This window comes from Plectrocnemia conspersa, unplaced genomic scaffold (genome assembly GCF_051122295.1).
Source record: "Plectrocnemia conspersa isolate PC_06_02 unplaced genomic scaffold, ASM5112229v1 ptg000001l, whole genome shotgun sequence".
In the NCBI taxonomy this organism is placed as follows: Eukaryota; Metazoa; Arthropoda; class Insecta; order Trichoptera; family Polycentropodidae; genus Plectrocnemia; species Plectrocnemia conspersa.
The window spans coordinates 21853337-22090813 of record NW_028277165.1 but is presented as its reverse complement, the minus strand read 5'-3'; the positions used below and the strand labels follow the sequence as shown (position 1 = coordinate 22090813).

Below are 237477 nucleotides of genomic sequence, written 5' to 3'. Positions count from 1 at the left end.
TCTCGAGAAAGACAGGTGAAAATATGTTTGACTGCTTGGGTAGTGACAACACAAACGGTTACTAGGCATTGTAACATAACAGACGTTAGTCCAATGTGTCACAGTGGAGTTTTAATTTTTAATGAAAATCAGAGAAACTCTATTTTATATTATTAGATATGATATATTTATAATATTTTTTCAATTAATATGAATATGTTGTTGCCTATTAGGAACGGTTGTTTATTGAACAAAAAACTAAAATAACTATAACCTTATCGGTTAAAAACAATGTATTTGAAAGTAATATAATATGTCTTAGCATACAGTATTGTAATTGATGTCTTATTCACTAAATTGAAGAAACATTGTCAAACGCGTTGGCTCTGGTGCAATAGGTTCTAATACAATGCACGTCGGCTTAACAACAATATGGCTTAGGATGTAAATTCATTATATACATGACTGTGCTTCTTTGAGCTTAAGTATATCAGTTCCTCCACCTACACTATATTCTCTAAACAGTCCATGAATTATGAGAGCAAAGTGGCATTTAATGTAATCTTAACACGAAAGTAAAGTAAACCAATTTACACTTATATAATCGGTGTTCCAAGCAGGGATTGCAATACCGGTAATACCGGTATTGGGGCAAAAATCGAGCTTCAGTATTACGGGTATTACAAAATGAATTATTTTTTTCCCTCAAATCCGTACATTTTATTTGCTGAATAAGATACATATCTCCATGGAATAGAACTATAAAAACGACGATTCCCATATTGCTTGAAAGCGGAAGCGGATAATAAAATAATGTTCATTGTAGGTGATCAACCTAAGTAGTGTTATCGGTGTAGGAAATCAATGTAAAAAATATGCATTTATGTATTTACTTATTCTATAATATTTACATTAACATTTATAGGTTAATTTACATTTAACATGGTTATAAATATTAAAGTATGCATTAGATAAATCTTCCAAAAGTTATTGAGATATTCTAAAATAAATAATAAATGTGCAATAATTAAAATAAGATTATAGAAATAAATCACATCTGTTTTTTGAAAAAATATATTGCATTTTAGACAAACAGACATATATTTTTCTAGCACTATTTTCTCATTAAGTTCTTTCTGAAAATCGTAACTGAATATAAAAGATATGGAGCATGGAAATAAATGGAACAGAAAGGTTTTTGTACACAATCGTATTATTGCTTTTTATTAGTACTCGTATACGACACAATAAAGGATCAGCGTATAAAGTATTTTTAGAAGTACCTGAATGTAAGGAAGATTGTTTAAAATCTTCTTATTCTTTGAAACACGAAATATGCATTAATAGACAAACAGATAATTGGTCATATATGTCAGAAATCTGAATCGAAATTTGACTTGCTTGTTTATTATACTTTCAAAAAAATAACTTTGACTTTAACTTATAACTTTGAAATTATTTTTTTGGTCTTTTTCATTACCAATTAATAAAAAATGCCCGGTTTTTAAGATCCTCGTATTAGTTCCAAGCCTTACAACATTTCTTGAAATTCTTCATATATACTTGTCTGGTACCTAAGAATCAATTTATCATTCCGATGAACGCATATTTTGCTTACGCTCTGAGTAAGTACGACAATGATATAAGTCGGTCACAAATATCCAAAAAAACAGGTTTAGGTAAGGAATCCCATATGGACCCTACATTTTTAAAATTTCTACTGTGTCTGGGAGAGCATAACAATTATTATTTATATATAATTATAATTCGAATTAATCATGCAAATATGTTTTTTCAAAATTTTCAAAAAAAAAACAGATGAATATCGTAATAAATAATTAAAATAAAATCGAGCTGGGTCGTGCATAGTGGTGACATTTATCGATGGTAAGCTGTAAAAATAATTTTCAATAAATAAAATATATGTTACTAAATTACGGACATTGATATCACTCTGGAGTTTTACTACTTAGTAGATGCAGAAACATCATTCCAAGGCAAAAGTTGGCTAGTCAGTAGTCGTTTTTTTAAAATTTCCATTTCTTAAAGATTCATAGCATTTCATTATATGATGCATTTTTCTGGCCAAATTCAAGGAGGTCCCTGTTTAGAATCCACTGCAAAAGCAATAAAATCGTATCGCAGTGGGAATAATCGATAACGAGCATTCCTCCTGCTCTCCCCAAATGACGTCATTGAGTAGACGTTGATTGGGTTTACCACGTTGAAACGCGTTGAACTAACGATTGCCATGTTCCAAAAAAAATTTACAATAAATAAATAAGTGTTTTGGATGCATCTGATAATTATTTAATCGTCTTTTTGTGCGACCTTTACCCTCGTGGTAAGGTTGTCTCATCGGGCATCGAAGGACCAGCGAAATTTTTTAATTGTTATTTGAATTGTTTATTTCGTCTTTCTAAATATTCGCGCCTGTACGTTAAAGCTAATAATATGTTCGTATGTATGAATAAAAGCGGTTTTTAAAATGATGTATTGCTTAGTTAGGAATAACTAAACTAAAAGTTACAATCGTACACGCTTAGCGTAAATTAATCGAAAGGAAATTAATTGATAATAGTGTTCGACCCCGACCTAGTTTTTCTCAGATTACCCTAGCACTTCACAAACCAGAATACCTTTGCCTACGACGTTATTCTCTTATACATAAATTTTTATATCAACTTGTGTCGAATGAAACATACACTTCCTACATCTGTAATTATTTTGCCGTGAACGTTATAATAATAATAATAAACTTGGTTAAAGAATGAGTTAATCATTCAAGCAAATTCGCGACGGTAGCAATAAACGCTTTGTTAAAAAAGGTTAGTAAAAAAGTGACTAAATGCACTTTGTTTCAATATGATATAGGAAAAATGTCACAGAATCACCTTGCTACGTTAATTTTTGCCGATCGACCATGACGCTTCGATATAAAATCGGCCTTCTTTAACTACAGGAAGTACTTTTTCTTCACTTTAGACACATGTATTGTCTGTTATGCTTCAGATATCTGTGTATTTGTGCGAAGATATAAACTGGAGCTTGAGTAATATTGATATTTATAGCAACAGTAAATTAATACATCTAAATTATAATAATCTAATGGCAGGGGTCGTCGAATTCTTAGTTCAAAATAACCAAATTTGAGTAGCATAATGATTAAAATGTCATACATATTTATTTCTACAAGTATGTACTATTAGTAAATTGACAACACGTTCATGGTTTATTTAAACATGTTTTTCTTCTTATTTGACATTGTAAACTTATATAATGCACTTATATTAGATTTTAATTATCAGTAGCAAGACATACAAACTCTTTTCTAGGTTACCACCAGCTCAAAACGGCTCGTGACAATCTTAAATATGGATAAAAATCGGTGACATTGGCAATGAGAGGATACTTAATATTCTAACAAAAAGATTCACTTATCTCTTTAATAGCTGTCCTAAAATAAACACTGGTTTTGAAGCTATTATTTTCTATCGAGTTTTTTCAAAATTAACTAAGGTTTCGTTGTATAAATCTTTAGCATATAAAATATCTTTTTTGTATAGGTTACTTTTTTTCGCCCCAAAATCTTAGTGTATCATTTTCCTCGTAATTTACGAGTGAGCAAATTAAGTTTTGCTATCTACCATGAAATAAAAAAAATCATGCAACCACTGATCTTTGGTTGATTATGCATATTAAAGATATTTTTTATAGACTACAGTTAGTTCTCGAGTTACGATGGGGTTCCGTTCCACCACCTTGGTCGTAACTCGAAAAGGTCGTAAGTCGAAAATCATACAAAAAATAATTAAAAACAATGCATACATGCGAAATACAAAAACCACTTTTATTGCTGACTTCGAGTTGTTAACTAAATACTTTTTAGCAAATATCTACATAAATAATTTATTTATAAGAATTGATCTAGAGTATTTTTATCATCTGTGCTACTGATATCCATTGTTAATTCTTGAGATTTTTCAGCAAGTGCAGTGATAGTGCTTGTTTTTCTTAAAAAAACGTCCAGGTTTGTTTGTACAGTTTGTTGTTTCTTTTCTCTATAAATTTCATAATAACACGCAAGTGCATGCTGAATAAGGCCGTGTACCCTCGAAGATCTATCGATGTCTTTGTCCATATTTTCAAATTTTTTAATAGCATCATTGATTTGGCTAAAAGCTGCAGCCATGTCTTTTAACACAATTTTTTTTGGTGGTTCTTCGAGTTCATCTAATTCTTTTAGCTCCATTACATTTTTTTCTGCAACTCGTTGTTCCTCAATCTCAATCAAATCTTGGTTTGTGAGTTCCTCAACATCATTTTCCAAAAGATGAATTGCATCTTCATTATCAACTTCCAGATTAAGTTGTTGAGCACATTTTACAATAATATTTGCTATCTCATCTATTTCCCCTTCTTTATTAAAATACATATTTTCATTATATCTTTTTAAGAGTTTGTTCCATATGCCGTTCATACAATTCGTCGTTACTTTGGACCATCCTTTTGAGATATTGTTTATTGTATGAAAGATGTTGTAATTTTTCCAAAATTCTCTCAATGTCTGATGTTGGTCTGTTTCTGCAATTGCTTGGGCAAAAGTAATTCTTAAATAATGGGCTTTGAAGTTAGCAATACCCCCTTGATCCATCGGCTGTAGAATGCTGGTAGTGTTTGGAGGTAAATAAACCACTTTTATATTTGGATGTGATTCCTGTGATCCTGTGATGCTGGTAGTGTGTGGAGGATGGCCTGGAGCATTGTCAAGAATCAATAAAATTTTAAAGGCTATGTCGTTCATCGCAGCTCTTCTTTACTTCTGGAATGAAACAGTTATCAAACCAGTCTTGAAATTATGTATATGACATAAAAAAAAATTTTTTTACAACTTTTTTTTTCGTCGTAACTCCGAATGGTCGTAAGTCGAGGTGGTCGTAACTCGAGATCTGCCTGTATTTTAATTTCGTTTAAACGATAAGATAAACGCTATAAATATTAGTCATTGGAGGAGCTTGAGGGCACAGCGTGCCTTGTATAATCAGATAGTGAGCAGTACTTTTGATCATGTTTCTTTGTTCCGTTTGACAAATAATACAACCGATTCACTTCTAACAGAAAAATACCCAAAAGAGGTTTTTTAGATATCTGTACATGAGGGAATATAAATATTATCCATTTTTATGGTTCATAAAATAACAATTTGTGCTGGGATATGATTCATTTGAGTCGCGTCGACTGTTAGGGAATATTATCACAGTGATCTAGCCATTATTATATATAATTTAATATAATTGATCTATAAATATATTTTTCATGAATCTTGTAATTTTTTCGTGATGGATGCAGGAAAGCTGCTATGCCAAGCTAATGTTTTTAGATAAAATAAATAGAATTATAAAACGTTCGCGAATAATTGAACGTAAAATCGAAATTTGAGAGAATTTTTTTTTATTTGAGCAGTTAAAACATTTAATCCTTTATTTCTAGTATTAAATCTATGTACATCTTTATTTCTCATCAATTACGCATGCAAATTGACAGTTGAGTTTATTTACGTTTTGTTATTATCAGGGGTGTTAACGATTTTATTTCTAATCACAAAATTATATAAGTAATAGCTTAGTTTATTTTATAAAGTATGCAAATTGTATTTGTGAGACCTAGAAATTTTTACCGTCTTAAGCATCCCATACTCTTGACTTTCGCAGCGTTGCACAGAACACTTTAATGTAATCGCTTATTTTATTTAACTGTTAGTCAATAAAAGAAAAACAATTTTACACTTTATTTAGATTTTACATTTTTGATATAAAAAATAATCAATACTATAAACAGAACGATCGATTTCATTTTTATTAAATTGTTGTAATACAAACTATATTCCAATTTTTATATTAATTAACATATGTTTAATTGTTCATTTGCTTGTTAAATATTTTTTAATGTATTCCAATGTGACACTTATTTTCATATTATAATTTGTTAATCGTTAGAACTATAATGTATAAGTTGAGGAAGAAACCATACAGAGTAAACCATTTAATGTACATTGTACATATAACATAAAAGTAAGGAGTCGATAACGGTTAAAAATATGTTATAAAAAAATCTATATTGTTGATGAAATTAGGCATTACCTAGTTTATTTATTGATAAATACCCGATTTTTAACCGTTGTCAAAAAAATTCTACGACTATAATCTTGTTAAGGCCACAGAACAACGCTTTTTATATACATTCTGCACATTTTGCCCAAAGAGGTTATTGGCGTTGATTTTTCCGGACTTCCTAAATCTTTTTTAATCATACTTGAAAATGCAACACAATAAAAATTTATGGTTATCTTGAAATGGCAGACCTTGAATAATCCGAACGTTTTATTTGCAGTGGCGCCAGCCAAAGATGAGTGCATAATAAAAAGTATATATAATACTTACTACACACTGAAGAAAGAAGTGTATCGGACTGGAATTGTGTCACGCAAGTAAGACGATATAAAATTGTATTCTTTTTTAAATAATAATTTAATAGTTTCAGTATTTATTAATATATTAGCAGTATTTTGAAATAAAGAAATGTGGTAACACCGTTAATGTTAATACATATGAGATAGTCATTCGATAATTCGCCTAACGGTCAGAGGAGCGACCACGATTCGCATCTGACACGAACTATTCCTTTCCTCGCGTGTATATATTTTTTAGTTACTAATAAATATTTACATATATTATATATTATTATATTTATATTATATTTAGTTACTAATAAATATTTACATATACCTAAGAACAGATAGACGATACATATAATATATTTTGTAAAAAATATAAACTAAATATTTCACATTTTTCAGTCTTATAATATATGTTAAAATATTTTTTTTATATTCAACTTTGGCAAGTTTTATCGCCTCTCTGCTTAAATGTGTCCAGTGGTAGTAGAGAGTATGGAATGGAATAGCAATAAGCGTATGTGTCAATAAAAAAATCGTCTACATTTGTAATTGTGTGGCGACCAGTTACTACCCAAAAGAGATGACGACGTTTCTCCAAACCACTTCAAAGAGAGAATAAGAGCTTTCTAAAGAATATAGTAATCATTGTTTATCACGCGTTTTTAAGCGCTGCCGAGAAACCCTCCCCTATGTCAGAGTCTAAAGATTGCGATAGCTCTGAGTCTCGCCGGACTTTGGGTCGTCAAGTAACGCAAGGGTTTTCACCATTTCATGCCTTATATGAGGACTGCACCACAACTTGCTGAATGGTCTGAGAAATGGCATGTTAGTGCAGAATAAACGCAGGGACTTCCCTATTTATTGGTATTTAAATATTTGGTCCTCAATGAAAGGTAGTTTCATAAGAGATTTTTTTATTTTTTAAAATGCTTGCATTTTATTTTAATTATTAACAAGCAGGATAAACATTGAAAGAATTAAAATATGTGTTTACTAAAACCTACTCTAGATTACTATACATTTCTATTCCATCTATAAAACATTTATGGTTAAAACAAACATTCTAGAGTAAGTTACACACTTTTATACATTATATCACGGGTCGTCAACCTGGCCCAAACCACCCACTAGTGGGCGTTAAAGGCTTTCGTAGTGGGCGGTGAGCGATTTTTGCTTTTACCCCAAAATCTTTTTTGCTTCGCAATTTTTATTTTGCAATAAAATGTTGGTTATAAAAACTTTTTTTTAAATCTCCTAAATTCCTTCTAGAATTTTTTTACCTATATAGTGGATTGGGCATAAAAAGGTTGACGACCCCAGCATTATATCATAAATTAGAGAATTGTTTATATTATACATATATTTAGATAAGATAAACAAGTATATTTGCTTGCCCGTTCAATTTAAAATAACCTACAATTATTCTAACTTTATCTTAATCAATAAAAATAACCAAGTTATCAACTATCACCTTTATTTATATTGACTTTCCGTACTATGTCAAACTTATTCAAATATCATACAAAAACTAACATTCTCTAAATAGCAGTGTAATAATAATATATAATATGAATAATGTAGCCAGTGTTTGTAATATTAATTTATTACTGTAAACTGAGAATATTAAAAGCTTTTATATTTTTTTAGTCACAATTTTTTTTACAAAAATGGCAATTATTGTAAATAAATATGTGTTTATTATTGTATATATATACTGTTTGTCTTAGTCTTAAATGTATCTCAAAGGTCACGTTGACTCTTTGTTCAGGGTGACTACTTGGCTTGACCAGATTGGATGATCGAAGTGAAAGCTACTGCGTTTCTCGAGCTTCTAATGCTCGTCTCGGTTCTGAGAAGGTTTAATTATTTTAGCGCTCTCCTAATTGTCAAAATTCGGTTTAGATATGCTCGATTCTCACTTATTTTAAGTCGTAATATTGTTTTAAAAGTCTTAATATAGATAACCGAGCGTCGATGGCATGATTGTATTGCTTTTGACGTAGATTCTAAACAGGGACGTCATTTTCTGAAATAAAATATGTTATTTAATGAAATGTCATGCATCTTAATGAAATCAAAATATTAAAAAAACGACAACTGACTTGCTAGCTTTTGTCCCTTTTCGCAAATTAAATTAAATTTTTAGAAGTACATGTTCGGTTCCCTTGCATCAGAAATTATAAGAACATACCAGTGTTTTTATGATACATTTTTTAATTTTGTTGATATCTGGACAGATTATTTTCGGACCAGATGAAAAGTGGTGTTTTTTTTTAATAAATATTGAAGGGGACTAAAGTTTTAGCTCAACTTGATCGAATAATGACGATTCAAGATTGCTTCAATGCAAATAAGTTGCAACAGTAAAAAGAGCGGCCTTGTCGAATTGCATCTTGCATCCGAGAGTGGCCAATTTCAACTCAGTGTTAAAATAGTTGACTATCGCTGGCGTCCGTCAAAGCTGCACGGCGTCCGAACGCGAGCGATCTTTTGACACTGTTAAATTATTGGCTCTTGCATCGGCGGCCATCAGTCGGTGCCGTTTCGCTCGCGAAGACGAACGCCTTCGATCAGCTCGACAATGACGCGCCTCTTCTCGTAGACTCGCCGCGGAAACTTTCAATTCGTCCCGCTAAACAAATCTGCCCCTAAACCGACAGGGTTGGAAGCATGACGACCGCCACCGAGCAGGGTGGCCACCCCGGCCCCGAAGGAGCTTGCAACAACAACAACAAAAAACATTCATCGATCGACGTGCTGCAAGCAAACATCGAGAAGTCGCTGTCTACTTTGGATGAAGTGTACGTACCAGATTTTTCAGCTATTACAGATCGATATTAAATATCAATTTTAAATTTATAGCATAAAGATTGTCCGTTCCTATAGACTGTAATTTGTTAATTAGCTTTTAATGTCGTGTGGTTAAATTAAACGCTATCTATGACTCAGCCTTCTAATATACAGCCTCGCATAAAAGTTAACAATCGCTTATTCGACCCTCAGTTGCAATCTCACCAAAGCCGAAATCGCTCGATTTCCTATTCAAAAAATGATTGTCTCCGCAGATTCAAGAACGCACACATGGCTGCGAAGAACTGTTTCTTTCAATTTATTCTAAAATATATATATCGTAGATCATAACTCTAGCGCATAAACAATAAACACGTGCTCTTGTTTTGCATATTTTTAGTAAGCAATTGCTAGCGAAACTTTGCTTTTGAAAGTCCAACGAATCCATTAAAGATATTTGTATATCTAACATAGTTAATTGTTGGTGTTTGATGTCGATCTCAATTAAGCAATCACCTATAGTAGTTAACGCCTGCATATTGAAAGAAAGGAAAGCGCTCTCACAATGCATGTTCTTTGTTTGTAGATACCATGCCATTGAAACGACAATGCTTCTCGTTTATAAATAAGTTATTTTACAACTCCCGTTTGTCAGGCAATGATAAATAATTTTTATTTATTTATCATGATTTATCATGCATGACAAACGTATGGAAAAATATTACATCTGAATCATTCTGTAATAGCATCTGTTTAATGGTATGTAATGGTATCCAGGTACGTCATATTCAGCTTCTTCCAGGGAGGGGCAAAAGTGGACCATACAGTGGTCGTTTTTTTTTTTTAATATTTCGATTTCATTAAAATTCATAGTATTTCAAAAAAGGACATGCATTTTTCTGGCCAAATTCAAAGGGGGTGGGAAATGCCACTCCTTGCCTCTCACCAAATGTATCCACGTCAAAAGCAATAAAATCGTGCCGTCGCAGTAGAAACGCTCAGTTATCGTTCATATTAAGACTTTTTATAACAATATTACGACTTACAATAAGTGAGAATCGAATGATGTATATCTAAACTGAATTTTTACTAATAGGAGAGCGCAAAAAACAATTATTCCTTCTCAGAAGTCGAAAATCCACGTCAAAAGCAATATGCGAGCTACAACGTCTGTAGAGATAAGTTGTATTTTAGACTTGACCTAATGAAAGTTCTAAAACTATAATTAGTTTTACAACTTTCATTAGTTTAGGTGTGGGTTTGAACAGCAAATGAACGTTTCGCAACTGTCAAATTAAGTTTCATAGACATTTTAGAGTAGCATATAATTTCACTGGCGCCAATCAGTTTTAGCAGTAGAAATATATATTTACTGGTGTAATTGTATTTTAACTTTACTAGTAAAAATAGTATTTCTGGCTTAGAATCAGGAACGTCATTTCAGATTTCTATTTAATTAAGATGCATAGTATTTAATTAAATGATATGCATTTTCTGGCCAAATTAAAGGGGGAGGTGTTTTATTTTAACTATTTGATATTTATTCTGACCCTGAATAATTTAATTATGACCATTTATTATTTTAGTTCTGATCCTCCTATATTTTTATTCTGAACGTATGCTATGTTTATTCTAACCATTTTATATATATTTTGACCCTGAATAATATATTTATGTACATGCTGCTAATAAAATTCTGACAGATATGATTTTTCTCTGACATAAAATTGCTTTATATTCTGACCATTTAATTAGTTGGCTTACTTTTATGATCCTTTTTACAAGTCTTGCACAACTACGACGCAACGATTAGATGTGGTCCCGGCAATATTTAAATTTAAACTTCCACACGTCAAGCTTCTGGACTTTCTCATTAAACAATAAAAATATGAGTTATTATAGAAATATATATCGTCGTAGTCTTAAAGTAGTGTCGAATATCGAGTTGAACTATTGGTGATTCGGTGTGATTGCTTGGCTGTAAAATATTAAACGGCGGGAGTGAACGCATCTGCATTTCTCGTTTGATTCCGTGTTAGTTTAGCTGAGCTTTTGTATAATATTAAATTCGGAAGACGATTGATAGATGATTGGGCTCAGTTTATATTTTGCACTTGCCCTAATAAAAGCTCTAAGACTGTTTAAAAATTAATTTCAGAACTTTCTTTATGTCAATTTTGGTTTGGTTTGGCTAATTTGTGTATGTTAGCTTTTGGTTTGAACATAAAATGTACGTTTCGCAACTGACAAATTGAGTTTGATAGACATTTGAGTGCATCATATAATTTCATTAGCGCCTATCAGATAAATTAAATTTTTACTAGTAGAAATACATATATATTTGCTGGTAAAATGTATTTGGAATAGTGATAACTTCACCGAAAAATACACATTCATTGTATTATTTATAAATCACATGTAAATAAACAACGATAACTATGTAAATGTTTACGTATGGTAAAGTTGAAATCATATAATTTTACCAGCTTATGCCAGACAAATTATATTCTCACAGGTAAAAATATATATATCTACCGGTGAAAATGTATTTTTATATATCGGGATAGATTCGAGACGGTTTTTTTAGATTTGTTTTCTAGGGATAACCCGAGAATTTATGGTTTCATTCCAGCTTTTTCGATGGTGGAGAGGGGGGAGCAAAATTTATCAGTCGTTTTTTTAATATTTCAATTTCATTACATTTTATAGTATTCCATTAAATGACATGCTATTTTTGGTCAAAATTAATTATTTAATTATTTTTTACGCCCCTACTACTTTGTTTTTTTAAACAGAATATATACAAAAATTTAACAAAAAAATGATGTACATCTGTTTTGCGATCAGAATCATTCCGACTGTTTCGTCCGTTGCATTCTCAACTTTCGCAACATTTCACGTGAAATAAACATAACTAAAATATATATTTTTATACATCTTTGATTTTATAACACATTTTCGTTAACAATGGCAATTAAAATATTATCTAAATGTATTAATAATACGAATGACAACAGTATAAATAATTTGTTTCTGTTATACAACTTAGATTTATTAATATAATACATCCAATTGAATCATTCTGATTTTTTCATCCGTTCCATTTTCAACGTTCGCAGCATTTCACGTGAAATAAACATAACCCAATATCCAAATATATATATGTAGGTATATATTTTTATTCATCTATTTTATAACTCTATATTAAAAATGTAAAATTATTTTTTCTATTTAAAATGGTAATTACAATATTCTCTAAATATATTAACAATACGAATAAGATCCGAAATCAATGCATGACAACAGTATAAATAATTTGTTTTTATTATATAACTTAATTTTATTAATACATCCAAATATAAAAGTAGACGGCTTTGAAAATGCTAACCATTACATAATTACATAACGACTTCTAAAACTTGTATTATAAATTTGCATTGTTGTTATTTCTTCGATTACATAACTACAATAATTTAAAAACGCCTGGAATCGATGAGTTTAAGTTTCGGGCTAATGTTAATACTCGCTATAACGATAAAATTTAAGCATACTCATTTGGCCTTAGCAAAAAAAACTACAAGCTACATATTTTTGTAATAATTGGCGTCTTCCGTATTATTTTTACACAAAAAATGTGATGTTTTTTATAGAGGTTTATGTTAATATATAATACATTTCTGCTCTACTAGTATATACTTGTCAATGTAATTATCTACATTTTAATTCAATATCATCGCAAAGTTATTGAATTGTAGCTCTTAATTGATTATAGTATCATCGAAGGTTGTGGATTGAAAGTGGAAAAGATCGAGGGTATCTAAACATTCGAGCAGTTCTTATGCGAAAATAGTTTGATTAGTTGTTTATTATATATATATAATTTAAACTCACACGATTTTTATAAGATACAAGAACACAAGATTCATTGTGCAACGCTTTTGTTCGTTAAACGACCTCCGTTGTAATGCAATCGAATTTTGAGCCGACCGTAAACTTTTTTCGTCGATTTTCGTTAGCATATCACACATGTGTCCGTTTTCACTTCTGTGAATTTCATTAATTTTAATTACAACAGAGCTCGTCTCTCGGTGAAAAGCGACCTAAATTGGCTTTTAATTAGACCAATTAGGTAAATCGATATATTTAAATAAATAACGCAAATTTTAGCGCTCCTCTATTTAGCGCCTCATTTAGCGCTCTTTCAGACGAAACTCACGATAAACTATCTCGAATTTATATATTTTACATACGGTACAAAAATAATTTATTATTAATTCATTGCATCTATTTCTGCACTTCCTTTTCCTGTATCTATTAATTGCATATATCTGCATAATAATAGTTATATATATTTTAATATGGTACTATATGTGATTAATAGTTTAGATAAAATATTTATGTTTGATTTAAATTAAACGACAGATATGGCCATACATGACAAATCCCTTTTACATTAAGCCTTCACCCTATTTGCCCAAAATAATTATGTATGTGGTCCAATAAAAACAAGGTCAAGATTCGGCCCAAGGTCGCTTAAACCTTGCAGTTCTTTGACCTGACCCTAAAGGGCTTAGTACCTGCGAAGGCAATCTGCATTCTATATACAATATGGTCGTTTACCCGCAAAAGTTATTTTTCTCGCAGTATGTCGTTGCAGGCTTTCGGTATTAGCCCATTTTGTCGTTTTTCTCATGCAGCTGTGTTGCCATACCTCATATTATATTAATCCTTATGTTTGTTTTTAAAATAAAATTAAGTAAACAATTACCGGTCTTAAATTTGTTTGCTCTTAGGCGGTATTGTTTTAAGAGTAGGTACAAAAAAGTGCTAAATCTTTTACAACTATTGAATAAATCGCTGATTTATGACCTCCATGAGGTCTTGACCATCGAAGAAGCGTGTTTTTCCATCGGTGGTACAACAGCTTGTTACTGATGTGTTGAAATATGCAATTAAACGATATAATGACCAACTTACTGCTCACTTTAATATTAAATACGAATCTATAATATATTCTATAATACATAAAGAGTCAAGGTACAAAAAAAAATTATAGACCTGGGAGAATTTTTGTTTAGATGTATGTATCATTATTGATAATTAATGATTATAGTAATAAGATTTTTTTATGTTATATGCATCGGAAAGTAAAGATACAAAGTCCAGAACATACATCTAAATAATTTTATTTTGGGATGGACTTTTTAGTAATCTCTTCATTTATTTTTTAACATTGTCACCATTTAGTGAGCAATTTTATTGATTCAACCGTCATGGGAATTTTTCTTTTCATAAATAACAATATAAGACACTAGTTATTATTTATTAAATTTAACACCTTTCAAAAATCTATTATTCATTAAATTTTAATAAGCTCATCAGTGATTTATTTAGCTTTAAATTCCCGACAGCATTTTCCTGTTGATAACACTAGTTTACAGCAATTATGACCCATGACATTTGAGTAATTTTTTATGTAAAATCACGCGGTGAATCCGAAAGTATAGTTTAAAATTAAGAAAATAGAACAGTTTTTGAGTAATTGCTAAATTTCCGTATTTTTCATTCTGAAAAAACGTGTTTTTACCAAATTGAAAGTATTTTTTCATAAAATTAAAGATAATTAAATATCCTATCGACTGTCTACAATAATTTCCACTCAGATTTTTGGTTTAGACACTATTTATGAATTTATTGACGATTTTGGGTAATTTTTAGCAAAATTTAAGAAAAAAATAGATTTTACCGGGAATTAAACAAAACAAAATTTAGTCCCTCTGCAAACAACCAGCTATATCATATTTGCGTTAACACAGTCAGTTCGAGAAAGAGATGGCAAGTTTGGGTTTACTATTAGCTGTAAGGCACACGATACTGATATACGTTCGATATACATATCATTACTCCGATTGATTGATAAATATAAAAAATATAGTAATGATTCTAATTTATATAAATTTGTTCAAAATATAAACAGGAGTAATGATACATATATCAAACGTATATCCGTATCGTGTATTTTAGAGCTAATAGTATACTAGGACGTAAATCGAAAATTGCCATCTCTTTCTCAATTATGAATTATGAGAATCGGAGATATTTGCAATTAAACAAAAACTATTTTTTTAGAATTAAAAATACGAAAAATTAACAATATCTTAAAAACTGTCCTATTTTATAGTTTTAGGCTTCATTTTAGGATTCAGCGATTTTACATAAGAAATGACTGTCAAATGTCATGAACCAGAAGATTTTTTTTTGTAACTAATGTTATTAGTTCTATATACAGTTTCGTGTTCTGCTGCTGATTAGTGAGACACAGTTCTTGCAGAGGCAAATAAGTAGTAAAAATAGTGAAAGTTTGTAAAGAGCTGATATTGCTACTTTCAGAAATGCGTAGATGTATGTCAAAGTGCTTCAGTGCTCTTCAATTAAATGAGCAAGTGTCAAGCCCTTTATATGTTCACTGATAAAAGTTCTAAGACAAAAGTCTATTTAGACCAATTAAGCCATATTGTCAAACTCTGCCTCTTTAATGAAGCATTAATATAGCTCCTGAATGACATATATAATATGTATACCAATATACAGACATAATTCAGGTGTCAGTATCGGACGGCGGTGTCAAATGCGGTACGGTATAGAGTAGTCGTTGCAGTGAGTGTGTTTCGTATGTTTCGTAGAGAGTCTCTCTCTCTCTTTTATCTCGCTTACTTTAGTTAAGTAAGCATGTGTTTCATTGAAAGCTGTACAAAAAATGCACGGAAAAGGGCTTATTTTAGAGCCGTATTATCGATTTCTGCCTCTCTTCCGGGTCTGTTAAAGGTTCAAGTATTTTTTTAATTGTAATAGCTATTGTTTTATATTTTATTTATTATATTTTAATAAAAAAACACAAATGGAAATATGAAGATAGTAGTAACTATGTAAATTTATATTAAAAAAATATCTCCCGGGTGGCCCACTACAAACAAAACTGTTGTTGTTGCTTCTCAATGGCATAAGATATATTATATCTATAAATACAATACTGGGTATAGAAATTTAGGTTTTCAAAAGTCTGTCGTGGTCATTGAGTGTTTTAATATTACGATTTCTCTCGATTATTTTTATAATGGGAATTATTTATGCATGAGATGTTTCTCATTTCGCTCAGAAGAAATGTAGTTATGTATAAATATCATACTTAGAAAATGACGCGGATATTTCAAACACACTGAAAGCACAACGCTGCAGCGATTGAGGTCTAGTTAAAATTGCTTATGTTTTTACTATCTCGTATGTTATATATCAGAGATGTGCAACCTTTTCTCATTTACGACTCACTCTTCCCAAAATTCTGCGTCACACCACAGATTTTATTTTTAAATTGTAATCAATTATAAATAGAATGAGTAGAATTGGCAAATTTTAAAACTACAAATGCTAGCCCAAAGAAAATTTAACTTAATTTGTATTAGATATAAAAAATGTATTGATAACATATAAAATAACTGACATAACCGACAGTAGAGAGAGTTATTAAAATTAACAATTTAAAAAAACAACGGCGACCGAACATGTTTGAAATGTATAGAAATACATAACCGTCTAAGCTTTTATTGATATAATATTTATATATTTTTAAAACACATTTTCTTTATTAACCTGTCAATATTCATCAAGATAGAACTAATGTATTTTAGATATTTTTTTCATACGTCGCATTAATTTTATTTTCCGTCAATAAACTAAGGTCAAGTTCAAGTAGCAGTTAAATTAATATTTACATATTCATATAAATATATGTATCTCTAATTTATTCCATAGAAAATAAAATGTGACTTAAATATATTCAAAGCAACTTATATATAATATACAATATATTATGTAGAGATTTTCACCTTTAAGCAGTTGCTTTTTTTTTTATAAATTTAAGATTTATTTATACCACTTTATGTGCTGAGTTTGGTGACTCTTGTTTTTTATTGGTTTTCTCAAGAGGAGAACTTTGGTTGATCAATAATTAGTATTATTTAAAATAAAAATCAAAAAAGCTTTAATTTATGCATATATTTGCTTAACCGGTATATTGCTTACATTTAACGAATAACTTACTCTGATTATGTATGTATTATTTATTATTTTTATTGGTTTTACGCCATTGCGTTTGGTCGGTGTTTTCCTAATTTCATATTAAAAGCCCGGATCCGTGAAAAATCGTATAGACTAATACCTACTTCCTTTCACAATTTTTAGAGGTCAGTCGTTATAGATTCGAGTGAATCATCGCCGATTCCCCGTGTTCTTTTTGCGGTTTTTCCCAAACAATCACACAAATGGATTGCCCGATAAAAACACCAAATTAAGACACACCCGTGCCTTTTGAGGTCCGAGATGCAATAGATGAAAACAATGCGTATTTACCGTGTGAAGAGCCTTTCAAGGTCCAAAGCAAAGACCGGTTGCTAAATAATGCTTGGCCAGAAGGCAGGTTATTGCCAATGGCTGCACAGATTGATGCTATCATTCATACAACCTCAATTATTAGGGAATCTTGGACATCTAAAATACATGTAATACATTGATTGCAATATAAATATGTGCACACTACAATGACATTTTTGTTACACATATTAGATATAAAATGTGAAAGTGAATTGATTTCTTAAAGTTTCTGATTATATATTATCTGAATGAAGCGTCCTTTAAAGATACTCTACATTTATATTAATAATGCATTGATTTATAAATGATCAATCATTACTAAAAATGAAAACTGTAACATATGTATCAAGTGTATAAAAACCAGTATAATATTATTAGAGTGAGGACATAGCCTTTACAATCTCGTTTCGAGACTAAGCAGGCATTTCCGTAACAATGCCTTCAACGCAATGTAGGGACTTTTATCTTACCTTGCAAAGTATCACAACGTAAAATAATAATATTCAACAGAAGCACAGTTATATTATACAAACGAGGTTAAAACAAACTGTTATTTCAAAATAAAAGTAAATTTATCTATCGAGTTTTAATAACATTAATACAAGTATTTGAAGTTTGTATTTATTGTGATTGTATCATATTTGCTCAAGCATTACCTTATCTATCACATATCATTTTATTTGGGTATAGAAATACCCAACATAACTTTGTTTACAAGTTGATGTTTCAAAATTTTAATAAATGATTAATTTCCGGTTAAAATGAAAGCCATTGTTCAAATATGAAGAATTAGCAATATTTTTTATATACCTACATATAACCTTTATCATAAAATATATTTACACAGAAAAGTCGAGATGAACGAAGGTTCATGGCCTTTTCATGTGAATTTATTTACATGATTTTGATCTTGAAAGATCATGTTTTTGATCACGTGTTTCCAAAGAATTTTAAGGCCACATTGATGTAAATTACAATCGAATACAGAGATTCCACAAAATACAAAAAAAAATAATTGCGTAATTGAAAAAAATACTTAATTTTATATTCCAACATTCAATTACTTAGGGTAGAATAAAACTAAGAAAGCAATAATACAAAATGAAAATCTTCTATGATATTGATTGTTCTTAACAAACATGTAACATGTATATTTTTTTAAACACAAAGAATTGTTATATTAGTTTAAATAAAATGTTTTGGATTTATTGGGCAAAAGCTGTTTTTCTATGGCAACCAATAAGTTGCTGCCGTCAATATGTGAGCTATGACAAGTATTTCGCTCATTTTGAGTACCGCAAGGATTCATTCTAGGTCCTCTGCTCTTTTTGACTTTCATCAACGACGAAGCGCACGCTGCAATAATAAGCTTGGAATGCTTATTATGCTGATGATCTGATTAAATTTAAGCGCCCGCTCTCCAGAGGGGCGCTGTGGTAGTGGATGTTCAAATCACGTCTGTGATCACCACTTTTATAATATGTAGTTAATTTGTTGGTTCCAACAAAGTATTCGCACGAATTTGGATTTGCTTATTCGTGGATGTGTTTGATTGATAGTCGTCAAATGTCACAGTGTTACATTTTTCGATCTTCTTACAGTTGAGGCCGTGTTTTATGCAGAAATAAAAAAAACTTGGGGTGACGCTCAAGCAGGGATGAATATCTAGTATGCACATCGGCAAAGTTTGCGATAAGGTGTCGAGCATGTTCGGCTTCGTTATGCGGAGCGCGTGTCACTATGACAATTTATTAGCGATTCGCGTTCTATACGATACGCTACTTCGTAGTGCCCTTAATGTAACTATATTATCTAAAATCCCAGCGAAGCAAAGAAGCGAACAGATGTAATTCCCTTTTTTATATTGCAAAACATACATCAATTTTATTTTTATTGCTAAATGGTAATTTATATAAAAATATTACATTTGCGGATCATTGTATTTTCAATAATGTGGAACGATTGTGTTTTGATACTAATTGTGCTTATTATTATTAAATGTTTTGTTATAATTTTTCAAAAAAATAATTAAAATAGAATTTTCAACTGCTGTGTGTTTATGCAATTATAGTATGTTCCTTCATAAATGGCATAAAATAAATGCAACATGAATCACGACTCTTTAATTCCCTTCAATTAAATTGATGCAACAATGCAAAAGTACACGCGCTCATAGTGTAATACAAATCATATTTTTAGCTCACGATAGTATAAGTCGATAAATTTATATTTAACGATCCTATAAAATTGAATTGAAATAAAATAAATAAAGTAGATTTAGCGATAAAATACAGCATAATATTTTTACGTTTGTACTAGGGTTTTCAATTGAATATTAGATTATTCGCCCAATTTTCGATTATATGAATTTTCGAATAATTGCTTAAATATTCGTGTATATAATCTCAAATGATATTTGAAAAAATCTTACTATTAAACATTTTCTGTACTTGAGAAACATAGGTAGTCATTATATCCATGGATTATGCGCCTTAATTTTGTTTCAAAATGCGAGACAATGAGACGCTTCTTCTAAACAAAAAAATGCTCTTACGCATTCGAAAAACATTTATGAATAGAATGTTGATCAGGTGTCTACTATGACAGAAATTCATAGAATTCATTTCTTGAACAAAACAAAATGTTGGAATGGCCCACACTTTATTATCGTTTAACGCTTATCTCAAAAACAGGTGTGCGGCGCAAATTTTTTTGAAGTTTGTGTTACGTTTTTGTATTTGTTATTTCAATACGCAAAAATTGTATTTAAAGAAGTTCATTAATTTGATTATGTTTAATTTATTTCTATTTATGTAATTTATATGCCAATCCGCTCAAAATAACTCCGATACGGATCCGATTATGTATATTAAATTCGTTCCAAACATGATTAGCTATTGTATATATATTATATCATACAAGAAATTCGATAAATAATATATTAAAAATGTTCCATAATTTTTTCTGAGCTAATTAAACCGCAGCTGATGATTTAAAAAAGCCTGAAATGGCGTCCCTGATCAAAAAGTATGTGATAATTAATTAGGCATTTGACATTTGACGCCCTCATTGATCAGTAATTCGCATTGCGTTGTGTTATGCATATTTTATAAAATTCAAAAACGATTATCAAAGTATTTAATAAATAATTATTTTCAATTAAAAAATATTTTACAGGCAATTAATTGATTTTTAGAAACAATTAGTTAAATAAATTAATATCGGTAAAGGGAAAAAAATTACGACGACATTAAAATATTCGAATGCTTCAACCAATTTTCATTCAATATTCGGATACTTGAAAACTACGAATAATTGAGAACCCTAGTATGTGTTTTTTTCTGTGAATTTTATTTAAAATTACATTACGGTGTTTCTATTGCGAGTTAGTAGCAAAGTATTATAATATTATATGAATAAAATCGTTTAATATCGGGGGGTGGCTAGTTTATAATACGAAAATAATCTCAAAAACTCTTAACGGTACAGTAAATAGATTTTTATATGTCCTGTGCAAGAGTTTTTCTAGACCAATTATTTTATTTTATTTAAAAAAAAATAACTATAAAATTATGTAACGAGATGATTGCAATTTTCCTACAAACTCGTTGATTATATTGTAATAAATACTATATTTTGCCATTTGCAGCTAATTTTTGTAAATCAATTATAGCAAAATAGTCGCTTATAACGCCAATCTATTTAAGACAATTGTATCAAAAATGATATTATATTTCCACCATATTAATAGTTCTAGTTATATCAATTAGTAATTATAAATATCCATTGTATTAGTTTCGTTTCAGGGCCCCCTTATTTCTGAGCAATTTACGGCATATTTATTTATTTAAATTAAATTAAGACCATTAATCAATTTCCAGAACGCTTTAAAATCATTAATAATTTGATTTTGGCAATTTTTTTAATGATCGCAATGACAGGAAATCTATGAGCTGAAGTAGCTCATTATTAGCTCATTTTTCAATACCTAGTACGGAAGATATTCATTCGTGAGATTAGTAAAATCTAGGTAAACCTAATCTGTGATGATCCATCGGAATTATAATGTATGATTATCACTAATTCTGGTCTCTCAGATACGATAGAATTATGGAGAATTGTTGTTTTATACTTCAACTCTGATTTTCACACGTTACTCAACTCTTTGGTTACAGAATCTTTTAAGAGTGTAATTAACATATCAATCAATGTATTATCTAATAACAAAAAGTTATTTACCTCTAAAGTTAATACCTTATAGTCCAATAAAAATGCATCTGACTCTTGGCGTTAAATGCGTGACTCTTGTTATTATTTTTTAAGTATTTGGGCGTATCTCAAATATATAATTATATTTCAAATATAAACTAAAAACGTTTTTTGTCAAATAAGGAGAGTATGTTTTGCTTTTTGGCTTCTCAAATATATTTTTCATTACAGGCTCTATTTAGTTGCAGTGAATCACGTTTTTTTGGCATAATTCTTCAACATAATACGGGTTGGATTATTTTACTTCATTAATATGTTATATTATTCAGGAAAGTAGATTGATAAAGAAGTTTAATGTTGATATTGTTATTTAATTACTGTTTGGAATGGAACTTAAGCTTTTGACTATGATATATTTATGAGTTATTATCTGTATGTATCAAAAAATGTACTTATTCTTCATTTTCTGCTTATCCATTACTATTTACTTAGTTTTATCACATTATACCACAAGCAAGAACCAATTTTATTTCCTCCTCCTTTTTTTCGTCCTTCATGCGAAGCATAACAAATATAATTAAATTTTGTTACATGCGAAGGGGGATTGAAAACTTCGTAACATATCACTAATGGCACAATTATTTTTTATGAAGTTATGTAAATTGTTATCATGCCTCATTTTTTTGTAAGTTTCACGTTAATATGTTCATTTATGATGTATGTAGAATTTTCTGAAGTAAAACGTGAATCGACGATTATAAAAAATAAAATACGTTCAGTGGTCAAATATCTGCATAAGAAGGGCTCCAATTTATTAGGACATGACATACATAATATTGAATTTAAACATTATTTGAAGGCCTGTAGAAAGATCGACATGATTTATTATGTGGGCATGGTAGGTCGGCGAATCAAGGTTCAATAAATAGTAGAGGCTATGGGAGCTTCCTATGAATGGGTTCAAGACATTTTGAGCAATAAATTAGAAATGTAAAAAATCTATGAGGTGACTTAATCAAAACGTGATAGTTTCCATACATCGTTGACTTCCTGATTCTGATATTTTTATGGAAACATTTTACTATCATTTAACAGTGGAAAAAATACCGCTACCAAAAAACAATTATCTAACTGCGACAGCGCCGACACGATTTTATTGCTTTTGTCGTGAATTATTCACTTCTGAGAAGTGATAATTGTTTTCGCGCCCTGCTATTGAGCAACATATTTGCTCTCATATTTTTAAAACTTTTTTTTTTCTTTTTCTTATTATTTTTCCCTGAGAGATAAGTTGATTTAGTTTGTATTTTAGACTTGACCTAATTAAATCTATAAAACTATAATTAGTTTTAGAACTTTCATTAGTTTATGTTTGGATTAGAACAACAAATTTACGTTTCGCAACTGTCAAATTGAGTTTCATAGACATTTTAGAACAGCATATAATTTCACTAGCATCAAATTATATTTTTGCTAGTGGAAATATATATTTACTGGTGCAAATGTATTTGAACTTCACTAGTGAAAATAAATATAAATTGACCGAAAAATACCCATTCACTGTAAAATTTATACATCGCATGTAAATAAATAATGATAACTATATATTTAGATACGTACATATTTTCACTGGCAAAAATATATGTATATCTACCGGTGAAAATGTATTCCGATTTAATTTCACTGAAATGATTTTTTTTATTCACGTAATTCTGCATAATGCGGTTACAATTTGATGCATTAAAATTATATATTTAATACATTTACATTTAGAAAAATATAATAAGTACACTTAAAATATTTATTATTCAATTTTAAAAGAACAAATAAGAAAAATAAGAAGGATGTTAAAAGATGATACATGGATTAATTATTAACTTATTTTTTTTTTATTAAAGTTACATGAATTCATTAAAAAAATATTTTTTAATTTCTTTGCAATTTTTTTCCTATTTGATTTTGATAAATCATTGAAGATCTAATTTTATAATTATGTAGCTGTTTTCTAAGTTTAAATTTAGTAATTATAATCGATTTTCTCTCTAGCATTTTTTTTACCATTAATAATTCATATTTTGGTAGAATAGTTATAGGCAAAATTTTAGTTTTCATATATGTATAATATATGTTTTTCGCGTGAGCTTCGAGACACAAATTTAAGAATATTTTTATAGCACTATTTTGAATAACCTGTAGCGATTTTAATTTAAATTTACTTATAAATCCTCAAACGCAAGACATAGATGTTAGACGACTAAGAATATATGCATAATAAATATTTAATCTAGTTTTATATGATAATATATTTTAAAACCTGTTTATCAATTTTAACATTGGTAATATTTTTTTATTATATAATCAACATGGCTAAATTGCAAATTGGCATGGCAAATTCCCCAACCTGCCCCCCTTCCCCCAAATTACATCCATGTTATCATATTCCTGCAGCTGAATCATGCATCCTCGTAAACGGCCGTGGCACAACTGACATGTGATGCTCTTACTCAGAATGAATGCGGGAAATGACTGGCAACATATACCAATTCATAAACGCTTTCTAGATAATTTTATACGAGTTGTAATCGCATAAAACTCTCTTCAACATAAAATTATAAATTTACATAAGAATGACACTGGGTGGCCTTCTTCAAAATCTTACGATTTTTAGCTCCATTTACTTTGCAATAGATTCTTCCGAAGTGTCCGATCACTATACTGCCCCTGAAAAGAGTCGCGTGTGAAGTTGAATGCACGTATTTTTATTTTATTACATAAGTGGCTGGGGATAGGCGTCGCGACGCATGAGTGCGCCGGAAAACGACGGAAAGTTCAATGGCGTCGTCGTCTAGCTGCAGTTGCGTGGATTGCTTCTCGGACAAAGCGCCCAAGGTGAAAAGCGACTCTCAGAAATGGAACGGATTTCACTGATCGCTCGCACGACTGCAACAAAATAAAAAGCATTGTTCTTAAATCAACGTCTGGCTGGATAACCGTGAGCAACGTGACATGATATAACATCAACTTATAAGAATCGCTAATTTCTGTAAAAAATCAATTATATTAGAATTAGTATGATAATTCAAAACAGTCATGTTATCATAAGTAGCGTTTTAGCGATTTTTTGGGTATGTGAAGAGAGAAGCGGCGGCTTCTGCTATCTTCGATAGTCTAAAGTTGAATTCGCTTTCTCATGATACGAGTCCAAATTGGAGAGATCATAAAATTCTGATTCCTTAAACTGTTAAGTGGATGTTCAGTATGAATGTTAGTAGAAGGGTCAAAAAATGTATTTAAAATGTGTCTGAGGAAGTGATCGATGCTTGCTCCTATCTCCGTATTTGTACCCATGGTCCCATTCATAGAAGATTTTTTGGTTTCTGGGTCTTTCTGGGATTGTTTTTTTTGTTTTTAACAGATTGCCGTTAATTGCTAGAACAGTTTTACGAACGGTCATTTTATATGTCAATACCGAATGCACGTGTTATATAATACTTTCTCAAGACCTCTACGACGGATACATATGTATATCTTTCTGATTCGTAGCGGGTACTTTGACCAAATCTTCATAAATATTTTCTCACGGTGGTGTTCCATTTTTAAAAAAAAAAAGTTTATTAATGTTTATTGATTAGCAAAACCAAAGTATTCGAATACCCTTGCAATTATTATTTCGTTGTATTAAATATTTTAATTATATCATTATCCCTTTTAATGTTAACAATGTTTACATTCATCACGGGTAATTTTGTTTTGTAGAAATTTATGATTTTATTTGTTTGATTTTGAATGGTTTTTTTATTATATTACAATTAAATTACAACTATACCGAATTGTAATGTTTAGTATCTTTAAACGTTGTTAAGTCGACTTATCTGATAAATGTCCATTCATTCAAAGTCAAATTGAATGCTTTGTTGCTTATGCTGTAATATATTGTTGAATATTAAAACATGCTTGCAAATTTTTCGAAAAAATCTATGATTTCAAGAGTCGGAACATTTTCTTTGTAGATATTAAATGAAATTGCTGTTTTTTTAATATAATGAACAAGCAGGTCAAATTTCGACTTTAGTTGCCAACTTGTATGACAAATTATGCTTCTGACTATTTATGAATATTTCGTGTTTCAAACAATCAGATGCGTTTAAACGATCTTCCTTACGTTCAGGTACTTCTAAAAATATTTTATACGTTGATTATTTATTGTGTTATCTACAAGTACCATAAAAAATCAAGAAAATGACTGTGTACAAAAACATGTTGTGTCATTAATTTATTCACTTTTATACATGGTCTAAAAAAGTATTTTTAAAAATGTGGGCCTGCATATCTTTCTATTTTTGGACTTAAGCCTATGAAAACATTACCTTTGACAAAATATTGTCATTTATCAACCGCTTCTGGATGCCTTCTAAGTATTTATATGTCTATATTACTCATCACATTTTGTTACTTACGATTATCCGATAGAACCTTATGAGGAGTGCGTACAAAATTGTAGTTCTGTTACCTGATCTACAAGTAACAAAACGTTACTTGTAGACCAGGTTTAAGGATCGTCCACGGACATCATTCCTGCGCCAGCTTCTCCACCACTGTTCGAATAAAAACATATCGCCCATCATGGTCTTTCGCAATATGTAATATAATTTAATAAAATTCTCACTAGTGCCAAAAATTTAGAAACCCGAAGAATGGGTGGTTGTTAATGAGCTCGGTAAAACTATTGCAAAATATTGATGTAGAGCCTACGACAGTGGTTTGGAAAAAGTATCTTTTGTCTTTTAATATAGGACGATAATAAACCAGATAAATGCAATAATAACGATTGCCAACGTTCGATTATGAATACGGCAATATAAAAATCAAAGCTGCTTTGTTTATATTTTCTGCCGATCTCTTATTCTGGGTGCTCTCATCTCGCGATTTGTTTAAATGGCGGTTTCACTCAAGAGTGATTTATAAAGTGCTAAGAAACAAGGGCTAAAATTAAACAAGCTATCTTAAAGCAAATATATTGATTGACAATTAATAATTTTTAATATATTTATTTATAAGTTGCTTCTTTTTAAGAAAGTTCAAGTGCGTTTGACCTTTCAGTGCAACTTTTGATGTAAGTATTTAGTAAATTAATCTCACCTCCTCATTTAGAAAGATTAAATGTAAAACTAAATTAAATTATGTTATGTACTAAACATCCAAGTTTAATTCAATAGTACCATATTTTATACTTTCATTCATTCTTGAACATTTTTTTATTCATGTAGGCACAAACAGATGTAGTAAAGACAAACAGATCAAATGATAAACATTATTAGGTTGAGCAGATGTTTTCCAACACTACTACAATTTTTTATTCAGTACAAACATAATCTGTGTTAAAATTTATTTAATATTTCATATTATAATTGAATGCAATTTTCTTAACCGTAAAAGTTGACTTTTATAGTCAACTTTAACAATTAACAATTCAGTACAATAGGACCATTGTTTATTATTTTAGGTTCGTAATTACTGAAAAACATTGTTCACAGAAATAGGTGTTTAAAAATAGAATTCTTTTCATTATTGAATATTTAGTATACTATATATATATATATTTAGTACATTGTATATTTTTTCTTCTAAAACAGATTTATGTAATATTTATGTGATTTATTTATATATTTTTATTTTAATTATTGTATATATAATATGTATTTAGGTAAATCTCAATAATATTAATTTTAAATTTTTAGTGTACCATCAAAATGTACACTAAATTGTATTGTAGAGTTCCACAATATTTTTAATACGATTTAAAATTTTGCTTATAACATTAGGATAATCTTAGAAATAAATAAAAGTTAATATTGAAATAATGCAAGGTTTAATATCCCTGATGCGTTCTGAGTTAGTGTTAGTAATATTTACGTATAACGCTATAGAGATTATTTGCGTAACACGATGTTGCGGGTAACCGTCCGTTGTCTTTGGATAACAAGAAATAATATTATTAGATGGCTTCATCATCTGGAAGTTCAGCAAAACGAAATTTCTCTGATGTGTATTTGCATCCTAGTGATCTTTTGCTGTGTTTGGATACTATTCATTATATACTTAACATAGCCCGTATACAAAGAAGCACTTCTTATGGGAATTGTGCACATGCTGCGAGTTGTAGAGTGCTCTAGAAAGTCGCGATTTCGTCCCTTATTCTTACCCGTTATGCTGAAATGTCAGCGCTCAAAAATTCTTACACAAGCATTATTTATTTAACACGCGTATTTCTAATAAGATGTATGTTTCAAACTTGAATAAAACTTAACATAGTCACACTAGAATTTTTTAAAAATATTTTTATTTTTATGTGGATTTCAAATGCTTGTTACGAATTGACAACCACTTCTTTAGACATTAGACCCATTAGAGTAATACTCTTTTTTATCATCCTTTATATTTTTTAACGAATGTTCTAATTGGTGCTGTAAATTGAAGTACACATTACCAATTCGATTAGTTCATATACATATGTAATTGCTTTACTGTGTATTTGTTGTATATTCAATATTGTATAGATATATGTAATATTATTATGTCTGATACAGTAGTCACAAAAAAATTCAATATTAGTTAACTACAATCATTTAAATAAAAGAAAGAATGTTTTACTGCCATTTTACTAGAACAAAATATAGAGATACAATTACATACGCTGTGTGAAACTTAGGAACTATTTGATTTGTATAATGATAATTTCATAATATCCAATAAACTAAGAAATAAGTTGACTTAATTTGTTTTAATTTCAAAAACTATAATTAGGTTAGGTTTGGGTTAGAACAGCAAATTTACGTTTCGCGCATTGAGTTTCATGTACATTTTAGAACAACATATAATTTCACTAGCACCTATCAGGTAAATTATATTTTCGCTAGTAGAAATATATCTACTGGTGAAAATGTATTTTGGACTTCACCGAAAAATACACATTCATTGTGACATTCATTCATAGCATGCATAAAATGCCAAATAAATTATATTTTCACTGGTAAAAATAAATGTCTACTGGTGAAAATGTATTCCGATATGATTTCACTGTAATTAATTATTCTTAAAATTTTCTAAGAATATCTGGTTTAGAACCAGGGACGTCATTTTAGCTTTTTCCAGTGAGAGTAGAACATTTTGTTTGAGGGACATTCTGTTTCTGCCCCCGAATCATCGCATTGTCCTGATGGTCGAGCGTAGGAAGTGGCGAAACGCCCCCCTTAACCCCAATAGAGTATATAAGCACGAGCATATCAGCTTGTAACAACTTGTCATTACTGCTATTATAAGCTTGAGTCAGACGAGAGTTCAGCCGAACTCGACCATGCGAAGCTACGTCAAGTACCGAACTAGAGACTTAGGAAAGCCGTGGAAGAAGTCGCTTCTCACTTCACGTCAAACCTGTTCCAGCTGCGATGTTCGCAATCAAGAGTGCAATATGATATCCGGATACGACTTGGAGATAACATGATGCAGACAAAGCTACAATAATAGCACTGGTATCCATTATCCATCAGGAAAGACTAGGGCGGATTATGTCTGTGAATTTATGTGAAAATTGGCTCATCGAAAAAATATCTTCAGCAAATAATTTTGGCATTGAATCTTTTGAATGCAGTTTATTTATTTACAAAAATAAATTGCATATTTTACGAATAAATGTAGGCAAAACATTTTTGGCCCATAAAATAATGAAAAACTTATATATATACTTATATAAATAAAAGGGCAAGTCGAAAGTAAATATAAGTTACTTACAATTTACACTAAACAATAAGTTTTTAGAACATCACTGTTGCAATTGTGAAAAATATAATTCGGTCCATAACCCTTGGTTCAGGCATTTCGAGACTCGAGTTAATCTTATATCTATAAAAAATAATTTATTAGTTATAGGGAATTTCTTATAACGGTCAAGCTTTTACTGGCAATTTTATCAATTTTTATTTATTACAGCAATTAATATGATCGAACAGAATTCTTGCCATTATAGCGACATTGGTGTCCGCATACAATTGACTTGATGGCCAAATTAATTAAAACCGCTCATTTTCAATTGAAAACTTTGAACTTTGCAATATATTCATATAAAGCAGTTCAGATTAATCACGGAGCAATGAATCGAAATGCGAATGACGAGTCGAAAAGTCGAAATTTATTTTGTTAACGCTGAAGTGAATTTTGATTATTTGTTTCAGTGATGACGGCTGAAAAAAGCGTTTCTCAGAACAGGGGTAAGCCCCGAGCTAAAGAAATCTAAAACTTCGGCTCTAGCGTCATCGTCGAAATTTATCTATCTTGCTGCGTTTGAGGAAAACTGGTTCTAATTAAATACTCATCATTGTAAACACATTTATTTTAATTAAATACAAATCTATATTTAATTATATATTGGTAATGCGTAATACTACATGCAAATGCAGTAATTTGCTGTAGGTAGTCAGGTTATATAATAATTATGTCATTGTATGAAATGCTGTATAGATCAGTTTTAAAAGATCGAATTCAATATATATTATTTATTTTTAGATAACCAACATTTCAAATTGTAATATGACATTTAATAAAGGGTTTTCAGATTATGTATTCTAAAATGAACATGTCCTCTTTTTATTTGCATTATTTTTCTCTTTTTTGTACCATAATACTGCGTGTAAATTCTTTAGTTGTTCTGTAATGATTTTATACATATAAACAACTAATTTCGATGTATTTTTATATAAATCCATTAAAACGATTACTGACAGAATTTTAATTTTAACCCTCACATGGTCAATTTTTTTTAATGCGAAAAAGTCTCAATATCTCAGTACCGTAAAATATTACAAAATAAATTTATTTTATTGAATATGATTTATGACTGAGTTACTGTAAAGCTATTAATGTAATTAATGGTAATCAAAACACATTGTTCGTTTATACTTTCATGCTTCAGAACACTAGCTTTTAATGAATGTATTCTGATTATTGAATGAAGTCAATACTTCATAGGATAATTTCATCAGATTCGACTATAGCAAATATTAAGGGTATTGTGCCATTTAATTGTCCCTGAATACGAAGTTATTTTTGTTATTCTGTTTTTTATGTTTTATTTTATTTTATTTTTAATCTGTACCAACTTAGCAAGTCAATCAGATATAATAAATATCTACAAGTATTAGCCACCAGACCAGAAATTATAGGAATCGGTGACATCTATGTATATTAATAATTATAAATTATAATGTCTAATACATATAATTTATAACCAATAAATGTCACGGCAGCTGGGCCGGTTTTTTAATAATAGCGCATTTTTATATATAAAAATTCGAACCCGCAACCTCAGAGTTACTAGTCTGAGACGTTATGTATTACGCTATTCCGTCCTTATACTTGATTCAGAAATCACAGTCAATATATTTGAGTAAGAAAGAGAAGGCAATATTTGAGTTACACTCATTTTTATATTTTAAACAATTTTATTGAAATTAAAATAATTTATATAATTTATACATTAAAGTTATTATTATTATAGTTAAACTTATGAAAAAAATCCAGCCGCAAGAATTATAATATTTTTTAACTTTTATATTTTTATCTATTATAGAACATTTTTGACCTCGTTGGTTTTTTCTAATATTTTTTAAATGGAGATAAATTTTAATATCATTTTTTAGCCAATATATATGATTTTATAAATATATTTAAAAAAAATATTTCTTTTTTTTTTGTGAATCAGTATATAATATAGAAACAAAATTAAATCCAGTTTATACAAGTAAATACACAAAAAATATAGAAAAAAAATATTTCATAATTATACAAAAAATAAATTAATACAAAACTTGAAACAGACACCCACGTCCTAGCGGCATTCATGTCGTCGTTCGTAAGCGGACACTGGCATTCAAACGGTTAAAACCATTTTTTTAAAAGCAGGACATATACGTGTCAAAAGCACAATATAAGCTCAATTATGCAACTTTTTAGAACTAACAGTATACATATTGTTTTGAGTATTTAACATTTAAAAAAATTTGTTTTCATTTTCAGTGTCATATAAACTACAATAATGGTGTGATAAAACACAACTATTCAATTTAAACCTTTTTTAGAAAGAGTATCGGTGAAAAAAACTTTTGTTAAATACTGTCTATTGACTGTGATTTCTGAACATAGTAAAGTGTCATAGCTAATATGATTCAATAGATATAGAGCAACTCAACTAGAAAACAATGCAAATAAGTGTATATTAAAAAATATATATGAAATCAATTTCTTGTTCTAAAAACATAATAATATTGTAGAAAGCTGTTAGAGAAAATTTTAATTTAATATATTCAAAACCAAATACAATATGCTGAATCTATCTTTAGTATCTATGGTAGATATAGTTAACTATCATATTTCGTGTTGGGATTACGAAATCTTTTATTTGAACATGGATTTTATATAAGCCATTTAATTTTATTTTTTCTATTAGTATTTATTTATATAATTATTTAATTATTCTATTTATTATATTATACATTATAATTATATTGATTTGGATCATACATAATCGTTGCGTCGAATTAGGTAATCAATTTATGTTCCTCGAATTAATTAATACGATTGAATTAAAAACCGTTGGACCCAACTTGAACAAAAAACAAGTCACAGGTTAGCTACGTTGCCAAATATCCTGATTTGAATCTATGATATATTTACGACGTTATACAAGACTAAAATAAAAGTCAATAACTAACCACAGAACTACTACTTCGCTTCCGAATTGAAATAATCGAGCTCGCCCCTTGAGTCCAAAAAAAGTAGCTTTAACTTAAAAATATATTCACTACGCAAATGTTTACGAAATAAATATTTATTTTATATGTATATTTCAGTTATGTGTCTACTTTTACTAACGATATTTTTGAGAAAGTTTTATATATATTTTTTAATTTTATAATTTAACTTAACGTTTCATCATAGCATGATTTTATTTGTACTTCAACTACAGATAATAAATACTCATTTATAATGTTATTAATTATATGTCATCTAGTAGACACAGCTATAGGTTTAAATGCATAGCAAATTTAATTAATTCTGAAAAGTCTTAGTCATAACCCAGAACATCAAACCATTCGCTCATTATCTAGTTATGTTATAGTAAAAGAAAATGCGCTGAATAAATATTAAAAATGTACAGATATCTGACGCTCAATGCTATTCAAGGTTATTATTGTTACAATAAATTATAAAATGATTTAATCAATTTATTTATTATTAGCAAATGAAGCTAAGGGGAAATAGTAAAAATGCAATATTTATATTTTTATTTTATGTACATAGTTAATTAAACTTTGTCCTTTATTATGCTGTGTACTTATTATGCGAAATTATTTTACTTTTTCATTCTATTTAAGGTCATCGTTGCCCTTAGTTTAAGGTCACTTTTTTCAATTCTTACATAAAATCTTCGTGATGAAAGAGTCACGTTTAAATAGTTCTGAAAAACATGTTTTTCTTCAAATTGTATTTGCATTATTTGATTTTGAGCTTGTAATTTAATTATTGGCGTATGCGGTTAAACAGGAGTGTTCTTGAAAATATACGCACGCAATTCCCACACTGTGATATGCAAAATTAGCCTTATGCCATTCGAAGGTCGTATGTGAGGATTTTTTTGCCCTGAGGGGTTTAAGGTCAACGTTTCGTGGTACCTTCTTTCTATTACACGCTTCCGATTATTAATCGACATTTAAATAATGTGTTTAGAAAGGAACGAGGTGCTGCCATATGACATCATGCAAATGATTTAATTTATTTTTATTTATTTTTGCAGAAAATTCGTCAACGGACAAGTTAAAAATGACGACAAGCTGAAGAAGAAAGCGCCTCAAGCTTTCGTTTCTTTTGTAGGATTGGTGAGTGTAATATTGAAATATTTGTATAAACAATTTGTAGTAATTTCTTGTTTTCTTCACTGATATAAGTCGGTGAGTAATACCTGAAAAACTTAGATTCAAATCTCATATGGACTTTAGAGTTTTGCAATTAATCGGAATTAGTGATTATAATATAATATTTATTACAATTGAACATCACAGGTTAAGTCTCTATAGATTTTCTTAATCTCACGCATGAATAATAATATAAAATCGAGCTAGGTTATGCATAGACTTTGATTTCAGTTTGATGTACTACTATCTACTTAGTAGTTGTTGATTGTATTTAGCTTGTTGTAACTCATTGGGCTAACGCTTTTAAATACATACATGTATTTAATTAATATATTATATTATATATAACGACCTTTCAAATCGGTCATCACAGAAAGTTCATGGACCACGAATAATATTTGCAATGAATGAACAAACGTATCATTTGCATGTTATATAAAAATCTGGTTTTTCAACTCTTGTTATCATATAAATTAAAAAAAAAACCTGTGTAAAAATATAGACATAAAATGTATCTAATATTAATCACTATCAAGTTGTCATATCTTTGGATTTTCTTGCTTACTATTTTTCTATAATACTTAGTAATTATTGTTTACTGTTAGACAACAACTTTATTGTAGATGCAATTAACTTTATCTAATGTCAACGAGACGCGTATTATGAATACTATGAGTATCTTCAATAAAATGTGGTTTACCCGGTTACTTACTGGAGATTCTAAAATTGAAAATATTGTTTATAAAGAGGCATATATCAAGCATTCCTTGATGTGCGCATTAATGTGATTAATCAACACCAATAAAGTATTTTCTTGAGGAAAATAAATTTTCCAATATCCAATATTAATGAATTTATGAATGCAATGAAGGAAATAACAATGCTAATTATAGATCACGTTTACAGTATCATAAGCACGTGTTTTTTTCAAGTCAAGAATACTATATTTACCTGATTACTTGATGCCATTAGGGGTTTTCCAGTCACCGAATATGTTTATTGATTAACATATCTGTTTACACATATTATATTTGTTATACACTAATAAATATATTGGAAATTTAGATTACAAACCTCTAATCTGAATGCGTAACGCATCTACATAAGTTGTGTCACATATTTGCATAAATACATGCGCATTGTTAATCGTACAACTCAACAAAGGATCGTCGAACCTTTGGGTTTTGAGGAATCCCCGGAATCGCCTATGTCTTGCTAACTTTTCCCCAGGTAAGAGGAAAATGTTATTGATGCAAGTAAATCAAATATCTTCCTGGATAAATGCTGTAAAACTTGTTTAACTGCCTACGTCACAAGCCACAAGCACGTGGTGCATAATATCCAATTATGGAAGAGTACATGAGATACAAGCGGGATTCCCGCATGAAAGTTGCAAGATGGCCGTTTTGTAATGACGTTAATCGATAGCACCAATGTTAAATACCGGTTCGTCGACCTCAGAGTATAAAGAAAAAAACTGCAATTCAGAAAGCTCTTTTTAAGCATAAGGAAAGTCGATGAAAAATTAAATGATTGCTGCTTGTAATATCACCTTTGATGTGCCTTTCATTTTTTGTTAAATTTATCTTTGTTCGAAACTTGCGATGGGCGCGTTAGATTTTTAGATATAAAGTTTTTAATTAATTGTGCAATTATAAGTATTACTCTTAGTCGTCTAGAAGATCTGCTTGACCTATTGAATTCATGCGACTACGTAGCTGGACCAGGTCTGACGTGAAAGCTGTTTCAGTCGATACTCAGTGTTCGGTTGAAATTTCGTTTCGTCGTTTATTCAGAAGCGAAGTGGTACAAAACTTCTGACTGATGGAAGTGTCACTATTTAATATAAATGAACGTAGTACGTCGTGTTCGCTCTTATATACTCTCTTATATATAAGTTAGGGAGGTCTTTTGTGCTTCCTATTCTCGACCGTTTGGCTAATGTGATGATACAGAGCGGAAACAGACTATTTGTTACCGTTTCTAAATATGTAATTAGAATACCCCATGCTATGATTTAAAAATCTGTATGTATGGCAATGATATGATGTAATTTGACTTTGTATTTTGACACCGAAAAGTTAAAAGTTAATTTCTGATCCGCTTAAATATACGATCAGTACGCGCTTTTAATTTTAAAGTATTTTAAATTCAAGTTCTTGTGACTAATTTCATATCAACCTCAGGGTAGTAAGTAGGATTCTCAATCGTAGTTTTTAACTATTCGAATATTGAATAAAAAATGGATGACGTATTCGAGTATTCGAATATATCCATATTTTTTAATTATTTTTAGATATTAATTTATTTATTTATTGAGTAATAATAAATATTTTAATAAATCATTTATTAGTTTCATAATCGTTTTATAAAATATGCTATGCGAATTACTGATTAGTGAGGGTGTCAAAATTGATTATTACATACTTTTAAATCAGGGACGTCAAATCATCAGAATTAAGATTAACTGAAATTAAATTAATTCAGAAAAATTTATGGAAAATTTTAAATATATAATTTTATAGAATTTATTGTATATACAATTGCTAATAACAAATTGTATATACATAAAGATCGAATCTGTATCGGCTTTGTTTTGTGTGGATTTGCATATAAATGAAATAATTAATCGCGATCGAATTATTAAACTGCTTGAAATAAAATCTTTGTTTCTTAAAATAACAAATACAAAAATGTATCACAAGCTACATAAAAATGTTCAACGCACTATTTTGTTTCGTTCTACGAACGAATTCTATGAATTTCGGTCATAGAAGATACGGCCGATAAACATTCTATTCACAAATGTTTTTCGAAGGCGTGAAAGCATTTTTTTGTTGAGAATAAGCATTTCGAAACAAGATAGTATTCATATAGTTCAAAATTGGGGGAATAATTGGAATAACCGAATATTTAATTAAGAACCCAAGTAGTTGGTTAATATTGAAAAAAAAATAGATTTTATTGTGTATGAGACTACAGCGTCGATTCACATATTATAGCTAAGATGGGAATGAAATTTCAGCACATTAATAAAATAGTCACGCATTGAAGATTTCAATATTAAAACGTGATTACATATATTATTATATCGCATAAATATGGTAATGAAAATATTTCTAAGACTAAAAATAAAATAAAATCATAAATTTATTTACATAAAATGTATTGTTAATTCATATTTTTATATATATCAACGAGAGCTTAAACTGACATCAGTGATTCATGGGTTTTGACAAAATAACACATATTTCTTAAGATTTTAATTAAATTCGTATCATTCATATTAAAATTACTCGTAAACATCAGGTAAATATGTTTCCTTAATTTAATTCAACATTAATATATAGAAAAATTCGCATTACACAGAATCTTTAGATCTTCTTAGAATTGCAACATTTAATAGTTGTGAAATATATATCCTCAAACCAAAATGTTGTAAGAATTCATTCATAACTGTGAAAATATTTCCTTAAACGTTTTGAGTTATATATAATGCTATTTTATAATTAATTGTATTCTAAAAAATGTACCTCATGTTGTATGAATTTTTAATTATAAATTTTCATCATCTACTTGTACGTCAATCGTGAGAAGAGCGGTTATATTTTCAAATTAAAATATTTTCCTCAAACCTCATTCGCATTACAACCCATATTTATATAGTATATTAATGTGTAATTATTATTTAACATAAAATAACTAATGACGTGTAACATTTATAATTAACAACAATAAGAAACTATGCATAGTATTAAAAGTCAATCGCTTTCGTTTGAAAGAATATAATAAATAAACACAATATGCCAAGTTTATGAAATTGTGCGTGTATTTTAACCACTCGACAAATATTTCACTGCTCGGCTTAACGCGTCATACAATAATTTATCTTAAATTTGATTTTAATTATTTTTGTTTCATTTAAATATAAGCCTTATAATATAAAATATTTTATCGTTTGATTTTTTGACATTCTCATACATAACTAACTATATCGTTTATAGAAATATTAGCATATGCTTAACGAGACTATATATTTAATGAATATACAACGTTTTCTTTGGATTGCATAATAGTAAATCGGCGATGTAATATAATATTATAGCATTTAAGAACGTATGTTTTATTAAATGAAGTTGGTATATTACGCCATTTTGCAATGAAACATAATAATTCCGACCTAATTTGTTTTGCATTTGTACTACGCATTTTATCATAGCGTTTTATTCAAATTAACACTTAACATTATGTGGGGGGGGGGGGGGTGTTATTTAAGGAGCCAAATATTTTTAGTTACTTTTTTGCAAACTCAACATTTGACAAAAATTATGCATTAGAACAATGGTACGATAAACCATACTTTTGTGAAGAAAAACCCCTCCCCGCCTTATTTTTTATGTTTTTTAAAACAATATAATTCATCTAAAAGCGCATTCTCTGAAAATTATATTTATAGCTTTCATTCATCTGATTCGAGGAAGGGGTGCTTAGTTAGAAATTTGTTTTTCATGACGCAAATCCATAACGTTAAAAATCATTGCGAAAAACCGTACTAGCGCCAATAACCGGTATTTAAACATAAACATAGTATAAGCGTGAATCACGCGTCACGTCTACTACCTGCGTCTGATATTGCTTTTTATCCGACGACTGGTTTATCGGCACCTGGGGGAATCTCCGTTCGTCACTAGGTGTCCGTTTTATAAGCGAGAGGGAAAAAGTTCAGCGGTCAGTTCGGTTCCGTTCGCGATGAGAAACGCTCGCCATCGCGCTGGCAATTTAATCGTTAATTACTTATACACCTGAGTGACTAGAGTGCTGTGATAATGTAATTTTTTATTCGATTTAATAAATCCTCTTTTGTGAAATATGGATGATAAACGTAGTGTTAAGGCCGCATTTTGGCGTTTAAAAATAATTCACCATAGACAAACAAAGATCGTGTAAAAAATAAATTATACGATCGTGCAATATTCAATTTAATTATAGTTTTCAATGGATTATTTATTCTTGTTTATTTAAAATATAGTTTGTCTTCTTAATTTAAATCTATATTCATTGCATTTTTATTATTATCCAATTACAATTACATTGAATTAATTATTACTGGCGTTGGTTTACGACGATTATTGTTGCAATTTGGCCATAAAACAACAAATGCACTTATTATTTTTATTTTTCTACAGATTTAGTCAAATTGTGATAAATATACGTACAAATACTACGTATAATATAATAAATCTGTGATATATTGAAAAGTGATTGTGATATTAAAAAATTGTGATAATGAAGTTGAAGCAAAAGGAAGTCGTCGAGGAACAGTACTTGAAGTTTACGCAATTGGTGAGATTTTCATATAAATTAAATTAAATTCTCTTTTCCTTATACTTAAAAATAAAACGTATAACAAAATATATCAGAACATAGTGGTTTTTTCCTGTTAAGCGTTTTTATTGTTAGAGAGTAGCAACAAAGAGAGGAGCAACAAAGAAAAGCAATATTCAATAATAGGTCAATGGTATAAGTCGTTGATTAAGTTTCTACATTTTTATATTATTCCTCTTTGGGTGCCGCACATGTGTTTTTTTTATATGTATTTAATTTTTAAACTTGTTATGATAAAGATATACTTATTTTGTATTAAACGGATAAAATTTTCTTGAAGCATTTGCTCGCTTTTTACAAGCGTGAAGTTTCGAGATTAATAATATATGTATTTATTTGTTGTAAATCTTCCTTTGAAACATAACAGGCGCTAGCTCAATGCACAATGAGGTAAACACAATCAACTACTACTAAATAGGTAGTGAGACACCGATTTTTATTTTTATTATTCATCCGTGAAATTATAAAAATCAAAGAAAAACTAATTTTAAATAACTGATCGAAATTATAATTATATAATAAACTATTTCCGATCTCCCAGACACGATAAAAATTGAGTCCATATAGGATTTGAACCCATGTTTTTTAGGTATTAGTCACCGTACCACTGGTATATTGTGCTGATGTTAGAATCTGTATATATTAATATATATTTATTTAATTCAGGATATTTAAAACTTAAAACAAAAATTGATTGACAGAATGTTTTATAAAAAGTCGATCGTATCTACCTTTTAATATAAAAAAATAAAATAATGAATTTTGAGAAAAAGCGATAATAATCAAGTTATCCTTAAAATTGAATATCTCTTGTTTGCACGTTTGACTGATTTGTAATTTTTTCTGAATATGTATAATAATTTTAATTTAAAATGTGTATCTTATTCGTAATTCAAGGTCTTTGAGTTCAGTGGGGGAAAATCGTTGGTATTAGTCCTCGCAGATGTTTATAAAGTTTGTTCAATTACTGTAGTTGATTGTAATCATTTGTTAATTGTGGATATAAAAAACCCAATTAATTTACACCCTTAAATTTACATTAATAGTAATAATAATAATATAATACCTGTACTCTTTGTTGTAAATAATTTTAACTTTTATTTTTAATACATGTTATCTATATGTAATAAAAGTTTAGGTCAAGTTAGTGCATTCTTAATTATTTCTACATTATTTCGCTCTATCTAATCTTTACATTTACTAATGTTTGTAAAAATATATATTAAACCTTGAAGAGAACATTTTTGTTCTTCAAATTTCATAAAATATTTATGATAAAAAGTATTGTAATTTTTGGATTATAATAATTTATTTAAAAAAATATTTGTTTCAGTTCCGATACGCTACATGGCTGGAAGTATTGGCAACATGGTTTGGCATACTGATGAGCATAATAAGCGCATGGGGACTCCCTCTGGTCATCATAGTGTACGGAGAATTTACAAACTTGCTCGTCGAGCGAACAGCTGGATTAATTAAGACAACACCTACCACCCTTCTGTGCTACTTCGGTGGAGGTGAAGTAATGTAAGTCGAATTCAATTGTACAAACTTTACCGGAATCAATATTTCCTGTGATAATTAATTGATTTTTTCTTTATAGATTTAACGCTACTAAAGCACAAAGAGAAGACGCTTTAGCTGACGACGCTAAGGCATTCGGCCTTAGCAGTCTTGCCATAGCCGGCACCCAATTCGTGGCCGGCGTATTATGTGTTCATGCATTAAATTGGAGTGCCAATCGACAGGTTAATAGACTTTTAACTAAAAGCTTAAAATTCATTCATGTGTATTAATTCATGCTTGCTTTCGTTAGATCGCGAGGATCAGGCTACTGTTCCTAAAATCTGTCATCAGACAAGACATGGCTTGGTACGACACTCAGCAAAACTTGAACTTTGCTAGTAAAATAACTGAGTGAGTATATCTTTGTTGTAGTTTGAAGAAATGCATCTTAGAATATCCTAAATAATTTTGGTGATTTATAAATTTCAGCGACTTAAACAAACTCAACGAGGGTATAGGTGAGAAAATTGGAATGTTTACGTATTTGGTGTTCTCGTTTGTGTTCTCCGTGGCTGTGGCCTTCCTGCACGGTTGGAAGTTGACTTTGGTGGTGATGACATCTATGCCTGTGATCATAATATGTGCAGCTCTCGTTGCTAAGGTATTTATAGCTTTTTATCATAGTATCTATATCTTGATCATTAGTTTTTAATATATAATAAAAATCCATAATCTATAGCACAAAATTCAATTTTAAATGAAAATTGACGTTTCTTTAAAGCCATTGGTTGTTAATTAACTATGTATAATATTTTTTACAATTATTCAATAATAAGTAAATCTTTGTATTGATTCTAAGCATCACATATATTTTAATTAAAGTACAGTAGTAAAAAATATTGATTATTTAGGTGGTAAAATATTAATAAAATATTTTTATTATACAGGTACAATCTTCTTTGACAGTGAAAGAACTAAACAGTTACAGTTACGCTGGAAGTGCAGCCGAGGAAGTATTGAGTGGAATCAGAACCGTAATTGCGTTTGGCGGTGAAGATAAAGAAGTACAAAGGTTGAAATCTTATTAATCACTCTTTTTGAAAAGCATTTAGAGCCTTTTCTTTATATTAAAATTAAAATATTTTTAGATATGCCGAGCGGTTGAATCCGGCTAATAGTGCTGCGATCAGACGAGGAATGATCACTGGACTCGGAGGTGGCATTATGTGGCTGATCATGTACTGCTCGTTCGCTCTCGCATTTTGGTACGGCGTTAAATTGATACAAGAGGAAGAGTCTTTGCCAATCGGTGAAAAAAATTACACAGCTGGCGTTTTAGTCATCGTTAGTATAATATTTTTGAGAGCTTGCTTATATATTTATGTCTTACGTGGGGTCTAAAAGAAAACTTTAAATTTCAATAATAGGTACTTTGGGGTATCATCGGCGGTGCACAAAACTTAGGACTGACTTCGCCACATACTGAATCATTTGCAGCAGCGAGAGGCGCCGCATATTCCGTCTTCGACATAATAGCCCGTAAACCAATCATTGATAGCTTATCCGAAGAAGGAAAGAAACCTTCCGAGTTTGTTGGAGATATGAAGCTGAAGGACGTTCATTTCAAATATCCTTCACGGCCTGATGTTAAAGTATGTATAATATATAATTTTTTTTAGTATGTTACATATTTGCTTATCTAATATTGATGTATTATTTAAGGTTCTAACGGGATTGAACTTGGAGATCAAAGCGGGCGAGAAAGTAGCGTTAGTCGGAAGTTCAGGTTGCGGTAAATCTACGGTTTTGCAACTGATACAGAGGATGTACGATCCTCTTTCTGGAAAAGTTGAAGTTGACGGACGCTGCATCACATCTTTGAACGTTTCGTGGTTGAGATCAAACTTTGGTTGGTGCTCATTATTTTAATTTTATTCTAAGGTACTGATTATTGAATTCGGTGTGAATAAAGTATGATTTTTCTATTAGGTGTCGTCGGACAAGAGCCCGTGCTATTCAGTGGTACTATCAAAGAAAATATAGCTCGTGGTAAACCTGGCAGTAGCGATTATGAAATTGAAAGGGCTGCTATTGCTGCCAATTGTCACGATTTTATAACTAAGTTGCCATTTGTAAGTATTCAATTTATACTAAAAACGGCTAGAACAATATTTATATAAATATGTGGTTGTAGTTGGACAAGCAAAAATCTATTTGTTTTTTCACGAATATTGCTACAATAAAATAAATAATATATACTAATTATTTTAGGGATACAACACTATGATCGGTGAAAGGGGAGCTCAATTGTCTGGGGGACAAAAGCAGAGGATAGCCATCGCCAGATCGCTCGTTCGCAATCCAAAAGTACTCTTATTAGACGAAGCCACTTCTGCTTTAGACGCACAAGGCGAAAGAAAAGTTCAAGACGCTTTGGATAGAGCGAGTTATGGCCGCACAACTATTATGGTATCTCACAGGTATAATATAAATCGAAATAATTAAATAATCTTAAGAATGCGATGGGTAACTTTAACGTTGATTATTTTATAGACTGGCCACAGTTACCAACGCTTCTCGCATTGTTTACATCGATCAAGGTAAAGTTGTTGAGCAAGGAACGCACGAGGAACTAATCGCCGCTAAAGGATTCTACTGGAAACTGGTTCAAGCCGATGTTGACAATCAGAAGACCATTAAAACGGAAGAATCTGGTGATGAAATCGACGAGGATGAAAATGTCGGCGTGAGAGAGCTCAGATCGCCTGTCTTGCAACGCGTGCAAAGTTTACGTGGTTAGCATTTTTACTTTATATTATATATTAATTTATTTAATTTGGTATAAAATATTAAATTCATATAGACAATGTATTGAAAAACACCTCATATTAATGTATTATATTTTTAACAGAAAAAAACCCGGGAGATATTAGACGAAGAAGTCAAGAGAGTCTCAGACGAGTACAAAAACGTGCAAGTATCAGTTCCGTTCACAGTTACACGAGGACTTCCAGAATGGTTACGATCGAGAATGATATGCCCGAAGAAGATGAAGATGAACTAGAAAATGAGGTATTTTCATTGATTAATAGTTGTATTATATTATTAGGTGCATTCATTTAAACATAAGTGTATTACTATCACAGAAACTTGAAAAGTCAATCAGTACTTGGAGGCTATTGAAGTTGAATAAAAAAGAATGGGCGTATATATTGTTTGGTGCAATTTCTTCAGTCATAGTCGGAGGAGTACTTCCAGCTTTTGCGCTTCTCTTCTCCGAAGTCTATGGAGTAAGTATTAAGCTTTTATATATGAGTACAAGAGTGAATCAAATTTAAGGTTTTTATTTGACTCGCATATAGATTGTATATTAATTCATATTATATTTTTAGCTCTTATCCATGTCCGATCCTGAGGAAATTAAAGCTGGCACTGAATTCTATTGTGGTCTATTCGTTGTGGTCGGAATACTCTGCGGTCTCGGAACGTTCCTTCAAAGTTACTTATTCACAGTGGCCGGAGTGAGATTGACTCAGAGACTCAGAGTAAAAACTTTCGCCAACTTCCTCAGTCAAGAGATGGGCTGGTTCGACGATCAGAAGAACTCCGTCGGAGCTTTGTGTGCTCGTTTGAGCGGCGACGCGGCTGCTGTTCAAGGCGTAAATATTATTTTTTAAATAATGGTTCACTGTTTCAGAACAACTATGACACTAACGATAAGCATTTAATTATAATTTTTAAAATCATACATATTTATTTACAGGCTACCGGAATGAGAATCGGCACAATCTTACAAGGCATTTTCACGCTGATCATCGGTGTACTCATGGCATTGGCGTTCTCTTGGAAAATGACTCTCGTTTCACTAGTAACGATACCTATCGTCCTCGGTGGCATTTATTTTGAAGGTCGCATCATAAGAAACTCGCAACTCGCTGAGAGAAAAGCCATGGAAGGCGCGTCTAAGATTGCCACTGAAGCAATAATGAACATACGAACCGTACATAGCATGAGTATGTCAAAAAATAACAATCTATATGTCTATGTTTTTGGAATTCAATCTTAACTCTCACAAATTTATAGGTGCTGAAGAGCAATTTTTAGAGAAGTACAATCAAGAGTTACTCATAGCTCAAAAAGCCGGCGGTATGCGATCTAGACTACGAGGTGCCGTTTACAGTCTTGGCGTTACAGCGCCGTCTTTTGGTTACGGAATATCTCTATACTACGGCGGACTCTTGGTGGCTTATGAAGGACTTCATTATAAAAATGTCATTCTGTGAGTAAATACATTATTATAAAATATATCTCTCGAGAGGTTGTGTTATATCATTTTTTTAATTATAATAGCGTATCTGAGGCTTTGATATTCGGATCTTGGATGTTGGGTCAAGTGTTAGCTTTTGCTCCAAACTTTAATGCCGCTAAGATTTCCGGAGCAAGAATTTTGAGATTGTTGGAGAGGACTCCGTTGATCAAGAGCAACGATAAGATTCACGATGATCCTAACTGGGTGAGTAATATAAATAAATATTATATATGTGCCATTTAAAACATATATTGGTGGCTAAGTATTTTTAATATCAAATTTGTAGTCCAAATAGCCTTAAAGTTTACAGTATCTTATTTTTATATGATATTATTGTTTAACCTCATAACCGGGAATGACGCCTAAAGAAATTGAAATTATATTTTATAAATAACTGGTGTGACACAAAAAGTTGTCATTGAAGTGTTTTTAATGGGAAGGACGAATATTTTCGTATCAAGACAGTTCTGTGACGAATTTTATAGTCATCCACTCTGCGCTTTGTTTATTTTATGACGGATAAATTTTAATAATTTTAAATTTAAACTATTTTTAATCACGTAATAAGAAGTGTCCAGCTAAAAGATTAAGACATATCTTTGATAATTTATTATATAGTTATACAATATTTTATAATGTTTTATAGAAAGCAAACGGTGCCATAAATTACTCTGGAGTCGAATTTAGCTACCCGATTCGCAATGAAGTTAAAGTATTGAAAGGCTTAGAGTTGGACGTTCAACCAGGACAGACAGTCGCTCTAGTCGGGCATTCCGGTTGCGGAAAATCCACTGCTGTTCAGCTTTTGCAACGACTCTACCAACCCGATCGAGGCACTGTGGTAAGTTGATTAGAAAAAAATGTTTTGTTAAGATCTACAACTATGAAAACACTTATTTATATATTTCATTACAGTCAGTGGACGACTACGAAATCAGCACTAGTCTAACAATTCCGAGATTGCGAGCTCAATTCGGCTTAGTGTCTCAAGAGCCGACACTCTTCGACAAAACCATAGCTGAAAATATCGCATACGGAGATAACTCCAGAAGGGTCACGCGACAAGAGATCATTCAAGCGGCTATTAAGACAAATATACATGGATTCATAAGCGGATTGCCATTGGTGAGCATATTATATAATATTTCAATATTATCATTTACATATCATATTAAATATTTTGTGTGGTTTAAAATAGGGATATGATACACCATTGGGAGCGAAAGGTGCTCAATTATCCGGCGGACAAAAACAGAGAATCGCTATAGCGAGAGCCTTAGTTCGTAATCCTAGAATTTTGCTGCTGGACGAAGCGACTTCGGCGCTCGATACACAAAGTGAAAAGGTAAAATAAAATAGTTATATTATTATTGAATCGTATACTAATGATTTGTTATTTAAACGTAGACTGTTCAACAAGCGTTAGATAACGCCAAAGAAGGAAGGACATGCATCACTATAGCTCATAGACTTTCAACAATACAGAACGCTGACGTCATATGCGTCATTGACAAAGGTAACGTAGCTTCTATGGAATAATAATTTAATACGATTTTCCAAGTTATTCAACGTTCTTAATATTCACCAGGCAAAGTCGCCGAAAAGGGAACTCATCAAGAGTTGATGTCCAAGAAGGGTTTATACGCCGAATTATACGCCATGCAATCGTTGAGCATAGATAACAATATAGCGCAACAAAACGATACTCAAAAGTCCCAAGACGAACGTTAGGTTGAATAAAATTGAAATTAGGTAATTCATTAACTCAACTGTAATTTGTAAGTGTTATTGTTATATGTTTTTTTTATAACTACATAAATATATAAACGCGTCGACCGTTTATGTAATACGATTATATTTGTACAGTTGCATTTTAGTGCGTAATAAATTGCCAAAAAGAGTATTAAATTATTGTAATATCATCTTATAAGTTTGATTTAATTTAATTAAATAGCATTTAACAATTAATTAATTTTATTAATTATTCACTTTATATTGTATATAAACGTTTGAAAAATTCGCTCTCTGGTAGAGAAAATTATTATATTATGTTAGATTTACATATACATATATATATAAAATAATAATTAATTTATATGAATTTGTATGTTTATAAAACGTAGCATGCATTTCGCCATAACTTTTTTGTAATATATGATATAAAGTTACTACCGACACATTAGTCGAGTTATGACAAAGATCAAGATCTGACTAGTTATGATGGAATTTATTATAACCTCAAATAATTGGAAGCTCGAAGATCATGTGTTGCGGCTTTTTTGCACATGGTGTGATAGTATGTTTAACGAACTGTCTGATTTTTAATAAGTTTTAAAATGGCTCAGTGTGCATATGTTTTTAGCTAATTATTTATGCATAATACCGTTTTAAGACTATATTAAATACCATATTTACCATTTTGTATAGTTGGTGCTCCACAGATTGTTAAAAATACGAATTTAATAAAATATATAATGTATAAAGGTTATCTTATTTATTTGGTAATAATAATAAGAACAATACTTCTTAAAATAAATTTATTAAAAAAAAAATACATTTTAAGTAGGAAACATTTGATACAAAGGATACATAATCGGAGTTTATATTTTTGTTTATTTGTACACTGAACGAGATTAAACAAGATTTCCGTATATGTATACACACGGTTTACAATGAAGCTCGACTGACTGATTCGAGTATTTAAACTATGTACTATTTATTATACAATTGAGTCTATAATATATTGAATATATGGTGCTTTTGTAAAGATTAAAAAGGTGATAGTCAAATTTATAATAAAAATAATAAATGTGATTTTGTGAAATTAAATACATTTTGTAAATGTATAATACATTTTAAGCACTAGGATCATTCGCAAGTACGTTGGCAATCGTTAATCGAAAGTTTGGCACCCACCCCTTGTACTCATTTCTTCAGAATAGTATCTTATCGTTTTAAAGCCACAGCGCACTTTGAAATGTGTAAAAATATACTTACGATATTATTTATTTAGTCTTAGCCATTCAGTCTCTTTGACGAGAATACTACAATTCAAATATCTACCTAAGTTTTAGTTAAATAAATGCTTGCGATGTAAAAGTAATTTGGCATTGCACAATAGAAAATGGAAATTTTGGCCTTAAAAATCACACTACAAATCACATTGTTAAACATATAAAATATAATTAATATACTACAAATTCTAAAATATACTTTACAAGGAATACAAAAAGCATGTAATCCTTAACTGGTATAAAAAATAAACCGATTAGATTACGAATTAATATTTTTTCAATAAAGCAAAATATATGGTCTTAAAATAGATATAGTCATTAAAAATATTTATATAATAATATATTTACATAGTCTTTTTCTTATATATCTACTATCACTATTAGTGTATAATCACTTGTTTGATATTCATGACATGTTAAACATTCATTAAATTTTTTGACGATAAATTCCATTCTGTAGTCCGTAATAAGGCAAACTTATCACCAGCTGCTCGGTACGCCGTTCCATATGATGCCCGTAACACATCACACCGCAGTAATAAGCTCTAGTGTGATCCTTCTGTCGATAAATCAGTATTCGGAGCTCTCACAATAAATAAGTTACGATACACAGTATCCTTTACATATATAAATTTCACATTTTCAACAATGCGTATAATATATGTATATATATAATTACAATCCAAAGTTTTTTTTTAGAAAAATATTCAACGAAGTCGGACCGTTACCTTCTACGAACGTTACGTAAGTTTGTGCTTATAAATCGCTATGCGTAAAGTCAACTTCAGCTGCTGTGTCTTAAAACGACCGACACACCGACGCATTTATCGTCTTGACACACATCTCATATGTCGACTTCGCGGATCTTTCTTTTCAGCGTATTTTCGGGTGCTTTTTTTACAATGTCTTGCTTCAGACGATAGTACCATTCTATCCTGGACACAGCATAGTCCTATAAGTTATTTTTATTATTATTAAAACAATTTTAAAAATTCAATCATCTAACAGTAATTCTCAACTGAAAGTATGGTGTGACAGGTCAACGTCTAAAATTTTGTTTTTGGACGATATTTTATAATAGAAATGTATGCAAGTCAAAAAAGGCTGGGAATCACAGGTCTAACATAATAATACATACCCAATATCCGAAAGGAATTTGACTCTTTGGAGCGTTGACGATAGCCCACAAGGTCCAGAACAAGTGGCTTGCCAGAGTGTATGCCTCAACTTCAACGTTCAAGTGATTGATTTCTTCCACCGTGGACATTTCTCCGCCGCATATCTTCATCAGATATTGTTTCATGAATATCTCCTAAAAAGTGAATATATACGTTAGTGATATAATCTTCAGAGACGAATCTAGCATAATACGCCTATGCCTACGTTTGTACAAATTAGAATTATTATTTTTATATATGTATATTTAATAAAAAAAATATGGGATAAATCTGTGCTTTATTTATTATCGTTAATTTATTTTATTATTATTTAAAAATAAATAATTAAATATCCAGCAATATAAATTTGAATTTAAAAATAATTAGAATTAAATAATCTGAATAAAGAGGGACATGAATATTATAAAATTAATGTTCATCATAATTTTAATTTCGAAAAAATCTAATGTACTAAACTAATGATGAATATAATGTAATGTTAAAAAAATCATAAATAAATAAAATATCGCCTATCACCATTAATTATTACAGATAACAGATCCTTATTGTGACTATGAATAAATTATAACTCGACATTAAGATTTGAACACATTTATTAAAACTTGAGGTTTAATACAGTGACTGATAAAGTTATTGTCCATTTATAATAAAAAAGATATTAAAATGAATTACTATTTACTATAAATCAGAAAATTCCGAAATATAATACAAGGCCAATAACTGTACGAGTCATTTTAATGCGAAATTATATCAATAACAAGTTTTTTATCTGTGTAGTTGAATTTTTAATTAGTAACTAATAAATAGGTTACGATGTATTAAATATAAAATATTAGCAATAATGCAGTAAATATGATACCGTATTTATGTGTATATCATACCAAAGCATACGTGCGATTCAAATGTGTTCAATTCCCTCAATCATAGTTTGTCACTCGTATTTGCTATAATGATTTCAACACAATTACTGTTTCTGCGCACATTTGCACACAGAGTGCGCGAGGGGTAATTTGGCACACTGTTGCGTGTACGCGCGATGTGGCCATAGCCTTCTTCAGCTGGGAGTTTGCACAAGAGCACCGACGGAACCAAGGATGGACATAACTGAGCTCGTCTAAAAAACCAAGCAATAAAAAGCAGACACGCACAGAAAATATAGACGACCCGAAGTGTTTTTTTAAGTGAACATCCGACGCCTTTATCAATTTTATCATTCAAGTTAAACTATATGTATAAGATGACATAAATATGTATTTAAAAACTCTAAAATAAATCATAATTACAAAATAAACGCATATAAGTATGCAATTTTAATCAATAAGAATCTCCTTTGACGTCACTTCTTTTATATTATGCGTTTCTTGCATTTTATCCAGATTCATATAAAAGAGATGTCTTTAGTTTGATTTGATGTTTTTTCATGAAGAATATTTGCACTAAATTGTATATACTGTTATATCAGATTTTAATTTGTTTATTATGTAAAATATAAATTAGTTCTCCATAAAAAAATTATATTCATACAGTGAAAACAGTTTAATATTTAATTATCAGTATTAAATATATGTAGATATATGACAATAGATTTTGAAATCTAAGGTCACATATAACTTATAAAAAATTATATTCTTCATAAATTACATGCAGATATGCTTATCCGATTAACCTAAAAAATCAAAGCAACTCTACATTTAGAAGATCTTAAACAATTTCCACTGTATAACATATGCAATGTAAGTAAATTATCACACATCTAAAGACATCTCGTAAAACATCGTCTACAATTTAATAGATAAGAGCTCATCGATCAACTACCTATACATAGAATAAAAATTTCATACATATTTTGATTCTTACCAAAATAAGTACACGGCATGCCTGTAACTTAAACAATGTTGAAAATACAACGAAAAAAAAAAGAAAATCCAAACTAATGATATTATATATCGTGAAAAATTTGATGATGATGAAGATTGAAATAAAAGGTTTGATATTAAAGGAAAGACGATCATTACCTTTTGCTCGAGCGACGGATACTGATCAAACTTCTCATAAAAATATGGGTAGTTCGGGTTCGAGTAGTCGTACGCCCATTCGATGAAGTGGTTCGCCAGATCGAAGCCTCGGTGGTTGTACGAACAGTACTCGTAGTCGATGAGCACCAGTCGTGGCTCGCCGCTGCCTATTGACCCATCCGATATGTTGCTGCAGATGGAGTCGCTGGAATCGCAGTCGTCATCCATCGCGAATGAGCTTTTGCGCTTCTTGCCGCGCTTCTCGCGTCTGTGCGAAGGCTGATTGCACTCGACTGTCATTTGCACGGGCACCGCGGACATTTCTTTGTCGGAGCCGGTTTCGCTCAAAAACGAATCGGACGAGCTATCGTGGTTGATAGCCGAGTAATCGACATTGACGTCATCATTTGTCTCGTCGTTTTGTTGTACGATATCTTCACGTATCAATATATTGCCTGAAGAGTAGTAAGATGTGTTTTATTAAATCATTTTGGAAATTAAGAACTTATTTATAAAAATATGATTTTTTTAACTGATTAATTTTTTTAAAATCTTAATTTTAAAAAAGAAAAAATGTGGAATTCCAACAATAATTGAAGAAAAAACTAATGTTTGCATTTGCCAATATCCAGTTCATCGCATTTAATTATGTCTAAATGATGCAATCAAAGATATAATAAAAGAAAACATCATTAGATATTTTCTTGATAAAAATGTTTATTATCATAATTCAGATAAACATCAGAGGGAATTAATTAGCATTTCTAAAGAATTTAAGTATTTGATATATAGATAATATTTTAACATTAACGGAAGACATAAAAGTGCTAGCTCGCAAAGGCGGTTTGATGTTTCATATTTTAAAAAATAAAACTTAATGGAATATTTAGCTTTAACTCATTCCTAAAAATGCAGCAGCGCAGCGGGTCTTATTAGCGAAAATTAGAACTTCAACTCAATTTTTTTCAATTAGTTAACATTTTAACGTAAAATTTAAAATACAGTTTCGTAATGATTGTTTTTTATATTCTCAATGGTAAAATTAAACGTCAAACTGTGGATCGCATATAAAATAAAATATAAATTTATGTTTAGAATCATTAAATATATAGATATATATTTTAAAAATGAAAACGATACAGATTATAATAAAATGATGAAATACTTTTACTTATTTTTAAAACAACAAATACTGAACTTTGTGACTACAATAATTTCGTTATTTTTAACACTTTACGGTCGATTTACGCGGTGATATTCACACGACCATTGAGTTTTGAAACTGCTTGACAGCAAAAAAATGTCAATTTTTTTTACATCTATTAGAAAACAATTGTAGACTAATTGATTTTATGCTACAATTTGTTTTTTACTTTTATGCTTTTTCAAAAGATTATATTGTGTTGTTATTTTTTAACTGTTTTGTGATAATAAACAATCTGTATTGAGAGATTTTTTTACCGAATTGAAATTATTTTGTTTTGTGGTTTTTACTGTGATCGTTATAAAATGGATGAAAGAGAAGAAATCTTGTTAGAAGAAAAAGTTTATCTTTTCCAACCTTCTAGCGAAGATTAAGAATACATGTGATCACAGTGATTGTGAAGAAGTTTTTGACAGGGATGTCATTGGGGGGGGGGGGGTTATTTTCTTGGTACGCGATTCACAGTTTTATGGTAATATTTTTTATATAAGTTTTTAGCGCTTAAAATTTCATATATAGATTTTTTCAAATATTTTAGTTAATATAATATTAATAACATCTATAGCTAAAGCGCTAAATAAATACATTACGGTAAATACACAATTTAACATGTGATTTTGCACAAATGCACAAATATATGCACTCGGTATTCAATGTGTTAATAAATCAATTATTTAGAAAAACTTGCTGTTTGGAGAAATGATCTTTTAAATTAATTAAATACAACGTTTAAATAAACAAAAATTGTGATTTAGATGATGGCAAATATATAGAACGTAAAAATGAAAATAGTGTTTTTAAATGCAAAACAATTTTAAATATTTTAATTTTAATAGTTGACTAATTTTTTTATTAAAGATTTGAGTATTACACAATCAAAAATTCAACTCACCTTCTTGCAAATCGTTATGACAGAATACGACCGGCGATTCCACATTAGATAAGTAATCCTTCAACCAATTGACTTCCCTATCTAGCTTGTATTTAATCAACTTCTTTGCAATAGCAACTTCATTTTCATTCTAAAAAATAAAACAAATCAATCAATAATGATTGTAACGTTTTGTGTTGTTCGTTAACATCGACATACATTTTTGTCAACATTTTCCAAATTAGCCAACGACGTCTGCAGCCACTTGCCAATCTTCTTCCACAACCACTGAGGCTCTTTGCAAAGCGGCACATCCATTGAATGAATGGCCGCCATTTTTTCGGCAATCTTCATCGAGAAAGCCGGTTCGGACAATTCGCGCGTGAGCAGCTGGCGTGCCTGAAAAGTCAAACGTCATAATATTTTCGAAGCCTGCGTCATATTTAATGATTATGTTAAGCGCGATAATAAGTTAAGACAACTCTAAAAACACACATTATGTTGACAAAGAATGATATATAGTTTTTGGGCAAATAATAAATTGTAGAATAATAAAAAACATATTCACCGGTATGAATTCTTCGATTCTTCCTCCTGAGAAAACTCCGTGCAGTCTAGGCCCTAGACGCCTCTCCGATAAAAGTGTGAAAATAACAGAGTCCATTATGATATTGTCTACTCCGCGTTCACTTTGTGTTTGTCCATAAATACGAATTAAGACCTAAAAAGTCGACATTACATAAGCACACAAAAACGATTTTTGATATTAAGAACTTGTGTAGTAAATAATATTATCATATTAACCTTTTTAGGTTCTTCCATTGTGAAAGAAGTCTGTCTAGCGAAAGAGCGTCCTAGTAACTTTTTAATCGTAGATTTCTTTTCACCATCAGGGTACAACGAATCGGCGCTCCTTTCCTCTTCTGGAGTAATCGGAACCCGTGTCTCCTTAGACAAATCAGGTGTTTCCGGTAATGCTACATAGTACAAAAAATTGGATAGTCCCCCGCTGAAAAAGCAAACAATGAAAATCATTGGCAATCTGATTCTCAAAATAACCATGTCATTTGCTAATTTAACCCTTTAAATGCCAGCGACTTTTTAGTGAGTCACCTGTTATTTCTCCTCGCGCGTCAGTATCTCTTTCTAAAAATAAATATAAAATACTTGGTTTACTGATAAATGAAGCTAGTACAATAATCTTTATTAATTAAAAAAAATGTAAATAATTCGTTAACTTGTTTTAAAAAATATTAAACAAGTGACTCACTGGTGTGTCGCTGGCGGTTAAGTGGTTAAGCTTAACAAATTTAAGAACGATGACGATGGCAGTAAATGGTAAAACGTTATTACCTGATCCTATGGAAGGTAAGTTCGTCAGCTGAGACTTTCTTCCATGCTCCATGCAAAAAATCCTTGCAAATCTTTGCCGCCGCGTCCCTCATCTTATCGGGATCGTTGCAGCACAGTGGTAAGTACTGAAACAAATAAAAAAATATTATTAACACCACATAATCAAAACATACTATCAAAAGTATGAGTTTTTTTATTAGAGATGTCATTTGAATAGAACTGCTACTAATTTATTTCAATATATGTATTAAATATACTAATAGTCCAAATCCAGAATTATGTTTTAACTAAAACATATATGTGATTAGTTAGAAAAATTTGGTATTTTTGCATACATATAACAGAAGGCACTTCATAAGAGAGGGTAGACAGATATATTCTTACTCAATATCGAAACAAGCTTTTGCAAGAAAACTCTTAGTAGATAAGACTTGGATACAACAAAAATACATATTTATTTTTTATGAGCACAAGCATTAAAAATTGTACAAGACTACAAAATTTTATATTCAGTGCAATTTAAGAAAATATATTCTGGCCAAGTGCGCACCATGTGCTACACTTAATCGTCAGCATTTGAGCTAAAGCAAAAAATTACAAGAATAGCTTTATAAATAGAAACACATTTTCTCTACATTTTTGAATATGTAATTATGAACTATCTAGATTTATTCCACATACTTCCTTCAACAAAAAGTTGCAAATTTTTTGACCTTAAGAGATAGTTCATTCTAAAGATCATGGCCTTGAGCGGGTTTGAAAAACACAAGTTTTCTTATAAACTTCCTCAAACAATATAAGTCATAAATCTGAAAATGATGTATCTGCTGCATTGTTGATAATTCCCATGCAGCAGATACGTCAAATACAGTATTTAAAAATAAAATATGAGATAAACACTACGTTTATATATTTACATAGCATATGCATATATAAATATAAATTGTGATAACTGCCAAAAATTCCATTTTAAGATTTTAGCACTGCTGTTGCCAATTGAGTGTTTAGTTTTCAATATGTGTACATGACTGATAACGGTTCATAAACTGCACAGTGCCATACTATTTGCATACTTATCAGAGAAAAAAAGCTGTAAACGTTAATGAAAAAGTTGATAACATTAAAAAACAACAAAAAATACCAACATCTTTAATATCGGATTTATAAGCATAAATCGCTGGAAAAGTATTATTAACGCAGAAAATTATACAGTGTATAATATTTATTTTTTCCAGTTCCTGGCCAAAGCCATTAACCTGGGTATCTATTAATTTGTTGTTACTTTTATTTATTTATTTTTTAGGGCAAAAAAAAAATATAAAATGCTATAAATATTTCTCAATAATGTCTTATCCTTAATAACTAGTTACGTGAGTTATGACCTTATATCTAACATTCCAGACAAAGTATACACATTTAATTTACTAAGGATAATAGCTATAAAAAATATAGATGTATAAAAAATAACAAACAACTTAATGACTAATTAAGATACATATGACAAATAACTTATTATACTGGAAAAATATCATTAATAATAAATACTTGGAATCTCTTTTCTTATCTGCTGTGTAATAACAAATTCCACAAAAAGTCTTTTACTTTGAACGGCGACGATTAATTAAATCTTGAGCAAGATAACTGAAATACATTTATAATTACACGCTTATATTACATACACCTTTGAGTCAAATGAAACGATCAAACTTTATCTCAGAACAATTGAGCTAAAGCAGATTAAAAAACCACAATCAATGCCCTTCGAAAAATAAATTATCTAGTGAAAAGTACAATATTGTTATCTATTAATTGCCAAAAACAGGTATAATCAATAATAAAAGTTCCGTTTTTTAATACTGATTATATATCATATAATAAATTACACATCATCCTTAGTCATTTTTCTGACTGAAATAAAAAATTACCGCTTTTTTAAAAAATGAAGTGAGAAACAGCTAGAAATCTAATCAAGTTTAGAGTATATATGAAACATGTCACAGCTGATTTTTATTGCATTTTATTCTTAGTAAAATGCAAATTAAAAAAAATATGTATATCTTCTATTATTATTTATAATTAAAAATAATGATAATAAAGGTAAATGTATGTTTATTAATTATAAAAAATATGTTAGATAATAATATCAAAATAGTTATAGATAACTGGATTAAAGAAATAGTTGATAATATAAAATATTTAGGAGTAATTGTAGATACAAAATTAAATTTTAAGGAACATTGTAATTACATATTAAAAAAATTAGTAGAAAAATAGGTATATTTTCCAGAATGAAAAATATGTTAAGTATAGACATAATAAAAAAAATTACAATATTATAATACTGCTCCATTTTACTTATTTTGCGACAATATTAGATATGTTTAAATTAGATAAACAAATGTTGCAAAAATTACAAAATAGGGCAGTAGTCCTAAATTAAAATGACCAACAATTATGTACTTCTTCATTTAATAACATACGATTTTAATGACTAACACGAAAAAGTACAAGTGATTATAAATCTGCTTTTAAAAATCATAATTTGATCGATCTTTAAATCGAATATAAAATATTTTGATTGTGTTAAAATAATTACCAAGCCAAATAAATCTTGACGTAATCACATTTTCTGAATTCTATCGCAGTGTCGTCAAAAATAAACTCCATATCGCAAGCGATATACGAATTCAATTCTGACCCAAGTGACACCAGAGGATTTTAACATATCTATACAGAAAAAATCCTCAGAAGACGGAAGCTCGCCTTTGTGCTAATATGTGCGAGCATTTTTGCATTCCGCGAGGTTACAGTGGTGTATTTTAGGAGACAAATAAAAAACGTGTTTTTTATACACGCATATGTTTAAAAAATCGGTTCTGCATATTTGCACGATATTTTCATGGTTCGACATTATGGAAAAAATCTGTTAAAATCAGCACTAATTCGTAAAATCGTGATTTACGTAATTAGTTATTTCAGTATAAAAAGCATCAGTGTTCTTAGACAACTACTGACATCTTAAAATAGTCATCAAGTCACTATCGCATCGATTATAGAGCTGTTTTGAAATGGGTAATGAATAATAATATAAATAGCTTTTCCATTCTAGTTACGTGCATAACTGCACAAAAACAACAGCCATATTTTTGACATATTGAATTTACATAATCAACGATTAAGCAATATAATAAACAAATTATAGTATTTTTTTATTCTCGTCGCAATTTTATCTAAAATTATAATATTTAAACTGGTATTTCAATCTTAACCGACACGCAAACATGCGGCATGCAAAAGATTAATGGAATATCAAAGCATACAAGGAAAATAAATATAGCATTAAGGATACAATTGTGTCATGTCTATAGTTTTATGGCAGCAATTTATTGGCCTCAAAATATCTTTGCCTTAGTTTTGACTCCACCTATCGCAATTGAATTTCAAATATTCATTTATTATTAAAATATTATTATCAATAAAAAACAAGGGAAATATATTATAAATGAAAATATAATTTACCTTGTATTTAAAAAAAAACTAAACAAAATAATATAGTAACAAAAATAATATATTACATACATAAATTTTGAGAAACATTAACGAACGCACTGACACAATGTATTTTATATAATTTTTTTCAATAAGCAAATTTTTTTTTTACAAATCTAAAAAAAGGATATGAAAATTATAATATTTTATTTAAAACACATTTTGCAATGAGCAATATAAGATATGAGTATATCAGTTAATATTTGACCAGTTGTTACTAAAAATTAGTAATGCGCCGAGAATTTCCATAAAAATTATCATGTTAAACAAGAAAAAATTATTTTTGCAACATTACAATATTTTGATTGTATTGACATGTCTATTTCGAATAATGTACATAAAGTTCAAAGTAGGGTAATGTGATGATTATGATTCTGACACCTTTTCTGTTTATGATTCAAACTAAACCAGGAAAAACAATCTGACCTTATATCAGAGTTCGGTCAAACTAGTTTCCTGAGCATGCCCTGATCCACATCTCTACATCTCGATTCATAAACGATTCCATAATAAAAATAATCGCAAAAAATAAAATAAGGTATAGCATACCTTATTAAATTGGTGACCCTGCACTTGGACTGATAGTGAAATAGCCTTCAATTTGTCATACAACTTGCATTAGCGCGATTAGCACACATTCGCACAATCTGTCAACAGACGTTATCTTTGGTGCTTGCGAGCAGATAGTGTCGAACCGCAGTCCTACAATGGACCGTCAATCGATAACGACCGTCCTGCGCGTCACTTTGACGTTTTGAGGTTATGTTGTGTGCCTAAAGCTTAAGAACCGCAACGCTAGATGTCGACAATGTAGCATGAATCATGCTTCAAGAATATTCCACTTGCGGGAGTTTGAATCGATACCGACAATGCACAGTGAGATGATAACTGGATTATGTAACGAATGTTTTGAATGTGCACAATTCAGTATTATAGAAATACACTTGGATTTAGGAGATGCTTTATGATGCAATATGGATACAATGTAACTCAATAAATATTAGGTTTTGAGCTAAATTGTTATTTATTAACCGCGAGTATACAGAAACTTTGTACTTATTTTACTATAACGGTAACTCGTTATCTCAATTTGATTCTTTATATAATATATAGTTGTTTCAGCAATATTTGGTAGCAAAAAGCGTCTAAAAACAGTAGTAGGGGGAGACATTTAACGCAGATTTTCTTAAATTTTGAAACATTCATATTGTTTTTTAAAAATTTTGCGTTGTCGTGTAGCGCAAATGTTATTTTCAACTATAAATAAATTAGTTGCATATATGTACATATATCATGCAAAGAAACTAGACCACACAAACTTAAAAAAAAATTTAAAAAAAAATGTTGAAACTTAGTGTCTATTATTTCCGAAACATGGACTGTCAGAAGAAAATACATTATCGAATACGTATTATTGCGATTAATACAAACGTTGAAGAATGATTCATAGAAACGACACATTCAAGTTGTTCTGGTCATTGTTTCTTTTACACAAAGGGTTCCAGTGGCCCCGCAAAATGACGATGGAGTTTTGGTGGAACGTGAGGCAGGCTGTTAGTTTCCAACAACACATTTACGAAATGGATCGCTCAACGCGTTAAAATTATTCTGCAGAAATACCAATTTTGTACGAATTGTGTAACGAAATTTACGGGAAGATTATGTATAAATTATGCATTACTAATATAAGATAAATTCAATTATGTATTACTAATAGTAATAAACAGCTTTCAATTCACAAAAAAACTGATGAGAGCAATTTAAATGAGCAATATATAAAATAATTGTGCATTAGTGTTGGGACAGATTAGACGCGAGCGAGCATTAGTTAAAGCAGTACACATTAAATAAATCTGCAAAGAATCTTTTCCGAAAAAATCCGAAGATTTATTTTACATTAATACACAAACAATTCGTTTTATGGAACAAAGTATTTATTTAAATGCACAATCTCTCAAAATAATTCCCTGTTAAATCGCACCCAAAATTAATTATGCCACTAAAAATTCCTATATGTGACATTTCATCTTATAACAGACTACAGTATTTTCTAAAAAATATAAGTTTTGTTAGCTTGTATTTAACTTTGAAAGTTTATTTTTAGAATTTAGATAATTTTGGCAGAGATTTAAATAAGATGCAGAAAAAATAGACGCTGTGAATTTCATCTTCTGAATCCGGTTCAGATTATTGATGAGTCTCTATTTTTCTATAAAAGCATCTAACAGAAGCATGATTTTTTTTTTAGAAGTTTAAGAAACTCTGTTTTAGAAATTATGTATGACTTTTTTGTATAAAAATGTTTTTTTAACTATCATGTAAATATTATAACACTTTTCACACAAAATTAATAAATGACTGTTGAAGAAAATGTATAATCTTGAAAAAGTTTAAGCTAAAAAGACCTTCTAAAAAAATCGGAATTTAAATCAACTTTAATCAGATTTGTATTAACAGCCTGGTCATAATTATATTATTCAGGATCAGAATAAATATCAATAAGTCTTAAGTATAGCATACGGTAAAAATAAAAACATAGGATCATAATTAAAATAATGAATGGTCATAAATATATTATTCAGGGTCAGAATAATAAAAATAGCATACGTTCAGAATAAAAAGATAGGACGTCTTATTAATTTAAAAATATATAAATAGATATTTTAGAAATATCTTATAAAATATCTTTCTCGCATCAAAAAGTTGGACAGGTTAGGTGCGAGCGTTGGTCAGAACATTGAACACCACACGAATAACTATTAACGAATCTATTTAATTGTATGTAGGACGCAAAGGTATTCAGAGCGACGAAATAAGCGGGAATAACGACAGAGCGGCAGTGGAGAGTACGCTTGGCTTATTGCGAACCCACCAAACAAGTATTAATAATGTATATTTATGCTGAACATATAGAGCATATAATATAAATACTGACCAATAAACTGTAATAAATACTGACTGAAAAAATTTATTCTGACCATCTGTAAAAATTATCCTTACCATTTAATATTAATTCCGAAGAATTAATATAAATTCTGACTCGAAAAATACAAGCCTATTTTTAGTACCATAACGATCGTTATTTTCTATACAAGCGATGCTTGATATAATTTTTTACCGATAACGTAAACAAGTTATAAATGAGGGTTTACAATAAAAATGTATATATGATAATTAAAAATATCCTAATATAAGATAAATGGAAAGGTTTGCATTTTTTTAAAATATTAATCTACGCATTAGAGTAGATTATTTTTAATATTCTAATAAATAACAAACTATTCTTATACACAAATATGACGCGTAGATGAAATTTAAAAATATATATAATTATTCAATCAAATTACAAGCCAAAAATGTAAACTTATTTTTAATATCAGAGCGAAGGCTAAAAAACAGTTGTTAAAAAGGCATCAAATAAAAATTAGGATTTTTTCGTGCCAAAAAATAGTCATCAGTGTTGCGTAGTTAAAAAAATTACGATGCAAAACAAGACAGATTTTTCATAATTGACCAATTTTATCTTTGTATTTCCAAACATAAAATTTCCAAATATAAAACATTCGGATAGCGGAAAAGTAGATAATATTGAGACTACGAACAGCTCAGATGGGATATGTTCAAAACAAGGCCTCACAGGCGACGCCTCGCATTCCAATGGAAGACATACTCAGTCTCTGCTGACTACAAAACGTCTTTACAATACTTCAAAATGTAAAACAAAACAAGCGAATACAAAAGCTACTGCGCAAAAAGTATACCGGAGAAAAGTACTCCTGAAATACTTTCAAGGCACACGAAGCACGTTCGATTTATAAATATACTCTGTCGATCGTTTATTTATTAATCTTGAGGATTGGAATGTCATAAAACTCATAATCATAAAAGCATCAATGCTTCAGATAGCATAAACAGTTTTTTGGTTAAAGTAAACGGTTATATCATCGATCTACTTTGTGATGCATCAAAACAAACTGTCCATATGTATCACGACATGCTAAAAGCGAACAGTCAACGCTCACTTTACTAGTTTGTTTATTCGCGATATTCCATGTTTTTTTCTTATTTGGAAATTATTTTCATGCGAATCTATATCGAGACATTCGAGAAGTTTCTGCGAGGGTTCTATTTTAAGCATACCGTATAAATTGATACTGAGCATATTGTTCTCTCCTCTCCTTTCTACATACTATACATACAAACATATTTACATAAAAAAATGTATATTCAATTATAAAGAAAAATGTACATATACTTATTGAAATCTCCATTTACAGGATACTGAGATTTTTTAATTACATGATTATTGTGATTTTTTTATTGATCCATTATATTAAATATATAAGTCATTCTCAAGTTCATTTGATATATCTATACATATACCCAGCAACGAACTTTGCGTAGCAACAAGCGTATTGATGAATCTAATACCTATCGTTTTAGAAACAATCACTGTGACAAATTATCTGTAATATAGTGTATATAATAAAGTTTCAAAATCAGTGTTTTGTTGTTTTAACTATTACCATGTCCAGAATCCTCCCACGAAAACTATAATATATCACTCGATTGGACATTTTCACCAACAGTGGTATGTCAGTAAGTGTCACGAGCCGTGAGACCAAGTTCGTACGTGCGCAAAAAGATATTGACTGTGCAATAAATTATTCAGGAAAGCGTGGAAGACAGGTCTGAGACAAAGTAGCAGCAAGCCGTATATTTTAATTGGTATTCGTGTTCCTCTTTTTTTCTGTAGTTATATATGAAGGATCAGGTTTATGACAGCAAGTGCAAAAAAATAGTTGAACATCAGAATTAAATTTTTAACGATCAAAATAAAAACGTCACCCTGACTATAATATATTGCAATACTGTGCTATATGAACTAACACAATGGGCTTCGTTCTTCAACACCCACTTATTACCCTAAAATTAGAATTAAAATGCCATCGGTATCATTGAAACATCAACATTTTTTTAATCTTCGGGCTCCAGTCTCGTTTGTTATGGCGCCCCAACAAATTGTAAGCCACTTGCTCTTTTTTTACTTTCTTTCGTCTTCTTCGCGAAGCAGATTTTTTCAGTCGCACGACCGGTTTGGCGCAGCGGCGAAATGTGTGTCGAAATTGATTTTTTTTCGCACATTGGGAAGCAATTGCCGCCGCTGGTTTTTAGCGAAACGATGACGTGGACAAACCGCAAAACATGCCGGCTGCTTGGCACCAAAGCCGATCGATAACGAACGTGTGTCGCTTTCATTGTCAGCTCAGTTGCATATGTGAACCTGGCATGCATAACAGCTTTGAGGTGTCAAAAATCAAAATAACCATGGGTAACGCATACCTTTTGCCATGTTTGAGCTTGATGTGTTGATAAAGAGTATGTAGTGACAATGAAATCAATCGATATGCTTATCTGGAGCTGGCTAAAACTGCGATATATTATTGCAGTATGCAGCTCAAACTGTCAACATAATATAAAAGCTAGGGCTGCCAAATAAGTTAAGTAAAAAAGGAACATAATTTACGGCAGTAGTCTACATTATAATTTAATAAACAAAATGTCATGTAATTGTAGGGCAATGGCACTGTATTTATTCGAATAAGGGATATTCAAAAAGTAAAAATACAATAACAATAAAAATGTAATCATAAATTCAACCACTCTGTTAAACAAACGAGCGGTAGAGTTTACGAGGCCTCAATCGCAACAATATTATGCTTGCTGTTTCTGTTGAAGGTGATGACGTTATGAACAGGGCAAAATGTGGTAAAATGCTGTCGTGAATTTAAAGCAGGAAGAAGTAACGTTCGTAATGAATAAACTAATATAACGATCGATTAACTATATCCTTTTTTTGTATTGAAAAATGTATTGCTTCTCGTCTTTCTGTTATTTATAACAGCCATGGTCATAACAACTAATATCCGACAAACAAGATAACGAAGAAAAAAAAACACTTTTTAATTGCAGAAATTCAAGAAGTTACTCATACTTCCAAGATAATATTGTGACTTTTTTTATTTCATTAAAATGAATAAAATAAAGTAATTTATTATGGTAATATTTTTAAGCATACCGAATTGTAGTATTTTCAGAAGCAGGAATAAAGTAAAACATCTTACTGATACAAAGTTTAAAACATATGTTTTTAAAATATATAGCTTTGATACTTTTATTTATATAATCTTAACTTTGCGAATATATTCGAATATTTGAAAATTCAAATGGTGACTATGTTGAAAAATAAAATAAACGTGTTTTCTAAAACTATTATATTACGAATACCTGATGAATTTTTTTATAGACTCGCATTCATTGAACATTATTTTTTATGCCTCTTTTTTGTTTTTAAGTGTAATTTTCCTCATATTAGTATTCGATTAACACGAATTAAATTAATTTTAAACGAGCTTCATATTTACTTTTATTAAATCTTCCGTTGTATCCTGACAGGCATAAGCCCAATGCGTTACAAAGGGAAAAATCTGTACCAACTGATAAGTCAACCAAATATAACAAGTAAGTATTAACCACCAGATAGAAAGTCTGGAAATCGTGACATCTATATTATTAATTATAAATTATTATGTGTAATATAATTTATAACCAATAGATTTTTTATAAATAAAAATTCGAGTGTTGCTGCCGGGACTCGAACCTGCAACATCAGCGTTACTAGTCTGAGACGTTACGGACTGTGCTATTCCGTCTTTGAATAAAATAATTGTTCCATACAACGAATTGGACAATTGGATTGGTAGTACCGATACCTTAATTACCGGTATTGGGGCAAAAATTGAGCAACCGCACTACCGGTATTTCAAAATTAAATACCGGTAGTACCGAAAATATTTTTTTATTTTTTTTAATACGTACATTATTTTGTTGAAAACGGCTTAGAACTACGAAAACGACGATGTCCGTATTGCTTGAGAGCAAAAGCGTATAATAAAATGATGCTCACTGAAGTTTTATCAATGTAGGATACAAAGTAGAATACAATTACTTTTAGTCCAAGAAGGCCGAAATATCGGCACACTCTATGCAAAAAACTCACCGGCCGATATTTCGGCACAAATTTAATTAAACCTGTTCGTATATACACAAATTCGGCACAAATTTAAGTAAACCTGTTCGCAGTTCCCAGGAATTCTGTTATGTAACAGAGAATTGACCGCGTTCTTTTTATTATAGGGATGGCTGGCGAAGTGAAAACAAAAGCAGGTATTGCATAAAAGAAATTCTTTTTACTATTCGTACATTTTTATTTCAATTGACATCTTTTCCCCTAATATGCTTCACTAATATCGGTGTTAAATATTAGCAATAAATTAGTCTCAATAATTATATTTAAATAAAAAATGCATATGAAAAATGTAGGGAAATGTATATTAAAAAATAAAAACTTTTTCATTTGAGAATAATGACACAATTTAAATAAGTGTTGATGAGTGTATATTTAAAGCAAACATGATTTAGATTTTCTTTTTTTAAGTAAATAAATATGTTTTTTTTTATTGTTGTAACTACTAAATATTAGTGCTGATATTTCAGTGAGTACACAAAAAAAAGTTTAAAATTTTTAAAACACATGTATAACATAATTAAATTAAAATTGCAAATCAATGATTTTATCACAATTATTTTTGCATATATTAGGCCAATTTGTCTGGGACTAAAATGGCTATGCAGTATTTACGTAATTTATATTCTATAATATTTACATAAACATTCATAACTCAAATTTGATTAATGTTACTTTTAACATGAATAGAAATATGTATATCAATATATGAGAGATAAATCTTTCGAAAATAAATATTGGGATTCTCTGAAATTAATATTAAATGTGCAATAATTAAAATAAATCACATCTCAATTAAAACAATATTACAATCGTCAATCATATCAATAGTTATACTGAAAATTCGTTATATTGAATGTAAGGATGATGATATATTTTTATTCTATTTTTAATCACCATATTATTGCAGCATCAAAATAATGTCTTACAAGATCGTTTTTTGTCAATGTCCATGTAATGAACACAATAAAATTTGGTAAAAAAAATGTTTTATAAAATAAGTTTGAGGGTCGGTGAAACACTTTGAATGTCGCACATCCGGCACACGCCAAGGCAAGAACGAATTGAATTCTGAAAAATATTGTGTCAAGTTGTAACATTATTCTTAAATTCGGATCAAAATATTTCGTTATATTGAGATCAGTTTTCGTTACAATGAAAACCTTTTATATGAAAGTTTTTCTGGGACAAATTGAAGATTCGTTATACTGAGAATTTTGTTATTTCGGTATTCGTTACAAAGATATTTCACTATATTATGGTTGATTCACAATATTATTTTTTATTTCTTTATATATACAATAGGATTATCTTATGATGGTATGATAAATAAGAGAATTGATTACTAAAAGTTTCTTAAACTGTTTCTTTCAGCAAGGTAAATAGTGTATAATAGCCGTGTTATGTTATATTATCACAATTAAACTGATTATTATATGATTAAAATCAGTAAAAAAAACAACAAAATAGTCAACTTTTGAGAAATGATTTTTTGTAATCTTCGAAAATATTAAATGATATCATCGGTTTAAAAAATATGCAATTATTTCGATGGTAGTGACGATTATAGTTCAAATATAATTCTAACCTGCGTCACGTGTTCTTTACGTTTCAAAGATACACTCAAGTTTTTAATACTTTTTCCTCATGCGTTGATTGCCGGTGACTCAAAAGCTTGGCCAGAGTTTCAAACATAATGGTACTTTATTTAAAGAAAGTTTTTCTGCACCTTTTATATAAATCATCATCATAACATTTCTTCATGGGCGGCGTTAATTTCTTAAATGATGTTTAGCTTATTCTTCGAATATTAAAAACATTCGAAGTTCAACCTAATCCAATGCAAATTATTTAAATGGAATACGAATTTCTTAGTAATCAGGAGTGACGTGGGATAAGACAAAAAATATTAATTTAGATAATAAAAAAGGTACGTCGCAAAATACACATACTTAAAGGTAAAATTATCGCTGTTTTACAATAATAATAAAAAAAAACATTCGCAAACAACGTTTTCGATCTGAAACGATAAGAGATAAGAACAAGTCTATAAAACGCTTAACGAGCGGCTGTTTAGCCGTCATTTTTTTAACTGGGTTAAAGTGAGATTAGAGACGCTGAAGTTCAAAGTAAAATATATTTGTACGCAGATCACAAAGATTGCGAAAAGAATTGAAGATTAAATCGAAACGAAGATGGGGGGAAATAGTGCTCAAAATACATACGTACAACAAACTTGTCACTGTCAAGGCAAACCCGAATCTCTAGATACGTAAACACACCTGGTTAATAAGTTCATGCACAATTTATTTTATTAAATAAAAAATACGGGTGATCGGTTACACAAGCACCACGTAACTGGTGTTAAGATAAATCGATAAAAGGTTGTCGTAATTGAACAGTGACGATTTCTACGAGATATTCGTCGCGCGTAACAATCTAATCTGAAATCTAAACTGAATTTCAAATCATATTTTGTATTACATTTTTTCAGATTATATAATTTATATAAGAAAATACGACATTGGCCTCGAAATGAGTTTAAGTTACAAAAACACATTACGTTCGGACATGCCAACAGATATAGTTGTATGTATAAAGTATAAACAATAGTCTACGTTGCACGCAAAATATTACACTACTACATAAGCGAGCTTTCCATTCGGATTTCAAAAAACCCTTTTGTTTTAATACGTTTAAAAATAATACAATTATATACATAAGATATTAAAAAAAACCTCCTCCTAACGTCTATATGCAAAAGGTAATAATGTTTTCCGTAGTTGTTTTACTTTTATTAAAACCAATATTAATAACATAAGTCACTTTATAAGGCTAACAAAAATTCTTTCTGGTTTAACGCAAATCTTTTTAGTACACGTGTACATTTGCTGGAGTGACAGACATGCATCACCATACTGAACTTTCATTCGTTAATGAATTTCAATTGGATTATTTTTTTAAATTTAGTTCAAGACAACACAGCGGCTTAGTTTTTATTTGACTCACCCTCGTATGTATAAGTGGATATAAGTCTCATAGAACAATATATTTTTATGTAAATCGCAAGAGAAGATTTGATTTATGACGAATGTATTTCAGCCTATAACGGTCCCTGACAGGTCTTTCTGGTTCGCCTGATTTATCATTCATTCATTCCGACGATTTTTAAAAGATGATTAAAGCGGTGGTAGACGGCACAAATCGTTCGACATACCGCATAATGGGATCGCTGGCTCAAAAGAAAATAAATGGCAAAGGTGAGCATGAAAGTCATCGGCAGGTCGTGGCAAAACGATAAGCCACAAACAAATTTGTTTACTGCTTTCTAGCAGTTAGTCGTTCTTATTTAAATTGGGAAAATTCATTGCCTTAATCCCTAACTATGAAAGATACTAGAATGTAGATTATCTAATAATACTAAGCCAACTTTACAATTTATAAAATATTGTTTGTCAAGAAGATGGAATGGGGTACATGTTACTTATTGCAATCGCGTGACAACATTGAAACGTTCATAACATGCGCAAAAACCTTCGCATAACCAAATCGACATAACAATATTGAAATTGCGCCGCAGCTCGGTGAGAGACGTCGCCGAAAAAATAATTTGTTATATTTAAATTTGTCGCTAAAAGCAAAGTTTCATTGACGCAAACGCGAATGAATATTGCAAATTGTATACAGCATAGCAGAGACGAATATTGTTTTGGATATTATGATTAACATCTTTTAAGTTACACAAGCGAGTATTGTCGATTTTTTTTACCACATATTGTTTGTTCAACTGTGTCGATTCGCGTTCGTGTGCTTAATTTTTCCATACTTTTGCAAAAGTGATTAGCTTATATGACGTTAATCTTATGATAATATGCATATTTTTGTAAGGTACAAACAAATAAAAAATGCCATTCAAAAGAAATCCGCATACACTATTTTATGATACTATAAGCACAAAAAGTTAATACAAATACTAATTACAAAATACGTCGACGTTGCGATGAAAAACCAACGTCATCTAATAATAATAAAAAATATAAACATAATTCATTAATTTCTATGAAATTGGATCAACAATTAAAATAAACTATACTTTACATTATATATATATATATAATCATCGATTAGTCACTGAATAAATAAAACTAAATTCCAATTCTGAATAAAGAGTAATCTAATAAGAGCTTTGAATTACTATTACATAATTTGGTAAAAACACAATTTTATCGACATACTAACCGAAGGAATGTACATTTTTATCATCGTAAACAAACAGCAATAATCATGGCCACAATAAAAATGAAACACATTATACACCCCCCCCCCCTCTAATTTAACATATTTTTTAATGCATTGTTTTGCATCCAATTATTGAAGCTGTGTTTTAACGCCATTCTCTTTTAAGCGTCGTTTAACGAAGAAACAGTAAACGAGATTAATGCTTTCATTGTAAGCCCAATGTGTTATCGACATAGTGAATATCTACAAGTAAGTATTAACCACCAGAATGAGTCTAGGAATCGGTGACATTTATATTATTAACTATAAATTATTATGTGTAATACAATTTATATTCAATAGATGTCACTGCAGCTGGGGCTGGTTTTTAATAATAGCGCATTTTTATAAATAAAAATTCTAGTGCCATTGTCGGGGCTCGAACCCCTAACCTCAGAGTTATTAGTCTAAGACAGTGGTTCTTAACCGGTGCACCGCGGTGCACCAGTGCACCGCGAGCTTATTGCAAGTGCACCGCGAGAAAATTGGTAAAGACAAAAATTCCGCAAAATAGTAAAATCTTAATGTTTCAATCAATTTATATTTTATTATAGTCGTGATACCCCACAATAGATAAATTTATTACCAAACGAAATTGTGAATCAGACCAAAATATTAATGACACTGGGAGTACAAGTGGAAGAAGTAGTGACGATGTTACTAGACATCATACGTCTCATACAAAAGAAAATATATCCAGTAAAATCAAAAAAATGAATGGACAGTATTCTGAAGAATATTAACGTTTCAGTTTTACTAGCATCAATGAGGAAGGATATCACATTCCACTATGTGTTGTATGTGGAGAAAAACTGTCCAATAGCGCGATGTATCCTGACAAGTTAAATCGCCACTTCACTACGAAGCACGCCGATCTTGCATCAAAAAGTAAAGATTACTTCAAAAGATTGTTAAGCATGCAAAATAAACAAGCGAAATATTTTAAAAAAACTGTTAAAATTTCCGATAAGGCACAATTGGCGTCATATAAGATTGCTGTACAATTAAAACCACATACTATAGCAGAGTCTCTAATTTTACCTGCATATTGTGAAATAGGAAAAATTATGTTTAGTGATGAAGCAAAAAGGAAATTATGAAAATTCCTCTTTCAAACGATACAATAAAAAAAAAATTAAATATGTCGGATGATACTGAGAAAACAGTTGACGATAAACTTTCCAATCGATATTTTGTTTTACAAGTCGACGAATCTACTGACATTAGCGGTAAGGCACAAATACTAGGATTCGTTCGTTTTATAAATGAAAACAAAATAGTGAATCAAAATCAATGCTGCAAAAAACTTACCGAGCATACGACAGGACAAGATGTTTTTGATCTTATTTATTCATATTTAGAACAATTTAAAATATCATGGGAGTTATGTGTAGGAATTTGTATGGATGGTGCTCCTTCAATGGTAGGCTCATTTAAAGGATTTGTAACCCTTGCAAAGACAAGAAAACCTAATATTATATCTACGCACTGTTTTTTACATAGAGAATCTTTGGTTTCGAAAACACTACCAGCAGCAGTAAAATCTGTACTAGATCAAGTTGTAAATATAGTGAATTTCATAAAATCAAGACCTTTAAAAACACGCATGTTTAAAAAACTTTGCATTTCTATGGAAGCTATGTACGAGTGTTTGCTTTTTCACACTAAAGTCAGGTGGTTATTTAAAGGTAAAGTTTTATGCCGATTCATAGAACTTAAGAATGAATTGTTAATCTTTTTTCGAAATGATGGTATGGATGATTTTGTAAAATGTCTTCAGAATAATGATTGATATGCTAAAGTGGCATATTTAGCAGTTATTTTTAATCAGTTAAATAATGTTAATACAACCATTCAAGGAAAAAACGACAAATTCATGACATCCATTGACAAATTGACAGGATTTCGGAAAAAAATAACTCTTTCGAAAAATCAAATAATAGAAAAAAAAAGTAGATATGTTTCCTTCACTTAACGAAAACATTCCCGAGGGAGTTATTTCCGCAATAATAAAACATTTAACTTTATTGGAAAAAAATATTGCACATTATTTTCCATTCTTAAGTATAGAAAATTATGACCGGATACGAAATCATCAAATTAGTCTCATTGTCGACTGATCGTACTCTAAAAATTAAATTTTCCGAAATAACTATGAAGAATTTTTGGATTACTGTCCAAGAATATTCACTTGTTTACATGAAGGCAATGAAAATTTTGTTACAGTTTTCAACATCATATTTGTGTGAGCTTGGTTTCTCAACAACAACTAATATGAAAACTAAAAAACGAGAAAGACAGAAAAAATTTAAACGAAGAATTCAGGGTAACTACATAAAATATTCGACCTAATATTTCTGATATCTGCAAAAGCCAACAAGCTCAGGTATCACATTAATTAATTTTTGATTGATCATATAAATTCCATGACGTTAAGCAGGAACGTCATTTTGGGTAAACAAAGGGGGGTAAATGCACCACTTAGATTTGCCACCCAAAGAGCACCTTTAAATATTAATACAAATATTTTTAATAAAACACGTAATTAAAAATTGGATCTAGGGCAAAATTAACTACCTAAATTTATTTTCAATACTAAACTTTTTTATATAATTTAATTTAAAAAAATATGTGAAAAATTTGTATGTAATTTTGTATGTAACTATTATTTTTTAAAAATATGTAATAAAAATGATGTCCACATATTTTTTTCGACCTCTTAATTCTGGTGCACCGCCACTTTTTCCCATGATCAAAAGTGCACCGTGACTTTGAAAAGGTTAAGAACCACTGGTCTAAGAGGTTGCGTACTACGTCATTCCATTCTTAACTAGATTTTTCTAGGCAGTCTGTATGTAGGTATTTGTTGAAAATGGAAAAAATATATTTTTAGCAAGACTACCGCGCTTCTTATTTGTGATAATTGTTTATTTGTCAAAGTTTTAAAGTCAAATTAGGAATGCATTTTTTTATATTCGCAATGGTAAAATTAATAAATGTCAAACTGTGGTGTTCGCGTACTTGAACAAAATTTTCTAAATGACCTTTTTTTAGCTCCTGCAGAAATTTATTATCCTCAAACAAAAGCCGTGTCACGGTTTTTCCGTGAAAACTTTTTTTAGTTCTTTCAGGAATTTGCCCTTATTAAAATCGGAGTTTTTGAACCATTTCCATGACCTTTTTTAGCTTTCACGTCAATATGTCGTCCGTTTTTAAATTTACGAAATAGATTTTAAACAAAAATTTCCGTGGTGACTACTTTTTTAGCTCTCAGGAAAAATTTCCCAAATGACCTGTTTTTTTAGGAGTTCAGGGCGCTGAACCTTTTTGGGCTAGCCCTGCTCGTCTGTCAAGAGAGACCATGATTTGTAAGTCAGTCCGAGTCTTTTTCTAACGAACCTGAAAGTGATTATCGTCTTGGAATAAGTTCGCCGAGTGATTGTCGAGTATCAAATCCTTTATACTGGTCCCTTCTAGGAAGTTTAGACGAATGGGAGGGAAGACAATTTATAACTAATTGTGTTATTGTTTTAGCTTCACCTATTATATTTCCTTAGTGAAAGCTAAACATCCAAGGCTCGATGCGAGGCTATGCGTATTTTAATACGTGTGTCTCGAAGTTTATGAAAAAAAGTTGAAGTTTTTATGATTTGGAAAATGATAGCTTTCGAATTTCTTGGGTGTTCCGAAATGAGGATTTCACTAATGTTTTGTTTAACTAAATTCCTCTTTTTTGGCGTTTATTTGACCTTATATTTTTTGGTGATAAAAGCACAAGTATTTATGAATTATATTTGAAAAACAGGCCAATGGCCAAAATGCACGAAAATCTAATAATACTGCATTTGGCGAACAGGGAACCAAAAAAATAATTTGTTTTTAGAATGCCAAAGGCAAAGTAAAGGGAAAATATATTTAATTAAAATATTCGCGATTTTTTTAATCAGTAACATCTTAGTGGTTGCTGTAAGGATGTTAAAATGGCCGCCGCTTAAAATGTACATACACACACGAATTTTACTTATTTCGAGGTAAATGTACATTAAAACTCATCGACGAAACGTAAAAAAGAAGAAAAGAACATATTATTGCCTTTTTGTTGAGAAACTTGACATAAAAGAGGAACAACGACGTAAAATATCGACGAAACGAACTGATTGAAATATTCTGAAGAAACGACATGCCCGCGACGAATCGCTTTATGGCCAAATTTGCAAAGCGAACGGATTACTATTATTTCGTCGTATTTGGCATTGCGCATGCGCAGATAAAACATTCTAACTATAAATATACTTCGTTCGAAGCTCACCACAGATCGCAAAATCACGAAGTGTTATCGCAAAAAGTATTATAAAAAGCGCATCATATCTTACTATTTCTCGACTCGAATATTTTTTTAATTCGAATAAGACGTTCGTTTATTACGACCGAACCGATCGAATATCGATCTATTATGGCCAAAACCAAGTCGGTGTTATTTTGTTATTTTTAAATTGTCCAGTACCAAACTACGTATGACGAAAGTTTGCTAAATAAAATTACAATGCTAGTGCAATTAGAAAGTTTGCAAAATATTGCAAAATAACCTAGTTCAGAAATATTTAAGTATTAGTTTACAATTTATGATCTGTAAGATTAAAAGCGCAATTTTTTCACCCCCTTAGCACCCTCTTTTGACATCTGATCGATTCAAAATAAGCGCCTTACGTACGTCGTTCGAAAATCCGCCGGTTTCGCCGATTATCGATTCGCGGTTTGTGCGAAAAGTATAAAAGCGATTCGCGGGCACGAATGCAAAAATATGAAAATACCGTATAAAATATCGCGCGACCTTTCCGCCGGCGCCGTGCCTCCGGCACCGGCCTTCGCCGGAAAAGCCGCCTCGAAAGATAAATAAAAGAAAAGACTCACCTTAGACATGATCGTTTCGTTGCGCTGTAACGTTTTCGTAAATAACACGCAGTCACTTCACTGAGTATAATACAGTTTTGATATAATAAAAATAGTGTCGACGGACGTCAATTTCTAGCGAGTGCGAATACGACCTCCCAGTAGAACAGCCGCGGCGATACTGTCGAAGTAAGTGCAGCGCCTTTGGATTATCATATTACTCACCCGTTACTCATAATGCTCGTTACATCGAGTATTGCTTAAGGTTGAATAATATTTTAATTTATTGAAATAATATTTAAATAACTTATGGCATAAATAAGTGCTCCCCCACAAAAATATCAGCTGCGGTGAAGGATTTAAGAGATCATTTTTTTGTTCCAAATTAAAATTATATGATGGATTACGTGTTTATATTTTAGTTCAAACTACAAAATAACATATAATTTATAACAAATACAAATTTGGCCTTTCAATTTTCTGCAACAAATGAAAACTATGTCGTGGCTATGCCTCGTAAAAATCTTTACTTTGAGAACGCAGTGGTAGATCAAGCTTTCTGAAGACCCCAAGCCCAGCATTAGTTAGGCTATATATGTATATATAGTTTATAAAAATGAGCAATAAATATGTGGTCTGTTTCGTTTATTTTTAATTTGTAATGTAATTATATCTGAAAATAATGTTTCTTTTTTGAAGATCGTATTAAGGTTGAGTACATAAGATATACAAAAATAAATATTTTTATCATATTTTTTTCCAAGAGAACTCGTGAGACCCCCTAAATAATATTAAGCCCTAAGAACGCGCATGTTTCGTTTTATGGATGAATAAGAAGTTGTTTCCTAGCACTTTTAGACGATTGATCTACTAAATTAAATCTGACGATGTAAGTGGAAGCGGCTGCGTTTTTCAGACTTCGACGGTATCGATTTGACGGAGCTACAAAGATTTTAAAATGACATTGATTACAAAGAAACATTGCAGTGATTTGGTTTGTTTTGATTCCTATACGATTTAAATATTCTATAAAGTGATTTTAAATACCCATATACGTTTTTGTAGATTTGGACAAATAATAATGTAATAACACAAACTACAAACCATAGTTTCCAAAAAAAAAAAAAAAATTATTATTTTTAACAAATATTATCAAATGGGCGGTGGTAATTATGTAATTTTTTATTTGTGTTTAAAAAAGAAGTAAACATTTTTTAATCATGCCTGATTTAAAAGTATACAATAAGCATTCAAATAACCAGCATTACTAAACCATTAAAAGAGATTATGTGCATACATATAATGATTGCTGAACTATTTTATTGTCGTTCACACTAGTCGAGTACAGTTGCGCTGGCAACCCCGTCCAAGGTTCTCTCCTAACCTCTCGCGTTTGACGTAACAGTTTTGACAGCCGAGATGACTTCGCGAGCCGGTCGAGCGCTGACCGCGGTCAAGTCCGCGATTGGCGTCGTCCGTCAGCGGATCCCGAAGGACTCGCTGTCGAAGGCCGTCACCCGCTACGAAGCCTTCACGGGGGTCCACGAAGTGCGCCTCCTGCAGAAGAACGTCATCGCCGCTCAGGTGGCTGCCGAACACCTTCACCAATTACCTTTCGCTCGGTATCTCTCACTCACTCTAACGACGACGCGTCTAACAATAGAGCGATGACCCTTTAACGTCCCACGCCGCTTATGCATCGTCGACGTTCAAATTCTAGGAAAAGTTCATCAAGGCTCAAGAGATGAGAAGGAAAGCGGGCGACAATCTGATAAACAGTCAGTCCAGGTTGAAAACCATACACGATGAGATGCAAACCATATCTAAAGGAGACCCCAACTACTTAAAGTTAATTACCGAAGAACATAAGGTATCCCCATTTCGGACTGTATTCATAATTTAAATGCGATTATTAATTTATACCCAATTTTTAGATTATAATCGAAGAAGAATCGTTAAGAACGGAATTTCAAAATATAGAAAAGGTGGAACGCGAATTTTTCACTGAGATGACGGCCGCCGTAAAGTTAAGTCAGGAAACTGAAAGAGTTTACGCGGAAAAAAATAAATATTTGTATCTGTTGGCGTCCATAGCAGGTTAGTGAATATATTGAATGAACATTTTTAAGAGTTAATAAATAATGGCCATATATCGACAGTTTGCCGCAATAATTTAACACTTAAAAGGGTGTGGTAGTAACTACCCCTTATGTTCGCTGATGGTAATCAAGAGAATGGGTAATATCAACCATTTTTGACCTCTGATGGGTAGTGTAGTATTTTCTCTTCAGATTGTACAATACACACTTTTTATCATCAATACTGATCCTTCTCAATTTATTACTGTTTAACAACAAAACAGTATTTTTTTTCTATATATAATTTTGTTTATTAGATAATATGTAATACATAATATGTACAACCTAGATTAATCTTCAAAATATTAATTTGTGAGATTAGGAAAAATCTTATCTGAATATCGATTGGAATTATAATTCTATAGTAGTCACTAATTCCGATCTCCCAGACTAAAATTCTAGGGTACGTAAAAAAAAGGTACATGTAAAAGTCACTAACTTATACCACTTGTCTGTCTGGTTTCTTTATGTAATTTGAAATATTTTTTACAATGTATATATAAAATTTATACTAACAAAGAGTGCAGTCATTTTGTTATTAATAATTTTGCAGCAACTCCACAATATATTTTGGTTAATGTTTAAATAAATTATTTATCAATAGGCACTGCTCTCGGATTCTTGGGCAGCACAATTAACAACAAAATAAAAATGAATCAATTCAAAGACATGATGACGGAAGAGAGATCAGGTTCAAAATTATGGAATCTCAACTTTAGCGAAGGAAGCACACAGGAAAAACTGAAATCGTTAGAATCGAGAGTGATAGCAATCTCAACTAACCAGCAGACGATTTTCGGTATAATATTGATATTTGTTAACATATTTTTTAATACGCTCGGGGTTAATTTATATAATTTTCTTTCAGATTATATCATCAAAATTGAGAAAATGGTCGAGTCAGAGTTCCAGAAGACTAATCACATGATTCACACTCATGAAAATAAAGAACGGTTTTCTGTGGGAAACGTAGCTCCTCTAATAGACGATGAAAAGTTACAATCTATTTGTTTTTATTCAATATTAGGCCTTGTCACAATATTCATAGTTGGAAAGTGTATGTGAAAATATACAAAATCAACATGTAGTTAGTTCCTTTTTAAGTTAAAGTTGTTTTTCCTTTACCCTATATATCAATGGTTTTAAATGTAAATGAGATAATCCTGCATTTCTGTTGCATCTCCCGAATGTCAAGAAGACAAATGATTTTTGTTTTTTATATATAAAGTTGACAATTATTAAGTTAATTTACTCAAGGCCATCGATATGACGCTTTAATTATGTTTTTAAGACGTTTGTATCAAAATTGTTGTTTTAGATATAATCAAATTGTTATTTATATACAATTTTTCTGTTTGAAGAAAAATTGTTAGTAAGTATGTTTTTAAATATATTTACACTTTAAAAACAGTATTTTCTTAATTACTAATAATAAAAATAAAACCAAACGTTGCAAGTTAGTATTTAATACGCTCGAATGCAATGAACCGTCGAGACAGTAAATAGCAAATCCTCGTTTATAATATAGATACAAAAATGTTTGGTTCAAATGTTAATATTCGATCGCAGCGAATCGAATCATCGGTAAGCCGAAAAGGGGGATATACAGCAGTTACGAGATTTAAACTAGTTCAACTGTCCCATTTTTTGTATTCCATGCCGTCAGGTGGTTGTATCTTGACCTTTTCCTTTCCGACTTCCTTCCAATTCGTACTGAGAACCGTACCACCTGATTCCATCTGAAGATAAACATATTAAATTTATAACATTGAAAAAGTAATTTAAAATATGCATTGGAAAATACGTACAAAGCTCTTGTTCATCGCCATGCGAACCTCATCAGAACCTTGGCCATAAATTTGTTCGAACAATTTTGTCAACGCTTCGTCGCCTTCCGGTTTTTCAGCAGCCTCCTATAAAGTATACATATTCTGAAGTTAAAATCCGTAAGTAGGTATTATACAATTAATTATAAACTAACAATATTTTTATAAAGTTGTAGTAAAAAATATTAAAACTACTTTAAAGGTCTAATGAATGTTCATAACATAACATTTTCTCTACAAAATGTTTATATATCTTCATTTTCATGGTTTAAATTCCTATACATTTTTCAATATAAAAAATAATGAATTTGTACCTGTTTCTTCAAATCTGATTCGATTTTATTCCAATCTTTTTGAAACGGGTAAGCTTTCGGTATAGTTGGACCTGACGCGTCAACGATTTCTGAAATGTTTAAAAATAAATACAGGGAAGACACAAAAGTGGACATTGTTTATGAATACCTTGAGGAATTGGTTTAACATCATCTACTAACGGTTGATCTGCCTTTCTCTCTAAAGTATCCCATCTCAAACCTTGAATTTTTTTCAATTTTATTTCTATTTTCGTCGACATGACCGCATGAGTGCACTGATTTGGGTTTACTTCATGCGATAGATCAACTTCGAGGCTATATTCGGACTCCGAGTTAGGTATTGGACATGACACTGAAAGCTAAATATTACTATTACATATAAAAATTCCACAAGTCTACAAATATATTAATCATAATAAATTACTAAATGGGATCCATAATCAATTTTTAACTTTTCTTTTGTAACATTTTTTAATAGGATCGTAACGATTACGTGAGTCTCCGTTTGGTACCATTCGTGTCTTATTTTGTTAATTGGTGGGCCCTGAAAAATATAATATATATTTCTATTTAATTTTAGAGTTACATATAAGGAAATGTTTGACAGGTAAAAAAGCTTCTCAAGTTTCATGCAGTCAGTATGGTATAAAACGTGTTTCACATTGGGAAGAAAGTCACAACTGCGCAGTAAAGATAAGGTTTCAGTCCATTAATCACTTTTTACATCAATGTTTACAGTATATGACTTGCTATTATGGTTTGACATTTAAGATCAACATCACCGATAAATATGTTTTAATATTGATTGGAATGTATTTAGTTCAATTTCTCGTATAATAAAAATGAATTAAAGGTAAAAATGAAAGAAAAACAATAACATAACCTGCGAAGAGGAAGACCCTTCAACAGCAGACATCATCAATCGAGACACCGCGACTACGTTGGTATTGCCAGTTAAAAAATATATAGGAAATAAAAAAACGTCTCAATCGTAGTACGATTGATAGTGATGGGCAAAATTTGGAATTATTATTTTTAAAACCCAAAATTTATTTGAAATTTTTTTGAAACTGGAACCAATGGTGCGAAATCGGGTCGTATGGTAAGCCTAGTAATAATAGTGTGGGGCCTGTTTATATTTATGTATAGATTTTTATTATGGCCAAAACTTGGCGGCACGTAACGGTTTTTCACTCGAGTGGCAGCCCTGGGGGGACTCTATAATATAGATGATTGCGGAAAGGCTCGCAACCGGCCGTTGCGAGTCCCCCCAGGGCTGCCACTCGAGTGAAAAACCGTTACGTGCCGCCAAGTTTTGGCCATAATAAAAACCTATACATAAATATAATATAGATTCTATGATATAGATGATATAGATATAGAAACTATGATATAGATTCTATATCATAGTTTCTTAACCTTTTTACATCCACGGACCATCAAAAAAATCAAAAAATGTTTTGCGGACCATCAACATTAAAATAAAATAATAAATATTTATATAATTGATTTTTTTATTCAAAACAATTAATTTTGCAACACAGTTTGCTGATATAACCATATTTAAGTATATTAAACCAGTCAGTAACATGAAATATAATATAAAAATCTGTGAAATACAGCATAAAATTCGATCATAAAAATCTTCGCGGACCACCAGTGGTCCGCGGACCACCGGTTAAGAAACTATGATCTATATAACCATGTAAGCAATTTCATATCGCAATTAAACATTACTGCAGCGGCTCAATCTGTGTCTAATTGCCACCCGTCACCATCCCGTCACCAAAATATTTTTTTTTATTATGACATTCATTATAGAAGAAAGGGTAAATATTGTTATTATTCATATCCTGAAATTTTAATGAGTCGCATTGATAATTAATGCATATAAATATGGGACAGCAAGCATATATATTTTAGAAAGATGTTGAATATTTATAAATTATATTATAAACATAAATATATATCAACTGAAATACCAAAAAAAATATAATAGTGGCAGCTATTATAAATTTGTTATTGTACTTGTAAAATATAATTTTTTTTTAAAATATAATAAAAGACAATTCTCCTCAAAGAAGGACGTCTGGTCACCTTACCAATCAAAATTCAAAATACAAATACATATTGTAAATTTAATGTAACAACAGTGCAATTATCAACAAGCTAAATAAAAACAAAATAATTTTGTATCAATTTACAATAATATTCTTTATATCCGAGACCGTAGTTGTTGTCAAAAACGTATTCTGTCCAACGTTGTGACCACCCAACTTAATTGAAAGCTTAACATAATGATTTTGACAGTATTGACACTATGTGAAACAGTTGTTGTTATGTAAGTGTTGCAATATTTGTACATATCAAAAAATGTGTCAATCTGTATTTTATATTTTTTTTATTCTCCAAATTTCTGTTTTCGCATCGCCGTGTATTCATATTCCAAAACCTTGTTTTTCCAAAAAATAAACTGGGGTTTTTTCAGCCAGCACATCCTTAGCTAGATTACAATTGAGTCAAATGCTTATAAATATTTTTAACAAAAGTGGCAATGTAATCTACCAGCAATGCTTATAAAGGGCATGGATTTAACTAAAATAACCCTTTTCATATGTATTTTTTTTAATTTTCTGTAGTGACAGGCCAACAATATGTCAAACCAACACGATAGACCAGTGATATAGTCGGCGACTAATACCTGAAAAACCTAGGTTCTACCTACGATCCCAGAGTTTTTTATTTCTGTCGTATCCGATCTCCCAGTAGTACATATTTTACCATATATTGTTAGAATTAGTGAATATTATATAATTATAATATGGATCTAATATTTTTTTAATCTCATATTTTGATTGCAAGCTGTAATAATAATTTATAATAAATAAATATGTCATTAAATTAGATCTTTAGATTTGTCTGGGGTTTAATTACTTCGTAGTTGTTGATTGTATTTACCCTATTGAAATGCATTAGGATAACACTTCCTATATTGCAAGGAAATATTTACATTTACCGATAACCTATTTATATTTTATTTAAATAATTTAATAGTTTTTTTGCTGTAGTTATAAAATATGTATTATATAGTTATAGAATATGATTATCGCAGTGTATAAATAAATACAACCGCAAAAATAATTTGTAAATGTCAAGTTGCATATTGATATGGGTTAAAAACTTTATACAAATTTTTTATCACTATTGATAAAAAAATATATTTTAGTGTGACAACACTGTATCAGCTGCCAGTTGTAATTTGTTGTGACTGCACTGATTGAAGGTTGTGGCGGATCTCGCCGCATTAACCATCGGTAATTAATTGTTTCACACCGTTTCAATATAAAATAGTACGTATTTTTTAGGATGCACTTTCATAGAATTAAATAAACATGTAATCAATTTATGACAATTTGGTCGAAAGCTATCCAAATATGAGCATTAGTTTTATAATAATATTTATTATCATTGTAATAAAGTAATTAGACATTTTGTTCAATTAGATCCACTTTATAATTATTTTATGTCTTATCATATCAATTGAGTAATTTATAAACATGCATTATTATATATATTTATACCTAATAATTACTTCCCCTTTTTATACAATTTGTTCTATTTTTTTCTCCTTAGATAAATCTTCATATTTATTATATTAGATTATAAAACATATTTATTTTCACATAAAAGGTAATTAAGTATCAACATGCTTATAGACTATTAAATCAATGTATTCATTGTTGTTATCTACTACATTATAGATGGTGGTTACGGCCATTTCTCTACTGAAACTTTTACCATCTAATCGCTTATACGTTGGATACAAACAGAAAAACTTATTTAACACATTGTTACAATACAACAAAAGGTATTATTACAATTACAACAAAATGGAAGGAAAAAGACGTATAGCAGTTTGCCAGATGACTTCTACTAATGATAAACAAATGAACATGAAGATTATATCGTCTCTCATTAAAGACGCCTCTAAAGATGAGGCTCAGGTAGTTTATTTCTACTTTAAAACACATTTGTATTTATATTCATATCTATGTATTAAATTATTTCAGATGGTGTTCTTACCTGAAGCGTGCGATTACTTATGTGATAATAAAAAAGACACTCTCCAGTTCGCAGAACCAATTTTAACTGGTAATCTCTTAAAAGAATACAGTGATCTCGCTAAAATGAATAATATTTGGTTATCTCTGGGAGGTATTCACGAGAAGGATGAAAAAGACGATTCTAAATTTTTCATTACTCATGTTATAATTGATAATTGTGGGGAGATTGTACAAACGTATAGGAAGCTTCATTTATTCGATGTGGAAATACCAGAGAAAAATATACGGCTCAAAGAGTCCGATACGGCTAAAACTGGAAGTCATATAGTTCTGCCTGTGGACAGTCCGGTGGGAAGGATTGGATTGGCGGTTTGTTACGATTTAAGATTTCCAGAATTCAGTACGCAGCTTAGTAAATTTGGAGCTGATATTTTGACTTACCCATCAGCTTTTACGTTCGCCACTGGACAAGCCCATTGGGAGGTCTTGTTAAGGTAAATTTTAGCTGTTGCTATTGTTGTTTAAAGATCATTCGTAATAAATATTATTTTTATAGAGCGAGGGCTATTGAAAATCAGTGCTTTGTGATAGCGGCCGCTCAAGTTGGCGAACATAACAAGAAAAGGAAATCTTATGGTCATGCGATGTGCGTAGATCCATGGGGCGAAGTTATAGCAACTTGCGGTAATAAGAGTGATCAACCATGTTATGCCATAGCCGAGTTGGATTATGATAGATTACAGAACGTTAGGAGAAACATGCCTGTTTTTGAGCATCGAAGGTTATATATTAAGTGTAAATATAAATAAGACTATTCAATAATAATTAATTATTTTCAGGAATGACATATATAATATTGTCAATCAAAGTGTTCGTAGATCTCAATTGAGGGATCATATATCAACTGATAAACCAGTAGGAGACGATTCAGATTCCAAGGTGAATGCGATAAGTGTAAAAATTACAGAAGAATTAGACGAACCATATCAGATCTTTTCCGATATTAAAATTAGGGCATCAACTGTTTTTTATGAAACTGATTTGTCATACGCCTTTGTGAATATAAGGTATAGATTAATTTTGTAGTAATATTCTGATGTGTATTTTTATTATTAGTAAATTAAAAATATTTCAGATGCGTCGTGCCTGGACATGTTCTAGTTGCTTCTAAAAGAGTGGCGAAACGAACTCAGAATTTAACGCCAGAAGAAATATGTGACTTTTTCAAAACTGTGATTAAAGTTCAAAAGGTTATCAAAATGGAATGACTGTTGTTAAAAATATCTTTTTATACGTATTTTTATTAAAATTAATTTTAGGTTATGGAGAATGTTCATAAGACAAATTCTTCAACAGTTACTGTACAAGATGGTCCAGATGCAGGACAAACTGTGGAAGTGAGTTTCTAAATATATACATAAAACTTCTTGATGATCAATATAATAAATAAGCATAAGTAGTATATAAAGACAATCTAAACACCAACTCACTTAATTTACAGCATGTCCACTGCCATGTAATGCCACGCCATCGTGGGGACTTCAAAGATGTTGATCTTATATATTTAGAGTTGACAAAGCATGACGCTAGTCCTGGACGTGGAATTAGCATGCCATTGAAGCCACCTAGAGAGTTGAGCGAAATGAGAGCAGAGGCTGCTATGTTAAAGGAATATTTTAACTAGAAATAAAAACAAATCGTTTGTATAAAATTCAATGTACAAATATATTTTTATGTTATGATTATTTGTAATGAAAGAATAATATAAGAAACATCATCGGCTTGGAAGAATAGACAAAATTACACAATCTTAAAAGACGTAAATCTGTATCCCATTGTTAACAAGCGTGATAGGAAATAGATTTTCGCTTTCACAACACAAAATTACACAATCTTAAAAGACATAAATCTGTTTCCGGGTGGCTGTTAACGTAGGCAATAGGAACTAGATTTCCGCTTTCACAACATAAAATTACACAATCTTAAAAGACGTAAATTTCAAATCAAAAAAAGTTACGTTTCCGCAATGAAAACATACTCTCTCCTAGAATAATGGCGTGGAACAGCTGGATACATGGACTGTCACAAACATAATCTAACAATTTAAATTTCTTTTGAGTTGTGATGGTATGCTTCCAAACCGACGATATATATTACCATTTCAAAATTATATATTTTTATTATTATTATACAATTAATTTGTAAATAATGTATACATATTTGAACAGTTTCCATTATATTTATAAGCTTATTTTTAGTTACGAAAAATCAAATTTATTTTTTTAACTATATAACCAATAAAGAAGTTTCGTTTTTATTAAACTTTTTATTCGTACATTAAAATATCCATCTCAACATTATTACAAATCGAAACGGTCACTCGAATAGCAAACGCAAATCCAAAGTCCAAGTATTAGTGAGTGCGCGTGTATAAAAAAAAACTACCGTTATCGCAGCTGACCAAGTGTATAGCGCCACTGGTGCAAAAAAATGAACTACGATAACCTAGAATGGCAAACAGTGACAACAAACAATCGAAAAAGATTAAGAAGTCCAGAACATCTAGTCCAAACAAAAATAAATAATTACTGGCTCGGGGGAACCCAAATAAAAAACAGATACAATGGACTCCAAGAAGACAACGGAACAAACATTAAAATTTGTACCATAGATGAACTAAAACCACCACCGATCTTCAAAGATATTAAACCCTTAACAACATTATTAAGCTTGTTAACTATCGAATATACAATCAAGACAACCAACAATGAAGAGATTATAATTCAACTAAGAAATGGCGATAAATACAGTATAACCATTAATGCCCTAAAGGAAAGAAAGACAGAATTTCATCCATACAAAAAAAAACAGGAGAGAAACTATAGAGTAGTATTGAATAATCTACAATTATCATCCGACCAGGAATCCTTAAAGGAAGAACTAAAAAATAAAGGACATAATGTAAGAAATATATATATAAAAAAACACTATCACTGTTTTACATTGATCTGGAACCTAAACAAAATAATAAAGATATACATAAGATACAATTATTAATGAATACGGTTGTAAAATTTAAAGCTCCACACATTAAAAACGAAATACTTCAATGCAAGAAATGCCGAACATACAGTCATACCAAAAATTATCGTAATAAATCACCAAGTTGCGCTAAGTGTGCAGGGAAGCATTTAACTACTGAATGTCAAATGAAAGAAAAAACTAATGAAGTAAAATGTGCAAATTGCAATGGAAATCACTCAACAAATTATAGAGGTTGTCTGGTATATAAGCAACTCCAACAAAAACAGCGTTCACAACTTCGAAGAAAAGAAATTCAAGTAGGGCCAACTAACGCAAATACAACAGAGAGCAAACTAACGCATGCAAAGAAAGTTAGAAATGACACTATGCATCCGATCGAAATTTTAGAAGAAAATAATGACTTATCCGAAATAAAAAAAATGATGAGAGTTGATGCAATAAATGAGTATTATATGCTCAACCTACTAACAGTAGTTGTTTCTAAAATTGCAAAATAACCATCTTACTACATATTGCCATATGGAATGCCAACGGTGTATCACACAAGAAATAAAAAAATTCTCAAACAACACAAAATAGAGGTCTTGATGGTCTCCCACTCATTTAACGGAAAAAACTTATTTTAAAATACCTGGATACTGCATTTATTCCACGAGACACTCAGACGGAATTGCACACGGAGGCACAGCAGTAATAATTAAAAGCAATATTCAACATTACAAAGAAGAAAATTTTCAAGAAGAATACCTTCAGGCGACTAACATTCAAATTCAAGATAGTTACTCGTCATTAATGCTTTCCGCCGTGTATTGTCTCGCAAAGTGCAATAATAAAAAAGAAAACTACAAATCCTTTTTCAGCAAACGGAAATAAATTTATTGCTGGAGGATTATAATGCCAAAAATCCTCTATGGGGATCAAGTCAAATAAACAATAAAGGAAAATAATTGTACAAAGCAGTAGTGGAAAATAACTTAACGTGGATCTCAACAGGACAACAAAGATACTGGCCAACTGATAAAAAAAAAAACTACCTGACTTTTGCATTATCAAAGGAATAGATGTAAAATGAATTCTAGCTGAATCGTGTTTCAAGCTGTCATCAGACCAATTTAATCTATTAACGACAAACTCCTACTTTATATGATTATAAAACTGATTGGGATTTGTTCTGAGAAAACTTTGACCAAATTAAAGATTTCCTTGAAAAGCAATGATGAAGTAGAACATGCAGTCCAACACCTAACAAAGACAATTCAAGCAGCAGCTTGGAGCTACACCCAATCTTAACACATTATGATTCGTTTACGCATTTTCGCGTGTTAGCAAAATTTTGGAGTCAATCTGTTTATCCTTTTCCAGAATTACAAATAATTGAACTTAAACTTTTAAAAATATCGCGCGAACGTAAAGAAGATTTAAGCTTTTATCAAGAGTTGGTAATAAATATATATTTATAATTATTTTGATAAAAGTCACACTTTGTCAAAACATTTAAAATTTCGCGAAAATAGCGGACTGTAATGTGTTAATACAAATATAAATGGAAAATCACCCTGTTATATTAACAAAGAAAATAGCCGAAAAACATAAGCTATGCAAAAAGTGGCAACAATCAAGATTACCAAGTGATAAAAGAAAATTCAATAAAGCCGTAAAGAGCTCAAGGCTCTATTATACAACTTAAAAAATGATTCAATTCAAAATTACTTGAAGAACTAGTATCAAAAAGCAACGACTACACGCTGTGGAAAGCTACGAAGAAGCTAAAGCAACCCATAACATACTCGCCGCCGATTAGAAATGGAAACAATAAATGGTCTAGAAGTGATAATGATAAGGCCGATACTTTTGCAGTTTATTTGAAGGAGGTATTAACACCATACGATCCTGCGACGGAAACTACAATAGATGCAAAGTAAGTTGCAGATTATCTAAAAGCACCGTCACCCCTTCAAGCGAGTCTAATAATTAAGAGGTTTAAAGTAAAATAAATAAAGCAAATAATATTAACAAACACAAATCCAAAAAAAGTGCCGGGGTTTGACTTTATACTAGGAAAATTACTAAAGGAATTAACGGAAAAAGGAATGAAAATTATCACAATAATATTTAATATTTGTTACAACATACATATCGAAGTTACAAAAATATAGAAATTTTCTATATATATATATATGTACATAAATGAGATTCTAAGCAATAAACCACTTGCTTACAATGTCGTAGTACTCAAAACATTTGTATATTTATATAGATAGAATATATGCATTTTTTAATATTTCTTTTGAGTATTATTGTTTTAATATACGAACATGGTTAAAAGCCATGTCGGAAAAACAATCATCTATAAATATACATTTCAATAGTATTTCATATAAATATATATGTACATACACACGTACAAGGACACAAATCTTCAAAATGCGCATACTTTTATAGGCGTCAATTCGAGAAAATCATTATAAAAGCACATAGAGAGGACTAGAAGAATCTATAAGAATCATTTTAATACTGTTAACCAATTTAAAACGTGTTATTTTTTAATCAGACAATTTGATCAAACAAACTTGAGGTTAAATATAAAGACTTCAATAAATAATACGTACATTATGCTACAAAAACAACGCAATCTCATTGACCTAGGAATTGATTAATAAAAAAACTGAATCAATCCTAACGGATACTTAGATTAACACTCAATTCGTATCACAGAGTAAGTTAAATTAAAAGGTGCTCTCGGCAAACTAGAATGCATTAAAACACGTATGACACATTTATTTATATAAATAATTTGTGATTAGCATAAGAGAAACAAAAATTCAACGACATTTATTATGAAGCTAATCCCCTGTGCTTCCTTTTGATCCTAGCGTATGGTCCAATATCCGGATCCGTTATGAAATCGTAGAGAACGCTCGACCACGAATTGTGCTGTGGTAGATTGTCGTAAAATTCACCAGCGATCCTTTTTACCTATAATTTATATAATAAATATATCTGGATAGAACGCATGAAGTTAGTTGCAAGTAAAATAATAAATATACTATCGATGGTTTGAAGCATGGCTAAATTTATTTATTAAAATATATTATTTCTATATACAACTATCGCCACGAGAACAACATTATATTGCATCTTTCACATTTTTTCCCATTTTTACACACTTGTTCCTGTAGAAACTTTTATTTCAATGTACAGTTTCATTATTGAGTGAACATCTCTCACATCCATAAAATGATTTTCGTTTATAACATGTTAACTTTTTCGCTCCTTAGAATTTTGTCCGTTATTCGAAGAAAATGCGATATAACACAATATTAAATGTTTATTATTTTCAACACAGGTGTTTTTTAATATTATTTATGGCATAATAGTTGTGAACCCAAATCCTAAAAACAATTTAAATTTTGCGGAAGATAAAGGTTTCTAAGTTCTCGCATGAGATACTCTAGTCGTAGATCACCATTTGTTGACAGCTGTGACAAAACAAATAATAATAGCCAAAAATTAATTTCTGTCATTAACATGAAATGTATATTTTATTTTTTTGCTTTAAGTGAAAGCTAACCCTTCAATGAACATATTTATAACAAAAGTTTGTGGAAAAAATGTGAAAGATGCAATATAATGTTGGTTTTAGCAGTAATATGCAAGTGCATAGTTTTTCGTGGCGATAGCTGTATATGTAAAATAAATAATTTTGGTATCCATCGATAATAAATAAATAAAAGTTATGATTAATTCATACTACTTTTATGAATTTTGTCAGCATATAGAAGTAGTAAGTAATTTCGGGTCAGAATTTTAATTAATTGGTCGGAATTTATATTAGTTAGAATTTAAATTAGCTTGGTCAGAATTTATAATAAATGGTAAGAATTATTTTGACAGACGGTAATTTTTTCCAGTCAATAGTTATTACAGTATTATAAAAAGAATAGTCAGTATTTCTATTATATGATCTGTATTTTAACCTCAAGGTCAGTTTTCTGTTGACAGATGGTCAGCATGATAATACATAGTCCTTGGTAAGGTGAATACCTTTGCATCCTACATACAATTAAATAGACCTGTCAAATTATTTACGTGTGAGGAAGATATTTTATAAGATTTTTCAAAAATAAATAATTTATTGCCCATTTATATTATTTTTAATTCACATGATCGTCCTATATTTTTAATTCTGACCATGTGCTATTTTTATTCTAACCATTTGATACTTATTCTGAACCTAAAAAATATAATTATGACCATTAATTATTTAAATTTTTATCGTCATTTATTTTAATTCTGATCGTCACATATTTTTATTCTGACCATATGCTAATCATTTGATAGTTATTCTGACCTTAAATAATATAATTATGACTAGGATGTTAATAAAATTCTGACCCAAAGCTGATTTAAATTTAATTTGCTGCCTAGTTATAATAAGAGATAGGAATCAATTTTTACAAACCTCTGGTAATCTGCTACCAGGAACTGCAGGAAAATCGTGATGTTCGTTATGATAACCAACATTGAAAGTGATCCAATTCAATGGTCCATAATATGAATATGTTTCAAAACCTTTTTTGAACATATAGTGTTCAGATATGAAATGTCCTGAAAAATGGATATTTAATTATTACAAGTACATAATACATTCACATAAGTAGGACATTTACAAAGTTCTATAATGCATGCCGATTTAACAGTGGAACATAAGTCCTAGAACTTTATAAGCATCCCTCGCATAATAATATTACCTGCAACAGGATGTAATCCCATTGCCATTACTGATCCTATTAATAGATACGCCAGAACGCGACCTCCTAAATGACAAAAAATATTTAGTATAACATATGATCCATAGTTTTGAATCCATTATAATTCACATCAATAATACTGACCGAAAAAATGTATAATGATCAAGTCAAATATCAACTGTATCACCAAATTGACGAACTCCCACTCATTTGGCGGTTTTGGGTATGTGATGAGCGGCCTGAAGGCATAGAAGAACGGCTGCAAGATCACCCATATGAACTTGCCAAAAGTGGTGCAGAAAAGCTTGGCCTCTATCAAGGTTGGTAAATCTGTATCCATTTTCTCGTCACCCTGATACTGTAATTTACAGAATAGATCTGTTAGATCAATGCGTATATTATATGTCTGTATACTTTAGTTTGGAATGAAACTTACCCGGTGATGTTCTAAATGGTATTTTTTAAAGCTGATGGAGATTGGTATGCCGATGGGTAGATTTGCAAAAAATCCGAATAATCTATTGTGCATTGGTCTGTTGTGACCAAATGCGAGGTTGTGGGATATTTCATGAACCGCTAAAAATAAGATCTATTATTAACAAATTATATATTGAGTATCTAGTGTATGATTAGATCTGATTTTGTTTATTATTGTTTTGTTATATTTGGCATGCGATAGATAACGGCGTAAACAACACATTCTGCTTGAATTAGATGTATTCAAAGGTTTCTCGTTGATTATAATATCAATTATTAAAAATTGACAATATGAATTTTCACCCAAATCCGAGTGTCGATTATCAATATTATCACATTCCCTCTCTCACGCTTACTCCACGCAGGTGTTAATTCTCTCAAATGAGCAAATCTAATTTACACCTCATTGCGAAAACGATCGAGATGTCATCAAAATCTGACAACATGTCACCAAAAGTCCAGACGATCATGCAGAGCCTTATCATCAATGCTATTACAAATCAATCACATGCCGGTAAACATGACACAATCTGACGTTCCACAAGATAAACGGGGAAGTGCCATCAATTGAAGCACCGTATGTGTACAATTGCCTGTATCGCTTTGATTATAGCACTTTTATTATTTATGCGCGTTGTGAATGGAACGAGAGCGAAAGACAATTTAATTATCGTTAACACACCTGAAACTTTTTAAATGTATCTGATAGCGATCTTATGTGTCAAACACTTTTTTCTGTGAACACAACAGCTGCATGTTAGTTTCTTATCTGGTGTGTACTTAAGAAACAATGTAAAATATTAAATCTACGATAAGGAAAGGATGTAATAAAAAAATAATTGCAAACAACTTCTACTTCATTTTTAAACTAAAACAATTTATAATAGTTAAAATCTAATTGAAAAGTAAAAAATAATTGATATTTGTACATATTTTATTCGCAAAAAATTCAAATACATTTAAAATGTAAGATTGAAAAGTTTACGTTGAAATCTAATGTGTCTTAGAGCTTATAAGAAAAAAATATGGAAGATCCAAGTAGTATGATACGTATTTTTAAAATTTATTTTATTAAATAGATGTATTGCATCAGTCTTTCGAGATAAGTTAATTTGATTAGTGTGACACATTGGTTTTTTTTCAATTGTAATTAGAATCTCGATTTTTAGATTCTAAGAAGCATAAAAAATACATTACAATTAAAAATGATATTACCTTGTCAAGTGATTCAGTTTTTATTGACAGATTAAAGAATAATATGAATGTTTGATAGCAGTATGTCTATAAAATGTGTTGACTCTTAAACGCAAAATATGACTCATTGTGTCTTTGAATGAGGAAAACGCAAAGCTACAAATTGAATAGTAATAATATTTCTAGCCTGTGACATAATACGTTTTATAACATGTTTGACATAAAATCATCTACTGTGGAGTGATTTTATGATTGTCTATAAAAGACATCTTTGTTTTGTTATCAAAATATAGCAATTAAATACAAGTACCCTATAAATAAGGCATAAGCTCTTGTGTCCACAATAGTGATGAAGCTATTTAACACTTTTTGTTGTGATAGTTAAAATTCATATAATAATTTTTACTCAGTTTTACGCAAAGATCTGAAGAGATTTTAATACAAATAAATCCAATTTACTCCACTTTAAAAATCATTTCAATTTCTGTAAATACATATTTTGCATCAAGTATAGAGGAATATTAATCTTGTCAAAGTTTTGACAGTCGGATATCATTGAAAATTAGTGTTATTAAAATAACTGTACTTCGTAGAGTTAGAAACAATAGTAAATTTATTTCTTTATAAATCAAGTTTGCAAATGTGTTGGGCAATAAACGTAATTGAAAAGCAAATTTTTAAACACTATATCAATTTGATGAGTCATTAAAAATAAGTATATCAAGTGACCAGATTTTCTTAAAATATAAGAAATTTACGAAAATAAAAATAGAGTTAATAAATTTGCATTGTTCAATTATAAAAAGTCATAAAAAATCCAGAAAAGATACTGTCTGATACAAATCAAATTAGAAACACGTATGCCATTTATTTCGATCATATTTTTTCAAAAAAATATTATCACCGGAAATTCTCAACACCTCTATCTGCTTCACATGTTGAAATTAGTTGATATGTTTTTTAAGAAAAAAGATAAGTAATACATGTTGTTTGTGAAAGGAGAATTATAATGAAATATGAAAAAAAACTATTACAGTGACTGCAATGTCAGGCTGTGTATAAAATGTCAATAAAAATTAATATTTATTTAGCTCTATAGATAAAATTATTAAACAATGAAAGGGTCAAATGTAAAATATTCTACGGTAGCGACTGCATAAATGTTGCAAAATAAATATATTTTTATTAATATATCACATAAAATAAAAATATCATTTTAATTTGATATATCATGAAAGGAACATAATTTTGAAATAAAAAAAAAATGATTTCTTGCCACTAAATAATCAAACTTTAAAATGGTTATAAAAAACCAGACAATAATTTTTCTGGATGGCATTATTTAAATATTATTTTTTAATTAAAATTTAATAAAAAAATCATCAATGTTGTAATAAATGCATTATACTAAGTCAAGTGTAAAAATTGTATTCTCTAGAATGAGTCACAATAATACATGTTGAAACACTTCATTGACAATAGGGGTGATTATATTACGATTTATCTCACTAATAGGCACAATAAAGAGCAATATTACCCATTTAATAGATGGATATTTTATTGATTAGGTACCTAAGTACCATGTTGAATTCCAGCAGACCATAAACAATGACATATGTATTTATATTAAATTTTCATATATAAAACTTAAAAATAAGTATATTTAATATTCAAAATCGACATGTATATTATTTTCTTTATATATTTACCTGATAAAAGTAAATGAGTTAGATTATCTATAACCAATTGGTTGACACACTCGAGCCAATTTCCGATAAACTGTTATCATATCGGAAACTATCTATGTTTTGTCGGCATGCACAATAATATCAACAATGTGCACGATTCTTACCGAGCATCAATGAATGGTTGATTACGCCACCGAAAAAGTAAGCGACGAAAAGAGTCACCGGCCAGCTTTGACCCTTCATCACGAAGAGCATGACGATTTGAAGCGCTACCATTCCTGTCACCACCCATTTAAAGTTTGGATCATACCCAAACAGCTTCTTGATCTCTGGATACTTTTCTGCAAAACGGAAAGGCACACATTATAATATATATTTAAAAAAAATTGTATTGTGTAATTTTTTTACTTATAATAATAGTCAATTTTATTTAACCCTTTGATTGCCGAGACCCGATATATATCGATTTTTGCTACTTTAGCGAAAATCGCCAGATTCAACATCATTATTGAATTATGAATAGGAAAAACTTTTAATGGGCTGTAGGGTATTTGATTAAGGGTTAAATAATATTTTTTCTGATAAATCGATATTTAAATATGGTAATCTTAAAAGGCTCAGCAACCAAGGGGTTGATGCATACAAGTATTTAAATTGTCCTTAAATAGGGCAGTTTAAATGAGCAATATATAAAATAATTGTTCCATAAAAAAAATTGTTTCTGCATTACTGTTGGACAGATTAGGTGCGAGTATGCGATAATAAATAACACTCTGCAGGTGCGAGTATGCGATAATAAATAGCACTCTGCAATGAAAACTTTTCCAAAGAAAAAATCCGAAGATTTCCCTTACATTAATGCACAAATAATTAGTTTTATGGAACAATTTATTTACTTAAATGCACATATCTCTCAAAATACATCACAATGTATTTTGAGAGATATGTGATTTAGTTTTACTGTTGATATTAACTAGTTTGATTGTTAAAATAAAAAAATGTATAGAAATATAGAAAAATAATACATATTTTTCTCAATATTTCAAATATCTTATCTAGCATTTTAAAATAATATACAAGAAAATTTTCAAATGGCTAAATATCACTAAAAATATGTTTAATTAACATGTTTTACTTTGTGGTCTTCTACTATTTTCCCCAATTTGCCCACAAGAGAAATATAAATAGTATTTCAACTTCATTCATTTATTTGAACCGCTAATATGTTATCTAGCTCATTGTTGACATTTCCATCCTGTTATAGTGGATGCATTTAAGCAACCTTCAATATATCTTTCGACTAGCATTGATAAGATAAAGTAAGTAGAATTTACTTAATTTTATTTGAAATATAACAAATATGAATATATATTTGCATTTAACAATAATTTCGCACAAGAGAATTTATATTTATTAAATTTTCGTGTAAAAATTAAAGTGATATTTTAAGATTTTTCAAGTGTTTTATTATCCTCTTCAAACAATACTAAGTACTGATAAAGCAGTAACAGTTAACTTAGATAAAACATATTTTATTAATGTGATTCTTGATATTATAACTCTTCATAAAAAAATAATATTATTTCACTATCGTGGGAATATAATAATTGTTATAAAGATTGCCGTGATTATTAAAATGTTCATTCACACATTCTTTAGGTTATATATTATATTTATAGGGACAAAGTTTTGCTTTATTTCTTCTCCAAGGAATACAATCTACGTTCTATTTTTTCTGTCATTGCACAAAACCATATAAACTGAATTTACGTGATCGCTGAGAACATGACTGAATAATTTCAGAAGGCAAGGATTACAATAAATGAAACATAACAATAGTGAAAGATGCGAAAAGATAATATTCTCAACAACCGTACCATAAGAACAAAAAAGCAATACAGCTCCTCAGGGTGACTGACCAATCACAGGGTAGAAATTGAAAAGCATGCAATGATCACGTGTTGAACAATGTTTTTGTGCAATTTTGTTGAACTGTTGAAAATAAATAGTATTCTATAATGATGTCCGTGGAGTTTTAATAAGTATCAATTTAATGGCATTTTATTGACAGCTTTAAAACCAGGAACGTCAGCTTTTTCCAGGGGGGGATGGAGTTAAAAGTGAGCCAGTCAGTGGTCGTTTTTTTAATATTTAGATTTCATTCATTAAGATTTATAGTATTTTATTACACAATATATATTTTTCTGGCCAAATTTATCCAAATCCAAGTGCAGACTAACCATGGAGCAATATGTGAGAGGCGAAGTATGTCTCTACTTCTTCTTCCGCTTATTTTCCCCTGAGAGATGAGTTGGCTTAGTTTGTATTTTGGACTTGAGCTAATGAAAGTTCTAAAATATAATTTGTTGTAGAATTTACATTAGGTTATATTTGGGTAGCAAATGGATGTTTCGCAACTGTCAAATTGAGTTTCATAGACATTTTAGAGCAGCATCAGTAAAATTATATTTTCGCTATTAGAAATATATATCCACTGGTGAAAATATATTTGGACTTTACTAGTGAAAATAAACCTTTACTGAAAAATACACATTCTCTGTAACATTTATATACCGCATGTAATTAAATAATGATAAATATGTAAATGTATATATTTCTACGTATGGAAAAGCTGTAATCATATAATTTTACTAGCACTCGCCACAAATATATATCTACTGGTGAAAATGTATTCCGATATGATTTAACTGTAATAACATATTTAAAAAAAATTTTTGATAGATTCGAGACTGTTTTTTCAGGTGTTTTTTGAGGGATAACGAGAGAATTTCTGGTTTAGAATCAGGTTTTTTCAGGGGAGGTAAAGGTTGACCAGTCAGTAGTCGTTTTTTTAATATTTAGATTTATAGTATTTCATTAAATGACAAGGCTTTTTAAGCAAATATGGTTTCGCACTTGGTATTTGGTAATAAAATTTTCGGACAAGTGGTACATGGCAAACAAATACTTATCAACAAGTCTTCAAATTTTATTTAGTATATTACTCGAAGGAATTTTTAGCAATATATTGCAATAAAAAATGTTTATTATTTTTTATAAGTCTTTTACACGAAACAGATAAAATAAACTAAAGTACGGCGTAAAACCTTTAATTTAGCAAAACATAAGGGCACAGGGTTACAAATGTGTACTTTTTATTTATTATATTGTCATTCTTAATTTATGTTGTTCTGCAAATATATTTTGTTCTGTGACTTTAATATTAGATTTTCAAACATGACTAATCATGACATATAATATATTATAGATAGCAGCTATGAAATATATCAGTGACAAACAATTTTTTTTTATTGGAATGTAATTATTTCACGGATAACATTTACCCGATTATATTGAAAACAATTGTGGTGTGGTAATTTAAGCTAAGATATATATTGGTTTGGATTATTTATTGAATTCTTATGTTCAAGACATATTAATGAATATTTTAACAGCGATGCTCTCTAAAATTTTAGATGTTACATTTAAGAATTCAGTCACAATTTTTGATAAAAATTGAGAATTTTTTAAATAATGGACATTAGTTATTATTTATATACTTAAGATATCCAATACTTAAAATAATAACATTAGATAAATATCCATTTACATGGTTTTACTTTTCAAGTAAAAACAAAAAAAAAAAAATATTACAAATTATAAATTAAGAAAGATGGCAGATTATCTAGAGTGAGAAGGATTTTTTAATATGTGTAGAAACAGACAAATCTAGTTGTTTTCATATAGAAGAATCTAGATAGAAAAAATGTGATGCTTATTTTAAAAGAGCAAATTAAACATTTAAAATTTTTAATCAGGTTTCTTTTATTAAAACTAGCACCAGTTTCGGTTTTTATGAACATAATACTACTACCGGAGATTCCATCAAATTTTTCTCGTAATTAATAGGTAAGTCAACTTGATTTATTTTATAAGTTTAATTTACAAACATTAAGGTGACCAAAAATTTCCGAAATGACATTTTTTATTTTTTAGCTCTCTCGAACAAAACTTTTTAGGCATCAAAATATGCTTGTTAGACGTACACTATTACGTATGTTTGCATTTCGAGATTGTTACAATAATCGTGTGACTTGTTGGCTGACGATCGAACAAGAAGTTTGCAAGCAATTTATTTTGAAATGACATGCGATGCACTGACTGCCGACAATCGATAGCGTTGACATTTGTAACTCCGTTTCAACCGGCGTCACCCGCTTGCCTATGATTCACGTTTCCGTTACACATACGCGAAATACGTATCGATAAACATCGGATAAATTAGTCGCACGTGCTGGCGTAGTCAAATAAGAATCGCGCTTGGGCGGAAATTTCCCAATGAGATCGAATCAATGAGATCGCAGGGACTGACTTAGGATGAGCTCGCGGCGAGACGCGTGGGGCTCTTCGGTGTAGACCCATTCGAAGTCCGTTTTGGAGACGTGAGCGCCCATCGCGAACTGTCAACGAAGCGCACACGACGCATCCAACAGGTCGAACGGTTCGCCGACGACTGGCGGAAGCCGGATCGTCTTCCAAAACGAGCTATGGGACTATGGCGCTTTATGCGTGAAAGTCGTATTTAAAAATTTCAATTTTCGACATTTTCCAACTATGGCCGATAAAAACATTTTGGCCGAAATTCAATTCACTTTTATTTTTAATATTATTTTTTGGTCAAAACATTATAAGTAAAGGCATCATTTTTCATAATGATGTAATATAAAAGCTTTAATTTAAAATTAAAGTATTTTTAATTACTGTGAAAGATTAAGCATATATTTAGCCCGCTGAGCGGTGAATAGTGTTAATTTGCTGATATACACCTGGGCTTGAGTTAATTTTAGGTATTTTCCATAATTATTTCTGTTGCTATTTATTTATTATTATTTTATATTATATTTATAGTAAATTATAGAAAAGGTCAGTGATTCTCAATGTTTTATTGCTTTGATTTATTTTACTACTTTTTTATATAACTATGTTTTACCAATTTATTTAGACACTTGACTATTATTAAATTTATTTTATAAATATATTATATATTTTTCGGCTTCTGTGTATTTTTCTATATAAATCATTTACATTAATTCAAATCAAGAAAAGATATAATTATACAGTTTTTTTATATTATTTCTTATGTGTAATTATATATAAATATACAACTATCTCAAAACAGTTAAAGATCGACCACCGTATTTGGAAAAGTTATTGATATTATAAATAATTATTAAATTCGCAACAATCACGTGATGATCTCATTACTTGGTTCTCGGCTATTTTTCCATAAAAAATAATATCCTTTGAGCATTCATACACAACTCACCATCAAAAATTACAGTTTAATGGCATGGGTATTTTTTGACAAAAATCATTTGTGCAATGATTGTTCCTCGTTACGTATTCCTCGGGATCTTTCTATGCTAGAGTTCAGTGCTGTCAGCTTATTCTTGGAGCGATCGTAAAACTTGATTACCAAACAATAGTTTCTGAGTGTTAAATTTAATTTATTAATCCTTTTTGATGCCTCACTCTTAGTACCTGCTCATATGCATCTGTAAACTTAGCGAACATTTTGGAAGCACATGAAATATAATAATAAGCCGACGAATTATATTTCTTTAAAGCCGTGTAGCAACAGATGTTTCATTTTGAAAAATTAAATACTTTATTGAAATGAAAATAACCGGGAACACATTAAAAATCACCTGGTTCTCGTTTTTTTAAACATGCCCGGTTCCGGTTTTATCCGCTTTGGAAACTTTGTGTGCGTTTTGTAGAATCCAGTCGTCTCCTAAGATCAGGTTGAACTCTAGGTTTTGAATTAAGTAGCTGAACCAGAGTTGAAAGCGTGAAAAGCGGCTGCTTCCTCGGCCTTCTAAGTCTCGATCGATGCTCAGCATAGCTCCGCTTGCTACGAGTTGGGATGAACTCTTGTCAGTTGTAAGTATCTGATGGAAATTCCTGACGGAGGTTTTTGCTGAAAGTCTCTGTTGTACGCTATGTACGCGCTTGACTTTTTCGAGTCGAAAACAGATTGTTATTGTCCGTTACCTTTCTAATAAGAACGATTTTGAATTACTGTCGTAATTTGAACAACTAGAGATTCGGCAACCCTGTCATGACTTGTAATCTCAGATCAGTACATTTCTTCGATATCTCGATACTTCACAATAAATCATATCATTCCTTTGTATTTGTAAAGACACCGATTGGTCTGTTTATGATTCATTTGAAAGATGCATTTGCTCAATGTGTCCGAATAGCGTCACGTACGTCGTTGTGATGAATACGCTTGTTTGCAGGGGCAAAAAAAATATTTTACAGTGCAAATGAAACATTGATGATAATGATAACCAAGTGTTATTTAGTTCATTTATACATTCTCGCAGCGAGAATTTTTACCATATTTTATTTAAAGTTGCCATTTTAACGAAACAGATATTTTGTATATTATTATTATCTTAAAAATATTATTATAAAAAAATATTAAATAAAAATAGTTAATGTAAAAAAATATATCAATATACAACTCATTTAATATACCTACGATAATGGCAAAAATAAAATAAAAGCATTAAATACTTATCATATAGAAATAAATAAAACATCGATATCGAGAAATTCACGAGCCTAATTTAAAGCTACATACACATGTGCATAAAAATATTTATGCTGATCCAGTCCTCGGAGAAAGCTGAATATTTCTTACAACTTTGTCGAAAGTTGATGCGTACGTGACCCTGTAGAATGAAAAAAAAATATATTTAATACGATAAGAGAAGATACGAATCGATATTATGAATATTTTTATTTGCAAAGGCAGAATCAATAAATAACACTGATAAAGTTTTTACAATGGTTTGCAATAGGCCACGTTTTTTCTTATATATTTGTCGACATCCAAACTTTATTTCATTTTCTTTAAAACATTTTATTCTACTTTTGAAATAGTAAAAAACGAAAAATAGAAATCGGAATTATCTAAGATACGTGGATTTGATAAATTGATTTTTAGTGATCTCAACAAAAGTAAAAATATTATAGACATCGTGTCGCCATTTGGATCGTGTTTTTTTTGGTTTTAAATGATACTTTAAATTATATTTATACGAAGTATGTTATACAGATCTTACTATCTGTTTTGTAGTGTGAATATTGTTTTAAGACACCATCTCTACTAACGCGTGAATTATCATAGCAATTTGTTAACTTCTTTTTTTATCCAGAAATGAAAAGGTCAACAGTTCATAAAAGACAATTAGCCACAACCAGACAATAATCAGCTTGAATATTTTGTTCTCGTTTTTTACTGCTTAAACATTTTATTTATCAATTCAAAGTGTAACTTTATCGATTTACTAAAAAAATCGTATAAATTAAAAATTAAATAAAAGGTTATATATATTTTGCAACTATATTGATTGCTAGAAATTATATTTTTATATTATACATATATTTTATATAATACATTATAAAAGATAACGCTCTGAAATAATTTATAGATGTTACAAAATAAATAAATATAAATTATGTAAAAATTATGTAATTTACATAAACTTGTTTATACGTAACTTAATAGATTTCTTTTTTCTTCTCAAAAATGTTGCTTTAGACATTAGCAAATCAGTATAATAAATATATTATATCATGTTACAGAAATGTGTATTTTTAATTAATTGTGTGAAATATTATTACTGCTGCTATTAATTATAAATATCACGTGTATAACAAGTACACTTCAGCTTACAGCAATTTAGTTACGTGATTCATAATACATTTTAATAACCAATATTAATCTTTTTATATTGTGTATGTATGTATGTATTCAGAGTCACATCTAGAAGTTTCATCGTCCCATGGAGACAGGGCCGGCCCGAGGGGCAGGCAGTACAGGCGATCGCCTGGGGCGCTAGATCTTGTGGGGCGCCGTGATACCAAATAAAGGCGCAATATTCACTTAAAATTATCAAACCATATTGTTAAAAAATATAATCTGATATTATTTTTTTGTATACACTACTGTGCACTCTTTAGATTATTTCACGAGTAAAAAATCGCGACGAAAATAAAGCTACAAATTCTTAAATACCCACAATCTCAAAAAATAGTATGGTGTCAAATATAATATTAAATTACTTTATTTTAAATTATATTTTTGTGCTCATATAATGAGTTATTAAAGTATTAATAGGGGGGGGGGGGCGCAAATTTAGTTTTTGCCTGGGGCGCCAAATAACCTAGGGCCGGCCCTGCATGGAGATTTAAATTCGCAACCTAATGTTTTTTTACGTTTTTTTTTATTGTTTCAAGGAGAGTCTGAAGTCTTTGATAAAACTAAAGGTTTCGAGGAAGGTTTGGGGGGTGTTCTATTTTAACTCTTGTTAACTTCAGCTTCCAAGAGAGGAGGAGTCAAAGGTTTGCCAGTCAATGGTCGTTTTTTAAGATTTTTATTTCATTAATATTCATAGTATTTCATTAAATGACATGCAAATTCAAAGGGACCCTGATTAGAATCTAGCGTTCATATTAAGACTTTTTATAGCAATATTACGACTTACAATAAGTGAATTTTCTACAGAATGATCCAATTCGAGTTTCTTATGATGGCAGTACTGTAATTAAGACAGCTGTCAATAATCCTGCGTATTCAAAGTGACAAATGTTAGTTTGCAACATCATATTAACGAAATGCATCGCTTAACACCGATCAACGCGTTAACATTGTTATACAGAAATAAAAATTCTGTACGAACCGTGTAACGAAATTTACGGATAGATTATGATACATTTTATCCTCCTACTAAGCAAACAATTCGCAAAGTAAAATTCGCAAAAAAATTGAAGAGAGTGGAAGTGCTGAAAATAGAGTAAGGCATTGCTATTATAAATTGTTAGAATGCACGTCAAAAGCAATAAAATCGTCCCGCAGACTTTTTATAACAATATAACGACTTACAATAAGTGAGAGAATCAATTGAAGTATATCTAAACTAAATTTTGACCAATAGGAGAGTGCAAAAAACAATAATCCCTTTTCAAAAGACAAAAATCTACGTCAAAAGCAATAAAATCACGCCGTCGCCGTCGCAGTGGGAACGTTCTTACTGCGACAATGCCGACACGATTTTATTGCTTTTGACGTGAATTTTTGCCTTCTATAATTTTTTTGGCGCCCTCCTATTGACCAAAATACAGTTTGAATATACTTTGACCAATACTCTTATTTCATAAATCCGTAGTAAATTAGGTAAGGAAGGTTATCATACTTCTAAAACATAGTGTGATATCGAAATGCAGACAAACTATGGAGCAATGTGCGAAACGCGACGTCTGTCTGTACTTCTTTTTTTGCTTATTTTCCCTTTAGAGATGAGTTGGTTTGGTTTGCATTTTGGACTGTACCCAATGAAAGTTCTTAAACTACAATTAGTTTTAGAACTTTCATTAGGTCAAGTTGGGTTTGGTGATTTGTGTAGGTTAGATTTGGGTTTGAACAGCAAATAGGCGTTTCGCGACTGTCAAATTGAGTTTTATAGACATTTTAAACATATAAATACATATTCACTATAATGTTATATTTATTCATCGCAATCATATAATTTTATTAGCAACTGCCAGATAAATTATATTTTCACTGTTTAATATATACATATATATCTACCAGTGAAAATGTAACCCGATATGTTTTCACTGAAATGACATATTTTAAAAAACATTTTCGGGATAGACTCGAGACTATTTGGGTTTTCTTTGTGGGCAACTCGAGAATTTCAGGTTTAGATTCAGGGGCGTCGTTTTAGCTTTTTTAATATTTCGATTTCACTAAGACTCATAGTATTTAATTAAATGATATGCATGTTTCTGGCCAAAATTCAAGGTGGGGGGGGGGGGGGGAGCAAATCCCTACACCTGCCCTCCCCAAATGACGTCCCGGATTGACACAGCATAAAATAATTAGTATCGCTACGAACTACTAGCTGCGACTCAATCCATTGCTGCCAGCCAGCGTCGACAAGATAAGAGAATCCGTTACGCCAGTGTTACCAGAGTGCCGCCAAGTTTTGCCCATAATGAAATCTAAATAAATAGGCCCCCTACAATATGTATTGATCAAAAAGTTATTTTATAAAGTAATTTCCTAAAAAATACTTATCTATGTCACAAATTTATTATAATTGTATAATAAAAAGATAAATGAAAATTTATAATCGGGCCAAATCATATTTTACAGTCAGTAGACCAAACCCATAGGCGTGGTTATTGGGTATTCGTGTGTAACCAGTGTAAAACAGTAATTTATTAGAAAGCAATAAATACGCAAAAAGTAATAATTAAGAAATATATTAAGGCTTAGAATATTCCAACATATTAGCAATACATAATAATTTGGTTTGAAGCCAGGCTACTTCACATTTTATTATAATAAAAATTAAAAAAAATACTTTTGTATTTCTAAGTGACACTCGAAAGATCTCTACTTTTTAATATGCCTTATGAATATAATTTATTATAATTTTGTTATCACACAGGTCATTATAAATATATAAAAGGAATAGAATGGAGGACAATGAAATAAAACACAAATATATAGTTACACATATGTGATTTTTTAATGATAAAGCACGACAACTTTTTATTCCATCAGCGACACAACGCAATTGTTTTACAAATCGTTGTTTAGAGATTGATGTTGATACAATTATAAATAAACAACACAGTATAATGGTTAATTAAAATAATTAATTTTACATTCAGATATCATTTATATACATAATATATATATATATTCATCATTTATACAGAAATCAAACATATCACATTTCTATTACATGTTACACTCACACTTTTAATTATGTTAATAATATGCCGAAAGCAATAATAAATAAAATCATAAAGGATACTCACAGCCTTAAATGTACATATATTATATATACATATAACATACGTATACAATATAAATTCTTCTCCGATCATAATAGGTGTACAATAATTAAAACGAATTCACGATAAATACAATAAATCATCCATTGGCACAACAATTAATTCGTGAAGCAATATGTGTATATAGGCATAAATATAGAGCATTGCAATATCAATTAGTATATTATATATCATTATAATTAAAATGTTGATTGAATTTAAATAAATTATTACAATATTTTAATGAAAATGGTTGCAAAAATTGCCTAAGTGAAGTACACTCTGATAATAAAACATGTGTGATATTGCAATATTCCATACGTATTTATATACATAGCAAACAGTAATTTATATCTTAACATTTCACTATCTAAAACTTTAATAAATAGCTACATATACATATTATTTTAATCCCGACATGATTTTTTCTGAAAGCTGACCAATTAAAGTAATAAATGAAGTATCTAGGATGACACATAGTTAACGGACACGCTTACATTCAAATGAGTACACATACTACAATTTGGCAACACATACTTAACGGGATATCGGTAGTTGTCAACTTTGCCTAAGGGGTATTGATTTTTTTCATTATAAATATTTGTATATATGTATAACGATATAAAATTTTAGCAATAAAAATAATTTCTTATCTAAAAAAATATACTCTTACATTATACAGATGTTTTCCTTTGAACATCTTATCGAGACAATTAAACTCTGTACCAACAGTAAACAAATAGATTCTCGTGCCTTACGATTATAATATCAAAACTGCAAAAAATCGCAATACAAAATCGTTCTAGTTGCTATAAAATTGATCCGACTTTAACGTGAAGTATATCATCATTTGGTACCTTATATATGATTTAAAATAAAATATATAAAACGTTGTGCGATGTAAATACTGTACGACTATCACAATAATAAACTTTCTCATCAATCAATGGATAAAGGACATCTAAAAAATATTATAAAGCTCTTACGCACACTTCAATATATAAATAACATTCATACATTGTTTCTAGCATGATAAGTTATTCTTAATATACATAGTTAAACATATTAACTAACCATAATAGATTATTTTTAAATATATCAAATATTATTTTGTATAATATGTATCGCACATATAAAATAAAAACTATTTTGCTCTATATAAATGTATAGTATACAATTATCATAAAATTTAACAATAAAGAGGAACTAAATTCATTATCAAATATCAAAATAAATATTACAAACTATTAAATTGGACAAAAAAAATATGATTTATAATACTGTCAATATCTAATGAGAACTTTAAATAAATATCATATTACATATTAATAAAATTAAGCTCTTGAACATGATCAATGTAACAGTAATTATTTTTTTTACATATTTTGATATATATTATGTATGCATTGGTCAAAAATCTAGTAAAATATTTAAGGGTCTCCTATGAACATCTTCAGTGGGATGAATTTAACTCAATCGTTACACACACACAAACAACGGTTATATGGCAAGAATTATTTAATATCATTTTTCATTTCACAGTTAAGAGGTAGTTGGTTGATTTTGTGTTTGTAGAGCTGAATAAACACATTTATTATACAGGCATTTATTTGTTACTGCCTCCGGCGATGCGGTGGATGGGCGGTGGTGACGCATAACACTCCTCTGAAGAATATTCTGGAACATCAAATCATTGCAAAAGAAATAAGTTTTTGTTTGGACGTGACAAAAATCATCATTTCATAAAAAAAAACTAAGGACAATTTTTCACCTGCTTCGAAAAATTCATTCTTGTTACTTTTAAAATCTATAATTAGAATTTAGACCGCAAAACTCTACTTAAAATCAATATAATATTTATAATACAATGATTTATGATAATTTATAATTTTTTTTAAAAAAGTGTAAAAAACAATACAATTTAATAAGTCTGGAGATTTAGAATTAGATAACGCAAATGAATTCCTGACCATCGATTTGGTTGAGAATGTTCAGATAAATATTAAATATATATATGAAAAAAATGTTTTGCAAGCGTATTGATAAGGCCTGGATTGATTAATTACTCTACAAATTAATCTTGAGTAAATTTGAAATATAGATAATTCTATGAGAATTATCAGGAGGGACGGACACAACTCCATCCAATATTTTTTAAGGTTCAACAGGGCAGTTTTTTGATATTTTAATACATAGTGCTGATATACGAAAATATAAAGCCAAAGCTATATACAATTAGAGCCAATGGCACCAAATATGTATAGGTAATATTCACCTTTAAAGAGGAAACTACCAATCTCTATAGTTAAACGAAGAAAATCTTTAATAAGATTTATCTGGCAAAAAAAATATATAATATAAAATAATGTACTGATTAATACAAACTATTTTACAGTTTTTTAATCAATTACATTGAGATATATTACAGATGCCCCACAGTTCATAACTGATCAGATGCTTCTGCTTAAGAATAATAAAATAAGAAATAAATAATGTCGTCAAGATATATCTTGACTGATTGGGTTACATAAAAAAATATATTTAATATATTAAAAAATATAGAAAACTAATTCGATTATTTTATATATTTATTAACAGTTTCTTTATTTTTTAATAAGTACTAAAATGTGACTAAATATATAAAAGTAAATAAAAAGCTACCTCTGTCTGTTGGGCTAGCTAATACCAAGCTACCGAGGCTTCCGCCGAGATGAGAACCCAATATAGCTGGAGGTCTCACAGCTTCGCCCGTCTCTCCTTCCTCGACCGGAAGGCAAGTCTCCACCATAGCCTCCAAGCAGTTAACAAACAATTCGGAGCTCTCGGCGGTACAATTACACTGAAAACACATTAGCAAATATTTATATAATGAGGATATACAACAACAATAGCGGGTAGTGCGCTGAAATCACATAACAATCGTCGCATTGTATATTTCAATTGCAGGTCAAAATGCAAAGCATAAAATGTGTTATAGTCGGGGATGGTGGTGTCGGTAAAACCAGCATGCTCATGAGCTATATAACTAATAAGTTTCCGAAGAGTTATGTACCGACAGTGTTTGACAACTACTCTTTGAAGATCCTGTTTGAGAACGACGAGTATCTTTTAGGACTGTTTGACACAGCAGGTATTAAGTTTGTTATATTTTGTGATGAATGAAAAACTTATAATATATTCAGGTCAGGACACTTACGATCGACTGAGACCTTTGAGTTATATACAAGCAGACGTGTTTCTGGTGTGTTTTTCTGTAGTCAATCCAGTATCGTTGGAAAATATTAATGAAAAAGTGAGTATTTAAAATAATAATTTCAACCAATATTAAATAATAATAATTTATATTTATATTTTTAGTGGATATTAGAAATTAAACATCATTGTCCGTACATTCCGTTCATATTAGTTGGAATGCAACAAGATAGCAGAAACGATCCTGTCATCATAGAAAAATTGAGTAAAACACATAGTTTGCCTGTGACATATCAACAGGGGGAAAAATTAGCAAAAGAACTAGGCGCTGTTAAATATATAGAATGCTCATCGTTAACCCAGGTCAGTAGTGTTTAAGCTTAAAAATCCCTAACCCTTTATAAATGTAATGTGAAAATCTCTATTTTAAATGTAATTTATTAGGGTTTGCTCTGTTTTTCAGTCATTATAATATAAACATCACTTCAAGTGAGTGTAGGATCTTAAAAAAAAATTTCAGCTGTTCATTCATTGTGTTTTAATCAATATTTTCATGGCGCTACTATTATTCTTCCTCGTCCACTATTATTCTTTATTTCAATCTATCTTGGGCCGCTGTCACTGATGTTAAGCGTATGGAGATCCTTTTTTATACTATCCATCCAATACAGTCTCGGTCTGGATGCACTCTTCTTACTATCAGGCTTATAAAAGGTTAGCCACTTTGCAGGCAGATGTTTTTTTAGATTTTTTGAGAGATAACCCGAGAATTTTTGGTTTAGAACAGTGATGGTACTTCAGTTTTTCCAAGGGTGGGGGGGGGAAGATGGCCAGTCAGTGGTCATTTTTTTAATGTATCTATTTGATTAAGATTCATAGTATTTCACTAAATGACATGCATATTTTTAAGCAAATTCAAGGAGGAGGCAAATGTCCCCACCTGCCCCCTCCAAATGACGCTCCAGTCTTCACAGCTGCTAATTTGAAGCAGCTATGATGGCAAAATCATTTGCATATGCCAGTAATTACAGTCACTAATTAGTTTAAAATCCCAGGTGACATTTTCAAAAGCAATGTTAAGGAGCAGGCATGCATGAGATTCGCCTTGTCTCTTCATTTTAAGAGTATTTAAATTATCCAAGATATTTTTGTTAATTTGACAAGGTTGACGAGTTTTCATGGAATTCTGAATTCTTCCAATGCTTCATATAGTTTTCCCTTAGTGCATTGATTCTATTCATTTAAAAAATATGGATATCACTACTTATTAATAAAAACAACTAAGATATAGGCAACTATTGTGCCTTATTTTTAGAAAATAAAATTACAATTGCTTATTATTATTTTTCACAGCTAGGTATATATTTTTTAGGGCTATAGAACCATGCATTACTTAAATATTCTTATTGACATACTCACCACTACATTACAAATTTACAGAGAGGTATGAAGGACGTCTTTAACGAAGTCATCATAACAGCAATAAAGCGTAAGACGGTACCAGAAAAGTCGCCACATCAGAAATGCAGCATTCTATAAATTCACAATAGAAAAATCTAGCAGTTACCTTTGTGAAAGGTCCAGCAAACCGCCACAGTCCGCCGAAACCGCAACTCTGCATATAATGCAACTGCTGCTGACTTGCATCTTCCGACGATATCATATTCTGCACAACAACGGCATACATAAGTGAACCGATTAGTTAATTTTATCCATTTAAATATAACTGACTTACCTGTATTATACTCTGTACGGCGCTCAAGATTACTTGATCATGGCACAGCGTCAACACGTGGTTAATTTTCATGTCTAACAAGCTGTGACTGTAATTCACAAATATAAACAAAAAATTAAATTTAAAATTAATTTATATATGTAAGCGTAAAAATTATATTTTATTTACATGACTGGAAAGACTTTTGGGAACACTACAGATCCCTCGGCTAAGTATTGATATAAAATTCTGGTTTCGGACTCGTCTAAAAATAATTGAAAAATTACCGTTAAGATCGTATTTACAATATATTTTTAATAAAGATTATGTCAATGTACCTGTTGTATACTTCACTAGAGTTGCTAAGACGGTCAAGACTAGAGCTTGAGTTGTGAAATCGCTCAAAACCTCAGGATCGAGCAGAATGTTACTCTCATTGGAAACTGATACACGACCGCTACGCTCCTATGAATATTATTTTTGAATTAAATCGTAATCGTCAATTAAAATATATAAATAAAATATACTTTAGCAGTATCTGGGTCGTTATCGCTATCTGGTGGTCCGTCAGCAACACTATTTGGAGACGCAGGACCATCATCTTCAATGACCTATTAATAAAATGATAGGTAAGTCATAATAGTCTTAGTAGATAAAATATTAAATAAATGACGATCCAACCTCAAAACCGCTGTCACCGTCATTCGACGTCGTTGGATATTCATTGTGAATCATCGAGCACCCAGAATTAGCATCCAGTTCCTGAAATACCAAAACGCTAGTTTAACGATAATTTCACACAACGTAGTATCACAAATTGAAACCGAAAAGCCAATCTCTACAATTCCACATAAGCACTCTATAAGAATCATTGTTTTATTTTATTTATATTATATTAAATCTTGATTAATTTATGTCTATGGCTACTTCATATCTAGTTTTAGACCGTCATCGTTTATAACATTTTCAGTTATTCAACTAAGCGCTATTATTATTTTACAGAAAAGCTTTGTCAATGGATTGAATTAACAGAAATATAATTAAATATTCTAGGTTATGTTGATTTTAAATAGATCTCAGCGATAGTAGATGGCAGCAAGAAGAGTTGATAAACCATCAGCGGTGTAATGTGCGGTTCAACAGTGCGATTAAGCTATGTATATAAATTTGCTTAATAAAATACAAATTGCTTAGTTTAGATATAGAAGAAATATTTATACAGAATGGGCCAAAAGAGACCTTTGAAAATAATAAAAAAAAAACTGTACAAGGCAGAGCAAGAGAGTTTAAAAGAAGTATTTTATATCCTTTAGATTTTCTTGACACACTGCATATTAAATTTCGTAATAGATTTAATTGTAATTGGGAATATTTTTAATAAATTAACAATTAACTTTTTGGAAAATATTAAGGTATGAGGCAAAGAAATCTGTTATATTTACGTTTATAGATTAGAAGCCGGTTTTTCAGAAAGAGTAGACAAATATAAACTCACTCAACATTAAAACAATTTAATGTTGTCAGCTTTACTCTTTTTTTTCATAAGAAAATGTGAAATATGCCTAATTTTAAATTATTTACCTTAAGAATTTTCTGCATATATAGAGCAAAGATACGAGAGATATAAATTAAAACCTTAAAAGTTCTATAAAAATTCGAAACACCCGTTTTATTGTCATTAATTGGCAGCAGTGAGTCGCCAAAAGATGGCAATATGGATCAGGTATGCAACAAAAAAGCATAGCAGTGCCTTAAAGTGACCATTACATTTTCAATATACACCAAAGCAGAGCTGCGCACAGTTATTCGTTTTTTTAAGTAGTGAAAGGTTTAAAATCCATTGAAATTCAGTATGGTAACGCATGTCTATCACTCCAGCAAGTGTATGAATGAACTTGAAAGTTCTGAAACGGGAACGGTTGAAAATATAGTGAATAAAAATCGCCGAGTAAAAGTGCACGAAATAATCTGCAATTTCATAAAGTAAAAATTGCAGTTAGCTGGTTAATTTATTAAAAATACTCTCCATTGATTTTTCTAAGGGATCATCATGACTGAATTGAAGTACACATTATTATTAGTTATAGAATGTATGTACAATATTCAGAGAGTTCCTTTTAGCCTTTTATTATACAAGCAGTTTAGATAAATATTATAAGCAATATGTATTATTACAATAATTATCATCAATATAAGCCGATAGAAAGATTATTTTTTTAATGTATATGTAGAAAGAAGTTTTATCTCCAATAGTGAAAGAATAGATTTTTTTATACCATCTCTTCCAACCGACTGATCGAAAGAAACACTATTTATATAACTAATTTCATATTATATCTACATTTTTTATACAGAGTGAAAATCTAATATTTTCCATTATCAACTTACCCCACAGTTGTTATACATTATATATATTTAATTATATGTACATAATATATATATATATATATATATATATATATATATATATATATATATATATATATATATATATATATATATATATATATATATATATATATATATATATATATATATAATCAAATATGTTCATATAGTATATACAACTATTAAAATGAATTAAGAATTATTGAAACTATACATAATAATGAAGATATAAGCGATTGTTTGAGGAGAAAAATGCACATATGAATCTTTGATCGAAACACCTTTGTCGTAGTTTATTAACCTGATTATCGCTAGACGATCCGCACTCTTTCGAAATCGGCACAGAAAACGATCTTTGCGCTTTGTAAATCAGTCTAGCATTAAACTACGAGTAGTAATCGTACGCATTCAACGTATCAGGAGTTAGAGGCAGACATGAAACAAACATTTTGGTAATACGAAAACTAAATTAATAAACGTCAACTATTTGATCCAATCTGAAATTTAAACATTAAATACGCTTTCTATTATATAAATTATATAAACTAAGAACGATTCTCTTTATTATCTAATGGTGTTGGGTTATAAAAAGATATTACCTGTGTGGATAAAGGCGTATTGGTTGATGTTGAAGATGTAGAAGTCGTAAGCTTATCTGTGGTTTGTAAATTGGAGCTTTTACCTTTATTAAAAAAATAAAAATATTATAAGAATTTCAGTTTTAACGCTTCTTATATCATAGATTTAACTACAACCTCCATAAGCTGATGATATGGCCGATTGGTCCAATACATCCCAAGACTTTTGACGTCTATTATTTCCAGTGGATAAAAAGGACGACGATTGGTTTGAAGACAGTGAAGAATGAGTCGAGCTGTTTAATCCGCAAGATATTCCAGAGGTTGACACTGATGTCTGAACCGGATGAGAGAAAGACTGTAAAATATAAACGTAATTAATTTTAGTTAATAGCCCTAAATTATTGATAATTATTTAAGCAATCTACCGAATTTTGAGGCGTGCTAGTATCAGACATTAATCCTTGGTCATTGACGGAGTCTGGTAGCCATTTCGGGAGAGAGTGTTTCACGTGGCATCTCGATCTCACTTCTTCGGACACGCATACTAGTGCTGTATCATAATAAATATACAGTAATATTAACCTCGATACAATCAAAGTATTATTATCTAACCTGTGAGGTAAGCAATCGTTTCTGTCGTAAGATGGAATTTATCATGACCGCGGTGTCCAGCTACGATCGACAATAAGACGGCCAATACTCTACTAGTTCGGGAAACAGTACCGCCCGATGGATGACGGAAACCTTTGAGGAGATGTCCGACAAGAGCGAAGTGGAAGTTCGATTTGAAGCTATATATTAAAATATAATATTAGTTTCATTAATGTTTGTTTAATTAGGAGGAAACTAACCTTAATCCGACAGCATGATCCAATTGCTTAAAGTGCCACTCTAAAGGTTCTCTTGTGGCCATCATTACTTGTTCCAAAGACTGTAAACAAAGACAGATTGTGATTTTATACGAGAGGATAAGAAGATCAAATAATTTCTCGATTCAATCAACAAGATAATGGATGAAGAAGACAACATAAATCAGTAACGTCCATAGGCTATGTGCCGCTTATAGGTGGAGTTAAAAATAGCGCTTTTACTATCTTTCAAAGTAATATTTTTTAAATTACATTACATATATGTATAAATTGTTGATAAAGATCCTCACGAGCCATATTCTGTACATATATGATCTAAAAAGCCCCTATTATTGTCAAATAATTATGATTATTTTTCTATATAATTAATATATGACTTTGTTATAACCATTGTCTTCAAAGTATCAATATTCAATTGCGATTTATCTGCTATCAACATATTAATAACGGAATGAAAACGAAAAATACAAAAAAATTGTCGACTGAACTTTCGAACATGTGCTTAGTTGAAGTTGTGGGTACTCGGACTCGGCATATACTCACGGGACGTCCCTGACACAAATAAACCCTCAAGGTTGATAGTCCTAATATGCTGCTAAGGAATTTGAAACAATCAAAACTGTGCATTGCATTCGGAATGACAATAAATAAGTCACAATGATATGATATGAAAAAGACAAAGCCAAATAAGTAAGTTAGTTTATATAGATACATACTTGACTATCGAACTGTCCTTGAGAATCTAGAGTGTGAAGATTTTGTTCGAGAAGAGCGAGGCCAGCAGCATATAAAGCCGGTTCGTCCAACTGAAGGACAGAGATTGCCACCCAGAATAGAGCACGGTGTATTGGAGATTCCTGTAACAAAGATTACGATTATTATTTTAAACCAACAGATGCTTTTGTAAAAATTGAAAATAAATACGAACAGGTCTCAATAGTGGCTGAAGTCGCGTCAAACACATCACAATCGCTTCAAGTAAAGATATGTCATTAAACGATTCCAAGGCTTTCACCAGAATCCTTAAAAGTTGTTTAATATCCGTATCAGTGATGCTTTTACTGATACAGCCGAATACAATTAGAGCACGTGGCTGAAGAGCCGGGTTGAAGCAAAAAGCAAAACTCTTCGCTAAAGACGTCCTGAAAAATGAATCAGATTAAATATGCTTGTAGTCAATTTAATTTAAAATATGCATTTGAGACACACCATGTATTCAGCCAGTCACAGTTTTCAATGTCTCGCATGCAGGCTTCCATTATTTCCAGAAGAGCGTCAGTTATTACTTCTAAAGATGTTAAGGAAAGACGCTCTCTATCCATACTGATATTGGCATTAGAAGCAAATGCTCTTTCATTTCCAAATCGACTATAAAAATATGATCTTATTAATATTGGATCATTTTTTGGTATAGTATATTAAAAATCTTACCATCGATCATTCGGATGGCGGTAGCTACTTCTGAAGGCAGTCACAGCTGCGGATTTCACTTTAGATATGCCGAAAAGCAAGTAGAACTTTGGCAAAGAAAATTCATCGAGAGATAATCTCAACACTCGTTGCGTATCCTCTGAATCAGGAATAAATATATATTTAGAAACTCTTGTAAATTTATTATATAAAATTATCAAATACCTGTAAAACTAGGTTTTGTACAAGTGCATAAAGAATGAATGACGTTAATCACTAAACCATGGGTCGATGCCCTCATGCTCAGAGATCCGGAACACACTAGGAATGTTACCACGTGGAATAAGTATGGAAGGTGACGAGCTACGTCCAAGCAATTGTTGAACGACAACATGAGCTAAAAAATTATTATAAAATACACTATTTCGAATGATTCCATAATTATTATGAAATGTTACATACCAAGTATCTGGCCAAAATCGCAATATCGTCCCACATCATGTGCTGTTCTAAAATAACAGTCGGTGCATGACAAGTCTTGTCAATGACCTAAAAATATATATATAAATAAAATCATAAATGATTTGAGTTGAATCAGTAAATAAATTATTTTTGTGTAAAAGAAAAATAGTGGATTGTTAAAATTAATACAAAAAAAAAAAATAAGACGAAAACAACATAAACTTACACAATTACATCCTATGGGAGCAAATGTTTGGGACGGCAACTTGGATAGGGCCTACATAAAATTAAAACGTAAAAATATAAAAAAAACAAACAATAAGAAAAAAAAACAGCAATAAAACAAACAATAATATTAACTAAATCTTTGTACATATTTATATAAACTAGTAATAATATACTTGGAAAAAAGCAGCACAACAGAGTATTTTTAATACAAAAATTATAGACTATCTGCTAGTTTAACTGACAATTTACAATGTATATTTCCAGTAAAATTATATTGTAAAACAATTATGCCATTTTTGCCAAAAAAGATAAAATATCTTCCTGAATTTGTAAAATTATTTAAAGTTTTTTTTTGACCCTTTTGCTTTCACAAAAATATTTTTAAAATATATTTGTATGATTTTGGTTTCTGAGCTATTTATAATTACTATCTAAATATCAATGTATTACATAACAAAAAATGTGTGTTTAGAAAAAATTGTATAAGCCCCTGAAGCAAATATCTTAAAGACCATTCACCACTTAAACACCAGCGACTCACCTGTGAGTAACTTGTTGATTATGTTTTTTAAACAAATTAACTTTTTAAAACAAGTTAACGAATTATTTTTTAAAAATATTAATAAATTATTGTAGATTACTGTACTAGCTTTATTTATTATTAGAAAGAGGTACTGACTCTAAAACGAAATTTTTATGGCAAAAATATGATAGAAAAAAACTAATTAATACAATAGAATGTATATATTACAGTTAAAGTATACAATGACTAGGCATAGTTTGCACTAACTATGAATTTTAATTAAAACTTACAATGCTACATTTTGTGTATACTTTTACTAGATAGTGTACGCTTCAACTAGTGAGCTAGTTACATCGTTAATGAACAGGATTTGACAGACCATTGTGTTTAATTGAATATGCGGCGCGAATAACGTAAGTCTTAAATACGTAAATAGTCAACTTAACAGGAGGTGAAAAATTAATTTACAGATTTACATACGCTCATTTTTGGATTTTTATAATATTATAAATCACAATTAATTCATCAGAAAGTTTTTTCATACAAAAGTAGTATCTATATAACACGATATTGGATTTTGTCAAAAATGAACATTTTCAATTGTGGAATAACGTATGTTATGATGTTGTAACGTTGTTCCACTGTATGACAGCAAGTATCTATGGATAATTTATAGCGTTTGTCGAAAACTTATCTACTAATACATCATTTTAAAATTAAATTTAATAGTGTCTTTTAAAAAGATTTAATAAAAAAATTTGACAAAAAATATTTAAAAACGTTACATTTTTTTTATATTAAATAATTTTTCATTTCCCGGTAGATATTTTGCCAACTCTAGTTTGTTTTTATACTTTGAAGAAGTTAGTTGAAATCGCAGAATCACTCATATAACGTTATTCAATCAAAATCTCAATTCAGACTTTCAACGTTATTCAATTGTAGAAGCCATAAAAAAAACAGTGAATACCCCATGAATGCAACGAATCTATTTAAAAAGAGGATTATATAATTCGGCAACAAAATTTACTTTACATAAATGGTTCAAAATATTTATTAAATATATATATATATTATTTAATTTTGAATTCTTTGACAAACACCGAACAGTGAGAGAATTTTTTTGTGTGCACTGTAACTGAAGTGATTTGACAATGGATATATTGACTAGGTAATGTATGAATTTTCAAAATTCACACTTTACCTGTAATATATGCGTAAATAGCAAAAATTAAAATTTTGTGAAATAGTACTGAGAATTTTTTTGTAGTCATTTTTATATACAGAAAATTTAAATCATATTCTATCTTAGACATCCAAAAGTTAAATCTCAACTGTAAAACTAAATAAATGATTCGCCAAAACAAAATTTATAAAAAAAAATGAAAAATACACCGTATATAATTTTTTTGGCATAAATACTTAATTAATGATGAATCTGAATTCAATGGGCAATTTTACATATGATTTTAGTTATCTTGACACCAGAATAAAAATAAAAATGTGTGAAAAAATTAGTTTATCTTATCATTTTGGCAAAGACTTGCAAAATTATTATACATTATCCTTTTTATAGAACTCAAAATAGAGCAGAACAGCATCTCGCAAAAAGTTAAACCATTTATTTATAAAATTTACACAAAACATTTAGATGTAACTTGAGTTGGATTAAATACATATAATATATACAATTAAGCTATTACACATTTATATGCGTCTAAACTTACTCTACACATACGACCAATGATTTTCTTAGCGACTAGCTGAACATTGGCTGATGCTAAAGCGACGGCAGTGTCCGCCATGATTTCAACCATCGGCGATCCCAAACCTATATAATATAAATTAATGATTAAAAAAAATTGCATCATGTATGTATTTAAATTCACCAACTCACCAGAACTGACACTTCTTTGTATGAAATTATCCAAAACCATATCGATTAGCTCCGGCACCTGTCCAATGGAGCCCCATATTTTTGCTTGTATTGACGGATACATCTCGACTTCTTCAATCGTCAATATAATCAATTTCTCTAAGATCTGTGCCACCTGTTTCTGCCGCTTCGATTCATCGGACGGTTTACAGAACCTGACCAAGTTCGCTAACCACGGAGTCATGTACTCCAAGCATAAATGTTTCAACTCTATAGTCGAACCTCTAAAACCCTAAAAATAAAATAATCTATACATCTTGATCGTTATTTATGATTCATTGATTTTTATATTATTATACCTGAATACACTCTTCCAAAAATTCCAATGTTAAATGAGGCTCGTTCGTCGCCAGTTTTTCGCTAACAGATTTAATGAAGATGGTGTTGTTGGATGGGATGCAAAGACCCGACGTCTCTAATAGTTGACCTTCGATTTTCAAGTCGAACGTTGCTGTCAATGCACACAGTTGGTTGTAAGCAGCTGTTCTTAAACTAGGATCTGCTGATCCCAGGTTCAAAAGAGCCATGTTCAGCAATGTTCCGGGTACGTCTTTAGGTCTGATTTTCTGATGCACCGTTACCGAATCCTAAATGTTTAATTTGTATTTTAATACAGTGATTATAAGATTAGGGTATTTAATATATATTTAATAATTACAGGTTGACTCAGTTCCCATCTGTTCCTGATGTGAATGACAGATTGTACGATACTATCGCAATCGTTATGGATGAAGCTCAATGGACCACTCTCGTTAGCGATGGTCAATGTGAATTGATTATCATCGACAAGACACACCTTAAATATGTATTTGTTAAAATAATAATATTTTATGGTTGAGCTAAAAGTTATTACACAAAATGGGGTCCAATAAACCAGTGATATGAACCCGAAAAACAGATAACTTCAATTTAATATTAACACACGTGAATCATTCGCAGGTTGCAAATCAACATACAGTTTATCTGACACACCAATTTTTTTGTTCATGATATAAATACTATATACACATGTCGATTATTGTATAAAAAAAATTAGTAGCAATCAAATTTAAGCACCTCTTCAATTTCAGAAGCATAATAAACATCGTTTAGTAGTACGGAATGGGATAATACTTTAGTTTTTTCTGAAGATGTTATTTGAATAGCCGTCGGTCCAACCTGAGAAAAATACAACAATTAAACAACACATAAATTAAAAATAAACATTATAAAATAAAGTAATTTACTTTAATTGCCACTTTGGTGTCTTTATGTGATAGCTTTAAAGCATTATTGAAAACCTTCAGGTCTTCGTCAAGAGATAAAGTCGCTCCTGGAAGCTTTTGCTGATCTGGCTCGATTATATCGTTCAATTTATCTTTATTATCGATGAACACTAACTTTCTATTGCCCTGTAAATAAAACTAATATATTTAAATACACAATTATTGTATACATAGCGTGAAGTCTAGAAACAACATCAGTTATCTCCATATGTTAAATTCCTTTTCTATGCTACTTCGTAAGTAAACATGTCTTATGATAAATTCAGAAAAAAAATAAGCGTTAAGACAAGAGGATCAAATTCGATAAAAAGGTGCAGCAGACTACACAAGTGGCTGCGCACTCAGAATTTTTTTTTAATATTAGTCAAAGAACATAACAGTTACAAGTCTGATATTGATTTTAGATGTCACATATATATAAAGTATATTAATACAATACCTTTATCGGAGCCAACATTCTATCATGGAACTTAGTATATTCACGAACCCAACTGTTGCAATTGTAAATATAACACGCATGTATATTCTCATAGGCAACTTCAGGCAATACGTAGAACCATTTTTGAAGAAATTCAGTCCTAAATCTATTGTCCGAACACGTGTGAGTGAAGTCGACGACCAATTCGAAAGACGAGTGGCAAAACGGTTTCAGCGTTAGAATCACGTGATAAATCAATAGATCACCGTTAGTCTCTCCAATTCTAAAATTCACAATTAATAATGAGCAACAAGTCTAACTAACGGAGTTGGTTATAAATTATTTGAAAATCACTTGTAACGTCTCGCTATGTAATAAAACACTGGATATCCTTGTTTCGAAGTACCCGCTTGATAAAATATGTTCAAGCTCTTAATGCTCTTGAACTCTTCCTTTTCATGCATGTTATGCTTTACCATGATTTCTTCAAAGTTGTTTGCCGACATATCGATGGACGACCAACGAGCGTATGACGAAAAGAGTAAACTGGAAGTATAAAATTATATAAATAATAACATTCAAAGCTATAAAGCGTGCGTAATAATCGAGGCTTACTGAGAATCGACTGGTTTATGTTCAGGCGGTCCCAAATATGCCAACAATGTAGCCATTTTATCGAAAGGTCTCCGTCCAACCGCTTTATGATCACGGCTAGACGACAAATAATCACCGATTTTTTCTTGATGACTCCACAACAATCGGTGCAATGCCAAGACGTTAGCATCGCTTATAAAAGACATGGAATGTGATGTTTGATCAACTGTTTCGCAATCTGAAGCGACTTGAATGAAGAACCTAAAGAATTGTTAAAGATTAATATCATATATTTTCAATAGATTAATTTACATCGTTGAGTTTTACCGTCTTCCGATTTCAAAATGTGCTCTTAAAAAGTCATTAAACGGCAACATGTGCTGTTCCTTTGAAAACTCAACATGATTCGCAATGTTTTGCAGTATCTTAGACATGAGCATCAAACCGCGTTTAACACTTGCCGGAACTTGTTTAGAAACTATGCCCATTTCTTGAGGAGACACTGTTAATCATATAATTAGAGTTATTCTATATACTTAAATGATGAAAATAAATATTTATTTACCTATAGCTGGATTTATGAATCTCAAAAATAAGACAGTGCCTACAGCACCGATGCTTGTTTGAGGAAATTGTGCGAATCTTTTGCTTAAGACCTTCAAAAATTACATAATTAAATGACATAATTGATATTTATTAAATGCAAACAAGATGATCTTTACTTGATATAAACAATGACACATGCTTCTTAATTGCGGTGGAAATTTATCAGCTGAATTTACGATGGCATCGAATACTTTTTGAGTCAAAGCTATTAGATTCTTGCGATTGACTTCAATATCTTCAGCTGGATCGACTCTATAATTCATATATATATATATAAATAAATATGTATTCAAATTATTTGTATCAAATAAATTATGATATACCTAGCTGGATCGACTTCAAATATAATCTTTTGATCGTTATCCATAGCTTTTTCTAGCAAAGGGCTGATGAGCGGTTCCAAAAGGCTTTGTAAGTAAGAAGCTCCATATATTTTGAAGCAGAACGCCATTATTTTAGAACCGAGTGAGTTTCCTCTGAATAACGTTTGCATGCAGTCAGAGACCTAAATAAAATTGTTTAAAAACGTTTTCAAATGATTATTTATTAACATCAAAACTTACTTCAACTTCTCGATAGAACATGTTCCAAAGCAAAGGTGAGAGTAAATGCTTAGCGTCGAACAAAGTCACAAATACTCTCGCCAATTCATCCATTTGAGACGTAGTCACGACGTTCGCCAAAGCCATAGCTATCGGCAGTTCTCCTTTATCCGAAATCATTGTAACTAATTGAACTAGCTGTTCAAATCGATCGGCTAACACAGTTTCGGCCAAAGTATCAAACTCGGTTCCTTGTTGTAGAATTTTCGTCAATACTTCCATGAAAGCGGCTCTAGTTTGTAAATCTCTATTGTAACCGAGATCTAAGACAAATGATTAAATAAGTGTCACATATAGAATAGCATTAAATAAAATACAAAACATACCTATGCTATGCATAAGACCAGAATCTATATTGGCACTTAGCAAATTCGACATTGCCTGAATGGTGGCATTTCTCAGCGTGTTTAATTTTCCGGATCTCTGACGAGGATATGACGAACTTTCTTCGATAGCGTTACACTCAGCTTCGTTACAATCGTTCAATAGGTTCATGAACAACGTAAAATACCTATTGATAAATAAAATAATATTAATAAAGATTCAATATAAGTTAAATTAAGCAATACATTCAACACAAGTTACTTCAAGAAAAGTTGACTCTTAGCTTCCATGAGATCGCCTCGATCCGATTCTTCAGGCTGTAAAGGCAGTCCTCGTAGCAATGATGCGACTGCTTCCATACAAGCTTGATCTAGCTCTCTATGAAAAGAAATATCATTAACATTAATGTATTTCGTAAGATAATCTATGATCGTTACCTTGTAATTGCAGTAACGTCGCCGCAAACGGGTGGAGCAATTTGATGACTAGTTCCTAACACCCAATCGGTAAGATATTCCACTAGTTTATTTCTGAATTTCATTTCCTAAAACAATATTTTATTATTAACAAAATTAATTATGAATTTAGCATTAAAATGTGAAGAATTTCACCTGTCTGAAAGCAAGATCGTCTCTACGTCTCATCATAGCTTCTACGACTTGACAGAGCTTAGTTTTAATGTGTACGGATAATACTGTCATATCTAGGTGTCTCACATATCTAAAAATAAACATAAAAAACGATCAGAATATATTGTACTGTAAGTTTTATATACTATTAATAATGGAAATAAAATCACTGACAACTAAAACAATAAAAATTACTTTGTGTGTGATTATGTGTAGTTGAAATATTTATATGGTAATAGAAAAGACAATCTTCATAAAACGAGAACCATTTGATTTTGCAAAATTTATTCTATTAATTATCGGTTAGGTTAGATCAGGTATTATGCTTGTAAATATATATGTACTAGCAAAAAGACCAAATGTGATTTATCTCTTATATTTATCTATTATATTTTCAGTACTATGTTATATTTTCTTACTATAAAAATACATTACCTCACAATTGCTAACATCATTCCTTCTATAGAAGTAACACTGAGGTGCTCGGCCGGTTGCTCATTTTTATTATTATCCAGTATATTTTTCATGATGAATATTGTATGCTCAACAAACTGTGTATTCAATTCAGTGAGCATAACCTGTTGCTGGGGATCGAAGAACTTTTCTATGATAGAACGAATTTGATCGAACAAAATCGGATACAAGGCGGAAGACATCTCGTGCCCGATTAGTTCTTTGACATGCTTTTGTATCTGAGGACCAAACTTTTCATTGACACAAACAAGAAGCCTCAAGAGTTGACCAACAAATCTTAAAAGAAATGTTACACATATAGCATTCATATTAAAATTCAATTAACATAAATAAAAATATTAAATACTGTGTCACTGGACAATATTGGACGTCTTGAGAGCTGTTGGCCAAAACGCTGCACTTCCTCGTATCTAATAGACCTATAAAAGTAATGATTGATATAATATAAAGGTCTTATTGAAAAATTGTGTATTATTTATTATATAACATTACATACCGTGCAATGAAGTGACACTGGAAAGAGTCAAACAACTAAGAGTTGAAGTGTGACTAGGGATCAAGGGTCGGTTGCTAGATTTTCTTTGCAGGCAAACTCCTCCGAGGGCACAGAGGAATGACGTCATATTTGCCCATTCATTGATTTGATCCTAGACGATACATACATGTTAATAATGAAGTTACAATAATCATAATAAAACCATGACTCACTTCTAAGTCGTGTTCGCTGCTTTGATGCGAAGCTCGTCTTTTGCCGGTCGTGCGAGGTAAAGCTTCGAGTGGACATTCCTCTCCGCCTTTTCCGGCTTGTCCTTTAGGATATGATTGTAAAAGCTTACACATTGAGTCCCTATTGTTAAAAAAAAAGACAGTTAAATATTAAAAAAGGGTTGTTTTTCAGATTTGAAATGATAAATAAATATTGGGTAGTTTTAAAGTTCAATTTTTCATTTAATTACAGTTTAGATTCACATAATTTATGTAAAAAGTACCAATTTCTGAAAGTTTCCTCCCAAGCTGGCTGAACGCCGTTAACACAGTGTTCTATTTTCCTTAGCAGTGCCATTATACGTTTTTGTAAAGCAGCACGACCTAGAAGCAATCGATAATGTATATTTCATTTTAACAACAACACAATAAAAATCTAAATTTAAACTATTATAAGAAAATATAGTATAGAAATACAACCAATTACATACCATGTACATTTTCATAAAAGCACATTCTTGAAACATCCTGGCTGGCTGAAGGGCAGAATTTCATTTCAAAACAAACCCAGCGTTTTAGAGCAATGCTTTTCACAATAACGCTTCAAGTTAACATATTTTTAAGACCATGGTTATTGTAAAAAACACCATCAGTATTAGTTAGAATTGTTAATGAGAATAACATATAAACCTGTAGTCAAAACGGTGCTGGCGTGCGCAATTTCTTGGAACAGATGATAATTGGGCAGTAGATATGTGACTGTGACTTCATCAGTGCCACATCGAATATCGGCTTCTTGGCAGAGTAGTGCGAAGCAAGACATGGCGACCAAAACAGCGTCCATATCGATCGACCACAAATACATGAAGAATACCACTTCCAATTTTATATGTGCTTGCTTGCAAATGGCTATCTGGCTGCCGACGTTTGCGTAATCCTTGTGCCTTAGCAAGAATGCATTTCGGCATTTAAGAATCTCACGCAACCAACGAAGGATATCTGTATAGTTCATAATCTGGTGCTGGATCAGTTTTTGACTGATACTGAACAGTACTTGTGAGCTGAAATAAAAATATATATGCATAAGAACACTGGAATGGAATTGAAAAATAACTTTAAAGTATACCTGATATCCCAGAATGTATTGACCGGCGCTTCCGGATTCCACATGTGTATTCTATCAGGTCTGTGCAAAGCTAGTAGAGCTTCCATAGCTTCTTGTGCCACTTCTCCCATAGCTCCCTGATGAACCAACGACACTAATCCATTGATCAGTTCTAGAGTTGAGCTTTGTACTTCGTGTCCAGCTTTTCCTTGATTCTATAAATTTGTACAAATAACTGTTCATATAGAGGTGATACACAAATACTGCTAGAAAACTATTATTTTATCTAGTAATTGATTATGGAAACACATTAAATGTTCAGAACAAAAATCTTTTTTAAATGGTCAGAATAAAAATCAAATCTCAGTCAGAATTTTATCAACAGCCTTGTTATAATTATATTATTCAGGGTCAGAATAAAAATAGAATATGATCAGAATAAAAATATAGGACGATCAAAATTAAAATAATGAATGGTCATAATAATATTATTCAGGGTCAGAATAAATATCAAATGGTTAGAATAAAATTAGCATATGGTCAGAATAAAAATATAGGACGATCATGTGTATTAAAAAATATATTACAACATTTATAAATAAAAAAGGACAATAAATTATTTATTTTAGAAATATCTTATAAAATATCTCACTCGCACCAAAACTGTTGAGCAGGGTAGGTGCGAGCAAGCGTTCGTCAGAACATTGAATACCCCATGAATACTCTCAACGAAAGGACGCGAAGGTATTTAGGGCGACGAACGAAGCGGGAATAACTTGTAAAACTTAATAAAACACCTTTTATCAACTGAAAAAAATGATTCTGACCATTTGTCAAAATGATTCTTACCATTTAATATAAATTCTAACCATCAAATATTTGTTCTGACATATGTGTATAAATTTAAACCTTTTAATATAAATTCTGACTCATGTAATTATTATTTTTATTATTAAATCTTCCGTTATAACCTGACAGGCATAAACCCAATGCGTTACAACGGGCAAATCTGTACCAACTGAGTAAGTCAATCAGACATAATGAATACCTACAAGTAAGTATTAACCACCAGACTGAAAGTCTGGGAATCGGTGACATCTATATTATTAATTATAAATTATTGTGCTATACAATTTATAATCAATAGATGTCACTGCAGCTGGGGCCGTTTTTTTTTAATAATAGCGGATTTTTATAAAATAAAAATTCGAGTGCCGCTGCTGGGGCTCGAAGCTGCAACCTTAGAGTTACTGGTCTGAGACGTTACGGACTAGGCTATTCCATCCTTAAATAAATTCTGATCATAACTGTATTAAAATTCTGACCCGAAAAATACGAGCCAATGATTGTTAACAAGACAATTGGCGTTAAGCACAGCTGAGGTATTTTGCCCGAGAACTTGTATTTGTATAGCAATATTTGTTTTAAAAGTTTTATAAAAATATATATTATAAACATACATTTAACATCAGCATAGGATCGGCATGAATCAACTTTACTAGACATAAAAGTAGATTCCTATAGACAGGCATTTCTTCAGATCTGTTAAGTTTCGATTGAACGTCTTTGGATTTCAATGTTAGCGATGTAATCATTCTGAGTGGTGTGTGAGCTATATAGCCCTGAAAATAAATAAAAACACATTGAGTAACTTCTTTAAAAGCACGCAAAATAAAAATAATTACTTGTGTTGCTTTGTTGAGGGTGTCAGTGAACATAGCGCGTAGCTCTGAAGATCTACTATAGAGCAATTCGACTTGTGGCCACCAATTCAGGCGTGGTTGAGTGATTATTCTGTAATACAATTATAATTATGGATTATGATATAATTTATAATAATCTATTAGGTTGTCACATTCGTTTCTGTATAACTAAATGTATAACTTTTTATAAATTAAAATGTTTTTGTTAACAGTAGTCGTATCAAAGATGCTATTTAGTAATGGGATATTTTTTGTTTCGATATTTTTAGCCCTAAATCAACAATGGCAGTTGAGATAAAATAATCTCAGTTAAGCTATATTATGCTTTATTAGTTTCAACTCGGTCATAATGCGACAATAGCAGTTAAAAATATCTGTAATGCAATGGGCAAGGATGCCATTAAATTTAGAGCGTCAAATGTGATTCTAAAAATTTCATTTTGGGAATTTTGACAATAAAAATCTACGTAATGGTGGGTTTTTAGTGAGGATATTAGGGCTAATATTAATGCAGGTCTGAGATTTACGATACAGAAATTAGCACAAAAGCTCAACGTGTCGCCCACATTAGTTCACAGACATTTAAAAAATTAGGAAAGGTGTTAATTTGCAGAATATGGGTAACTCATAAATTGTTTGAGGAAAACCTCACGCAGGGAATCTTAATATGCCAATAAATGATTTTAGAACAGAAAGATTTATTTTTGCGTCGAATTGTTACTGAAGACGAGAAGTGGATCCTATACTTTAACATGCGACATAAAAGGCAGTGGATGGATGCCAATCAACTCCTAATTCCAACCCCGAGAACAGAATTACGCTTCAATAAGATAACGTTATGCATTCGGAGGGATATGAAGGGCATAATTCATTATGAGTTATTAGATTCTAGGCAAACAATTACGACAGACACATAGTGTACTCAGCTAATTCGTTTAAAAGCGACTCAGACCATAAAAAAGACCTTCCCTTATAAATTAAAGAAGGTTAATTTTACAACAAGACAGCGCTCGCCCTCATGTATCCAAGAAGACGATAGATAAAAATCAATGAATTTTCTTAGGAACTCCTTTCTCACCCACCGTATATTTCAGACATTGCTCCAAATTACTATCATCTATTTAGATCCCTGCAACAGTGTTTAGGTGGAAAAAAATACTGTACAAAAATATATATAAAAAACAACATTAAATAATTCATTGCTTCTAAAAATACATTATTTTTCGAATCAGATACATATAAAAAAATGATTAACATGTGGAGTACGATTGTAAAAAAATATGGAGAATGTATAATTTAGTAAAATTATTACGCGTTTTAATTTTTAACTCATTTAACCCGCACATTATAAAACACAGACTTATGGAACTACCTGATATGTATATATATTATATAATGATATATTTGATTTATTTATATGTATTTTCCATTGATTTTGAAACTAGTTTTGATTGAACAAATATGTTATTACAAAAAACATGATTCGTGTGTGACAACTTAATGAAGTATATGTAATTACCTGAGTAAAGATGTAACGAGAACATAATGATATGCAATAGGACTGTTGAGATTCAGGCAAACTTTGAGCGCCTCATTATTATGTGGCATTATGCGGAAACATGAAACGAAACAGTCAATCATCAGATCTATGTCGCTATATGAATAGTACGACTGACCACGAGGATATGGCTTACTCGGATTGAATAGCAATGCCTGAAAAAATACAAAAATAAGTAAAAGTACAATAGATTTTTATTATAGCTATGTAAAGAAAAGCATACCTTTAGATCATTGATGATGCTCTGAACGAGCGTAAAAGTGACGTTGCTGGAATCGGATATATTTATATAAGTGGAAGCTTTACACAGTTTTACACACGTCACGACTGCGGCTTCAGTCATTTGTTTAGAGTTAGCATGAGGACCTAATCCTCGTTTCACTGAATCTATAAAATGTTTTTTCTTGTTGTGCCTAGGACTACATGGGGCGCCACTATCAGCATTGACGATTTCCTCTAATACTTTCTATACAATTTAATTTAAATACAAAAATTGGTTTATTAATGTTAATAGTTCATAAGTAGATTAATTAAACTATAATTACAGGACTCAAGATTAGCAGCATTATTTGCAAGGGCCACATGGCAACCCTCGATTTCTTATTATCGGCAAATCCGTCATGCAGCATATCAAAGAGCGTGTCACAGCAACGTGCCAGATCTTCACTAGGTTGTCTTTGAACTTCAGCGAATTCTCGGGGATAAGTATCGAGCCAATTCCAAACAGCTCTTTCTAGCGATGATGCTAAGACTACGTGTGCCGACTTTTTCAATAATCTAAATTTTTGTATGGTTTCTAAACAAGAAATGGATAATGATGTTATATTTGGAATATCATTCATGCATTTGTATTATATTTAAAGACATACCTGTGAAGAGTCTCGTTAATCTAATAACATCCACGTTGATGTATTGAATTAATTCTATGTCCGAATAATCAGGGTTTTCTTCCGAGGATGCTGACAGTTCCTATAAACCATCATTATTATTATTATTATTATTATTACATATGTTACAACTTTCATATTATATCTGATGACGGCTATAACTTAAATAAATAAAAAAATAATTATATATATTATTACCTGTAATCTTGCTGAGATTCTATTGAATACGGCATTGAAAAAATTTAAACTGAGTGCAAACAATACTTTACTAGCTAACTGTTTCAACATAAGTACATTTTGATTATCGTTAGGTACATCTGAAACAATAAATCAAGTATTGTAGAGTATTAGATAAATGTAATTTCAAGTATTTTATGTTCTACCTATGAACTGGCATATCTCTCTCAGAAGCAACTTTACGTTCATTGCCTCGTCGAATTTTGTCGTGTCCTTGGGCTGCGAGCTGAGACATTTCTCTAATGTGTCTAATACTATAATTAAGCTATCGTAATAAGATCTTTCTATCTCGGACGTGTGGGGTCTGTTAACATTTCCTCCGCACGCCGGCTGGAATAGTTCGTTGACCCTTTGCAGGATCTTTGTCAGACCGGAGATGACGAGCGAAAACCGGTGTCGGCTTATCTGTATCAGGCATGCTTTGCATTGTTCTTCGTTTATTCTTGAATGAGTGTTTTGAGGACCAGTCCGACACGGAAGCTGAAAATAAAATAAAAAAGTATTATAAATTGGGTAAGAGTAAATTATGCTTCAATAGCATTATACATTCTCCGTTTGTGATATTGTGAGATAGCATTGTTGCTCGTGTTTTTTGTCAACGTTTGGTAAGCGACCACAATGGTTTCGCCTATAATGGATCACACGGAAGACATAGTCTTGATTCATTAGATGGGTTGTAATTGGTCTAAATAAACCTTTTTTCTCATTCGTCCAAGCTTCGGCAAAGGGAATACCTAGATCAACCTGAACTTTTCCTCACTCAACGCCTCAATTTATCTGTATATTTGGGCAATAAAACTGTACTAGAACAATTATATATAAATATAAGATAATAAACAGCTTTCTATGTGTCTAACTGGCTGAATAAGTCACACCACTCGGCAACAAAACCCGCATTCACAATCTACTGCATTCAATTGTACAATTTTGTTAGATCCAATTTTCTCGGCTATTAATACTGAAGGTTAGTTTGTGCTGTGATAATTTACATTCAAGGTATTTAAATACTCTATTGAAAAACTTGTAGCTTCTTTTTCGTTTATTAACTTATCAATTGAGTAAAATAAACGTATTACAACTGACATCATATCTTGAATCGAGAAATTCATTGACTGTGTGCAAGTGTTGCTCACTTTCGAAGCAATTTGTTAAGGGGCAGATTCAAGGTTCAGGAATTTTGCCAGAAAAATGTATGTCATTTAAGTAAATGCTATGAATCATAACGTAATAGAAGTATTTAAAAAATCTGAAATGATATTTTTTCAAATATATTATGTCATTTCAATGAAATCATATCGGAATACATTTTCACTGGTAGATACATATTTTTACTAGCGAAAAATAATTTATCTGGCAGGTGTTAGTAAAATTATATGATTTCAACTTTTGTATTATGTAAAATGTGAGTGGCGCCATAATTTCCTTTGACATGCTTCAATTTATATTTTCAATTTGCCGCCTATCAAAATTAACATTAGCATTATCGCCCCCAAATCCAATGCATTTTTTAAAGTCCTTTAACGTTTGTACACAAAAATTGATTACCATATCTGAAGTTTCCCTTCTAAATTTCTCAATTTTAACAATTTTACATTTACTTTTGTTTTATAAAAATATTGGATTACAAGTGGAAATATTTTTTCAACTCTGTGGTTACTAGAATAAGTGCTAATACTGTAAAATGAGTAGCTTTGAAGTTTATTACGAGTGAGGTACACTGAATTTGATTAATCAAACAAGTTGTTTTTGTTTTGGCTGAAGAATACTGTGTGGCAATTTAAGAATCATTAAACTTTTTTAAGGCAATCTGTAGAAGCAAAAGATGGATGTTTTTTTAATCACACGGTATACGAAACACAATTCTGTTGCTTCTTCTGCGCTATTTTGTTTTACAATATATTCTGTAACAGTTTTACATGTGTTTAGTGATGTTACATTGGAAGTATGTTTTTCTTTTCTAATGTTCTCTGATTCTTAATATGGCAATTCCTCTGTGACTAATACTTAAATATGTATTACAGTGTTTGCCTTAATTGTTAATAAACAGACAAAACTAAAAAATAATGAGATAATATCTAATGCATTTTAAACATATTAACAACCATTATAATTTTAGTAAATATATTAATATGTAATTAAATAAAATTGTTGCAGTGGGATTTGGTTTACACGGATAGTTGTACCGCGAGTGTGTTAGATGGAGCTTTTTGAGTGATATAAATTATCGGTTCTCCAAAATGTGTGAGAGACAAAACGTGTATCGTTGAATATCTTTAAGGTGTAATAGACATTGACATTTTATTTATTAATCATAGTTCATGCTTACACATTTTAAAATTCTTAAGCGTTAAGCGTTGATAGGTATCTAAAAAGTTGTAAGCCGGGACTTTTGGGCGTCCCGAAATGTTTGTTCGGGACACCGAGACGTCTGACAACCCTACATTAGCTTCCTGCCATACTTTAAGGTATATCTTACTATCATTTGTTCTTTTGAGAATATATTATGAAATTGTGGAAAACACTTATTAATCGCTAACATCGTTTTTCAATTAATTTTTAGCATTTTTATTGGCTTTAAGAGACTCATGAATTGATATTTTTCACAATTTTTAAGAGCGAAACACTTTATTTGAAAATATTTTTTATTGACTTTATTTAAACTGGGAAATGAAAAAAAATTACGTCCTTTTAGTTATGCAGTGTAATATAATAGAACATAATATATTTAAAAAAAATATAAAAACATTTTCGACCATAATGTAACATATCAACAACGGTCGCCCGGATTCAATGCATCAAAAGAGATGGTATACTCTCTCATGAATATGTTATGGAACTGCAACTGATGTTAATTTCTAAGATGAATATTAATAAAGGATGTCAATAATTTTACTCTTACTTATATGGATGTACATGTAAAGAAATAAACCAACGATAAATGATCATGAACTGCTAAATCAAACATCATGGTGCAAGCGATCGTATTGCGTATTCTGTTGATAAAAACATGTTTTTGATTCTGCGTGATAGGTGCGTATGTGTGCGTGCGTGTGGGCGGATGGGGACATTACCTGGTCCTCGAAGCGCGCAATGAGCGAGGCGGCCCACTCGGCAGGCTTTTGAGTGGCCATCGCCAGCCGAGGGCTGCGGCCCTCCACCACAAGCCCTCGAAGATCCTCGCCTCTCGAACAACCACCCTAACCACCCACCCCGGCCACCCCTAGCTACCGACTGTCGACGCTAACGACGCCCTCGGCGGACTAGGCTTTTCCCCGACGGCACACTTTTCCCCCCATAGGGGTTTCCGCGTCGGAAACGCGATAATTTCCACTGCAATACTACGCTATAGTAAACGACGCCGAACGGTCAGCTGATTTCATTGACAGATCGATATTTGACACTTCCGGCGCCGATTCATTCATTTATCTATAAACGATTAAAACGTAAAAAAACAAATTTACTACCTATCATTAAATTATTATTAATTCAAAATATACCCATTCATAAAACTACATAAAATGACGTATTTTTTATATTTAATTTAAAATTAGGTTGATCATGTACAAATATTTAATAAGTTATATTTCATATATTTAGAATATTTATTTATGATTCATTTCAAATTATTTAATTAAGCAACGATATTCATAAATATTTCTTACGTGGACAAATTTATTATTGCTACGACCAAAATTAAAACTAAACAACTGTCACTTCTATAATGTGGCTTATCTCTTAAAAATGTATAATATCGAACTTATTTTTAACAATATAAAGAGATGGTCTAAACTGAAGTCTGTCCGAAAAGCGTTGCCATATTTTTCTTTCTTGTTGCTAGGCGCTGCTGGCTTGAGAGAGTTTAGGAGTATTAGGTTAGTTTATTATTTCACTATACAAATAGTTTTCGTATATTACACAAGCTCTGTCTCTAGATACGAATTTCCGAAGACGACCCAAATGGCCATAGAAAAAATCAAGGAGGAAGGCATCGAATTCAAACCGAAGACGATGGAAGAAATATACGATACAATTAAGGATAAAAATTTGGATTATGAAAATAAACGAATACCTCGACCATGGGACGAAGAAGAAGAAGCTAAAGCGTAGATTAGACTGTTATGCAAATTGTATTTAGAGTAAATTTGTATTTAATGTATTAATTCAACTAATTAAAACTAAATATGTTGTACCACTCGTTGTTTATATAATCACTGCGTGTTCATCGCGTCGGTTAGTCACCAATGTACACATGTAAATAGATAATAGTAGTGAACCGTAATACACTCGTTATTGATATCTCAATTTATATATTAATGTCTAATTAAGTCACTGTTTCTTTTTCGTTGATGTAACATCTCTCAGCTCCGTAGAATTAATTTTACCTCTGAAGCACATACTTATTTTATGGTATTTATAAATTTTTCTAAGTCTAACGATAGTCTTCATTATGTATATATTCTATTCACAAGAAAGGTGATATACTTCTGTACTGTAATTACAGCGATATATCTGTTGAATATGGTTTACAAACTGCTGTTCAATACTCTACTTTAAAACTAAATTTGTTGAAAGCTCAGAACCCTTCCGAGCAGAGCAGAGGAGCAATCTGTATTTATCAGGAATACGGGGATTTGGAGTGCTCTGATATTTTTATCCAATATTTTATGTTCCGTTTTAGAAATCTTAAACGGAACAATATAAAATTGATTCTTATTTTAGGTCCTTAAAAATTACACTTACTATGGATAGTAGTATTTTCTGTGACAGTCTTGTGGAAATGGTTTGCCTGAGTTCAACACCATTCGCTACATTCAAACTTAAGAATAAAGGAATTTAAAAAATTGCAGGCGAAATAGCTCGGCAGCTTGGTGTTTCGACAGGACATGAAGCTGTTCGCCATTTGCTGATAAGCACAACAGTTTGCTCTTAACGATCTGAAGAAACTTTTGCTATTTGCAGATGGATGCCGCAACCCATGAAAATATAAATTTTCTCACAACTAATGTACAGTTTTACGACGAAAAAACATTGGATATTATTGATCAGGTGAAAGACATCAGGTGAAAGACACTAGAAAAAATATAAATTAAAAAGGCAGATTTTAAGTATCTTCGTTGACAACGCAACGAATATGACATGCTCTAAGCAAATTCAGCAATAAAGAACTAATTTTACTGACTTAAATAGTATGAATATAACAAACTATTTCAGTGAATGAAGAAATTGAAGGACATGATTACCGATAACTTGACAGACATTTCCAAACAGTGGGTTAGAAATCTTAGCACCATATTGTCAGCATGGATTACTGAAGATTCTTCAAAAATTCAATTAATGAAGTGTGGTATTCATACTTTTCAGATATAAATCTAGGATGGATTGAGAATGAAAATCTAATTAATATATATATTTCAGGTGCGGGCGGTGAGATAATTTCCCTCTCGTGTTAAGTGACAAGAGTGAGTGAGAGATAAGTGCACGCGGACTGCATGCCCTTATCTCTCACTCACATTCGTCATTTAACACGCAAGCGATCGAGAGAGAAAGTATCTCACCGTCCGCGCCTGATAAATAATCAGAGCTGAAGCAAGTATTTTGATGTCAGAGTGAAGCAACTCAAAAGTGAAAGCTCCGACTCTGCTTCCGAGTGCAATCAGGAGTATGAGGTGATGAGAACTGAATCTCACATGCAAATCTTTTATGTGAAGCTTTGATGCTAGCAACATACTGACAATAATTGTCACATAAACTGAATATAAGTTCCTTTTGACGGTCAAATCTTTTGATAAGGCGGTCACTAATTTTGTTTAAATGTTTTATATATATCATATACAGTAAACCCCCCAATAACATGGTTAAATTGGGGATGTGTAGTTTAGGGGATGAGAAAATACTCATACAATTTTTTGCAATACGTAAGTACGTACGAATCAGGCGCGTGCTGTGAGATCTCTTGGCTCGCTCATACATAAAGTAACAGGCACCTAAATAGTACGTCCCCAATTTACCATGTTATTGGGGTGGTCTACTCTAATAGGTCATAATTAAAATACCAAGAATTATTGTTTCTGTATAATAATCGGAAAAATAAAGAAATACCCACCAATTGACATTAAGATTAGTTATAAAACTATGGGTTGTAGTGTTAAAGATAGATTTGAAAGAAAATAATTTTTTGGACCTAGACAATATTCTAATTTTCAGTTCGCCATCGAGTTGAGTGAGAGCACTTGACACTTAACACGTTGACTGCCGATAGGATTTTCGTAAAATGTCCAATTAATAGTTTATTGTTTTTAGGTTTAATTTAATATAATTGTTCGGAATACAATTATTTAATTAGTTTTGAGATATTATTGGGGTAAATTACAGTGTTTTTTATGTGTCGGTAAAATATGATAATTCGGCCAAGTTTAATGGTAGTTTATATATAATGTGTGGTCGACAGTGCAAAGTGACAATCTAAAGTTAGGTATGTCGTGTCGGCCACCGGTGGTCGACACGGCCTGATTGGAATACCTTGGTGTCGGCCACCGGTGGCTGACATGGCAGTCAACGTGTTAATGTCATAAGAGCACTATAAATATTGTTCCTTGTTACACAATGTGTGTTCGCTCATGTACACACCTCACAGTAATACCATTACATGTTATGAATATTGATTACACACAAATTAGGTTGATGTCAAAGTGAAAATAAATATGCATTCTTTGGTTTAAATTTTTATTTTCAACTTATTTATTAAATTATTAACCATTCCCATAATCTAATATTGTTTAAAAAAATACATATGTAAATAGTTCGATAAAATATTCGCATTTCCACATATCAATATCTGTATAATACACGTTGAAGTCATACATAGACAAATAAAAATGAAACGAATAAATGCAAGAAAATTATAAGGCGACTGTAAATGTTTAAAAAATCAAAACATGCATTTATTGTTTTGTACATGTTTAATCTCAGATAGACTTGAGAAACGCGGTTGACTAAATCCAACATTTAGCTCATTCCATCAACACATTAGGATAATACAATTCTTATGGTGTCACTTTTACAAATCCATTGTCTCTCTATACTACATACGCAAAAGTTAAATATAATGGATATGCTCAAATATTGTTTTTTTTTTGTCATATATTATTTATATATACGTACATTCGATTAAATTTTCTTTATATTGTAAAGCTACAATGAGAGGCCACCACTGGATGTAACATTATAACCAATAGTAAAAAAAAAACATAAATTTAATCTAATATAACTATCTTAATAAATCTAATTGCTGAAAAATAAAATATAACTACTCCCAATCGTCAACCTATAAAAACAAATATATATACGTCTAAGGAATTGTATATTGCTATATATGAATAAAAAAAACTTGCAAAAAATTTATATATGTAGTATATATAAAAAGAGGAAGATACTCCTTTGTACCTTTTATAAAACCCTAATGTTTAAATACAAACTTTACATTACAACGAATCCTTATTAAAATAAGTGATTATACACTAGTACAACTTTGTATTCGTTTACATTTTGTATAGGTCAATATTATTTCTCTTCTTCTTCGTCCCAATCGCTCACCAGTTTTTCAATATGTGGATCTTTCAAACCGACATCTGACGTCGAGTCCTTATCGTCTACGATCTCCGTTTGAGAGTCATTATCTTCCCATTCGTTTAATAAATGCGATATTTCCTCCACCGTTTTCGTCTTCTCTGCATGCAAAACTTCATCCTTATTGTTCTTTGTTATTATCGGCGATAAATCGTTACCGTCAGTTTTTACTTCAGATTCAGTCTGTTCTTCGGAAATTATTTCTTCCATGCTTACATCTACATCTTCTTTATCGTTATCGGCACAAATCGTTTCATTATTATTAACGTTGGCATCCTCTTCTTTACTGTCCTGTTCGCACATTTGACCCTGGTTCTGTTTTTTGATCTCTTCCTCGATATTTTCAATCGATTCTTCAACTTCCGTAGACATACTCGCATTCGTAGTCATCGAATCTTCTAATATTAAATTTTCGGTCAAATACTCGTTCTCCGCGATTTTCTTTTCGACGCATTCCATGTTGTGTGCGATTCCATCCTGAACGTCGCTGTCTTTACTCTGTAAAGCGTAATTGTGCGAATCATTCATTTCAATGCATTCCTCAGTCTCCATCGGCGATTCGTCCTGAATTGTAAGCTCGCTCTCGCATTCTTCAACAGAATTATTCGTAGATTCTACAATTCCATTGATGTTTTCGCCCAAATGTTCGATTAGATCCTCTTGCTTCTCGGTGTCGTTCGAGGTGACGATAACTTCGGCTGTCTCCGATGGCATATCCGGATGTTCCTGTATGATGTGTTCGGTCTCATTAGATTCTAACATATATTCTATTTTGTCTTCTCCTATCGAATTTTGCGACTCTTCTGTAACGCAAGTTTGCAGATGTTCTTCGTCGATTTCTTTAGCTTCCAAAGATACGTTTTCGACGGTTTCTTCCTGCCAATGTTCGACGGTCTCGTGGACAAGATCTTGTTCGACGGTCTCATGAACAAGATCTTGTTCGACGGTCTCGTGAACTACATCTTGTTCTTCGATCGTCTCGTGTTCAAGATCTTGTTCGACAGTCTCGTGTACAAGATCTTGTTCGGCGACGACTTGCTGGTCTTCAGTCTCCGCGTGAATCTGTTCCATATGCGCTTCGATCTCTTGTGAATTCGAATCATATTGCTGCAAATTATCTTGCAAAAATTGTTTGCTGTCTTCTTCGTTTTGACTGCACATAACGAGAATATTTGAGTCGCTATTAGACTGCGAACAAGCTGCCTGGAAGTCTTCTTCGTTCATCATCACGACTTGTTCGGATACTTTTGACTGTTCGCTTTTCACAGAATCTACTACTCCCGAGACGGTTTTAGTCGTATTCGCGTACACCTGTGGCGCAGATGTCACAACTTTGTATTGTTGATTTCCCGATATGACAATATGAACAGGTTGATTCGGGGACGAATTGATAAGGTTTTGAATGGACTGTCCTAATTTTTGTGTCGGATTCATAGTGTTGATCTTTAACACTTTCGATTGCGCATTTACATTCAAACTCTGCTGTTCGATCGCATTGGATAAAACTACATTTTCAGATTTACACTCTGTTCGTTGGCTGTTCGAATCGGGAATAATGTATTCGTTCTCGTTCAAAACAACTACATCGACGAGATTAATACTCGACGATATACTTCTGCCCATGCTTTCTGTCGATTCTGCTTTGGACTGTTCCTCGGTTTCCATGATATGCATCGGCTCCATCGTATTGTATTCCTTCTCGGTCATCTCGTATTCATCGACTCTCTTTCTGTTTTTGGAGTACAGTTCGTTATTTATCAATTTTTGCGGAATCAATATTTTTCCATTGTGCTCGTCTTTGATCTCGAGGTATTCTTCTTCCTGTGGATCGCTGCCGAACTCATACGAGACGTTTTGTACGTATTTGTTGTCCTCGTCGTCTTCGTCCGAATTATCTATTATGCCATCGCTCCTGGCCAATTCTTTATGAGCGAGTTTCAAATGCGTATATAGATTGGCTTCTCTCAAGAACACCTTGTTGCAGTAGACGCATTTGGTGGAGATTCGCCTGTCGGGACTGATCTTGTGTCCGGACGTGTGTATGTGATTGAGCAACTGGGGACGGGTTCTATATGCGCAATTGCAAACGCTGCATGTGAAATCTTTGCTATCCATATGGGAGAGTTTGTGCTTGATCAAGAACGCTTCAGTTAAGGCTACGTACGAACATACGTTACACTTGGGGAAGTGATAGTTGGGAGGCGGAGGGATATCATGCTTGGTGTACATGTGATGCAGCAGATGATTGCGCTTGCCTGATTTGAATCCACAATATTCGCATATCTTCGGATGCAACTTTTCTTTATGGTGGTCTATTAGATGCCTATAGTATTTGTTGTATGTGAAGAATTTAAGAGCCTTCGTCGAAGTGCCGCACAAGAGGCAGAGCCACGGCCCAGTCGTGTTTTCGACCCCTAGCGCTACCAGATTCGCCATGGCTTCGGCGTTTGCGTTTCTGGGTACGTACGTCCAGTCTGAAGACAGGCCCTTCGACATGGGCGCGTTAGTAGGCGAGTTGTATGATTTTTTATTGGATTCGAAAGACGGTACGTACGACTTCTTGTTCGACTCGAACACGTAGCTCTGTGAAGAGTTAGTCTCTTTGTCAGTCATAATCTTTAATTTAATATTTTTGTTAGTCTTGACGAGATGCGGATATTTCTTGAGAACCTCGCTGATTATCTTTGCGTGATTGAGCAATATATTCGATTTCTCGGAAGACTTTGGCGCCTCTTTCGGCGTTATTCCATATTTGCTGATGTGGCTGAAGAGATTATCGGAAGTCTTCTTCTGCGGCGCCGTGGAAGGCGACCTCTTGTACTCGGGCTGGAAGGAATCGGAAACGTCATCGTCGTAATCGTCGCGACTGGCATATTCCGATCTGAGCTTTTGTTGGTAAGCGTATTCGTTCACCTGTTCCAAGTCGATTCGTTTTGATTCGTGAGATTCAGGAGATAATCTCGGCCTTTTATACGAGACTCCCCTTTTGAGCTCTTCGAACCTTCTCGACGTCGACGCTTCGTCGTATATGTTGACCGCCGTGGTGTTTTCTCTCTTGAGAGGTTTAATAATGGGAAGACTTTCGTAGCTTATGTCGGCGAACGAAGTCTCCAGCAGATCGTCGTTGTCAAGTCCCTCGGGGAGTTCGTATCGCGTCGGCCGAGCGACGTCGATTTCCGATATCGAGCTGGCTTTCGACGACCCGTCGTTCCTGAACCTCGACGCCGGGCCGTATTTGCGACTGGGAGCTATGTGCGATTTTTCAAAGTGGAACTCGTCGCCAGTGGATCTGTTAGCTGCCGCCGATCTGTTAGCCAGCTGCGTGTTCATCAAGATCATCTCTTTCTTGACGGGCTCGGTCCTCTCGGGCAGCGAAGCCTTCTGCGCGTCGAGGAGCTTGACCAGCACGTTCATGCTCATCAAGAGAGCGGTCGAATGGAGACGATCATACAGATTGTATTCGTACTCGAGCTGACCCGTGTACATGAAGTTAATAATGGGAACGACTACGTCTGCTTGAAGATAATCGGGCATGATAAGGCAGTTGTCGTACATCTCGCAGGTGCGTTCGAGAACCTCGAAGTACTTAGTGCAAGTGCTCAGGACGAGCCGGTGCACTTTGAGCTGCGCGTTGTCCTGGAACTGCAAGGTGAGATCGCAATGGTCGGTCCGATTGAAGAAGGACTTGAGCCTCTGGAGGAAGAAGAGGGCCCAGTTGTTAACTTTGACTTGTTTCACTTCGGCCATTTTTGCGTCGTCGATATTGACCTAAAAATGAAAAAAATAATCAGACATGTAAAATGAAATTTAATCTGAGGAAGGAAGAACTACTACTACAAAAACGTGAAAAGTTTGCAGTATCTTTATTTAGTCAGCGAGTAATTGTTAGTATCTTTCTCTCTTGCTTGATCACACGAGTGCGCGAGCAAGATGTACTATAAAATCCAGACAGTTTTTGACCTTTTGATTTATTTTTAGCAGTAATAAAGAACATTCGGTGGTTGCATCGATTATTGTCTTTGTAAAATTATTCAATTTATTTTAAACCTTCATGATAACAGACAGTGAAAGTGATGAATGTGAAATAATGGCATACACATGAGATACAATAAATTGTGTATATATGGATGAACGACGATCTGTAAAATATTGGAAAAAAGTTGTGTTCACCATAATAACAAGAATGATTTTAAACTCTTATATTACGTATGTTACAGTGAATCTGTATTTCCCAGTGAAAGTATTCTTTTGCCAACTCAGTCAGTGAATCTATATTTTGTGAGCCCGTGTGCACAAATGATCCGCATATTTAAATGGCAACAAATTAAATGGTCAGAATTTAAATCAACTTTGGGTCAGAATAAAAATCAAATCTCGGTCAGATTTTATTAACAGCCTAGTCGTAATTATATTATTCAGGATCAAAACAAAATTATAGGTAGATCAGAATTAAATTAACAATTATTTATTTTAGAAATAGTTTATAAAATATCTCGCTTGCACCAAAACTGTTGGATATCTGCGTAAAGGTGGTTCAAAATCGAATTGAATAAAATTGCCAATGCGTTATTATATGGAATGTATAATTATGAATTTATTATAATTAAGAATATTCACCGGCACTATCCTTTGTATTTGGCAGTGATCTTGGTGTTTGTCCGATACTTTTCAAGTGAGTTGGAAAAGTTGATATAAAGCATTTAACAGATGTCTACTTATTTATGCAATAATTTTTAATACGTCGAAAACAAAAGGATAAGTGATTACAAACTATTTGATTTGAAGAAGATCCACTTTAAAATACATATTTAAGACAGCTCTGTGCTTCGGAATGAATAAATGTATTGATTATCTTCAAGTTAAAGATAGCTGCAGAATAAGTAAAAGGTGTCTATAGACCTGGGATTCAAGTGCATCAAATGTAGGAGCTGAGGAGTTTGGCAAGAAAAGTTTGCCACCGAGTTTTGGTCAATAATAGTTGTTTCTCACAGATATTAGGATGTTTTTATGAAAGCCAAATAAATGATGATTCATTTATCCTAAAAGATCTAAGAAATTGGCGATCTATGATTAGTATTCTTTTGCCCCTCGTGAAACATGAGATAATAATACTGACGTTGCAACGTTGGTATTTTGTTAAGATCATGAATTAAAAGCTCTAGTAAACAAAAATTGTTATGAGAAATTTAAGCCATCTCTTGTTGTCATCTACAGAAAAATAGCAACAAATTAAATGGTCTGAATCTAAATCAACTTTGGGTCAGAATAAAAAACAAATCTTGTGTCGTTAAAAAAAGTGCAGAGCAATTAGGCACTTGATGACACATATTTTACAAAAAGATCGTCTGAAATGAAATAAAGCCTGTAGATCTTAGACAACCACTAATTATTTAAGAAAATCATTGAGCGACAAGGCTCATTTCCAAACAATCGAGTTATTTCATCACAAATTGTTTGGACGATGATCATATTTTTGAAACTCACCTTAAAATCTATGACCAAAAATAATCATTCATCAATAAGGATAAACTAGACAATAGTGGGATCACACAAAGGCCACCATTACGATTAGAAAAAATGGGTTTACCATAAATAACAAGCCAAGATTCTCCAGTGCATTGAATGAAACAATATATCACCAGAAGACAAAAAGCACAGTAAAGTCACGACATTCCTGTTTCACAACTCGACCTCGGAGATGTCCATCAAGCAAATACTTACTTCGTAGGGCAATAAATTACTATTGGTTTTAGTTGCATCTGACCATCGAAAGATAGGTTGACTCATCAAAAGTATGATTGTATAGATATATATGTGATAGAGTGGGGGTTCTAAAACATAAAATAGACGAACGTCTATTGACACAAAAAATAAATATGTATATTTAATGGGTAAGGACAGTAAACCGTTTACTTCTGTTTTAAAGAATTTATTTTGCCGCTTAGCGAAAAATGTGAGTCGTTTCGATCGGACAGATCGAGAAGCCGAGGAGCCGAGGGTCAGAGGGGCGGAGGGGCGGAGGGGCGGAGACGCGAATTCCGATCACTTAACCTCAATCCCGCGACACGTAACGGTCGTGATTTGTGCGTACCCGGGCGAATTCCGAAGGTCAGGCCTTCTCGGGGCGCATCTCGAACGACTCGGGGGCCCGGTCCCGGGGGCGTCGCCGGCGTTTTCGGCGTCAAATCTCGCGGAGCCGCTTTGACGTCAGCGCCTCGGTAGCGACCTCCTGCGGCGAGCGGTAGAAGCTTTTGCTATCGATCGTAGCGAAGCGTCCGTCTCTAGCTCTGGCGGCCGACGCCCGAAACAATTAACCTTTCCTTTCGACGCGTATTTTATTTTATGGGGACGCAATTTCATCATCATTTTTTTCAAAGATGGCGCTCTATTTAATTATCATTTATTTATTTACATATTGTTTTTGTTTCGCTCGATTGCGACAGATCGCCTATTTTACCATAATTGCATTTAAACGAGTTCGTTTAGAAAAGAGTCGCAAGCATCAAGTATATTTCTGTCTTGTGTTTTTTGTTTCTATTTTACCTAAAACATTTTTGACAAAGACAAATTTTCAAAAAAAGGTTGTTGAAAATTTTTGCGCTTTTTACTTTTTCTCCGAGATTATATTTTGATTCCTCCGTATTCATTTATTAGGATTTTCTACTTTTTTATATCGATTTAGCTGGCAACTATATAATCCAAGATATTTACATGGTCATTTTCCACATTTTTGAAAATGAAAATTTTATTAAAACTACCGCAGTTATCGTGTCAACAAAAATCAATTTATAATCTTTAGGACGGCATAAACGCTTCAAGCAACACTGGCTACGAACTTTTAAACGTCATTAAAAAAAAGGGGGGGGGGGGATTTGCCCCCCTTGAACTTGGCCAGAAAAATGTATGTCATTTAATAAATACTATTAATCATAATAAAATCGAAATATTAAAAAGACGATCACTGACTGATCAACTTTGCCCCCCCCCCTCCCTCCTGGAAAAAATGAAATGACGTCCCCGATTCTAAACCAAAAATTCTTGGGTTATCCCTCAAAGAAAATCTAAAGAAAAAATCTTCAGTGAAATCAAATCGGAATACATTTTCACCGATTATATATTTTTACCAGTGAAAATATAATTTATTTTCCAGGTGCTAGTAAAATGATATAATTTCAACTTTTTCATATGAAGTAATATATACATTAACATACTTTTCAATACAAATTTTACAGTAAATATGTATTTTTCGGTGAAGTTATATTTTCACTAGTGTTCCATTTTCTGTTCTAACCCAAACATAACCTAATGAAAGTTTTAAAACTAATTATAGTTTTAACATTTTCATTAAGATAAGTCCAAAATACAAACTCAGCCAATTCGTCTCTCAGGGTAAAATAAGCGGAAGTAAAAAGTAATACAGAAAGACGTCGCATCTCGCATATTGCTCCATAGTTAGTCTAAACTTGGATATTACACTTTTAAAAAAAAATATGATAGCTGTCCTTATGCTTAAATATGATTTCTGATATAAGAGTATTGGTTAAAGTGCATTCAAACTGAATTTTGGTCAATTGGAAGGCGCAAAAAACAATTATCACTTCTCAGAAGACAAAAATTTACGTCAAAAGCAACAAAATCGCAATAAAAGCAATAAATAAATAACACATTATAATAAAATAAATGTATATTTTAGTTTTTAAATAAGAAAACAACACGTTATTTTTAATATTTACATCTAAATTTTAGCATAATAATGTGGCCATACCCGTTGCTTTCGTTCCACTCCAACCCTTGTGTGTATGCCGAACGTGTTCCATAGATATCTCCGGTAGTAGAAGAGTCACTTACTCGCCGAGTATTATGCATCGTGCAGTGGGTTGAGCCTCTCCAAAATAAAAAGCAAAATGTAAATTATGCACTGTTTTAGAGCACTCCGCGCCACTGTACTAGATTTTCAAGTGTTGGGATATCACCATGACACCCTTATGCGATATCTATTTTATTTTTATTTTATTTGAGTTTTTAAAGGTAAAAGCCAAAGAAAAATTGTAATTATGGATAGTTCTTTAAAGTAACAGTGAGGTGAAAAATAAACGAGAACACTTAAAACAACAATATAACTCAAGAAATATTCACGAAGAAAAATATTGGTAGATATAATCTATTAAATTGCAAATAAATTAATAAAAAAAAAAAATTAAAATAATTTATTTAATCTTTAAATTTTCTCGTTTATAACGGTGTTGCCATGCCATGAACATAATTATTTTTAAGATTAAGTTTGCAGCAGTTTGAGAAGAAACTGATAACCGAAAGAACCTCGAATTTTAGGAATTGACATGTTTTTTTCAAGTACTTGTCATTTTGTTTTTTTTCATTGTTAATTATAGATTTTTTTGTTTCTATATCTATGTCATTGGCAATGACATAGATATAGTATTTTGAACTCTGATAACCCTGTCAATAACGGCTAATCATCACCTACCGATTGAAACTCACCTTTGCAATAAGTCATTGCATAGGAGAGTTTCAAGCGGTAGGAGATAATTATTTAGCCGTTGTTGACAATATTGTATTGTATTGAAATAACAATAATAAAAGCATAATAAACTCCGAAGAAGAGAAAGCACTTTCCTTTTTTGCTTTCTCGAATCTCGCACTTGACATGATAAGGAATTGACACTTTATTTTTAATAACACACTGCGAGAACAACATTGCTGCGAAATAGCTCTGCCATATTACGCGGTTGCCAAGTCAGATGTTGCTTATATTTTTACTAAGTTCCTCATACATATGTAGGAATAATTAAAGGTTTGATTTTTTCTATAGCAGGCTATTACAAATACAGTAGAACCCCAATAACACGAATAATTGGGGACGTGCTATCTGAATGCCCGTTACTTTATGTGTGAGCGAGCCAAAGAGAGGATATCTCACCACCCGCGCCTGATTTGTACGTACGTATTGCAAAAAATATATGATTATTTTCTAGTCCCCGAACTACACGCACCCAGATAGCACGTCCTCAATTTACTGTGTTATTGGGGGGTCTACTGTGTACATATTCTATGAATATATTATTACAATACCGTATGTAAATTGAACAACTATAAACAACGCATACATCAACATATTATCATGAAAACGATGCTGATTTTTATTTTATTTTATATTATTTTTGCGATATTATTATTTTACAGAAATTTTACATAGGTATATGAGAGAATGTTATCAATATTTATTGTGTAAGTAAATTAGTTTCTGTGCTACTTTGTCTTTGACACGTACAGGCGTGCTTTGATGTTGTATATTTTAAAACAACTGTCGATTTCTTGTAAATTTAAAAATAGTTTAATCATTTTTTATTATATTTGCTTAGGTTGTAAAAATAAATGTAATTTAATAATTGTTTTATATATTTTTTTTCATTTATAATAATAAACCAACATGCAAGCGAGACTTAAATATTATATATATTAAGTAGTTTTTATGCAATTATTTTAGTTCGTTCCTCAAAACTTCTGATTACCGATATCTCGTATTAACGAATTAGTTGCGTTCTAATGGTAGTTGCTACTTTTGTAAAGTTATGTAGTCGCAGTGGGAACGCTTGTTACCGAACATTCCCACTGCTACGGTGCCGACACGATTTTATTGTTTTAGACGTGAATTTTTGACTTTTAAGAAGTGATAATTGTTTTTACGCCCTCCTATTGACCAAAATTCGGTTTGAATATATTTTAATTAGCCCTCTTATATCATATGTCCATAGTAATATCAGTAAGGATAGCTATCGTGTTTTTAAAACATAGTGTAACATCAAAGTGCAGAAAATCTATGTTGCAATATGCGAGATGCGATGTCTGTGTGTACTTATTCTTCTGCTTATTTTTCTCTGGGAGATGAATTGGCTTAGTTTGTGTTTTGGATTTTACCTAATAAAAGATTTTTAATTAGTTTTAGAACTTTAATTAGGTTAGGTTTGGGTATAAACAGCAAATAGACGTTTCGCAACTGTCAAATTGAGATTCATAAACATTTAGTCAGTTTAATTATATTTTCGCTAGTATAATTATATATCTACTGGTGAAAATATAACTTTACTAAAAAATACACATTTACTGTAACATTTATACATCGGATCAGTGGCGTAGCTAGGGTATGTGCCGCCCGGGGCAATCCTTAAAATTGCCGCCGCCCATACATTTTTTTCCAGGGTCATAAAATCAGCATTTCTTAAAATAATAAATTTATTATTGTTAAGCTCTTGCTATTCTTAGATTAATATAAAATTTTAGTTTGTTCAGGGTTAAGAACCACACTAGACAATTCCACCGCGAATATGCCGCCCCCAAGCAAGTGCCGCCCGGGGCGGCCCGCCCCCTCCGCCCCCCCATAGCTACGCCACTGCATCGGATGTAAATAAATAACGATAAGCGTGTAAATATATATAATACTACACATAAAAGAGTTGAAATTATAAAACTCATCAATTTCACTGGTAAAAATATATATCTATTGGTGAAAATGTATTCCGATATGATTTTACTGAAATGTATTTTCAGGATAGATTCGAGACTTTTTTATTCTAAATTTTCTTTTAGGAATAAATTACCGATTATACATTTTATATAATTCATCTGGTGCTGTTGTTGATTTATCGTTATTTCTTTGCTTCTTCCTTAGGTATTCTATCTGAATTTTCAAATCGAATACCTGAATTTACTGCTACCAATTTACATTCGTTGAATATTTTCTCTCATGTTTAATATTTTTTAAGCGTTCAAAAAGCTATAAAGTCAACAATAATTTGTAAACAAATTTTAGCACAAACGGAGCCGCATCAAAAAATTACAACCTGTCTCTTTGAATATTAATGTTTATTGTAAAAGTACTATCTAGAAAGTGGGTGCATTTGAAGGTAATGTTCCGCTCCTTTTATTTATTGTATGAATAAAAAGGGCTAAAGGAACTTATACCTGAAATACATCAGTACATACATCTCAAACAACTATAGTTTACTTCATATTCATTATTTGAGGTCGGTTTTTACTTTTTTATACATATATTCTTGCTTTGATTTTTTCAAAGTTGGGCCCCGGGAATTTGTCCCCTCTCAGCAGGCTTGATTATATATACCAATCACCGGTATATGTGTAAAGTAAATTTTGGAAATGACGTGGATTTTAACATGATCATTTGAAGAGGGAAATGTATTAGATCTTTATTATATCTGTTTTGCAATGCTTCTGCGGATTTAATAATATCAGGATTTTGCATATCTAATATGTTTTTAGGATGAAGGAATTAAAATATCATGCCAACTTGTTTTATTCCTTTTAACCTAATATCTAGCTGACTGCTGACCTAATCCCAACTTTTAATTAAGACATTTACACGATAATAATATTCATTAGTGTTAAAGCAGTGATCGTCCTGCAACTTATTAAAATTACGTTTTACGAATTTCCTTCTCTTGTCTTCAAATGTAGGTTTGATTTTCAATTTGGAGTTCAGCTCAGCTTCAGCTTTTGTTTATGCATACATATTTCTATATGTTTTTAATTCACTTATGGCTGATTCTAAAGCGTCTATTGTTATAAAATAAGATCAATATCATTTTTTTGTTTGATGACATATTTATTTCTGCTAATTTTTTTGGAGACTGGAGCAAAAATCGACCTACGATATTACCGGTATTGCAAAATGAAATACCAGTAGTATATGGGCATTAGTCATGAACAACCTTTCCTGGTTCGTGGGGCAAATTATCATTCTGTATCTGAGACAATGACAGGACCAAATTATTAAATACAGCAAATTAATGTTTTATTTATTAATTATATATATTTTCTAAAAAAACTTGCACCACACAGTTCTGCCACTTTACCCGGGACAAAATATAAATCTTCACGTAATTGGGTATTGATTCAACAAAAAACTCTTAAATAATAAAATTGTTAAAACAAAATTCGCATGAAATTCGTTCGGTAATTAAATCAGGTAATCGCTAAAAGTTCGTTTCTGCGAATTCATTACCGCGCAACAATAAAACCACCCCGACAAAAGCTTACTGGAGGGTGGAAAAATCTCGCGGGTGTCGGTATAATGAATAATAAAATAATCCACACTCGTCGATAATACAATGAGTGTAAAAATATACATTTTGAGCATGTACGTTGAAAGATTTTCCCAACCATGGTGGTCGTAATCCGATTAGCTTATCTTCTTGAGTGGCCGAGGGGTGGGGGTAGCGTCGCGGGCCCCGCCCACCCTCTCCTGATTGGCCGCCGCGGCTACAGGGAGGGGGTACTGGCCACAGCCTTTTTGTTCATTTTTCAGCACAGACAAATCGCTGAAATGTTGTTTTACAATTTAGAGCTGTGTACTAACTAAAATGGGTTATTCAGCCGCCTTTCTAATGGGGAGGGTTTTCCTTTTAAGGGAAAACATCTCGGAAAATATTGATAAAAACGTAATAATTACTTGTGGATATGTAATATATAATAGCTATGCGTTTTTACATATATATTATAGATGACTTTGAGTAGAAATTAGTTAATTTCATTATATATATGAAAACAAAACAATAGTGATTACATTCTTTACACAGGGTTAATTTTCATCAAATCATATATTTAACGCTTGCATGAGTGTTGGCATTGGTAAGTAGTTGCCAATAAAATTTAAAGGTGAATAATGCTACAAAACACTTTTCGTGAAAAGTTAAATACGAGGGATTTTATTTTATTTTTGTATTGTAGCTTCAAACAACGCCTTAATATTTTGCATTGCTATCGTTAGGTTTAGATGTTTTTTTTAATATGAACTTTACATTTGCTGGATTTACAATTGTAATACATTGATCCTTTGTAATTTTTAGTGCGAAGTAAACATTTAACTAAGGACTCAACCTGAATGTATAAAACAATAATCTAATGTGCAATAAATATGAATTTTCATATTTTATATTGATGTTTTTATCTTATTATCAATTTACTCTGATTTGAAATGTTAGTATTATATACACTCATAAAAGTGAGACGACTTTCAAATTTAAGCTCAATTTTTTCCTGTTACGAAAAATATATATTAGTCCTAATATATTGATTCTTTTGAATTTTTGTATCATAAATTTTGTATCATAAATTAATTTTGATCAACAATAAAACATAGTGCATTACAAGTGAAAATATATTTTCACTGACACGGAAGTTTTTGTTACATTTTCACCGGTAGACATAAATGTCTACTAGTGAAAATATAATTTCACTTATATGTGCTAGTGCAATTATATGCTGTTCTATATTGTCATTCGACAGGCATAAAACGTTTATTTTCGTGCTCTTTGTGTCGATTAAATTATTAAAAAAAAAACTCAATCCGAATTATTGATGTCAAATAATAATCAAAATAGTGCTTTTTTCGATAAATTTGATTTTAATTTTTTTCCTAACTATTTAAATATTACCAATGTTTTTTTTAATTAAAATTATAAATCACCACTGAATTTTATAGAAAAAAATATTATGGTCGTAAGGTGACACATCACCTATTAAGGCCAAACTGTCAAAGCCAAACCTAACCTAAACGTTTTAACCTAATGGAAGTTAAAAAACTACAGTTAGTTTTAGAACTTTCATTGGGTTAGGTTTGGTTTATTCGTTTATTTTAAGTTAATGTATGAACAGCATATTGATTCTGTTCGCTTCGCAACTGTCAAATTGCGTTTTAACAACATTAGGGCGACACATCACCTGTTACGACCAAAATGTTCTGAACGTACGTGTTACAAAACAGTTTTAAAATTATAAATCAATCGTTTGATACAGTTCCATTGGCCTAGTAGTAAAACTATATTTCTACTAGTAAAAATATAATTTAACTGAAAAATACACATTCACTGTAAAATATACACTCCTATACACAATAAAAACATTTTTTTGTTTATATAAATGTGATATTCATTAAGTGGTTTCAATGAGTTTTCTTCCACTTTTGCATGAGAAGCTTTAGTTAAAAATATCACCCATTACATGAAGTTTGTATGTAAATAATAGGTGATTAGAAAAAGCTACGAAAATCTATGTTGTGATAATCAATCGTTGTTATAACATACATACATATACCCTTTAATTGAATAAAATATATAAATGAAACTCTAATTTAAATTTTTGCTTATATATTCTTATACGTCTTCGCGGTTTTTTATACGTGATAATAACAACAGCACATTTAAACATAAATAAGATTATGAAAAAACATATACATTTAAATATTGTATAAGCACACATATTGATCCTATAAATTGTGGGCCTCAGCTATAAATATAAGTTTTTGTCAAATTTTTTATCAATTTTATTATGCTAAGAATTTTGGTACATGGGAGCATTTTAATGCAATCATTTGGTCTATTGTTTGTATAATTTTAAAAGAACTTATATTGGACACAACTTTATTTATAAAATCGATGTATTTATTTTGTTCATAATTTTATATTTGTATAACTCTTAACTGATTGTTCATTATTTTACAAACGGTTTATTTTGATGCATTAAATGATTAAGCAAAGTGGCAATAAATAAATAAAGATTGGAATCCAGACTAATTAATGGGCGTATATTAATTACTGTTTATGATTTTGGAGTGCTGTAAATTCAATTAATAATATATAAATAATTTATGATGTATTTAAATAGCCATTAAGTCGCGGATTCTTGTGAAATTTGACGATTGTTAAAATCGTTTTGCATTTTGCCTGGCACTGGTTACAAAAATCGAGTAAATTGCTGTATGTAAGAGAATAATGAATTCATTTTTATTTTAAATTTAGAATCTGTTATAGAACATTTTTGAACTCTACATTTTTCTTTAACAATTTTATTAACGGAGTTGCGATTTTTTATAGCTTTTATATAGTTGTCATTTTGATATAATCAAGAAATCAAGATCAATTCTTAAAATTAGTTTGCTTGAAATTAAATTAAAACTACGACAGTTATTATGTCTGAAAAAACCTTATATTTTATATATATCCAAAACTTATTATTTTAGACTGATAAGACTAAGAAATTGCATTGATCTGTTTTCAAAGTTGCGACATTAAAAGCTATAATTAATATCGAAATATAACTAAAATGGTTAAAATAATAATTAAATACAGCTAAAAGATTTAACACTACAATGGGTGTAATGTAAATGTATGTAGCAAACCTGACATTGCTGTATTACATAAAACGTTTAATTTGGCGTAATAGCCTGATAAAAATAAAAATAAATTTAGACCTATGCGAAAATTAAAAATGGCGGTCGTTTACTTACGAATTCCTATTAATTTTCGGTTGCTAAAAACAAAAATCAATATGAAAAAACAATAATATTATATGGTTCATTTGGTCATTTCAATTGTTTTTTTTTTAATAATTAATCAAAAGTACAACATCTCTAGTAAGGCTTAAGTTTTTATTTTTCAAACCCTCACTTGTTATATTCGGAGGTCGCGCAATTTTGGAACGGGGGCTGTGCATTCGAGACGCATTCAGGTGCATCTCCCCTTCGCGCGCCCTCCCCCGCGCCGCGGCGCCCTCTTCGCCGCCGCGCCACCGCGCCCCCGCGGGACGCCGCCGATTATCATCACATTTGTTCGTCAGCTGTCGCGGGGTTGCAACGTGCCACCGCACGCCGTTCGAATCGATACGCAACAGAACTTGCCGAATTTGAATTTCGCGCGCCTCAACTTGACAGTTCTCATTTCGCCGTTTGGACATAAGCGAAACTTTTTCAACCGTCGTAGATGCGATCGCTACATCGGATCGATACGCTCGCTGCATCGGGACGACATAATTCGAGGTAAATTAATTTATTTAATTTACGCCGGAGGAAATGGGACGCGAAGCTTTTCCTTCGTCTGCGCGGATATTGAAAATACGACGGCGGAAGCCGAACAAAGAGGAGGCGAAGGAGGGTCGCGGCCCGTCGGCAACCTGTTGGCTTCGGGGTCGCGACCCCCGCCCTCTGTTTATCTCCCCTGACCTTCCCGTCCTCGAACATACGCGTGCGACGGTTCTCTCGGTTTAGACGCTTTTGCTAATTTTAAACGCCGTTTCATTAAATTACAATTGATAATTTAGATTTTTAAAACCATTTTTTATTATTACAACACATTAATTAAAGATGAAAGATTCATTTATATAAATATGACAAGCACACACAAATTAAATAAATTGATTTTAGAGTATTTTTTTTTTATTATAACTCAATTCTAATGAAATTCAGCTGTATTCTATAAGCAATAACTATCATTTCAAATGGAAAAATCTACATGATTTTTACAGCCGTAGTTTTTGTGTGTATACGTTAATAAAAAAAAATTAAGCAAATATTAAGAAAATTTTACTTTTTCTCCTTTATAGAGCCATGAATATAATATTTATACAATTTTAATTTAACGATTTAAAAACTATGTGCCATAAGTCAATAATGATAAAATTCTGTTTTTCATTATATTTAAAAAGGTATATTTTTGTAGCAGTATAATTGTCATGGTTTCTGTACATTTAGAAATTAGAATAGAGCGAAACATTAACTTTTTCATACAAGTTTTTTTAAATTTACATCATTTTTGAAAAATGGTAAGAAAATCGATAGCTTTTTTAATATACAGAAACAACTTTTATTATTTTTACCTATTAGTAAAATATTGGAAATTATATTTTTTTCTTTTATATTAATAAAAATTAAATAATTGTTTTAGCAATCTAGTAATATATATAAACGTCTATTTTACATCTAATGCAAATTAGATAAGTTTTTTATCTCTCTCACATAATTTTATTACTATGTAGTAGTATTTATAAATTAAAATTATTTGTTGGCACAGATTTATTTGTAATATATTTATCTCATATTTTTAAAATACTATAATAAATTTTTATTTTAGGTTTAGAGCCAAATTAGTAAATATTATTTATATAAAAGTAATGTTAAATAAAATTATTTTTGATTATAGACTATTTGTTTATCCTTCAAATTTGTAAATTTTATTACGAGCAAACATTTAGGAAATTTTGCGCTACTTGGCTAAATTTTTTTCTAAGAAAAAATGACAATTTATTACAAACAACGTAATAAGAATTTGCGCTGCTTCGTCAATTCATTTTACTAGTGTGTAGCGATTTTGAACCATGATGTTCGACATTCCATATGTAAAATTGCGTGCTAAGTCCGAAAATGAAGTCAAAAAATAGGAAAGTAAAAGAGTTTTTGAAATATTGCTAAATTTACTTATTTTTGTTTTTACTTAATTGCAAACATCTCCGGTTCTAGTTTACTGATTGCAAAATAATTTATATTAAATCAAAGGAAACTAAATTTTATACAGCACTTTTCAATTAGATTATTTTTTTAGGCAATATTTATGAATTTATCTACCATTTTATATAATATACAGCAAAATATCACATTTTTTTAATGTACTGTGAATAATACAAAGGAAAAAAATAGTCCCGACTTATTTTTTCTTATAAATGTTAAAGCTCAATCTATTAAAAAGAAAATAAGCGACTGTTTATCAAAATCAGTTGTGAAATATAGAAGTTATAAGCATTTGAGTAAAAATACAGAAATTTAATTTTTACCTATTTTCATGATTATCTTGACTTTATTGCTTATAATATTATTTATATTAATTCTAAATGGTAGCAAAAATGTTTTTTTTTCGATTTTTTTAGTCTTGTGTGTCAGTTTCTCGAGTGAAAAACCAATAAGTCACCCATTATCGCTTCATCCAAAAATCCTTAAAAGCGACATTCCAAGGTGAAAACGTTCACCGAGCTCATCACTTTCATCGCCAAGATTATCGAAAAAGAAATGAGAGTGAAAAAAATAATATTTAAGGACATATTTGTCTTTAATGTTTCAAGAAACTGAGACTACAAAAAAATTCTTTGTATAATCTACAGTACAATTTACAGTAAAATTTTGCTAAAAATGATCCAAATTCGTCGATGAATTCATATAGTGCCTATACAAATATTCTGATTCGAAAGTATTGTATTAAGGGTTAATAGAAAATTTAATTTCTTTTAATTTGATGTAAAATACTTTTCAATCGGCTAACTATAAGTGGAAATATTTTCAATTTAGTAAAAACGCTTTTATTAGAATGGAAAATACGGAAATTTATCAATATCTTGAAAACTGTTCTAGTTTCTTTATTTTTGACGCGCAATTTCATATAAGAAATGACTTAAATGATATGGGTCAGATTTTTTTTTAAATTTGTAAGCTATTGTTATCAACAATTTCTTTATTTTGAATTTGCTGCCATGGGTTATTAGTTAATTTGAGAGATGATAAAAATGTTATTATTACTCTAAGGAGAAACCATTTTTTTACTTTTTATATTAACGTGTATACATCTAAAAATGAAATCATATTTTTTTCACATTTACTAATTTTTGTTCTAAAAAGCGAAAGTATCCTTCCAGCGTATTTCTGAGTTTTTCAGAACAGGTAGTAATAATGGGAAATGTCTGAAGATAATGGTAGTGTCACATTATTTTCCAATCAAACTTTGATCCGTCTTAAATATGGCTTTAAACTTGTTCTTTATTGTAGTTTATTTTTGCTTGATTCGTGTGAACCCATTGTATGCACATATTTGAAGAGATTAACAATATTATTTACCTGCTGACGAATGGATTAGAGTTAAATGTTAGAGTTAAAAAAATCAACAAGTCCGATCTGAAACCACCGTCTGCATTGACTTATCCAAAATTTCTTCTCCCCATAAACTTTCCATATTTTTTCTACCACTATTGCTGCTTTTGCCCCTCGATCGAATTCACATACAAAACATGGAATGAAATATGAATTATAACTTTGATAGAAGCTTCCATCGTTAATCTGCTCCAATCGTTACTCCTTCGGGCGACATCCCCGTATAATTCCAATTATAATATATAAACGTAACTCGATCCGAAATGAAATATTAATATGTGTAACGACATTACGTGTCGAATGTGTTAACGCCGCAACGCGTGTAAGTTATGAAATGTAGTCACGTTGGCAACGATACTCGGTGCCGATCGTGGCCCCCCATTTTCGGGGATAATTGAATTACGGACCCCAAAGGTCGAACATGCGGTGACATATTAAACATTACGGGCGCGAATTAGCACCGCAGGAGAAAGGGGCTGTCGCTCGATCGTCGAAATCTATAACGTTAAATGGCGATCGTTCGAATCTCACGGAAACATTTCGACATTAAATTCGTAGAGGCGGACGTGTAACACTGTTTTATCGTTGACATGCTCCGCAGAAGTTTTCATTTCCTGCTCCGTTTAGTTCAAACGTGTAACAATACGCCGAACCGAGCAAACTTTTAGGTTCGGCGCCGGCTCCGAAACGCGGTTGATCGAATTCGGTTCGATCTAAAATTTCTACTCCTCGGTAAGGATAGTGTATCAATTTTCTTTCTCTCTCTCTCTCTCTCTTAAACGCAAAGACATCGACAGTTGATCTCAAAACCACCCTCTGTATATAATGTTGTTAGATAATACAAGATTTTCCGTTTTATTGAATCAGATTTTCTGAAAATTTAACCATATAATTGTCTTGCCATTAAAATTGTTTAAACTGGCAACTAATTAAAAAAATAAAAACATTCTAGAGAAATAAAATGTTTTCAATATTCTAAAAATCATCGTTTTTAGACAATCTGATTTTATTGAAGTACATATATTTGAAGGTACAATAGTTTTAATAGAGAAATGAAAAGTCAGCATGTGAAAAATTTGTAAGACTATCAATTAGAATAATACAATCCAATATTAAAAAGGATGTACGCATGTTATCACCCTTATGAAGAGCTAGGGACGTAATTTGGGGGGGGGGAAGCAGGTGGGAGCACCCGCCCTTGAATTTGGCCAGAAAACTTCTTGTCATTTAATGAAATACTATAAATCTTAATGAAATCGAAATAAAAAAAAAGCGACAACTGACTTGCCAACTTTTGTCCCACCTCCCCCCCCTCTCCATGGAAAAAGCTGAAATGACGTCCCGGATAATCAGTAATTCTCGGGTTATCTCTCAAAGAATATTTAAAAAATACAGTCTCAAAATGTCATTTCAGTGAAGTCATATCGGAATACATTTTCGACGGTAGATATATATTTTTTTCAGTGAAAATATAATTTATCTGGGAGGTGCGAGTAAAATTATACGATTTTAACTTTTTCATATGTATTTTCATATTCTTCATTATTTATTTATTTACATGCGATGTATGTATACATGTTACAGTGAATGTGAACTTTCATTAAAGTTATATTTTCACTAGTGAAGTACAAATACATTTTCTCCAGTAGATATATATTTCGATAGATAGATAATGAAATTATTCGCTGCACTAAAATGTCTATGAAACTCAATTTAGCAGATGCGAAACGTCCATTTTCTGTTGAAACCCAAACCTAACCTATACGAATTAGCCAAATCCAACTTCGCAAACCCAAAACACAACCTAAACCAAGATGAGTTGGCTTAGGTTGTGGGTAAATAAGCACAAAAAGAAGTACAGACGTACTTATTTTTGTGCTCACCCCGCATATTGATTCATTTCGATATTACACTATGTTTTAAAAATATCATAACTATTCTTATCGAGATTACTACGGACTTTTCACATGATAGTATTAATCAAAATATATTCACACTGAATTTTGGTCAATAAGAGGGCGCAAAAACAATTATCACTTTTCTGAAGACAAAAATTTACGTCAAAAGCAAAATTCGGTTTTGACGTACTTCTTAAAAATTGTAATATGCTATCATCGCGACGGCACGGTTTTATTACTTTTGAAATATTTGATTTAGAGTATGTAAAAAAATGCTTTTTTTTCTTAACTGCGACGTAAATTGAAAGTTTAGTGTACTTATCAGTAGTGTAGTAATAAAAATGAAGTATTTGAACGCTACTCCCCTTTTGGATAAGCAATGGAATTTCAGTTGATGTGAAACTGAAGACGATTATATAGTTGTTTAATGTCTGTTTTAGTGAACCATTTGAGAATTATTTAAGTAACAAAAGTATTAGGCTTTTAGAAATTATGCACGTAAAAAATAAAATATAGGGATATACTACGTAAAATATTACATGGATTTTCTTTATTTTTACTTTGAAATATCCAGTTATGATTTTAAGAATAGGATTTTTAGCTTAATCAAATCTCGTACTGCTAACCAACATTTTTTTCATCATGCAATTATATCAACGCCAATCTTAGCAAAATAAAGCTAGAAAAAGAATAGTGGTGGGAATAAAAATATAATAGACGAACGTGGGCACATAAAAAAACAAGGCAACGCTGTCGAGATGATTCAATTTTTCAGCGTACCAGACCGAACAAAAGTTTTTAAAAGATGAAAAATGTGAAAATGAAACCGAAGGGAGGAAAGTTTCGCGGGCGGCCGTAAATGGGGAAGCACTAAATGGCGGTGTCATTAAGAATTCCCTCTCCAGTTTATTAATTCCTACTTTGAGGCAGCGACATATTTTTGCAATAATCCTCGGAGAAAGCGACGGGGGACGAGAGCGAGAAAAATCAACGCCATAATGAAATTATAATATACATTAAAATTTATTTTTATGGTCGAATATTGTTGCGTTATGACTGGGCATATGAAATAATATTTGCTACTTAGATTGGCTATACTTTCTATTCATTAAAATAATATAACCTATAAAATATATTCACAAAGGTTAAAATAAAAAAATGTACAACGAATGTTCGCATTTCTATAGAATGTGAAAATATGATGAATCACCGGTGACATGTGCGAATTTTCAGTAATAAAACACGCATCACGGTTGATTATTTTTTGCTTCGACCTGTCACTGTGCATTATACTCTTAATTAACCATGGGCGAGTTTTGGTCTAAATATTCGGCCATTGGCATGTACATTTTTTTATGTACAAAATATTTTTATTATTTTGTGGTAACGTTGAAGAATAAACACGCGTTCGGAATCGAAATCAAATTGGATCATAGCTTATTGCATGGTGACATTTGTTTGTGACATCTATGATTCGAGATTAGGAAAAGCAAATATGACAGTTCTCGAGGGTGTGAGCTACTGAGGGGTTTTGCGGGGGTGATGCGATGATGGAAAGGCGTTCAGTGATCGTTAGTCGTTTCCGCGCGCGTGATTGTAATAACCTTTCGAATAAATAGTTATAAACCCCAAACACCCGCTAATCTGCGCTTATTTCAGTAAAAAGAGAAGGGGAGAATTTTTTAGCTCCTTTGAAAAAGCTAGAAAAGAATATCGCAACAGAAAATTAGCAGATTTTAAGGGGAAGCATTCGCAAATGTGCACAATAATAAAACAACCACACCTTGACCCGGATAAATAATGGTTACAAACTATTTGTAGATTTGTAATAAAACTCGCATTTTATGTCTTATTTGAATATAATAATGTTGCTTAATATTTTTAAAAATGGGGATTTTGTGGTACAATAAATAATAACAATTATTTTCTCATCGTTTAAAGAGAAAATTACGGTTTATGGGACGTTGATAAAAGTAATCTTAAAATGACTTGTTTTAAGATGTGACGGTTTTATTGTTTAAAAATATAATGTTGTTAAACTGACAACAATTCGTTCATACAAGTTATTTGTAATCGATAGAGGTAAATTATGCTGTAACGCGCAATCTTCGCGCCATATCGAGGGGGAGATCCACATTATTACGAGTGCGTATATTTGAGTGATTTTGGAGTAAGTGTATGGAAATGAATAGGGAGAAGATTTTTCGAAGGGGGTTTTATTGTGGGTGTATATATAAAAATATGTAAGTCGTTAAAACAAAGGTTATTTCCCCCGTTTTTTCGCATTTAGAGTGCGCAAAGTGAACGCCTCTCGATATTTTGGGTTCTTCTGTTTCCGCCGACCGCCATATCGAACTGAAATAGATCGTGGAGAAATGTCAACGTGTTTTGTGTAAATATTTCAGAAAAAATTAAGCGGCGTAATGCGATACGCGTTAACAAGTAGTCGTTAGGAGGGATTGCTTCTTGGAAGGGATTCGACTTGAATTATGTATAAGAAGTATTTTATGAGTCCAGCATTTTTCAGACTAAAATTAATTGAGACAAAAAGGGGGATGTATATATTTTTTATAGTCATATTTCGTAGCGAGTACATGATTTGATTTGGCATATCGCTAGCGTAACTTTGCGCCGATGATGGATGTGTTAATTGAACCGGTTGGAATTTTTTGGTAGAAAGTTTTTGGTGATTTTTTTGCGTGATTTCGGGGAGATGTGGGGTGATCTACGGGGGCCACTCACCGACGAAGGCGTAAATATCACCCCCTCGGCGAAACGTGAAAAAAATGAACGCCCTTTATTTTAAATGTGGCCGCGTTGACAGCGGGGGTGCTCCATTATATCCACATACATCCATAAAACCAGTGTGGGTGTGACGATTTACATTTTTACCAATGAATGTGTGTGCTTTCATATAAATTAGAATAAAATCGATTCAAAGGTGATTGAAAAAAAATATTTCGATTGTGTAGTATAGCATATATGAATGATGTGTTATGTGGAAAGAAAGACAATTTTTTTATGACAGTTTTTTGGATTATTTCAGTTTAAACAGTTTAATTAATGAGAACACTATTAAGTTAGTTTGATACAATACGATTTCCATCGTCTAAAAAAACTATTTTTTAATAATTTTAATACCATTTAATAGACCTAATAAAAAGAGTTTGAAAATATACATTAGTTTTAAACCAAAGCAGTAGTATTAACCCTTTAAATGTTGAATTAATTCTTATAAAGTCACAAATACAGTATAAAATAAATTTAAAGATTTTTTTATATGTTTATATTCATTCTATGCTGCACCTATATTCACCTTCAGGATTTTTAATTTTAATTATTTAATTTTTACTGTATAATTTACTAATTACGTATTATCTAATATATTTTAAAATTATTTAAAAAAAATAATAATTTAAAAATATAATTGATATCTATAAAAAGAGTTTATAATGTATAAAAATAATAGTATTGTTTAGTTTTAAAATTAATGTAACTCGAATAATTGTATGCTTGATTATATTATAAAAATATATACAATATATATGAACCATATATCAGTAGTGGACGTGAATAAGTAGATAACTCGATTTGCATGAAAGTTGACATTATTAATTTTTTCGGTTGTTCCGGTACATTTTTCCACGACCGAAACGCGTTACGGTACAATTTGTTAGTAGATTTGCTAAGATAAAATAATTCTTGCAAAAAATAAATAGATCTTCTAACTAAGATTTGTTATAATATCTGTTTCTGAGTTCAAGAAGATCAAATAAATTTAAAAAAATCTGCATAACCCACTTATACGCAACAAATGAAGTAACCAGAGTAATCATCTTCGATTTCACATCAACTGAAATTCCATTGCTTATCCTAAAGGGGAGTAGCATTCAAATACTTCATCTTTATTACTGTACTACTGATACACTGAAGTACACTTTCACAAGTAAACTTTCAATTTACGCAGTTAAGAAAAAAGCATTTTTTTACATACTCCAAATCAAATATTTCGAAAGTAATAAAACCGTGCCGTCGCCGTCGCAGTGGGAATGCTCCATCATTCACACTACGATGGCGACGATAGCATATTATGATTCTTAAGAAGTACATCAAAACTGAATTTTGACCAATAGAAAAGCGAAAAAACAATTATCACTATTCTGAAGTCAAAAATCTACACCAAAAGCAATAAAATCGTTAAAATAAAGCGTTCGCAGCGTTAAAATAAAGCGTTGCGACGGCGCCGACATGATTTTATAGCTTTTGACGTGAATTTTTGACTTCAGAGAAGTGATAATTGTTTTTGCGCCCTCATATTGAGCAAAATTCGGTTTGAATATACTTCTATCACTACTTAAAATAAAAATATAAAATCGTGCCATCGTCATCATAATACTAATGAATAGTAAAGATATATATTATATTTTTAAGTCATGGTGAAACACCAAAAGGCGGACAATACATGAAACATTGAAATGATTTCTAATAAAATATTTCGTTTGACTTAATATAGGAAAAAATAATGACAGTTTATATAATAGTTAATGCACTCGGTAGCTAAATTTATGTCATATTTAGTCGTAAATAATGATTTACACGCTGCAAATCATATGTATTTGGTTCCACACGTGTAGCGTAGCGATGTACAAACGCAAAAGCTTACTCTCACTTATTGCATTTGACCTACATCTTGAACCTCTTCCATTGCTCATGCAGTTTAATCTGAGTTTTTACACGATTTTTTTTGTAATCTGGTAATCTTATTTTAATACGCATATACTTGAAAGACTTGACATATTCTGAATCAAAGTAATAATAAATTATGTAACTTTAAAATACAATTCTAAACAGAAGATTTGTATCAGGATATGGTCAAAAATATTTTTGTAATAAAATTATAACTAAAAGAACATCAACAATTTAATTTTGTATATTAGAGACAATTTATTAATCAGGTCTTATTTTATAATACGCAATATTATTTTTATTAATTCTGTTTTTTAATTAATCGCTCAGTAAATATTTTTTTTTTAATTTGATAATTAGGCGTTTAAAACCATGTATTGGAAGTTATTTTGTTTTCGCATAGATCAACCTGTAACTTTGTGTATCAATTTATTCTTTAAGCCTTTTATTAAAAAACTTTTATACAAACGATTGCATAAACGGATGTCTATTAACAGTCAAAGCACTTGTAAAATGGACCCGACAATGTATTGTATTGAGCGTCGGTGTTACAAACAATGAAGCGCGTAGCACATCTCCGCCGATAGGTATTCAGTATCATACAATCCATAGAATTACACTATTGGCAATTTCACTAATTAGCAAGATTTGTATTATACGATATGCATTGGCCAAACAATCGAGAACTGAAAGTCGATCATTGAATTACTTCCCTCATGATTTTACTATTTTCAGATATTTTAGTCAGAACTTGATACATAACCACAACTTCGCTTTCGACTTGGAATAAATGAGAGTTGAGCCAAACTCGCACCAAGCAGAACCACACTAAATCTCCCGAAAAAGCACATTCCACTTAGAACTTTAGATTCGGTTTCAGCTCAGAATCTCAAACGTTGTAGTACTGCGACAGGAACGTTAGTCGCTCGCAACATTGTAATAATTGTATTTATAATAATAAATAAACTTCACCAATTGGTGATTTTCTGGTTACTTAATTTGTATTATAATTTATGATCTATTTATCGATAGGAGCGTGACATGTCACGGCGTTATGACGACGAGAGAGATATGTCCGTCTGTGTTTGAACGTCACACCCTTGATTCAACCCTCCCCTATTCTTGTTTTGCGAACCACCCTTTGCAAACGAACTCGTCTGTGACACCAGTAATAAAGGGCAAACCGCGAGATATGATAAGTTGCGATATTATTAACTAAAACTAAAGCATCAACCACAACACAAATCAGAAAATGTTTTATAAATATAAATTTTAAACATTATTTTTCACATAATAATTATTTAGTCAGGTGATTAAGTGCTTCGATATTGAAAACGATTCAATTGATGCCTCTGTATAAGTACCTCTCAACTCTTGAACGTGTTAGGGTGTGTTATCAAGAATTAGGGTTACAGCCCCATGCAACCCCATGCAACTTGTTTATTAATATTTCATATAAACCACTCGACCGTAAAGCTTTAGCCTCGGCCAAAGGGTGAGTGAGACTCGCCATGTTTGTATTTATAGCGAAATACTATCGTCAATATAAGTAGTCATCATAATCACATATTAATAATTATCAAACTATTGCCAATATTTGCCCATTATGTTTGAAAACACCTCTCGAGTTGAAAAGATTTTTTTTTTTGAAATGATATTGTTTTATTTTTGACACAAGAACATCAAAATTTCGACTTTTTAATATCAAAGCAATTTAAATACTGTCTTAGGGGATTAGTTGATTCCTGTGCTTTGTTATTTTATTAGTGTAAAATAAATAAGTTGTTGCAAAAGCAGTGGATTTTTATCGCGTCCTCGTGCACAGTTTTAAAAGTATTTGCAGCTCTTGAAATCTACAAAGTGTTCCTTTATTTGTACTAAGTTGAAAAGTTTTTCAACTTAGTGCTCCTTTGGCACAAAATAATACCTATAAAGTCTCAATTGATCCATTACCTCCAATTTTTTTACTCATTTTCAGCTAAATTACCACGGTTTGCCGACCTTCACTAGTATAAATATAATCCCACTGGTCAATATCAGTGAAAATGTATGTATTCATTGCGCGGATGATACATTTTGGCCTTAACAGGCGTTGGAACATTTTGGCCTTAACAGGTGATGTGTCGTCCTACAACTGTTTTCAAAATATTATTAAACTGATAGGCGCTAGTGAAATTAAATGCTATTCTAAACTGTTTTTGAAACTCAATTTGCCAGTTGTGAAACTATAGTGCATTTTATAACTTTCATTATGTCAAGTTGGTTAGGTTAGGTTTGGTTTGAACAGGAAATGAACGTTTCGCAACTTTCAAATTGAGTTTCAACGACGGTATAGAGCAGCTTATAATATGATTGGCATTTTATTTAGAGATCTGAGAGATTGTGATATAGACCTCTACACAAAGGCGATTATCTGTGGCGCTCTGAAACTAACTAAGTTATAATAACGACTCATTCCGTTATTAAGCGCTACATGTGGTTAAGACACATTTTTGTATAAATAATTATATTTTGTAAATATGATATTTTTATCACACGTGTGGTACTATTCATCGATTATTACAAAAAAAGTTAAGTTTACTCTCGTTTATACATAAATCCATCAGTAAAACATGACTTATTTTAATTCACACACATGCATAGAAGTATTCCAATAAAGCAAATAATACTACCACGTGTTTAAAATAGTATTATTTGTAAAGATCCGCAATCACTGTGCTTAAAGAGCAAGTCGTGTTACCTTTGCGGCGAAACTTTTGTCATCCCTTCTGGAACAAATTAATTCCCAGCGCAGACATCTGCAGAACGCCTTGCGGCAGATTTTATTCGCTTTTAATTGTTTTTAAACAACTGCTTGTTTTATGTCTCGGGGAGTGTTTGGAACACCCCTCGGGGGGGCTAAAACCCACCCCCGCCCGAACTCAAGGGGCCGTGTTTGCCTGCGAAACTGCAAAGTGAGACGTCTTTGGAAAACTTTTACCAGTCCGCTCATCTTTAAACCTGACTGGTTCTTTTGAGTGACAGACACGACGTGTGGATGGTTATTGATTTTTGAATAGACATGTTAAATTATGCAAGGGTTAAAAAGCGAGGAGCTATTGCTGCACGAGTGTTCCGACGTATGTGTGTGCGTGCGCCTAATTAAAGTGGGGATCGAACCTAATTGAAATCGTTGAAGTGTGCCAGTGGACTACTAACAAGGGCACACGCTAATTGTGCGACGGAAGGGTGCTCCACGGTCCACGGGGAACGAGGAAAATCGATGTTCAACCATTACGTGTGGTGACAATGAATTCGTTTCGCGTCGGAATTGATCACTCGTAGATTGCCCGGGTAGTTAAAAGCGACAGGGTGCACCGAATAACATATATGTTGAATATTCTTCTTTACTATAAATATCAAATTTTACTCTCTGTATTAACATTATTTTCCCTTTAATATATTTATGTCGTAATGTAGTAAAATTCAAAACACTTTTTCAATTCAAGACACTTCACTTAATTGAAAAGATAATATACGTATAAAAAGCTATTTCATTCATTTAAAATAATTAGAGCAAACATTTCTTTAAGGTTGGTAGTCCTATTATGCTAGTGACGTATTTGGTTCATACAAATCTGGGCATGGTAGTTAATTTTGAAGATTAGTCTGACTTTTATGACTTGACAGGTTTCTCCAATCCGCCATGATGGCCATTATGCAAACATAATTATACATTTAAGTAATAAAAAAAAAACAATTTTGGTGCACATCTAAAATAGAAAAGCACCGTGCCACGTATTTTTTCCCAGCTCCTCATAGCTATCGCCAAAAACATCCTTGTTGACGGAGGCAAACTTTAAAGTGATTCATAGAAACGACACATTCAAGTTGTTCTGTCCCTTGTTTCTTTTACACAAAAGATTCCAAGAGCCCTGAAAAATTGACGATGGAGTTTTGGTGGAGCGCGAGGTCGGCTCTGTCACTTTTTTAATGAAAATATTATTAATGTCTGTTTTTAATAAATTTTAATTTAACGTAGTGCGGGGCCCTACGCGAGTGAATCAATATGTTATGTTGCAACTGAAAATTTACAATAAATAAATAAAAAAATAGGCTTTTAAGAAAATATTGTCACTGTTACTGTAGATATTTTATTAATAATATAACTTAAATAAAAAAATATGTTAGATAGAACCCTGTTGTTCTGGGTCGACCACACATATCTAATATTATATACATATGAAAATTCAAACGAAGAACACGCGCGAAGGAAGGACGCTGTAAACACAGGACATCATTATTTCAACCAAGGTTCTACGATTTCAGACGTTTGAAACGTCGTTTATAATGACTATGTTTATAGCTACGGAAAAACGAACGCACGACTCGTTATAAGATTTTAAAAATATAATACAGCTCTAATATTTTGCTGTTCTTCCCCGCGAAAGTCTGGGTTAATTAAGCGAAAGAAAGAGGAAGACTTTTGATATTTATGAGCGTCGTAAATCTCCCAAATATATTATAAAAGGGTTCGTTTTATAATTATTCTCTTCCGGCTTGTCGTCATGATTTATAACTTTGCAAAAGCGGGAAAAACAGCATTTGGATTTATTTGCTATACATTAAACGCTGTGATCATTCAGGTGGGTAGGTAGGTGGATACCCCCTGACTCTTAACCATAACTCAAGTCGACCCTTCCTCCTTCGCCTCGGCCGTCTTGAAGCAATCCACTCTCATTGTCTTAAGTAAACGTAATACCAACATTAATTTCATATTACAAACGTCTGAAGCGGACAGATTTCAGAATGTTGTACCTCGAGGCCACTCGAGGATGGGGCAGAGGGTGGCAGGCACCGGGACCAACAATGCCTGTCTCAAACACTCAAACACAGCGAACCTATCCACTTAAATGACGAATATTGCCAGTGATAAATTACTTAGTATTCGCTTAATGCCATCTTCCAATTGTGCGCTCTAGACCCAGGAGAGATTTTTAAGATTTGTTAAAGTAGATACTTACACAAATAAAAGTTTTATTTCACAAAAAAAATAGCATAGATATAAATAGATTTTATATTGGAATCTTTGTATACTGTACATTTTTTTTTAATATTTGACATATTTGTCAATAATGGTTTAACAAATATGTCGAATAATTTGGATATTTCTAATTATATGAAATAATATGCTCCCACAGATATTAGCTTAGTCGAAACATTGTATAATAGCAGTACATCATTATTTATTTGACATGTCATCTCGTGTTTCCTTCCAATTATTCACAATAAACGTGTTTTTTATGTCATGTTCTTTTACAATAAACGTGTTATTTGACAGTATCGATTTGGTTACATATGTTGCGTTTATCTATTTTTATATTTAACCCTTAAGGGCATCGTTGTTATTTAAAACTGACCTAAAAGTAGATTTTTATTTTTTTTAATCAGTATAGAATGTTATCAGATCAATTGATAAATATATAAATAGAAAATGGAAAAGTGAATACTAAAGGAGAACCTTATATAAATCATTGTAGGGAAAAATTAACATAATCATAATCAGCGTGTAACTTCACATATAAATCTTTGGGGTTAAAATATTGTGCAGTTTGATGTAAAAGTAGTAAAAATTTTAACGTATCAATATTTATTTAATTAATTTTAAATAATTAACTATTAAGCAATTTATTAATCTCATCCTTATAAAAAATGTTTCAGTGCAGAAAACTCATCTAAGGATGTTTTGATTTTTACAATAAGATTGCCATTTAACAGCAATATATATTTTATTTTTATTTTTTCTTTCACTCAAATTGTAGAATGGTTTTAAGTTTTATTTATTACAGAATAGATATAAACTAGTAATCCGTATAGTATGTTGGTAAAATTAACTTTCAGATTGAAATAAAAGTTTTCTAACATAAAACACGTTCGAGTAGCAGCACAATTTTTTTTTAATCCAAATAGCATATAATGTTCTAAATACATTTTCGGCCATTAGTATTTTTTTTAATTTGTGGTTGTTACACGGCTGAAGACCAAATGAAATTGGTATGGAGATTAGGGTTTATTGTTATATTACGAATTTTGCATCAATTCAATATAACATTGAATCTATTAATAAAAGTCTATAAAAGTTATTCTAAATAATTTAATTCTGGAATAGTTTATACACTTTATTTATATTTTTTGTTCAATGCTGCACGATTGTTAGTTCAAAAACGGATTCTTCCAATCACTTTATTCTGCACCCAACATCCAATCAAATACCATCCCAGCCACGATCATTTTACGAAAGCGGCTATTAAAACCCATCTGTGGTACTACATTTTGAGCCAGTTTTTATTTCCATCCCAGCGTCCATGGAGACCGCAGTCCATTGTCTACGTCGGAGGGGTAACGAACGAGAGAATCAGTCGTCAACGCGGGAGAGCAATCTTGCTCCGATGTTGGCGGTATCAATCTGGCCGCAGCCACCCCATCGTCCACCTTCCATCGGCCATTGTTCCATCCCCGGCAGCCTCCGTCGTCTGTGATCTCCTCCGGAACAATGAAACCGCGACCATTGTCTTTCGCCGGTTTGCCGGACTACCCACCGGGTTGACCGCTTTCGTCCATAGCACACACTCAATTCTACTCTGTCCGTCGCTCTTTCGTGTTGGATGTATCAATCGGTGTGTTAATAAGTGTTTCTGCTACAAATAAACAATATTCTAAATTACTGCAATTTGATTTGTATCTATTATTATATATATCATTTTTGATCTAAATTTCTATCACTTAGGAGGTTTTATCCAACTTTTCCTCTACCCAAACACAGATAGCATTCTCAAAAACGTAACTCTAAAAAATTGTTCATTCACGTAATTAAAGAAATATTTTATACTAGACACTTCAATATCAATTGCACCTGCAAATATTTTTTATTAGTGTTTTTTTCTTCATATACATATGTCATAACTAAAACGCAAATAATATTTTCCGAGGCCCTGAAAAACCCCCAGACCCTGGCTTTGACAAAACGATTGTAATTAGGCATTCTGGTTTCTTGAGATATTTTTCATTTCTCGAGAAATTTTAATTAATAAAAAACCTATAATTCATAGTATGTGATAATAACAATACAGTATATTATCGTAGATATCTGTATATTATTGAATAACAGAGAACTGAATGATCGTTGAAGATTAAAAAATTCAATAGGATCATGATTTGTTATAATAGACGTAGATAATCGAAGGTCCAAAAAGGATTGATCTACTTTCGAGCTATCGTATATATTCCAGAAGCGTAGAGAAAATTGTCAATAACAGTTGTCGCTATTTTGCGTTTTTTATATTTCGAACAAAATAAAAATAAAATACCTACCTGGATTATTGAAAAAATGAGACCTAAGTTACTCTGTTGAAAGCTCCCAAACATTTTTGCAATATGCCGATTCCCAGCAGTTTTTTTATTTGATTATTCATATGGTTATTAGATTATCAAAGCAAATGTAAGGTTTTTATATAAATTATAGTAGTTGATATTAAGGTATTCTATATAAACTAAAGTAGTTAAGAAAAACAAAAAAAAATTTTTGCCATTCAAATACCCTGACCCTTTTTTATAAGCTTCTAAGAAAGTACACATATTTTTTTTAAATGGTACGTTCCCACCTTTTCTTATGCAGTGGTATAAACGAAATGTAACGATTGTAAAATATCTAAAAATATTCTTACAACTTATTTCTTAACAAAATAAATGCTTTATAAAAATTCTCAATAAATCAGTAAATTTCTCGAGAATTAAGAATTCTTGGTTTTACATTTTTCTCGATATTTTTTACACTAACATATCTAAATCTAAATATTAAAAAAACGACAACTGACTGGCTAACTTTTACCCCCCTCCCCCCTGGAACAAGCTGAAATGTCGTCCCTGATTCCAAACCAGAAATTATTGGGTTATCCTTCAATGAAAATCTAAAGTCTCGAATCTATCTCGAAAATATTTTTTAAAATATGTCATTTCAGTGAAATAATATCAGAACACATTTTCACCTGTTGATATACATATATTTTTACCAGTGAAAATATAATTTATCTGGCATGTACTAGTAAAAATATTTTATACGTAAATTTTTGAGAAGACCTTTTTTATTTCAGTGTTTTTATTTGATATTTTTAAAATCTGGCCACTATTTTTAAAATAATTGTTATAGTGAATGTGTATTTTTCGGTGAAGTCCAAATAGATTTCCACAAGTAGATATGTATTTCTATTTGCGAAAATATAATTTAACTGTTAGTGAAAGCGCTAGTGAAATTATATGCTACTTTTAAATGTCTATGAAACTCAATTTGACAGTTTCAAAACGTCATTTGCTGTTCAAACCCAATCTAAAAATTCCCCTAACCCCTAATGATTGTTTTAAAACTAGTTATATTTTTAAATCTTTTATTAGGTCAAAATACAAACTAAACCAAATCAACTCTCAAGGGAAAATAAGCGGAAGAAGAAGTATAGACAGACAAAATGCTCTGCATTTTGATATTACACTATGTTTTTAAAATATTATCGCTATCTTTACAGATATTACAATGAACTTTTGATATAAGAATATTGGCCAAAGTGTATTCAAACCGAATTTCAGTCAATAGGAGAGTGTAAAAATAATTATCACTTCTCAGAAGTCAAAAATTCACGTCAAAAGCAATAAAATCGTGTCGGCGCCGTTGTAACGAGCGTTATTGTGTTTTGTGCTGAATAAAGTTTGGAACCATTGTCATAGGGTATGGCAACCCGACAAAGCCGCGCCGTCATAGCCGCGCCGACATAGCCACGCAAAGTCAAAACAAAATTCATTTTATAACATGGTTTTTATTTATTAATAATTACAAATATATATAGGAAAAGGGAGGCGTCTCGCTACCGCTCGCGCCGACTTTCACTGTAGAACCAAACCACCTAACCTTTTTTCAATGATATTGTATCGATTTATTTTCATTTCGGTATATTTTGTAACTGTCCAGCATCATCCAATCTATGACCAACTGTTAAAAAAGCGAATCACAACTGATAGAGCTGTCCACAAAACAAAATAATTAGAATTAAAAAAATCATTTTCTTTCATTTTATTCAATTTTATAATTTTGATTTGCGCGGCAATGTCGGCGCGGCTTTATCGTCGCGGCAATGTCGGTGTTGTATTGCGCGGCTATGTCGGGGCGGCTTAGTCGGCTCGGGATTGTCCGGCGCGGTTTTGTCGGGTCCCCATAGGGTATATAACATTCTTATGAAATAATTGAATTCTTGTTTATATCTTTGACAATTATAGATTTGTTTTTAAGTGCTCTTCTGATTTATTTGTAGCATATTCAATAAAACTATCGTCTTGGACCAAAACATTCGTTTGCCACTTTTTATACTTCGCAACTTCGCGGTTAGATAACTAGAGACATATGCTACACGATAATATTAAGGGTTATATTTTTGTTCTGACCACAAACATGTTTAACAACATCTGAAAGCTTTGACTAAAGTAAATTATTTTTTAAAATAATACTTCAAATGAACACAATGAAAATATATAATTGTTATTTTTACATAGAGAGACGCGAAACAGTTCGGAGCTTATTAAAAAAACCCACAAACATTGTCAGCTCGTAGGAAGCGAACACAAAAAACCGAGCGGACAAAAAGATTCCAAATAAAAACATTGCGAATGAACGTTTTTTAGACGTGCGCCAAATAATGGTATACGGTCTAAATACTCACATAGTCCAATGGATTTGCAAACTATTTTTTTTTATTTCCATTTCATATGAATATGACTCAGAATGAGTCCATAACTTCAAATTGCTGCGCTTATCATTCAACGACTCGAAATATTCGTTATCATTCACTTTTCGCACCTTACGAAATTTGGATCGCGAGCGTATCCATTGCGCCCCGGAGTGTATTTCGTATCCCGCTGTCATTCATTATTACGGCAGCGAGGCTTTTATTATTGTCTCCCGCGAGGATGCCGACAATAAAAGGTATTCCGGTTTTAGAGGGAGGTATGGGGTAAGTGTGTATGTGCACGGCGATACCCCTTGCTCGATGTGCTCGTTCAAAAATAACGTTTCTCCTTCTCCACAAGCAAACGTAACCATTTCTTCAATATAATTTTACTTGGGGATGTTTGACGTTGGAGCAATATAACCATATGTAGGTTTCATACAGTCGAAATATTAATTTGTTTATGTAAATTTAATACACAGTTATTATGATGCATCATTCTCGGGTTTTAGTAGACGATTACACAATGTAATAGTAAATTTACTAGAAAATTAATTAGCAACGTAGTGGTTTCTTACTTACTTTATTATAATAAAAATAGTTAAATTTTATTTTTATTTTCACTGGAGCATAGTAATTAAATTATATGATAAAAAAACATTTGTTGCAAAAACGATTTAAAAGAGTAATAAATAACAAAATATTTATTTTTATTTCGCATTGAACCGGTTTCCTAGAACTTTCTGAGCCACGATTTAATTAAATTAACACTGGAACATTGATTCACACTGTGTAATTGGTATTGAGGGCGAAAAAGCGCCGAGCAATTATATTAGAATCGTTGTTTTTGTCAAACTTTTTTACGCAGAACGAATTTTGTTCCCTCCATAAAGTGATCCATTGCGACTAAATTTCCAAGGACTACACTCCCGCGCGTTTTGCGTAGAGTACGCTCGGGATAAGAATGCCGGCTTGTTATTGTGTGCGTGTACATGTATATGAGAGGGAGAAGCGATGTAGCGTGTACTTCGTTATCTCGCTTTCTCTTTTAAGGATATTAATTATTTTTTCCATTAATCCGTACGTTGTTGGTTTTTTTACACTATTCTCTGTAAGGCTTAAAAAAATATTATTCTTATCGTTGCGCCAATGATAATTTTTTAATTTATTCAATGGATTCTAATGATTTAATAGAGTCGTCGAGCCATTAAACAATCTGCGAATAATTTCTTTCCCCATTTTATATCTTTTTGCTTTTGAAGAATAGCTAAAGACTTCATTATTTTTTTGACTAGTGAAAAATTTTGAATTTTGCAAATATTTAATTAATGACATCAATGTCTAGTTTCTTCGATTATATAATATAATATATTTTTAATTGTCCGTTGAAATTTCCAACTTAGCTCAGATGTATGTATGTTAAATAAACATATATTTTTTTTTAAATAAAAAAATTTAATATTCTGAGCGAAATCGTTTTGAGCCACACAGTTCACGCACACAATAACAAACCGGAATCCTTATCCCGAGCGTACTCTAGTTCCCGCACAGAAGCGATTTAAAAAGTGAGCCCTTGAGATTAGAGAAACCTAATCTGAGGTTATCAATCAGAAATAAAAATCACTGATGCCGATATATCAAAGCAACATAAAGAAACTTAATTTCATGTGGTATTCAACCCACAACAAATAAAATGTAACGATGATATGTATGTATAATTCTAGAAACTGTTGACCCTTAGCAACCCTTTTTTTAACAATATTTTTATTATAATAAAAGTCTTCATTGATATAATTTGCCAACCAATTGCTCTATTGTAAAATGTTTATTTTTAATAACAAATTTATGATTTAGTAAGAGATTAAGTTCCTTTATTACCGGTTTTTTACTTAACTGATAAGATATTTCCATTATAAAATGTAAGGTGTTAAAAAATCACAAACAAATCACTCAAATTTAAAATGCAACTGGTCAGAGATTATTTGTATATTTTGCACATTTTTCTTCTTGTTTTGAGTAATGTAATAAATTAGTAACCCCTTGACATGTACGAAAACGAAATTTTGTTTATGTAAAAGAAACATGATATGCACGCACAGACTAGAGTATATCTGTTCTATGTATGTGCGTGATGCGTTGCTCTTGTGTTTTTGCGGCGTTTTTGTAATATAAGCTGCTCAATCCTCGTGTGTAAAAATGGATCGTTAAGTCTCGACAGTTTCTAGAATTATACATACATATATCATCACGTTTTATTTCCTTCATAATTCCATTCTTGTATCTTTGACTAACTCATATTTAACCAAAAACGAGGAATATACGAAATTATTTATATATTGAGAATTATTTAAAATTATTTTCTTAGTCATTTTCCTATTTCAATAAAATTTTAATTTAAGCAACCTTTCATTTGCGTTGGAAAGTAATTTAATCTAATTACTGAGTTGAATAGGATAGTCAATAATCTGATGATTTTCACCAGATATTATTTTATCGCTCACTGCTTTTTAGGTCATACCTTGGTGTCTTCTTGGCGATCATATATTATACTTATTTTTTAAATTGTTTCTCTATCTAAAAATCTGCTTTTAAATAGTCTTCCCTGAAAATAATTTATTTAGATCTTGAGGATTAATTAAAATCGAACTAATGAGCTACGTCAGCTTTCATGTATTCAATAAAAAAAACAGTTGTATCAAAACATATTGGAGCGAAGCCAGCGCGTTCGATAGTTTCTCAAACTATTTAACTATAATATCGATTAGGTTAAATCATTGAAGATTTAATAAATTAAAATACGCTTCAAGCTTTTGCTTTTTAAACATACACATGTATAGTAATTTCCTTTCAATATAACCGAGTGTCAAATTCGGTTTACTCGAAAGCATCGTCCGGTGGGATATGCCAAAAGTGTGTTTGCTTGTAACAAATCAACCGGCCCTGGTGTGAAAACCTCAATTTTAAAACCCAGAACGGACATTTTCAAGTGGTCTAGTTGCACACCATAGGAAAGAGGCATTCCCACAATTGGATGTGTAAAGATATAAATATAAAAGTATTTATATATGTCTGTAGGAATGATATTAGTGTCGTCCTCGGGATCGTTTCGAGATTTCCACGCCGCGAAATTGAGAAAGCTTTTGAGGTTTAAGAATGGCGCCGCTTTTCCATATTTTCCTCTTCGCCCCCATATCGTATCGCAATTTCCCTGTTTTCCTTAAAAATTCAATTTGACGCGAATTGAATTTGGAGTTGCCGCGAACAAACGCGGCCTGAATTGTATTGTCAGACATATTCAATGCTTGGGCGGGTAATATAATAGTCAAATCTTATATTCACAAAAACAATATTGTAGTATTAAGTATATTTGTAATGAAAGTATTAATCAGTGTAGAAGGTTTGGATATTAACTCACATCAAATAAAGCAATCGTTTCTATATAATTACATAAAATTTGCATATACCATCAATGTAAGAGTAAGCCTTAGTATGTACTTTAAAAAGTGAGTGTTGTATTAGATGCTAATTAAGAGAAATGCAATAATTTTTAAATTTTAATTATATGTATTTTTTATAATGAGTGCTTTTAATATTAATATAAAATAAATCTGAATTTTAGAAAATTTAGTTAACTACATCAATAAAACATGTGTTTAATTACACCTTGTAAACGCAGCAGTGAAAACGTTAAGAAAGTTATAGTAGTTTTGTCTAATAATAGATCTTTACAATGCATGTTTTTTTATATTTCCCTATATACACATTCTGTCAGTGTTACCCTTATATTATTCGTTCGTCTGGGGATTTACACAAGATCGTATTACACTCCAGAGAGATGAGCTTTAAAATACAAGAATAACCAACCAAATACTCTCTTCATTTTTTTAAATAAGAGTCAATGTTAACAATGTTTGTAAATATATGATTTTATATATCTATAAATAAAAGTATGCCGAAAGATGTTTCAAATCAAAAAATTACCTCCACCTCATAAAAAAATTTCCAACTCAAAAAAACCGCAATTTCCATCGTTCACACGCCATTTTCCAATACCGTTTTCTCTCGTTTCAACGCCAGCATCCTGCTGATACCTCGTCACGAGCTTCTCGCAAAAATTTCTATATTAAAGTATCGAACCTTTTGTTTACACACCTGCCATTCAAACCGTTCGGTCTTCATTTGCTCTATGGAAACATCTCCGGTCTCACCCACCTCCCTTATACCTTAGTGTATGTGTGTGTAAGTATACTCGCTCGTGTCTAATCCGCCGTAAATGTGTATCTACATCCCCTTCTTGTACGCTCCACTTTAGAGTTAGTCTCCCACATTCGCAGTGAATGCCTACCACCCACCCACAACCCAGACACCCCCCAACTCCGTGCCCACTTTTCGAGCGCATCACAAATCTTGAATCACTTTAAAATGTCTCAAGATACGATCTCCGACATATTTGCCTACCTTCGTTTTAATACCGCCGCTCTGGAGTTTCGCTGCGGGCATAATTTATTATTAACGCTTATTTACTTCGGTATGCGTTTCAATTCTTCGATTAGTCTGATTGCCAATAATGTAACAAGTCAGAGGGAAAATGTAAAAATATGATTCAGAAACGTCCCATGAGCAGGTAGGTAAGAAAATCCCACATGGCCGCAAATTCTGAGGGACAAGTTAATGACTAAATATAGATATTAAAAATGATATCTTAAAACTTATTTTATGATAATAAATTTATTGAAAAATTACAATTTAGTTTGTTCAGGTACACGTGCATTATATGACTTGTTTTAATGTTAATGTTATTTAAACGTTTTCGTGACCAAGTCAGGTTGATCTCATTTTTAATCGTTTTCAGTTGTACACAGAGACGTCATTTCAGTTTTTACAAGAGGGGGCAAATGTTGGCTAGTCCTGGTCGTTTTTTTAAAATTTCAATTCATTAAATGCCTGTCCCTCACCCAATTTACGTCCCTGTGTAAAATCCACATCAAAAGCAAAAAAATCGTGCCGCCGCAGTGGAAACGTTTGGTTATTTAGTGCTCACGACTACGATGTGCTACGACTTTTAAAAATAATATTACAAATTTATTGTAGCACATCTAAACCAAATTTTGGTCAATAGGAGGGCGCGAAAACAATTATCACTTCTCAGAAGTCAAAAATCCACGCCAAAAGCAATAAAATCGTGCCGTCGCCGTCGCAGTGGGAACGCTCGTTACCGAGCGTTCCCACTGCGACGGCGCCGGCACGATTTTATTGCTTTTGTCGTGAATTTTTGCCTTCTGAGAAGTGATAATTGTTTTTGCGCCCTTCTATTGACCAAAATTCGGTTTGAATATTATTTTATCAACACTCATATTAAATTTTTAAAATATATATGTAAGATCCAAGTGCAGACAAACTACGAGTAGTACATACGTCTGTCTGTACTTCTTCCGCTATGAGATTAATTGGCTTAGTTTGTATTTTGGACTTCACATAAAGAAAGTTCTAACTCTATATTTGTTTTTAGAGCTTTCATTAAGATAGGTTTGGGTTTGAACAGCAAATGAACGTTTCGCAATTATCAAATTACGTTTTATTTCAGAGTAGCATATTACCGCCCATCGGTTAAATTATATTATTGCTAGTAGAAATATATATCTACTGATGAAAATGTATTTGGACTTCACTAGTAAAAATATAACTTCACCGAAAAATACATATTCACTGTAGCGTGTAAATAAATAATGATAAGTATGTAAATGTATATATTACTACATATGGAAAAGTTGAATTTGTATAATTTTACTAGCATATACCAAATATTTTGTATAATATTTTCACTTATAAAAATATATATCTACCGGTGAAAATGTATTCTGATATGATTTCACTGAAATGGCATATTTTTAGCAAAGATGAAAGAACTTGATGTATATTGAGAGAAGTTAAAATAATTATTGGCAGATTTCAATCGTAGGTTTGAAGTACTAAAGAATTTAGATCATACTATCTCATTCTTTATTAATCAATTTAAAATGGACTTGATTAGTCACGGATTTCCGATTTCTCAATTGGCGCTCCCTGAAACGGCAGCTGGAGAATAAGAATTAGTAGAAATTCAAGAAGATCTCGCTTTGAAAATACATCACAAGGCATCTACAGCTCCAATAGAATTTTGGAAACTTGTTCCAAAATCAAAGTCTTAAGAAAAGCTTCTTTCCGACCTTTTCGATTTTCGATACAACCTATTCATGTGAATCCCTGTACTCGTCTATTAAATTTAAAAATACTTAGGAATCAACATCTTTACATCATACAAACCAGACTTTAAATGTCTGGCAAAACAAGTCCAACCCTACAAATTCAATGATTAATTCACTATTTAATTATTAAATAATACATTTTCTAATTTGTTAGTTTGTTGTTAAAAATAGTGTGCATCTATACAAAATATATATATATAGTCATTTTACTTTCTTTGAGCATCTTTCACATCCGCTGAATTAAGCAATTCTATTATATATTAATTTAGTCACATTTACTTTCAAGGAGGCGATGATAAGAGGAAAAAAATAATACACATATAAAAGCTTTTATAATATGAAGACTAAGAGAAGAAAAGATAATGTAAAAATATTTTAGGGGTTCAAAATAAAAATAATAACATCAATAGATTTTTGGCTCTTGTCATCAAAAGGGTTAATCATATGATACCTCAGCTCTCGTCAGCCTTCTGCCGCCCGTTCTCCTTCCTTAGACGCAAATTAATTAAACATCTCGCTAAGATCGCGACGACGAGACGCACTTTTGACAGTTCCCCAATAAGATTCTCAAACACCCCCAAAACTCGATCCCCTTTGCGGAGTCTCCGCCGCGAAGGGCTTTGTTGTCGGGTTTCGCCCGTCAAGGTGGTTGGTGTAATTAATTAAATCCCGTTCCTCGGTTAACTGGCGATTCGTTTAATCCATTCTTTATTATTATCATCCTCGGCGAAGACGTCGGACGTCTTCGGTGAATGCTAATTGGGGCGCCTTCCTCCCCGGCTCTCTGAATTGATGGCTAATTTGTCAAAAGAAATTCTTGTCGCTGGCTAATACAGCGGGGATTGACTCTTGAGACATTCATTAGCTGCCTCTTCGTATAACTCGATAGGAACAGAGAACTGCCACTCGAATCACAATCACGGGATTCGTGTCCACTTTTCTGTGGCAGATTAACAATCGCACAAGTGTTCGTATCGATAAATATTAATTTAAAAGGAAATATGGAACGTAAGTCAATTCAACCGTTGTACTAATTTCGTCGCTATCAACATAAATCCATTATAGTTGAACGTGTTTAATCACTTATAACATCTTAAATTAATTCACGTTCGACTCAATGAAAATTAAATATTATTTTTCTAAACTAATGAATAGATTCACGCGAGACGTACAGACTCCAGACAGGCTTTAAACTTAGCTTAACAAAGGTATTCAACAACGAATATACAAGTATCATATTTGTATAACCGATTAAGCCAATCAAATAATACTATATCTACGGTTAACTTTCATATGAGCATATGACTTTAATAGTAATCTTTTTCCAGGGGAGTGGGAACGCTCGCCGAGCGTTCTCGCTTCGACAGCGCTGACACGATTTTATTGCTTTTGATGTGAATTTGTGACTTCTGAGAAGTAATAATTATTTTTGCGCCCTCCTATTGACTAAAATTCGGTTTGAATATATTTTTACCAATACTCTTATCTCTAAAGTCCATATTAATATCTGTAAGGATAGCTATAATATTTTTAAAACATGGTGTAATGTCAAAGTGCAGACAAACTATAGAGCAATATGCGAGATGCGACGACTGTCTGTACTTCTTCTTTAGCTTATTTTCCCTGAGAGATTAATTGGCTTAGTTTGTATTTTGTACATGAGTTTTAGAACTTTCATCGTGTTAAGCTTGGGACTGAACAGCAAATGGACGTTTCGAAATTTCAAAACTCAAATTGAGTTTCATAGACATTTTAGAGCAGCATATAATTTTAATGCCTCTTAGTTGAATTATATTTTCGCTAGCAGAAAAATAATGTGAAAATGTATTTGGACTTCACTAGTGAAAATATAGCTTCACTGAAAAATACATATTCACTGTAAAATGTAAATGTATTATATATTGTATAAAGATGCTTTTTTTAGAGTTTTGTTTTTCGTATTGGCAACACTTTTTCCAAGACAGCCATTTTGACAGCTGACAGCTGATTTGTGCCAAGTTTGGTTTTCCATTTCACCATGAATATACTTACGCCAGAACAACGCTTGCAAATTGTCTGCAAAATTGCCTCATTTGGAGTGAAACAAATCTACGAGCCATTATTGAGACCCCGTTATATCAACAAAAAGTCACTGTTTGATGTGCTTTATGGGTTGGTGGAATCGTTGGTCCATGTTTATTCAAAAATGATGCCGGCTAGATCAATGATTACTGACTTTTTTGTTCTCTAATTGAATGCCATTAATGTGGAAGAGCTTTGATTTCAACAAGACGGCGTAACATGTCACACAGCGCGCGCCACAATCAATTTATTGAAAGAAACATTCGATGAGCATATAATTTCGTGTAATGGATCTATAAATAGGCCTCCAAAATCGTGTGATTTAACACCCTTGGATTATTTTCTGTAGAGATATGTGAAGTCACTAGTTTAGGCTGATAAACCAAGGACGATGGACGACTTGGAAGACAATATTCGCCGCGTTATTGCCGATATACGGCCTAGTCTAAAATTGGACTTATAATTGCGCTTTATGGCAGAAATCATATTTAAACATTAATAGCATAAAATTATCTTTTCAATAATTTTTTTAATTTTTATTAAATATTCCGTAGTAATCTGACATGCGTAAGCCCAATGCGTTACAACAAGCAAATCTGTACCAACTGAGTAAGTCGATTAGACATAATGAATACCGAACCCACAACTTCAGAATTACTAGTCTGAGACGTTACGGACTATTACGTCCTTATGTTAAAGATGTATTAAAAAATCAGACAAAGGCGGTAGAATAGAAAAAAATGATAATCGTATACAAATATAGCGAGTATATTATCGGGACCTCAATGCGTTTTAGGTATTACATATTTATACAGTCATATATTACAATGTTGAATTTTTACCATTAAATAATTAAAAATCTAAACCTGGAATGTATCCAGTTGATTCCAAATTTATGGAAACTGAAGGATCGTTATTAAATTAGACGTCGCGTTTGAATTACACGTACCCCTGTGTCTCCCCGACTCTGATTGTCGCACACATAAGACGCTAACAGAAGTTTAGCGTCGCTTTCTAAAGTAGCGAACGGTAAAGTGTTCACTTTGAAACGTTCCAAAGTAACCATCTGACCGTTCGGTTACTTTTTTCGGCGCTAAAGCGAGTCGTATCGCGTTGCTTTTTTTCACAATCGCCGTTCATTTCGCGCGGCTTATCAAAGCGGCGCGGCTTTTTATAGCGGGCTTTAATTGAAAAATTTAGCTGCGAGCACTGGCGGACCAAGTTCAAAATAAAAAAGGGGGTCCTCCCCGCCACCTCGGTGGAGCGCATGGCAACCTCCCTATGGAGAGTTTCGCACCCTGGCAACCCTCCCCCGTCGAGCCGGAATAATTTTATTAAAATGACAATCAAAAAGAAAGGTGCCGACGCCGCTGTCCGCTCATTTGTCAAACAAACGCGACGCGGGAGTGATTTATTACAATTTTATCAGCTTGCTTGAAATTACACGGGAAATTTTGCGAAATTTATGTATGAAGAATAATGACATAAGCTTTATGCCACAATGTATTTTTTACAAAAATATATTCGTATTTGCGTTTTATTTTATACATAATAGATGTAACAAAATAACTGATTAAAACCAAAGAGATAAATAAAGGTACGAGGAATTATCAAATAATTATAATAATAGTAATTTTGTATCCGTTGTATGTCAGTGATTATATTTAGACAAAGGAAATTGTTCTGAGAATTATTAATCAATATGTAATTAATATCACATAAAATATACCTAAATGTCATAAATAATAGATACATTATTTTGGTTTATATCTAAAATCATCTACAGTTTTTGATAGTGACATTTTTACTCCCACGTCAATATCAGCCAACATTTTCTAAAAACTTTAATTTTTTTACTTTTTTCCGTTCGAGTTTTTTTGATTAAATTCTCCAATACTCATTTTTACTTCTGGTAACACTGTGTATAATATACATATTCGTGCTTTTTGTATTTTTTTCATACACAAATTTGACACTTTTGGTTATAAAAACTGGAATATCGACCATTATTTACTACACTATAATTAATAATATATTGAAAACATATATTAATTTAATCAATTTATTATTTAAATTCAGTTTCGCAAAATACGAAACACATATTTCACGTAACACGGTGTTTAAACACACGGATGAAAAATCAGCGTTCACGACATTGACTATCTAGACAAAAAATTTTATTTAATGAAAGCTAAGAACTGGTCTAATTTTTTGAAATATTGCCTTTTGAATTTTTTGAAATATTGTCTACCATATTTTTTATATTAACATTATTATATATTATACATGCAATTGTATGTAAGATAATTAGGTAACATAGCAATTTTAAATATATCTAAATTATTAAATCTTAAATTAAACAGTTCGTACGTAAAATTTTCTCGACAACCATTTGCACGTTAATAAATGACATTTTAATTGCATATGAAATTGGCTCTTCGCAGGTGCAGATCTAGGGGAGGGGGGCAAACTTGGCATTTGCTCGGGGCCGGCAAAAATTGGTCTAAAGAAAAAATAAAATTTATAAAAACAAATAAAAATATATAAGGCATGAACGTGTCGTACATTGTCAACACTCCGCACCCCTTCGATGACATTAAAAAATTACTGCAGACCATTTAAAATTAAGCAATAACTGGCGTTCAGTAACGGCGCAAATCTCAATGCTTCTATATCCACAATCCAAAGCGCTAAAAAACTCTTGTTCAGTGTGTTGTTTTTATCGATTTATTCAAAGTTGTTTAACCGATAGATTTGGATATTTTTTTGAAAAAAAGAATGCACGGGGGAAGAGGCGCGTCCCGTTATGAAATCCCCAATTAGCAGCCCGCCTTTTTGAAAAAAATAATATTGTATTTATTATTATTTTTTTTATATAAATACATTTTATTTTTTAAAAAATAAGGTTTTTACTTTTTAAAAGCATATAAAAAAAATTGTTAGCAAGAAATCGTGTTTTCAAATGGGCGACAAAAATATTTTTTGCCCAAGACGGCGAAAAGAATGGATCGGGGCCTGGTTCTTTGCAAACAATCTGCTTTTTGCACTTTTTCTTCTAAAAGTGCGCAGTGTAAACGTGTTGAATTTAGAGGGGGTAGCCGGTTTCAGAGGCGAACTCAAAGAGTGCATATCAAGGGACGAGCCGAGGGCAATCACGTGATGTGGAACGTAATAAAACAAAGAGTAATGAAACAGCAGGTTGGAGCGTTTTCAGAAAAATTAAACGGATATTCAATTTCGCACCGTGCATTGTTTGCCATTTGTTCGAATTTCATATTTCAGCGCATCCTTTCAGAGTCATTTCAATTTTGCGGAAGGCGAATTGCTATACTCGGATATTTACATATACATATATAAAATTACTAAAATACATTTTTTTAGTATTATATAAGTAAGCATACTTGCGAAAAGGTTATCATTAACGAAATGATAACTTTGCTAATAGATTTTTCGATCGATGCGCCATATGTTGATTGGCATGTAAATACTATTTCTTACTTCGTTCAATGGTCACAAAATTGTGTGTTATGTCACGCGGTACGCACGGGTGTAATTTTTGCCATAGTTGCCATATGATAAATATTTTTTTTTATTTCATGTTTTTACATTTTTTAATTAGTTTATCGGTTTTTGTTCTTATAATTAGCTAATCAATTTTTGAATTAGTCAATCATTATTTTTTATTTATAGAAAAAAGTTTAACAATTCACATTCGGCGCTATCTCACACAGTTATGGACATACACCCCTTCTATCATCCGCGGGGGAAAATGTATGTTAGGATTTTCGAGAGACGATGGTATTAAGCAAACGAGTCGGTTCTATTCATAAACGTACGTATATAAAGCTGAATGAAATTTACATAAGACATTTGAATTCGTGGCGAAACTGCATATTTCATATTATCATATGGAAGGTGTGAATATTTCAGTATGTTAAAAAATAATCGTAAACCAAGAGCGGTGCTACCAACTTTTAAAAGTAATCAGAATATATTTAATACAAATATAAAATATATTTATGTTCTTGGAAAAATGTATCGAAAAAATTATATTAAAAAAAATGTTTGTAAATTATAAGGTAATGCAATATAAACAACGTGGTGTCACTTGACAGCGTGAGGTTAAGCATGTACAAAACAATCAATTAACACTTCAACATATATTACATATATGTAAATAGAAAGCAAAGATTTACTTTAAATCTATTCTTTTAATATTTAATTTTTTATCTTATTTTCCCTAAGAGATGGGTTAGCCTAGTTTGTATTTTGGACTTAAATCTAAAACTATAATTAGTTTTAGAACTTTCGTTAGGTTGGGTTTGGGTTTGAACAGCAAATGTATGTTTTGCAACTTTCGTATACATTTAAAGCAACATATAATTTCACTAGCGCCTATCAGTTAAATGATATTGTCGCTAGTAGAAATATATATTTAATGGTGAAAATATATAAATATATATGTATATTACTACGTATGGAAAGTTGAAATTATATAATTTTACTAGCACTTGCCAGATAAATTATATTTTCACTTTTAAAAATATATATATAATGGTGAAAATGTATTCCAATATGATTTCACTGAAATGACATATTTAAAAAAATATTTTCGGGATAGATTCGAGACTATGCTATTCGAGGTTATGCCTCAAAGAAAATTTATTTTTCTACGAGAATTTCTGGTTTAAATTTAAGGGCGTCATTTCAGCATTTTCCAGGGGAGGGGGCAGTGGTCGTTTTCTTAATATTTCGATACGATTTTATTAAAGTTCATATTCCATTAAATGACAAGCATTTTTCTGGCCAAATTCAAGGGGAGAGGAATGCCCTCACCTGCCTTTTATGACGTCCTTCCCTAAATGACGTCCCTGTATCATGCCAAATATACTATAATAAATGCAGCATCTTCTTTACCTTCACACGGCGAAGTAAACCTCAGTTGCTATTATTCAGGTCACCTCTCTACGCTCCAATCTTTCTCGAAGATTCGAAGTACAGTTTTTGAAAAATAACTTTGAACGCTAACGTCGAACGTTAAAACCGCACGTAAAACAGCGCTAATTGTGTCGTATGGATTTTCGTTCCCGGGGGGCAGAAAATGAAAAACCTTGTTTGCCGAGCGCCCCCTGCCTGCGATGGGAAAGCGGTTTTGGATTAAGGGTGTTTGGATTTCTTTTACATGAGGGACACCCCTTCCAGGATTTTCCACAATGCGCCGAGCCCCCGATATTATCGCCCGCCCGTTTGCCTCCCTCGGCGCCTCCGCCCCCCCAGCTCGCGAGGCAAACAGATTAAATACATCTCAGTAAAGACACACAATAGAGCCGAGTTGATACGCGATATAAGCGAACGATACGGTAACTCGGCAAAGTTGCCTACCGCGCAGGGTTACCAACCGCGCGCTCCGATTCAACAATGAGCTCGCGCATAAAGTTGGCAATAAATCCGCACCGCAGACGTTAAGGCGCGGCTATTTTTTCCTCGGTCTTATCCGCGATTGTTTCCGTGAGCTATAAAAGCGCTAAAATAATAAAACAAATGTTATGATATTAAATATTGTGTTTTATAAAACAAAATAAATTTATTTTATAAAACAAAATGGATGTATTCGAATTTAACTAAATTCGTATTTTTTTCTTATTTTTTACCGATATTAATTTATTTAACCAATTGGTGCAAAAAATCAAAACATTAATTATTTAAAAAATAATTATTTTATTTAATTATTAATTACTCTCATAATCGTTGAACTTCTTGAATTTTATAAAATATGCATAACACAATGCTGTGCTAATTACTGATGCAAAAGGAAAATGTTTGATTTAAAATTATATATGATCAAGGACGTAATTACAGCTATTTCAAATCACCAGAATTGATATCAGCTGCGTTTGAATTAATTCATCAAAATTAATGGCACATTTTACATACATAATTTTATTGAATTTATTATATATGCGTGTGGGCCATTCTTACATTTTGTTTCGTTCATTCAACGAACAAATTATTTGAATTTCGGTCATAGTGGACACGCCGATTAACATTTTACTCACAAATGTTTTTAGAAGGCGTATAAACATTTTTTTGTTAAGAAGGAGCGTCTCATTGTCTAGCTTTTTGTGACAAAATAGAGGCGCATAAAAGATCATGGACTTTGGAGCGGCACTAGTCACTCGGGTATATTGAGGATAAAAACGACTAAAAATAATCAGTAGGGAAAAACGTAATCACAGTGTGACTAAACAAGGGTCGTACACAATTTTGTGCGAATATTATATATATATATTTAAATACAAATATCAGCACACATGTTTTTGGGACGAACCTCGTACAAAATAATCTGTATAACACTGTTTTGTTATATTGTATATAAAATGTATTGATATGTACATATATGGACTCAGGTTTAGAATAAATATTTTTCTCTTCGTCAATAATAAAATTGCATCAGTGATAAAAATTAAAACTCACGTATCCGTAGGTATACACACAGCGATGCGGGATCATAACATTCTTCTCGATGAGTTTCTGGATGGCGAAGCTCATTGTGTCACTCCTCGTCCACCCCGTGTGCTTCCCGTCCCATCGTTCGCCTCCATCGTTTCGCCGCTCGCGAGCTGTGTACCATATTGAATTTGACGTAAAGTACTCGCATACACACACCCGGAACGTTTGAGGGGTAGGTAACGCGAATGGCACTGCGAAATCGTTTTATTCGCATATTACACTCGTATGTTTCGACGACAAATCCGGTCATCTTTTTCGAAATTGCCGCGCGACTCCGGCGCTGGTGGGTGGTGCTTTTTTGGCCATAACAGATTTTTTTCATTTTAATTGTGTTTTAAATAAGTCAGGCGTATAACATGATTAAAATGTAGCATACAATTATATTTTTTATATCTATAGCATAAAACAGAAAATACAGTTTAACCGATAGGCGCTAGTGAAATAACATGCTGCTTTAACCCTTTGAGTAGTGAGTTATTTTAAACACATTTGTTAATTTGCTAGTATAAACCTGGTGAGTTATTTTACGTATTTTTCCATACTTATTTTTGTTGTTATTTATTAGTATTTATATTGCATGTATAGTAAATTCTAGAAAAAAACAATATTTGTCATCGTTTAATAGCTTTTAATTATTTTACTACTATTTTGTATTAGTATGTTTTAATAATTTGTTTTAACATTTTTCTAGTATTAAATTTAGTTAATTTATTTTACATGTTTTTAAAATATTTTTCGGCTTTTGTGGATATTTTTTATATTAATTAAGAGATTCTCAATATATTTTTTTATTAAATTAATAGAACATATTTTTGGTTATATGTACTCTTTAATTCATAAAAAATATATTATATGCATATAATGTTTTTGATTTATTATTTCTTTAGTTATATATGTAACTATAAAACTATCTGGGGTACCTCAAAAAAGTGAAATATCGATCGCCGTACATGTACGGTGATACTGCTCTAAGGGTTAAAATGACTATGAAACTCTATTTGATAGTTGTGAAACGTACATTTGCTGTTCAACACCAAACATAACCTACGCCGTTCCCATTGCAACGGCGCCGTTGCAGTGGGAACGCTCGGTAACGAACGTTCCCACTGTGACGGCGACGGCACGATTGTATTGCTTTTGACGTGGATTTTTGACTTCTGAGAAGGGATAATTGTTTTTGCGCTCTTGTATTGGAAAAAATTCGGTTTAAATGTGCTTCATTCGATTCTCACTTATTTCAAGTCGTATTATTATTATAAAAAGTGGCCAATTAACCCCCCCCCCCCCTCTGAAATGACCCTGATTTTTAAATGTAATAAAAATTTATATTTAGTAATAATTATTTTATTATAAAGTACAAATGAACTAAAAATGCATTGATATTTTTTATCGATTAGAAATTTATTTATGTGAAGCTTTGTAATAACCAAACTGGCCGCTGAAATTTCTGATACTTTATTTTCTTCTGATTTGTTTATTCGTGTAAAAAAGCCGAAAAAATATCAGAATGTAGCTATTGACAGTAATGTTAATTTTCAATGCAAATATTGACTAAGTAATTAGTAAAATATTTAAATGCATGTTTCTTACATCAGAATGGTAAGTTAGACATAGGTGAACTTCTATCTCTTAATTGCTTTATGTCTCGCTCGTAAAACTGTCAAGCATCATATGATTTATAGCAATACAATAATGAAGACTATTCGCAAATTAAATTACGTGTAGTTTGCTGCTTTACCACACAAAATTGCTTTTTTTGCTAATTTGTCATATTAAATCAAAAGTAGAATTAATAATATAACTGAATTCAACGTTTCCAAAAAAACAGACTAAAAATGTATTTTAAAATGACTTTTTTTTAAATATATTAAGTAATAAATTCATCTTAGTTTTTGTGTAAAATGTAAGTTCTAACTCAACTACAAAATAAAATATCTTCAAGGGTCTTAATTAAAATATATTATGATATTTTCAAAAGAATGTTTTTCCTATTCGTAGAAAATTATTATAATGTGTTTTTTTTTCAGTAAGGATTAAATGTCTATCTTGTGTTTTTATTTAAGTTCGAATGAACATACGATGTGTTTTCAAAAAATACGTTGAATGAATTTTCATAGCAGCAACTACTGACGCTACATCCATTTGAAGTAATAAGTCCGATAACCTGATCCGTTGAGATAGTCAGTGGCAAGTTTGAACAAGTTGTGACTTGTCAGCCAACTTCCAGAGCCGGAAGAGTTAGGTCGTGTTTACCGTGTCTATCGCGGATTTCGACCAACGCGTTAACATTAAGTGAAAAGAGGCTCATGAAATGTTAAAATCAGTGTATGGCGATAATCTTGTAACTCTGAAGGCTCTTTACAAGTGGTTTGAGCGATTGAAGACGAGCAACGGTCGGGATCTCAAAAACAGACGAAAACGTGCAAAAAGTTTTAAAAATGGTTCGTTCAAACAGGCAACTGACTATTCGAGAGCTTATCGAAGAACTAAACATCTCGTACGGGTCGCATCATAAGATTTCCTATCGAGCTCGACGGTTTACCGTTACATTCTAATTAGAATCCACTACTATTTGCCTCTCAGCCATACACCGTGGGGGTGTTACCCTGCGCTTCTAAAGAAATATTCACCATTTTATTTTTATTATATAATAATGCTCTTTTCTTGTAATAAATACAAATATTTTATTGCTTTTGGAAACAAAAATAGTAGGAACACATTTAATAATGTCTATAATAATTATATTTATTTTAAAAATCTTTGAAATCCTGCGCAAAATTAAAAAAAATCAGATACATAAGTAGTAAAATTATGGAATAAAGTTAGTGGTATTGTAGGTTAATCAAATTTATTCATTAAACAATCCAGAACTGATGCCGATTCCCTAGTAATAGAAGTGCTTGGGAGGGGTGTCGCACGCAACGAAGAAAGAGATAAACGTGTAACGGTACTTCGTCCAGACGACATGGGAATCTTATGAAGCGTACGGGTCCATGCAAAACAAAGACGAACAGAAGGGAAATCGTGTGTCAGTTTGCATATAATTGAAGGATCGTCTTGATGCAGATCCGACTTCATGATCAAAATTATTACTGGATATGAAAATTGGGTATATGGCTATGATCCTGAGACGAAAATGCAGAGTTTCCAATGGAAAAAGAGTGACTCTCCTAGCCCTAAGAAGGCACGTCAGTCAAAGTCGAACGTCATGGTCATGTTAATTACTTTTTTCGATAATAAGGGCATAGTGCGATCAGAGCTCGTTCTAAGAGAAACCACTGTAAACTTTGAATATTACAAGGGCGTACTGCAACGTTTGCGAAATGATATACGAGGAACGAGACCAGAAAAATGGGTCAATAGCTATTTCATTCATCACGACAACGCGCCGTGCCACACCTCGCTTCTGATCCGCAAATTTTTGACACAAAAAAGATTCCTGTCTGTCCATATTCACCTTTCTCTCTGGATCTAGCACCATGTGACTTCTGTCTCTTCCCAAAAATAAATACCGTGCTAAAAAGAAAACATTTTGCTACTATTCACGACATTGGGAGGGCCACGACAGAAGTGCTTCCAATCATGGAATCAACGTTAGGATAAGTGTATATGTAGTCAAGAAAAATACTTTAAATGAGATTAATTCAAATTTGATGTAAGATTATTACTTTGTTCGTAATAAAATTATTCACCGTATTTTTTGATCACATCTCGTATTTAATACATAGTTAATAATGATTCAATCTTTGAAATATTTCTCATTTGTATATATCTCAAAATCTATAAACAGCTAACTATTCAATAGATCACTTACAGCTAAATAAATTGATTAAAGAAAGTATATCAGTGGTAGTAGGAAGCTTAAGAAAAATATAATACTAACAATTATCGCCTAACACTGATAGCGTGATCTTTTCTCACTTGACAGAATTAGCTCATGAAAGCATCACGGAAAATGTTTATGTTTGCAATAGCGTAACACAGCTTAATTATTGAAATCCCGGAAAACCAGGAAATCAGGGAACGACGACGCGCCGGATATTACCAGCTTGAATGCTAAACCAACACATGCTCAACCTCAAATTAGACATCTTAAACCGCAAATAACAATAGACCATACACAAAATATATGCTAATGCGATGTATGTAAGTGTAAAATGACAACGATTCCAAACAAAATAAGATTAAACTGCTCTGCGTGAGAATAGGCAGATTGCAAAAACGTATGCATGCTTTTCACAGAGTTACGCCATCAAACTTTAAATCTATTATCAATAATCCAAAGAGGTTTTATTATCATATATTCGAAATAAAAAAAATCATTAGCAGCAGTTGTTAATGACTACTTTTTCTGCGATTTGGGTATAAATACGAAAGCCCGAAATTCCTTCCTAACTTAAGGCAATCTAATCAATTGAAGTAGATCGATCCGTTCTGGTCCCTCGATTATTCGCGTCCATTATAATAAATCATCATCCTATTGAAGTTTGTTCTCTTCAACGATCCTCCAGGTTTCTGTCCTTAAATTAATATAAAGATATCTAAAATATTATACTGCAATATTATAATCACGTACTGTATATATTTTTTTTATTAATCAAAATGAAAAACACTGAGAAAAACCAGAACGCCAAATTTATTTATTTATTTATTAAAATTATAACCATCGTGACCTGACAGGCAAACCTAATGCGTCACGATGGTCAAAAGTACTAATACATCATAATACATATAATACAAATATAAACAAGACAAAACAACAGACACAAATCACCTCAACAGGTGTGCATTGTCCCATACGAACTGAACCAAAGCTCTCATATGTACAAGAGAAAATGTCAATATTACTATGGACAGAATTGAGCAGATAAATAGCCTTGGCCAGAGAAGAGTTGGCAAGTGCTCCAGTTCTACACTTAACAGGCAAGAATAGTGGACGCGACCGAGAACTATAACCACCTTCAGGAGCCCACATTTGAAGCTGCTCGAGCACTGAAGGATTGTCTACGATGCCCTTGAGCAATTTCCAGAAGTGTTTAATTACATAAACACTTCTGCGAGTCGACAAACAAACGTATCCCAGGGCTCCCAAAATAAAAGCACTGGGAAACAAGAACGGATAATACCCGTATTCCTTCAAGTATAAATATCGAAGAAATTTACGTTGTACTTTTTCCAGCTTCAATTCATTACATTGATTCATTACGCCTGGCATCCAAATGATGGAGCTAGTTTCTAGTATGCTGCGGACTAGAGTATCATAAAGAGTGCGCAATACTAAAGTATTCCTGAAGTAACGCGCATTTCTCAAGATAAAACCGAGCATTTTTAAGGATTTGCTATGAGTCTCTGCAATGTGCTGGCTAAATTTCCAATGTTCTTCGAAAGTCACTCCTAAATCCTTAGTTGAAGAAAACCTTTCCAGAAAATATCCGCCTAGATGGTATGAATATTTTGCCGGCGTTAACGACCTTGAAAATGAAATTGTGTGACATTTCTTTACACTGAAAGGCAATTGGTTATAGCAAGCCCATTTCCATATAGAGTTGAGATCCTCCTGAAATCGAATGCATTTTCTTGTAAATTTTCAAGTCATCTGCATATAATAAAAAATCTGAATGCTCTATTGCTGTTTCTATGTCATTAATGAACAATAAAAACAACAATGGACCCAAATTGGATCCTTGAGGTACTCCAGTAGGGGTCTTATATCGTTCTGAAAAAGAGTTATTATACTTGACGAATTGATATCTATTGGTCAAGTAATTTGAGAATAGATTTATGAGATCTTCAGAAAACCCGAAATTAGATAACTTTTTTACAAGTAAAGCGTGGTTAACTTTATCAAATGCTTTTTCAAAGTCTGTGTATATGACGTCCACTTGTACACCAGAGTCCAATGATTTTGAAACATAGTTAATCATAACGAGTTACTCAAAAATGATTGATGGATTAGAATATTATGGACCATCCTTCGTTAGAGCTTTTTATTTCATGGATTAACCCCACTGCAGTATTTTTCCACCCCCAGTTCTACATACGTATTACACAAGCGAGTTTACGTAATTTTTCAACATATATATTTTTATCCGAACGCGCTTAGTTTATTTAGTCACCGTATTGAAAAACTGAGCTCGCGCTGCGCAGATTTGTCCGGCGAAAAGCGCACAAAAACAAATATGAGCCGTGCAAAAAAGAATCGCACAAAAAAAATATCAAAAAAACACTACATCGGTACATGGGTACAAAATGTGCTCAAAAGCAAGCCCAGCTGAGCGCTCGCAAAAATTGCGCTCAAATATCCCTTTGGTGGGCTTCCGGGCGCTTCGCCCCCTCTGCCGCTCGGATGGAGCTAAATTGGCAAAATGCTTTGCCTATTTCCGCATTTGCCGCTTTCGCCTCTCGAAGGTATTATATATGGCCAGGGGCGACCAACTCGATCGAATCGGAACTATCGGGCGAGCCAAAGATCGGACGGACCAATTAAAATGATAGCGAGTCGTGATTAAAAACGAAAATGTTTCCATTGACTAACGATTCATCGTCTATGACTACACATAACTTTTGGACTTTACTAATATATACTCACCTTCGTACCCATCGTTTTTCGTATATGTACATACATATTTTACATACACAGATTTTACCTCTATATTACGCTACATTTATATCGTGTAAATTGACACAATGAGTTTCATTTTTCAGTTGAAGGCGATGAAGAAACTTGACTAATAATTTCAGATACCAGAAAATAAAATGTATAAGTTTTCTTATAAATTTCCGCTTTCCGGAAAATGCTTTCCGTGCCAATTTACGCGTAGAGCGTTTTGTAGTGACAATGCAATTAAAAATTATATACCAGAGAAGCATTAATCTTTAGTATATTTTCCTCTCGATATTAACGATAAATATATAACATATCGAATTAGTATTTATTGAAATAATTAATTGTATTTTTTTTAAATAAACTTATAAAAAACAAATAGTATTTTAGAAAAATGCGCAGTCAAAAAATCGTCAACTCCTGTATATGATATAATTCAAATGCTTTTAGTAGCTCCAGAAATGTCATTTGAGGGGGGGCAGATGTAGGTATTTGCCCCTTTTGAATTTGATAAAAAAATGCGTGCAATTTAATGAAATACTATGAATTTTAATGAAATTAAAATATTAAAAAAACACTGACTAACTAACTTTTGCCCCCTCCCCCCCTGGAATAAGCTGAAATGACATCCCTGATTCTAAACCAGAAAATCTCGGGTTATCCCTGTAAACAGAAACTGTAGATAAAACAGTCTCGAAACTAACCCGAAAATATTTTTTTAAATATGTCATTTCAATGAAATCATATTGGAATACATTGTCACCAAAAAAAAACTACCACTGACTGGCCAACTTTTGCCCCCCTCCATGAAAAAAACTGAAATTCCGATCCTTATTCTAAATCAAAAAATTTCAGATTATCCCGCAAAGAAAATCTATTCCGAAAATATTTTTTTTAAATATGTCATTTCAGTGAAATCATATCGGAATACATTGTCACCGATATATATTTTTATCAGCGAAAATATGATTTACATATCTGGCAGGTCCTAGTAAAATGTATATGATTTCAACCTTTCATACGTAGTAATATATACATTTATATACTTTATTTACGTTACAGTGTATGTGTGTTTTTTGGGGGAGTTATATTTTCACTAGTGAAATCGAAATACTCCAATAGATGTGTATCTCTACTAGCGAAAATATAATTTAACCGACAGGCGCTAATGAAATTATATGCTGCTCTAAAATGTATATAAAACTCAATTTGCTGTTCAAACCCAAACCTAACCTAATGAAATTTCATGCGGTTAAGTCTAAAATAGAAACTAAGCCAACTCAACTCTCAGGGGAAAATAAACGGAAAAAGAAGTACAGACATACGTCACATCTCGCATATTGCTCCATAGTTTCTCTGCACTTCGATATTACACTATGTTTTAAAAATATGATAGCTATCTTTACCGGCATTATTACCGACTTCTGATATTAGATTATCGGTCAAAGTATATTCAAGCCGAATTTTAGTCAATAAGATGGCGCAATTTTATTGCTTTTGACGTGAATTTTTGACTTTTGAGGATGAATAGTTGTTTTTTGCGCTCTCCTATTGATCAAAATTCAGTATACTTAATTTGATTTACACTTATTGTAAGTCGTAATATTGTTATAAAAAGTCTTAATATGAACGCTAGATAACTGAGCGTTTCGAGTGCGACGGCAGCGGCACGATTATATTGCTTTTGACGTGGATTTTAAATAGGGAAATACTATGAATCTTAATGAAATCGAAATATTAAAAAAACGTCCCTGAGAAGTTCGTCATTTAATTCAACTCTTCACTGAAACAGTGAAATTCAATAAAATCATTATGTGATATTAAGGACACTTTGTACATAATTATGTATGATTAAAACTTTTTGTATATTTTATTTCCTTCGTAACTTTCCATAAAATATTCAATATGATAATTAGGAAAACCTAAAGATGCCCTTTAAACGTTTAAACATATAAATCATACTGATAAATTTTTAATTCGCATCGCTACAAAATATTAACAGCACTGCTTACTTCTGATTTTTGCTACAAGATTATGTGTAAAATTTAATTCGCGTGTTCCTTAAATCTTATCTTATCTTATCCTACGCTAGCTGCAAAATTCGTATATTTGACTCACCATTTAAATATTATGTTAGCAATAAAAAGACATATTAAATCAATTAGATAAGTATACTATGTTTTTGTCGGTAGTGAAAAAATGTCGAGTGGTAAGAAAAAAAACTAAACTCACGAAACAAAGTTATTATAATACAAATTTAAAAATTTATTAGTAACATAATATTATATATATAAGCTATACTATCATGATCAGCTGACAAATTATGTTTGGGTTTGAACAGAATAAAATTAATTTTATAGCTTGTCAAAATTTTATTAAATCTGACTTACGATTTACTTATACTTCTGCAAATGTATGTAATAAGCTATGGAAATAACATTTTTTTTTCACTAACGCTACCAGATGATCAAAAAATAAAAGTATAAAAAAGTATATTATAAAATTTTAAACGCTATCATTTCGATTGAGAATATATTAATAGAAAAGCTAATGATTCAGTTTTTACCTATTCCAGTTAAATTGATTTTAAATACATACAAAGAAAACAGAATAATTTCAAAAGAACAAATTGATGGATTTAATAAATATATAGCAAAATTTTAAAAAACAATGACAGATTATTATTTTAATGCACCTTTAATAATACAAAGTTAAAATAATAATTTATTTTTATTTCAGTTCACGATGAGTACCGCAAGCGGAGCTGGTTCCGTTCCCGGTGCTAATGGAGCTCCGGCTAGAGAACGTCCTGCAGATCTTCGCAGCGCTGAACTGGTCAGCAGACTCTTGGCGGCAACTCCTCCATACTTGTACAACATGCCCATCGTTCCGCACTCGTACTTCTTCAGCGAAATGCTTCGGTCTTTCGTCCATGCGAAAAACAACAACGAAGCAAATCGTCTCGCTACTCAAAACGCAAATCAACCACCGACCCACAGGAGGTCCAGGAAGCGCTCATGGAATCAAAGCAAGATATCGCCAACTTTGGAAAGCTCTCATCTGAAAGATTGGCAACACAGACCGGACCCGTGGCAATTACGTAATCCGTCTCAACATCACGAAGAGAGACACCATTGCGAAGATAAATATCCGGAGCAGATACTAGACAACAACAAGAATCATTCGTATGAAAAACCTTTGGAGTTGACTATAAACAAAAGTGGAAGCGGAAGAGCTCAGCATTCGGATATTGACGATAAGCGCGATTCTCCTGATATTGACGTTCAAGTGAAAACTAGAAAGAGTCCTAAATTGGTAGAAACAGCACACATGAAAGATGAAAAGTTTTCTGATATCATGTCACAGAATCCGGCTCCTCCGACATTGCCGCTGCCTCCGCCTCCTCCTCCGTTATGGTATCCTCCGTTATACCCGCCTCCTTATGGAATCGATCCTTTGAACTTCTTCATAGATCTGCGTGTTTCTGGACATATATACGATAGAAAACACGGCGCTAAAGACGCGCAGAATCTCTCGACAAATATGCATCAAGAGCAAGATGCTCAACAAACGCCTAATGTAGGTCCACTGATCTTCGAAAACAGCAATACTTCAGCATTCAAAGAAAACGTTAAATCTAATCGTCACTTGTCGGCATTTTCAGTGCCTAAGCCGCGTGAGAGTAAGCAGTTTCCGATAAATTTGTGTCACGCGGGTAACAGTAAGTTCAATATGAAATACTTCGACGATATCGATTCTAAAATAAAGGAAAGGGAGAAGAGCTCCACGAGCACACATTATGTGATGCAGAATCTGAAGCGAATCTACGGCGAGCTGTCGAACCGCTCCGAGGAAGCTGAGGATGGCGATGGGGGTGGAAAAGCAGAACCGGAACCGGAAATGTCCGGAGATTTGGACGGCGCCAACGATTCGGACTCTTCGGAGACAAAGAAGAAACGGTGTAAGGACCTCCGCGCGCTAATAGGTCTCGAGCTGGTGGTGGATTACGTGAAGGGTGGTAGGGTCGCCGGAAACGGCGGCAGGGGAGACGGCCCCGCCAGCGACGTCGAAGTCCTGGAAGATCAATGACTTCTCTAGACGTATTGTCGGCGGTAAACGAAGTGTGAATTGTACATGTGGAGTGCGTAGGTAGGTGCCTGGAACGGATCAGGAAAAGCGAGGGTTCTGCATAATAAATCCTAATGTCCCCCCAACGAATCATTCTTGTAAATACTGTTAATCCTCTAATGTTAGAACAATATTTAATCAACAATATCATATATTAATTAAACGTATATCGCATACCCACTTAAACGAGAAAAAGTCGTTAAGTAAGTTACAAATATAGATTTAAATTAAACGATTAGATTACTAATATGAAATCAACGTTTATTTTTGTCTACTGTTGGACAAACTCTTCCGAAATATGATTTTAATGTAGCTGAACCACAATGAGCAAGAAAAACTCATTAAGAAGCACCGCCATCTTACAATATCACCTAGTTAGTGTTGCCATTTGGCGGTAAAATCATATGTTGCTACTTAAATTTGTAACCAACTTACTGACTTTCTCTATCTCGAATAATCTAGACGTATAATATAACAAGAATATAATAATTATTAGTAGTTCATTACTTAGTAAGAAGGCGAAAAAGTTTAGAACCCTTGTACAAGATTATACTGTATAAAGATATATAAAATTATGTATTTAATGCCTAAATGTCAATTCTCAATCGTTAAATTCAATAAAATCAATATTACAACATAAACAGAATTTTATTTATGTATATATATAAATAATGATTCATTGATGAAAACGCAGGAAATTGCATATGTCATGTTTCAGTATTCATAGAACGTACGCGATCGACGTTCATTTAAATTGGTGCAATTTCAATCAAACGGCGCCATTTTAAAAATGTGACGTTAGTCTAAAAGAAATTATTACCGGCCATAATGAAAATAAAATAAAACTTAAAAAATAATACATTTAGATAAATCAAGTGGGCTATGGCGAATCTCACTATTGTGACGTAGCATTTTCCGCATACGTATTTGTGTAAGAAAAATCACATAAATTAAATTTCGCATCCCCGTCGTGTATTATGTGCGGGGAAATATTACATCACCGGCGTATACCTGCATGTAAATATATTTGCGGTTTTTATTATTTGAGAGGATCACAGCGACCATCCACAACGAGAGAGGCTTTCAGGTATGCAGAGTGGCGCATAATATTATCTTCCGCCGCACAATATACACTCTTGTATGCATTAATGTCATAAATCTTTCTTTGAAGCGGAGGAACCCCTCGGTGTAACACTTTTTCGCGCAATATATTACTCACGTAACAATTTCATACCTTTTTTCAATAAATAAATATATGTTGCAACAATTCAATTTAGATAATAACAATTTTATAAAATATATATACATATGTATCAAATTCGTAACTTACTTATAATTACATATTATGTAAATTTTCTCCAATTTGGAATATTTTATCAATATTGAAAAATAATTGTTTAAATAATAATAAAATTACACGTAGTAAGATACGTAGGACAATGGCTTGTGTGCCTATATGTGTAATATATTTTTTATGCCAAGGGCAATTTGGATATTTATAAAATCATCCGTGGACCATTCAATATTCTTAACTAAAAAAGATCTGCTGTTTTTCATCAAACATTTTATAAACTCACCCCTAACGTGATGAAACTGCTTCTCTTTAGTGAGGCGTGGGATGTTAACTGGTATTGACTATTGATGATGATACTCGCAATTACATTTCTAAGTAGATTTTGAAAATAACTGTTCGCAGTAGTAAATTGTTCCGAACACAGGTGCATATTTCAATGCATGTCTCCTCAAAATAAGAAATTCATCATTGCTGATGTAACGTATATAGTAGTAATATCTGTAGGCGATGAGTCAAACCTTCTTAAAATATAGGTTCTTTATATATGTTTTGCCCAGTTAATGGTGATTAATATTTATTTAATTTATAAAGAAAGCATATCACATATTCAGAAAAAAAATAATGTTTTGTATGCCTGTATATTCAGGTGACCGGATGTCCTCCTTTGTCCTTCTTAAACAAAAAAGTCCGAGTTGACCGCAGCATCCCTAATTGAATAAAAATTCCCGAAATCCCCTTTTTTATTTTTTAGCTCCTGTAGCAATTTCTTCCCCTTTGTCCTAGATCAAGAATCTCCCAAGATGACCTTCGATTAAAAATTTCAAAAATATATGTATGTATAGACCATCATATGCATAAAAATTTATCCGAATGAAGACTCTTATTTTTTTCAATTTTTATACGATATTATATATATTAAATAAATAATCATCATAATTTTACAATTATATACAAAATGTTTAAGGTATGTCAATGTTTGTAATGCATTAGGTAAGACTTCTATATTTGATTAAGATAAAACACAATTAATTTAATAATTTAAAATATATTTTTAAATTAATTCAGGTATCCCTGGACGCAGTAGGTGAGGGTGGTCTTGTCCCTATGTGTGAAATAATAATTGTGTGATGTAGAGGATGGGAAAGCTTGCATATTCATGAGCAGACAGTAAAATGAGGGCGAGAAGAAAAAATAGGAGCGGGTTGTCGGTAGGTTGACAAGAAAAACATTTCCAACATATTTCACATCTGATAATGCACATGTGTACTCTAAATTGATTTAATAAGATGATAAATATGTAATTAATAATTAAATTGACCTAACGTATACTTATAATTATTAATTGATTTTAAAATAGTAGTAGTAGAAACCTAATATTTTAAACTATTGTAAAAAAATGAGAAAAAAGTGGTAAATTTATATCATATATTATATTTAGAATAAATGGTAAATGGATCAATATAATGAAAAAACAGGTAATATAATTTAAAAGCGTTTATTGCGGTGAAAATTAAAATTATTTTACGAAAATATCGTATAAAAATAATTTCGCATGTTACAGTTGCAAAATAATACTTTTCGTGAAGCTTTAAATTAATTATTTTTATACTAGCCATCTATGAATAATCAGTAAAATACTTTCATCGTAATCCTGTCGGTACAATAAGTGGATATAAAAAAATATTTTAATAACATACATTTTAAAATAAATATCCGAGCTTCAAACAACCAAAAGTACACACAAATAAGTATCAACTGATATCACAAAGCTTAATTGAAAAGTTCAAGCTCTTACAAATACATATTATTATATATAGTTAAATATGTATAAAAATTATTGTATTTGTTAATAAAAATGTATTTTAAATTAGCATATTAAAGCTATCAATGATTACGGTGTTATGAATGTTTTTTTTCTTTAAATATAATCGGCTAGTTGAGTGAGAAAAATTAACTGTAAAAATATTCTAGTTGATCGCTTAATCTTGAGGTACTCCTGCTGTTTCTTTAGCGTCCTTCTTCTTGGAACCAGACACAATATCATCTATGCGCAATAATAAAATTGCCGATTCCACGGCAGTTTTATATACCTAAAATCATTAATAAATTAATATATATTTAAATTATTTAGTATTATAACAATATTTTATTCCATTACCTGTAATTTAACGTTCAACGGTTCCCATACAGCAATATCGATCATGTTAGCTATCTCTCCGGTTTCACCGTTGATTCCATATGGGCAAACGCCTGTGCTATTTTCGAGGTGCTTGGCGCGAAGGGCAGTTAAAGTACGGATGGTGTTAGCACCACAGTTTTGAGCCAAAGTACGGGGGATGATTTCTAAAACAAATAAAATAGTATTACTATTGTGGCTGCCAGTAATATTTTATACAATTAAACATTAACTAATTTCTGTTGCCCAATATTGGTGCAACAAAAATTTTCTATATTGATTAAATATATATTTATAATTACCGAGAGCACGGCCTATAGCATGATATGGTGAATTGTCAGGGTATGAAAGATCGCTTGCAATTGAGCGAGATATTTGCATTTCGACTGCTCCACCACCGGCGACGATTTTTGGTGAGAGCATCTAAAAATAAGAGAATTTCAGAATCACATTGAAATTGTATGGCTATTTATGAATATTTACCAAATTCCGTGCGACGTGAAGAGCGTCTTGCAAATTTCTCTCAGTCTCATTCAAGACGTCCTTCGAAGCTCCTCTCAACAGAATTGTGCAAGCCTTGGGATCTTTACATTTTGTGACATATGTGAAGTATTCATCGCCCATCTTTTTGATCTGGAATAACCCAGCTTTCGTTCCGACGTCGCTTTCTCTCAATTCTTCGGTACGATTGACAACGACGGCGCCGCAAGCTCTTGCGATACGATTGTTATCAGATTTGCGCACTCTTCTGATCGCCGAAATGCCAGCTTTCAACAAAAAGTGTTGCGCCAAGTCCGATACGCCTTTCTCAGTAAATACGACGTCTGGTTTCAAAGCGATGATTTCATTGCACAATCGCAAAACATGCTCTTCTTCCAATTGCAGCATTCTGGTGAAATCCTGGAATATTATATATTTTAAATATTAGATAAATACAATATAAAACATCTACTTAAGTATAAAATAACTTACAGTTTCACCCATGATTTCGACGTTCGTTTGAGACTCCCCTTTTTTATATTCTAGCGGACAATCCAACAATATGATGCGTGGGTTTTCAATGTATCTTCGCATCTTGGCGTGCGTAACATCTTTGTTGAGCATAACTCCACTCAAAACGCAAGATTCGTCAATCGATCCACCAGGGATCTTCTCGATTTTGGCATATCTACAGCAAAAAGCAATTAATCGATACGTCAACAAAGTTAATTTTTAAGAGATTACATACCGCTTGATATCAATCTCGGTCCTTCCGTTTTCAGTCATCATCACAGTTTGAACAGCGTCCAGTGCAATGTTTACGGCTAATTCTGACCATTTGCCGATAAACTTTGTTCCGACGCAAGTACGCACCTTTATAAATGATATAATATTATTTACCAATACATGAATAGTATTAATTCAAGTAACTCATTACTTACAATATCTTTTAACTTTTCTCTATCGTTAACGTCGAACGGGAACGCAGCTTGTTCTTCTAGAACGCGAGTGGCGTGCTCTAACGCGGCACGGTATTGCTTAATGATAATTGTGGGGTGAATGTTTTGCTCCAAGAATGGTTCCGACATTGCCAAAATTTCACCCGCGAGTACGATAACGGAAGTAGTACCATCGCCAACCTATATTAAAACAAAATAATATTATAAACACGACAAATGTAAAATGCTTTTTAATTTCCATAAAAAATTGTAAATCTTTACAGACATTAAAGTCAAAAGAAAAATAGTCGGAAATCAAGTTATTACTGAATAAAAATAGAGAACTTCCTCATATAGAAGTATCAGAAGAAACTTTTCTGAATATTCTCAATTATGATAAAATATTTGGCCTTGCAGAAGTTCCAAATAATTGATACTATGATATTTCAAGATTATTATAGACTAGTCTTTTAAAGGGCAAATCAATGATCTTTTTGAATTAATTCTGGAATCGAAGATATTTTTATCAGTTTTTTAATATTCTTGTAAAATATGCTTTAAATATGTTTTTAAATTCATCCCAAGTACTAAAAATTTCACTAAATCAATGAAAATAGAATAAAAAAGAGTTTTAATTAACCCTTTGAGTGGTGAGTTAATTTAGGTATTTTTTATAATTAAAATTGGTCGTTCGCCATGAGATCAATCGATTCATTGAGAGCACAATATAATTACATGTTAAACAATGTTATTGCACACTGACTCTTGGAAATAAATAGACTATTGCTATATTTTATATTTAATTATAGATCAATTATTTTTAGAGAGAATATTTTCTTTAAATTAAGCAATCTTAACCCTTTCCGCTCGTAAGGTGCGTGGGACTCCCAGCGCATGGCTTTATATTACTCGTATGGTGCGTCAGCTGCACTATTTCAATTAATGAAATATAACATTGATTTTTGGGTATTTCCTGTGCATGTTTTGAATGACGTTTTTGCAGTGTTGTAGACAAGAGTTTCAAGAAGCATTTCTTATCAGAAAAATATAATTTTTACTTGAATCAAGCCAGGTATTGCGATAAGTCGGGTTTTTTTTTTGATGACTAAATTTAAATGCAAATGTGCCGTAAATTTCTCCTGAAGGCAATGGTTGGCGATCCGTCCTTCGGTAGACATGCGTCGGTGACGTTTTTATTGCCTATTGTGTTTTCGACAGTGTCTCGGGTGTCCATAATTTGTGTCTAAGTAAGACTATGGTGAGTAATAATTTTGTTTTAATTACTTATTTTTTTCATTTTTTAAATTTTATTGTGAATTTTTTTTTAAATTCCATTGCAAAAAAAACAGTGCTATTGATGAATATAGTGATTGTAATGATAGTGATGGGGAGGATTTCATGTTTGATTTTTCATCTTCCAATGATGATAGTAAAGTAGCGTCGAAATTAGGCCTGTTGCCTTGAATCGAAATGGAATACAGGCAATTTAAATAACAGCGACAAAGAAACGGTACCTCAGACGAATCGCACCACATCAAAAAATTGGAGAATAATAATTAGTAATGATAATGTATCTTATAAATAGCAATATTTGCCACCAAGTGATAAATGTCCTGGGCCCCAAGTTCCCGCAAACTGTATACAACCTATTGATTATTTTCAATATTTACACTGATGAGTTGCTATACTTATAGAACTTAGGGATTTACGAAAAATTAAAAAACAATGTTTTTCCATATTTGGGAAACAGAAAAAAATGGGTTTTTCGTTTAAAATGAGAAACAGTGAGAGACCACTTAACTTATTAAGGTATTCGCCATAAATTATAAAGGATTAAATATTTATCGCCTTAATAATAGATAACGTGCATAGCTGTTTCCAATCTACTTTATCAATCAACGGTAATTTATTTCAAAGGGATTCACCCTTTCTCTAATTGGTCATCCCACCGAAAACGGGCGGACCACAGAATCCACCATGAATAGAAATACTAGGACCCTGGCAATCACTTCTACTCAAGAGACCTTTAGCTTGGACTACAACCGAAGGGAGGCCGATTCAACTTGTTTTTCTCTTTTCATCCACTTGACGAGCGACTTACTTTTGAGACACCTAAAGCCCACAGACAACCCGTCTCAACTGTTGCGCAAAAATGTATCACTGTCTTAAGCAAATGAAGACCACGGACATAATGTTATGTTGTCTGTATATAATTGTTTTAAAGTAAAATACCTCTTCGTCTTGCGTCCTTGAGATTTCGATCATAGTTTTCGCTGCTGGGTGTTGAACTGTAATCTCGCGAAGGATAGCATTACCGTCGTTGGTCATGACGATGCCGCCCATAGGATCCATCAACATTTTCAACATCGCTCTCGGACCGAGGCATGTTCTTATGACTTCAGCTATAGCCTGAAAGTGAAAGACGCGAGTTAAAACAACGCCCATTCGCATGCCGGCGTGGGCGTCAAAACTTGGTTACAACAGTGACAAATATGCTTCAAATGTTCAAATATATCGAATAGAACATAAAAAATATCATGCATGACTTACTTTTCCGGCATTGACATTTTCCAACTGCACCTTCCTTCCCGAATCACGCTTTGTGTTTTGACCTGAAATTGACGAAACAATGACAGTAACGTTGCACGAACGGAAAATTGTAAGAAAACGGATCATTCAACGCACTCAAGACGAGTATCGGCTGCTGGCCCCCGAACATGATTGTAGATGGAGAAGTGAGAACACAGCGCGTGCACTTAACCTCACTTCAAACTCACAATGGACACTAGCGACATCTGGATGCGCGTGTTCAACTGTGTTCGTGAATCTAACATAGACCTTTCTAGAATTTCATTTTATTTTAATTATAAACAATTTTAACTACACTAATATTCATTTCATTAATTCAGTTTTTTATGTTTCGTCTAAGGAAAAACATATTCCAAAATTATTTATTTATAATAAAAATTCGAAGGTGAGTTAAATAAAAACCTTCCTAAGCAAAATTTTATTTTTAAACAGTGTTATAAATAAATACAAATTTTCACAACTCTTTGCGAATCTGTACTTTTTTCTACAATCGCCTCTTTAGATAAATAAAAATATAGATCCTAATGCTTATTATTTATTAAACATAATTCTCACCCAATGATGTCGTTTCAATTTTTTCCAGGGGAGGGGAAGCAAAAGCTAGTCAGTCAGTGGTCGTTTATTCAATATTTAAATCTCATTCAGATTCATGGTATTTCATTAAATGATATGGGGGGGCTATTTATATATGTATTTATTTTATTATGGCCAAAATTTGTCGGCACTCTAGTAACATTCTTTTGGTGGACCGATGGATAGACAACGGTAGTGGAGTCCCATCCACTATCCACTTTCATAAATAACATTTAAACCAAAATATATCTCAATAAAATATTACTGCAACGGCTCAATCTGTGTCTAAATGCCACCCATCACCATCGTTCCACCAAAATTATGTGCATTCTTCTGATCAAATCCAAGTGGGGGTAAACTCCCCAACCTGCACCCCTCTCAAATCACGTATTTGTTTACGACAAAAGCAATGATTCGAGTATACTTTTCTGCAAAACACCAGCTGTCATTATATACAGAACTGATAATTCATTACTTTACTTTATAAGTTTTACCTATAATAGAGATAATTTTTCTAATTTTCACTGAACCTTAGCCCTTTTAACTTGGCGCTTTCGAAACGAAGACTACACTAGGTACGAATTTCAACTTTATTCAATTAATGAAAAGTTTACGAAGGACAAAGGAAATTTATTTAATATATAAGTAAATGCATTTTTTAAATATTTACTAAAACATATAATTTATTTATTATTTATTTATTTTAAATAATACAATAATATGTAAATTAATTTTAAAATCAGTTTTCACAATTTGTTAAAATATTATTTGTCATGTGATCACACCTGAATGAAATATACGGTGTTATGACCAAATCATAATGAACTGTCATTAGAACAAAAAACATTGTCAAGGTTTCTTGTCTATCGACGTAATGTATGTGCTCAAATATACCATTATATTAACTTTAATCGATAAATAATCGCAAATTACATGTTTTTTACTTTCAGAGCCGTTCATATAACAACATGGTTTGCGTGCCGTGTATATTCATACCAATGTTAATATTAATATGGCATAAATTTGTTCAGCCATTCGTTCTGAGATTTTGGAATCCTTGGGCTGTTAAGAACGAAAAGGGTGAAGTCGAAGAGACCAAGTTTCCGTTCACGTGCAGTGGCGGCGTGTGTCCCATTTCTAAAAACAATTCCAAAGAAGAATCAACACCCGACCAAAGTGCGACAGCCGACAAACCCAAAATTGATTGAATAATTATTAATTGTATTTTGTTTTATTAGCACCGATGTTATTTGTATTTCTGTATATAAAAAAAATAATGTATGTAATTCATTCCATGAATAATTATATTCATAATAATAATAATAATAAAATATATTGAGAAAGAACATATTTTTATTAATAAAATTGAATATCACCGAAAATATACTCTCCTTGATAACACGAACTAGGTCAATATGTAAAATCTTATGTAGGCTTATTTTTGACAACAATTATAAAAATCATCTTAAATTACTTATATTTTATTAAATATTATAGATTACGTTTTACATCAACAGATATGAAATTGTCTAATAAAATAAATTATATATTTGGGCAGTATTTAAATCAACACCCTGGTCATAATTATATTATTTAGGGTCAGAATAAAAACATAGAATGGTCGTTTTCTGTATTAAAAAGAGTTAAAAAATATTTACGGAATTCGATAAGTAAATTGCATTTAAATAATTTATCGATGATGTTTATCGAAAATGGCAATATTCAAACGTTAGATTACGAATGTATTATCGATAAAAACATTAATGATGAGACAATTTTTTTATATGTATAGGTAATATGAAATCAAAAAAAAATTGTGACGGTTTTTTATCATCCGAGGGCCTCCAAAGGCCAAACGATTCTGTTAGGTTAGTTTAGCTTCATCGGCCGAAAGCAGCTATAATTTTATGTAAATTCTATGTAGTATTATTTCCGATAATGGCTGTAAAGCTTTGCAACGTTTTGAAAACCCCAATATTTCTATATTTATATTAATCGTTAAGCTTAAAAAATCATGAGAAAATTTATCTATTATTTTAGTTTGTTATATTCTAATATTTTTGGGGTAGTGTGTTGTTAACTAGCTTTGGTAACGATTCTCCAGCGCCGCTCCCACTTACAGTGACCATATTTCTTGCATTGTTGAACTATTATATTTCCTAACTTGTTGATATTAAGTGATAATTTATAATAATAGTATTTACAAAAATAGTTAAATAATCATCGAGGAAAGCAGTAAAAATAATGAAAGTTCTACGTCCAAATTTAATGATAATAACGGCTGTGATTATTTTGATAGTAGTAATGAGAAATTTTTAAAATTTGACGACGTTGATTATGATAGAGCACAATTATTTTTGAATACCATATTTGCTCAAAAAAGTGACAATTTACTCGAAATTACCGAGAATAATTGTAGTGATGCAGACAGTGCTATGCTAAAATTGAAAAATCAATCCAGGAAATAATTTAACGTGGAATTCATAGAATTATTTGAGAGATGAAGAATTTAAAGCCTTTTTAGGATTTTAACCCAAATAAGCCAACTAAATTGAGTATTTGTTTGTAAGTTTTGGCTGATTCTAGTAGTGGCATTGTATATATTCATTTATTTATTATTGTGGCTCACTTACAACTGATAACTGGCAAGACCTGATCTGCAATTTACATCCAGAATCGTTTTACAATTATATTATAGCAATTTATTGCAAACAATTCCAGAAGCAGTAGGTTATCACATGTACACCGACCAATTTAATACTAGCCTTTCGCTTTCTGATCAATTGCTCAAATTAAAAACACATTTAACGGGGACAATTATGACGAATATAAAACGTTTTCCAAAATAATAGCGTATTGCAAAAAATTGTAGGAGTATCTCCCAGTCCCACAGCTACATACACACCCAAATAGTTCTACTGTATATAGTTTTCAACTTTAAGTTTCCTACTCACGATCAAGTAAATGCAACTATATTTTCCAGAAATTGCAGTACAAGGCCAGTTTCTACAGATATTATTAATTAAAAGATTTTCTTATAAAAAATTAAATGCTTTTATTATGCGTTATCAGAGTACAGTAATTACGGACATGTTGGAGTATACAATGCACAATAAGTATAATGGAAATACTGTGTATTACAGTTGAAATCGTAAAAATAAAATCCTTAAATGAAGTAAAGGAACACAAAATTAACGAATACAAATTGTATTTATATGCCATTATGTAGAATAGCACGCTCTTAACTAAATACGATTAACAGTTAATTAATTTAAAAAGTCTTATTCTAGTTGACGTTCTTCAATTCAACTTCGAAGACTAACGTTGAATTAGGTGGAATTACCGGAGGTGATCCTTTCTTGCCATACCTGAAAGTTAAAATAATATTTACGTATGGAAACATATCAATTATGCATATTCAAGGTCAGCGGTAAACTTACGCCATTCCCGGTGGGCACACAATTCGTCTCTTTCCGCCGACCTTCATTCCTGCTAGACCTACGTCCCATCCGGATATGACTTCTTTCTTGCCGAGTTTGAACTTGAAACCGGGTCCTTTCAGACAGCTGTCGAACATCTTGTTGTTGCTTTTCAGTCTTCCTTCGTAATAGACCTGAACCATCTTTCCGAGCTTAGCTACTGGCCCTTGACCGACTTTCAAATCTTCGATTCCCACATTACCTGGCAGAACAATTTTCTCTTTCTTACTTTCATTGTCAGCTTTTTGTTGTGGTTCATTTTCTTTATTCTAAAAAATAAAAATAATCAATAATCAGGTTCAATAAAAATGATGTATTTATTTGAATGTACTTACTTTATTTTTCTTTTCGGTAACTCCGTTTTGCTGCGCCTTTTCCTTTTTCTTTTGCTTCTTTTCTTGTTTAGTGGGAGCGACTGGGGGCACTTCGTCCTCCGAGGCTTCTTCGGCATCGTCGCCATCATCTTCATCTTCGCTGTCATCTTCGTCCTCGTCGTCTTCGCTTAACGCTTGTGAGATTTCATTAGTATCGTTCGGTTTGTATGACTCGTCATTTTCATCACTCTCGTCGTCTTCCAGCAATTTAGCGAGATCGAGTTCTTCGTCCGAATCGTCATCCGAACTCTCGGGTACATCTTTCTTGTTTTTGATGCCGTTCTGTAAGTATAGATTTAGTAAGTAAAGACTAATTATAAAATAATTATTCTAATATTACTTTTGCTTTTTTATTGCCAACTACATCGGGAGAGAAGTCAGCTTTTCGCTTCTTATCTTTCTTTTCGATGGGCGTCAATTGGGGTACGTCCTCTTCCTCCTCGTCCTCGTCCGATTCATCATCTTCCTCTTCGTACATATCTTCCGGCTCCAAGAATCCGGTCATATGGATGGTACCTTTGCCTGTTTTAAAAAAAACAGATGGTTTTATAACCTAGAAATATGATCGTACAAAGAGAAAGTAACGCAACTCACCGCTGCTGGTGAAAGATATATCGGACCCTTCTTTGAAGAATAGTTGCAAAGGACACTGGATAACTTTTCCTTTTTGGAGGGAGCAGATCAGGAAATCTTTTCCTTCAGATCCGACCATTATTTGGCAAACGTCGTTGTCGCCGGTCGTCACGTCCAAAGCCGCGTTTGTGATGTGGAAAGCTTTCTCCACAACTTGGGAGTACCGTTTGTACGGTTCCATTATTAACCCTGCAGATAGTTACAAAATATACCCTCACATAACGTGCGTCGTAATACTACACAATCATCTGAACAAAAGTGAATTTTGTTAGAATACATCGCATATCCGTCTAAAAACGCATTTCATGGCGAAACGTGAATATTCCGCAACACGTGTTTAAATTTCAAAAACCGACCGTAGCGTCAAACGACGCAAAACTGCGCGTCAAATGTAAAAACGCTCTTCGGAAACGTAGAAAACTCACCCCAAAACATCTTGGCGGAGTTATTGGTCTTCAGCGGCGGAAGAACGATCGAGAAGTGCACCAACTGCCGGCGACTCCGAAAGCGTGCGCCCAAAGAAATAGCAGCTCGTAACGCGACGAATTGTGACCATCAACATTTCAAATTCAATTTTATTTTATTTTAATACAATAAAATGATACTACTTTATATTAAACAAATACATGTTATAAAAATAATCATTAAATTAATTTACTTTAAAATAAAATTCATATTTTTATTTTTAATTTGATTTTAGGGTAATACCGAACTTTGTCAATCATCGCATAGCTGATTGTCACAAAAATATATTACTCATTAAGCCTAAATGAAGCATTTTTTACTAACACATAGCTTAAATGGAGTAATATGGGGATGGGAAGCTGATTTTTTTTTAAAGGGGGAGGTTAATATTTGTAGTTTCACTACAAGCTATATATATGTTAATATTAATTTCGATAGCTTACATAAAAAATATGTATGCTGATTAAATACAAGGAGTATTTTTGTTTACCAGAGCATGAGGTACACAAACAAAAATGTCTTGAGGGGCATTTTTATAGAAAAAATATCCCGCAAACTAAGTGAAGTTAGACAGCGCTGATCTAAGTAGTAAAACAAAATAAATTATATTCAGCTCTTCATCATTATTAATTATTCTACATTTTTATTTTCATAATACTTTTGTTCTTGGTCTATTCTATTAAAAATCCATTAAACTTTAAAAAAATAGAAATAAATGGCTAAAAATCTGCTTTTAGTTATTTCTATTATTAATTGGACGACTATGTTGATAATGTACTACACTCTCGAGAAGTTGCCCAAAGTTAGGAGAGAACGAGTGTAGCGGGTTACTTCGAGCAACTTCGCTTCGAGTGACTTCCGAACCGTGTCGGTATTTGTGGCCCGAGTTAAAGGGACCGAAGTCGGAGCACAAAATGACTCATCACACTACTCGTTCTATTTCAGTTTGCGTGTAGATGTCTTGTAATTTGAACATATTATGAGCGCTGCAGCATGGTCACAGGAGCAAACGCTTTGCTTTTTGGAATTGCTTCAGTCAGAGCCGTGTATTTGGGACTCAAATGATAAAGGACACAAGGACAAAAATAAACTACACAATGCCTGGGTGGAAATCCAGCAAATTAACAAATTTCCGATAGAGGAATTAAGGAAAAAATCCCTATTTGCCACATACAGGGGCTACAATAGAAAAATAACATCGTCGCTTAAATCTGGCACTGGAGTGGTCGGTGCATTGCAATCATCTACCATCTTCTTTTTCTCTATTTGTTTTATTTTTTGTGTTCAAAACACGCATATAATTATTACACTCAGAATCGAACAAAACAGTGGACGTCACGCCGGAAAGCGCGCGGGAGAATGTGGTAACGCCGACTTCAGCTAACTTCGCCTCGGGCAACTTCGCGAGAGTGTAGAGCAGGCATTAGATGAGACCTTTTCGAAATGCATTGAAAACATCTAGCACATATAACCTGACCAACCACTCCTCAGATTGATAACAGTCGAGGAGTGGATTTTTTTCTTGATAGTGCACAGTCGCACTATGGGTGTATGAATTTTGTGTGCATAATATGAAAATTGTGAAAGCAACATTCTACCCTTAAATCAAAATAAGAATAGAATTTTTCAGAATTTTTTTCGACCGTACAGCGTAAAATTAGAAGTGAAAGTCGTCTGTTTACTCATCAACATTACGTGTATTTATTATTCAGTTCAGTAGCACCAAGGGCGAAAAATTTAGTGTCAAAACGATAACATTACTATTTCATAGACAAATCGTGATGCAAACTTCAAGGCAAAACCATTGTAGGAAAAATGAAATGAGAAACAAAGTAAAAAAGGATTAGGTTTCCTTTCAAGTGTCGACTTTTTTGAGTTCATCTGTAACCCTGAATAGCCAGGTGAAGTCTTATTCCGTCCCTTATTTAACAACGAAACTTTGGTTTTGTCGAAAACGAAAGATTGTTGTGCAAACATTTCGACTCTTGAAGCATTTCATGCTACACCTCAAAATCGCTAATCAAACGAAGAAAAATACACTGCGGCGGATCTAGAAAACTTCTACGAAGGTATTTTGAAGTGGTCGATAGATGCAGCATCACAGGCAGATGTCGAAGAAGATTTTTAATGAAAAAAAAATGGTGTATACTTTTTCTATTTGTTGCATAACAATACTGTGAAATGTAAAACCTATAATAAAAATGTTCTTTTTAGTAATAAACATATTTTAATAATGCTGTTTTATTACTAAAGTCTTTTGATGGATTTCGAAAGGACCCATCTCGGAAAAATATATCAACCGTTGTCCCCGACACACTAATCCAAGGAAACCGTGAGAATTTAAATATTATATTTTAGACGTTATAAATGCTTAGGAGGGGGGGGGGGCAGTAATAATTAGCACTGCGGTCCTAATCGTAGGTATGAATTATTAGCTATTTGCATCTACTGTAAGTACGAAATGTCCACTTGCTGTTCAAATCCAAACCTAACCAAATGAAAATTTTAAAACTAATTATAGTTTTTGATTATTGTTGGATTAATTAGTTTAGGTTAGGTTTGGGTTTAAACAGTAGGTGCCAATTATTAAAATAGTGAAGCCTAATGACCCAAATTTTTCTAAATATGTTTTATACATTGAAAAAGCAATTTCAAATAAATATTGTAGCCTACACATTCACACATATTGTATTGTCACCAAAGTGTTAACAATATTTTTAAAGTAAATCATTGTATTATGATGTTTTTTTTCCAATCTATTTTATATATGCTTATAAAATAAATATTTTATAAAAGCTTCTTAATGTATTATTTACATACATTACTAAAAAAACATATTAAATAAAAGGACTATTAATTAAATTCCTGTATCTTACTGATGTTTGAGATTTTTAAATCGGTCGCCGTGCAGTAATATTATGACTTAACTAATGTAGTGGTTGAATTTAACGTTTATTTTTTCCTCTAGCATTAACCATTTACGAGATATCGACATTTTGGAGCTGTGGTAACTGAAATTTTTTGAATTTTAATAAAAATATTGTAGTTTTATATTTCATTGGAATGTGTGATCCTACCGTCACTTTGATTTGCGTGAAGTTATGTGAATATATTTAGTCCTCGTGTCAATGTAATGACTGAATATTATCTACCAAGAATATTAAACGTTTTAATTCTAAAAAGTCAATTATTAAATGGTCATCTTTATAGATCTATAATGATTAGGCTTACCATATTTATACAGCTATAAGCCGGGACAGCTAAAAGAGAACAAGGTCATTTTAGTAATTTTTACATTTTGGGATGCTGAGATGTTAGGTTAGAATACAGGATAATGGTGAGCTAAAAAGAAAAGGTAATCTAGAAAATTTTGTGGAACCGGGACTGATGTGTGTAATCAGGATGTATTTACGATACACTAATAATGATAAAACACAAACAATATTTTAAAACGCCTTTAATTTAGTGTATTAGTAGTAACGCTTTAGTAAAATTAAAAACCTGTTTTTATCTCGATTATTAATTATATTAATAACCTCATGTCTTGTTTGCAAACAAGTTCTATATAGACAACTCGCATATAGGTTTATTAATGTGACCTCACTTTATTATTTTTTAAACGTAGCAAATTAAATCAAGGATTGAAAGAAAACAAAATTATTAAGCTCAAAGAAACATAACTTTATTTTAAAAAAAGGAATGCCAGTGAATACAGAAATTTAGATATAATTTAACATTTGATTAAAATTCTTGCAGTTTATTCGCCACCTCTCAAACGAAGAACTAAATGGAGTGTAGACTCCTTTTGGATGTTGTAATCGGATAAGGTGCGTCCATCTTCCAGTTGTTTACCGGCGAAGATCAATCTCTGCTGGTCTGGGGGAATACCTTCCTTGTCTTGGATTTTAGCCTTTACATTTTCAATGGTATCGGAAGGTTCTACCTCAAGGGTGATGGTTTTACCGGTGAGGGTCTTGACGAAGATTTGCATACCTCCTCTAAGACGGAGTACCAGATGGAGGGTCGACTCTTTCTGTATGTTGTAGTCGGACAAAGTGCGACCATCCTCTAACTGCTTTCCGGCGAAGATCAACCTCTGTTGATCTGGAGGAATTCCTTCCTTGTCTTGAATCTTGGCTTTTACATTTTCAATGGTATCGGAAGGTTCTACTTCAAGGGTGATGGTTTTACCAGTGAGGGTCTTGACGAAGATCTGCATACCTCCTCTAAGACGAAGAACAAGATGGAGGGTCGACTCCTTCTGGATGTTGTAGTCGGACAAGGTGCGCCCATCCTCTAACTGCTTTCCGGCAAAGATCAACCTCTGTTGATCTGGGGGAATTCCTTCTTTGTCTTGGATTTTAGCCTTCACGTTTTCGATGGAGTCAGAAGGTTCGACCTCAAGGGTGATGGTTTTACCGGTGAGGGTCTTGACGAAGATTTGCATACCTCCTCTAAGACGAAGTACTAGATGGAGGGTCGACTCCTTTTGGATGTTGTAGTCCGACAAAGTGCGTCCATCCTCCAACTGCTTTCCAGCGAAAATCAATCTCTGCTGATCTGGGGGGATACCTTCCTTGTCTTGGATCTTGGCCTTTACATTTTCGATAGAATCCGAAGGTTCTACTTCAAGTGTGATGGTTTTACCAGTGAGGGTCTTGACGAAGATTTGCATTCCTCCCCTAAGACGGAGTACCAGATGGAGGGTCGATTCCTTCTGGATGTTGTAGTCAGACAAGGTGCGTCCATCTTCCAGCTGCTTTCCGGCGAAAATCAATCTCTGCTGATCTGGGGGGATACCTTCCTTGTCTTGGATCTTGGCCTTTACATTTTCGATGGAATCCGAAGGTTCAACCTCAAGTGTGATGGTTTTACCAGTGAGGGTCTTGACGAAGATTTGCATTCCTCCCCTGAGACGGAGTACAAGATGGAGGGTCGACTCCTTTTGGATGTTGTAGTCCGACAATGTACGTCCATCCTCCAACTGCTTTCCGGCGAAGATCAACCTCTGTTGGTCTGGAGGAATACCTTCCTTGTCTTGAATCTTGGCCTTAACGTTTTCAATGGAATCAGAAGGTTCTACCTCAAGGGTGATGGTTTTACCGGTGAGGGTCTTGACGAAGATTTGCATACCTCCTCTAAGACGGAGTACGAGATGGAGGGTCGACTCCTTTTGGATGTTGTAGTCCGACAATGTGCGTCCATCTTCCAACTGCTTTCCGGCGAAGATCAACCTCTGTTGGTCTGGAGGAATACCTTCCTTGTCTTGAATCTTGGCCTTAACGTTTTCAATGGAATCAGAAGGTTCTACCTCAAGGGTGATGGTTTTACCGGTGAGGGTCTTGACGAAGATTTGCATACCTCCTCTAAGACGGAGTACGAGATGGAGGGTCGACTCCTTTTGGATGTTGTAGTCCGACAATGTGCGTCCATCTTCCAACTGCTTTCCGGCGAAGATCAACCTCTGTTGGTCTGGAGGAATACCTTCCTTGTCTTGAATCTTGGCCTTAACGTTTTCAATGGAATCAGAAGGTTCTACCTCAAGGGTGATGGTTTTACCAGTGAGTGTCTTGACGAAGATTTGCATACCTCCTCTAAGACGGAGTACGAGATGGAGTGTCGACTCCTTTTGGATGTTGTAGTCCGACAATGTGCGTCCATCTTCCAACTGCTTTCCGGCGAAGATCAACCTCTGTTGGTCTGGAGGAATACCTTCCTTGTCTTGAATCTTGGCCTTAACGTTTTCAATGGAATCTGAAGGTTCTACCTCAAGGGTGATGGTTTTACCGGTGAGGGTCTTGACGAAGATTTGCATACCTCCTCTAAGACGGAGTACGAGATGGAGTGTCGACTCCTTTTGAATGTTGTAGTCGGACAAAGTGCGTCCATCTTCCAACTGTTTTCCGGCGAAGATTAACCTCTGCTGATCTGGGGGAATTCCTTCTTTGTCTTGGATCTTGGCCTTTACATTCTCAATAGAATCAGATGGTTCGACTTCAAGGGTAATGGTTTTACCAGTAAGGGTCTTGACGAAGATTTGCATACCTCCTCTAAGACGGAGTACGAGATGGAGGGTCGACTCCTTTTGTATGTTGTAGTCGGACAATGTGCGTCCATCTTCTAATTGTTTTCCGGCAAAGATCAATCTTTGCTGATCTGGAGGAATACCTTCCTTGTCTTGGATCTTAGCCTTTACATTTTCGATAGAATCAGAAGGTTCGACTTCAAGAGTGATGGTTTTACCGGTGAGGGTCTTGACGAAGATTTGCATACCTCCTCTAAGACGGAGTACGAGATGGAGTGTCGACTCCTTTTGAATGTTGTAGTCGGACAAAGTGCGTCCATCTTCCAACTGTTTTCCGGCGAAGATTAACCTCTGCTGATCTGGGGGAATTCCTTCTTTGTCTTGGATCTTGGCCTTTACATTCTCAATAGAATCAGATGGTTCGACTTCAAGGGTAATGGTTTTACCAGTAAGGGTCTTGACGAAGATTTGCATACCTCCTCTAAGACGGAGTACGAGATGGAGGGTCGACTCCTTTTGGATGTTGTAGTCGGACAATGTGCGTCCATCTTCTAATTGTTTTCCGGCAAAGATCAACCTTTGCTGATCTGGAGGAATACCTTCCTTGTCTTGGATCTTGGCCTTTACATTCTCAATAGAATCAGATGGTTCGACTTCAAGGGTAATGGTTTTACCAGTAAGGGTCTTGACGAAGATTTGCATACCTCCTCTAAGACGGAGTACGAGATGGAGGGTCGACTCCTTCTGGATGTTGTAGTCGGACAAAGTGCGTCCATCTTCCAACTGTTTTCCGGCGAAGATTAACCTCTGCTGATCTGGGGGAATTCCTTCTTTGTCTTGGATCTTGGCCTTTACATTCTCAATAGAATCAGATGGTTCGACTTCAAGGGTAATGGTTTTACCAGTAAGGGTCTTGACGAAGATTTGCATTCCTCCTCTAAGACGGAGTACGAGATGGAGGGTCGACTCCTTTTGGATGTTGTAGTCCGACAATGTGCGTCCATCCTCCAACTGCTTTCCGGCAAAGATCAACCTCTGCTGGTCTGGAGGAATACCTTCCTTGTCTTGGATCTTGGCCTTTACATTTTCGATGGAATCTGAAGGTTCAACCTCAAGGGTGATGGTTTTACCGGTGAGGGTCTTGACGAAGATTTGCATACCTCCCCTAAGACGGAGTACGAGATGGAGAGTCGACTCCTTTTGAATGTTGTAGTCTGACAAAGTGCGTCCATCCTCTAACTGTTTTCCGGCGAAGATTAACCTCTGTTGATCTGGAGGAATTCCTTCTTTGTCTTGAATTTTGGCTTTTACATTTTCTATGGAATCAGATGGTTCGACCTCGAGGGTGATTGTTTTACCCGTGAGTGTCTTAACGAAGATCTGCATTCCTCCTCTAAGTCTGAGTACGAGATGGAGAGTGGACTCTTTTTGAATGTTATAATCTGATAGTGTGCGCCCATCTTCCAATTGCTTTCCGGCGAAGATCAATCTCTGCTGGTCTGGAGGAATTCCTTCCTTATCTTGTATTTTAGCTTTTACATTTTCGATAGTATCAGAAGGCTCCACTTCCAAAGTGATCGTCTTTCCCGTCAACGTTTTCACGAAAATCTGCATGTTTAATCTGAAACCACAAGAATAAAAAAATATAATAATTGAAGATTTCCTTTTAAAAAGTAGTTCATAAAACCAAATTTTGCGAGTGAGCAAAAACAAAACTATTTTTCTTCCTTATTTAAAAAAAATACTTGGTATTATAATTTTTACATTTAGAAATGAGATTTTTTTTCGATATATATTCGAGTTTCGTCGCTTAATATTCCAAAAAGCATATTAACCCAATGATGATTCGTCACGCCAGAGATGGCCCGTGGAAGACGCAGAAGTGGCATCCTTTTGTCAATACAGACAAAGTTATAAACTTAAATCGACAATTTTACTAACCATTTAATTCTATTCTGAGTGTTTATATATTTAAAAGGGAATGCAGATATATTAAAAATAATATCGGCTTCATAAATACATATACATAATACCATTTAGGTGGTTTCAGGTGTAAATCCATATATAACGAGTCACCGAACAAGTGGTTTTGTGATAAAAACTCGAAACGTCCCGGAACGTTTGATGTGAGAAAAAGACAGCATATGTAAAGCAATGAGAACTATCGATGGAGCAATAAACCCACTTTTTTCAAAAGTGGACAAATCCAGTTTTAATAACGAAAACAATAAGAATTAAAAAAAATACGTCGATAATTTGATTTGCTAGTGACAATCGACAAACGATTACATCAGAATGGTCGACGGTGACGTGTGGTCAGACAAAATGGCGGACGTCATACGAAACATCTAGATACAGACGATTACTCATCAATTTGGAAAACCAAGCACACAGCGGAGCCCCATTTGTCACAATGATAAGCAAATAGGACGAAATGGGATAATAACCCACCGAATTATTAATTTACGAATGACTAGAAAATAACAACAAATAATTCAACAAATAATTCAAATCACTAACAGCTGGTTTCTAAGTAGTCGGATTTTATGTTTTGTCGAAGAAAATGAGGTTGCATATTCCGATCTCGCATCGAAAACAAAATGGCGGCGACAAAGGCGAAGCAAATTGGAAGTTTAATCGAATCTAAATTAATTCGAGACCAACGGCTCGTTGCAGTCGAGAACGGAAACGAACGCGAATTGTAACGTGTTACGAAAATATTAATTACCTTTCTATGCGAACGAATTAACAAGCGTCGACTGCTGTAGCTCTGTATCCCAGCCTACCCGCAGACAATATGGCCAACGAAATTTCCACCAAGCCTTTTATAGCTTCAGCCCCGATCGATAGCTGGGTATACCTCTCTCTCTGTCTTTCGTATCAATATTCATACGACAAAGCGAGACAAAGCTATGCAGAAATCGTAAACTATCGTCTCGAACGCGGCTGCGTTGTATTATAAACGTGTTACATAAAAGAAAATGTGAAAATGAATTAGATTATAATTTTTAATTGTATTAAATTATAATAACGTAAATAATATTTTAAAATCTAGATGATATAATTTTAAACAACAAAAAAATATGACTACCGTAAACCAACAGTTTACCCTAATGCGGCATGATTTTTACGAATTCTTAAAGAAATTTTCCGCAATGAATTAATAACCTATTTAATTTGTGAAAATGTTCTACTTTCACAGATTTTTATAATTATTTATTTATTGTAAATATCCCGTTACAAAATGAAAGGAGCCAGCCGCCAGTCATATACAACACATAACAAAAGGATGAGCAAAATCATATATAAAGTAAGTAGTGCGACATCAGACTAAAATCAATTACTCATCAAAACAGTGACACCCATAGAATTAATTATTTAAGTATTATTTCAGTTTACAATCAACCCATGTCAATATGCTGAGCTATCACGATTTTATTTTCATTATTAATTACGAACTTCATCTGTGAGATTAACAGATGAAAATCGTAATTAATTTGTGAGGCAACATATACATCCCTCGAAGATCAGGGTGGTTGTAACATGGATGATACGCAATGTATGCAATGCAAAACAATGCAGGCCAGCCAACGAGAGCACGTCTCCTCGTGCGCTCGAGAGAAATACTAATGAAACTCTGATAAATATGTAATACTACGGGGGGAGGGTCCCGCTCATCTGGCCGTCACGAGCTGGGTGGCCGCCCGTAAGGGTTGGACTCGTAGAGCCCTAGTACCGGTAACGGCAATGGTTTACGCAATGGAACAAGTATTAAACATCCCTGTTCCATATAACAAATTGTTTGTGCATTATTGTTAGACACATTGGTCAGAACACTGAACACCTTATGAATAACTCTCTGCAAAAAATCATTTTCCACAGAAAAAATCCGAAGTGTTACCTTACAATAATGTATAAACAATTCGTTTTAAGGAACAAATATTCATTTAAATACACATCAACTAAAGAAATCAACTAAAGTCGCCCATTTTTTTTATCTCTTTACGCAAAAATCAGTAAAAAAAAATGTTTTTAAGAAAAACCTTTTTTGTGAATAAACATAAAATATCATTTTAAATAAATAAAAATAAGAAAAATAGAGCATTTAAACACACTATTAAGGTAATTTATATATATAACATTATTTGTATTTAAAAAAAATATATTTTTGATTAACGAGTCCAAAGGGTTAAATAGCAACCATATTAAATTAATCACAAACAACTTATCTTATTATTATTTCATAATAATATTCCTCAAAGCCCCGAGAGTAACATTATCAAGAAAATTAGAATTTTATATTCAGGGTGAAATAGGTAATAAATAATCTCGCATTGAGATTAACCTTTAGCAAAAAATGACATTCCCTAACTATTAAATAGCCCAACCTTAAAACTATTCTAAAATATTTGAATAACATTGTATTAAATTATTTAGAAACATGCATTTGATATTCTCAATATTTCTTATAATACCGTATGTTGATTCAAAGTTTACGTTTGTACAATTTTGTACAAATTTTCGAAAACAAAAATCATTTCATGGTATATTGTGACGAATTATTACATCTGATTTATATCAGTATGATTCTTAAATAATTATTAACGGCGAATGAAAATGTTTCGAATCGCTGAGCGCTTACGTTTCTATACGTTCTGGAACAAAGACATTTCATCAGAAAAGGAAAATAATATACCAGCAAGCATGTAAATTTTATTTATAAATACTCAAACTTTTATTGTGTTATTGAATATTCTAAAAAATACGGCATTATCAAAAAACATACGAACGAATACGCAAATTGACCTATTTTTAGAATTACATCAATGTTATTTTAACGAATAGGCAATGGCCGATTCTTCATTTATTTTGTTTTATTTTGACGCCATTTTTAAATTTTGACATTTAAAGCTAATAATTGGCATATGTTTGTAAGGTTTCTTTTCTTCGTTGCGATTTTTTCAAGGCTAACGGAATATAGTATTCTGCGCATTCATAAGCAGACACATGCTTCAATCGCAAAACACAGCTGATTGCGCAGTTTAGATTTTATTATAAACAAATAAACAGACGTGAAGAAAATACGCATCGACCTCAATTTGTTAACGAAATATACTATATATAAAAACGTAAAGTAGACCTAACGCAAGTGCACGATAGCCATTTGCAATTACAAACCAGGAAATGCGATATGTTTGATATTGATGTTTCATGTTAAATGCTATTTTTATGCCTGTTTGAATCGTGTATCGTGTTATTCTCACGGGATCGCGGGTATATTGAACTCTTCGAGCACAATGGCGCATAAAAGTTGCAGGTCGTTCGCAAAAGTAGACAGACGCAAAAGCGTCTCGTCTCTCGGATCAATAACCTGTCAGAAATTGCTCCAAAATCCAATTATACCAAAGTTAACAATACCAAAAAGCCTTCGTCGCGTCGGTAATCAGATTCATTGGCAGTCTTTTTTTAACGTTCAACGAGGTCAAATATGACGTATATTGTAATCAACCAACCGACCAACATACAATTCCAGGTTAAGTCTGAATATTTTTTATGGGATCGTTCACCGTCTCGGGATTTTAAACTCGGAGTCAGAACTATCAAACCATCCAGGGTGACATTCTATCTGAGTAATCAATAGATTTAGGCGAGAAAATTGTGACTCATAAAGTTTTATTACGATTCATCAAAAAAATGACATGTACGTAAATACAAAAGCGTGCTTATCGGACGATATGCATAAACAAAAGAGATTGTTCTGGTTTAATTAACATCTGATAAATTATTTTGGCACAATAGATGTATAACTGATTTTTCAATAGCCAATGAGTAAATAAAAAATCGATAATAAATACGAAAAAATTCCTCTCAACACTGATAACAACTATTAAAAAGAATATACATATACAAATTACATTATGGGGCAAAAGTCACATTACCATATTAAGACAAAATAATATTTTCAGAGTAAAATATTATTTTATTTCTCTTTTAGATTATATAAAAGCTTGGAAAATACAGGTTAGAAAAAAATACGATAGAAAAGCGCTTAAAATTTATTGAATTTACTTTGAACGTCAGTGTTCCATTGTTTTACCCCAAGAGCAAAATGCGTAACATTCATAAAATAAGTTTTTTTCAAAAGCAAAGATATTGGCATTGAAGTGCAAGGTGCTTCGGTGGAAACATATTGAAACAATTTTTACTACTCCGTTTATCACCCCAAAAAGATACCAATGTTTCTCGGAACCATTTTAAAGAAATCATGAATTTCTAAAAATATAAAAAGCACACGAAATCAAAGAAATCACAGTCACACGTTTCTAAGAGATTCCGTGAAACACCTCCCCCGCCAATTGCCATAGATACTAACGGTTCTGATCTACACTTTACGGTGAATCTTGAGTCGTCGACCAGAGCAGAGAGGACAGTGCACTTATTTGTTTGGCTTGATATGTGCTTCAGATATAAATGCCTAAAATGAGCTTAAAATAAAATGGCTGGATTTGCGTTCCGATCGCTTACCTAATATTTTCCTGATTTCACGCCTCAAAATTCATTTCTGCGTGGATATTTAAGAAGTGAGTATTTTTAATAAGCTTTGATATAATATTGAGCTGAAATTTTTTTATAGAATTTATAGAGAGTGTCAGTAAAAATACTCGTATTTGTGAAGCTAAAGAGACTATTTACCTTATAATATTTTTTTCATTTATATATAGAATATAACATAAAATATATATGTTAATAGGCTCCGATACAATTTTTTCGCCGCTCTGGAAAAAAAATATTTTTGCTGCCCTATATATATTATTAGTTTAAAACACGATTTTTAACAGCGAATTTTTGTAGGTATTTTTAAGAAAAAAGGTTATTATAGCACAAAATACAAATTAAACCAACGCATCTCTCAGGGAAAAATAAGTGGAAGAAAAAGTCTCACATATTGCTTCATAGTTCGTCTCACATATTGCTTCATAGTTCGTCTCAAAGCATCTCACATATTGCTTCATAGTTCGTCTGCACTTCGATGTTACACTATGTTTTAATAATATGATATCTATCCTTATTGATATTAGTACGGACTTCTGATATTAGAGTATTGGTTAAAGTATATTCAAACTGAATTTTGGTCAATAGGATGGCGCAAAAACAATTATCATTTCTCAGAAGTAAAACATTCACGTCAAAAGCAATAAAATCGTGTCGGCATCGACGGCACGATTTTATTGCGTTTGACGTGGATTTTTGCCTTCTAAGAAGGGATAATTGTTTTTTAGGCTCTCCTATTGGTCGCAGCTAGCTCGCAGAGATAAAAAGTATTTTATGGCGTTTCTAGATAGTTAATTAATAAACATAGAAAATCTAGTTATCAAAGGTTTTATTAGAATACCTCGAAAACCCTCCTTTAAACCATTCCATCAAGTGGATTCACAGATGACATGTGAAACAACAACATCAAATTGATGGCATCGATGATGATCAACATTAAAAAATGTACATACGTACACATATTCTCATCTGTTCCTATCTACTAAAACGGACGACCAGGGTATCTTAAACGAAATGATTTAGCGTGGTATTTATATAGGAACAGATCGTCCGTTCATGTCTATGGTAGATCGAAATAGTACGTACCACCATTCGTCGTCGTGCGACGACAGGGAGAGTATTACTGTAATTCATTGTTATATATGATTTGTTTTATATAACATATACATATATATGCTTACCATACGTCGCAGTTTGACCGGTAATGTCCTGGTTTCACGTCATGACCTTTTTTATGGTAAGCCTACATATATCATTATTGATGTAGTTTAATATTTTATTTTTTATAAAAAATATGTATAAGTAACAACATTATTTCAGTGCATTCTAAACAATTTGTTTATAAGACTAGGACAATAGAATATTTTAACGTGTCTCGTGTCAAGAACACACGTGTACATATATTTGGTGGGTCATGTTCAAGAATAGATTTGCGTTCTCAGAAGAGGTTATTTCCCTAGTGCGTCTAATGGACATTTGCCAGTAAAACTGCGTCTTTCAATCTTCCGTGTAAACATTTCCTGAATTCTCAGGTAAACGGTATTATCGATGAAAAATACTATTCTTAGACGAAGCATGAGCACCAAATGTTGAAACATACACAATAAATTTATTATTATATATTAAAAATTAACAATTAAATTATTGGAAACTATTTTATTTGATAGAAATATTGGTGTGCTTTTGAGTGATACATAATTTGTATTGGTATATTTAGAATCTACACGTGAAACTAAATACAAAATGAATATATTATAAATCATGTTATGTGTAATTAAAATTTAACCAAGAAAATAAGTGATATTATATTATATTATTTATATTTTATTAAATTCTAGTGTTGGTGATATGATGCTAAAATATTTTTATTCACACTCTTCTCGGGGTCAATATATCTTATGTTTTATAAATAAGTCAAAGGACCTCGTCTTAGATTCTTAAATAAACACAAGTTTCAATCGTTCATTTCAATGAAAAATGTAGTTGATTTAATTGTATTTTAGGATATAATTATTGTTACCCGATTAATTTTTAAGAATTATATTAAAAATCAAGATTTATTTGTTATATTGTGAATATAACTAAAGTAAATATCATATCTGCTGCAAGGTCAACACAAATTTAATGGTAATGAGATTATATTGTATATGTTATTTTTTTAGTATTTATTATATGATACAAATTGAAAAAGCTAAAAAATAATTGAATCTTTAAAAATATCACATATACAAATTATTACTGTGTTATTAGAAAATATTTTTATTGAAATTATGCAAGAAACTGTTTATATTATTATACTAGATTTTTTTGTATATTTTAAAGATATGTATGACTTTTTGATAAAATAAAAATATAAATATAATTAATTAATACGTTATTACTAATAGGACAGACAAATAGAGTTACATTAAATAATGTGTATATACATATATTCATATTTTGTGATTTAATCAAAATTTTTATACATACATATACGAGTCATTTTGAATTATTTAAAACTAATATGTGTTAAAAGACACATGTTTTATTTTTAATTTAAATTTTCTCCTATGATTTGATAGTTATTTTAATATATTTTTCAAATAGATGACTATATGTATATGTACATACATATGTATTTTGAGTAATGTATGTGAATATTGACTAAAAGAAAGCAGTGGGTAAAATATCACAGCATCTATTTAATTCCTCTCTATACATTCAGAATATTTTTTCACTTTTAAAACGTGAGTAATCTAGTAAAAGATGTAAACAATAAGTTGCTGCTAATTATAGTTAAGGTGTAGATGTAATGAGCCCCACTCCCAATCGCTGGAGCAAGGTCACATGGTACAATATGGTAAATTTTGATTTTTAAATTTTGTGTATATGAATATGAAATATTTTAAAGTGAAAATGAATATATATTATAGATTAGTGTTCTAAAAGTCTAAAAGAGTAGCTTCTTCTAATTTATTTCCTAAATTGAAACTGTAAGCATAAAATTTATGCTATCTATTGACTAATAGATTTTAGTTTTTACAATTGCATATATGTATTATTTTAAGCTTTGCTTGCAGCATACATAAAAACAGTTGTGTATTGAAAAACTTACCGAAGGTTTTCTTAACGTTCAGATAATATTCCTAAAGCTTGTTATGTATACATACAGTATTGTTACATACATATACAAAGATTGATTCAAAACATAACTATCACCCCAAACATATTGTTTTAAACAGGAAGAATTGTTATGAGGACAATTTAAATGAGTAATATATAAAATAAATGTTCCATAAAACGAATTGTTTGTGCATTACTGTTGGACAGATAAGGTATGAGCAAGCGGCAGCGAGCTAGTATTGGGCAGAACAGTTAACACCCCAAGAATAACTCTCTGGAACGAATCCTTTCTTAAAGAAAAAATCCGAATATTCATCCTACATAAATGCACAAATAATTTCCAGTTAAATTGCACCCAATTGTTATTCTTACAAAAGGCATTGTTATGAAATCATGTACTTTCTTGGTATGATCACCCTTATTGCATCTCCTTTTTGACTATAAATCAGTGAAAATTAATGCTTTTGTAGTAATATGTAAAATAAAAGTCACGAAGAATAAAAGTTAAGATTAGTCGAGAGCATTTATCATAAGACAAAGCTATTTATGAACAGGTGGTCACTTTAAGATCTGCTGGAGCATTGACGATGGCCAAGTAGAAACTAATCATTATATAAACCCATTTTTTATTGTGAATCAACTTGTAAAAAAGTAATACTAAGCAATTCTTAAAAACAAATCGTAGGCCAAAGTAACATCACCAAGTTTATGTAATCTTCACAATATTTAAATTTATTGTTGATATTTAATCGATTAGTTTTGGTTCAATGTATTATTATGTTTTAACTTTGATCTTTACATTATTAATAATACAATTTTATATTATAAGTAATATAAATTTATTGTTTTAAATAACTGTGCATTGTTAACATTGTTATGTAATACATATTTATAAAAATATATTCTTTTCATTAACAAATATACATACATATGTATGTATGTAAGATTATACTTTGACTTTGGATAAATATAGAATTATCATTCAACGATATTGATATTTACTTTATAAAGAAATTTCATAGTATCAACGTTTGATAGTATCTAAAAGAAACATAATCAAATCTTATGCTTTTGTCATTGTGCGATAAATGACAAACGTTATTTATAGTTATTTTTGATAACATTATAACAAGTCATATTTTATGCAATCCAAAGCGCCACCCTGCAGCCGCTGCTTAGGAGTTTTAGAAAATTTGATACTGGACTCTTTATTGTCTGTGTAGCTTTCGTTGGCCTTTGCTAAATCTGGTGTCTGATCTCTATCACAAAGCAAAACTGGACACAGCACTATAGATATCATCAATCCGTAAGGTAAGATGCTCTTCAGATGTGTATTGTATACATTCCTCGGATAGCAGATGTTAATGTCGCATCCCATTGCTGTTATGTTACGTCTCAGGGTATCATAGTACAAGTCTATGATGTCGTAGAAATGTTTGTGTCTTAAGTTTTCATCGGTGCTAGTGAAGAGCAGATAAGCGATATCGGTAACCGGAGAAGCCAATCTGCTCATTTGCCAGTCGACCATCATTAAGTCCACTAATTTGTCATTCTGAAATAATAAAAAGCAAATATGTTATTATATTATAATATGCTAGCTGTTTTTGATGTACTTTTTAAAAATTAAATTTAAGAACAAGTAAGAAATTGGGACCATTAAATTAAAAATTTATACTCCATATACATATAATATATGAACAGTGACTATGAAAAAAGATTAAGCAATGTTGTATATGCTACTGAGTTATATAAATTAAGTTTCTTATTAGCGATTCTTTATTAAGCTTCAGTATTTTCAAAAGATATATTGTAATGCTAATTATATTGCGGGTTGGGTTTGTTGATTTTTAAAGGGTGTAAATTTAAACATTAATGTTATATAACATTATGTAAAAAAAAGCATCACTTTGACAATTGACAGCACATGATAAGATAATATGTAGTATAAAAAAGGAGTAATATAATTTACATCTAAAAGCCATTATGCTAATTGACTAGATGCAAATAAGGTTCAAGTGTGACCATCTTTGTATGATAATATGCGTGAAGTAAACATTGATTATATGTTTTATATTGAGTATTAGTAGTGAACTGTGTATAGGATAATATGCTCACTTCATATTTGAACAACAAGTTACTAGTCCAGCAGTCTCCGTGGCATATAACGTTGAACGGTTCCGTAGTGAATGGATCCAGATACTTTTCAAGTTTCTCCTCCATGTTTTCCAAATAAGCAGAGAATCGGTCGTGATGTTGAGTTTCTTTCATGCATTCCAAGAACTGTTTCCTGTTTTGATCTATGAACTTGTTGAAGTGAATACCGTAATCAAGACCTTTGCAGATATCTTTGGTTAAGTTTCCGAACAACTCTGGATTCAATTGACGCATCACAAAAGAAGCGGCGTGGAATCTGGCTAGGTTTACGATGGCAATGGATATGTGAGGATGATCCAAAGATACGATCCTGTCGTATACTTTGTAACCAAGAGCGCATAGATCTTCAACGACGATCGTTTCTTTGCAATCTTTTTCGCACACCCCGTAACAGCTGGCGTACTTGAACTGATCAGATCTAGGCAGACAATTTTGTATCTTACCCAACTCCGGTAAGACCTTCAGGTATTGGTTGATTTCGCGACAATAATATCTGTTTATCGGCACCGACTCCCTCAATGTAGGTTTGTACGGAGCCATTTTCAAGATGAAGTTGAACTTCTCGTGGTTGTGGTTTTCTGTCTTACCGACTACTTGAATTTTGTAAATTTCGCCGAAGAAGTTATCTCCTTTTGTGGATGGTCTTGTCAATGTTAGGTTGAAATCTTTTAACTTTTCCTTCTGGATAATCTTTTCCAGGAGTTGTTTAGATTCTTCAGTCGGCAAGGCGTCTCCATTTAACTCAGATTCCGTCAGCATATTTATTGTATTCGAACCAATAACTTATCAATAAGTATTATAGAAAACGTATTGTCAATGCAACAATTATGTTAACACTGAACTAAAGTGAACGCAACGTTTGTGGAACGGCTAAGCCAGGGATTTTCAATCTCGGTCATGTATATGAAAAATCGATATTTATTATTTAAAAATCTTTTTCAATATATGATTAACAAAAGTATCGCTAACAAGAAAAATCAGTTTTCTAGAATACTGACCGTGAGAATCAAGTAAATTTCGCAGTGAAAAATATATTTTTATTTTTAAAATTTAAAAATAATTTTCCTATGATACTTGTTATTTATCATGGCACAACGCGGCGTAACTCTCAAAAACAACCGGTTTCATACCCTATTGCGTGACACTACCGTGGTGTATGCGCGTCTGCAGTGAATCTACAGCACTCGCGCGTTTCTGAATTTATTATGTTCAAACCAAAACCTAACCTAAGTAAATTAAACATTATACTATTATATTCGTTTAGGTTAGGTTTAGGTTTGAACAGCAAATGGACGTTTTGCAACTGTCACTCACACACTCACACATACACACACTACGTTAGTGTCACACAGTGGGGTATAAAACCGGTGTTTTTTTAGCGTTACGGTGCGTTGCACCGTGCTAATTAAAATATTTTTTTAATTTTCCATTATAACAAGACATGCGTTAAGCCCAATGTACTACAACGGGGTTTAAACAATCAACAGCTGCAAGTACCAGACTGAAATCAAAGTTTATAAATTAGCGACTTTATTGATTACAAACTATTATCACATGTCTGTATGCTCGACTTTTTCTGTTCATCCCGATATTCAGCAGCGAGATTAGGAAAATCTAGAAAAGCATAATACGTGATGATCGATCAGAATTATAATTATATATTAATCACTAATTCCATTCTCCCAAATAGGATAGAAATAGAAATACACTAAAGTTCATATGGGATTCGATACTTCATTTGGTGTATTAATCATCGAAGAAATACCATCGATCAATCGTGCAGGTCAAATTATTTTATTGTTAAGTGATCTGTTATAAACATTATGTAAGATAACTTTAGCTAAAAAATTAGCCGATATATTTATTAAGGGAAATCTCAGATTTTATTTATAGAAATCTAATTAAAAAATCAACCTTAAATCGGTTTTAAAATATAATTTATATAAAATAATGAATATATTTTTTAAATTAGTTATTCAAGAGTAAAGATTAATGAACTACAATACATAACAAGTTTTGGCCATAGAATAAAATAATCCTCATTATTTAGTATTTGCAATACATTTGAATTATTATAAATATGAAGCGTTTTATGTAAAAATTCGCTGTGAGGTCATATTCTAAGATTTCTCGCTACGCAGCCAAACGATCAATGTAATTTTTATTTAAAAAAAATACATTGAAAAAAGTTTGAAATCACTGACTAATAAATTTTATTACTAAGTAAAATTGTAATTAGTTTAGAGATAGGGGAAAAGATAAATATATCATAATATAAATAATGTACTGCTTGTTGAAAAAGCAACGCCGCAATTTGGTTCTGTGTAATTAGACAAATTATATATTCTTTCAATACTTAGTCTATCTTTTTACTGGAAGAAAATGCTCTATTTTTTACTCGATTAAATTATTCGATGAGTAAAGATTTGATTAGATCGATGTTATAGCCTCTTTTTCCGGTTAAATTTATTCTTTCTCGAATTATATGTATATAATATATATTTATTATATATTATTTTTAATTGCATATTTTTTCTTTAACATGTTTATAAAATATGAAGCCCAAACGAGTTTTTATCAATTAGGATTTTCCTAATTATTAAAAAAAGTTCTATGCATTGGAAATATTTTAATGTTTGTAATAAATGTCTAATTACATAGTAAGCATATACTAAATTTTTAAGTGGATAGAAAAGTTATATCAAAATGGTTGAAAGCAATATAAATTTTAAAAAGAATATGAGGGATAGTCACAAGCTTTTTAAATGACTAAAATGGACAGTTTACATAATTCTGACGTTGTTAATTTGTGTATTTTGTAAAACAATTTGTTATTAGTCATTATTAATTATCGCTCTAGTCATAGCAACAAGAATTATATATTGGAAACCTGCGCATTATTATTTACTGTTTTTAATCAGTAAACTTTTATTCATGTACATTTCTCATCAATATTATTTATGTATAATTATACATATTTTTATTTTATTTTCCTCATCATATACTTTTTCATATAAGTAGTGGTCAATTTATACAAAAGACCGTAAAATATTATTATTTATGATCCATTTTATTTATATACGATTGTTTGTATTTGTATTGATTTTTCTCATCATATACATTTGTAGAAAGTAGACAACTCACGTACAATACTAAGAAATGTTTATATTGTTTTTATAATCAAATATTGAATAAAATAATCTGTAATTTGATATTCTAATACACAGCTTCTTACATTTTTTTTACTATTTCATAAAAGTTGATCGTGAAATAAACACAGCTTGATACAATATAATATATGAGAACTAAAACATACAATAAAAATGTTGTGTACTGTGAGGAAAATGTATTAAGTTTTTAAGGAAATAAACACATCGGTGGCCTTGAGAATAAATTGCTATATAATATGAATTTTTGCTTTGAAAATCTAATCGCAAATCAAATCTAATCTAACCAACAATAAAGCATGCATTTTAAAGCAATAAAATCTGATCTAACTAGATTTCTCAATCGAATACTCGATTATTCGAATTACTCGCCTGATTTTCAACTATATGAATTCGTTTATACCATCTCGAATGAAATTTGAAAACAATTTGTATATTTGGGCAACACAGATAAATTTTTCTTTCAATATACCCTAGTAACTAGTGCTGCTTCAAAATCCATGGTCCTTTATGCGCCTTTATTTATTATTCGAAATGCGAGACAGCGAGACGCATCTTCTAAACAAAAAAATGCTTTTACGCCTCCGAAAAACAGTTGTGAATATAATGTTTATCGGCCGTATCTACTATGATCAAAATTCACAGAATTCGTTCGCTGAACGAAGCAAAATGATGGAAAGGCTTTTATTATTGTTTAGCGCTTATCTCAAAAACAGGTGTGCGTCGTTTTTTCAAAACGCAAAGATTTATTTCCAATCAATTTCAAATTCAATAATTGATTTATCAAATTTATTTCAAACATTATTAGCTATTGTGTATATACAATAAATTCAATTAAATTATGTATTTAAAATGTTCCATTAATTCTGCTGAATTAATTCAATTGCAGCTAATAGTGATTCTAAAATTATGAAATGACGTCCCTGATCAAATAATATGTAATAATAAATTAGGCATTTTCCTTTTGATGCCCTCACTGATTTTTTTAAATGAATTTAACGATTATGAAGTTAATTAATGAATTATTAAAATACATATTTTTTAATTAAATATAATTTTACAGCTAACTAATTGACGTTTGCAGTAATTGGATAAATATATTAATATCGGTAAAAACCAAGAAAATAACTACGAATATATTCGATTATTCCAAAACTTTTTTATTTAATAAACGAATAATTGAAAACCCTAGACTTAACCCAATCGACGATGTAGTTAGATGAGAAGATAAGTTATATTTTTAACTTATATTTTTCCGAGAGACCTGATGGCGCTATTTTGATATAAATATACTACAAATTAACACATATATAAATGGTCATATTCGAGCACCGAAGAATGACATAAACAATGACTGCGATAAACTTATTAACCGTATTGTGGTCATCGAAACAATTCGCATTGTTTCACTAGTTGTTCTTATACTTTGTCGTCATCGGGAAATGGCCACGATGGTTTTGATTATAAACGTCACCCGGGAGAAATACTAATGCTTCATTAGAGCAGGTGGACATTATAGACGGAGTTTGATTCAATAAGTATTTTTCCCATTCACCAAAGCTAGTTAGAAAATATATAAAAGGCTCATTACTTGCTCACTTAAGAAGGAAGTTTAAAACATTAATTGAACAAATCTGTTTACTAAATAATCCCTCGATTAAAATCGTCATATAAGAACAAACAAGAATGATGTAAACAATGACAGCGACAGACTTATTACATGTTTGCTACACTTAAGCACTAAGTATTGTAATCATCAAAGCAATACGGATTGTATTCGTCCAAGTTTGTAGGAGAACATACAAAAGACTTATATGTCCACTTGTCCAGTCAAAACAGCGTAGGACGAAATAACGTCGACAGAACAGTGCAAGAAAAAACGGCACCACGATTTTGATTTTTTACGAATGAATTTATTACTTTAGGAAATGTTTTCAATCCCTCAATTTATACACAGGAAACGGGACATTTTAATATAGAAATATTGATGCGATGGCAAAAGTATGGAAAAAATGTAAGCGATGTGTCACGGATTTTTTAGTTAATACTATTTATAATTTATATTTTAATTAAATTATTTATTAAATTTTATGTTAAAGAAATCAGGATTAAAAAATATCCACTATTGTCTGCTCGACATGGTTCAATCGAAGCAATGTTATGTTTGCAGTGTGTGCTTACAATAAAGTGTAAAGTGCTGCTGGAAGTATCGGTTACTAGTTTTTGTTTTTATGGCAATGTATGGACAAAATGGTGACGATAATTTAAAGCAGAAAGAGTGTATTTCATGATAAAGAAACGAATCTAAGGACATATTTACAATTAATAAATATGACATTAAAAAAGAAAAACAATTTGTTTTAAACCTAATTTCTTATTGCAAAGAGTGTTCAGAAGAGTCAATCCCAAAATAATATGTAGAATTATATTCCAATTTACTTTCGAATCTATATTCTGTGAATATACTCATTAATCGTATATTCAGTTTAAATTTAGAGTATCTGCCGAACGTGCAGACTCTGTTGCGATGTTTTTATTGCAATGCTCGTCGGATCAGTACAAAAAATAAGAAATACAACAAAACGTCTGCGTTGCACATATATTTTACATGTATAATATGTAATACATTTAAGCGATTGTAAACGGTATGTTCATTTTTTTGGTTATAAGTATAACCCAGCAAAATGCCGTTGATTATAATTTATTTTTGTACTATTTATGCTTGTGTATCTAGCCCTAGTCTAAGTAAAGTAAGGACTAAATTAGTATTTATGCACCTACTAGTGTTAACGAACATGATTATTTACTTGAAAACAATTCTTCATCTCATTTTGTTTATTTCATCATTGTTTAATTGCAAAAAGTGTTTTTTGTAGATTTTATCACGCATAGATATTATTACAAGTGACGATTTGTAACCACTGACCACTTCAATTGGTATAAATAAAACTTAACTACTGCAAGTATCACTCGATCCACGTGCTTCTAATTTCAAACTGGTGCACGTGTGCAAAGCTATGGAGTATTTCTTGATTTATTTTTAATAAATAAATAAAATATAATTACCAGAATAGCCCACGTTTAGTAAATTCCTCTGCAACGCTTAAAAATCTCTGCTTGCAATACTTGGAGTACACGAACACGAACGTCGACTTATCATCCATGACTTTTTCAAAATCTGGAATGTTGTCCTCGTAGCACAACGCCACTGGAAGAACCATTACGGATATGACCAGTCCGAATGGTATAAACAACTCCACTTGTCTTCTGTATTCAGTTTCTGGAAAACACTCGGCTACGTCGTGGCCCATTAGCGAAACGTTTAGCTTCAAGGTTTCGTAATACATGTCCAACATTTGATCCAGGCATTCTGACCGCATTTCGTAGTCTGAGCATGTATAGATTGAGTAAATCAGATCGGATACCGGAGAGGAGAGTCTTATCAACTGCCAGTCCAGCAGTCTCATATCCTTGACTTTACCGTTCTGGAATTATAAGCATTTGTTTGAAGTTTATCTAGATAAAATAGTGCTAGCATAGTAATTTAATAAAATGGAAAGGAATTTAAATAAAATAAAGTGACCAACTCGCATTTTGTTAAATGATAGAAAAAAATCGTATAAAAAGTTTTTGTTAAATAGCAGTTGGGTACAAACACAAGAATGGAATTAAGAAGAAAATAAAATGTGGAAAAATATAGAAAATGTAGGACCTTTGCGATCCATTTTTACACATGAGGATTGAGCAGCTTATATTACAAAAACGCCGCAAAAACAAGAGCAAACGCATTACGTGCATTCACAGAACAGATATTATGTAGTTTGTGGTGCATATCATGTTTCTTTTATATAAACAAAATTTCGTTTTTTTAAATGTCATAAACGCGTGAAATTTTGCCGGTGGCCGGTATAAAACCGACCTGTATCATAACAAGTGCAATTCGTGAAATAGTAAATATTTTGTATAATTAAAGTGTAAGGTAAAAATATTAACGGTAAGTAACCATTTTAGAGGCTTATGCAAACAGTTAGTTACAAAGTGATTTACTGATTTGCACTATATTTAATTGAAAATTAAAATTATAAACTCATGAAAATTTTGTAATAGTGATGCCTCTGTATGAATTTTTAACACAGCTTTTTTATTTTTTTAATGGTTAATAAATTTTGCTTTCTGGCCCACTGATTCAAAAATATTTCCGTTCCGGTCCTTTACAAAAAAGTTTTCGGACCACTAGCCTCAGCTCACAACTATTTTTCCCACAATATTAAAAATCGATATATTTTTTGAGATAAAATAAATGTGGCAATGATTTGTGTTGCTTAATTATTTAAAAACAAATTAAACAAGCACAAGCTTCGGGGCAGTGATAGTGAGATGGAAGCGCGCACCATAAAGAGGGCCTGGGCCGTCGGACCAACGCCAGGGCTTTGCCCTTGATCGATCAGAAACTGTAACCCATAAAGCTGCATTTATAGAGAGAGTAATTACCACTAAGTCTTTCAGAGGATTGCTGAACCTCACAACAAAATACGAAATAAATATAATCATGAGGACAGTATCTCGATCTACATAAACTTATAAACATCAGTAAAACGCTTACAAATGAACCCCAATATTTTCTTCAAATAACATACTCTAAATACAGATTTACGCCTCCATAAAATCTTTGTACTGCGCCTTCAATACATTGGCATTTATTCAAACGAAAATATCCCAAAATTATTACAGAAATATAATTTTAGAATTTAATTATCTTTTTCAAAAATTGTTTTATAACGAGATTATATGTTTGTGTAGTATTGAACTGCTTTCCGATTTAACCCAATTCATTCCGAGCCATGGTTAGCCATAAATTATTGCATAGCTGGAACATAATTATGAATAAAATAACTACTGGCTTATCAGAAGGCGGACAATGTGTATCATTGGTTGCATATGCTTAGTGTGACGTCATAAAAATAATTATTGTCACAATAGTGTTACATTACACTATAATATAAAAAGGTTAAAAATGTACCGAATACTTACTTCATATGAATACATAAAGTTATTTGGCCAGCAGTCGCCGTGGCATATCACATTATAGGGGGCGCCAATTTCTGGTGTTAAAAAATATTTCAGCTTTTGCATCATATCGTCCAGGTATTTAGCAAACTTTTCTCGAATGTCCACATCGTCTACTATTGACAAGAAATATGTTTTTCTGTCTTCCAAGGCCTTTTCGAGCTCGTCGTAGTATTCCATGCTTCTAGCTGTATGTTCTATTAATTCATTGAACAATGAAGTATTCTTTCGTTTGAGAACGAAAGACATTGCGTGAAATCGAGCCATGGTTTTCACGATCAAATCCAGATGAGCTCTATCTAATTTCTTCAGTCGACTGTGCACCACGAAGCCTTTGCAAGCTAAGTCTTCCAAAACTACAGTCTCCATGTTTTCCTTTTCGATTCCATCGTAAAATTTTGCGAATTGAAATCTATTCTCATTGGGCATTCTCTCTTGCAACTCACAGAGCGCAGGTAGCATAGTGGAATACGCGTATATCTCTCTTTTATAATATAAGTTTATTGGAATGTTCTTTCTTAATTTTTGATTGCTTTGTGATATTTTAATAATGAACGTTATTTCAGATTTTTTGTCGTCCATGTTCATCACTCTAACTCTCGCTATTTGTCCGAGATAATTGTATCCTTTGAGGCATCCTGGTCCGACGTCTATTCGGTAAGGTTTTATCTTTACACTGTCCACAATTTCAAGAACCATGTCCTCGACGTGATACGGAAGCTCTTTCTCAGAACACATTATTCCAATCGATTACTGATGAGATTTACGTACCGCTTGTTTATATAATTGCATGTAGGTATATTATGATAAGCACTGGAGATAATTTGCTAACAGTGTTTACACGCATTCTTTAATAGCAATCCTGATTGGTTGTTTCTGCGTTTCGAATT

The 237477-nt window shown here is 31.7% G+C and overlaps 15 protein-coding genes and 1 long non-coding RNA gene across 37 annotated transcripts in view; 6 read left to right on the top strand and 10 right to left on the bottom strand.

Moving 5' to 3' along the window:
* Positions 1–8949: 8949 nt before the first annotated feature.
* LOC148239223 (multidrug resistance protein homolog 49-like) lies at positions 8950–46993 on the top strand. Of its 2 annotated transcripts, none has more exons than XM_088195907.1 (24): positions 8950–9237; positions 33708–33789; positions 40544–40737; positions 40814–40958; positions 41027–41127; positions 41206–41377; positions 41664–41788; positions 41865–42060; positions 42144–42368; positions 42439–42625; positions 42706–42848; positions 42988–43196; positions 43270–43511; positions 43628–43788; positions 43863–44006; positions 44109–44375; positions 44480–44729; positions 44800–44995; positions 45067–45229; positions 45672–45866; positions 45941–46150; positions 46224–46370; positions 46433–46541; positions 46614–46993. In XM_088195907.1, the coding sequence occupies exons 1-24, from the start codon at positions 9107–9109 to the stop codon at positions 46754–46756; spliced, it is 4137 nt and encodes a 1378-aa protein (XP_088052033.1). In that variant the 5' UTR covers positions 8950–9106; the 3' UTR covers positions 46757–46993. The 2 variants fall into 2 exon arrangements, with proteins under 2 accessions (XP_088052033.1, XP_088052040.1); XM_088195914.1 differs by lacking the exons at positions 8950–9237; positions 33708–33789 and adding exons at positions 38553–38653; positions 39012–39168.
* A 552-nt stretch (positions 46994–47545) lies between these two features.
* Positions 47546–74647, bottom strand: LOC148239222 (choline/ethanolamine kinase). 6 transcript variants are annotated; one of them, XR_015811208.1, is made up of 10 exons: positions 74486–74647; positions 54661–54785; positions 54112–54316; positions 53876–54028; positions 53527–53706; positions 53329–53458; positions 51233–51687; positions 50099–50331; positions 49178–49351; positions 47546–48991 (listed from the first exon to the last, which is right to left on the bottom strand). XR_015811208.1 is itself a non-coding variant. In XM_088195961.1 (9 exons), exons 1-9 carry the CDS (start codon positions 74492–74494, stop codon positions 48884–48886), a joined length of 1539 nt encoding a protein of 512 aa, XP_088052087.1. In that variant the 5' UTR covers positions 74495–74647; the 3' UTR covers positions 47546–48883. The 6 variants fall into 6 exon arrangements, 3 of the variants coding, with proteins under 3 accessions (XP_088052087.1, XP_088052094.1, XP_088052112.1); XR_015811210.1 differs by having other exon boundaries at positions 50199–50331; XR_015811209.1 differs by having other exon boundaries at positions 48391–48991; positions 50186–50331.
* Positions 74648–75808: 1161 nt separating this feature from the next.
* LOC148239221 (mitochondrial potassium channel-like) lies at positions 75809–78010 on the top strand. Of its 2 annotated transcripts, none has more exons than XM_088196015.1 (5): positions 75809–76048; positions 76185–76334; positions 76399–76561; positions 77207–77401; positions 77471–78010. In XM_088196015.1, the coding sequence occupies exons 1-5, from the start codon at positions 75884–75886 to the stop codon at positions 77665–77667; spliced, it is 870 nt and encodes a 289-aa protein (XP_088052141.1). In that variant the 5' UTR covers positions 75809–75883; the 3' UTR covers positions 77668–78010. The 2 variants fall into 2 exon arrangements, with proteins under 2 accessions (XP_088052141.1, XP_088052149.1); XM_088196023.1 differs by having other exon boundaries at positions 75809–76086.
* A 42-nt stretch (positions 78011–78052) lies between these two features.
* Positions 78053–79685, bottom strand: Sgt1 (suppressor of G2 allele of skp1). Its single transcript, XM_088196036.1, has 6 exons — positions 79626–79685; positions 79167–79286; positions 78891–79101; positions 78743–78831; positions 78411–78515; positions 78053–78341 (listed from the first exon to the last, which is right to left on the bottom strand). Exons 1-6 carry the CDS (start codon positions 79659–79661, stop codon positions 78234–78236), a joined length of 669 nt encoding a protein of 222 aa, XP_088052162.1. The 5' UTR covers positions 79662–79685; the 3' UTR covers positions 78053–78233.
* A 2273-nt stretch (positions 79686–81958) lies between these two features.
* Positions 81959–84971, top strand: NitFhit (ntrilase and fragile histidine triad fusion protein NitFhit). 5 transcript variants are annotated; one of them, XM_088195929.1, is made up of 9 exons: positions 81974–82056; positions 82376–82432; positions 82504–82746; positions 82813–83300; positions 83363–83587; positions 83646–83873; positions 83942–84056; positions 84126–84203; positions 84308–84971. In XM_088195929.1, the coding sequence occupies exons 3-9, from the start codon at positions 82504–82506 to the stop codon at positions 84488–84490; spliced, it is 1560 nt and encodes a 519-aa protein (XP_088052055.1). In that variant the 5' UTR covers positions 81974–82056; positions 82376–82432; the 3' UTR covers positions 84491–84971. The 5 variants fall into 5 exon arrangements, with proteins under 5 accessions (XP_088052052.1, XP_088052059.1, XP_088052074.1 ...); XM_088195926.1 differs by lacking the exon at positions 82376–82432 and having other exon boundaries at positions 81959–82056; XM_088195933.1 differs by lacking the exon at positions 82376–82432 and having other exon boundaries at positions 81967–82056; positions 82573–82746.
* A 3151-nt stretch (positions 84972–88122) lies between these two features.
* Positions 88123–98476, bottom strand: ifc (delta4-sphingolipid-FADS-like protein ifc). The gene is made up of 7 exons (XM_088196002.1): positions 98334–98476; positions 94126–94302; positions 91039–91178; positions 90747–90960; positions 90603–90668; positions 90314–90459; positions 88123–88827 (listed from the first exon to the last, which is right to left on the bottom strand). Exons 1-7 carry the CDS (start codon positions 98413–98415, stop codon positions 88687–88689), a joined length of 966 nt encoding a protein of 321 aa, XP_088052128.1. The 5' UTR covers positions 98416–98476; the 3' UTR covers positions 88123–88686.
* Positions 98477–106254: 7778 nt separating this feature from the next.
* Nf1 (neurofibromin 1) lies at positions 106255–132662 on the bottom strand. Its single transcript, XM_088185913.1, has 56 exons — positions 132366–132662; positions 129441–129774; positions 129256–129374; positions 129040–129139; positions 128716–128966; positions 128394–128636; positions 128132–128325; positions 126595–126703; positions 126370–126531; positions 124931–125124; positions 124495–124865; positions 124296–124340; positions 124089–124188; positions 123808–123946; positions 123596–123746; positions 123446–123518; positions 123061–123375; positions 122608–122716; positions 122434–122540; positions 122258–122374; positions 121999–122183; positions 121634–121935; positions 121394–121575; positions 121187–121322; positions 121030–121120; positions 120792–120966; positions 120486–120725; positions 120225–120416; positions 119892–120153; positions 119414–119578; positions 119244–119345; positions 118846–118983; positions 118487–118774; positions 118149–118419; positions 117979–118082; positions 115727–115777; positions 115501–115587; positions 115264–115435; positions 115060–115198; positions 114838–114996; positions 114557–114770; positions 114345–114485; positions 113611–113690; positions 113372–113550; positions 113185–113309; positions 112934–113114; positions 112778–112860; positions 112480–112563; positions 110472–110552; positions 110318–110401; positions 110129–110255; positions 109980–110055; positions 109812–109899; positions 109644–109742; positions 107546–107723; positions 106255–106561 (listed from the first exon to the last, which is right to left on the bottom strand). Exons 1-56 carry the CDS (start codon positions 132423–132425, stop codon positions 106491–106493), a joined length of 8625 nt encoding a protein of 2874 aa, XP_088042039.1. The 5' UTR covers positions 132426–132662; the 3' UTR covers positions 106255–106490.
* On the top strand, positions 107731–109926 carry LOC148239217 (cell division control protein 42 homolog). Its single transcript, XM_088185921.1, has 4 exons — positions 107731–108014; positions 108067–108176; positions 108242–108439; positions 109517–109926. Exons 1-4 carry the CDS (start codon positions 107837–107839, stop codon positions 109613–109615), a joined length of 585 nt encoding a protein of 194 aa, XP_088042047.1. The 5' UTR covers positions 107731–107836; the 3' UTR covers positions 109616–109926.
* A 3341-nt stretch (positions 132663–136003) lies between the features above and the next one.
* On the bottom strand, positions 136004–143160 carry Cp190 (centrosome-associated zinc finger protein CP190). The gene is made up of 2 exons (XM_088196185.1): positions 143012–143160; positions 136004–140688 (listed from the first exon to the last, which is right to left on the bottom strand). Exon 2 carries the CDS (start codon positions 140665–140667, stop codon positions 136855–136857), a length of 3813 nt encoding a protein of 1270 aa, XP_088052311.1. The 5' UTR covers positions 140668–140688; positions 143012–143160; the 3' UTR covers positions 136004–136854.
* A 2063-nt stretch (positions 143161–145223) lies between these two features.
* LOC148239214 (uncharacterized) lies at positions 145224–198160 on the top strand. 3 transcript variants are annotated; one of them, XM_088183792.1, is made up of 2 exons: positions 145224–145272; positions 196131–198160. In XM_088183792.1, exon 2 carries the CDS (start codon positions 196137–196139, stop codon positions 197478–197480), a length of 1344 nt encoding a protein of 447 aa, XP_088039918.1. In that variant the 5' UTR covers positions 145224–145272; positions 196131–196136; the 3' UTR covers positions 197481–198160. The 3 variants fall into 3 exon arrangements, with proteins under 3 accessions (XP_088039918.1, XP_088039917.1, XP_088039925.1); XM_088183791.1 differs by lacking the exon at positions 145224–145272 and adding an exon at positions 152556–152770; XM_088183799.1 differs by lacking the exon at positions 145224–145272 and adding an exon at positions 168868–168994 and having other exon boundaries at positions 195921–198160.
* Positions 198161–200292: 2132 nt separating this feature from the next.
* Positions 200293–205187, bottom strand: CCT3 (chaperonin containing TCP1 subunit 3). Its single transcript, XM_088183461.1, has 10 exons — positions 205093–205187; positions 204958–205019; positions 204640–204816; positions 202411–202608; positions 202218–202342; positions 201962–202157; positions 201473–201889; positions 201292–201412; positions 200972–201156; positions 200293–200903 (listed from the first exon to the last, which is right to left on the bottom strand). Exons 1-10 carry the CDS (start codon positions 205124–205126, stop codon positions 200793–200795), a joined length of 1626 nt encoding a protein of 541 aa, XP_088039587.1. The 5' UTR covers positions 205127–205187; the 3' UTR covers positions 200293–200792.
* A 1178-nt stretch (positions 205188–206365) lies between these two features.
* On the top strand, positions 206366–206915 carry LOC148239212 (UPF0729 protein CG18508). The gene is made up of 2 exons (XM_088188087.1): positions 206366–206445; positions 206520–206915. The coding sequence occupies exon 2, from the start codon at positions 206538–206540 to the stop codon at positions 206775–206777; it is 240 nt and encodes a 79-aa protein (XP_088044213.1). The 5' UTR covers positions 206366–206445; positions 206520–206537; the 3' UTR covers positions 206778–206915.
* Positions 206916–208599: 1684 nt separating this feature from the next.
* On the bottom strand, positions 208600–210572 carry LOC148239211 (46 kDa FK506-binding nuclear protein-like). Its single transcript, XM_088196170.1, has 6 exons — positions 210481–210572; positions 210017–210244; positions 209763–209944; positions 209384–209704; positions 209010–209317; positions 208600–208937 (listed from the first exon to the last, which is right to left on the bottom strand). Exons 1-6 carry the CDS (start codon positions 210488–210490, stop codon positions 208856–208858), a joined length of 1131 nt encoding a protein of 376 aa, XP_088052296.1. The 5' UTR covers positions 210491–210572; the 3' UTR covers positions 208600–208855.
* Positions 210573–213471: 2899 nt separating this feature from the next.
* On the bottom strand, positions 213472–213735 carry LOC148239210 (uncharacterized). The gene is made up of 2 exons (XR_015811220.1): positions 213598–213735; positions 213472–213531 (listed from the first exon to the last, which is right to left on the bottom strand). It is a non-coding gene; the product is annotated as an uncharacterized LOC148239210 (long non-coding RNA).
* Positions 213736–214180: 445 nt separating this feature from the next.
* LOC148239209 (polyubiquitin-C-like) lies at positions 214181–219344 on the bottom strand. 5 transcript variants are annotated; one of them, XM_088196133.1, is made up of 4 exons: positions 219274–219344; positions 217022–218166; positions 216338–216793; positions 214181–215881 (listed from the first exon to the last, which is right to left on the bottom strand). In XM_088196133.1, exons 2-4 carry the CDS (start codon positions 218157–218159, stop codon positions 214278–214280), a joined length of 3198 nt encoding a protein of 1065 aa, XP_088052259.1. In that variant the 5' UTR covers positions 218160–218166; positions 219274–219344; the 3' UTR covers positions 214181–214277. The 5 variants fall into 5 exon arrangements, with proteins under 5 accessions (XP_088052259.1, XP_088052249.1, XP_088052240.1 ...); XM_088196123.1 differs by having other exon boundaries at positions 216338–218166; XM_088196114.1 differs by having other exon boundaries at positions 214181–216793.
* Positions 219345–227014: 7670 nt separating this feature from the next.
* The window catches only part of LOC148239208 (uncharacterized), a 13285-nt gene continuing 2822 nt past the window's right edge, over positions 227015–237477 (bottom strand). For 4 of the 5 annotated variants that reach the window (XM_088196072.1, XM_088196084.1, XM_088196061.1 and 1 more), the window contains 3 exons: positions 236552–237477; positions 234587–235005; positions 227015–227751 (listed from right to left, as the gene is read on the bottom strand). The exon at positions 236552–237477 is cut by the window's right edge and continues 2 nt beyond it. In XM_088196072.1, the coding sequence (XP_088052198.1) occupies position 227751; positions 234587–235005; positions 236552–237325 (1194 nt within the window). In that variant the 5' untranslated portion in view covers positions 237326–237477 and the 3' untranslated portion in view covers positions 227015–227750. Of the gene's footprint in view, positions 227752–228314; positions 229196–234586; positions 235006–236551 lie in introns of those variants that run through there. The other variant, XM_088196050.1, reaches the window with a different exon arrangement.

Coding starts and splice junctions, on each gene's coding strand:
- LOC148239223 (XM_088195907.1), top strand. CDS start 9,107: ATGACGACCGCCACCGAGCAGGGTGGCCACCCCGGCCCCGAAGGAGCT. Junction 42,626..42,705: donor GTGGTTGAGATCAAACTTTG/GTTGGTGCTCAT, acceptor TTTTTCTATTAG/GTGTCGTCGGACAAGAGCCC. Junction 44,730..44,799: donor ACGAACCGTACATAGCATGA/GTATGTCAAAAA, acceptor ACAAATTTATAG/GTGCTGAAGAGCAATTTTTA.
- LOC148239222 (XM_088195961.1), bottom strand. Junction 54,029..54,111: donor CAATGGAAGAACCTAAAAAG/GTTAATATGATA, acceptor TCGACTTTTTAG/GTCTTAATTCGTATTTATGG. Junction 48,992..49,177: donor AAATTCCTTTCGGATATTGG/GTATGTATTATT, acceptor AATAACTTATAG/GACTATGCTGTGTCCAGGAT.
- LOC148239221 (XM_088196015.1), top strand. CDS start 75,884: ATGACTTCGCGAGCCGGTCGAGCGCTGACCGCGGTCAAGTCCGCGATT. Junction 76,049..76,184: donor AGAACGTCATCGCCGCTCAG/GTGGCTGCCGAA, acceptor TTCAAATTCTAG/GAAAAGTTCATCAAGGCTCA. Junction 76,335..76,398: donor TAATTACCGAAGAACATAAG/GTATCCCCATTT, acceptor CCCAATTTTTAG/ATTATAATCGAAGAAGAATC.
- Sgt1 (XM_088196036.1), bottom strand. CDS start 79,661: ATGATGTCTGCTGTTGAAGGGTCTTCCTCTTCGCAG. Junction 79,102..79,166: donor TTGATTATGGATCCCATTTA/GTAATTTATTAT, acceptor AGTAATATTTAG/CTTTCAGTGTCATGTCCAAT. Junction 78,516..78,742: donor AATCAGATTTGAAGAAACAG/GTACAAATTCAT, acceptor TATACTTTATAG/GAGGCTGCTGAAAAACCGGA.
- NitFhit (XM_088195926.1), top strand. CDS start 82,504: ATGGTGGTTACGGCCATTTCTCTACTGAAACTTTTACCATCTAATCGC. Junction 83,588..83,645: donor CCTGTTTTTGAGCATCGAAG/GTTATATATTAA, acceptor AATTATTTTCAG/GAATGACATATATAATATTG. Junction 84,204..84,307: donor ATGCAGGACAAACTGTGGAA/GTGAGTTTCTAA, acceptor CTTAATTTACAG/CATGTCCACTGCCATGTAAT.
- ifc (XM_088196002.1), bottom strand. CDS start 98,415: ATGGGCGCTCACGTCTCCAAAACGGACTTCGAATGGGTCTACACCGAA. Junction 91,179..94,125: donor CAACCATTCATTGATGCTCG/GTAAGAATCGTG, acceptor TCTTATTTTTAG/CGGTTCATGAAATATCCCAC. Junction 88,828..90,313: donor CTGGTAGCAGATTACCAGAG/GTTTGTAAAAAT, acceptor TATAAATTATAG/GTAAAAAGGATCGCTGGTGA.
- LOC148239217 (XM_088185921.1), top strand. CDS start 107,837: ATGCAAAGCATAAAATGTGTTATAGTCGGGGATGGTGGTGTCGGTAAA. Junction 108,177..108,241: donor TGGAAAATATTAATGAAAAA/GTGAGTATTTAA, acceptor TTATATTTTTAG/TGGATATTAGAAATTAAACA. Junction 108,440..109,516: donor AATGCTCATCGTTAACCCAG/GTCAGTAGTGTT, acceptor ACAAATTTACAG/AGAGGTATGAAGGACGTCTT.
- Nf1 (XM_088185913.1), bottom strand. CDS start 132,425: ATGGCCACTCAAAAGCCTGCCGAGTGGGCCGCCTCGCTCATTGCGCGC. Junction 124,189..124,295: donor CTTTTATGAAAATGTACATG/GTATGTAATTGG, acceptor GATTGCTTCTAG/GTCGTGCTGCTTTACAAAAA. Junction 113,115..113,184: donor CTAGCACGCCTCAAAATTCG/GTAGATTGCTTA, acceptor TATATTTTACAG/TCTTTCTCTCATCCGGTTCA.
- Cp190 (XM_088196185.1), bottom strand. CDS start 140,667: ATGGCCGAAGTGAAACAAGTCAAAGTTAACAACTGGGCCCTCTTCTTC.
- LOC148239214 (XM_088183792.1), top strand. CDS start 196,137: ATGAGTACCGCAAGCGGAGCTGGTTCCGTTCCCGGTGCTAATGGAGCT.
- CCT3 (XM_088183461.1), bottom strand. CDS start 205,126: ATGTTCGGGGGCCAGCAGCCGATACTCGTCTTGA. Junction 204,817..204,957: donor AAAATGTCAATGCCGGAAAA/GTAAGTCATGCA, acceptor TTTCACTTTCAG/GCTATAGCTGAAGTCATAAG. Junction 200,904..200,971: donor CGTTGAACGTTAAATTACAG/GTAATGGAATAA, acceptor TAATGATTTTAG/GTATATAAAACTGCCGTGGA.
- LOC148239212 (XM_088188087.1), top strand. CDS start 206,538: ATGGTTTGCGTGCCGTGTATATTCATACCAATGTTAATATTAATATGG.
- LOC148239211 (XM_088196170.1), bottom strand. Junction 209,945..210,016: donor TATATCTTTCACCAGCAGCG/GTGAGTTGCGTT, acceptor TTTTTAAAACAG/GCAAAGGTACCATCCATATG. Junction 208,938..209,009: donor GTGTGCCCACCGGGAATGGC/GTAAGTTTACCG, acceptor TTTAACTTTCAG/GTATGGCAAGAAAGGATCAC.
- LOC148239209 (XM_088196106.1), bottom strand. CDS start 218,159: ATGCAGATTTTCGTGAAAACGTTGACGGGAAAGACGATCACTTTGGAA.